Source organism: Diceros bicornis, chromosome 24 (assembly GCF_020826845.1).
Source record: "Diceros bicornis minor isolate mBicDic1 chromosome 24, mDicBic1.mat.cur, whole genome shotgun sequence".
Classification (NCBI taxonomy): Eukaryota; Metazoa; Chordata; class Mammalia; order Perissodactyla; family Rhinocerotidae; genus Diceros; species Diceros bicornis.
The window spans coordinates 20,557,199-20,843,077 of NC_080763.1; the positions used below are offsets into that span (position 1 = coordinate 20,557,199).

Genomic DNA, 285,879 nt, shown 5'->3' on the forward strand with positions numbered 1-285,879 from the left:
CAGCTTTCCTGTCTGGAAAATATGCAAGTTGATAGGCAACCATTACCCTTCTTTCCACATCGAAAATGATATCATTTGGTCCATTGAGCTAAATAAAACCACCTACACTTAGTTTGTGTTGCCTCCTTCTGAATATGTATCAAAGGCTTATGCTCTCTGAAAACCAGAGAGTGTTTCTTGATTTATTTCCTCACAGTCCTAGATGTAATGTCCTATACTCAGTTGCATGTCAATATGCTTTGTTGGCACAACTAAAGACAAAATTTCATTGAGTGCTGAGCTCTCCCTTAGTTTGAAGTCTGTCGTTTGATAAATTAGTTCTAAGAGAATAGTCCCTGTTGCCAACATCAGAGGTCACAACACTTCTGTGCACATATGGCTGCATCCACGGTCACTCTAATCAATAGACACTTCTGTTTGGTAAAGTTAACTTCACACAGAGATCAACATTACAGGCTATCAAGAAATATTAGAAATATGTTAGAAATCTTCATGCTGGAGATCTTAGGATTTCGTGAATTAGTGTGAAGTTCCAAGTTCAAGGGCCATCTTAAATGAAGGGAAGAGTGTCAAGATACCAACTTGGTTGATCAACATTAAAGGGCTATTTTTTGTTACATAAGATTAGAGGAAAGTATGTGTGGGAAATCCATAGAAATCCACAGCATCAAAGAGGTTAAGGTATTAGAGATATTGGAAATGTTCTAAATCTTGATGGCCTCCAATGACTGTGATCGTGCTCCTTGAGATTTTTAGTGATAAGAAGCTCAGGACAGATCTGTTAAGTCACAATCATCACATTTTAGTAAAAATTGGTTGATTTCCCTTCAAGTATGAGACTTTGAATAATATGTTATTTTAATATACGATTTTATAGATGATATTATATAATACGACAGAATATTTTCTCCCTCCAGAGAAGCACTTCCTTAATTTTATAGAGAAAATACACATTAAAAAGAACTCATGCTTGAGCACTCTCTTTCTTCCTCTCCCTCTCTTCCTCATTCCCTCCCTCTCCACACACACATTTTATCTCCATGAAGTGCCATATACCTTTAGTTTAATGCGTTGAATATGAGCATAGTCCCTACTGCATAAACTATTCTGTAGGGATATTACAGGATAAAAAGATAAAAGGGTATATATGCCCTGCCCTCAGGAAGTTTACATTTTGGAAGGAGGAGAAAACAAAAAGCTAGAATTTGTAGCAGCATGACATACATGCCAAAAGCTGCAAGTGAAAAGCTGTGCAAGGAGAACCATTGGCAGAAATCCGCAGAGATTTCCTGGAGGAGGAGTTAGAAGCGGAGACCCTGGCGAATGGGGCTGAGTTAGATCAGGTTCCCTTATGCCACGTGCTCCTCTTTGCACTCAGAATGCTCTTGTTTGCAAGATTTCATCTCAGGTGCAGCTTTTCTGGCACTCAGCCATCATCTCAGAGGAGATTCATGCCCACAGTGTTGGTCGTGGAAAAGAATGAGACTGGGTGACAGCCAGAACAAATGGAGTCCTCTAGGGCAGGGAGAAAAACAGAGAGAGAGAGGAAATGAAATGGCATAATCCCAGGAACTGCCAATGGGAAAGGGTGGAAGAGAGGACAACTGGCAAAAACTGTGACGTGTTGCTCATTGTCGGCTATCCAGCCCTTCAGATGTCACCCGAGGACACCGCCACAGTTAGCATGCAACCAGAGGTGCACAACGACTACACATTTTGGCTTGGTTGGCGGCAGTAGTTGAGTCTTAAACAAAAGCAGTTTCAGCTGCAGATCTTGTGCCAGGCTTTCAGAGAAAGAGAATAAATTAGGCTGCTTTGACAAGCTGTTCCATGGTAGCAACAATAGTTTGGACTTACCACACTGCCTGTCAACCAGGCCTTATAATACATCCTCATTTGTTGTTGGGCAGTTGGGGAAGATGAGTCATTAAAGAACTTGATGATACAACAAAGGCTATGATTTCTATCTTTTGGGCAGTCACACCTTACCCCAGCCCTACTTCTGCCACAGTAAACTCTTTAGGACGCCAAAAGTTAGGTAGAATCCCTTTCTTTTATCTATGTGCTGTGTACATATTTCTTTGACAACTGCAAAAAAGACATAGGGCATTCTCTTTAGGCATGCATTTCAGTTCTAGAGACATTTATTGACCATCTACTGTATGCCAAGTATTATGCTAGTTGGTGGATGAAAAAGTTGTGGTTGGAAAACCCGTGCCTTTCATTCAGGTTGTTAACAGTGCAAGAGAAGTAGCATCAACCATGTGTTTGGGAAGTCAGGGGAAGGAGAGGTTGTGCTTTGAGAGAGTGAGAAACTATTGTACCCATTCCCCTTGTTTCATCCTTTGTAGACGTGACCTGGTTCACACCTGGTCAATATCAAAAAGCTGGTTGGAGAGTGTTGCCACATCTTCCACATCAGAGCACAGCATTTTAATGTGTGATGGATTTGTGTGGAGTCATTCCAACTTTGTGTTGTTTTTCTATGGCTGCAGTAACAAATTTCCACAAGTTTAGTTGCTTAAAACAACACAAATTTATTATCTTGTAGTTCTGGAGGTCAGAAATCTGACGTGGGTCTCATTGGGCTAAGATCAAGGTGTTGACAGGGTGTGTTCCTTTGGGAGGCTCTAGGAGGAATCTGCTTTCTTGCCTTTTCCACCTTCTAGAGGCTGCCTGCATTCTTTGGCTCATGGCCCCCTTCCCTCTGCATAGCCAGCAACAGTGGGTCGAGTCCTCCTCACATCACATCGCTCTGACTTTTCTTGCCTCTTCCCACTTTTGTTGCTTATGATTACATTGGGCCCACCTGGATAACCCAGGATCATTTTCCTATTTTAAGGACAGCTGATTAACAACCTTAATTCCACCTGCAACCTTAATTCCCTTTTTGTGTGGCCTAACATATTCACAGGTTCTAGGGATTTGGATGTGGCCGTATTTGGGGTATAGGACATTATTCTGCCTACCACAAACTCTCATCCAGTCTCCAAAACCGCTGATTGTGATAAATCTGAAAAGGGCTCAGAGAAGTGGGTTACTTGGCCTTTGCCAAGAGTGACCTCATCTCACCGTACCCAGTGCAACTGAGATTACTCATTCAAGGGAAAAAGGATGGACAGCATGACATATGGGAACAGCAGTTGCCTGGTAATCAAAAGACTTGGATTTTTGTTTCTCTTCTGTAAACAAACCACCAAATGACTGTAGGCAAATTGTTGGACCACGCTGGGCTTCCATTTTGTCTTCTGTAGAATGAAAGTGGTGGATTAGATGCTCTCAAGTCCCCTTTCAGTTTCTAGCACTCATGGCTTTTGACTAGGAAATATGGAGAAAATGGAGAAAGGCTGGCCTGTTGAAAACGTACTGCCATCATTCCAGCATCAAAATGCTAGAATACTGTGCAAAATGTTGTCTATATACAACTCAGTCTCTGTACCCCTTTTACTCCCTTCTGGGCCCAGCTCCATCATCCTTCCCCTGATGACTGTAATGCACAGTTTCCACCCTCAGTCTTTTTTTCCTAAATTGGAAATTATGCCAAAAGAGTAATGCCAGAGAATTAGGTGAATTAGAGATAAAATCGTGGCTCTACGGTTGAGACACAGCTTTAAGAAAATCGACTTGGAGATGTATGAGGTCACGTATAATTGAATGTGAGCATTCTAGAGTGACTTGAAAAGGTTGATTCAGGCTTTCAAAGCCTGCATTATGGATAAGAAACCTGAGCCTAAAAAGAAAGAATACGTATGTGGGTCATTAGACAACCTCCTCCCTCAGTACCTTTTCTCCTTTAATCAAAGAAGTGTACATACGCAAGTAACTGGATCACCTCTTCTTCTCTCCTTTTTTTTTCCCTCTTATCACAACTGAGAGGAAAGTTTCCAGCTAGGCATTAAATTGGGTCAACAGCTAACACAGCGTGAGTATAGACAGCAGGGACAGCGAGTGGTATAAACACAGGAAATAAACGACACTGTGCAGCCGGCATTGATAAGCTGTTGAATAGTGCAAGGGCCCTATTAAGATTTAAAGTAATAAAAGATGAGAGGAAATATGGTTACCAGCAGCTGATAAACTTTCCTGCCTTATGAAGGCATTAGTTTCACTTACTGGCTTTCAATGCCTTAAGTATATTCTTGCGTGGTAACCTCTATCCCTCCGAGCCCGCCTGAAGAACACCTAGGGTACATCACCTTTGTAGTTGCTCAAAGAATAGCTTTGGGTGTCTGTGCGCAGAACTGAAAACATTAAGTATGGCAGGTACATGGAAATGCATCCACTGGCGAAAGCTGTGATTGATTCAGCTTAAGATGGTGTAGAAAAGACATCCTTGACCCTGGTCTGTGCAGCTAGAAGTGGAATTTCGCCGGGAGTGTATATGGAAATGTGCCCAGCGCAAAAGGGCAGGTGTTCTCTGCTCAAGTGTATGGATGATTTGGAACCATTTATTGCTACTGAACAGCAATGTTTCCTCACTATGAAATGGTGCTAATGTTGGACTAGGACAGTCCACACAGTTGTTGGCAGTGTCCAGATTGTTCCTGGAGATCTGAGGGAGGAGGTCCTTCCTCCCCATGCCACACCCAGTTAGGAGGGTACCGGAGGGTCATTTCCCCTAGGCAAACCTGCAGTAGCCAAGACAATGCATTGGGAGCAGTTCTAGCACCAGTCAACCCTGGGTCCAGAAACATCTTCCGCCTCTGACCTACGAAGTAGGATCATGCTCTACTGGAATCTGTTAGGGGTCAGTCCTAATTTATCTCACCACCCACCAGTGCGACTGGAACTCAGGTGCATGTCCATGAACTCTCAAACTTAAGCCTCATCAGTGCTGCATCTAAAGCTTGGGGGTTCTGCTCCCTGCCATCAATGAATACATGATTAGGGCAGCTCACCCCCACTACTGGCACCACTCCAGACCTCCCATTGCCTCCAAGAGTGAACCCAAAGGCCACAGGAATTTGTCCTCTTCAGGCCCAAGGCTTATGCAGTAGACAAAATAAGGGCCCTCAGCAATGTCCATGTCTGAATGCCCAGAACCTGTGTATATATTACCTTACATGGCACAAGGGACTTTGCATGTGTGAGTAAATTAAGGATCTTAAGATAGGGAGATTACCCTGGATTATCTGTGTGGGCCCAGTGTAATCAATAAGAGGGTGACAGAAGAGTCAGAGTCAGAGAAGGGGTTGTAGTGACGGAAGCAGGAGTCAGGGAGATCCTGCTGCTGGCTTTGAAGAAGGAAGGGACCATGAGCCAAAGAATGCAGGTTAGCCTCTAATAGCTGCAAAAAGCAAGGAAAGGAATTTTTGTCCAGAACCTCCAGAAAGAACAGCCCTGCCACCTATTTTAGACTTCTGACCTCCAAAACTGTAAGAGAATAAATTTGCCTTACTTGAAGCCACTACAATTTGTTATAGCTGCAGTACGAAGCTAATACAGCTTACCTTGCTCCCTGCCTCCAGATTAATGAAATATTATATTAATATTAATATATTATAATAAAATATTCATTTCCTTCAATAAAAAACTTTCCCTCACCCAGCAGAGTAAAATTTGCCACCTCGGTTACAACAAGTACCACAAACCACTGTAACATCAGCCTTGGACAGGTCACTTGTCTGCTGTAGTATTTTGCTTTCATATTACAATTAACAAAATGTTTGTGTGTCATGTGTGATGGTTGGATTTGGAGGGTCAGATTACTATTTCTACTATTCTGATTTTCTAAACATGTCTTTAAAGAATGTTAATTTTGTGATTAAATGATGTAATAATTAAAAATTTTAAAGTAAAAGAGAAGTCTGTCATTTCCATAGTGCCCTAATCTGTGTTACCTAATCCTTAATGAGAACGTGGTGTTGTTTGCCCAAATAGAAGGTAGAAGAACAGAAGAGTAGTCCTGTAAGTGACAGCAGTTCATTACCTCCTGTACCAGGAACAGTGCACAAGAGTGAGTCTTGCCTGTAGATTTCCAGATCGTCATGAGTTTAATAGGGGCACTATAGTAGGCAGAATTCTCAGAGGACCCTCAAGGGTGTACCTGCCCTGCATAATTGCTGGGTCTATGAATATGATGGATTTTACTTCTATGATTAGTTATGTTATATGGCACAGACTTTAGGATAGGGAGATTATTGGGGTGGGCCTGACCTAATCATGTGAACCCTGTAAAAGCAGCAAGTTTTCTCTGGCTAGTAGCAAAAGAGAAAATGAGACTTGAAGCATGAGGAGGATTTTTCGTGCCGTTGATGGACTTATAGGATATATCCATGAAGCTGCTGCTTCACTTCTGCCCTCTAAATTCCACACATGAAGGTCTCTTGTGGCCCGTTCCAGTCAGAAACATGTAAGGCAGGGAATTCTGGGAAATGTGGTTGGGCCCACCCAAGTTGACAAATCACAAAGCCACCGGAGTCTCTAAAGAGAAATTCTGTCTTGGATCAGAGAGGAGATGAAGCTGTAGGCAGTACTTAGATGAATAGTTTATGGCCCAGGAGCTTAGACCAATAAAGGGACAAAGACAGTGATGAAGAGGTAGGTCCTTGGACAATGGTGTAAGTAAAGGAAGGGTGCTGTGGTGATGGGGTGTTGGTTCACAGTTAAAGGCATGAAAATGAGAAAGAAGGGGCGAGGATGGGAATTGTGATGGCCTATATTAAGTATAGAGTATAGAACAGAGTGTATTAATGCAGAGAACAAGGCATATGTAGCAAGCTGAAAAGTGAGAGCTCAAACAAGCTTCTTAGGGCAAGAGGAAACCAGTGGGAACCAGCCATATTTATTTCATGGACTCACTGATAGCGAGTTTCCACTAGATGGTACTGTGTTTGGTGCCCATTAAAATGGCTAACATATGACTCCTGCCCTAAATTATTTGAGGAAGGGGTTGTGAAGTCGGCACAGTCCCCACTGTCCCCCAGTCCAAACCCTGAAAATATTTACCTGGGTTTCAGACAAAAAGGAAAGGATCTTATTCTTCTTGTGGGGGCTGGAGGCAATGGATAAATTCAGAACCAAAGGGTGGAAGCATTACAGCAAGTGTTAGAATAGACGCATGTGTTCTGGTATAATGGGAGTGCAGACAGGAAGCAACTAACATAACACAGTTTGTTTAGAATTAAAACTCTGCAAAGTACAAGAGGTAGCATGAATGACCCCCCTTGAAAGAGATTGTATATATAGTATATGTAGTTTAAAGTCCCTTATTCTCTCCAATTCATATATATTAGTCTGGGTTCTCTAGAGAAACAGAATCAGTAGGATACACACATACACACGCACATATATATTATAAGAAATTTGCTCATGCAGTTATGGAGGCTAAGTCCCAAGATCTGCTGTGTGAGTCAGCAAGCTGAAGACCCAGAAGAGCCGGCGATGTGGTTCCAGTCCGATGGCCAGCAGGCTCGAGACCCAGTAAGAGCCAATGTTTCAGTTCAAGTTGGAAGGCAAGAAAAAAACCAATGTCCCAGCTCAAAGGCAGTCAGGCAGGAGAAATTCCCTGTTATTCAGGGGATGGTCAGCCTTTTGTTCTATTCAGGCCTTCAACTGATTGGATGCAGCCCACCCACATTAGGGAGGGCAGTCTGCTTTATTCAGTCTATGGCTTTAGATGTTCAGCTCTTCCAAAAACACCCTCACAGAAACACCCAGAGTAATGTTTGACCAAACATCTGGGCACCCCCTGGCCCCGTCAAGTTGACCTATAAAATTAACCATTATATCATGGTACAAAGAATATGCACATTGGAATCAAGTCTCAGCCTTGCCATACTGGCCAGCCTTTTGTAACCTCAAGCTTTTCATATGTGAAGTGAGGATGGTGTATGTATCTCCCAGAACAATTGTGACAACCATTAATGTAGTTACTCAACAAATGTACTGAGCACCAACTATATGCCAGGCACTATTTCCTGCGCTGTGAACACAGTAATGAAGAGAGAGCCCATGTCCTTACTCTCATGGAGCTCAGAGTGTAGTGAGAAGAGTCAGAGCAAAGCAAATAAATAAATCATTTCTAATTTAGTTGCTCACTGCCCAGTATCATAGAAGTTATACATCCACTTGTATCCTGGGAAGCAGTTATTATTTCCCTGTTACAAATGCTGAACAGGTTACTTTCCCAAGACCTCTCTGCTACCAAGTGTCAAAGGCGAGACTCAACCCAGGTCTTCTGACTCCACGTCCAGCACCCTGTATGCAGCCAAAGCCCTCTTCTGACAGCAAATATAAGCCTTCCATTCTCTCATACTTATAGAACTTGAGTACATTATCTCGTTGGACAGATGGTTATGACTTTATACACTCAGAAAATCTATTTAGGCAGATGTTTAGTTGATGACAAGAAGTGTAAACATGACCCTAATGAATGAATGTGCTGAAAGTTATTGGTTGTGTTAATTCAGAGATAGTTATTGGTGTATTGATGCAGAGAGTAAGGCATATGTACCAAGCTAGTCAGTGAGGAGTAAAGCAAGATTCTTAGGGCAAGAGAAACCACTGGGAACTAGCCACATTTATTTCATGAATTCAAATGATATTGAGTTTCTTCTACTAGAGTGATGAATGCAATAAAGAAAATAAAAGGGGGTGATGGGATCCAGTGACTAGGGGAGGAGGCCTCTTTATACAGGCTGGTTAGTCAAGGTCTCTGTGAGGAAATGAGTTTGAGATAAGGCCGAAGGAGGCAGATATGCAAAAATCTGGAGGAAGCCCATTGTAGGAGAGGAAATGCACAGGCAAAGGCCCTGAGGCAGGTGCATGAGCTTGGTGTGCTTCAGGAACAGAATGAAGAGTGGCTGGAGGATTGTGAGCACGTGGGACATGGTAACCGATGAGTCTGGAAAAGTAGAGAAGAGCCAGATCCTGCAGGGCCTTGTAGCCCACAGTGAGGACTTTGAATTTTATACGAAGTACAGGGGAAGCCATTGGAAGATTTTAAGCAGGACTGAAATGATCTCATTTGTGTTAAAAAAAAAAAAAAATCACTGTGGCTGCTATAAAGGTATCATCACTTATAGGGCACTTCTAGATGTTTAGCTCTTTTTAAAGATTATGGTGCACTGGCTCATTCATGCATTCCAGACTTGAAATGGATAACATGAAGAAAAATGAGGAACTTCTGGAACATTAGTAAGAGTGAAGAATTGCTAGGATCCTGGCTGTGGTACAGACCTTTGAGTTGTGGCAGTCACAAGAGATGTATATGATGGCAGTACAGTCCCCTGTTTGTCACTTCTCTCCCTCAGACATACCTGACCTTCATATGACCCTTTCCACCCCTTGGTGACTGGGTGCCAGTAGATTAACATCGATTAGTTTTCAGATCACTGTGACAGATAGTCAATGTGTTACCCTTTTTAAGGAACAGGGTTCCTTAAACCATTTGAAATGCCCAGATTGTCAGAAAGCCCTTAATATGTGGCTCTAAAGAGTTGAGATTTCCAAGTCTGTAGCATGCCACTATGTGAGGAGTTGGAAGACAGGATGGAACACAGAGGCAGCGATGGCCACCTGGTCTGCTCGTGCCCGTGCTACCCCTGGTTTGTAAGACATGAGCCAAAATTTCTCTTTAGCCGGTAGGGTAACAGAAATATTATATAATTTTGTAAGTCAAGAATTGTCCTTCAAAAGGTACTAGCAAACTCAATTCATACTTTTAAGACTCTTCTGTTATTCTGGTGTTGGCTTCTTAAGTAATACCATAATACTGAAAATCATCCCATAATAATATTGAATGAAAGGGATCTACTGCTAGAAATGGACTTTATATTTGACGAGGTGCGGCCTCCAGTGCTAGGATAGGTTGGCTAGGGGATGGCCCCCAGGGTAGTAAGCAGGGAAGAAGATCATATTGGTCTATTTTGGATGGAAGAATAACCCCAGTGGTCTGTGCCCAAGTCTGCCAAGTCAACGTGGAAAGATGGAATTGCAGGCTGGAGGAAGTCAGAGTCAAAGTCTGGGGGATGGATTGTGTGTTGAGCTGAAGGGACAAGTCTGGTATATAATGATGGATGGCAGTGAGGGTTGCTGGCCAAGGAGATTTAGAAAAGGAAGTGAGGAGTGAGGCTTTGGGGAAAGAAGGAGAAGGCTGAGAGTTCTAAGACTCAGGGGCAGGGGTGCCTGGCAGCAGGATGGCTCTTCACCATGCATTTGTCATGGATTTCTCACCCTGCCGGGAGTGTCTTGTTAAACAGAATTTTCAAGGGAGGCAGTTTCCCTGGTTTGGTTCACTCTGGGTACCTGAATCTTGAGTCCATGACTTGGATAAGGCCCACTTGGCCTAGGTACTTATAAATGCCAATATCTAGGGAGTCCTTGAAATGGTAATACTATGAAGATGGCGAAGGGCTCTGTTGAGCCAGTAAACCCACACTTTGAAATGAGGTTATAACCAATGTACATACAATAAATTAAAAAGGATTATATAGAGTTTTCTGATCTCAGTCATTCAACTCTCCCTACCAAGGAATTGGTGTTAACCCTTAATCAGCAGTTCTAGGAATCATTTTTAGTCCAGAGTGGATCTTCATTTCTGTATCTCCTTGACTGTCTGATAATTGCTTTCCACCCACTTGATCTGGAAGGTGATGGCTGATTCCAGATCTCTTAACCTGCATGCTCTCGCTCTCTATTTTCCTTGGCTCCCATGTTCCCCTTATGGGGTTAGCATTTTCTCTTTTTTTGGCTGTGGTGTTGAAAGCTTATTGTCAAAATGAATCCTTTTTTAGAACCCAATCTGTTGATGAATTGCCCATTTCACAGAAGCATTAATGTCATGCTGCTTCCTGGGCAACACAGCTAAGTAGTATTGCCCACCTCTACCCTTAGCAAAAGTTCCTTAGGACATTATTGTTAAATTGCTCACTTCCCAATATCATCAAAGTTATATATCCACTTGCATCCTGGGAAGCAGTTATTATTTCCCTGTTACAAATGCTGAAACAGAGGTTACTTGCCTGAGACCTCTCTGCTGCCAAGTGTCAAAGGTGAGACTCAGCCCAGGTCTGACTCCACATCCAGCACCCTATATGCAGCCACAGCCCTCTTCTGACAAAATATAAGCCTGCAGTTCTCTCATACTTATAAAACTTAAGTAGAGTACATTATCTCATGGATAGATGGTTATGACTTTATACACTCAGAGAACCTATTTGGGCAGATGTTTAGTTGACGACAAGAAGTGTAAACATGACCCTAATGAATAGATTTGCTGAAAGTTATTGGTTGCTCCTTGTCAGAACTGCTGTTATTCCTGTCACTCCTCAGATAGGATACCCAAAAAAAATTAAGCATGAAGAAAATTGGCATTTTAAATGTGTTTATTCTTCACCACCAAGCGGAATAGAACTTTGCATTCAAAAAAGAATGAACTTTTCATTTTGCTGTGAGAAATCACAAATAAGAAAAAGGGAATCGAGAAATCCGAGGAAGATAATCTCTCATAAAACAAAATGAGGAAATAGAAGAAATGACTCTTTGCAGAGAATTCTGTGGGAACATAAAGGCAAAGATTGGCCTGATCTCCGAGTTGGAGTCTTGTACCCAATATACCACAGAAACTCTATTCACCATTTGGGTGCATTCTGGAGAAGAGACAACATTCCCATATCCCCTCCCTGGTCCAGCTCACTGTTGTGCCAGAAGCATTTCGGGCAGTCCTCATTCTGCCATCCCCCTTCCCAAACGACTCCCTCACTTCTAGCTGAGCAGGTGGTGAGGTTTCTGTCAGACCTTCTGCAGGCCCTTTTACTCCCTGGCTCTGTCCTTTCCTACAGCTTCTGCTGGAGGTGTTTTGGAAGCCCCTATTTAAACTGATCCTCGCTGAGTAAACACCTTTATTGAGTCGCAGACTTGAAAAAGTTCTGGACTTACAGGCCGTCCTCTCCTACCTAACACCTTCGAGGGTTGGTTTGCTGATATATCAGTGTTACTTCTGTTGCCGCAGAAGCAAGGGGAAACTAGGCGTGGAGTGGGAGAAAATAAGCTTAATTAGAAATTGGTCCTCATAGAGGGTCTTCAAGGAAACGTTCAATTTGCACCTATCGTCACAGATCCTCACACTAGTTAATTAAAAGCAATTACTCCTGCTAGTGAAACCTGCATGGCTGGGTTGAATCGTTTGCAGCTGCCAAACATGCGCAAAGGGGAGAAAGGTTTGGACCTGGGTTCTGTCCCATGCAGAAGGTCCTTGCACTCTGCAGACTCCGAGGAGCCGGTGTCTAAAGGGAAGAGATATGGAGGAGCTGTCGGGGTGGACTTTCCTCTATGTCTGCTCTCCCCAGATGACCCCCATGCCTCTCAGCTCTACCCTCTTCTCTCCTGCCTGTGCTCCAGCCCACTCTCTCCCCATCCCCATCTGTCCTGGCCGGGCTATGGCCAGATCCTTCTAATTGATCTCCCAGGCTCCGACTTTCAACTCCTTATTTCCTTGGTTGAGTTCAAGCCCTTAGCATGGCATTCCTCCGTGACTTCGCTGTGTAAATCCATGTCCCCATCCCCATGTTCTTCCATGAGCTTAGTAGGGAAGCCAAGGTGGCCAGTTGCTTGTCTCGCACATCCTCTGTTCCGTGCCATCATTTCAGCCAGGCTGCCCTTTCTCTTCCTCACCTAAGGAGATTCTCTTAATTCTTCATAGCTCTGTTCAAATCCACCTCCCTCACTCTCTGGTAAGAGTTCATTGTTCTTTTTCTAGTGCTTCTCGGGTACTCATCTTATACCAGCATTGTAGCACGCGTTTTGTTCTGCTTTGTATTACGGCAGTTTGTATGGCTTTCTCCCCATTGAGTAAAGTTTTCAAGGGTTTGGTCTACGTCTTATTCATCTCTCTAACCTCACTGTGCCTAATAGAGTTCTTTGTACCAACCCAGTGTGGGAAAGTATTTGTTGGATTTAGAACAGCAGGCCAACCTTTCTGATGAGCTAGAAAGATACAGTTGCAAAGGTGGAGCAGATTAGCTTTCTAGAGATGTGAAGGGTGAGGCTGACTAAAATCTTGCTCTAAGAAAGAGTCTCTTTTAGGGCCCTCATCACTTCACCATAGCAGCTTTGGGAAAAAAAAGAAAGTCGGGGCTGAGTTCATCAGTGCTACTTATCGACTACATGTGTGTACAGGGCAAAGCATTGCCTACAATGAAAGTCACTAAGACAAAGAGTGTTTTTTGTTTTTTTTTTTTTTTACTTTAGGAGCTTATCATTTTTCAGTGATTTTCTTCTAAGACCCCAAAGTGCATTCTATTGTTAACTCTGAAATAGTTGTACATGAATGTTCAGCTGTGTACAGACACATGCACACATACATTGGTATGTCTATATATATCTATGTATATATATGTGTGTGTGTATATATGTATATGCCAATGTGTTTTTTAAAATCCGTTGTTGTGTAGCACATTCCAGAGGAACCCAAGTCTAAGAGACGTGAGCCCAGTAACTTGATTGAACCCACTGCTACAGAGCAGCGTGATTCCGACCGTCCTGAGTAGAAGAGGCTGTGGGTGGAGATCCTCACACCAAGCGATGCGGAGCCTTCTTTCCCCAGTTTATTGGTTCTCCCTGACAGCGTGGAATATAGTTAGTCCCCACCAGTGCTTCAGGCATTGTATAGTAAATTTATATTCAAGTCACCAGCACAGAGCTGACACCTCTGTGTGGTCCCCTCTGTCTGCCATCTGCCCTGCTCTTCTCTCTTTGGCACAGTGGCTGGAACCTGCATCTTGGATGTCACAACACTTCACTTTCCCTGACCACACGCATAGAAGAGTGACAGCGGCATCTCCCACTGCCAGGGAAAAGGGAAGAAGTTGATTCTGGGCCAACAGAATGAAAGCTGAGCCAAGGCGAGTAGAACAGTGGAATTAAAAAATGGCGGAGGAGGGGCCGGCCCGGTGGCGCAAGCGGTTAAGTGCGCGCGCTCCGCTGCGGCGGCCCGGGGTTCGCTGGTTCGGATCCCGGGCGCGCACCGACGCACTGCTTGGTAAGCCATGCTGTGGCGGCGTCCCATATAAAGTGGAGGAAGATAGGCACCGATGTTAGCTCAGGGCCGTCTTCCTCAGCAAAAAAAGAGGAGGATTGGCGGATGTTAGCTCAGGGCTGATCTCCTCACAAAAAAAAAAAAAAAAAAAAAAATGGCGGAGGAATCTCATATACTTAGAATTATCCGTATCTGCAGACTAGAGGGAAAGGGGTTGGTCCTGGTAATAAAACAAACCTTTCTTTTCCTGTCTGTGTTCAGTTTACTCACATTTTCCCCGTCAGACTGTTTTAACAGTGCCCTCTACAGGCTATTTCCAAAACTACAGTGCTCTGCAGGCCTTACTTGCCTCCATCCACTTCTTGTTTAGGAATTCCTTCTGCAGGATGGGGTGAACCTAAAGTTTTCTTGCCATAAACAATATGTTACTGATTTGTAGCTTCTTAAGAGCGTAAGAGTGAACCATCTCATTCCGCTGGGATGCCCTAGTAAGAGATTTCTTTGTAAAGGTCCATTAGGGTTTGAAAGTCTTACCACCTCCTGACCTGGGGAGAGAGGCCTAAGAGCTGTCCTGGAAGACGTGATCCAGGAACCTTGACACAGGCGGATGCATTGAGAACATTGTCGCATTTTCTGAACACATGACTCTGCTGACAGCTCTTAGTCTCACATGAGATGCTCTTTCTCATCCTTGGAGCATGCTGGTTTTTCTCTCGTGATATTATTATTGTGATTATTCTGTATCTGTCAGAATTTCTTCCCGTTTAAAGGAAGAACGTCGCCCCAAAAAAATCACTCTGGGCTTGTTACTTTCTTTTCCCTCTCTTACAGAAACTCTAAATAAAAACCTGCATATGGTTACCTCAAACAGGTGTTTTCTTATTAGATATTCCTGTCAGAACCCCGCCCCCCGCAATCCATCTATTTTAGTTCATTCGAAGCTACTGTCGTGTTAAAAGTTCAAGAAAATTGTGTTTCCATCCCCAGTTATTATTCACGATCCCTCTGCATGTTGCAGGTTACTGAAGCAGTGCAGGAAAACAGGAAAGCAACAGAAAAGGCCTATTTACAAAAAACCATAGAACTGGTCCATGGCGTTCCTCAAATTGTGATTAGGGTGAGGCTTTGAAAGTTTCTTCTGATGGGTTTGTGTTTTACTTTTGTTCTCTCTCCCCACCCTTTAAACAGAAACAGAATCACACATATTCTTATAATCAACAGACCTGATTTCTCCTGCAAAGAACGCACTGCTCACCCTCTTGGGGGGAAATGAACTCCTATCAGATCCCAGCATTGCGTTGTGTTTATAAGCTAATGTTGACCAAATGGCCCAGGTACCCATTCAATTCCAACACGGGAGTTGTATATTCTGTAGCCGGTGGCAGGTTCATTTCATCATTTAGGATTATGGACTGAAAGAAAATGAATATCAGACACAGGCTAAGCCAAGTGATCTTTTTCTGTACAGGGCAAGATTTTCAGCTTGTGGGCCGTATGGTCTCTGTTGCAACTAGTCAGCTCTGCTGTCATAGTGCAAAAGCCGCCACAGACAGTAGTAAACAAGGGGCGTGGCTGTGTTCCAGTAAACTTACTTACAGAAACAGCTGGCAGCCTGGACTTGGTCCACAGCCCCTGGGCTCAGCTACCGCACGGCCACTACTGACAGACGTGCAGGCTGGGCCCTGCATGGCGCTGCCCGGCCAAGGGGGCACACGGGACCCAAAAGCCATCCCAGGCTGCTTCTCCCCACTCCTGCCGTAAGGGGCACTTGTAATTCGCAGAAAGGTATCATCTGCCCACAGGCTGCGTCCAACCAGAAGGAGCACCTTTCCTAATGTATTAGGGTTCTCCAGAGAAAGAGAACCTATAGGGTGTACGTAAACAGAGCTATTTGTTGTAAGGAGTTGGCTCGCTTTGTAGAGGCTGGCCAGACCCGAGGTCTGCAGTGTGAGTCAGCAAGCAGGAGATGAGGAGAGCTGACGTGGAGTTCCCGTCCAAGTCCAGAGGCCTGAGAACCAGAAGAACTGATATTGCAGTTCCAGTTCAAAGGCTGGCGGGCTCAAGACCCGGGAAGAGCCGATGTTTTGTTGTGACTCTGAAGGCAGGAAAAATTCCTCCTTACTCCTAGGAGGGTCACCGTTTTTGTTCTATTCAAGCCTTCAACTGATTGGATGAGGCCCACCCACATTAGAGAGGGCAGTCTGCTTTACTAAGTCTACTGATTCAATGTTAATCTCATCCAGAAACACCCTCACAGACCTTCCCAGAATAATGTTTGACCAACTATCTGGGCACCTCGTGGCCCAGTCAAGTTGACCCATAAAATTAACTACTGCACCTAATGTGCAAAAAGGTGCCAAATGTGCGCTAACAGTAGTGCTGAGTACTTTACTTTCTTTGGTGGACTTTATTTTCAAAAGTAGCATCCCACTACAGCTATTTTAGTATCCACATCCCTCTTCATAGACACAATTACTGTCCAAACAGTAAATGAGGGGATGTCATACTTGGGACCATTTGACTGCAAGGAGTAGAAACCCATTCATTCCCCCAAGTTAATGGAGGGTCTAAAAAGAATGGAGGGGACAGAAGATAAAGCCCAGCTGACTATGTAGCACAGGAGGTGGGCACTGTTCCCTCTCATAGAACCACACATGGTCCCCCTTACCCTGCCTCTCTCAATTTTTCCATTTTCTCACTCACTTCTGCTTACACATGGTCTGCCCCAGCCCTGGCTCAATGGGTCCTTCCATTTCATGCATGTGCACTTTCACCTCCAGCCATCCAACTCTCTGTTGCTTGTTGTGCCAACTCCAGGTTTGGGGGAGAGTGACCTGATTTTTCTGGATTAAGATTAGGGTCAACCTTTGATCCAATTGACTGTTAGTGAAATGAATAGAGTCCCATGGTTCAAACATGGGACTTCCTTGGCCCACACCTAGGGACTGGGAGTGGGTGGTGGGAGCAATTCCAAAGGAGATGTAGACTGGGCAGGTACCCCAGGTAAGGGGAACTCTGAGGAAGGTGAGTTCATTTGGTTAGGGATTGCTATGGTTTGAATATTTGTCTCCCCCAAAGTCATACATTGAAACCCAACTCCCAAGGTGATGATGTTAGGAGGTGGGGCCTTTGGGAGGTGATGAGGTTATGAGGGTGGAGCCCTCATGAATGAGATTAGTGCCCTCATGAAATTGGCCTGGGAAAGCTCGCTTGCCCCTTCCACCATATGAGGTCACAGAGAAAAGGGCCATCAGTGACCCAGAAAGCAGGCTCTCACCAGGTGCCAAATCTGCTGGTAACTTGGTCTTGGACTTCCCAGCCTCCAGAACTGTGAGAAATAAATTTCTGTTGTTTATAAGCCATCTACTTTGTGGTATTTTGTTATAGCAGCCAAAACAGACTAAGACAGGGATCTTGTTAGCAGTTATTCCCAAAACTGTTGTCCGTTTACAAAGTTTGGCCTTGTTTGAAAGTTATGATTTAGGCCACCAGTCTCCATCTTAGAATAGTAGAATATTAAAAGGAGGAGAAAACAAGGCATGGTTTTTCGAACTTTAATGTCAGAATCCTTTTCTCAAATAAGGTCTTTTATGAACTCTGGTACATGCAACTGAAAAAGGCAAAGTTGCTCTGGTCCAACTAGAGAAGGAGACTCAGAGTGCCCTCACTGCTTGCTCCCCTCCTCAGCCTCCTGCCTGCCCCGGAGGCGGCTGCTTCAAAACCAGTCTGAAAGGTACCAACCTCACTCTGCACAACGAAATGAAATAATTTCTGATAATAACTTTTTCTACCAGCTTTTGTTGGTAGAAAACACCTTTTCCTTTTAGATCCCCCACTCTGAACTTTTTTGTTGTATATATATTTAGAATATTTTTATAGAGATTAAGATAGAATTGTAAGGCTTCATATAATATTGATATTTGACATTCTGTTGGATGTGAACAGCCAGTGGAAGAGAGTAAATAAAAATAACTGCTCAAAGGAACCTGCTATTGGTGTTTGTTCACATGTATTTGAAAAAGCACATACGCTGTGCATATAAACATCTTGATAGAAGTTTTTCAGTTTTTTGTGTTGAAGTATATTTACATAGAATGAAGTACATAGCTCTTAAGTGCACAGTTTGATCTGTATTGACAAATGCATATTCTTCTGTAACCCACAGCTCTATCAAAATCTACATTTGTATCACCCCAGAAAGTTCTTTTAGTCCCCTTACCTCAAAAAATCCCTCCCCACCTAGAAGCAACACAGATGTAATTTCTATCACCATAGTCAGTTTTTGTATTCTAGAACTTCATATTAATGGAATCATACCATATGTACTCTTTTGTGTCTGGCTTCTCTCACTTAGCATAATATTTTTGAGATTCGTCCATGTTGCAACATATGTCAATACCTCATTCCTTTTTATGTCCAAGAAGCATTCCATTGTGTGAATGAACAAACCCCAGTTTATCCATTCTCTTGTTGATGGACACCTGAAATGTTACTAGTAGTTGGCTAGTATGAAAAAGCTGCTATGAAAATTCTTGTTCAAGGCTTTTTGTGGACATATGTTTTCATTTCTCTTGGATAAACACCCAGGAGTAGAATGCTGAGTCATAGGGGAGATATATGTTTATCTTTTTAAAACACTGTCAAAGAATTTCCAAAAATGATTGTCCATTTTACACAGTCACTGGCAATGTATGAGCATTCTGGTTGTTGCACATTTCTTGCCAATGCTCGATACCATCAACGTTTCAAATTTTAGCCATTCTAGTGGGTGTATAGTAGTACCTCATTGTGTTTAACTTTTATTTCCCTGTAACTAATGATGTTGATTGCCTTTTCAAGTATTTATTGGCCATTCATCTATTGTTTGTGAAATGTCTGTTCAACTTTTTGGTCTTAAAAAGATCGTTTGTCTTTTTATTATTAAACTGTAGGAGTTCTTTGTATATTCTAGGTATAAGTTGTCAGGTATAGATCTACCAAATAGTTTCTCTCAATCTATGGTTTGTTATTTTATTGAAAGTGTCTTTTGATAAGCAATTTTAAATTTTGCAAAGTTCTGTTTCTGAATGTTTTTCTTTTATGGTTATTGCTTTCTGTGTTTTAAGAAATCTTGCCTTCCCCAAGGCACAAAGACATTCTCTTATATTTTCTTCTAGAAGATTTATAGTTTTAACTTATAAATTTATGTCTATAATACACCTTAAATTAATTTTTATATATTATATGAGGTAGGACTTAAAATCCTTTTCTTTTTCCATATGGATAACCAGTCATTCCAGAACCATTTGTTGAAAAGACTTTCCTTTTTCCATCGAATTGCTTCGATGCCTTGTTGAAATTGACTTGACCATATATGTGTGGGTATACATTTGGGCATTTCAATTTTATTCCATTGTTCTATTTCTCTTTCCTTTCACCAATACCACACACTTGATTTCTGTAGCTTTACTGTAAAATTTGAAATCAGGTAGAGTAAGTCTTCCAACTTTGTTGTTCTATTTCAGGAATATTTTGGCTATTCTAGGTCCTTTGCATTTCTGTATAAATTTTAGAATAAGCTTATCAAGCCAATCCCATCCTCCCATAGGAATTAGGGGATACCTCATCCTTTTGTTACTACAAAGCCCACTTCCTACAGCCCCTACTGGTTCACTCCACTCTGGAATGCAGCCGCTATGTGGCCCCACATGACACGCAATGTCCTCCTTCCCCAGGCTGTGAGTATATATGACTAGTAATCTGCCATCTGTCTCATTTGTCTGGTGTCAGGCATTGTGTGTTCAACCATCTCCTACTATTTAGGGCAAGGGATCCCTCAGTCACCAACTGGGTGAATAGGAGGCGATTAGAACAATTCAGCATTAGCACATATAACAATACTTTATTCTTTTTAACAGCTGCAAAGAATTCTGTAGTACAAATACAAACTAATTTATTTATTTTATTCCCTACTGGGGAACATTTAGTTTCCACTCTTTGGTCTCACAGCAATGCTCTGGTGAATTTTCTTGAACAAAAGTTATCTCACATCTGAAGGAGTAAGTTCTTATAAGTTGAAATATGGATCAAAGACTATGCGCATTTAAAATTTTGATAAACATTACCAAATTGCTGTCTTAGAATATATACTAATCTAGACCCCCATAGGCCATATCTGAGAACCTGTTCCCCGCATCCTTGTCAACCCAGGATGTTATCTTTCTAATTTTTGCTGAGATGATAGGTGAAAAATGTCAAGTTCCTGTGCTTTTAGTTTACACTCTTCATATTAGAAGTGAGGGTAAGTGTTTTTTCATCTACTTAAGAGTCATTTGTATTTCTGATCTTTTTCTTATTGACTTGAGGAAGCTTTTCCTATATTAAGTAAATTAGCCCTTTTTCTATAATATGGAGTTGAAAACTTGTCATTTGTCATCTGACTTTGTTTATAGTAGGTTTTGCTGTCCGGACTTTTATTTTATTTCAGGTTGTCAAATTTATTATCTTATATGGATTCTGTTTTTTGGATTATACACAAAGAGGTCTTCTCCACTCTGTAACTGTGTAAAGAAATTCTCCTAATGTTTTTGTCTGGATTATAATGGTTCAGTGATTACATTTAAATCTTTGATTCATCTGGAATCTATGCTAATGGAAGGTATAAGATAAAGATCTGCAACTTTTCTTTGTTCAGTTGAATACCTATTTGAGAATAATTCATCTTTTCTCTACCAACAGGCAGTGTCACCTTTATTAAATACTAAAAGACTATTTCTGGTCTATGTTCTGTTCCATGGATCTGTCTCTTCATGTACCAATACAAGAGTGTTTTAACTATTATATATTGAAAATGTGTTTTAATATCTGTTATTATCTGTATTTGTCTTCTTTTTCTTATTCTTGCTTATTTTGTTTTCCATATGAACTTTAGAATCATCTTGTCTACAACTCCACGGAAAAATTCTATTGCTATTTTTGTTGAAATTATTTGAAATTTATCTACTAAATTAAGAAGAATTGAATCTTTAAGATACTGAGTCTTCCAGTCAAAGGATATGATATGCATTTTATTTCTTTAAAGGTCTTTCTGCCCCTGAACAATGTTTTAAAGTTTAGTTTATACAGATTTTGCATATTTCTCATTATATTTATTCCTAAGTATTTATATAGTAGTCTTTTCTTCCTTGGAGATTTTCTAACTAGTTATAATTTGAAAATATTAAGGCTGTTGATTTCTAGATATGAACTTCCTCTAGCCATCTAATTGAATTTTTTCTTATTTATAATAGTTTTCCAGGTATATAGTCATACCCTCTCTAAATAATGATGATGTTACTTCCTTGCTCTCAGTGTTTATAGTCCTATTTCTTTCCCTTGTCTGTTTTGGCTTGGCCTTCAGAACAACGCTGAATAAAGGATAAAGGATGTCTTTATCTTATTCTAGACTTCAACTTCTGTGGTTTCCCCACACCAAATATTAATTGAGCATCCACTATACTCCAGGCACCAGGATATAGGAAATCCAGCTGTCATTCAAGACTCAACTCAAATCTACCTTCTTCCAAAACCCCTTTTGATCATCTCAAGCAGAAGTTGTCTTTGTCTGCTCTGAGCTTCATATTTTCCTCCCTTGTGTCCCTTCCTACTTTTTATCCTGTTTTAGAGTTATCTGTGTCCTTATCGTATATAGTCCCCTAAAATTCTGTAAGCTCAGAGAAGGCAGGGTCTTTGACTTATCACCCAGTTGTGCTCAAAATTCTGCCTTGCACACAGCAAATGCACAACGCTATGCTGCTTAATTAATTATTAACTAATTAATATGAAGATCTGCTTGAATAAACTCTAAGTAAACATCTGCTCAAATAAAATGTGGGCTTCTCATATGGAGCACTTAGCCGTGAGTAATAAATATAAATCCAGCTGACCAAATAAACACTTAAACATATTCATATGCAGCACTAGCCAAAAAGGGGGTACAACATTTACCTTTCAATTGTTATAGAGGGAATAAAATAGAAAGGAAAAAGCCACTTGCAGCCAGAAAGCTTGGAACCTTTGAACCTTGATCAGTTCTCTAAATCTAGATGAAATGATATAAATCATCAAGTCATTTCATGCCTTGCAGGTTTAACCTCAGAATCTTTCTCTAAAAAGCCTCTCTCAATGGGGATAATAGAGTGAGTGACCTTAGTATCAGTGTTCGTTTTCTCTGTAATGTGCAATTGGTTTATCTGGTGTGGAATGTATTTTCGATGCTAAATTCCTATTTTTAGCTTCTCTGTATATTGTGTTATGTATTTGCTCTCCAGCCCCTCACACAGAGATTTATCCACACTCCCTTTGCAAGTCTATATAAAAAGATTTAATGCAGAGCTGGAGCTGTTTTGGGGAGACCTGTCATCACCCTGCTGGCACCTCCTTGTCAACCTCCTCAGATGCCTGAGTAATGGTGGACACAAAGAAGTGGATGTGGGAGCTTGAATTTCTTGACTCCTCGGGTTAAAAGCCATAATAGGAAGAAAGTATATCAAGTCCAGGAACCATGATTTGGACCCTAAAACCTAGCACACTAGCTGGCACCTATTTGGCTCTTAATAAATGTCTGTTCAATGAATCAATAGCTAGATGGATAGTGAATGAGAGAACACACTTGTGTCTCAACAGGAGCTGGATCATGAACTGACTTTCACTATCGGCTTTTCTAATGTTTCAATATGATTGAAGTTGGCGGCTTGCACGTTTGCACTTGGTTTGGAAAAATTCCATTAACCTGGTCCTCATGTGGTATTGTGAACTTTAGGTTGCTTACTTGATACATATGGTTTTATTATTAATTCATGCATTTGAAAAAACACACGCATTGAAAGCACCAGCAAATCCTTTTAAGTTATATGCTCTGTTGAAGAGGTTATTTCTTTGATGCTCAGGGAAAAATCACTGGGGATGATGGCAACAGACTGGTCCCTCCAGTCTCTGGTCACAGGCTGTGGAGGAGAGAGCCCATGATTACAGGCCACCTGTATTGTCATTTCTGTGATTGGCCAAAATTCTGTTATAGTATTTAACTCAAAGAATGGCTTTGTGATTGGAGACATATTCTGGGTATTATGATGTTAGTTCCTCCCAATCTTTATTTTCCAGCACTATCATCATTTGTGGGTGCATACTGCCGGTGTCAGCTGTTCGAGAGGACAGCTTTTCTCCTCCTTCCACCTCCCCAACCTTTCCTCTCCGCCAGCTCTTCATGGCATGTTGGTCATCCATTATTGATGACCCTCTAGCACCTTCTCCACCACAGTGTTCCTGAAGCCCTTGTGCACTGCTGAGCAGAGACAGGTGCAGGGTCTGGTGGGGGGCCAGGACTGCTACTCCCCAGCTGCAGGGGCTCCTTTCTCTTCCTGGCTGCCAGAGAGGACACTTGACACCGGAGATATGACAGCAGTGGCGGCAGCAGCCAGTATTAAGGAGGGTGTGTTTCTCTCCTCTGTTCTCTAGGAAGCAAAAGGTTAAAATGTTTGTTTTGAGAGACCCCCTGGGTATAAAATACTGAGCTTTGTCTTTCTTGAGCGGGCAGATTCCTAGGTTCTTGACTTTTACTCCAACACATCAGCTGACCGTTCCTTAGTGAGGTTTTCTTTACTTTCTATTTGGTCAGGACGAAGGTGGCTAATGTGTGTTGTTAGCTTAGTTACTGGGGGTGGCATTGGAGGAAAAGAAACTGATTCTCTCTGTTTCCCCTTCTTATTCAACCAAGTTTTGACGAGATACAGTTGGGTGAGTAATTTCCATGGAGTGCCCTTTCTGGAGTGGATTATCTGCTTGAGGATTCTGCAGAGAAGGCTGGAGCCACACTGCTGGGACCTGTTCACCTTCACATTTGTATGTGTAATTTACACACACTGAGCTCCATCCACACGTCCACAGGCGGCCTCCCCTGAGGCTTTGCATGACCCAGGCTGCTGCTTTAGGGAATGTTAGCAACCCAGACCCTTCTAGGGACTCATCTGACTCTGGCTTCTCCCAAGGTGGTCAGATTTCACGTTTGAGAATTCAGAATTCACAAGGACCAGGGTAATGTTGGAAAAAGACAATCAGGTGTCTACTTCCCAGTTCCCAGAAGTTAAAACAGGTATTTTTCTTCATCGAATAAGGAAACAGGACCCTGCTGTGTCCCAGCCACCCAGTAAACGTGTCTTAGAATTATTCTAGAAAGTAAAGGAGTGATTTGTGTGCTGACTCCAGCTCAGAAGTGCGAAGAGAAGGGAAGACCGTCTTTTTAGTCCTATCTCCTACAAGGGACAATGCACTTAAAGCTTTGCTCAGAATCGTGGCACAAAATGAGCGGTCCTTTGCTCCACAGAATATTTTAATGAAAGTGAAACAGAGACTAAGAGCCTCATGTACCACTGGTCCTGCCTATTTCACTTCTTCAAAGGACTTTAATAATCTCCATTATGTGGCTATGTGATTTTTATCACACAACCTCAGACTTTTACATTTTTTAAATAATTCACCAGCAAGAACCAGTGTCAGAACTAAATGCTAATAAGATTTGGTCTGGGAGACTAACATGGTAAGAACGTTAATGTTTAATGCACTCACATCAAAGTGGGATAATCCTGCTAGTGAAGGTCAAGAGAGCCTTTTTTTTTTAAATAGAAGAGAAAACATTATTGTAGCTGTTCTATTTTTCTCACTCAAATAAATCTAGCGTAAATGTATTATAGCCAAGCCCAGGATAGACATTTCCTGGCGATCTGGCAATTTCCCTTGTATTGTTCATGTGGCTTATCTCTTTCCTCTTCCTCTGTGTTTCTAATGATGATGATGAAAAGTATCTCTGGAATATACCGCATCCTCCAAGTGCTCCCCTCATTGTGACTCCAAAAAACCACTTGGGTTTTATTACAATCATTGATATACACGAATTAATTTGCATACAAATTTGTGGTTTGGTTTTAGAGCTGTGGTAATGGAAGTTATCACTTCTGATGGGAAAAGGAAGAATGACCTTCAACAATGCAGTAGGAAATTGCAGGGAGTTCTGCTCCCAGTTCCCTTGCCAAATCAAAAGATTACAAGGGTCAAGATCGATTTCATTTTCTTTAGGCAGCATTCTGAAGAGGCCCCAGCAGAATACTCCAGCCCTAGGATTTCTAGTAATTGAAAAATGAAGCAACCATTCCTGGGTTCCATGTGTTGCTGGAAAAAGGGCCCCAGCTTCTGCGGGCAGGCTAGAGTTAGTAGGCTAGTTTTTGTGTGCTGTGCAAGGATGGGTCCTGCAGAGTCTCTGCGGGTGGTGTGCACTCCAGTGTTTGGTATTAAGATTCTACACAAGCTTAGAGAGTTGCTTCGTTTGGCTAGTAAATATTTTCTTGGTGCTCAACCCTAATTTTCCCTGGCAAATATTTTTCCATAGCTTTGAGTTAAATGCACCCATTGAAAACTCTGGAATAAGTTCTCGTGCAGTTCTGTTATCACTCATCATTTTGCCAAGAAACATTATTGAAGAAAACTATAAAGTGGCCAATGAAGTTTTTCTGTTTTTTGTTTGTTTGTTTTGCCTTTTCATCTTGTTGTGTCTCAGTGGGAGAAGAATCCATCTAAGATGAAAGTTTTAGCTCTGCCCACTAACTCAGTGTTTCTTATGCAAAAGTCCGAATCTTTCTGGGAATTAATTTCTTTATTTGTCAAATGGAACTAATAATACTGCCCCGGTTGACCTAGAGCATGGTAGTATGGGTAAAGCAGAATCGCAGATGTGAAAGTGTTTGCAAAATTCTCAAGTGTTTAGGTAGCGTTTCCTCATGTGTCAAGGGGAATTACACCCCTCCCACAGAAAGACAATTATGAGGATCGAATGTCAAAGGGCTTAGAAGAGACCCTGATGCATAAATAGCACCCTGTAGATGGCAGCTGGAAGACCAAGCAGTGGGGGTGTTACCCCCAAATCCCTTCCATAACCCTCCTCCTGTATGAAGCAAAGGAACCTAACTAGCCTCAAAGGTCACTTCAATGCTAATATTCTTTGGCTTTGGAAATTTTACTTTTTTAGAGCCTCACATTCCTGCTTTCCAGACTTTTGGAGAGTTTAGCTGTCCTCCCAAAGGGAATCTGGCATCAACGAGGAATGACCTTGGAGCTGGAATGACCTTGGAGCTGCAGCAACTTGAATTTGAATTCTAGCTCTGCCCCTTGCTTGCTGGGTGTGATCTCGGGCAACCTTCCTCAATACCTCGTGCCTCGGTTTCTTCGTCCGGGTATGGTGTCACACCATCTCCCTCACAGAGGAGTTGTGGGTTGAAATGACACAAATGCCACAGTCAGGAAAGGCTAGTTAACTTGCAGGGCCCAGAGCAAAATGAAAATGCAGGGTCCCTTGTTCAAATATTATTAAGAAAGGGGCCCTTCCGAGCACGGGATTCTGTGCAACTGTGCAGGTCACACCCATGATGCCGGCTCTGGCCACAGTTCCTGGCACGGTGGCAGCCTGCCACTGAGTTTCTAACTCGGTAAAGACTGCTAACTCTTCTTTTTTCTTCTCTGTCCTTTCATATTGTCTTTCCTTTACAGCCATATATCCCTAGAGAGAGTTGGTTTTACTCATAAACCTCCTACTGCAGTTTCTCTCACAGGCCTCTTAGGATGGTTCCCTCTGATGATTAAACTGCTTCTTCCCTTTTGCCCCTGAAATGAAATCAGGGAGCCAGGTGGAAGGATTGAGAGAGGATAGCTTATCTACGCAACCCTCTCATCTCTGCCTATATTTTCCAAGCTCTTTCAAAGACAGCCCAAGAAAATAAAGAACTAACAGCATCACGATGCATAAGAAGGGGCTACAGTGTATGTATATGGGGATGGCGGGGGGAGGATGGAGAATGTAAACTGAGGCAAAGAAAAAAGAACAAAGGAAATGAAGGTATTAGAAGATAAAAGCCTGCAACTCACAAAGGATATCATTTTGCTACCGTATGTCTAGCACAATTGGCGCCGAGTTGTAAAATCACCTCACACGCTTCTTTCCCCAACTTTCAGCCATTTCCGTGAAATAAAGCAACCAAACATTTTCTGAGGGCTTGATTTCCTTGTCTCTGAACTTTATAGTTAACAAAGTATTTTGTTATGCATTATTTTATTCAGAATTCACAGTATCTGTGTGTTTGGGTGTGCTACTTGTATCTTCATTTTATAGAAGAGGAGATAAAGTAACCTTCCATAGTTACTGTGTCAGTTAGGAATGTGTTGGCTCCAAGTAGCAGGAAATCTGAATTACTGTGTCTGTATTTGGTGGAGTGAGGACCTCCTAACAAGAGGCTTGGAAGCAGACTGCTGCCTCACCGGGTAGGTAGTTCACAGACATCATAGTTCCTTTCTGCTGTTCTCTTGGCCTTTCCTTCAGGGTCACAAGATGGCTGCTTTGGCTCCAGGCATCACATCCATGGTCAAGAGAAGAAGAAATGTGAGAAGGAGCCGTGTCAGCTATATTGTTTCCTTTTCTCATGAAAGTTAAACTTTCTCAGGCATCCTCTGTCTTGCAGACTTTTGCTTCTGTCTCCTTGGCCAGAACTATGTCCCGTAGAAGTTCTTAGCTACATAAAAGGCTGAGAAAGTGGGTGTTTAGCTTTCCCAGCCTTTATACAGTTGGTGAGAGAGAAGGGTGTTGAGACACCTCCTGGGTGAAGCACACAACAGCGTAGGCCATAGTGACACAGATAGCAGCTGGCAGGGAGAGAGACTGAACACAAGTCCTCCCATCCTGAGTTTAGTGATTTTACCATTCTGCCATATTGCTCTTCGTTTTAAAATGTGTTCAGCACCATCCAACTTGGCCACTTTCTGCTGAGACAAGCAGACAGAAGTCACTCCACATTATGGAAATTTAAAAACAGAGAATACATTTACTATACCTTGCATTAAGGCTCCTCAGAGAATCTCCTCCAAGTTATGGAAGACCGAGAGATAGATGGCTGATAGAGAATTTATTCCTCACATAAGAAATTCTGTGCATTTGGAGTTTCATGGAACTAGTTGTAGTATATTTGGAACACATAACAGAAATTGTGTGAAACCTTGCTTTAGGCTCTGTGCCCTTCCAGCCTTAAGCTGCCCCTCCTCCCACCCTACTTCCAATCACAGCCAACTTGTTGTTTGGTAGGAACTATTTACATATGAAGGTCATATTTGGATGCCCTTAGTAATTTATTAAACTCACTTTCCTGACTCAAGACCAGAGTCATAAACATACATAAGTATCAGCTTGAGAGATTAGGAACAAAAGCCAAGCTGGAATATCTCCACTGTAATCACCACATGCAGTTACCACAGCAGGGAAGCTGAGCTGAGTAATTCAGTCCAAGGTAGAGAAATAACAGAATCTGGAAATGTAAATATGTTTCTGTTGGAGATACTTGAAATAACATTATCACCAGCTTCCTCCTTTTCAGCTGGGGAATGTTGTGTGAGGAATTTTTGTTGTGTTTTCTTTAAATGCTCCCGGCAGTAAAATGGAAGTATAGCACCTGCTAAATGGTTCGTCAGCAGCCGAAACATGGAATAAATCATGAAATCTGTAGGTGAGCTGAATAATAGCTGCCCTGGAGAGAATTGTAATTCAGTGTTGACAAAATAAATCCCTTTGCATTTTTCAGGGGAATCTTTTAGTTTTAGCAAGGGCATTTGATAGTCCTAAACTAATTAAGAGTTTTGACAGATTGGAATGTTATTGAACCTAGCGGTGATGTTTAAAAACTACTGTTTATGTGCTAGGCACCAGGTTAGGCAATTTTATAAGCATTAGGTCATTAAATTCTCACCCAGCCTGTACAGTTCTTAGCTCTGTTTTTCCAGATGAGTCACCAAGCCCCTGAGAGGTCGTGTAAGTAGTCCGAAACCACAGTTGGGAGGGAGCAAATTTCTTCCACCAGTTATTCATAAAAGTAAGTTCTTCCCAGGCAGTGTGGGAGACCCAACAGATGGGCTCGCTTAATTAACCCTGTTACAACCCCTTCTGTCTTGTCTGCTTCCTCCACAGAGGCCAGAAACCTCCAACTGCGAGCCTTCCTGTGACTTGGCTTGGGGTAGCCAGTAGGCGCAGTTCTGTCCAGTGGTATGTAGGCAGAATTCCCTGGGAAAGCTTCCCTCCCCCCCATAGGTAAAGCCTCTTGGCCTTTTGCTCTTCTTTGTTCCTCCCCTTCCTTTGTGAAAAGAAGATTCGCCCTCTAGGCATCCAACAGCCGCTCCTGACTTCGCGAAGGAAAGTTGCACAGTTAAGTTTGGTGTAGCAGGAAGTCCAGTTCCTTGATGACATTCTTGCCCACTTGCCCTAGCCCTAGACTTCATGATGTTAGATTCCTTGTTACACAGAGAAATAATGATCTCTTAGTGTATTCAGGAGGCCATTGATTGGTGCTGTGTCTCTCTGCCCACCTCCCCACCCCCATAGCCAAATACGTAGCCAAATCAGTAAACCTGCATTCCTCAAAGTGACCATCTGGTAGCTCCTAGTGTATAAGTTGTTCCCTAGGTGTAGATAACGGAGAAAGGTGACACATACATGTATAGTCGATGTTGCTTTTAGAATTAGAATGCGACTCCATTAAAATGGTAGTATAAATTAGATGACTGATGACTTATAGTGATTAAAGTAAAAGATGTAATAGGCAGACCTGGGTTCTAGTGCTGGCTATAGCACTTAATTGGTTATGTGACCTTGAGCTAGTTAATTAAACTTGCCAACTCCCAGTTTCTTCATGTCTGATTGGGGGTGATAATAATTCCACCTCATAGGGATTTGGAGGCATTTGGCACTGCATCAGGCACATAATAAGCACTCAGTGGGTAGTATGATTGTTGCTAATAATAAAAATAATGAATTATTCAAGACAAATTGAAGGAACATTTACAAAATATATAACAACCAAGGTAAAAATGTTCTAATTTTCTCTCTCTGGATTCACCTGTTATGGTCCCTTTTTAACTTAATCTAACACTAGTATCCTTCCAGAATTAATCAATTTTTTCTTAAAGGTCAATGATTTCTCATGCTAGAGAAGCTTCTTTGGGGCCTTTTGAATGGTGAAAATAGGTATGTTTGCCTCTTCTCTCTATTTCCATTGTCAAAGGCTTTAGCTACTTTACCTAATTATTCTAACCAACTGCTTTTTGACACTCTTAGGGACTCAAAGTTCAGTATTTTCTCTGGTTTGTTTTGACTCCAGTCCCTTGTGTTGGGTTGATTTGTTAAACAGCTATTCTAAATGCTAAACCGGAAAGACATGCTGTCTTTAGTCTGCTATAAACTTTGGAGTAGTGAAAACAGCATAGTGCACTTTAAATTTTAAGATGTCATCAGAAAGAAAGCTCTTCCCATTTTCCTTTTGAAAATCATAAAACAGAAAAATAAGAGCGAACAACATAAATTCCATTTTCAATAAATCTGGGAGATTCTGTATCCTTGCAGCACAATATATGACATAGGTCTGGCCAAATGCAATGGAGCAGGAGTTCAGGAAGAGCTAAGAGAAGACGACTGAGACCAGGCTGTAGGTTTTGACAAAGAGAGCAGAAAACACATCTCCAAAATTGGCACTTCAGAGTGGACATACTCTAAAGGATGAAACCAACAACTCTTTGAAAAGTGGCAAGAGTATTGCAAAGCCGGAAGCAGAAGCCTCCTTGGACCTTACCGGATACCATGTAGTAGGTAAGGTGAAGCTGAAAAATGAAATGCATGGGATGCTACATACGTGGGAAGGAGTCTTTCGGTAAGACATTGCTGCAGCCTGTTGGATGAGAAGAAGCAATGACTAAAATAACTCATAAACATGCAAGCATTTGTAAAAGATTTAATAGTGAATCAGGGCAAATTTGTACCGACTCACAACAACATCCTACCTCCTACCCCACATAAACTTCGTCCAAGTATCTGGATTAAGAAGAATTCTCCACATTCAATGAAGAGTAACAAAAATGGAACCAGCACAGGATACTATAACATACTACACGCTACGACAAAGATATTGTAACAGAAAAAAAGAAAAAGACTGGAAAACAAATGGTAAATGCAGAACACTCACCATTGGTGATTCTAACAGACAAATGAAAGAGTAATGTGACCATGAACTCAAACAAATTAAAGAAACCACCAAAAAGCAAGGTTAGGAATGATACAGTGAAATGAGAGGAAAAGAAACAGAAATGATATAGCTCACCAAAGAAGTGAAGGAGGAAAATCATCACAGATATGAAGATGGTTTTGAAGCAACACAAAGTAAAGTAGACACTGCTGGAAATAGAGTAGGGGATCTGAAGGACAGGATTATCAAAGCAAATAAAATAAAATGGAAATAACAGTTTAAAAGGATTAGAGATAAAATGGTTGATTTGGGTGACAAAGGAGACCCCACAGATACATAATAAAACATCTCTGAAGAAGAGAAGTAAACAAATGGAACACGAAGAAACAAAGATAGAATTCCTCCCAGCTTTCAAAAATAAAAGATGATTTGAATTTATAGATTGAAAGAGTCTACGATGTTCCAAGAAAATATGCGAAAGAGCCATCAACAGTATGCTATATTTGAGGAGTATTAATAAACTTTAGAGATAAGAAATAATCATTTAGTCAACCCAGCAGGAATATCAAGTAACCTATATAAGGCCAAAAATTTTTTGAAAATCAGGCTATCCTAAGGCTTCCTTATAGAAACATTCAGATAGCTGAGAGATGCCTATGGAAACCCACGATGAAAGAAAAAAAGTGTGTGTGACCTAAGAATTTTATGCACAGCCAAACTGTCATTCAAAATAAAGGCAATAGATAAAACTTGTCCAACGTTTAAAAACCCAAAGAAGATAGTTCCCGTGAGTCCGTCTTTAAAAACACTATTAAAGGAATGATGTTAGCTAACTAAGAGATGAACAGAGAAAGCCTGGCAAAAGAACTTCCAGTGAACACTGGATCCTTTCAGCTTTCAGACTAAGTCTAAAATAAATATGGAAGTTTTGTTTACAGAAAAAAAGTATCTTATAAGCTCTGAATGTATATAAATATTCAAACTAATATAATATTAAGGACAGAGAAGGTAGTGTATGTTGATTTTTCCATCATTTATAGATGAAGATCAAAGGATCTCATTTAAACATAATAAATCAAGTAATTGATGTATAAGTATGCTTAAATATACAAAGCTGAAAAGTATAAGAATATATATGTACATTAGTTTTATATATATAATTACATATGTATTATATTTTTTAAACAAAATTCAGGTGGTGGAAGAGAAAAAGAAAAAGAAGAATTATTATTGTTCATAGTGGGAAGTTAAATGTCAATGTTTCAAGAAATAGATCATTTAAATAATTAAAGTTTCGGTATAAACGTGATCACTGGAAGAATTAATCATAATAAAAATCTCCCCAAATAGTACAAGGAACACTCACAAAGACAAAACAAAGAAAATATAGACTGAAGAGTATAAGATTTAAAAAAAAATAAAGCAATAGAAACCTAAAACATGACACAAAATATTGTGAATTAAGAACAAACATGTCTATCATATCAACAAGTATAAGTGGGCTAAACTCACATATTGAAGGAAAAGATTCTCAAATTGAGTAGTAAAGTAAAACTTAACCATATACATATACCTAAACTAAAGTGACCCAGAAACTTGAAAATAGAAGGATGAACAAAAAGAATATCATCAAATGCCAACAAAAAGCAAAAGTGAGGCCATGATCTTAGTATAGAACAAGATTGACTTTAGAGCAAAAAGCATTAAGCAAGAAGAATAAAGATACTTTGTGTGATAAAGTCTGTATTCTACAAGGAAGATCTAGCAGTCACAAGTATTTCTGCACCAACTAATGTAGCCTGAAAAATCATTAAACAAAACTATAGAAAATACAAGGAAAAATACAAGGAAACACTCTAGTTATAGGAGGTTTAACAAATAAAATGGACCAAAAGAAAGTAATGATATAGATGGCCTAAATAACATAATTGACAAAGTTACATGTATCAAACTCTATCCCCTAAAACTGAGAATACTTCATCTTTTTTTACACGTCCATAGAACATTCCCCCAAACTAACTGTACTTTAGACCACACAGAAAACCTAAATATACTTCCCAAATCAAATATGGTACAGATAGTGTTCTCTAATCACTCTGAGTCAAAAAAAAATTGGTCTGGGGGCCGCCCCCGTGGCATAGTGGTTAAGTGCTTGTGCTCTGCTGCTGGCAGCCTGGGTTTGGATCCCGGGTGCACACTGATGTACCACTTGTCAGGCCATGCTGTGGCGGTGTCCCACATAAAATGGAGGAAGATTGGCACGGATGTTAGCTCAGGGCTAATCTTCCTCAGCAAAAACATAAAAACACAAACAACAACAACAACAACAAAAATAATTGATCTGAAATTACAGAATATCTAAAATTAATGATAGTGATTGTAACCACATTGCATATCCTATGGCATCAGCTAAAGCAGTTGCTCAAGGGAAAATTCATAGACATAAGTACTTAATGCACAAAAATGACAGGAAATCAATGCATTATCTTCTACTCATGAAGCTAAAAACAAGAAAAATAAAATTAACCTAAGGAAAATATAAGGAAGATATGAATGATAATAAGAGCAGAAAACAATACATTAGAAAAAAAAGAACAAACTTTGGGAAAAAAGCAATAAATAGTAAACTAACCAAAGATGGATGCAAATAAATCATTTTCTAGGAAAATATAAATTACCCAGCATGACCCCTGATAGGGAAGAAAAAAACTAAACTAATTGGCATAGAAGAAATACAGAACGTGGACGAAAGGCAAACCTCTCCAAAGAAAGCAGCAGGGCCAGAATATTTCACAAATTACTTCTACCAAACCTCTAAGGAAAAGATAAGTCCAGTATTGTTTACACTCTTTCAGAGCACATGAAAAGAGAGGCTTCCATATTCTTTTTTTCTGAAGCTAGCATACATCAACCATATTCTGATGAGGAGAGCACAAAAAGCAAAGATCAATATTGCTTATGAATATCAATAAAAATCCTAATTAAAATATTAGCAAACAAATCTAAGCACTCACAAAGATAAGAATTCAGTATGACCAAGTAGGATTTATTCTTAAAAAATATAAGAATGTTTCAAAATCCAGAGCCATCTTAATTTAATTCGTATAATATTGTCAAAATTAAGAATCATTTTTATTATCTCTATAGATAACTGAAGAGGCATTTGATAAAATTTATTCTTCAGTCTTGATGAAAAACTCATAATAAAATGATACTTCATTGCACACACACACACACATACACGCATACACACTCTCACACATACTTAGTAACATATGTCCCCAAAACTAATACACCTACTGGAAAAAAAGTAGAAACAGTGTCATTAATGTCAACTACCAGAAAAGATACCTTAGTCAACAGCATTAGTTAACATTACTCCAGAGATCTTAGCCAGCCCAAGTACAGAGAAAAAGAAATAAGCATAGAAATTGGAATCAGGAGTTAAAATTATTATTATATGCAGATGATATGATTATATACTGTAAAACACAAAGAATCAAATGAAAAAATATAAACAATAAGGAAATTCATTAAGGTGGTGGAGTGTAAGAATGCTACTCCTAATACACTTCCATATACAAACAAATTGGTTAGAAAATATAACTGAAAAGACCCCATTTACAGTAGAAATAAATTTAACAGAAAAGTGCCAAATTTATACAAATAAAACTTTTTCATGCTACTAGGGAGAATAAAAGGTGATTCAAGCAAATGGAAAAAGATACCCTGTTTAACATAAAGATGTCTTATCTAAACTAAACTATAAATGTAATGCAATGCAATCAAACACCAATAGGTGTTCTTAGAACTAGACAGGATTCTAAAGCTCAAATAAGCAAAGCACAGCCTGAAAAATTCTGACAAAATTAAGAGTGAGGATTGACCCTTCACATTTTAAAATATATTGTAAAGCTACAGAAGTTTAAAAAATTAGATAGATAGATAGACAGATAAATAGAAAAAGACAGATATATATAGAGAGAGATGCAGTACCATACCTGAATAGCCAGGAAGCTCAATGGAAGAATGTTTAGAAATAAACCAGACTACGTATGATAAATGTAGTGTTACGTATCAGTGGAAAAAAAGATAGTCTATTCAAAAATGCTATTGAAACAATTAGATACCTCTTTGGAAAAAAATGAAACTGGATTCCATTCCAAAACTTACACCAAAATAAATGCCAGATGACTCAAATATTTAAATACAGAAAAATAAAACCATGAAGGCACAAGAAAAAAATGGAAAAATTTTATTAGCCTGATGTGGGGAAGACCTTTCTATTTTTGAGCCAGGATTCAAAAACCATAAGTTAAAATATTAATAAATTCTGTCTGCTATAAAAAACATTTCTACATTGCAGAAAACACCATAAATAAAAGAAAAATGACATACTGAGAAAAATAATTTGCAAAGGACTTCTTAACATATTGAAAATGATAGTTAACACTTCAGTATTGTACACTTGAGAATTTAAGAGAGTAGATCTCATGTTACATGTTCTCACCACACACACACACACACACACACACACACACACACACACAGAACAGAAGAATAAAAAGGAGCAGGAAGAAACTAGGAAGTGATGGATATGTTTATTACTTTGATTGTGGTGATGGTTTCACAGTCCAGAGGCATATCTCCAAACTCATCAAACTGTGTACATTAAATATGTCTAGTTTTTTTGTATATCAATTATACCTCAATAACTGTTTAAAAAAATAGAAGTAAAAGGGACAATGAATGTAAGTAGGTACTTCCCAAAAAGAAATACAAACAGTTGAAAAATGCCTAATCTCACTCAAAATGAGAGAATTGTACATTAAGACCACTGAGAGATGCCAGTTTTCCCAAAACCCACCAGATTTCAGATTGACAAGAATCAAAAAGCTTAATTACACATTGTTGGTGACACCGTAGGGAAATAAGGTACCCTCATAGATTTTTGGTGTGACCATGAATTATTACAGTGTTTATTAGGGACAAATTGCCAATATTTATCAAAATGTAGTTTGCATGTATCCTCTGACTCAGAAATTCCACTTCTAGGAGTTTATCCTATGTTGCTCTTGTGTGCAATTGTGTGTACTTGCACTTGTATGAAATGATGTGTGTATAAGAGTATTCATTGCCACATTGTTTGTAAGAGCAAAAGATTATAAATAGAATGGTGATCGATATAGCCTCATTACCACAAGGATCTGTCAGCCTATGCAAAGGAATCCTATGTCCTTTAAGGGTATGATCTCTCTAAGTGCTGTAGGGTATGCTACCATTACTGTAAAATAATGATGAGATAATAATGGTTGTTATATATAAAATGCATGCTTGTATATGAATAAAATATCACAGAACGTGTACCCACGTACTTGATAACAGTGACTGCCTCTTGAGAAAGGACCTGAGTGGCTGGGGTTGGTGGTGGTGAGAGGTACAGTTACTTTTTAACGTGCCCCTTTTCTGCCTGTTAAATTTTGTATCATGTATATGTATTACCTAGTCAAAAACTTAATCAATTTCAAATTAGTTTAGATCCCCATTCAGATCCTACATCTGCTCTTTCCAGCTTTGTGACCTTGAGCAAACTACATCCCATATCCCTTCTCTATGGAGCAGGGACGATCATAATCCCTGTGATGAGAGCTACATGAGACAGTCATGGGAAAACAGCCCACACAGTGCCTGGCAATTACATGTAATTGTTTAGTGAATGCCATCCACCTCTTTTCCCCGAGAATTAGAGTAAGTTGCATCTAACTATTACAACTTAATAAACTGCATAATTGTGCTTTGCTGTATTTTTAGTTTTCTTTGTAATACACTAATGACTTAGCCATCTGGCTTCCTGAGGCATAATTGAGTAAGAGGGAGAGCAGTATACGTCACCAGGCAGGACACTTCTTTCCCTATTGTAAAAGTAGCACTTCATTTCAAGAGCCAAGTCTAGGAGTTTACCAGTCCTTGGCACAACTGGAAGCACAGGTATGTACTGGCCTTGGATTTCAGATACGTGGGTTCAAATCCTGCCTCTGTCACTCCTGACTGCCGCTTAGCTGCTGTTTATCACTGGAGATGTTTTATTACTTCTCTGCCCTTCCATCGCATCACTTTAAAATGGGAATAACTGTCTCACAGAGGTGCTGTCTGGATTAAATAAAGTCAGTCTGGAAAAGCACTTGATACATACGAGGCACTAAACTAATCTTCTTAAAAGATTATTAAACAGCTACTGTGTGCAAGGAGCAGGAAACGGCCCCTACCTTCACAGTCCTTACGAATGAGTAGGGAGATGAAACAATGACTCAAATGACTATAGCACAAAGCCATTTAGTGGTAGAAAGCGAAGGGACGAGGGTAAGCATGACTAATAGTTATCACCAGTGAGCTGGTGGCCACATTCACTAACTGTAGACGGAATATCAAGGAGAGAGAAAAACCAGCATTGTGAGGGCCAGTCGTACACACTTCAAACGAGCAGAGTGCTCGGGAAGGTCTCAGGGCCACTGGGAACAAGACGAAACTGGGGTGAGATTTAAGAAGTAACAAAAAGCTGAGACATTTTCAACTCTTCTGTTCTCACACAATACAGTGAAATCTTACCCAGCTCAGAAAAATGTGAACTATATGCAACACTCCCACGTGTACACTTGTTATTTTAGGTGTTGGGAAGATTTAATGAAAGTTCTCTTGCTTCCTCACTTTCTTATATGCACACGTACACACACGTGTACATGCACACATACACACGTTTATATACACATACACACAAACCCACAGACACACATGCACACACATATACACATGCTCTATGGTACTCCTACCGTTAATGGTAATTTGGTGAAATCTTGGTGAAGAACAATAAACCAAGTAAAACCTCCAACCACACCCCCATGCCAGGTCTCTTGGGACCCTCAAACTCCGGGTAGCTAAGGCAGTGTGCCAGCGGACACAGCTTTGCCTGCTCAGAGGAAGTGTTTGTAGAAAACCCAGGGGCAACTCCCAAGAGATGCTCTCCTGAGTAGGCTTAAACTGGCGTTAGCTATCCAGAAGGTCCTGTCTGAATTCTTTTATAAGGAAGGCAAGTATCAACTAATTAGCAACATACAATTCTTTTTCATTTTAGGAAAAGAGGAGTGTCCTGGAATTATGGGGCCCAAGATAGGTTTGTTTTGCCCCCTGGTAGGTGGGCAAAACCCATAGCATGGAAGCACTTTTGGGAAAGAACAGGCCAAGTGGGGCATCTAAGTGAGGGATCCTGGGGGGCAAGAGTGGGGACCACCATGAGGGCAGTGGGCACCTGTGGCACAAAGAAGGAGGCACTGCCAAACTGAGGAGGAAGGGGCACGCAGGACTGTCCCCTAAATGGGGTCTTAAGAAGTGCTTTGGGAGGATGTCATGGGGCAGTCTTTCTTCTCACCACTTCGGACTAAACAACTTCCTGCCCTTCTCTACGCAAGGAATTCTGAGGTCAGAGGCTGCTGCATCCAACTTCCGAGTGGAGGAAAGACTCTGTGATGAGCTATAAACTCCTTGACGGTATCACGTACATTTTTGTCTTCTCCGCAGCACCAGGCACAGCAGGTGTGCCGTAAATGTTAGTGAAGGACTGATGTTGTAGGTGCAAATGTTTCTCCAGCATCAGGAGCTTTGCTGGGATCTGCCCTTGGGATCCCAACCCCGGATGATGGTTTTAAACCTTCCAGTCCATTTCTCCTCACAGTTATCAGACTTTGTCCATGACAGTGAATGCATTAAATGCACATATTAAATGCCCACCATGTGCATGTAGCACACAGCCAGAGGGTGTTAGGGTGGCCTGACGGAAGGAACAATACTTCTGCTGAAGAGCAGACCCTTCTTGCCTTTCCTTGGCGTGTCTGTAATTTGAGTGTACCTCCTTGCACCCTCCGCTGGAAGGGGTAGATGTAAATATGGGAGAAGTGTTTGAGAGCTTATGTGAGTCCCCTAGGCCAGCAGCATCCTGGGCACTCATGAACTGGGGAAAATGGGGCCAAGCTGGATGGCTACCCTTTTTGCATATTTTTCCCTCCTTCATGCCAGGGAGGTTGTTGGCAGGTAGAAAAATCAAGGCTTTTGCCGCCTTTCCCTCTGAGTTTGATTCATCTGCAAGAGCATTAACTTTTCATACACCTCAGCTAAGTGGAATTTTGAAGTCTGTGTTAGTGATGGGATGTTTAATCTCAGATCCACAGGATCCATATCTAAATTTAATATTGCACGCTTGTCAAAACGAATTCCAAGCCCTCTCACAACCACCCTCCATGGGACCTAGAGACTCCTAGCCAGATGGGGGTGACAAGGGTTCCGTCTCTGCTTTCAGCTAAACACCTGCAAGGATTTTTTTTTTTTCTGAGATGACATTTTAAAAGTTTTTGATGTGTCCCATCTTCCCAGACAACATGCAAGTTTCTCTCAGTCGGCACTCTGCAAAGCCCAGTGGTCAGCAGGGTGCCTTGGAGCGGGCTTCCCCGCCCCTAATTAATCAACTTATCATAGATGATGCAGACAGGGCTGCCAGGCCAGGCCAGCAAGGGCTTTCAGCTGAGCCCAGCTGGAGGATCAGTCTGCAGAGGGACACAATCAAGGCAGCTGACAGGCCAGGATTCTGCTAGACATGGAGAAGAGGCTGCCTGGCCGAAAGCGAAGGTCAGGAAGGCTCAAGAAGGGGGTACAGCTCTACCTGTGACATTTTCCCATAGCACCTTCCCTGGCTTGCTGAGGTGAATCACCACCAGGCTTAAAACCATCCTATTGTTTACGAAGATTGAGCTGTTTGCCCATGGAGTTTGAACACTTTCCTTGCTGAAGATAGCAGTTTCTCAGACAAGTGACCAGACATCCAGATTTCATTTGCAATCTGGGAATAAACACCAGGCCAACAGACTGTATATTCTTGAGGGGTTTATGTCGTCTGCTTTGCAAGACAGGACTGCCCAGCTACGTTGTTATTATAGAGGGTGGAATAGGATGAAATAGTCATTGGAGACGATTGTCCAGGGAGGACAGCCTACAGAGCTGCCATTTCCGCTAGGTGTTGGGCAGAGGCTGCCTGACTGGAGGCTTCAAGGTTCCTTCCAGACCAAGACTCCAAGGTCAAGGGCGTACTGCCCTTTTCTTTTGTTCTCATTCCATCGCTACTTTCCACTCACTCTTTCTCCCTCCTTCTCTTTCACTGCTGCCGGGCAATTTCTTTGGAGCAGAGCACATGTGGTACCTCCCACTGGCCTTGAGAGCCTCTCCTTAAGGCCACTCAGCCCAGGCAGAGGAGAGAAAGGGAAGGTGTGCCCCACTTATTATTGCAACAAGTGCCCGATTTTGTTTTCTCCGTGGGCTCTCCAGATGAATGCTTCTTTTATAGTTTGTGTTTGCAATATGTTATTCCTTAGGGACAACATACAGATGTGAAATTATTCCGATTATCTAATCTCTGTTGCATTCCTCGGCAATGCAAAGAGTTAAATGATGCATGAAATCTCCTGTCAGCCCACATTAGACAGGGCTGTGTTTACATACCCAGAGGTGGCCTGTGAATTATTAACCAAAGGGACTCTTGGCTCACGTCTGGCTAGACACAGTTCAGCCCGAGTTACTTTGGAGGTCCCGTTTGTGGCCCCCGAGCTTGCACTTGGCTGAGGAAACTGTCTGACAGACACTGTGGGCTGTTGCCAGCACCAGGTCTCCTTGAGAACAACTTGAACTAAGCTCCTACAGGCTCCAGATGGCTCGCAAACTACAGAGGAGTTTTGCAGAGTCCTGAAAGCTTTGCCAAAAAAGAGAAAGTTGGCGATGTTTCAATCCAAGCAGTAGGTTTGCCCTCATGCTGTGAACTCAAGGGTTATTGTTGAGGTTTTAGAGTCCATTTAATAACACCCCTGGTTCCCATCTGAATATGGAACCAACAAGAGAGAGGGAGAGAGAGGAGTGGAGGCAGGTGAAGATCAGAATATCACCTTGATTACCGATTGAGCTGTCGGAGAACGTGGGGGATAGTGACACTGCGTGTCATGTGAACCCCAGGATGGAGGCACACTTCGCCACCCAGTGCTAGAAACCATAAGCCCCTCCCTGTGTCCTGGTTCTTTTTACCCTGCAGCAGGGAGCAAAGATGAGCCATACTCTGTGAGCACCAGGCTCCAGAGAAGGCGGCAGAGGGCGTTTCACACCAGAATCTCACTGAGGGTGGTCCTACTCCTCTTGGTCCGTGGGGGCTCCACCCTATTGTGGGTCTCAGGCCCCAGTTGCACCCCCACCTCATCTATCCGCCTTGGGAATGGGATAGCCTCAGAGGATGCACAGTAATCTGACTGCTATTTGTAGCAAATTATAATTTAGAAAAAAAAATTTAATATCATGAAATTGAGTCAAATAAAGGTGTTTGTTGGTGCTTTGAACCTGAGCTTTTCAACTCTGAACAGATGGTTGGGAGTGCAATCAGCTCCTGCCTGAGCCACAGGGCAGGACAGCCAGCTTGGGGAGAGACAAGGGAGGGGAGGGGACCTAATTGGTTTGTCACTGGGAGAATGCTGTTGCCTCCCAGTGGGATGGGGATCATTGTCACGACTGCTTCTGCAAATGCTCAGAACTTTAGGCACCTCTTTGGCTTCTTTCTGTCCTCTGGACACAGTCCCCACTGCTGTATTTACCTCATTGACAATTTCCACTGTCAATATCACATTTCTCCCAGCCGCTCATTGTGTTGCTAGATTTGTGCAATGTCTTTCCTTCGGCTGGTGTTTGGGGCTCAAACCCCGAAGTGCTTTGGTCTGGGCCCTGGTGGAGCGCCCAGGCTGCGTGCTAGAGACAGCAGGAAAGGCCCTTCCCCATGTGCCTCGTGACCTTGGGGAGGCCGGCATTTTTGCATCACATTCCCCAAGATTTCTCATTGCCTCCCTGCCAGGGGAGCGATGGAAATCTAAATACTGACTGGCTGAGTTGTATTTCCAGCGCTACAGGGTAACAAGTTCACGTGCACACACCAGATTTCCATTCCCATCAAATCTCTGCATCTCAAAATGACTTACATGTTGGCAAAGGCTTTTTATCTGTCAGAAGTTATTATCAAATGGAAGTTTTCTCTCTCTCTCTGCTGCACATATATTATCCCAAATGCAGGCTGTGCACTTTTCTCTCCATCTCACCAATCCATCCCCTAAACCCTCCAGGCCTCCCAACTCCTCAGGCTCTTATCTGAATGTCCAAGGAGAATGTCTGAAGCCAGCATGTAATTGGTCTCCAAAAGGAGGCCCCTTGAGGACAAAAAGGACATTTTTGAGGGACCTCACCCGTATTTCTAATGGTTCTTCTCCACAAGGCTCAGTGCTGGAGAACCCTCCAGCCATGCCAGAACCCCACCCCCTGAGGTTTATGCTGAACCCTGCTTCTCTCCAGGGGCAATTGGTCCCAGGAGCTGGGCCAAGAACGGCGCCTCACAGCTCTTGAAAGAGCTTCTGGACACGTCGCCTTGGACCCCTGCACCAACCTGGGGAAGCAGGCAGGGCAGGTGGCTCAGAGGTTAAGGCCACAGGATGGGCAAGTCAGGGAGCACTTCTTTCTTACTTCTCAATGCCTGCCCCATGGAACCATCACTCACCTGGAAGGCAGGAGGGAGGACTGCTGGTCTGGATTGGCCTAGAAACACCCAGAAACCCAAATAGCACCCCCTGAGGCACTCGGATTTCGGGGAAATGAGGGATGTCTGTCTTAAACATTTTCTGCAAAAATGTGTTCCATGATGGAGCATATCCAAGTCCCTCGTGAGGAGACTGATAGCCTCAGAGGAGAGGTGATTTCCTTGTGACAAAGCAAGGATAAAACCACATGGGGACAAGCTGCTCTGAGGGGTTCTTGAGAGGAGACCTTCACCCCTCCCCCATTCACATCTCCCCTCTCTGCTGGACACGCCCTCTCCCCATAGGGCCTGGCAATCTCAGGCTGCCCCCACCCTAGAGGAGCCCGCCCATCCCCCACCCCCACCCACCCCTCTGCCTGCAGCCCCTCACCTGGGCCTGCCTGCCTAGGGTTCAAGCCTCAGGCTCCACCCCTCCTCTTACCCCCCACCTCCCACCCTCCCCAGTCCTTCAGGGCTCCCTGTTCTCCGGGTTCCCTGATGAGAGCTCATCTCATGGACTAATTCATCATAGGGAGGACTGAGTAATAGGTTAACAGGTTTCCCTTCCAAGCTGACATAGTTGCATTTTAAGGTGCAAAAGCAGCTCCTAGGGACCAGGGCCTTGACTCAAGAAGTGCTTCTCGAGCTTGACAGTGGCAGATCTAGGATATCTGTAGAGAAAGGGCCAAGGGTGCAGTCCTTGCTTGGAGGCTGCATTTTTAGAGCAAGCACATTCTTTTTACTCGGTTTTATTTAAGTTGATAGATATTTGGGAAGAGGGGCTGATCGCTGCCCTGCCAGCCCCTGCCCCTGCCATTTAACGCTTTCACAGGATTTGGTCACTTGCTTTTATGCTCACTACAGTTTGTGTGGGTCCTCTTAGATCTGGTGCCAGTCAGGAACTCAATATTCCTGAGTGTGGCCTCATCAGTGCAGATGAGGGCCCTATCACCTCCCTCACTGAGGTCACTATGTTTCTGTTAATGTATCCTAAGATCAAATTAACCTTTTTTTTCCTGCCCTCTTATATTGTAAATTTTCAGTTGACTCAAATGCAAAAGATCTTGTATTTGGGCTACTAAATCACTTATCTCTCAAATTGTTTGGTGTTCTATCTATGTATCTGTGTCCTAAGTGTAGGAGTTTTCATTTATTCTTTATTACAGATAAGTTTTAGAACCAACAAAAGACCAACTCTAATTGTGATAGTCCTCACTCCTAATTCTGGAAGTGTCTTTCTGCCCCTCCTGGTTTTGAATCCAGTCTATGAATCTGGTCTTCATTCTCAGCCCTAATGTTAGACACAGTCTTGGCTTTTAGAAAGCCAGAGCTTTGAAGTGGTCTGCTGGGTGGCTTCCTGGGGATCAGACAATACGTAAGACATCAAATTAGTCAATTTGGCACATGGAACACTGTTTAATCTGGACATAATTAGTCATCATCTCTTGAGAGAGAATGTGTGTGTGTGTGTGTATGTGTATCTGTGAGAGTATGTGTGTGTATGTGTAGGGAGAGAGAGTAGGGAAGGGGAAGAGAGGAGGGAGAGGAAGGGAGCATGAGAGGAAGTCGTTTTCAATGCGTGTTGAACAGGAAGATTTGGGAAAAACTAACTTCTGTGATCTGTAAAGTCGTTTGAGGGTGTGTTAGTTTGCTAGGGCGGCCAAAACAAAGTGTTACAGACTGAGTGGCCTAAACAACATAAATTTATAGTCTCAAAGTCCTGCTGTCTAGAAGTTGGGGATCAAGGCATTGGCAGGGTTGGTTCCCCCTGGGGGCCGTGAGGGAAGGCTCTGTCCCAGGCCTCTCTCCTTGGCTTGTGGATGACCGTCTTCTCCTGTCTCTTCACATGGCTTCATTTCACATGTCTCTGTGTCCAAAAATCCCCTTTTCATAAGGACGTAGTCATATTGGATGAGGACCCCCCTAATGACCTCATTTTAACATGATTGCCTCTGTAAAGACCCTCTCTCCAAACAAGGCCACACTCTGAGGCAGTGGGGGCAAGACTTCAGTGTATGAGTTTGGGGAGGACACACTTCAGCCTATACCTAGGGGATTCCTGATGAGCTGTACTAGGAATGTCGCCAGTGCACAGGGCATTCCTGCGAGGCGGGTAGAGCCACCACTGTGGCGGTCACACCTGAGACGTGGCTTTTCTAATGTGGTTCAGCTCTGGAAATGGTCCCGCCCCCCACCCCCAGCCACTTACCTATTCAGCATCGTCCCCCAGTATTTTAGGCCCTGTGAAAGCCTTTCTTCTTAGGGGGGTAAAAACCCACTCCCTTCCAAATCGTTGTGGTCAGTGTTTCAAATCCAGTAATTTCTAGAATTTGCATCCCTCCTCTCCACCTCCTGGCTTCCTACAACTCCTTAACCCACAGTAGAGGAAGGAGAAGGTCATTTTTATTTAGACAAGAGGTCCCAAGTGCTCTACATATAACCTCTTATGCCTCGTTCCTCCTGATGACTGTGTGGGGCAGACAGCAGCGTCTCCACTGAAACATGCGAAGTTCGGTGACGTGGCCAGCTTAGTGACTGGCAGTCAGCAGGGCCACGTTTTCCCCACCCGCCCTGTTTCCCCCATAGGTGGGGACTGGGCATCCAGTGGGTGCTCCTACCCCTACCTGACAGGCCTGCAGGCTCCACCTAACACTTGCCCTCCTGTTGCAGAAGAGCTGCAGGGAGACTGCAAAAAAATTGGCTACAAAAGCCACTTAATCCTTGTGATTAACAGAAGTCATTGGCAAATGACCCTGCCACTCTCCCAAGGGGCTTGTGCAGTTTATGATCAGATATTGGTATTAATCCCACCGATTTTCAGTGTGTGGCCAGCAGTCCATCAAATGCTTCCCAGAGTTGCTAGGGCTCCTTCTTAGATTAAAATGGGGATTAAATCAGATAGATACATACTGTATAAAATCTCATTTTCTTGGGGATCAAAAATAAGTTTCTCTTTCAGTCCATGAGTTCTGGAGAAGGAGGCGAAGGACATGGAAATAAAAAACACCTTTTCCTGGGCTTACAAAGCTGTCCTTCCTCCAGGCAGGTGGACCTCCACCTGGCAAGGTGCTACCTGTGGGCAGGAAAATCCTGCTGTTTATCCTGCTGTGCAGTGGGATATAAGGTGGTAATAATAAGGCTGCTCTGGGAGCCCAGGTTGATGCAGAGTTGGTTAACGCGGCAATCATTTTCTGTGTAGTTGGAAGCCTTTGCTTAATGGGGCCCATTAAGTGGAAGGTGACTTTAGTGACACCTGTTTGGAAAATGTGGCTTTCTATTCCCAGCTGCCGTCCTCTGAGACTTCTGCAGGGAAACTGAACCAAAAGAAGGACGAGTCATGTGAATATGAAGGAGCAGTAGGATCTTCTGTGGTTCCTCATTTGCTTCAGGTAGAAGAAGAAATTAAAATCTATTTTGAAGGAGAGGAAATTAACATTTACTGGAGCGACTCTCTAAGTGTCAGGCACTGAGGGTGCTAAGAGCTTTTGCCTACATGCTCATTAAATTTTAGAAATAAACTGCTATTCTTTAAAATTATTAAAAGTAATTCATGGATATTAAAGAAATTTGGGGAAATAGTATAAAGACTAAAGAAGAGACTAAATGTACCCCTCGTTCCTTAGCTCATTCTTTTTAACCTTTGGTGGCTGAGTTGAAAGGGAGAGACCAGCCAATTCAAAGAGACCAGGGAGACCTCGTGCTTCTTGCTGTGTAAGGCGTGAGAAGGTGCGGGGACATTTTATGGCGCAGGAATGCAGGGAGGGGAAGGACCCAAGCTCTACAGGTGAGACGGCAGTGTCTGGGCAATCAGTTACAGACCAGGAAGGCTACTCTGGCATCACTTAGAAATGTGTTCCAGAAGATATCAGACCACGGCTGGGGTGTTCAGAGCAGCATTAATTATCAGCAGGAGGGGCATGCAACATGAAACCTGAAACAGAATCCTTGCTGCTGTCCCTCTGGCAGCACAAGACGGGGTTGTCCTGGGCCCCGCCCCTGGGGGGTCCAACAAGACCCCAGGTTGCTGCGGGCAGTGGCTCATGGGCGCCCTCCAGAGAGGAGGCAGGAATTACCTGAAGTCAGCAGTGTCACCGCACCTCCTTCTGCACAGCTCCCCAGGGGACTTCTTCCTCCTTAGGCTCACTTAAAATCTTCATGGGGCTTCCCCACTAAAAGGTGAGCACTGAGAAAAGGGACCTGCCTGTCCAGTTTCTCAGCACCTAGCACATAATGGTGCTCAAATATATTTGCAATAAGTGGTGATTCACCTCCTCTTTCCCCTTTAGGACTGTTTTACCCGATTTTGCCTGTATAGAATTGAGGGGGGTGCCCCACACTGTGATATGTCTCATTCTCCCTCCCCCCGGGGTGACTCTTGGGCTCACTGGAGCAGTTTGGGGCATCAATCATGAAGAAGGATATAACCAAAGAAGAAAGGCCCCAGACAGAGAAAAAGACAGGATGAGGAGCAGTGGGGCTGCCATCTGAGGAAACAGTGACAAGAATGGGCCCCCTCAGGACAGGACGGGAGGGGCCGATGAAACCGTGAAACCGCACTGCATAGAATCATAGTCAATGGGGCTGAGGAGAGGTGGGCAGGATGGGCCTCGGGAGGGAAGGGTGGCGCCATCGCCAACTACAGCGGGATGTTTAGCATCTAGGAGTGGTGCCACTTCTGGTGCTTCCAAGCGCCCGCTGCAGGTGGTTCCCAGCAAAGCAGACAAGGGCCTTGGGGGGCAGGCTGGCTGGGAAGACTCCCCAGAGGGGCCGGGCAGTCTGTGGGCGCCTGTCAGAAGTGGTGTGGACAGAGCGAAAGGAAAGGGGAGGAATGTGGGGGTGACTGGGCCTCAGATGCAGACTTGCTTTTTCTTTTTACTCTTGAAGGCTTCTCAAGGCTTTCAAGGTTTTCCAATTGTGCGCAAACTTCATTCCCGCCCTTCTTGTTCCCTCTGGAAATGGTCTTCTCCCAGAAACTCTGGGAGACTGTGAAGGGCTCTCTCATTTCCCTCAATATTTTTTAAGGGGTGAATATTATCCTCTCTGTTCTCCATTTCCATTCAGTGCAGCCCAGGTATGGAAGGCCAGGGATGCTTCAGGATGAGAACTGTCTCTTCCTTCCAGAAAGTTACATCCAGAGGGAAAGAAGCAGAACTGCGGTGACCGAGAGAATGAAATCAGTCCTAAGTGGAGGTGTGTGCGCTTACCATTGGAACAGAGGGAGAAACACTTTATTCTGGTTCTTGCCTCACATCCTTGGAGTGGAAAAAGGGAATAAAAAATATAGACATTCGTAATATATATGTACACATGTGCTGGAAATATCAAGGGTGCAGGAAGAGCTTTTGAGCAGGGCCTGGAAGCATGATGAGGATTCGGGTGGGTTCGCAGTAGGTGGCTGAATCGCAGCAAGGGCCAGGTTAGAATGCAAGGAGTTGTTTGCAGATAAATGTGTCCAGAAACAAAAAGTAAGCGTTTGGGGAGCTGATGCTGGGCAGGTAGTTTGCTGCCAAATAATAGAGGACCTTGAATTCATAGTAGGAAACTTGGCATTTGTTTTGTAGCATTAGGGAGCCACAGCATGTTTTTGAGGAAGGGGTAACATACATAAATTATTTCAAGCCCTAAAATTCGCTCCAGTTGCCAGTTCGGTTGTTCAGTGTGGAGTGAGGGAAGGTGTTGAGGAAGAGTCAGAAAGGAAGTGAGCCAGAAAGGACAAGGATTCCAGAGTCCAGGATGTCCCTGGGGTCAGAGGGAGGACAAGGTCTTAGGTTCCTTGCTTCTCTCCAGGAGGAAAAAATTGTAGTAATATTCCAGGACACTGGATGGACCAGTTTTTCTTTAGAAACAAAGATGTTGACCTCTCTCCAGCAGTAAGGGGCAGGTGATATGCATGTTAAAACCATAATATTTCTGTAGAAACTTAATATGAAAGGCCTCGTGTTCCCATTCGGAGCATTTTACCGTGCTGGCCTAATTATCTGGGCTATGTTGCCTCGTGGTATTCCTTATACAATTCTCCTTGATGGGCTAAGTTGAAAAATGTGGCAAGGTAAAATTTGAGATGGGAAATAAAAAAAGGATATTTGTTTTTCCATGTGTAGAATGTGGTATTGGAGTTAATTAATGGGCTACTGTGACCCATTTAAGAAGCTCCTGGAAATAACCTCTGTGACGCCCGTCTAATTGGCCCCAGGTAGACCAAAAACTGAAGCATTTAAAATGTCATGGAAGCAATTACTTCAGATTATAGACAGACATCTTCCCTGTCATCATCCCAGACATCTTCCCTCGTGTGGACTGCCACAATTCCTGGGTGACCATTGTTTTGCCTGTTAAACTGGTCAGAGGGAACGGAGAGCAGTGGAGTATGGGGAAATCCACCCACTTCCTCCCCAGCAGGAGCAAATACTAATCTGTTTTGGAAACAATGCGGAATACTGATTTTCCAAACATTTACTTGTGAGTAGAGGTCACTGTATGTATTCGTTTTCTATTGCTGCTGTAACAAAGTACCACAAGTTTAATGGCTTAACACAAATTTACTATCTTAGAGTTCTGGAGGTCAGAAGTCTGAAATGGGTCTCTCTGGGCTAAAATCAAGGCGTTGGCAGGACTATATACCTTTCTGGAGGCTGTAGGGGACAATCTGTTTGCTTCCCTTTTTGGGCTTCTAGAGGCCTCGTGTTCACATTTGGAGCATTTTGCCGTGCTGGACTAATTATCTGGGCTATGTTGCCTCGTGGTATTCCTTGTACAATTCTCCTTGATGGGCTAAGTTGAAGAATGTGGCAAGGTAAAATTTGAGATGGGAACTAAAAAAGGATATTTGTTTTTCCATGTTTACCCACATTCCTTGGCTTATGGCCCCTCCCTCCATCTTCAAAGCCAGCAAAGTCCCATCTCCCTTTTTCTGTGGTCACATCTCTCTAACTGACTACAGCTGGGAAAAGTCCTCATCCTTCAAGGACTCGTGATTAGACTGAGCCCCCCAGGATAACCCAGGATAATCACTCCATTTCAAGGTCCTTGACTTTAATCACATCTGCAAAGTCTCCTTTGCCATGTAAGGTAACATATTCATAGGTTCCAGCGATTAGGATGTGGACGTCTTTTAGGGAGACCATTTTTCTGCCGTCTACACTGTGTATTAAACTTGTAAGCAAAGGTTGTGGCCCCATCTTCTGCATCTTCTTTTACTCAGCTACAGCCTTAGGTGAACGGAGGCCACCCTGGGAGCTGCCCTGGCAGCTGGTGTAGTGATCCAGGGAGGTGGCTCTGGAGCAAGACTGCCTGGGTTTGATATAAATAATCTCATTATTCCGCAGTCTCATTTGGCCTTGGACAATTGACCTTCCCTAAGTATCAGTGTATTTGTCAGTAAAGGGGGGATGGTTCCCAGGAAGACGCAGATGCCAGACTCAAATTAGGGTAATTTGAGGAGATTGTTATAACAGAGAGATTTTCGGTCCTCTGACATTGCTGGAATGCTTCATTGGTCAGTGTCTGTTTTCCTCATTTGTGTTGTAGCTGGCTATCTGCAGTCAGAGATTCTGTATTCCGTGGCTTGCCCAAAGGAGTAAAGAATCTCTGCTCTGCTCATATTTCCAAACAAACAATAGATTCTTATACAGGACAGACAATGCCTTCTAAGGCTTGGCGATTCCAACCAAGCTCAGAGGAAAGTCATTTCCCCTACAGCATCATCAGCAAGCCATTTGTTTACTGACCTAGAACGTCATTCTTGCCTGCTTTTCTCTTCAATTAAATGGGGGAAAATGTTTTCCATAAAAGTAATTTATGAAGCAGTACATATGGTAATATTAAAACCATAAAAATAAGCCTCCGGGAGACAAAACAAATATGCTGCTTCATTCTTCCACCCCAGCTCTGCCCCTGGGTCATGTCAGGCACGGTACATTGGAGAAGTGGCTCCCAGCTCAACTGGTGGTTGAGTGCCTGTGGAGCAATTCCATGAACATTGTTGCTAAGATTCATGGAATCTTGAGATTTCTGTTTGTTTAACTCATTTCCAAAGCATGATCTTAAAAATGTAAATACCAAATTTACCTCAAATTACAGATATCATCACCCCTAAAACCCTAATATATTAAGCATCCTATTCAATGCTGGAATCCAAGATAAAGTTCTTTAGGATGTAGCACTCGTGTCATGTCATTCATTCATTCATTTATTGATGCATTCATTCAATTATTCACTCAATAAATATTTACTGAAGACCTACTATTAGGATCAGATGGTGAACAAAACAGTCTAATGGGAAATGCAAGTCCAAATTAAAGTGATAATTGATATAGAGAAAAGGTAGAGGGTCCTATAAAGCTCTAACAGATTAAGCACTGAAAAACCATAGACAGATTTTAAGCAGGGAATTAAATGACCAGATTTTTTCTTTAAGAGTATCACACAGGCTGCAGTGTGGAGAACAGATCAGAGAGGAATCGGGGCCAGACCATCCTTATGGATGTTCTTTCATACAGGGTCTTTGTGGCAGATGATGTTATTTGGTTAACCCAACCCCATTTCCATTCTCCTCTTCTCATGCTTCCATGTGGCATAGAGGCTGGAAAAGCTAAACGTCCTTTTCCCAGCTTCCTTTGCAGCTACATGTAGCCATGTGACCCTGTTCTGGCCAATGAGACTAGAGCAGAGATCTGTTGGGATCTTCTGGGAAGGAATATGCTTTACCAGATAAAAGGAACAAGTCCAGCTGTAGCAACACTCCCCCCTTATTCTCACCTTTCTTCTTCTTTTACTTAGAAGTGGTGCCCAGAGTTGGGGCGGCTATCTGGCAACCATGAGGGAAAGGCCAACATGGCGATTCACCTAGAATTGAGTAACTGCAAAAATGCCAGCAGCCACCCACACACAGATTGCTTGTTATGTGGAAAAAGTAATCCCCTGTGTTTGGAGGTTGGATTTTTTTATACTTTCTATCAAGAGCATTCTAGGCTGATACTACTGATCAGTGATTCAAAAGTAAGTTTAACCAAAACCAAATTAACAGGCACTTCATCATTATCCTAGCTGGCAAAGGAATCTCAAAACTCCCCTCCTGCCGTTGAAATCACCGTCTTGATGGTTCCCCTCCAAGGACTTCTTAGTGTTTCACCTTCTAGCTTCTTTGGAACCCATCCTTGGATCTGCTGTCTTCAACACATCCTTAACTGTGAGCCTAGATCTCTGAATCTTTCTGAAATTTATTAGTCCCTGATAAAGGGGAGCATATTCTCTCTTTTACCTACTTCTGTAACCATAGAAACTAAAACAGTGCGTGGCTCTTTGTAGGTGTTCAATAAATGTTCACTAAACCAGTAAGTGAAGCTGAGTACATTTAGAAGTTGAGAATAGCAGTGTGCTGTGTTTTTAAAAATGAAAATGAGAAATGGCCTGATCTTATGGAACCCATATGGAACAGAGCATACTCAGTGAAGCATGTACATTTTGGATTAAGAAATATGATTATCATTTGCCAGCTCTGATTCCTGCCTCTGGGCCGATAAGATGCGTCCAAAGAGTCATTTTCACTCATTCACAGACACCAAAACAGAAGGGGTCTTTAATGAGATGCAAGAGCTGAAGCGACAGTCGTTAGTAGCTAGAAACAGGCAACTGATGGCAAAGTCAAGATGGAAGTCTTCAACAGAGAAGACCTTCATGCCTGCGGCATACTCTGCCTTCTTTGCCGAAGTTGTGGTGGGTTTTTTTTTTTTTTAATAATGGCAACATAGTTTGCCTGTTCTTGAAGTTTTTTAATCTTCTACTGAGGAAAAATTGGAGGAGCTAAATAAATTAGTTTACTGGATAATTAGTTTACACAAACAAAACTCATATTGGCCCTTTGTCATTTCTGTTAGGAGAGCCATCCGTACGAGCAGAGATGGGCGGACTGGAGCTGGTCAAAAAGGGGCAGTGTCACGGCCTCTTGGGATCATGTCCCTGTCTGGCTTCTTTTTTTTTTTTTTTTAATTTTTTTTTTTGTGAGGAGACCAGCCCTATGCTAACATCTGCCAATCCTCCTCTTTTTTTTTGCTGAGGAAGACTGGCCCTGGGCTAACATCTGTGCCCATCCTCCTCCACTTTATATGGGACGCTGCCATAGCATGGCTTGACAAGCAGTGTGTCGGTGCGTGCCCGGGATCCGAACCTGCGAACCCCGGGCCGCTGCAGCGGAGCGCGCGCACTTAACCGCCTGCGCCACCAGACCGGCCCCCCTGTCTGGCTTCTGATGCCGTTTGTGCAGAATGGTTTCTAAGAACATCCAAACTCCCTGGTCCTGCCCAGCACCCTTCCTCCACCTTGCACCGCTTAGCACAGGGAAGCGTTCTGCATGGATCCACCTGGCAGATGGGCGCCATGGAGAATGGGAACCCAGAGACCTGTTTGCCTGTGCTGTCCTTTCCTTGCAGGCACAGCTTTGCCTTTGTCCAGTCAGAGAAGTCTCTCATGTTTTAGAACTAGAAATCTTAGGTTAACAACGAGGGCTAGGACTATAGAGATGAAGGGAGGGAAGTCCAGAGAGGTTAAGTAACTTGTCCAAGGTCAACACAGCAAGTCAGTGAAGCTGAGGCTAGCGTTTCCCTTGGGCCTCAGACCAGTGTTCTTCCTACTGGCCTGCTGCAGCTGCAGTTCTTGGAGAGGATTGCTTCTCCTCACTCCTCTCTCACACCCCGTGGCTGTTTCAGTGAATTATGTCTACTATCTCATAATATGCTTAATTTCAAAGAAAACCTACCCTACATGTGATGGTCTCCATTTTTCCTGCTGTTTGGGAGAGTGTTTTACCTGCATGTCCGTGCTGAGCTTTGGAGCTCCTTGGAGAAGGGCGTCCTGGTTGTTGTGACCCATCCAGGCAGAACCCGCCTAGCGGGCCAAGTGGTTTCTCTGCATCGCTTGGCTGTCGGATAACGGCCACCTGCTTATTGATGGGCACGGTGAAACTTAGGGCCAACCTGCTCCCTAATGACACAGAACTTCCTATTAAAGGATGTCGGGGACTTGATGTTGCTCTTCTTCAGGAAGAAAAGGTGTCAGAAGTTAGATGGAATTGAACAGTCAAGAAAATATAAGTATGTACCTTCCCCTCTCCCCAGTCCCAGCCCAGGAGCTGTGATCTACCAGGAGAAGATAAATCCAGCCAAGCCCTTGGGACAAAGAGAGAGAACACTAAGCAGCAAGACATCAGCAGTCATTGGGCGGAAATAAATCTTGAGATGGTTGATAATCTGATTATCTGGATCAATTTCTCTTTTTCCCCCTCTACTCCTTTAGGAATTTTCCCTTCAGTACAAACAGTATTAACTGCCTTCTATCTGAAAAGCATGTCAGCGGGCACTGGTTGAGGATAAAAGATGGATCTTAGATTTGATAGACAGAGCTTGGGCACTGGAGTCAGGAAGACTTGGGTAAGAATCCTGGCTTTGCCGCTTACTAGCTGTGTGTCCTTGGATAAGTCACTTAACTTTTCTGAGCCTTTCAACATCTTTATTAAATAACTTTTTAAGACTGAGAAATAAATTAGATGATAATTTATTTAAGATACCTAGGACAATATTGATCATAATGTAGATGTTCTGAAAATGTTTGTCATTATAATTTGGATAAGCTCCTGGGAGCCCGCTTTTGATATTTCGGTAGGTCTGTTCTAGCATTTCTCCAGAAACCATGACAAAAAATTTCAGAGACAGTATTATTAGCTGATGTTGCAGTGGACTGTGCTCCAGAACCAAACTCAGCTGTCGCAAATTTGCCTGATGCAATCATGGAATGCTTGTATGTATGAATGTTGTTGAATGTATGTATGTATGTAGTATAGACCCTAAGAACTTTTTAGTAGATGGTGGATGGTAGACGGAATTTCTCCGTCTTAAAAACGGTTGGATTCTAGGTTACCCCACCTCTATGATTCACTGATTCATATTACCAAGTGTTTGTTGTAGCTTCAGCAATTTTTGATAAATGCATTTTGTTCAGAGCCCTGTTGTATCACTCAGCTATAGCCACAGTTTTGCTGCATGGCAAACAACCCCAAACCCAGTGGCATACAGCAATAAGCATTTATTTCTCGCTCGTGTGTCTGCAAGTCAGCTGAGGTTTGACTGATCTAGCTACGGGTTGGGTTCCTCCTGCTCCAGATGTCTCTCGCCTTCCTTGGAATAACAACTATTCCAACTATAGGAATGACACAGGAGGCAAGAGAAGGTGGTAAGCGTAACCATGCAGGCACTTTGAAAGCCTCTGCTCACATCATCTTCAATAACATTCCATTAGCCTGGAAAGTCGCATGTCCAAGCCCAGAAGTCAAGAGGCAGACTCTCTGCCCATCATGAGGCCAGGGCAAGGATTTGGGTGTATATTAATGCTGTGGAGGAGTCAAGGAGTGGGGCCCAATGAAACATTCTTCCACACCTCTGATCTTGTAGACTACTGCTGGAACATAATCCCCTTTCTGGCCAGTTAAGGGAGTTGTAAGCTCTGATAAGCGATATACCTCTTAGTACCTTGTGGGCAACGTGAGAAGATAGGTCTTCCTCTTTAGTAAATAAGCCCTTTTAAGATTCAATAGTGTGATGAAGCAACGAAACAGAGCAGAGGAGAAAAGAATCATGGAGACTTCCTCTGCAGAGCCAGTCTCTAAATCTAGCCGTCATGAGCAGAGACTGGAAATGATTACCTTCTGATGACAAGTCAGGGGTCTAACTGAATTGAAATATTGACTTCCCTCCAATTCACAATGATTTTCAGGGCATTCCATAGAAAGCAGCAATGTAACTGACACTTCTGGTTTCAGATAGCACACTAGATCAAAAGCATAGATTGCTTTGAAAATAGCACCATTTATCTAGCACTCCTTGAGAATTAGCAAGTAATACTACTATGAATTGTTGGGTTGAGTTTAGAAGACAGAAGGCGGGGCACCAGCTGAGATTATTAACATGAATATGGATGAAAATCTTTCTTATCCTGTCATTTAACAGAATGCATGTCTTCAGAGAATGACCCCTTTCCTAGCATGATATATTCATCCACTGCCTAAGGGGCTGGGAGCTTAAGATTCTTTCTCGCTATCGGTACAGTCATGCTCTGTATAATGACGTTTTGGTCAACAATGGACCATGTATACAGAAGTGGTCCCATAAGATTATTACCGTATAACCAAGGTGTGTAGTAGGCTGTACCTTTTAGGTTTCTGTAAGCGCACTCTGTGATGTTCGCACAATGACGAAATTGCCTAACGATGCATTTCTCAGAACGTATCCCCGTCATTAAACAAGGCATAACTGTACTTCTCAGGGAAACCTAGAAATATCCATGGGGGAGTAAACTCCCTGCTTAGCTGGTTTTCTAGGAATCTTATTGAGTGACAGAGAAGCCCAGGGGTTAGAAGCCTGAGATCTTGAGTCTGCGGCTGGGTTCAAACTCAGATCCACAACTGGGTAGCTGTGTGACCTTGGGAAGGTTGTTTAACCTCCATGGTGGTCATTGATGCTGCTCACAGATGGTCAGTTCCCCTCTCCTTCTGGCACCCAGAAGACTGGGCCCCTGGCTCCTTTGTGGTTGTGTGATGCCCTGTGACTAGTTCTGGCCAAAGAATTAGGAGCAAATGTATTATATGTAACCTCTGGGCTATAACATTTAATAACCAGTGCAAGAGTCTCCAGAATTCTCTCTTATCCCTCTAGCACAATGACCAGCAACATTCAAGATGATGACTGTTCCATCAGCCTGGGACCCCAAGTAACTACAGTGAGCAGAGTCCCCCTTGTGACTTGTAGCGTGAGAGAGAAATAAACTTGGTTGTATTAAGCCATTGTGATTTTGAGGGTTGTCACTACAACTTAACCTAGTCTACCCTGATCCACACTCCTCACTAAATCTTAGTTTCTTTATCTGAAAAAGAGGGTAATAGTGGAATCTAGCTTATGAAGTAATCATGGGGATGAAATAGGATAATATGTGTATAATACTTAGACTAGTACCTAGCACATAATAAATTCTTAATATATTTGGCTTTTGCATATTATTACTTTTAAGTTATGCCATATGCTAACTGTCTCTAAGAAGTTACCTATTTCTTTCAAACAAGTTGTTAGTCATGTAACTTGGAGAAACTCACTTACCCTCAAATTGCAATACTAGTATGTTAGACTAAATGAGCTACAGCTTTAAATTTCTAGACTTAAAATTATGTGAGTCTATTATGGAAGCACTCAGGGAATCCATCTTGGTGTTTCAAAGATATTCTATTTCCTAGGGGAACAAAATATGTGATAAAACTAAACAATATCTTCTCCGCTTTTGCAGTTGCCCTCGCCTCCACTCCCCAAACAAAAAGATCTGTGTCCTTGTTACAGATTGTTCTGTATCCTATTCTGAAGATTTCTGTCTCGGAAATCACATCTGGCTTGTAAATTCTTAGCTGCAAATTGGTTTCCCAATTTAGGCACCTACATCCTTGGAAGTCCATCTCTTCTCTGTCCTGTGCTCAATATATATACGTAGTATCTTGTTTCATGAATAAGATTTCACCTGGCTCCAGGCCACAGCCCACCATGGTCTTTCTCCTGATAGTGTAGTCTTCCTTAGTCCAAAAGGAGAGGATCTTGTCCTTGCGCCACCTTGGTCCTGGCTCAAGGTGACCACCCTCACACCGCCGCTCACAACCACTGAGACCTGTCTTCCAACTTCTCCAGATCAGAGCTTTCCATGTCTAGATTTATAGTGTTTATTTTTTCTCCTGTGTGACTCCAAATGGATCCTTCTCTGGTCCAAAAGGCAGCCCTGCCTATATTTCCTAACAGCAGTGTATTAAACTATAGGAAATTGGCATTTTTTTAAGGCAGAGCATGTCAGTTCCAAACCCAATTTGGGAAAGAGGAGGAATTTCATCACACACATATTGAATTACATGTTGGATCCCATCAAGAATTCTAACGTATTTCTCCCTCCTTACCTTGTTGAACTGGGGGGCTTTTCTTACAGACCATGCTTCATGCCCTTGCATATAACCCCCTGGCCTCCCCACCCCCAGCACGTGGTTAATAGCAGATCATGACTGACCAGGTGGAGGCTTTTCCTGATATCTATTGTTGGCATCCATGTTCCCACATGTTGGCTGTTTATAAAGGAATCATTTACAATAACTTTGTGGGAGACAATAACACTTCTTTAACCTCTTTCAGATTGAAGACATCATTACAAAGATGCAAGATGACAAGACAGGGGGTGTGCCCATCAGAACAGTCAAGAGCTTTCTCTCCAAAATCCCCAGTGTCGTCACAGGTAAACATTCTCCTTACAAGGTGTTGGTGGCTACAGGAAAAGTCTGCTGAAGAGTTGTGTAGCCTCAATTGTGACCTGGGGGTGTCTAAGAATTTGTGAATGGTAAACGTGATACGTTCAATGTGCTTCTTACATAAGGTCGAGTTCTGGTCCTAATTTCTAGGAAGAAGCTACTCTTTGTCAATCATTAAGAATGCTCTTACCATTACCAGCCCTCCTGTGTATAGGTTGAGGCTTCTGGGAAGAAACAAGCTCGTTAATAAACTAGCTAGCCCATCAGCAATTTGGCCTATGGGGTGTACACAGCATAGGAATATTAAAGAAATTATTTTAGTTTTAAACAAGCCTTAAGAAAATCTATGTTCAAATTAAATAAGTTTTTTAACTCGCTGTACTTGAACTCCTGAAAGAAGTGGTTTTAAAATACTTTTCTACATTACTTTGGGGCTTTTTGTATGTTTTGTGTGCTCAAATATTTCTTTAAAAATTGTTAATTGTGAAATGTATCAAACACACCGATATAGTTTCAAGAATAATAATAAAACAAGTCACATGCACCCATCATGTTGCTTCATAACTAACACATAATCAGTATCTTAGAGCCCCTGGTGGACCTACTGGATAGCATCTACCTCCCTTTCCACGAGCGGTAACCACTGTCTACTTTTATACTAATCAATTTGTTCTTTTTCTTCATAGTCTTACCACATAGGCGTATCTCCCTTACTATCCAAACAAATCACCAAATAAATTAAGATAAAGTTTTAGATAATTCTCTTATAATCGAAATCTGGCTGTTTGCTTTCTAAATTTTGGGAATCAAAAGGTCTCAGTTTCTACTGCATACCTATAGGATGGCTAAAATAAAACATATTGACAGTACCAAGTACTAGTGAGACTATGGAGCAACTGGAACTCTCACACATTGTTGGTGGGAAGGCAAAGTGATGCAGCTACTCTGGAAGTTTCTTATAAAGTTAAACATATGCTTATTATATGACTCAGCAATCCTATTCCTAGGCATTTATCTGAGAGAAATGAAAACTTGCGTTCATACAGAAACTTGTAAGTATTTATAGCAGCTTTTTTCGTCATCTCCAAAGACTGGAAACAATCCTAGTGTCCTTCAGTGGGTGGATGAATAAACAAAATGTGGTACATCCATATTCAGCAACAAAAAGGGGTGAACTATTGATACATGTGCCAACTTGGATGAATCTCAAAGTCATTTTTCTGAATGGAAGAAGCCAGTCTCAAAAGGTTACATCTATATGATTCCATTTATATGACTTCCTTAAAACAAGCATGAGCAACAAAAAAGTGACGGAGAATGGATCAGTGGTTGCCAGGGAATGGGAATTGGGGGAAGAGTGTGAGTACAAAGGAATAGTGCGAGGGAATTTTATGAGGTGGTAGAGCTGTTCTATATCCTAATTGTAGTGGTGGTGGTGACATAAATCTGTACATAGGTCAAAATTCATAGAACAGCACACCAAAAAAAAAACAGTCAATATTACTATATGTTACCTTAAAAAATAAATACACTCAGTTGAGGTACCCATAAGTATCCCAACTGATTATTCAGATTGTCACTGTTTGAACTCAAGTACCAAGTCGATTTGGATAACAAAGGATGCTTGTATTGTTAGTGTTCTCTAATTCTGAAATTTATATAAATGGAATTATACCATAATATTGGCTATAGTATATTTTTCATGCATTTCTGGATTTTGCTTGATAAAATATTGTTTAGGATTTTTGTATCTATTTTCATGGGCAAGATTTGTCTGTTGTTTTTCTTATTTACCCTCCTTGCTGGTTTGAGTATCAAATTTATGCTAGCTTCATAACATGAACCATGGCATATATCTCTTTTGTTGATATTGTGTTGTTCTCTGAAAAATAATTTCCTCTTTAATCTAGCTTTTAGGTGTTTCATTTCAATTATTTTATTTTTATTTCTAGAAGTTCCATCTGGTCTGTTTCAAATATGCTTGGTCATTCATTCAACAAATATTTATTGAGCGTTTACTATTTTCTATGCATTGTTGGGCACTGGGGATTCAGAAGTAGATGAAACAGATCAAAATTTCTGCTCTCATGGAATATAGATTCTAGTGGAAGAAAAACAAAATAAATAAGGAAAATTTGTAGAATTTTAGGTAGTGATAAAGGCCAAGGAAAAAAATAAAGTATGAAGACGGGATAGGAGTGTTGCAATTTTGGAATGGGTGGCCAAGCAAGAACTCCCTGAGAAGGTGACATCTGAGTAAAGATGGAAAGGAGATGAGGGATTGACTCATATGGATATTGAAGGAAAGAGCATTCCAGAAAGCAAATGCTAAGTCTCCAAGGTAGGCATGTTCCTGGCATTGAAGAACTAAGAGGAGGGAACTAGAGTTGAGTGAAGAAAAGAAAGGATAACAGGGATGAAGTCAGAGCTAGATCCTGTAGCCTTTTAGTCATTATAAAGCCACTGGAGGACTTTGAGCATGGGGTGACATGCTCTGACTTACATTTCAACAGGATCCTTCTATTGCATTCTGCATGCTCTGGCGAGTTGGGAGGTTAAGCCCCAGATAGGAGGCTATTGTAAAAATGGTCACTCAGACTAGGCTATCAGCATTGGAGATGTGTGAAGTGGTCAGATTCCAATTCAAGTTTAAAGGCAGAATAGTATTTGGGGATAGATCATATGTAGAATGTGAGAGAAAAAAGGAATTGATGATGACTTCACACTTTTGGGCTTGAGTGACTGGAAGAATGGAGTAGCCATTAAATGAGGAAGACTGGGAGTGGGGCAGGGGGTTTGTTTGTTTAGCTGAAGTGTAAGGAATCAAAAGATCCATTTTAAACATGTTAGATTTTAGGGACCTATTAGACATTCAGTTGGAGATAACAAGTAGCCACTTGGGTATATGGATCTTGGTTTTAAGGGAGAGTCTGAGCTGGGACATAGGTCATCAGCAAGATGATGGTATTAAAGTCATGGGATTAATGAGCTCACCAATGGAGTGGGTGTAGATAGAAAACATAGTCCAAGTCCCAAAATTTGGGATACTTTAATTTGTAGAGGTCGTGGAGAGAGGAAGAAATCAGCCAAAGAAATTAAGAAGGAGTAACTGGAGATGAGGAGGAAAATCAGAAGGATATCTTGGAAACCAAATGTTCTAGAAAGTGTTTCAAGGAAGAGTGGAGTTGATCTACCATATCAAATGCTGCTAATAATCAAGTGAGCTAAAGACTGAGAATCCACCATGGAATTTAACAACATTGAATTTGTTGCTGACCTTGATAACTGCACATTCCATGAAGCATTGAGGGCACAAAGCCTTACTGGAGTGGGTTCAAGTCAGAATGAGAGGAGAACTATTTGAGGTAGTGACTATAATTAATCTTTGAAGGAGTTTTCCTCAAAAGGAAGAAATGCGATAGTATCTGGATGGGTAAGTGGGTCAGGACGTGTAGGTTTTTAAATAATATGAAAGTGACAGTATGTTTGTATGATGATGGGAATGACTCAACAGAGAAGGAAAAATGGTGCAAGAAAAAGAGGCAAAATTCAAGAGTGTTATCAATGAGTAGGTAAGAGGTTGAATCTAATGCACAGATAGGTGGGTAGCTTTAGCTAGAAACATGTACACTTTATTCATAGGAAGAGGAGGGGAGGCATAGTAGATGCACAGAGGTACAAATAGGCGTGGAGGTGTGGTGGAGCTTGTAGAAGTTTTCTTCTAATCGTTTCTATTTTCTCAGTAATATGGAAAGCAATGAGGGTAGCGATGTTAAGGTTTGGGGAGAGATTAGAAGCTGTGAAATAGTCATCTATGAGAGCAAAGAGATTGACTGGACTAGGGAAATAGAGTCTTGACTGGTAGGTAGCATTAAGGACCCTCTTGAGATTATTAATATTTATGAATTTAAAGAGAGGCAATTCTTTTCCAGCCGCTTTTAGCTCTCTGGATTTGGGCATGTATCAGGTAGACAGTTGGACTTAATTAAGGCTATAGCGAGTGTGAGAGTATGATAAATCGAGAGAGAGGCAAGAGAGCAACTAAAATGATTGACCATTAAATTTTAACTGAGTAAGGAGGGAACTGAGAACATGAGATTGGCGAGGAACAGTGAGGAGTAGTGATTACAACAAATTGTAGGTCTAGTGGCAAAGGAGTTTTGGAGTTGGAGGCTAGGGTAATAGAGCTGGAAATATATAAGGTGGTGATTGGATAGTGGAATGTTTGAAATTGAGATTATAGAGGGGTTGCAATATATTGCTAGTGACAAGATATAAGGTATGACCATGGAAATAAGTGGCTGAGATAGGATGGCAGTCAAGATCATTGGAAGAGAGAAGGTCCAGGAACTAAGAGGCCATGATTTTGGAAGAATGAACTATCCAGATATTGAAATCACTACTGGGGGAGTGTAGGAGGGGTTGGTTATGAGTCTGTGGTTAAAATATTTATGGAATGAGAGGCAGAGGCCCAGGGATCAGTAGATGACCTTCATAACAAGGGGTGTAGGTGATTTAATCTGGTGTCATGGGAGTCAAAGCTGAGTGTTTTTTAAGGAAGAGGGAGGAAATGAAGACAATCTGAAAGAAGCCATGAGAAGCAAGAAGGTCACTGACTGCCTTCAAACCCCATGGTGTGTAACACATGGGAGAGAAAATAGCCGCCACCTCAGAGGGCTGCAGGGAAGCAGGGCCATTGAGGAAGAACAAGAAGATGAAGGGAATATTAACTGAAAAGGTTGAGGATATAAAAAATTTTACTTATGATTGACCATGAGTTCCAGAGGGTAAGTGAAAGTGTTTCAAGAAATGGTGAGTATGTGACCTGAGTAATAAATGTCAATGGTTGCTATGTACCAGGCACTAGAGTAGTCTTAGGAGATACGAAGATGAATAAAAACCTGATCTCTGCTTTTCAAAAGCTATTATCTGGAGAGAGAAACAGACACAGGGAGACCAATAATGATATGAATTATGTGCTGTAATGGAAGAATGAACAAAGCCCAGAGGAGAGAATCATGAGTTTTTCTTGAGTATGTCTACAACATTTCTCTGAGGAGATAGATCAGTTATCTATTACTGCATAACCAGCCACCACAAACCATAATGATTTTTTATTTCCCATGATCATGATTCCATGAATTAGCAATGCAGACAGTTCTGCTGGTCTCATCCATGAAGTCCTAGTCATCTGATGGTTCACTTGAGGCTAGAGGGTCTACGATGGCCTCACTCATTTGTTTGGCAGTGATGCTTACTCTTAGTTGGGGCTTCAGTTCTCCAGGTCTCCTTGTATGCCCTCGTAGGTTAGACTGGGTTTCCTCACAGCCTGATGGTCTCAAGAGTTCCAAGAGAGAGAGAATGAAAACTGCAGGCCTTCTTATTAAGGCCTAGGCTCCAGAACTCATACAATGTCAAGTCCACCACAATCTGTTCTTCAAAGGAAATCACAAGACCAGCCTAGATTGAAGAGTTTGGAGGAACCAGTTCCACCTCCTGGTGTAGGAGTGGCAACGTCACATAGACATAGGGAGACATGATTCCTTGGAGGCTATTATTATAATATAGCACATGAACAAATTTTAGAACTGGGCCTTAAACATGTGTATAAAACTGGGGAAGGTCATTCTAGGTGGAGAAAACAAAATTTTCAAAGGCCCAAGTGCATGAAAAGTATGCCAGCTTTCAGCAAAGACGAGCTTGTTTATATGGTTGGAGTTTAAAACACATTCATGGGTGTATGTGTTTGAGGAGAGGAGCACATTGGCAGAACAGCCACAGGAGTTAAAGGGATATGAGACGTAACCTTAATAACAGATTATAAAGGAACTTTGACTTGCAGGCTTCATCCCAAAGGTAATGGGCTGCCATCAGAAGTTTCAAAGAGATGGAATCACATCTATGTGTTAGAAGTAGATGAAAGATGGAACAGGAAGAGATGGGGAGTATGGAGACTAGGTAGGGAATCTTTAGATGAGGGAGTCTAAGCCATGTTAACAACAACCACAGCATCAACCAAAACCACAGCTTTACAGCCTCATCTCATTTAATCTTCACAAAAACCCTATAAGACAGAAAATGTTATCATCTCCATTTTATAATCAAGGAAACTGCAAATTCAAGAGCCTAAGTTAGTTTTCCAAGGTCACACAACTAGTCAATGGCAGGCCCTCTGCCTCCAGGGCCCACTGTGAAAGAATAGTAACAGCAGGATCCAAGACATCTGAGGAAAAGGCAGAATATAGGATTGATAGGACTTGCTGACTAGATGTGGGGCATAGGGTAACTCATTCAAAACTGGATCTAGGTTAACATGATGGATTGAATACATTTGTCTTTTTCTCTTCTGAAACCCCACAAAAATCATAATAAAGAATTTTTTTAAAGATGTAATCCCAAAGCTGGAGGCCATTATAATGATCTAACATGGAAAGTAAACATCTTTAGATTAAATATCCTTGAAAAGATAATCCAATCCAAAAGGCAGTCAATGCCTCACTCTCAAGATGTGCAGATATGTGAGAGAAGCTGTGAGGAATGAGGTTAGGCGTGAGGGGAAGATGTAGTTGTAAGAAGAGCAGAACATTGAAGTAAAGAGTTTTCTACAATTCACAGGTGACATCAAATGGCAGTGGCTGTTATTTCTTTGAGACGAGTCCCTTTGAAGCAGGCTTTGTGGTGCATTTGTTTACAACCTTCCAAATGTGTTGGTGCCCATCAGTTGGAATCAGTGACACAAGAGATGGTAGGCATTTCTTGACCTTCCATCTTACAAATTAAATTTTTCTAGGGAATTCCTGCAGAACCCGTACAGAGCCTGGACAGAAAGCACCTATTTGCGTCATTTTTGCTGAAAATAAAATCTTTTCCCATCATGTTATTCTCTTTGTTGTCTTCTGGCCTTTAAATATCTGATATTACCTTATTGGTCAGATCTTTGTTAATAATAAATATTTAATGAAAATAAATAGAATAAAATTAAATAAATAAATTTAATAAAAATAAAGATAACCTTTATTGATCTAACCCATATTGGGTAGATCTTTACTTGATATAGACTTGAGGAAGTTGCAGGTTTGGGAGAGAAGACACAAGATCAGTATTGATCATGTTGGGTTGGAGATTTTGAAGGGGCATTTAGGTGGTGCTGTCCAGGAGATAGTTGGAAATGAGGACTGAAGTTCTGAAGAACATTTTCTATAAGATATAGATTTGAGAGTCATCAGATACTAAGTGCGGGGGACTCCAGGGACGTGACTGGGTACTAAAATTTGCACATCTCCATCTGTAAGCTATATACTAGTCTATCCCCGACCCGGCCTGAAATAACCAACCCCCATATTCCATGATTTTGAGTTTGAAATTTCCCTGCCAACGTTAGGAAATATCCTCACCTCTCAGATAGGAACTCATAGGTGAATTCACAGATGTTGCTAGGATACAGAGAGTGAAGGATGCCCATTGGTTCATCTGTGGCTTGACATGTTGGGTTTGAGAAGGCCAGAAGTACTGAAGGTAATGAAGATGGTGGTTGGAGCCAAGATGGTGAGGTTTCTGAGTTTCCAACTTCCAGCCTGCCAACCCTATCCACTCCCCACCTGCCCTGCATGTGATAGACATATCCTGGGCCGAATGCCTGCCAACTCTAGGAAACCAGCCAGATTGCACAGCCTTGCCCAGCTGTCAGAGAGAGTCATTCCAGGATAATTCTACGTCACCTGAATGTCATGAAGAATTTTTGAGGGACTTGGGAGATTAGTTTCTTCCAGGCCACCCTCAGAAACACAAATTCCTAGCATGTAAGAGCCATAAGATACATCTAGTCTCATTTATTCTTGCAGACAGGAAAATTGAGTCCCAGAGACATGATGTAATGTGCTCAAAAGTCACACAGCTCGTTAGAGACAGAACTAAGATAGAATCTGGATTCCTTGCTGCCATTGCAATGCTGTTTCCATTACCTCATGCAAAAAATGATAGACTCTTGAACTGAAACAGTTTGTATGTCTGATGCATTCCCCCCTGAACCTGAGAAGCACTTGGGTAGCTTGTTAAAAATACAGATCCCAGGACATCCCCATGAGCCTGGGCTCAGGAACCTCTATTTTCAGCAGCTGCCCAGATTATCTAATACAGCCTGTCTGAATTTGGGAATCAGTACAGCCACCACATTCCTGCCAAGTGCTCGCCAGCCTCTGCTTTAATAACCGCCAGTGATGAATGTCATCATCTCTCAGTCCATCTTTGGACAACTTTGAACTTTGGAAACTTCTTTCTTATAATGAACTGAAACTTATTCGCCTTCCAGTAGCTTCAAACCATTAATCCCAATTCTACCTCTTTCTTACAATCAAAGAATAGAGGAATGAATTTGATTGAAAGTACACCCACCTACCTCTTCCTTATGAATTTTTATTATACAGATAATTGTCAGAATATATGCTAGAAATATACATGCATTTTTATTCTGCTCATCTGAACACATTTTTTCATGTGTACATTTCTATCTCTTTTCATAGTCCACAAATTTATTTTTAGTGGCTTTATGTTGACATAAACAATTAAGGGTATTTTCCCTATGGCTTCTTGGCAGTACAGTTTGGGTGAAAGAGTCTAGGGCTAAAAACTGCTTCTGTGACTTGAGCTGGTAAATGTGTGAACTTTGAGCTGGTCACCAAACTCCTTGGGCCTCAGTTTCCCCATCTGTTAATTAATAGGTTTGGATTAAACACTATTGGTCCATTCTGGCTCTGACCTTCTGTGATTCTTCACAGGATGTGTATGAAAGCCTGTCTGAGGTTGGTGCTTTCCACTTGTCCTCTAGATCTTCTATCTGAATTTACCCCTGGGTTAATTCAGGCCATCAGTCTGGTCTTTAACCATGATACTCCCAGATCAGGAAACAAGAGAACCGGGTTAGGAAACCTTAGAGTTACCCAAAGTTAGTCAACATTCTTGATCTTTCTTACTCTCCTTCTGGTTCTATAGCATTGAGAAGGAAAGGAACTTAAAAAATGACTCAAAATAGAGATAATTGTTGGGTGCCTATGATAGGCTGAATAGTCACCCCCCCAAGATATCAGGTCCTCGTTCTTAAAACCTGTAAATGCTATGTTAATAAAGGATCTTTGCAAATGTGATTAAGATTAAAGATTTTGAGATGTGGAGATTATTTTGGATTATGCAGATGGACCCTAAATGTAATAACTTGTGTCCTTATAAAAGAAAGAAATAAAAAATAAATAATAGAGAAAATAAAAGAGAAAGATTTGACACAGAAGAGGAGAAGACCATGTGATTACAGAGGCAGAGATTTCAGTGATACGATTATAGCTCAAGGACTGCCAGCAGCTACCAGAAGCTCCCTGAGAGCCTCTGGAGGGAGTGTGGCACTACTGACACCCTGATTTTGGTCCAGTGAAACTGGTTTCAGATTTCTGGCCTCCAGAACTGTGATAGAATAAATTTCTATTGTTTTAAGCCACAAAGTTTGTGGTGATTTGTTACAGCAGCCATAGAGAACTAATATAGTGCCAAAAGTGCACTAAACACATTGTAGCATGAAGAAAGTGATAGAGTAAGTGATGTTTTAGAAAACTGAGATGTTTTAATTGAAAAAAAAACCAGTGTAAGTCTACAAATAGTTTTCTTCCAAAGTTTTAGTGGAAAAATATAATATTAATTCTGAAAGCAAATTGCACTGACATATACCTATGTGGTATAATTACTCCATGAGTAGTCAGCTTAAATTGTTTAATAATGCTATAACATAAATTTTATTGTCCAGGTCTCAGTGTAGTTTAATATACCTCTTAGATATCCTAAGTAATCCTATTATTCCTACATTTGTGATAAACTAAATTAAATCAATTAGTAGCATGTAAATACAATTTATTTTTAATTAGCATACCCGAATTTATACATATATATTAGTATTATTCCCTTCAAATGGTCACCTTGAGAAGTGGGGTATTTATTTAAAGAATGCTCCCATTGCTTTATTTCCAGAATTTCTCTCTGATAAGAGCTTTTAAAGCTTCTAGAATTTGTTAAAATATCCTCAACAGAAGCAAAGCCATAAATCTGTATACACACATACAGACGTACACGCACACACATGTATATATACAGTCAGAATTGATTTTTTGAGATTTCTGCTTTGGGGAATAGGGGACTAGCCTACTCAGACTGTCTGGCTGAGAGCAACTATAAAATTTGGGAAAAATCAACTTGATGTAATTGGAGAGTTAACAAGAGAGTGAAGAATTACTGGGCCAAGATTCATGATAATATGAAAATCTATAGATATAATCCTGGCTTTGGGGACATTATTGCCCTAGGGACATTTGACAATACAGAGAGATAACCGCAAAGCTGAGCAGCACTTCTGATAACACCATGGGATGAGAGTAACTAAAATTGGAGTCTGAAGACCACTGAAGATGGGGACCCTGAGAATTTCACCATACTTTGGACTGAGACTCTGAAAGGCTGAGAGTAAAATGAAAATATTCAACCTTTGCACAGTTTGAAGACCAGCTTCCAGTAATCAGGATAAGCCCGAAAAATCTAAACTCTTGACATAGGTGAAAAGTGATCCCAGATTGTTGGTGCCCCTGGGCACTGGGAAGAGGCAGATAACTTTATTCTAGTCCTCAAATTATTTCTACCAATGACTTTCCAAATATAAAGTCAGTATACAATCAAAGATAACCAGGCATATAAGGCAACAAATTAAGATGAATGAGAACTAGTAGAAACAACAAATGATAGAGGGAAACTCAAAAGAGCTCCAGAAATTGGAATTATCAGACACTAACTTTAAAATACCAATCATGACTATGTTCAAGGAGATAGAGAGCAAAAAGGAAATTTCAGCAAAGAACTGCAAACCATAGAAAAAGCTCACAGAACGTTTTTTTAATGGAAATTCTAGAGCTAGATAATAACCAAGATTAAGAACTCAGTGCATGATTTAAATTGCATATGAAATGTGGCTGAAAAGAGAATTGTTGTACTGGAAGATAAATCAGAAAAAAAAATCGAAAATAAAGACAGAAAATGAATAGGATGAAAAATTGAGAAGAAAGGGTAAAAGAATAGAATATATGAGGTTAAACAAGTGTTTAATGGAGTCTTATAGGTGGAAGAGAGAGACAATGAGGTAGAAACAATATGTGGAGACAAATTAACAGAGAATCTTTCCAAAACTAATAAAAGACACCAGCCCACAAAGTTAGGAAAGCAAGCAATCCTCAAGCAGAAAAACAAATCTACACCTAGATACATCATAGGAAAACTACAGGAAATCAAAGACAAAGATAAAAATTATAAAGACAGCAAGAGAGAAAAAGACAGATATAACTTCAAAAAAAGCAATAATTAGACCTACAGCTAGTTTTTCTTGAGAAACAGTAGAAGCTGAAAGACAATAAGTTGAAAGTAAATGATTGTCAATCTAAAATTCTATACATAGCAAAAATATCCTTATGCCAACAAATTTAACAGCTTAGATGTAATGTAAAAATTCCTTGAAAAACAAATTACCAAAACTGACATATGAAGAATTTTAAAATTGAATAGAACTATACCTTTTGAAAGGAGTTGAGTTTATAGTTAAAAATTTCCCTGCAGACAAAACTATAGTCACAATTGGCTTCCTAGGTGAATTCTATTCAAGATTTAAGGGAAGAAATAATACCAATTCTGCTCTGAGAAGGTGAGAATACTTCCCAGCTCATGTTATAAAGCTAAGATTACCTTGATATCAAAAATAGATCAAGCCATTACAAGAAAAGAAAACCACAATACAATGTCTCTCATGAAAATAAATGCAAAAATTTTAAACAAAATATTAGCAAATTAAATCAAGCAAATTGACTTGAGTAGTCAGGGGTTGGCAGACTTTTTCTGTAAAGGCCAGGTGGCAAATACTTCAGGCTTTGTGAGCCATACCGTCTGTGTTGCAATTATTCAACTCTGCCATTGTAGTGCAAAAGGAGCCATGGATAATATGTAAATGAGTGTGCATGGCTGTATTTCTATGAAACTGTATTTACAAAAATAGGTGCAGGTCATAGTTTGCCCACCCTTGCCTTAGATGTATCTGGTAAACAAGATATTGAGCAAAAGAAGGGAGATGCAGAAGGATATATACTGTATAATTCCATTTATATAAAAATTCAAGAAACTAACTATGGAATAATCGTATTGAGGGATATATCATAGGGGATAAAAATGACAGGCAAAGTACGGAAGTGACTACCGCTTACCTCCAAGAGGCAGGGAGTAATATTGTCATTGGGAAAATACATTCAAGGAACTTCTGGACGATTGGAAAAAATTTTTAAACCTCAGTTATAATAACATGAATTTTTCTTTAAATAATTTAAACTGTACATATTTGTATGTGTAATGTTTCACAATCAGAAATAGTTTTCTTTTGGGGGCTGGCCTGGTGGTGTAGTGGTTAAGTGCACGCACTCTGCTGCTGCGGCCCGGGGCTCGCAGGTTCAGATCCCAGGCGCGCACTGACGCACCGCTTGTCAAGCCATGCTATGACGGTGTCCCATATAAAGAAGAGGAAGATGGGCACGGATGTTAGCTCAGAGCCAGTCTTCCTCAGCAAAGAAAAAGAGGAGAATTGGCATCGGATGTTAGCTCAGGGCTGATCTTCCTCACAAAAAAGAAAAAAACAGTTTTCTTTTTTCGTAATTATAAAAAGTAATTTGAAATCAGTTTGGTGAATAAGGCCTGGGAAAGCTAATTGCCAATACAAAGTGCCAGTTTTGGTTTAAAGCATGTATGACTCTGAATAAATGAAGCTGGTTTTATTATTGGCCCTGTAAACTGGTTCATAAGTTTATTTCCAAAGAGGATTTCCAAAAACATTTATAGCATAGCCAACACTGACTGAAATAAGGGTGTAGCCTCTAAGGGACCAACTCTGAAAAAGACAATGCTTAATTAAATATTGACTATGCTGTGTTTGCCTTAACAAATATTACTCCACTATAACACATTTTCTTTAAATGTATGCATTTTTACTTTCTTCTTCTGAAGTTCACTTTAGTAACAACATCCTGAAATGCTGTCAAGTTATAATTGTGAAAGCAAAAGGCACAACTTTGATATTCCTGGCCTTTGTGCCATTAAAATCTTACTCTAAATGTCACATTAATTCATCTTTTTCACATTTTTCTTGTTTGATTTTTTTTCCCTTCAAGAAGAAGTATTAAGTGGAAGGAGAGAAGGAAAAGACAGCTCATTTATTGAATGAAAATATACCACACAACCCTCTAATTTGTACTCTAAGATTTCTTTTTAAACACTTCTATAAAAAAGTCTATTTGGGCGTGAGATAAAATTTAAGAAGAGAATGAAATCTAGATTTATTGTAACTGAACTGGGGGTCACTGAGTCTTTTTAAAAGAAAGAATCAGAAAACTACCATGGGCACCATGCTCTGTAACAAGAGGTGGTGGGTTAGCAACAAAGACTGTTGATTCCACTGAATCAACTGCTGCAGCAGTGAATTCTATACACTAAAATGCTGGATGTGCTGCTGGTAGGAAGATTCTAGCAAAGTCATGTTGCTGCCAGGAAGTCTATACAAAGATTGTGAATATGGAGACCATTAATTTTCAGCTCAGATCCTTGGGCAGTTGATTTTGTCATTCTGTTTTACTGAGGACAATGGTACCAGAAAAAGCTTTAATTTATGGAAACACAAAACTTTTTTACTGGCGTATTACAATAATTATGACGTGCATTAAATATAAAAAAATTTTAAAGCCAAATTTAGCGGTCATTGTGTCATCTATGAAGAGTTTTTTTCTTAAACATATTGACTTTAATAAAGCATGTTCTGCACAAATAAAGCTTAATTCTACCCTCAGTTGCAGTCAGAGGAAATGTGAAGTTATTTTTACATAAAACTTGGATTACAACACTTAACCTGGCTTTTGGTTCTACGGCATCATTTTCTAGATCCAAGAACAATATCATTGCTTTAGGATCATCTACAGAGTTCTACCCTACATATTCTTCAGATAGTATACCCCTAGGCCATTATTTTCCTGAGAATTAATGATGACAGCAACATTCGTTGAGCTCTTCATAGCTAACATTGTTGACTATCGATATTGACTATCAATATTGTCTAAAATATTCCCACCTGTATCCTGATATATATAAGCAAACTGCTGGAGTGGAGGATGGGTTGGGGATTCCAAAGTGGACACTCTCCAGAGTCACTGATTATAGGTTTTCCTAAACAACACTTCCTAAATCCAAGTATTTCCTCCCTCTAAACCAAGTGAAGAGGGCTCCAAGAGAATCAATGGTGATGATTAAGGGTGCCACAAGAAGGGGTGTATTGAATCCTCTCCCTAACTAGATTCTTGCTAAGCTGTTGAACCCATAGTTCTTTCCTGCTTCTGCCGCCAGGAAAGAAAATGTGGAAAAGTTCATGGGAAGCTCAGCAGGTACTTCTCCGAGTGTGTGGATGTTTGAACCAAGAGTGGTGTCTGCTTCTTGAAGCTAAGAGGCTGGATGGGGCAGCCCACACCAGCAGGCAAATAAGGACCCCAGTGTGGTATGATGCCTGAGGAGAAAGATATGGGGCACTGACCCCCAGAATCCCTGTGACCCTTGGAGGCTCTAGAAGGATCTCCATGGAAACTGAAGAAGAGGTAGAGAAAGGAGAAATAAAGGAGCAGAACTCCCCCCTGTTTCACTTCAAGATCCTCTGGACAGGGCTGGTAGAAGGGAAAGAAATAAGAATTAAATGAGGATTTAAATGTTTGATGAAACTAATTGCAAGTGACCAGAAAGCTAAAAGATCTACCCAAGATGTCATTAAACAAGGGCAAAGGAGATTTGACTTTTCATGTTTTTAGGACAGTGATTAGGAAAAAGTAAAATCATTCATTGTTGTACCTCATTGAGTTCATATTGTTCAATAAACTGGATATAATACTTAGTGACAAAAGGAATATAGGACTTCTGTTTCTGGCCATACAGCCAACTAGGTGTCAGAAGAACACCCTTTGGTGCAGAACACTGAACTGGTAAGAAAGTAAGGGAAATCTTTAGAGGCTGTAAACTAGAAAGTGAGAATCCAGAAAAGTTAGCTAGTATTGGATTGGCCTTTTCTCAGAGGACATCTGTCAATCCTGGGTAGTCTAGAGCCTGGATTTTAAGAGGCCATGTGTATGGGTCTCAAGAAAATTTAGTAGGGAGACAGTCACTTCATAGACTCATGAGGGGCAATGCCGTCATTGGGTGAACTAGGGGGAAAGGAGCCTCAGAAAGGGAGATGATGGGAATAATTATTTTAGCCTTGGTTATTATTAGAGTGAATGAAAGGAGAAAAAGGATCTCCCTAGATGATTCCTATTTCCAAATTCTAAGCCTCCTCTTGCTGGTGTGTCTCATTAAACTTCTTGTGGCCCAAAAAAAAGCCAAGCAAAAAATGTAAAGTGTCTTCATTTCAGTACCATCCCCAGGTACCTGGCAGAAGCAAACACCTCTCCTCTTTGGAGGAACACACTTTAAATATGGACCTCAAAAATTCCCAGAAAAAAACAAAAATCATTAGAGATGTGAGAAAACAAACCAACATGACCGAAAGTCAGCAGAAAGCACAAATGGCAGAATCCAGCCCATAAAGATTGTGGATGATGGAATTATCATATACAAATATAGAATAATTATTAGGTCACACCATATGAAATTGCTGTTTTTGTAGGTCAAAACTGATCAATATCTGCAATTTTATGTATTTAACCCAATATTTTTAAAGAAATGAGATGGTATTGGAAGTATTTTGAAGGACTGAGAATGATGTACTCCCAAAAAAGGATTAGAAGCTTTGATAAAGAACCAAATGAAATCTCTATAAATAAAAAATATAATAATTGAAATTAGAAACTTAATAGAAATGTTAAACAGCAAATTTGGCTAAATTTGAAAAACAGCTAAAAAGAGAAATGATAAACTAGAAGACAGAGCAGATAAAAGTACTCAGAACTTAGTATGGGAAGGCAAAAACATAAATAATGTGAAAGAGAGGTTAAAAGACTTGTAGAAAAGAGTGAGAAATTCTAACATCTAATCAAATTTTGAGAAGGAAATAATAGAGAAAATGGGAAGGGCAATTTGTCCCCATTTTCTTTATTATTTCCTTCTTGACTGAAAGATATATTAAATCTTTTCAGAGTTGATTAAAAGCGTCAGCCCTCAGATTCCAAAAGTCAAACAAATCCCAAGCAGGATAAATAAAAACAAATCTTTATCTAGCTACACTGACATCAAATTACAGAACACTAAACACAAAAAGAAGATCTTCAGAACAGCTAGAGAGAAAAGACAAATTGCTTATCTGAAAAGTGACTGACAGGTGGCTTCTCATATGTAAAAATGGAAGCTACATGCCAGTAGAAGAAAATCTCCCAAGTGCTTCGAGAAAATAACAATCAACTTAAAGTTCTATGTGTGATGAAACTATCTTTCAACAACAAGAGCAGAATTATCATATAAAAAATGAAGAGAATGTGTTGTTAACATACATTTACCAAAGGGATTTCTATAGAATATATTTTAGGAAGAAGGAAAATTATCCCAGGGAATCCTGAGATGCAAAAGGGAATAGTAAGTAAGGAACATGGTAAGTATGGGTTAATCTAAACAAATATGGACTATCTAAAGCAAAAATAATAATCTCTAGTATGAGGAGTTATTAAAGAAACAAAATCACTTCAAAATACTGGAAATAAAAGCATACAAATTGAAAAGGAGTTGATCAGTTAACATATATAAATGTCCTGTATTGTTTGGAGAGGGGATAAATACACTTAGTAGTTCTAGACTGGTATGGTCCAATATGGTAACCACTAGCCACATATGGCTTTTTAAATCAAAATTAAGGTTAAGTAAAATATAAAAATTTAAAAATCTATTTAATTTTAACAAATAAGATTGGAAATTTAAAGTATACTTCTAAAGAGATCAGAGAAGAAATTATGGTAGAAATTAGTAAATACTTTAAACAATAATGAAAACACTACATATCAAAACTTGTAAGATCTGGATAAAGCGATACCTAGAGGAAAATTAATAGTGAGAACACATGAGCTATGTTCTTATTTGAGAAGTATAAAAAACAATAATGGAATAAACTCATACAAGGTAGACAGATAAAGAAATTAAAGATAAGATGATAAACTAATCAAAAGGGCCCAAATCATCTTTGAAGAGATTGACCAAATTCACATACCTTAGGGAAGATCAATCGAGAGAGATGGAAAGAGAGATGTATATCAGAACAATTAAATATCAGGATGAAAAGGAGATATAAGCATAGATGTAGAGATTAAAAGATGATCAGAGTATGTATTAAACAACCATATGCCAAAATCTGAGAATTTATGTGAAATAGGCAAATTTCTAGAAAAATATAAATTATAAAAAATAACTCAAATTTCTTTATGACTATCCTTATAACCTTTAATGAGTGTTTTAAAATATTCCGACAAATAAAATACCAATTTTACATTTTTGCATACAGGTTCTGCAAACATTCAAGAAACAAATAAATTCAATCTTACATAAACTCTTAGAAACAAGATAGAAAAAAGATCATTCCCCAACTCTTCTATCAGATTAATTCAACCTTGATATCCAAACTGGACATTGCCGGTATGACAAAGGGAAATTACAACCTAGTTTCTTTCATGAACGTAGATGAAAAAAAATCCTAAACAAAATAATAGAAAACTAAATCTAGAAACACTGGAAGAAAAATATTGTAGCTCTTGTGGGGTAAAGAAAATAGGAACTCAGAGAGAGACTAGCTCTTGTAGAGAACAGGAAATGCCGGGGCTGGAGACACATGGGATCACAAAGGCACTGGTAGCTCTTTCTTCTACTGGGTTGTGAGGACATGGGTAGTCGTTTGATTATCATTGTATGTTTAACACCAGCATTGTTTAGAATTGCATGGTGATATCTATACTTTAAATGTATCTATACTTTATACCTTTTATGTATATATATTTTTTATTAAGATGTAATTGACATATAGCATTATATTTTAGGTGTACAACATAATGATTTGATATTTGTATAGATTGTGAAATGATCACCACAATAAGTCTCGTTAACATCATCACCACACAGTTACAAATTTTTTTTCTTCTGATGAGAACTTTTAAGATTTACTCTCTTAACAACTTTCAAATATACAAAATAGAATTATTAGCCGTAGTCACCATGCTGTACATTACATCCCATGGCTTATTTATTTTATAACTGGAAGTTTGTACCTTTTGACCCCCTTCACCCATTTTGCCCACTCCCTGCCCCATGCCTCTGGCAACCACCAATCTGTTCTCTGTGTCTATGAGTTCGGATTTTTGTGTTTTTTCCCCCAGATTTCACATATAAGTGAGATCATATGATGTTTGTCTTTGTCTGATTTATTTCACTTAGCATAATGCCCTCAAGGTCCATCCATGTTGTCGCAAATGGCAAGATTTCCTTCTTTTTATGGCTGAATAATACTCCATTGTATTTGTATACCACATTTTCTTTATCCATTCATCCATCAGTGGACACTCCTTTTATGTATATATTGATGATGTATTTCATAATGAAAATTTTTTCAGGAGTTTAAACTATATGCATGTATACACTATAACTACAACCGTGTAAAAATTACGTGTACATGCCATGAGTATGTGTGGATGCATGTGGATGGGGGTGGGGGAGAGAGAGAGAGAGATTTTAAAGGAATATAAAATAAAAGTGCATCATGAGATGGAGGTAAATGGACACATTCGCTTTTAGGTGAATGTGACTTTGCTGTGCTTTTGGATTATACCCTGCCTCATAAATCTAACTTTGGGCTTTTAACAGACGGGAGACCATTGAAAACCATTCAAGCTTATGTATTTTCAAACAGGCTGTCCCACTTCGAGTGTGTGTGTTTCACCCACACTGTCAAGCTTCTGTAAACAAACCTGCAACATGATCCATCTGACTGCTCCCTAGTTATTATCCAATTATCACCTATTCTGCTTATTAACAGCCTTAAACAGACGATATTGCTTCATGGAGCTGACACTCTCCCTTGATGGGTCACATGTCCAACTCTAAGCAAAACTGTGAAGGAAAAAAGCAGAGAACTTCGTCTTCCGTACTGAGTTCTCTCACCTAATTCCTTCTGTTTTACTCCTTCCCAGGGAAGGTCATTTATCCTCCAGTGGAGAACCAAGGGCCGGGCTGTGAGAACCATCCACTCCAAATGCAGACATTGGGGGGAGGGAGGGGACACTGTCTGTAGAGAATTTTAAAGTAATAATAAAACTGAATAAAAGTCCTTCTGCTTTATGTTATCATCATGCAATTCTAAATAATATTGGTGTTAAAATATTCCTCCCCCCCAAATTATTTTGTTGGTTGGAGAGTTAACATAGAGTAATAATAATATATATGTAAGCTTCAAATAAGCACATTTTAATTACCTGTCCTTATTAACATCGTATTCTACACGGAAGTTAACTCAGGGAACCAGCAATTATAGGAGACTCCCAACACAGTTTGCAACGTGCACTCATTTTGAGAGTAAGCGCATAGCAATTTGGAATTAGACGCAGTTCATGTCTCAGATCTCTATGGCACCATTTAAATGGTGGGTTAAAATAGACACCAATAGCACAGTGATTGTAAAGATGAAGAAACAGGACTTGAATTATTTCAATTCTGTCCTTCTGTGTGACCCCTTGGAGTTTATATTTGTATTTAGATTTTGTATGTGAAATTGAAAACCGTGAAACATGCAAGGTGTAATATTTTTGTTTGGCAAACGTAAGTTTCAATTCATGCATGAAATATTCACTGAATTTTAGAAATAGCTTTGAAAATAAAATTTATTCTTTTTTGGGGTCATTTTTGGTTTTAAGAGTAAGAAAAAATTCAAGAAAATGACACTATGTTACTGAGGGGTACAATTGAGTGGTTACCTAAATCGTGCCTTTTGCAGATGTTCTTTTAATAAAAGATGAACTTTTATTAAAGTTCACTTATTGGTTATTGTCAGTAAGGAGAGGGTGTTAAAAATGATCTGTCCCAGGTGTCAGATGCACAGGTATGCCCTGGAATCCTCTTTTCCTTTCAGCTCCTCAGTGTCCATTGGAAATCTAAAGAGCTAAAGACGAGAGGGGAGGAGTCCTTTAACTGGAGGGGACATGGTTTGGATATTTCTAAGGGAACTTCAACTTCCACATATTTTCCTAAATTTGGTCAGCCTGAGAACGCACCTTGCTTGCCATTTCACTTATGTGGAAGTCCTTTTCCATAAATGGAATGATTCGAATCTCCAAGGTCTTGTCAAAAATACATTTAAAGTTTGGGTTGGGGCCGGCCCGGTAGCGCAAGCGGTTAAATGCACGCGCTCCCTTGCGGCGGCCAGGGGTTCCCTGGTTCGGATCCCAGGTGCGCACCCACGTGCTGCTTGGCAAGCCATGCTGTGGCAGCGTCCTGTATAAAGTAGAGGAAGATGGGCACGGATGTTAGCCCAGGGCCAGTCTTCCTCAGCAAAAAAAGAGGAGGATTGGCAGATGTTAGCACAGGGCTGATCTCCTCACAAAAAATAAAATAAAGTTTGGCTGTCATATACATTACTCCTGAAAGTACCTCATTGCAGCCATTTCAACATCTTTTTAAGTGTTTAGATGTTATATTAGAAATATGTAAGAGGTGCCTAGTTTTTCAATATTCTTTTGAGGGTAACACGAGGAAGAATGGTTTCTGAAGACTGCTGCTGTGAAGTAGTGTTAGCAGACAGTGTGCACATTTGGGGCGATTTCAGCAGTCAGTAGCCAAATCTCCTCAGTGTTTTTTTTTTTTGAAAGAATTCTTGAGAAAGAAATTTTAGGCAATTGGGATGTATTCCTTGAATCACATAGTAGGGAATCGTGGTGTTGGGAGCCTGCTGCTGGTTATCCAGTACTTGATACATGTTTTCTTATTTAGTACTCGAAACAATGAAGTGAAGCATAGCAGCGTGGAGCCCTTTTGATGAAGGTGAAGTCGGGGGTCAGGGGACTCACTCGCCCTGCTGGGGGACACCGGGTTGGTGGACAATGGGGCTGGAATTTGCACCCAGCCCACCATGAGCATCCCCCCACCTCCTCCCTCCTGTGTTTAGGTCTGGCTTTGATCTTCAACATAACGCTGAACAAAGAATTCCAATGGGACAAGAGGGAAGGCAGCACATTTCCTGAACTGCCCTTTAATTTGTCAACATGGCCAAAATCTATTTCAATCTGGTACACTTTCAGTCATGAATGAAGGTGGAGAGAAGCTTCTGTCACAAGTTGACCTTTCATTTTGCCATCAAGAAGATCCTCTTGAATGTTCTGAAAGAGAACTCAACTCGTTCTTCTTGCCAGGGGGCTTGGCAAACCGCAGGAGCTTCAAGCTGTTGGATGAGCATTTCCCCTCACAAGATCATTGCCCCTGGGGTTTTCTGACTTAGGGTCACAGGCATGTGCAGGAAGTGGATGGAAGGAAGATGACTGGCATCTTGGACAGCAGGGGTTGCCTCCTCCTGTTTCTAGTCCTGGCACTGACTAGGAGTACATCATCATCTTTTTGTTTCACTTCCTCCCATCTGAAAATATTTGCAGAATCATATCTGATGGCAACCTACTTTTATAGTAAGTAATATTTGGGGGATTTTCCCAGAGCATTTGTATGTGAGCAAAGTCAGTGAGCCAAGGGCCAATGCAATGTAAACGGGGCAGGAGCTCAGGCTCAGACTGTACTGATAAAGCTCTGATCCCCGACTCTGCCTCTTGTTGGGTATCTGATTGTGTTGAAATGTTTCCTCTGGAAACATTGCTCTTCATAACAACTCTATGTGGTAGGACTCTGGAGCTAGGCTCCCTGAGCTTGAATCCCAACTCTACTGATTACTGGCTGTGTGCCCTGGCCACTTTACTTTACCTCTCTGTGCCTCAGTTTCCTCATCTATAGATAAGAGATAGTAATAATAGTACCTACTCTGTAGGATTGTTGGGAGGATTAAATGAGTTGGTATGTACAAATATTTACATTAGTGTCTGCCCTAGAGTAAGAGCTATATTCAGTTAATGTTTCCTAGTATTAGTGTTAGTATAGTGTTGTTCTTGTTATTTCATGTGCTCCATTGGTGCTTTTTTTGGAAGTGCAGAAAATAGTTGATTTACCCCTCTTAGCTGTGGGAAATTCTGCTGGGAGTCTGGGCCCATCTGCTAGACACATCCTTTCTGCTCCTACACCATCCTGGGAATACAGATTGTGGGGCTGGGGTGCAAAGAAAAAGTGGGACCTTGCGGCTCCCAGTATTTCCTTTGGGAGGTGGAGGGGTGCAGTTCATCTGTGTCCCAGATGCCCAGATCTTTGTTCAACCAACTGTGTGGCCGGGTACCTGGGCCCCTCAGGGGTGCCTGGTTCCCCAGCTTCCTTTCCTTCTCTCCTTTGCCACCATCCCTCACATACACTGCGCTGCCTGGGAGGCCGTCTGAGGATGGGCAGGCTAGTTTCTAGACTCAGATGTGAAGGACTGACTCCTGGTCTGCTAGTCATTCCCTCCCGAGGCGGTGAGATCTCCCTGCTGCTCCCTGGGGCAAAGGGCAGGACACACACTGCGTGATGGAAGTGTGGTGGGGGAAATCACTTGAATTAATTTATCGAAATCTTCTCCGACAACACCAGAGAAACTTTATAAAGGCCCCTCCAACATCCAAGAGTGAGACTGTTATCATCCTTGTCCCATCACCAGATCCCCAGGGCCTGCCACATGGTCCAGGGAATATTTGGAAACTAATTGTCATGAGCAGTAACATCCTCCATGGTATAGTTGTTTACTTTCCAAGATCCACCAATAATTATGGCTGGTGAGTTTGTTTTTTTAGTGATTTAGACACAAACTGTTTTTCAAGACTCAGGGAAAAAAAAATCCCACAATAAAACTTTTTAGATAACTTATATACAAGTTTGAATGCTTTGTGTAAATTAATGAAGTTGAAGTCTATCGCATGTGAATAAAAATCTTAGAGTCATGTTAATTAAATGGGCCCATTGAATTATTTTCGTAAATTCTTCTGATTCAATTGCACATCCTCAAATTAACAATAAAAGTCAAACTAGGATTTAAAGTTAAGGTCCAAGGAGAGCACATGCTGAATAAACAGACTTGTGTAGTTGAAGACGCAACAACAGATGGTAGGAACAACAAAGTGTAGGAAAACTGCAAAAAAAAAGTTCAAAAAAAATAAATGAATCCTGAACATAGATGAATGCCAAATAAAACAGAAGAGTGTAAAGAGCCATAGTTCTTAGTGGAAAGTGAAGCCTTTTGCATGGGCTGTATCAGTGCCTGGAAAAGTCTCAAGCATGGACATAACGTAAAGGTTTAATGAGGAGAAGAAGAACATTGGGAAAGTTATGAAAAGTATTCATTATAAACCATAATTTTCATGTGAAGTGAAAGTTATGGGATGACTTCATGCAAAAAAATGTTATACTCAGATTTCAAATGTTTATGTGGGAAATGTTCACAGGTAAAATGTTTGAGGAAAGCTTGAGAAAAGTAGTAATTTCATAAATTTAGCTATTACACCAGTCTTCCCAAAAGCCATTGTATCTGTCTACTAAAAGCCATTTACCATGATTGCTGCGAGAAAGGGTAAACCTTAGAATCATTATATACCAGAGTTTAAAGGTCCGTTGTGATTTTCTGGTCCAACTGACTCATTTTACGGGCAAGGAAATGGAGACTCAGAGAATTTGGTTAAGTGAGCTCTCGAAGGACTCATGGCTAGTTAGTGGTGGAATCAAGAACTGAAACCAAGTTTCCTGGCTTTTATTCCAGGGCTGAGATGTAGAGATCTCACCCTGGCAAATCACTGGCTGCTTCCTTTTGGGGCCACAGATAAGCACTGATCTTCTAGAACCTTCCAATCACACTTCGTGCTCCAGGGTTGTGTTCAGAGCTTAGGATAGTGTTGTGCTAGACTAGAGATTGTAAAATTCAAACATGCCTTAGCAAATGCAAGCACATGGGTAAATCAAATAAAATCAGAGCAGAAAGCTTTTCTTATATAAATTGCTGTTGGAAAGAATGTGAAAACTGAAGCATAATTCATGAATGTGTTAATTGTTTTTTTCTTCCTCAGACACTCACTAATTTATTCTGAAGGGATTGATACATTTCCAAATTCTACTTTTACTTTAAAGGAATTTAGACTTCAAGGAACAAAAAGTTGAACACTGTATTGAGATTGCTGCAATAGTTAAGAATATCACCTGTCATGACTTCGGAAAATCATTACAAAAATTGCCCGTGGAAAAGGGAAATCTGTCTAGTTCACAGCAAGCATCCATCTTACACAAGTTAGTAATTCCTAATCTCATGTTGGAGAAAAACACAGCACCTCCCTGTGCTATCAGGATGGGCTTCCCCCACTGAGGCTGACCCTGGTGGGCCACCGGGCCGGCTGGGCTCCAAGCCTTGACTTCCTTTTGATCTCATCCCCTCAGTCATTGCCTGCTGCTCCTACTCCGTCGTCTTAATCTGTCTAGCATCTTTTATTTATTTATTTATTCCACGGATGCTTCTTGTGCCAAGAAGAAAAGTTAATTGTGTGCCAAGCAAGGTACTAGGTGTAGGGAACACACAATGGGAAGCAAAAATAGCCAGCCCTCCCTGCTCTCCCGGAGCTTAGAATCCAATGGAGGAAACAGTAGACAAGAAATCCCACAAGTAAATGAACTGTAGTGCAGTGATGACTCCCAGAGGAGAGGTACCGTGGTATGAGATCACCACGGGAGAATTTGACAAGGCTGCCATTCAAGATATGAAAAACAAGTTGGTGTTAGCCTGGTAAAGATGGCTGAAAAGAGAGAGCCAGGCAGTGGGAACAGCATGTGCAAAATCCACATTGTGGGCGAGAGCAGGGCAAGTACGTGGGCCTAAAAGGTGATCACGGTGGTAGGAGCAGAGAGAAGGCAGAGGGGCATATATAGTGTGAGGTTGGAGGGGCAGATGAGGACTTTGGTCTTGAGAGCAGTGGGAAACCACTGAAGGTTTCAAATAGGGATGACGAGATTAGATATGAATTTTGAAAAGGTCACTTAAGTTCACTCGGAGAAGCAGAAATACTCGGCTATATAGCATGTGTGTGTGTGTATGAATGTCATTGTGAGTATAGATATGAATGTATGTATTCATTACAGGGATTTGAGGTTATGCAGCTGTGGTTGCTAGTTGTCTTCACATCTGATGGTCTGATGCTGGAGCTCGGACTCCACAGGACAGGCAGTCAGCAAGGGAAGACAGATGTAAAGAAGGGACGGTAAGGATGAGCTGGGACCCACATGCACGCTAGAGCCTACGAAGACCCTGAAACCCAGGCCAGTCCTCACTGCCTCCCTTGATGATGGAGTTGTCCTGCAGGACACACTGGCTCCATCATCATAGAGATAAACACGCACCTGGCCCAGGAGTCAGAGAAGCCCAAGGAAAATCAAGGGCAGGTAAAGCGGCCGCAGGCCTGCCTGCTGCCCCCCAACAAAGTGAGCCCACAGATAACCTGTGGGTTGCTGCAAAATGGCTGCTGCTTCACCTCCGTTCTCCATTCCCGCACAGGAGTGTCCCTTGTGGCCCCCCCATACTGGAAACACTGGGGAGAGGGAACCTGGGCGAGGTGGTCCAGCCTAGCCAAGTTGATGCTTTACAAAGCCACCAGGCACCTGGCTGCAGGGTGGAGAATGGGTATGCAAAGCCTTCCACATTCCTCTCTGGCAGCTCCCACCCAAGTCTCCTGGGTCAACCATGCACTTTCAGGGGATGTAGCCTCTCCGTTCTGCACGCCGGTTGTACTGGGGAAAAATTTGGGATTCCCAGATGAGATGCCAACAGGCAGAGGTTGGAAGCAGCGGCTAATAACATTACACGTCCATTTGGCAGAGATGCAAACCTCCATCATCACAATTGGAGAAAGTAGAGGGAAAAGAGATTCTCTTAAGGGCCAAATCGAATCAAGTGTGGCTTCTGAGAAAGAAAAAGGCAGGCTTCTGAAGATAACACCGCACCTACATGAAGCGTCAGTGGAGCAAAGAGCCTGAGGTTGTTTCATCTTTGGTTTGTCTGCTTAGATAGACAGAGTGTTTTTCTGTCTTCTCCCACCTGAGGATCTCCAAGCCACACACAAGAGGATCTGATGCACTTTGGCCCCCACCTTTCAGTTTTGGGGAGCCAGGACTGAGCCTGCAGCAAGATATTCTGTGATGTAAGATGGGATTTGAGAAAAAGGGTATTTTGGTGATGAAGTAGCTCAGTGGTCTTTAATCCTGTTTCCTTAGGGCCACCTGCAGAGCTGTACAGCCTTTCCAAGTGAGGCTCCCCAGAGCTGGGGTAGGAGCAGGGCATCACTGGTTGGTGAAGCTCCCCAGGTGATTCTAATGTGCAACTAGGGGTCGAGAACCAGAGTTCTAGTCTAATCGTCTTGTGTTCAGATAATGAAGCTAAGTCATAGAGAAGTGAGGAGTGTTGACCAGCAGTGCATACAAGGAATAGAACCCAAGGCTCCTGCCCTTAAACTTGTCTCTTTCCACTGTGTATCCCGCCATATTCCCTGTCGAAAATAATAAGAAACATAAATTAAAACTGTGTTCTCTATCCTGAGAATGTGATGTTCTTGAAAATATGTTATTTATAGAAGACAGGTAGTGAGACTGATGCTCAGTCATTCACTCAAACTCCTCAAGTTTGTAGATAAACACGTGACCCTACAGTCTAATCCTTCCCGGCATCTCATTCTATTAGTTTACCTTGTCCATAGCGTGAGAAAGAGAAAGGAAAATATTCCTAATATGCTGTTCAGTGGAATGCAATTTGGACTGATTTTATAAATTACAGGAGAGCTTTAATAGCCAATAATTAGGGCTCCTGAAAATGGAGCCATCTTAACTAGCATACGGTCACATGCTCAGTCTAAAATAGAACCAGGGGCCTCTGTGACAGTCTGCTTTAAAAAGAAAGAGAATGGAGAGAAAGAAATGATGAACTAGATTAAGAAAATTTTTGTAAATAAATTCTTTTAAAGGAATCAAAATCAAATTATTGGACATTTTCAGTCTGTGGCAGTAACATGATATTTTTTATGAAAAATTACAGTATTGTTTTTATAAAAATTCATTTTAAAGAATTCAAGATTTGCATAAAAGTACAAAGAAAAAAGTAAAATAAGCTTCCAAATCTCAGCCATCCAAAAATAACGATGCTGAACATTAGGTAGACATCAATTTAGACTCTTTCAAAGAATATGTATGTACGTGTGTGCGTATGCACACACACGTATACATAGAGAGAGAAGCTGGGTGGCTGGCTAGATAGACAGACTGTAAAATTGGGATCATACTCTAAATGCCTTTCTTTAATTAAAAAAATATATATTCAGATCAATTTTAGTTATATACAGAAGTAAAAGGAAATAAAATAACACTGGAGGAATTCTGAACCTCATATAATTGTTTCTTTACTACCCAACATAATTGTTTCCTTAAAGATGCCTTAACAAAAGAGATTATAAAAATGATTGAAGTCATAATATTTTATTAACTGCATAGTTCAGTTTTATATAGTATCAATCAACTCCCTGCTCTCAAAAAAGGATATTAACACTTCTTCCTATTTCTCTATCCCCCATCTCCCCATTTTTGTAGTTCATTCTCATTCTTTCATTCAACATCTGTTCGTTGAGGGTCTAATTTGTGCAAGGCACTTTCAAGATGCTGGGCCTAAAGCTATAAGCTGTAGAGAGAACAGACAAAATTCTCCCCCATCATGGCGCTTGCATTTTAATAGAAAATAAATTACAATTTTGATATTGTACTGATTCTGTTCACTAGCCAGACACCTCATAATTGCTCATATTGTTTCTATATTTAAATTCATTCAATGCATATATATAACTAGAAATCTGGCAGACTAGAGAGATAGCCAAGCACACTTTATGAAAATGGGTGATATTATAAATTCACTTCCATCATTGAAAGTCATCTCCATCCTTTGCCTACCTTCTCACCTTCATTTCTCCCTGCATCCCTCTCCACTTCTGCCTCTTTACAAGGAAAAGTTCTCTCCTTGCCAGATTCCCAGGGAAAGTGTCCCCACCATGCTCCATCATGGCGCTTGCATTTTAATAGAAAATAAATTACAATTTTGATATTGTACTGATTCTGTTCACTAGCCAGACACCTCATAATTGCTCATATTGTTTCTATATTTAAATTCATTCAATGCATATATATAACTAGAAATCTGGCAGACTAGAGAGATAGCCAAGCACACTTTATGAAAATGGGTGATATTATAAATTCACTTCCATCATTGAAAGTCATCTCCATCCTTTGCCTACCTTCTCACCTTCATTTCTCCCTGCATCCCTCTCCACTTCTGCCTCTTTACAAGGAAAAGTTCTCTCCTTGCCAGATTCCCAGGGAAAGTGTCCCCACCATGCTAACTCCCATGTTTGCTTTTGAGGAGCAAGGACCAGGGTGGGCATGGCAGTTATAGGCTGAGCCTTTCTCCACTCCTCTGCAGAATTTCCTTGACTGCCAGTTTGGAAGTGTGTGACACTATGTTATGTCCCTTTCCCTTTTTGGTTGCTGCTGGTAAAAATTATGATTGGTTTTCACTATTTTGATGTTGTCATTGTTCCTCTTATTAAGTATCATTAAGTTAGAGAAAGGTTATGATCGGTCTTTGCTATCTTATCTTTACCCAAAGTCTAGCTCTTTACTTTAAAATCCCTTTATGAACACGAATCCTTGATATAAAAATCAAACCACCATGTGTTTCCTGGAGTAGGGGCAGAGAAATATGTTAACTAAATCTTCCTTGTCCGTTTCATGTTGGATCAATTCCTAAAGAATAATTTCTACTCGATCTCTTTTAAACTTTCCCAGCCCTGCTTGTTCTCCTGAAGAGCTTCAAAGTAGATGGGAGAAACTTTGATCATTGGCTAGGTTCACAAGACTCATCGTTGCAACACACTCTGTCATTTGTGAGGACATCACAACTACTTTGTTACTAGAAATAAAGAGCAAATTCACAAATGATTTTATATATGTGAGATGTTGCCACAGGGGAGGATGTAAAATGAGAAGAGGTTGACTAGGTGACCTCCCAGGTCCCTTCCAACCTTGAGGTTCCATGACAGTTTGGGATTTCTGAATGATTCTAATGAGAAAGAAAAGTAAATGTATCTAAATAAATCAGAAAGCTACATAGGAAGCTTTCTGAAGAGCTCAAATGTTAAAAGGATGCATGACAAAGTGAGGAAGACAAGAAGAAATAAACGTAAAGTATCCAAAGCTGAAAGAATAATATTCAGATAGGCTAACGATGAGAAAGGTTAGAGCCTTGTGAAGCATCCTGAGGTCAACAATAACAACAAAAAAAGACGGATTTGGAGTGACAACAAGGATGAGCGAAGGTCTCGGAGGAAACAGAGGGCTCACTGATGATATTTGAGGATATTTTAATAAAAAGACTTTTAAAAGGTATGGGTAGATTATAGGGAAAGTAGTAAGAGATGGAGCAAATTGGAACCTGATGAGATGGACCATGTGAGAGTAATTGTTTGGGAAAGATATGAGACAGTGGCTCTCAGTGTGGACCCCAGCCATCCCATGGAATCGGGCAGGGAGTGAGCTGACCCCACTATCTTTCTACTGTCCCACCTCCCTCTGGTGCTGCCTCCCATTGGCTGAACCCAACCAGAACCCAGAGGGCAAGTGGACCCACTGATCCAGTCCATCCAGGATAGCCTCTCCAGGCTCAGAGCAGGATGCAGAAGGGTGGTTTTTCTGGAGGGACAAATAGAAGATACACAGCAAAAAGGTCAAAGAGGAGACAGAACTACTTACTATACTTAGAGAGGTTGAGTTGTTAGAGTAGTCGACAATAAGAAAGCAGATGAATTCAGTGTCTACTTCGTGTTTATCTTTCCTATCAAAGACAGTGATCTAACTGGAAAGAAATGAACAAACAAGATTGAAGGCAAAATCAAGCCCCAAATGGTCAAGAGAGTAAACCAACACTTAACTGCTTTAAACCACCTCCATCTGCAGGCCTGTATGAATTTTAACTAGGAGTGCTGAAAAAAATTATGTTCAATTTCCAGAAATCGTCAAAATAGTATATTAGTGAGCCCATAATAAAATTACTGAAATTAAAAGGGATGTTAAAGATCCCAGGTATCTTAACTTCGGGAAGATATTTGATGGTGCTTCTCACAGTTTGGTTGAGAATATTGCTGGAAAAATGCTGGTGCACAGTAAGGTTGGACTTACTCCTGGCTGAATAGTTATACACCATGAGTGTTAATTAGTAGCGATGCTTACATGGCATAGAGGAGAGAGGGCACAGGATCCTCTCTAACCCACTCCTGTTCAAATTTTGTGAAGGACTTGCATGAAGACAGGAGGTGTATTCATATCAAAATCATGACTGATTCAAATCCAGAAAAAAAAAAAGCAATTCTGGGCAACTCCCTTAAGATGCCTCAGGGTATAATGCCATGGGAGTGGTGGAAATCCTGGGTGGATGGAAAAATACTGCCTGAAGCTTGAGGGAAGCTGTTTGATGAAGTTTTTCTGATATGCTCTGGATAGCACCAGAGCCAGAACGTTCCTTCTATCTTGGACTAGCACTGCCTCTGAACTTCAGATTCTAGCTCCTGAGAATGGCCCTTCACCCCAGGGAAACCCCCGTTGTCAGTCCCTCTGCTGCGAACCAGGATGCTGTGTGAGCTGTCCCCAGGAATGCAGAGATGCTGCTGGCAGCCTTGCATGTCTCAGGACTCTCTCTGTGGCCCCACAGGGCAAGCATGACAAATAGGCCAAGTGACAGAATTTTCAAAGATCTCAGCTGATGGACCAAATTAAATGAAATGTTATGTAGTGGAATTTTATGGTTTATAGAGCTAATTTGTCTATCATATGCTAAAGATGGACCAGAATGAAGGCTGAAAGAGTGACAGGGCTGCCACTGCTGTTACTGCCACAGGTGGAGTTGTAGTGTCTAAATTGAGAAGTGACAGTCCTCTTGTATTCTGACATAGTAAGAGCACATCAGAAGTGCTATTTATATGGCAAGGCATCCATTTTAAGAGAACAATGACAAATCTCAGCTTCTCACTGGGAAAAGTGACCAGCAGGGTGATGAGGCTGCAAAATCTGTCAACATGAAGAACAGTGGAAGGAACTGGGGACCCCAGAGAAGAGGAAAACTGAAAGGGATTCACAAGAAGTTGCAGAGAGCAGAACTAAATGAGATGGGGTAGTAAGGAAACGGATTTTAAGATCAATGTAAGGAAAAAAACTCCTTGACAATCAGAGATGTTTCAAAATAGAATCAGCAGCTTTTTGAGATGGGGGCACTATAGTGAGGATGTAAGGAGAGGGCTGGTGACACCTGTTAGGGAGGCTGGAATTCATCCCCACCAGGTCCTTACTGCCTGCCCAATCTGCTTGCTCATGAGCCTGTAAACGTGAGGGGTAGTGGAAGTCAGTGTGGAAAAGAGAGAGAAGAGGACCTTTTCACAATATTTTCATCCTTCCTTTTTCCCAAAAAATTGACTAGTGAGTCTACTCTTAGCAGGATAGCAAACTGCCCCAAAATGACCACTGAGTAACAATAATAATCCCTTACATTTGTTTAGCTATTTAAATTTCTGGAAGGATGTTAACAAAGCAAAGCAAAAAGTAAAGAACTCGCTTTCAGAAGAAGTGGGTTCAGAGTTTGGCTCCACCAATGGCTATTGGTGTCACCTCGGGCAGTCACCTAAGCCTTAACATCCTTCTTGGTAAAGCAGTGCTGTCCACCTAGGTGAGTTGTTGAAAGCCTAAACACGATGACCTAGACAATATGTGTGTATGTATACAGTGTAAACAAACGTGTATATATGTGTAAATGGTGGCCACCTCTAACGCATGCAGCCTCATGGCATACACATAAGCTCATTTAAGCTCCCAGTGACCAGAGTTTTGGGGAAGCACGAGCCTCACCATTTACACTGGGTCTCCTTGCCTGCCCCTCTTAGCTGAAGGACTCACTGCCAGGGACTTCCTTTGGTGACGGGATTTAATTTTCTACTTCCTGAGATGTAATCAGCTTTCACTTCCGACAGTGGTCACTGCCTTGCATCTTCTTTCAGAAATCAGAAATCAGCCTCAGTTTCTCAGGGCTGCTGTTTTCTTTACACAACGTGGCCCTCTTCTTTTCAAGGTGTCCCCGGGTAGCTGAGGATGTCTGAATCCAGATTTTAATGTTACTGTAGACAATAAATGGGAAGGGGATTAGAAGGGGGTGTTTAAATGTATCTGAGGCCTGGGGGAAAGGCTCTTGACTGCAAAGAGGAAAGAAGAAAATGCTATTTAGCAAAACATCAGCTAAGCACTTTGTTGTCCCCGTCTGAGTGTTAATTGCTGTGAAACTGAGCAGAGGCAGTTGTGTGTGGGTATCTGTGACGGGGGACTGGAACCACACAGAGGCTGTCGTTGTTTAGGAGGGGAGTAGAGGCTCCGAGGCAAGAGAAGCGGAGTAGAGGCTCCGGGGCAGGAGGGGGTGCTAATTTCTGTCACTAGCTCTCAGATTTATCCCAAAGATGAAAAAAGCTCCATCTATGGTGACAGGTTCCAATTTTGTGTTTTCTTTGTGTTTGACAGTGTCTGTTCTTTCGTTGTGGTTGATGTGCAGCTATATAGGTGTGTTCACCTGAGTATTTCGGGGCCGAGACTCGCAAACCAGGCACTGCATTAAGGTGTTTGTTGGTTCCAGGTCACACTCGGAGAAGTTGGCCTCCTTCAGGCTATATTCAGTAAGGAAGGTGTCGGGTGGGCAGCAGCCATCTCTTTGGTTTTGCCCGCTGTGGGCATCTCATCTTGATTTCATAGTGGGATTGGTCCACGCTGTTCAGATACTCCACGTAACATTAACTCAGGCTTCATGAAAATAACTCACCAGAATGACTAAAGTCACCTTTGGTAGTGAAAACTATGTACAATTTTCTTTAGGTACGTTAACATTGTTACCTACCGTTCATAATTAATTATAATTGATTTGTATTGTATCGTGTCATATTGTGTCGTAGGTTCTAATACCAAGTCCCAAGGTCTTCCTTTCTTAAAAATTGGTGACCATCTTTAACACATGTGGCAGAGCATGGAGAGTTCTGGAATGATCTGGGTCCTCTCTTGTATATCCCATGTAGCATTGCCCCATGCTGCCTCTGCTAGCTGCCTACATTTTTGATTGTTGTTGTTCCAAGACCCTCTTGGTCTTTGCTTATGTGCTTGTTCAGAGAATCATCTGGCAGTAGTAAGTCTGTTGGTTAATGTCTATGGAAAGCTTTGCTCTCTCCAGGACTCTGTGTCATTGCTGTTCCCTGTCCCTCAAATGACTGCTGTATTCCTTAGCTGCCACTTTCAAGCCAACAAGGTCACTGTTATTCCAGGCAGTGAGCTGGAATAGCCCCCTTTTAAATCCTCCTTTGTCAGGAAACATTACTTCATTTCAGAATCTGACCTTGTGTGAAACACAGATGCTCTGACCTTTCCACTGCAATCACCTTAAAATTCCCCCAGTAGTTGAAGCTCCAGGGAAATAGCTCATTGCTGTTATGGCGGGACCATCTCATGGCCTCTCAGCAGATCAAGAACACCATTGCCATTGTTGTCTTCTTAACTTATGCTTCACTCTTATCATGACATTTGTTGCAATCTGTGTTAAACAGGGAGGTAGACCAGTGTCATAAAAGGATCCCTAGACTTCAAACAGTGCAGCCAACTATTAAACCACAGGGTTTGCTTTGCTTTCTGGTATCAGGCAGTCTTCCCTCTGCTGCATTGGAGTAGAGTAATTGGAGTAATTGGCTCTTGCTCTATGCAAAAGATATGCTCCCGGGGCCGGCCCCGTGGCCTAGTGGTTAAGTTCCGCATGCTCTGCTTCGGTGGCCCGGGTTTGGGTCCTGGGCGTGGACCTACACCACTCGTCAGGGGCCACACTGCGAAGGTAACCCACATACAAAATAGAGGAAGATTGGTGCAGGTGTTAGCTCAGTGTGAATCTTCCTCAACGACAACAACAAAAATATATGCTCTCAAAAAAGTTGTATTTAAATCAAGTTTTAATAAACTGACTCGTTCTCGTTAATCTACTAATAGCACTTAGTCTTTAAAGGAAATGTTGAGAGTCCTTTTGTTGTTCCAGCGTGAAGACTGACTTACACTAAGATCTACAGACCCCTGGTGGTTCTCAGATGACTTGAGGATTTGCAAATTCTACTAATTTTTAAAATTTTGTCTTTTTATTTTTTATGATAATTATTTTCAATTTTTAGGATAATCTTTTCAAAGTTTATGATAGTTATATGTACATATAACCTAAAATGCCCACCTTCCAATTAAGTCCTGCCATGAGATTTCAGTGGCTGTAACCTACACATTATCTAAAATAACATTGTTTAACTTTAAATGTTTGTGAGGCGTATCTGGCTGTCATCTGGTTGACCACGTCCGTCCTGGACTCATTCTGTACTGTGTTGGAATCTATCACCAGGTACAAAAGCAGAACTTCTCTTTTGCGATGATAATCCACAGTAGAATGACATATTTATAGACTGAGAGTTTAGTTTCTTGGAGTAGTTAATAAATCTATTTGGCATCATGGAAATGACATAGTACATCAGAGTCACATACTACATTAAGTGTCACAGTCTAATGATAAAGGACAGAAAAGGGCATATTAGGTAATTGATACATTTCTGCAAAATGAGGTCAGGGCAGGCTGAACAAACAGCAGTTTCACAGCAGTTTGGAAGGATAAAAATGATGGGGGAACTGAGCCATCACAGTGCCTGCCCTGGAGCCTCGCACCTGGTTTACCTTGCCTGCAGGTGTCTTCTTTGGGTTCCATTGTGGTACATCCCAACTTTGCAGAAAATACAAAATGACTCTTATTTTGATGAAACAAAGATTTTTTTAAGTTTTTAAGTCGTGTAACTCAGGGTACACTTGGGTTGATTCTATAAAACCTAGTACGTTGTTAAAAATAATAGGGATTACAAGAATAATCATAGAGACTCCAGCGAGGGGGTCCATCTTGTTCAGAGTCCAAGGATTGAAGTCAGCAAAAATGAAACACATAAATTAATCTTTTTGCCACTGTTATTTATGACCTATGAAAATGGCATCTGCATATGGTTCAACCAAAGAGGCACAACAGTGGCACTTTAGTGTCAGCAAAGCAACATCTATCAAAGGAATTAATGTTCATAATTTGAGTTTTACTTCTCTGTATCTCTGTATTTGTACATTCATTTGGTTGACCCAATGTAAGATAAGCTCAAGTCATTCTGTTCAGAGTCCTGGGCCTTTTGGTGGAACTCCCTGGCTGCTGTAAGAAAGTGGCGGTAGACGCCTGACCTGAGGCCCTGGCGCCAATAGAACCAAGTCAGTAGCTGCCCCCTGCACACGGGGAGCTCATCTCCCAGAGTCAGGCTCAGGGAGAATTACGCGCCTCTGTCTCTGAGCGCTGAGAGGCAGCTAGAGAGTGTGGGTAAGAGTGCGGGCTTTGACAACAGACTGCCTGGGTTCACATCCTGCCTCTTACTTCAGCTATGTGGTTTTCTTAATTTCTCAGACCCTCAACTACAATGGGTGTAATAATAGTTTAAGTCCCCCATAGTGGTGGTATAAGGATTAGACAGGTAATTGGTAATAAAATGCTTAGAACAGTGCCTGGCACATGGGAAGCATTCAGTATGTGTTAGCTGCTAGCATCTTGACTTCTGTTACTGTTACTATTACTGTTACCATTACTGTTACTGTTACTGCTGCCACTGCTGCTGCTGCTGCATGGGAGGATAAAGGAACATAGCCCTCCAGGTACTTCTCGGTATTGACCCTGATTGTGACATCTGCACAAAGGGAGGAAATGGATTGTGGACGGCCGGTGTTCTGGTTGCAGGAACGCTCCCTGCCAGCTGAACTGTGTGAGGAGCACAGGCTCTGAAAGAACTGGCAAGACTTATTGAGATATTGATTATGTCAGACACTCCCAGCCCACTGAACAACATGCGCCCGGTGAGCCTGGGAGGGTCCAGTCCTTCATTTATTCCCTCGCATCCATTCCCTCGCTCAGCAGATGGTTGGCCGGGGTTTATGCACTTGGGAGAAGGTGGCAGCGGAGCCTGGAGAGGTGGTTTGGCATTAAGCTGCGAAGGGACAGAAAGCCAGGCTGATGATCTTGAGTTTATTATTCTTTCTCCAGACAATAGGGAGCCTGGATTGGGGACAAGAAATGCTTCTAGACCCTCGGGCACTCTATGCTCATAGTTCAGCTGTGAACAGATCACTCCCCTGGAGGCAGGATAATCGGGTGGAGAGCATGCACTCGAGCTGGTTCTGGGTTCAAGTCTCGGTCCTGCCACTCGTTGGTGAGATGGTCTTGGATGAATTACTTAGCAAATCTGCACCTCAGTTTCCTCACCAACAAAATATACATAAAATAGAACCTCACGGAGTTGTTATGAGGCTTAGATGAGTTCATCTATGTAAAGCTCGTGGAATAATGCCTGGCACGTCATCAGAGCAATGTAGGTGTGAATTATTATTATTTTTCCCCTTCCTGGGCCTCAGTTTCCACATCTGTGACAAGAAGCAATTAGACTGCATCATTTCACATCCTTTTGTACTCAGGTTTTTGATCTGAGATCTAAGGCTGTGTTGTCAACTTAATGAGGCAGTGGTATAGGGCAGCCCGGAGGAGGTGCAAGGGCTTGGAGGCAGAGGGCAGGCTGGGCTATCCCTGCCTTCACCACTCTCCCTCTTTCCTCCATCCCCCACCCCAGCCTGGACATCCTTGCAGAAGCCATCGCCCCGTTTTACTAGATCCAGGGAGTCTGGGAAAGTCCATGGGGCAGACAGCCTCCTCTTTTAGTGTCAGTGTGTAACTTCAGAATAGACTTCTTTGCCAGGAAATGGAATTGGGAGGAGAGGAAAGGAAATTAGCGCAGAGTTAGAAAGATAGGAAAATGTGGGAAATGATGGTGCAGCCAGGACGCACACTAGACTGAGCGGACCCCAGGGGAGAGAGGCACAGCTACGGCTGAGCTCTAAGCCGGAGAGGGAATGTCCTAGCCCGCCCTTCGCGGAAGGTGACTTGAAACACATTTATTCTGCCGGGTTGTTGTTCTTTCTCACCTCTCTTCATCCGTTTTCCTGTCTTCTTCTGTCCTTGAATCCCAGCTGATCAAAGCACAAATCTGCTGAGAGATGCATGTCCCAAGTGGTCAGGTGAATTACAGCCATAACACCACAGAGATAAGAAGAGAGGCTGGCGCCTGGGCTGGCCTGGGAAGGGCCGGGAGGACACTCGCCATTATCGAATGGTGCAATTTAGCAAATGGCCGGTGGCAGGCTGGAATGATAGTGCGTTAATCTGTTTTCCATGCACTCAAGCCTTTTGCCAAAGAAAGGTTCACTCTGAAGATGCAGACTGGAGCCCACGCAGGGAGTGGGCTGTCTTGGATTGCATTTCCCAGCTGGCTGCTGAGGATGCCGGTAAAACTAACCTGAGAGAGAACCGGCGGAGGGATAAACACAAGGAGACTTTTTTTTTTTTTTTTACCCTGAAAGAAAGATACTGCTAATTGGGAAGAAGTCCTGGTGTTTGTGTCTCAATTAGTGATAATAAAAATACTATTCAAAGCTGGCATTTATTGAGAGCTTGCTTGGCATTGGGTACTTTTTCAAGTGCTTTGCTTTTTCTTTTCTTGGTACCCAGGCAGGTGAGACAGGTGGAGGGAAGAGGATCAGCCAGTTTAGGGGTTACTAGGTGAGGGCTCAGGCAGGAGGCCAGGGCTGGGGGGGATTTCTTCCAAAGGGCAGCCTGTGGGAGATTGCTAGGGGTTCCGTTATCTAATGGGTTTGGGAAACTGGAAAGCGAGGCTCCAGCAGATAAATGGCTTCTCCCCTTAGACACCCAACAGAGAAGTGGTGCTCTGGATATTCCCACCCTGGTCTGAGTTCAGGTCACTCTGGTGAGGCATTTTATCCTCACAGTGTCCATGGAAAGTGGCTGCTGTCATTTTCTTCACCATAGATAAGGCCACAGAAGCACAGAGAAGTTCCATAACTTGCCCAAATTCACACAGCTTGTGAGTAGCAGAGCCAGGCTGTGAACCTGGGCAGTCTGGCCCCACAGTCTGAGCACTAACCATTCTGCAAGCTTGCCTGTGCTGTAGGAGAGAGACAGCATGAGGGCACCAGGGACCAAGTCCTGTCAGCTGAACAGTGAAGTGTTTAAGTTGAGTCCAGATCCTTTACGCACAATACAAGTGTAGGTGCACATGTGGTTGTTAATTCAACCGGCCATCTCCTGGGTTCCTGCTGTGTGCTGGCTGTCGGATGGGCGAATCAGATGCAAATCATGGCCCTGAAGACCTGTTGGTACAAAAACACTCCAGAAATCGTTATGACACAAGAGAGAAAATGGTAGATGCTAGAAGAAAAATATAGATAAAGTGCTGCAAATTCATAGATGACACAGAGACTTTCCTCCTGTGGTCAGGGAAGGCTTCTTGGAGGGAGTGGCCTTTGCACTGGGACTTGAAATAGGAGTAAGACTTGGAAATGGAGTGGAGCGAGGGAAGGACCTTCCAGGCAGGGGGAAGTTGAGCAAAAGTGGACAGATAGGAAAGAGAGGTTTGGTTCAGGGTGCAGGAAATGGTCCAATTTCGCCACCTGTGGTATGAAACAGAGAGATGGCCTGGAAGACCAGGAAGGCTGTCACGGGTGGGCAGGGTTGGGGGGAGGGGTGTTTATCAGAATCAGAATAGACTCAGGAGGCAGCCTAGCCAAACCCCTCAATTTACAGATGATGGACCCAAGATTCAGGATAAGTGACATTCACAATGCAATAATTAGTGGCAGAACTAAGTCTCAAACCTTGGGCTTGCCCCCAATTTTCTTTGTACTCCTCCGCCAGTGTCAACACGTGGGTAACAAGGCTTTCGCAAGGCCAGAAAAGCTTTCTTTTTTTATAACCTGTTCTCTAAGAGGGTCTCCCAATAGAGAGCCTGTATTTGGAGTTAGTATTAACCAAATACCACCCCTGACTATGGGCGAGGATAAGCACCAACTGTACACTGGGAGACGCTGAGGATTTGAGGGATCAAGGTTTGCGGCAGACACTTTGAAGAAGCTAGGCCCCCGATCCACACTCTCCTGAATTCTGACCCTGCTGGCTTAATTACACTTCCTTAATAACGAGCCACCATTGCTGCATGATTTACAAGACCTGGTGCCCTGGGTCCTGCTGGCTTCAGCTAACCCTGTTTCCTCCTCCTACTGCCCTTCAATAAACCTAAAACTTTTCTTCCCTGCCCACTCGGTTTTTTCCCCTTTTGTCTTTTGACTGTCACAATTAACATGTTAATTTAGTCCATATAACCTGAAGGTTCAGGAACACTTTTAAATGCATGAAAAACCTTCACAAGTGACATTAGCTATAACCAAAGGTTTCCCTTGGCCTTCAATATTATTTATTCTCTGAAAAATGCTATAAATGACATCAAACAGTCTTCATATCTCTACCTCTAGAATTAAGAAATTAAGCAGTTATTCCGAACACCAATGATTATTAATTTAGAAAAAATAAGAACTCGGTATCACAATCCTGGATCCTGGCATTTTTCTAACTGGAGACGCTTTCAAGAGCAACAGCGCCCCTGTGTGGTGATTGTGTGCATTGCACCCCAGGAGTGATTGAAAACTTGAGTTGGGAGTGAATGCTGGCCTCAAGCAAGGACCTCTCTTCACCCCCGGAATAACTCTGCTTTAAACCAACAGGCTGTTTTTGCCAAAAAGATGAGCGCAGTTAGGTTTTATTGTACTGATGTTCTGTCTTCAAACTTAGAGAGTATTTCTTTTTCCCCTGTGAAACTAGGAAAAGGACAGTGAGCAGCATGGTTGGTGGAATACTTTCCATGGTTTAAACGTGTGGGGTGGGTGGAGGGGATGGATGAACTGGGTGGATGGAGTGAAGATCAGTACAGAGATGAGGATGGGCTGGGAGACAGGGAATAGAGTAAGCATAGGGTAAGATGTACGCGGTAGTAAAAATTATGGGAGGGACCAGCCCAGTGGCGTAGTGGTTAAGTTCGCACAATCCGCTTCATCAGCCCCAGGTTCGCGGGTTCGGATCCCAGGTGCAGAAGTACACACCGCACGTCAAGCCATGCTGTGGGGGCGTCCCATACACAAAATAGAGGAAGATTGGCACAGATGTTAGCTCAGGGCCAATCTTCCTCACCAAAAAAAAAATACATATATATATATATATATATATATATGAAATGTAATAGTTTGTATTTTAAATTAAGTCAAAGGCTACATGGAAATATCTTGCACCCAGAATAGAGAGTTAAAGAGGTGTCACCAAAATTCGGAATTCCCAACTGTAATGTGATGCCTTCAGTGGCTGTGTCCCCACCTCAAGCTGACCCTCCACATTCGCTTAAGGGAGGGTTTAGTTTCTCCTGACTGTGAGCTGAATGTGGGGGATGCTGCCCCTCCAGACACCTCTACAGTCACTTGGCCCTGACCTCTGAGGGGCCGAGGCAGAGATGGACAAGCACTGGACTTGAAACCCCACGACTGGGTTCTCTTCCCAGTGTCAGTGGGGTACCAAGGGGAGGCGGTGTTCATCACTGATATCCTTTATTCTGAAGTTCTCTGTGGACAGTGTGCCCCTGACTGCCTGCGCCCTGCCAGCTCCCACCGCCTCCTCCCTTGGGGGCCACTGCGCTCCTTGCCACCTGCCACAGGGAAGCTGGGGCTCCAGTGTGCTCATCCGAAAAGAGGGAATAACGCTTCCTGGCGACCTCGTAGAGGCATTTCAAGGGTTAAATGGGATATGAGAATGAAATTCTTATGTCATTGTAACTGTAATATGCAACTTTATATCTGATAGATAATATAAATAAATATATAATATAAATAAAGATACCTAATATATTTATTACATATTATAATAAAGGGGTGAGATCATCTAGTAATTTCTTGTTAGTGTCTGCATTCTTGGAGGAACCAAATTCTAGAGAAATGAGAAGTCTGATATTTTGTCGTGGAAAGGTGGCTCTGGGCTAGAGTTGAGAGACTGAGAGAAAAAAGTCTCACTTTTATTCAGCAGAACTCAGGCCCTGTGGAGTGAGCCAGCCCAGGATAGTGGGAGTACCCTGCGTACTCGGAGACGGGGTGCCTACAGGAGGCTAGGGTGGAGGCATACTTGAGGAGTATCAAGGGGACAAGTAAAGTTGTGTCACATGTGGAGGAATTTGCCATTCCTCCCATAGGCATGGGAGGTCCAATACAAGTGGACTCGCTTATTAAGAATATGAAGAGGACTGTGAGAAGAAGGCCGTGGGAAGACGGAAGCAGACATTGGAATGATGCATCTACAAGCCAAGGAACACAAGGATCGCCAGGATCCACCAGAAGCTAGGAGAGAGGCTTGGGACGGTTTCCCTCTCACAGCCTCCAGGAAGAACCAACTCTGCCAACACTGATTTTGAATTTCTGGCCTCCGGAAGGTAGCTCTTCAGCAGGTTTTTGAATGAGGAATACAATTTTGCAAAGATTCTTTTAGGAATCATTGGTGTCAGGGCTGGCTATAGGCAAGATGGTGAAATAGGTAGAAATTGGTCCTGTTTATAGGGCCTTTTCTTTTCCACCCATAATTCCCCCATGTAATATTGACCGTCCCTTGTGCCCATGCTGGGTGGCCTCGGGCTGGCTTTCTCCTCTCAAAAGTGAATGGCTGGTCCCTAATTCTAAGATATGAGATGAGATAGAAATAACTGTTAGCAATTTCTTCATTCCCAAATCATTTATCACATACAAGTCATAAGTCAGGGTCCCTGCCCCCCTCCCCAGGAATTCACTGACTAGTTGAAAGCTTCATTTCCATCCCTCCATTCATTCAGTGCTAGACTGAGGTTCTGATGGGCAAAAGCAGACCCTGTCCCTCTCCTCATGTGGCTTCCAGCCTCCTGAGGACATTTACTCAGGCGTTGAAGGTGTACAGGTGGCATTTTGGGCGTAAGTTGGTTCCAGTAGATGGAGGTGGGAAGGTCTCCTTCGGTTGCCACCTGCTCGGGGGTTTTCCTGGTAAGGTCTGGCGCTCTGCCTGTGTCCAGACAGGCCCATGTCTCCTCTCAGGGTAATGAGGTCAAGACAAGTGTCCAGTCCTGTTCCCGTCTTTGCTAGACTGTCCCAAGCATTGTGGGACAGTCTTTACATTTCTTGCAGGGCACTTAATTTGGGGATAAGTTTTCTGGGGATTTATTATTTCATTTCAAAAGGAAAATATGGGCTAGAAAGAAGTAAACTGTAAGAAATAAATAATCAGAGTCTTGTTCAGTTTAGGGATGGCAAACTGAAGACACTGCAACTTTTCTTGATTTGATGAGGTCCAGCAAAGTGGCAGTAACCCTAAGATGCTATTTCCTTTCTCTTGGGCCTTTCTCAGGGGAAATGCTCAAAGAAGGGCAATTCTTCCCTTGCTGGAATTCTTTGAGTCAGAAAGATTCTAAAAAGAGTCCTAGGGGTTAGATAATATCTGCATTTAACTTACTAATGAAATGAAAAATTTTATCATTGATGATTATTCCTTTGGGGCTGATGTGGAACAAATGCTATTAATACTTTCTTTAGTGTTATTTCAAGCCTTCTCATTCATGGATGTTCCCATGGGTATTTCCTTAGCTTCATCATGCTCATATAGATTTCATTCAGTGTAAAATGCCCGAGATCCAGGAATTTGAGTTCTGGGTGGCGTTGCTATAATCCTGCTCAGGGCCAGCGCCTTCTGTGCAGCTAGTCTTTCAATCGAGTGGAATGTGTTTTGAGTTTGTGCTTATTTCAGTTTACAAACCCTTCTCATTCTGAGTTCAGCTCCATGCTTTCGATGATACTCCAGTGCTTAGAATAGTAGAAAGCATTCAGTAAGTATTTGTCGAATGAGTGAATGAATGAATTCAACAAAAACTTCTAAAAGCTCATCCTTTAAAAAGTCTTGATAATATTGCAAGCATGACACCAACGGCAGGAACCATAAAAGAAAGAGTTGATGGATTTGAACATAAAATATTTAAAACTCTACCTCTGAAGGCATCTTAAGTATAAATAACAAATTGGTGTGGGTGGGGGAATTGAATAGCAGAAATTTCAGATAAAACATTATATATTTAATATTTAATGTGTTCCTATTAATCAATATAAAAAGATGGGTATCCCAATAGAAGAAATACAAATGGCCAATGAAGGCATTAGCAACATTTAAATCTCACTTATAAAAACGTATGTTATCCTTTTCTCCAGTCAGATTGGAATGGTAAACAAGAATGCAGATGGGCAGGGCTGACTAGGGTCCGGGGAAAGAAGCATGAGTGTGCGCTTCCAGAGGAAGAGGATTTGGTTCAGCATGTTCTGAAGGCCAGTTGTGCAGTAGGTTCTGAAGCCTTGAAAATGACCCAGAAATTTCACTTGCAGAGATTTATCTTAAGGAAATCAGAGGACGTATGAAAAGTTGCAACTGTTTATTGCTGTATCGTTGATCATTGCAAAAGCACAAAGTGGAAAACTACTTCTTTAACTAAAAGAAGCTAGATGTGGTATAAAAATATAAAAATTTATTTTAAAAAAGGAAAGACTCAGAGGGGGAAAATTGTGTGATTTTTATTTTCTTCTTTTTTCTGAGCTGTATTTACAAAGATTTTTTTCTAAAGTTTATATTAAAATAAAATCTTTTGTATTGACAAAAATAATTTTTTTCTAAAATAAAAAATTATGGCTGCTTAGATGATAATATAATTGTTACCAAGTGATCTAACCTATATAATTAAGTCCTTAGCGTAAGCCTCTGAGTTAACCTGTGTCGAGTCTTCACCGTAATTCTCAGAGTTAAGTAGGGCAAGTGTCATCATCCCTCCACATGACAAAACTGAGCCTCAGAAAAGTTAAATGCCTTGTTCAGTGTCGCACAGTTAATCAACACCAGGCCCAGCCATAAGGTCCAGGGTGCCACACCCTAGCTCAGTAAGTGCTGCTTCCTCTGTGGTTGTTGCTTCAGAACGAAAGTCCAAATGACCATTAGACCATTGTTGGCCTGCAAAGGTGCAGAGCAAACTGTCTTGTGGTTTTGGGACACTTACACAGACATTATCCTATTAGATTATTAGTGTCAAGCAGGTGAGATAAGTTTATTATTCCCATTTTACATGTGACTTTCCCAATGTTGTACACAGTAAATGGAGAAGTTGGGATTTAAACACACTTTTAGTCCAAACCCCTTGCTCTGTCTACTTCAGTTTGGTTCTAACTTCATTAACAGCTCTCAATTTGTCCTGTTGTATTCTTAAAGGTTTATGATTTGCATAAGTCCTTCTTAAGTGTTTTCAATATGGCTGACATGAGTTAACAAGACTTTGGGGCTAACTTCTGTGGCAGATTGTATTTCCAAATGTGTCTGGAATAATATCTGCTGTCCCACATACTCTTCTAGAACTTTGTTACTCCTCCATCCCAAAAGGTGGAGCCAATGGAGTATGGCTCAAGTAATGCTGCATAACCTGTTACTTCATGTTAACCAAGGCTAAGTCATAAAAATTCCGTGTACTTCTGCCTTCCTCTCTTGGGATGTTTGCTCTTGGGATCCAGCCACCATGCTGTGTGGAAGCCCAGGCAGCCTGCAGAGAGGCCCACATGGAAAGAAACTGAAGTCCCCAGCTCACACCCCTGGCTGAGCTCCCAGCCATCAGCAAGAACTAACTTTCCAGCCATGTGAATCACCTTGAAAGTAGATCCTCCCGCCCCTAGTCAAGCCACCCGCTGGTGCTGCACTGAGCAAAGTGAGTTGAAACCATCAAGCTCTGCCCAAATTGCAGATTCCTAAGCAAAATAAATAATTGTTGTTTCAGGGCAATTTGTTATGCAGCAATATATGACTGACACATCTAAGGACTGAATCATGCTTTTAAAATTAATTCTATATGAAAAACATATTCATATTTATTAAGCACCTACTATGTGCCAGACATTTTTCCAGGTGCTTGGGATGTGTCAGCAAACAAAATCAATAAAGATCCTGGCTCTTATGAAGCTTGTATCTCAGCAGGGGGAGCAGATGCTAGATAATAAGCATAATAAATAAGTAGCATCTAGTATGTGAAAAGGGGATAAGTGCTTCTGAAACTTTACCAAGTGGAACAGGGAGAGGGAATGAGGATAGCAGGATTGGGGCAGTTGGTTCTATTAGTAGTGTGGTCAGAGAAACCTCAGTGAGAAGGTGATGCTTGAGCAAAGACTTGAAGGCGATTGAAAGAGTTAGCCTTGGGGGTACTGAGGGAAGAAGCTGAGTGGGGGGTCAGATGTTGAGTCTGGTGGGCTGTTGTGAGGACTTTGGCCATTTCAGAGTTTTTAGCAGATCTGACCTGATTGGTGTTTTTAAAGGCTCTTTCTGCCATGTGGAGAACCAACCATAGGAAGGCAAGGATGGAAGGAGGGAGACCGGTTAGGAATCCAGGCAGGAGAAGATGGTGGCTCAGTCCTGGGCGGGAGCAGTGGAGGTGGTGAGAAATGCTGGATTTTGGTACATGTTCCGTGTTTGAAAGGTAGAGCTGAGTGGATTTCCTGAGAGATTGGATGGGAAATGTGAAGGGAAGAGGGGATTCAAGGATCATTCTGAAACTTGGGGCCGAGCAGCTGTAACGATGGAGTTGCCATTAGCTGAGATGGCGAGGACTATGAGTGGTAAGGAAATGGGGCGGGAGACGGAGAAGATCGGGAGTCCATCCTACTGTGTGGTCGGGCAGTTAGACTTTGTGGGTGGTAAAGGTCCATTTGTTCCACAAATGTTCATTGAGTGGCTGCTGTGTGATGGGCACTGAGCTTGGAACTGGGGATTTAGAGATGGATGGATGAGACCCAGTGCATTTCTGCAGGTGGCTTACATGTGGTGAGAGGAACAGATACCTGGACAAGCAACAGCAATGCGGTGTGACAAGCAAATTAATAAAGATACATATGTGTGGGCTGTGAGACCATATGGAGTGTGGGGGAGGGGGAGGAAGTAACATCTAAGCTGGGCCCCGAAGGAGGAGTTGAAGATAGGCAGGCCAAGTGCAGTGAGCAACGGAACAGCATTGCAAAGGCCCAGAGAGGTGGGCAGGGAGAAGTTGGGGGTATAGGCTTGGTCTTTTGTATGTCCTGCTAAGAGTCCTGAACTTCACCATTAAAAATAGGACACCCCCTTCTGCCACGTGGCTGGAGAGTTGGAATGTGTTTGGGATGGTGTCATTTCCTAAGAGAACAGAGATGTATTTGCACAATCTTTAAAAATCATTATATTGTACTTTCTAAATTCTGGTGCCCTGAGGCAGAACCCTGGTCACCCTGCTGAGTTCTGACTCCACCTGGAATCTCCGTGCAATTTACAGACAGAAAGACTAGGATGGTTTGAATTTGAAGATCACTGGAGTAGAGGACAGGGAACCGAGAAACCAACATTAAATGGGTCCTCCACATGGATAATGATGTCGCCAAGGACAATGGCAAGATTTGGGGTGGAGAATAAGATTGTGATCCAGGTGCCAAATCTTCCATGAATGAGGAGGAGTTAACAATAGAGATGACAGGCCAGAGGAGGACTAGAGAGGAACCTAGTGGAATATACAAGCCTCAAATAATCAGGAATTTTGCATGAGAAAACAAAGAAATGTCATGAAGGGCATCAGAGAGCAAGGAAGATGCCTACTTTCCCTCCTGACCCCAATTTAGGTGGTGGGGTGTGGGGAGGTGGCGCAAGAACAAAGGGCACTGGAAACAGGGAGGGAGTGAAGACCAGGAGGTAGAGGGATCCTTCCGTGCATAGGTGAAGGCTACGTGGGGACTTTTTCCACCAATGGAGCCAGAGAACCGAGGTTCCAGGTGTGTGCATGGGAAGTATCAGGGGCCAGTTAATGGAAGAAGAAGCTCAAAGCAACATGGAGATGAGACTGAGAAATAATGGGGCTCCAGAGGCACTTGGGTTTTACTCACTGACTAAGGATGAGGGGTAATGAGCTGGTTTCGACATTTCTAATAGCTCGAGTTACAGGTGGTCTAATCCATATTTGTGGGTTAGTTGAATAAAAGTGTGGATGGATGGATGGATGGATGGATGGATGGATGGATGGATGTACAGATGGGAGGATTTATTTCTCTCTGGAAGATTCAGCCTCACCTGGAGTGGTGGTGTTTCTGAGAAAACCCTAGAGGGATTTGTTAGTTCCCAGGCCCTCCCTGCAGGTTGGAAGCGATCGATGGTAAGGGGGGGAGCCCTTGATCATCTTCAGCTCTCTCTGGATCAATCTATCTCTGGGGCCTGCAGGTGTCCCCACTGCAGAATTCCCTCTATCACTGATCAAGTAACCCTTGTCGCCACTTGTGATGGCTCCTGGAGCCACTTGTTAAACTCCATGTAACAGTTGAAGTGCACTGTTGCTGCAACAAGTAGGAATGGATCTCATCTCTGACTTAAAAGTGGAAAACCCAGTGAGCAGAACACGTACCGCTTTCAACCGTTTGACAATAAGGATATAATGGTATTGTAAAAAGGAGTCCACTCTTCCCAAACTTTTTCCTAGATCAGTGGTTGTCAGTTTGACGAGAGCTTGTTCAAACACAGACAGCTGGGTCCTGCCTCTGGAGTTTGTGATTCCATAGGACCAGGGCGGGCCTGGGAATGTGAATTTCTAACAAATGAATACTGATGATGCTGGGACCACACTTTGAGAAACACCATCCTGCATGATTAGGTTTAAATTAGGGATTCTTATGCATGTAGGGTAACATCATGTGTGGTAGGTAAGTTGACACTGAAAGCGCAGATGTATCCTCGGGAAACAAAAGGGAGTCGGTGATTGGTTATTTAATTCTAGCCTTCTGTTGGCTGGCTTTTGAAAGCCAGCTGTTTGCCAGCTGAGCAGTTTGGGGAAGTCTGTGAAGGAGAGTACTGGAAAGGCTCGGGACACAGGTTGAAACTGGCCCTAAAAGAGAGATTGGAGATGAGAATGGAGGGGAGTTTGAGGAGAAACGTCTTATATCATTCATCAGGACTTGGATATGTGTTTTTAGAGGAGGTATTATGATGTGCTTATCCTGCCTCCAGGTGTGCACAGTGGCATAGGGCAGAGGTAGTAGCCCAGGGAGGCCCTGTTGTATATGGGTTACACAACCCATAATAAGAAATAAGAAAGATTAGAGGAGCGTGAAAAGGCAATCATCTATGCTACCTAAAGAAATACAAAGTATGTATAATTCTAAGACTTCATGGAGGGTATCCATGGACCCAGACAACATTTCTTTAAAATAGCCTTTTCCTTTCTTCCATCTACTTCTCACACACTGGAGTTATCCTGTACCATCCCTTCTCCATCACCTCCACCCTGAACCAAACAAAACACAAAAACCTTCCAGTCATTACTTAAGCTTGCCTCTTTTTTCTTCCCTTCCACTTTCTTCCTGATTCATATTCACAAAAGCCCAAGGATGTTAGGGCTTTTCAAGGACCCTCCTTTGAGGGGAGTGGAGGGGAGGAAAGATTGAAGGGGTCAAGCCAGAATCCTCTTCAGCAGGCTGGAGGGGGGAGAGACAGGAAAGGCACACTCTCCCTTTTGTTTTCTGCACAGATCCTGGGATGTGCACCCAAACCAGGGTCTCCAGCTGAGATGCCCTCAACCTTACTCAGCAAAATTGCCACCTTCTCTAAATTACATAGCTCTTTTCTCTTAGAGCCACAGCATGTGTCTGACACCTGCAAAACCTCCCTCACACTTTCTCAAATTACTCTGAACGCCAGCAGCCTTTTTTGTTTTTTTGCTGACCAGGGTGTGAGTAGGCATACTGTATACAGTTGCTTACTTTGTCATCTTCTGCATCATTTGCTTTATCTTGTCTCCCCATTTGCTGGTTACCCATGAGCATGCTTCTTGACGGTAGGAATCATGGCTTTAAACCCCTACAACAGTTAGTGCCTGTGGTCTGCAGGGCGCAGATAATGTTATTTAATCAGGAAGACACACTCTTTTGTTCTGCTCTGCTTAATTCTTGCCCTGCTGGTTGTCCTCTCCCATCTGATTGGAGGGGAGACATTCAGAAGCCCCGGTGACAGCCTGAATGATGTATACGCAGCTGCTGCATCATGCATGCAGCAAATGTTTACTTAGCACTTGCACTATACATTGCTACTAGGTACTATAGAAAGGAGTTAGAGGGAAAAGTCCATATGTGTTAGGATCTTGCAGTCTAGTTGGAAAGAATTGAAACTGGGTGTTAGGATCTTTCTGGCAGAAAAAGTGCCTGCTTTTTGCAGCAGCCAAAGTCTTCAGAATGGATTGTGGACCATCTGCTCCAGAATCGCTCTGGGAACTGTGAAAAAAATGTATAGATTTCAGGGCTCATCCAATATGTTCTGGGGACAGTGCCCCAAAATCCGCAATCTTAACAATCACCCAGTTGTTTCTGTTCTTTGTAATCGAGGTCATTGCTTCTCTATCACATGAGAGAGAGTACAAGAAGGGAGTGGGCTTGGAGGGAGTGTTGTTGCTCTGCACATGAATTCTTAATTTGTATCACCAGCACCCTCCGCCAGGATTCTGGCATCTCTCCTCCCCTGAATTCTTGCCTGGACCAATTGTTGTACCCGGGCGTCCCATTTCTATGTGATCCTTGACTCCTGAATGCTGGATTGTCTGTGACCTTCACTCTGGTTTTCGTCACTGTTTTCTATATTTTCCCATTTGCTGTGGTTTCAGATTATCTGTTCTGTCTGACTCTGGTTTGTCCTTGAACTTGGCCTTTGCAATCCTGGAGCTCTCTTCCGGCTTTGCATCCTAGGTGAACATCCTGCTTTGTGTTTAGCCATGACCAAGCCTTTCAGATGTGATAATTACAAGACAACATAGAAACTAACACGTGACAGCGTTCGTATGTCCTTTCTGGGACAACCCAAAATCTGGGGAAGGGTTCTGTGGGGTAGGGTCTTCCATGGAAACAATGATTGTTGGAGAAATCCCCCTTTGATGTCCTCTATAGGAGGCGGACACTGGGTGTTCCAAGTGGAGGAAGCCACAGGAACAAAGGCTCGGAGGCAGGCAATTCCAGATGCTTTGAGGAACTAGCAGTGTGTCTAGTCTGGGCTGAAGTGGTGGATGAAGCTACAGAGGTAGGCTGAGGTCATGTTGTGGGGGAATATGAATGACTCACTAAGCAGTTGGCACCTGTAACCTTTGTAATTCATTTGGCTCTTAAGATAGTCAGGCTACTTGGGTGAAGATATTAGATACAAGTTACTAAGAATTTCTCCCCAAAAGACTGCAAATTCTTTGGGGGCAGAAACTCCACTTCTCTTTGATCCAAATTAATCTTTCTGCAATCTAGTGCTCCTAATGTGACATTTCTCGGATACTGCATGGTGTTGTAGAGAGAGAGCTTTGTATTAGCTCTTGGAATCCCGTCCTACTGCTTTCCAAGGTCCTGCCACCCACTTTCAGGTCCCCGAGTGATATGTGTAAGGAGGGCCTTCTAGACAAATGCCTGCCTGGTTCTCCAAACAGTGATCTAGGTTGGACCACCTTTTTTTCTTTCATGCTGTTGGTGGTCCAGGAAATCTTTCTGCTCTCCTTCCCCTAAGACCTCACCCTGGTCTTGGCATTGGGATTTTCTCATTCTGAGTTTGGGACAGGGAGGAAGCATCAAGGACATTTGTCATATGTTTTGTCTACCCAACATCTGAATGTCTTGCTTTGACTAGGAAATTCCCATAAATAAGAGTTGTTGGGGGCAAAGACCACTCCCAACAACAGAAATCAAAAATACTAGATATTCTCTTGCCCAGCTGTGGGTACAGCCAGGACAAAGGATGTGATCCAGGCTCTGCCAGTCAGATGTGCCTCTGCTAGACTTTGGCTCAGGAGGTAGTGACATAAAAGACAGGAGCCCTTTCTCCTCTGGCCAGAGTAATTTCCTCCCCAGAACCGGTTCTGGGCCATGTTGCTGAACATTTCCTGCAGCCTTGTCTCAAGTCTGGTTTTCTAGTCTTCATCAATGACAGGCTCTGTTCTGGCAACTACATGGTCCCAGGAAGTGAGGGATGCCATTTAAAGAGAGAGAGGTGAGCCTCTGCCCTGGCATCTCACCTTCCAGGGGTGAAGACATGTCCCAAGCAATGGGCAGCTCTGAGCTGGTTTCATGGCTACAGGGCATAAGAGAAAAGATAGTGGAGAAGATAAGACATTCAAGAGTAAGGATAATGAGAGACCTGGCATCATTTATAATTTTTGCTCTGTATCAAAAAACACTATTTCTCCCTTAGTATGGTGACCTCATATTTCATCCCTGAGAATCCCGCTTTGTCCTTACTCCTGTCTACCCCACCTTCTCCAGGTGGGCAGAACGGAGGAAAGGTCTTCGTCTCACTCTGGTTAAAGCACTTCTGCTTCCAGGGAGGGTGAGTGAGTGGAAGCCATAATCCTGGAAAATAAGCTATGTGCTACCTCTGCTGGGGTTTTGGTTATTGTTTATTTTAACAAAATTTCTGTGACTCTAGGACCATGCTTCTAGGAGCGTCCACTTAGAAGGAAATATTTAGCCGCATTCTACAATTGCAACCTGGTATAATGGCAGCCAGTGGGTTACTCTAGAAAGGGCTTATCATTCACTATTCCAATCAGGATGATTAATAATCAGTCTTGTCTCCACCTTAGCTTTGCACCCGGCAATTCACCATACAATGCTTGACTGGCCAGAGGAGGTATTTAGAAGGTTGAGATTGAGTCAGATATGGTAAGTGGTTTTCTGTGATGCAAAGAATTTACCACACTCTGCCTGTTTTCTGGGTGACCTGTCCCCAGTAATTGCCTGTGAACAGGTCTCTAATTTCTGTGTCAGCCCTTGCATTTAGCTAGGACAAAGCGAGAAAGTAGTTTTTGAGCTATAGTTGCTCATGGCTTGAGTTTACCAAGAGAAATTTGGAGAACAAAAGTCATACTGATAACTGATTGAATTATTTCTCTCAAATTCAGAGCTCTATTTTAGACTCCAGACTTCACAGTCGGGCTCAGACAATCCTACAGACCACAGCATATCTGATTAGTAACTTTCAGCTAAAATAGGCATTACAGAAAATGTTCTGCCAAAAGAATTACTTGAATCCTTTTTTGAATCAGTGGCCACAATACTTTAGAGCTTTTTCTGCTATTTTCTTAGGTATGTCCTCAATGTGGATTCAAATTTTTGCCAATTCTGTTTTGAGAAGAATAATTTTCTGCTATCCTAAATGTAGAGACCCTTCCTTTTGTGGAATAACCCCACCTGGCAGTCTACTGTTGCCAACGCCAGCATCCATTTTTCCTTCCCTCCTTAGTGATAAAGCCTCACTTTTGGCTGAGCCCATTGTCGCCCACAATGGAAGATGATTTTCCAGCTTCCCTTGTGGCTAGGTGTGGTCGAGTAACTGAGTTCTGGCCAAAAGTGTGTGTATCAGTTTCCTATTGCAGCTGCAACAAGTTACCACAAATGAGGTGGCTTCAAACAATACAAGACAAATGTATTACCTTATAGTTTTGGAGGTCAGAAGGCTGAAATGGGTCTCAGGGATAAAATCAAGGCAGAATGGAGGTTCTAGGGGAGAATCAGTTTCCTTGCCTTTTCCAGCTTCTAGAGGTTGCCTGCATTCCTTGGTTCACTGCCCCTTCCTCCATCTTCACAGCCAGCAGCTAGCTAGCTCGCTCGCTCGCTCTCTCGCTGTGTCTCTCTCTCTCTCTCTCTCTCTCTCTAACTCTCCCTCTCTCACACACACACACACACACACACACACACACACACACACCACATACCTCTGCTTCTCTCATCACATCTTCTTTCTTGAACACTCCTACCTCTCTCTTATGAGGATCTTTGTGATTACGTTGGTCCCACCTGGATAATCCAGGATACTCTCTCCGTCCTGAGGACCTTAATTTAATCATATCTGCAGAGTCCCTTTTGCCATGTGAGGTAGATATTCATAGTTCCAGGGATTAGGACAGGGCCATCTTTGGGGAACCATTATTCTGTGCCTCACAATGTGTAGGTAGAATATGAGACTTCTGGAAAATGTGCTTAAAGGGAGGTGTCTCAACTGAGAAAGGCACTCTTTAGCTCTTCTGCTTTTCCTTCTTCCTCCTGCTTAAAGCTGGAATGTGATGGCTGGTGCTTCAGCAGACATTTTGAACCATAAGGTGACCTTGGGGATGGGAGCCAAGCACTAGGAGGGTGGAAGGGACACGCTAACGTGTGGATTCCTGAAGACCCCATGGAGCCACTTCCAGACTTCTTTTACCAAATATACTTCTGTTTTGTTTAAGCTATTGTTTTTTGTGTGTTTTTTTTGTTTATTTTTCTGGAACATGCCATTGAACCTAATCCCAACCCCTCAAAACTATATACAACTCTCTTCTTAGTCAACTGCAAATCTGGGTCTCTCAACTACTACCCTCTTGTTGGCATAGATATGACCATTGCTGAGAAAATGTTTTAGAAAAATGGACAGTGTTTTTTATCTTGTGTTGATCAGACACCAGCCTTTAGTTCTGCCTGTAGGCTGAGCTGTACAACCTCAATATTAATCTGGGCTTTTAACATTCTTTCAGAGCTGTGACCGTGTTTGACCATGACACCACCTGGAGAATCAGGGTGGGCAGGAATGGGCTACTGACGTGCCAAGTTCTAGTCCTAAAGAACTTAAGATAGGGCTGTGTGTTGGCTCTCTCTTTAACATACATGTAAATAATCTGCAATAGCAAAGAGCAGCATAACTTTCGACACCGAAGATCTGGCCTGTCTGACTATCAAGATTCAGAAGTGGCCCTAAGAAGTAACCAATGCCATCGAAACCAATGTCTGGAAGAAAAAACAGCATAGTTATTAGCTAGGCCAAAATGCAAATCATTGATTTTGGCCAACATTCTTTAATATGTTCATCAGACGGTTATTGAAAATCCGCGATGTGCCCTCTGCAGGGAGTCAGGGGGGCAGAGCTGAGGAGGCGGGGTCTGTCTCCTAAGTACCCCCATATGCACTAATGGAGAGACAGAGAGGCCAAGAAATGAGTGTGATAGACTTTATTGTTTTGTTATGTTATTTCCAGGAATCATAAGCTAAATTCCGCAATCACTTACAGCCGCCATCCTTCGCTGGGGTTTCCTCATACAGCTCTCTGTCTATTCATTATTTGGGTCCTGTTGTGTTCTCTTTATTAATTCTAGCAATATCTTTCATTATTCACTGCCTCAAATCTAATCCATTTTGGAAGTAGCCAGCACTTGGGGCAGGGGCGAAGGTGGGGAAATTGGGCTAGAAAGAATAAACGCATGATGTGTTTTATATTTATTCTGTCCTTTTCCAGTCACAGGATTTCTCCATTTGGGAATATTCTCGGCATGTTCTCTGAACCAAAGCTAGCTTCTCTCAGTCTAGAGTTGATCGGTATGAAATGAGGATTGCACATTAGCAAGACGGCTGGCTCCTGACGACATGCCACCCCAAAGTCTTCTAACACGGGTGGGATCCTGAGCTTGAAGTGACTTCCCAGGCTGAGTGACTGTGTCCCCTCAGAGCAGTGTTCACACAGCAGTGCTTGGCCACAGGCCAGCTCCAGAGTCACACAAGATGCTTTCAGGGAGTCTGCTGTAATTTAGTGATAGGAAAGCTAGAGAACAAGTTAAAACTTGTTATAAATCAGAAGAGAACACAGAAATCCTTAGCTATCCCTTTGCCTTGGTCACTGGGCAGAGCCGTCAGGTGCTGTAAATGGTCGTAAGTGTAGATTTTTCCCTGAATCGACACATGAGCAGGAAAAGGGGGGTAGTGTTAATGGCAGATTCCAGGAGGGCCTGGCAGAGGGTCCGGTGTTTGAGCTCGTTTTTCTTGCTGTCTCCTGAGGGAGGGGAATGGAGCGCCATGATCATAAGCTAAGTTACAGAAGACAGAAGCCCAGGCATTCAGGGTGATGGAAGGTATTCACACTGAGGAAGGACGCCTGCCAGCTGCGCCATTTGCAGGCCAAGGGCCTGGTTCCAGTGCCCCTCTCTTCTCATTCTACATCTTCTCCTTGGATGACCTCATCCAGCCTCACTGTTTGGGGGACATTCCCCCACACCAATGACGCCCAAATAGTAGCTCCAGCCTGCTGTCTCGCCAAAAATCCAGACTCATTTGTCCAATGGCCAACTCAACATCTCCACTTGAGTGGCTACTATATGTATCTATCTCAAACTAAACACAACCGACAAATGGACCCAGGTTTCCTCCCCAACTTCTTCTCCATCTCAGTTAGTCTAAGCTCCACCATGCATCCAGTTAGTTCAGCTAGAAACCCAGGAGTTGATCTTGACTCCTCTTGTTCTCATGCTCCATGTCCCATCCGTTAGGGAGGATCAGGAGCCCTGCCTCCAAGACAGACCCCGAACCCACTTGCTTCTCTCAATCTCATGCCACCACGGAGCCCTGCCAGTGTTAGATTTCTCTAGGCACTGAAAATGGCAGCTAGCTGGCCCCCTGCTTCTACTCCTGTCTCTCTACAATCCCTTCTCCACCCAGCAGCCAACGTGATCTTTTAAAGACATACCCCAGACCCGTCCCCTACTCAAGCCCTCCAGAGACTTGCCTAGGGGCTGCAGCCCCTCCTATTCCAGTCCGGCCTGGGTCTCCAGTCACACGTCTTCCTTCTGTTTGTTCCCACCTCGGGGCCATAGCATCGCTGTCCCTCTGTTGGGGATGCTCTTCCTCTAAATTCTCACACAACCACATCCTCAGGCCTCCATGTGAAGGTCATCTCGCTCACCTCCCAATCTCCATCGCCCCCAGTCACCCTCTCTTCCATTGCCCCGGTTTATCTTCGTTCTTGCACTGCTTTTTGTTGTTTTTATGTGGCTTACTTGTTAATTGTCTGACTTCTTCAGGAAGGTGTGAGCTTGGAGAGGGCAGGGACTATGCCCATCTTGGTCACCACTTCAGCATAAAGAACAGCACTGGGCACAGTAGGAGCCCATAAATACTTTTTAGAGTGAATAAATGAAGAAACCATTGGCTTCCCGAGCCTCGGTTTCCCCTGGTGTGAAATGGGAGCATCTGTGCGAAGGCTCAGGTGTATTGTGATAGTGATTTAAGGGCTGGTATGTGCGGAGCCCTTGTGAACACTACATCTTATAGGTGTAAAGTGTCATTATTGTAGGAACCAAGACATCAGAGCAAAAACTTCAAGCCCTGACTTCTGCTGAAGTAAAGTGTGCTAAGTAATAAAACTCACTGAACAATGTTTATGGATAGGCCTGTGTAGTAAATGCTTTCTCTCCTCCAGCTCGGTGCCGGATCCTCTGCATTTGTCCCTCTAGAGCCCCCCTCCACCCTTCTCGCCTGCCTCTGGATCCTCGGAGGCCATCACTGTGGGCTCCCTCGCCCTCTGGGCACAATGGATTCAATCCCAGGGTGGCACCAGCAGGAGATCAGAGGGGAGGAGGAGAGGTCACAGCGTTTCTTCCCTGTAGACCTTGGTCTGATAGTGGATATGTTCTTCTACTGAAGGCCATGGCTCCTGATCAGCCACCCTCTCCCACAGCCACCACCTCCTCTGGGTCCCTGTACCTGCTCCTTCTTCCCACCCTGTTGGACGTGGTGGTGGAATCTTCTCCAGCTGGTGCTGTAGCTCCAGGCTGCTTCACCATCTCTTAACTGACCAAACCTTCGTCTACAGTGCCTTGTTACCCTCTCCCCAACCGTGGTGTTCGCAGGGCCCCTGCTCCCACCGGGACCTCGCTGACACAGCATCCACGTGACCAGGCTTTCTACCGTAATCACACCTGCTGGCGGGTGTAGCCCTTCTGCTTTTCTTTCTTGCCTTCCTTTTCCCATCTGATATCCCAACCTTCTGTCCCTCAGCTCCAAGACCACCCCTTACGCATAGAAGACCCAAATCCTCCATAAGCTTGGAAGAGAAAACGTGTTTGACATCTTGAAGATGAATGCCATTATGTCTCGCTTCCCTGGGCTGGGTCTGGCCCCTCTTTTTTTTCTCTCCAGCTCCTGCCTGCAGGCAGTCAAGATGACTTCAGCAAATGGACTCACAGCCTCTGATCGGATGAGTAGTATTGAGGTTTGGGCTCTGCTCTATATAACTTAGGTTTCTAATAGATAAAAGCAGTTCTTTCCTCAAAATTTGTTCTGAACCTAAGCTTCTTTTTGTCATTTTTGAGGATTTTAGGGATGGGACATATTACAGAAGCAAATAGATGTCTATGAAATATGAGAAGGTTGCGTGTATGTGTGTGAGTGTGTAAGTGTGAATGCACGTGTGATTGAGTGTTGCAGGGTGTACTGAGTGGGTGTGAATGTGTGAGTTGAGTATGTCAGGTCTGCACATGGGGATGGGTGTGGATGGGTGTGCGTGTGCAGCATCTGTGTTAATAGGGAATGGGCAATCACTGGGCACGGATGTTGGGAGGTGGGGTTGGGGAGGGCAGCTTGTCTGTCAGGAGGTGGGGGAGGGCTGGAATGAGCGACTGAGGAAGTGAAGAGCAGGAAGCCAGCCCTGCAGGCCTCAGGGGACTTGTTCCCCTCCCCTCGGTGTCCCTCCCTCTCCCCACATGTCGGTGTGTTATTGATCTGAGAACCTGGCCTGCAGAAACCAGAAAAGGCAGGTGTGGAGGTCTGGACTGTAGACTGTAACAGCTCCGCTCTGTCCCAAGTGGCTGGCTTCACTTTTCTCTCAAGTCCTCCAAAGCCAGGCCCTGATCCCTTACCTGAATGCCCAAAGAAGAAAAGGAGTTAGGGTTTCAGGAGTAGGGCAGGGAAGGCAAGCGGTGTGGCTTGGCTGCCACCAGCTCCTCCATGGCAGCCCCCAGTTTCTTACTGATGACCCGGGCAGTGGGCACCACCCTGCTGGCCTCCTGGTTCTCCAGGGCGCTCTCCAGCCCTCAGCAGGGTCAGGACACACAGGCCTCTGACCAGCTCCTGTCACTCCCACCACTGCTTCTGTTTGGTGGTGGTCAGCCCCTCCCTACCCTCAGGCAGCCTAGCTCCCTGCCCTCAGCACTCAGGGCTGGTTGTTCCAAGTGGAGTCAAGGGGGAGGGGTCCTGAGGAGACAAGAAGACAGCAGACCCCAGAGAAGCCCAAAGCTGCTGGCCCTCCCCTGACAGATAGGGGGGGAGCTATGGGGGTGTGCCCCTGTCCTGCCCACGAGCCCTTCTGGCTTGGGGGGTGGGCAGGGATCCAGGACAGTGACCGGCAGTGGAGGTGTAGAGGCTGCATGCTGGCCCGGCGGCCCGTCGCCCACCTGAGGCAGACCTCAGGCAGTGTTCATGGCGGTGCTGACAGTGGCCAGGATGAGAACAGGGAGGGAGAGAGAGGCCAGCAAAGGGATGCTGAGAAAGCATGAGATCGTTCTTCAGCAGCTCTGAGATCATTTCTCTTTAGCTCGTAAGCCTTGTTCTTTTTCTGATTCATGCTTGAATCTCAGCCCCTGGTATCTGGCACGTGCTGTGCACATAGGTGATGCCTGAGTGTGCTGGTGACCTTTGCCCTTCCAGGACTCTCTTCCCTGTCACAGAGTTGCTGTTCCACTCACCCTGACCTGGTTGTAAATGTTAGATGTCACCCGGTGCTATTAGGGTGGCTGCTTCGGGCTGCTCTGTTAGCATCCTTGACTCTACATCCAATACTCCCCTCCTCAGTCGATCTTCTCTCACTGTTTCCCATTGATCCTAAGCGCCTCCTTCTCTGTGAACCTTTTCTGACACTCAGTCAGCTGGAATTCCATACCCTCTGTCTGTGGCCCCATAGCACCCCACAAACACTCCAGTCAGAGCGCTTGCAGCACACTGCTATCCCTTTTGTTGAAGGGCAGAGCCATCTTATTCATCACTGCAGGTAAATGAAGGAAAGTGTTCCAGTCGGAATGACAGCAGCAATAACAATGATGAAGTCAACATTTCCTGACCGTTGGCTCTGTGCTGAAGGACACGAGGCTGGATCTTTTACAAGCATCGTCCTCCTGTCCACCTCTCAAGCTGTGCTTTTATCGTATCTTAGAGAAACTGAAGCTCAGAAAGAGTAAGGCCCACCCCCAAGGTCGCAGAGCTGGTGGGAGCTGAACCGGATTCACACCCAGGCTGCCTGCCTCCTGCCCACTCATGTGGGAGAAGCTAGGTGAAGGGCTTGGCCGTAGCTGGGCTGGAGAAGGAGAGATCTTAGCGGGTTCTGCTGATGTTTTGCCTCAAGAACTGGAAATTGATCTGAGAGTAGATCCCCTGCTGACAGAGAAGATCCCAGACTGATTTTTGAAAGCATGGGCTCGTCTATCTGAATGAAACTGAGAAGCTTGAAAGAGTCAAACTAGGACAGGCTCTGAACTATCTGGGGTCACGAGGCCTGCAGCCCAGGCTCAGGGAGGAGGGAGAGAAAGGCTTGATTCCAGGCTGGGGATTTCTGCCCAGGAGATCAGCTGTGAGCCAGATTCCATTCTGGGCAGATGGAGAATGTGTATCAGTTGTCAGTGGAAAGAGAAGGAGAGTAACCAACATCCCATGGTGTGCCCAGTCTGTGCCAGGTGCTGCACTCAGTGTCCACCTCCATTTCTTCATTTTAATTCTCATCACAGAATCTGAGGTTAGGTACTGTGATTGGCCCCATTTTGCAGGTGGGTAAACTGGGGTTCAGAGTGGTTGAGCAACTCGTCCAAGGTGATGTGTTAACAAGTGGCAGAGCTGGGATTTGAACCTAGGTCTTCTGATTACAAAAACCAAGTTCATTCCACCAAGCCAGAGCTCTGGGGACCTGGAGCTAACATTAGTGAAACACCAATAAACTCTTTGCCCAAGAACCTGTGTGTCCCAGACTCTGCTCGAAACCTGGCCTGCTCACACTGCCTGCTGTGCACACCTTGCCCGTCCCAAGGTGCTGGCAGATGTCCAGCGCCCTTTGCAGACTTAAGCCTTAAAGCATGCTGTGGAAGAACATCAGTATTATTGACCTACTATTGTGGTCCCACGGATCGGATTCCAGGTAAGTGACTGCAGCCTGCAGACCTGGGCATCGTGAAGGCTTACCTCTTGACTCTCTGCTCCTGCTCCCCTCAAGAAAGCCTTAGCCCCACAGCTTAATGTAAATGTAAAATGCTCGTGAACCACGTTTCAGATTCAAATTTGCCCAAATGAGATGACCATTAGACAGCACTGGAAGGCAATAAAGCCCCTAATGCCTTCCATCCACTGGGTACCCCCTACCCCCCAGCCCTCCCAGAAATGCTCAGCAGCCCTCAAAACATTTATAAATGTTATACAGGAAACATTTATAATGCTCTCTGTCGGGTGCCAGTGGACACCCGGCATGAGATCACCTCTCTCCCAAAGCCACAGCTCTGCTTATTTGTTTTTCTTTCTGCCTTTGGGTCAAGTGGAAGGCGTCATGAGCGGTAGCCACCCTCCGACAGCAGAGGCTACACCCACTGGGGCCGTAATGCCCCGTTTCGCTGAATTGAGGCCCCTTCAGTGTGGCCATATTCAGCCTTCCCTTTAATAAGCTGATTGTGGAGCGGAATCCCAAGCGCTCTCCACCTGGCCCTGGACGCCTTTGATTGACAAAAGTAATCTCTCCACCACCCCCCCGTCTGCCGCTGCCCGCATCCTCTTGCAAATCATGTACTCGGCTGCTGACAATTAGATATAAGACTTGGGATTCGGACGCAGGAGGGTTATGAGGTTATGAATCAATCGTGGGGGCTTGGGTGAGATAAACCCGGGGAGCCCATCTCAGACACCTCGCCACAACCCTCAGAGCCTGCCGGGTGATTTATGAGTCGGTAATAACCTCGCCTAGTCTCCTGCCCCCTATTATTTTTCATAATGCACAGGGACGCTTTACATTTCAGAGACCGGGGAAGCGCGGAGTCTGAGCGGGGGAGGGTAGGGCTGTGGGAGAAGCCCACCAGGGGGGTTCCGCCAGCTGGTGGTCTTTCCTGCTGTGTGGGCCGTGGGTCACTGAGAGGCGCAGTTGCCACATGCCCACAGAGGTCGGCACGCTGATTTGCCTGGCCCAGAAGAAGACCCCTGGGGGGTGGCCCTGGTTTAGGACTGGATACACGGTGATGCTGGGGTTTCACTGGGTTCAAAATCATGTTCCGTGTGTCTGGATTTAATTCCTCCAATCCGTTCAAAACCAAGTCAGACTGGTGCAGAAGCCTTCCTGTTAGGAAGGGAGAATCACACGGTGGATCAAAGCCAGTCACAGGCAGTTTGAACTCTGCCGTCTGGAAGCCATCGGAGGCGGCAGCCGGGAGATGGGAGGAGGACAGTGTCTTTCAGCCTGGGTTTCAGCCCCGCAGAGGAGAGTTGATGACTTCCCCTTTCCTTCTACTTGCTGTCCTCTTCAGGTGACAGCCAGCATTGAAGGAGGAAAAGGAGACAGTTTGAATTGCTGCCTAATATTTTTTAAAGCATTCATTTGTTGAGATTTCTTTCTTTTTTTTTTTTTTTATTGATGTTTTAATGGTTTCTAACATTGTGAAATTTTGGGTTGTACATTTTTGTTTGTCCATCACCCCATATATGACTCCCTTCACCCCTTGTGCCCACCCCCCACCCCCACTTCCCGGGTAACCACAGTCCAGTTTTCTCTGTCCATGTGTTGATTTATATTCCACATATGAGTGAGATCATACAGTGTTTGTCTTTCTCTTTCTGGCTTATTTCACTTAACATAATACGCTCCAGGCCCATCCATGTTGTTGCAAATGGGACGATTTTGTCTTTTTTTATGGCTGAGTAGTATTCCATTGTATATATATACCACATTTTCTTAATCCAATTGTCAGTCGAGGGACACTTAGGTTGCTTCCACTTCTTGGCTATGGTGAATAATGCTGCAATGAACATAGGGGTGCATAAGCCTCTTTGATTGTTGATTTCAGGTGCGTTGGATAGATTCCCAGTAGTGGGATGGCTGGATCATAGGGCATCTCTATTTTTAATTCTTTGAGGAATCTCCATACCGTTTTCCATAGAGGCTGCACCAATTTGCATTCCCACCAGCTGTGTATGAGGGTTCCTGTTTCTCCACATCCTCTCCAACATTTGTTGTTTTTTGTCGTGGTGATTATAGCCATTCTAACGGGCGTGAGGTGGTATCTTAGTGTTGTTTTGATTTGCATTTCCCTGATGATTAGTGATGTTGAGCATCTTTTCATGTGCCTATTGGCCATCTGTATATCTTCCTTGGAGAAGTGTCTGTTCATTTCCTCTGCCCATTTTTTGATCGGGTTGTTTGTTTTTTTGTTGTTCAATTGTGTGAGTTCTTTATATATTATGGAGATCAACCCCTTGTCAGATGTATGTTTTGCAAATATTCTCTCCCAGCTGGTTGGTTGTTTGTTCATCTTGATTCTGGTTTCATTTGTCTTATAAAAGCTCTTTAGTCTGATAAAGTCCCACTTGTTTATTTTTTCTTTAGTTTCCCTAGTCTGGGTAGGCATGTCATCCGAAAAGATTCCTTTAAAACCAATGTCAAATAGTGTGTTGCCTATATTTTCTTCTATGAGTTTTATAGTTTCAGGTCTCACCTTCAGGTCTTTGATCCATTTTGAGTTAATTTTTGTGAATGGCGATAGCACATGGTCCACTTTCATTCTTTTGCATGTGGCTGTCCAGTTTTCCCAACACCATTTATTGAAGAGACTTTCCTTTCTCCATTGCATGTTCTTAGCACCTTTGTCGAAAATTAGCTGTCCGTATATGTGTGGTTTTATTTCTGGGCTTTCAATTCTGTTCCGTTGATCTGTGTGTCTGTTTTTGTACCAGTACCATGCTGTTTTGATTACTATTGCTTTGTAGTATGTTTTGAAGTCAGGAATTGTGATGCCTCCTGCTTTGTTCTTTTTCTTTAGGATTTCTTTAGCTATTCGGGGTCTTTTGTTGCCCCATATAAATTTTAGTATTCTTTTTTCTATTTCTGTGAAGAATGTCATTGGGATTCTGATTGGGATTGCATTGAATCTGTAGATTGCTTTAGGTAATATAGACATTTTAACTATGTTTATTCTTCCAATCCACGTGCATGGGATATCTTTCCATTTCTTTATGTCATCGTGGATTTCCCTCAATAATGTCTTGTAGTTCTCATTGTATAGGTCCTTCACCTCCTTGGTAAGATTTATTCCTAGGTATTTTATTCTTTTTGATGCAATTGTAAATGGTATTATCTTTTTGAGCTCTCTTTCTGTTAGTTCATTATTAGCATATAGAAATGCAACTGATTTTTGTAGATTGATTTTGTACCCTGCAACTTTGCTGTAGTTGTTGATTGTTTCTAACAGTTTTCCAACAGATTCTTTAGGGTTTTCTATATATGCAATCATGTCATCTGCAAATAGTGAGAGTTTCACTTCTTCGTTACCTATTTGGATTCCTTTTATTCCTTTTTCTTGCCTAATTGCTCTGGCCAAAACCTCCAGTACTATGTTGAACAGGAGTGGTGAGAGTGGGCAGCCCTGCCTCATTCCTGTTCTCAGAGGAATGGCTTTCAGTCTTTCCCCGTTGAGTATGATGTTAGCTGTGGGTTTGTCATATATGGCCTTTATTATGTTGAGGTACTTTCCTTCTATTCCCATTTTATTGAGAGTTTTTATCATAAATGGATGTTGTATCTTGTCAAATGCCTTCTCTGCGTCTATTGAGACGATCATGTGGTTTTTATTCTTTGTTTTGTTGATGTGATGTATCACGTTGATTGATTTGCGAATGTTGAACCATCCCTGCGTCTCTGGTATAAATCCCACTTGATCATGGTGTATGATCTTTTTAATATATTGTTGTATTCGGTTTGCCAATATTTTGTTGAGGATTTTTGCATCAATGTTCATCAGCGATATTGGCCTGTAATTTTCTTTCTTTGTATTGTCTTTGTCTGGTTTTGGTATCAGGGTGATGTTGGCCTCATAGAATGATTCAGGAAGTGTTCCATCTTCCTCTATTTTTTGGAATAGTTTGAGGAGGATGGGTATTAAATCTTCTTTGAATGTTTGGTAAAATTCACTGGAGAAGCCATCTGGTCCTGGACTTTTATTTTTTGGGAGGTTTTTGATTACTATTTCAATCTCTTTACTTGTGATTGGTCTATTCAGATTCTCCATTTCTTCTTGGTTCAATTTTGGGAGGTTGTATAAGTCTAAGAATTTATCCATTTCTTCTAGGTTGTCCAATTTGTTGGCATATAATTTCTCATAGTATTCTCTTATAATCCTCTGTATTTCCATGGTATCCGTTGTAATTTCTCCTCTTTCATTTCTAATTTTATTTACTTGAGCCTTTTCTCTTTTTTTCTTAGTTAGCCTGGCTAAGGGTTTGTCTATTTTGTTTATCTTCTCGAAGAACCAACTCTTTGTTTCATTAATCCTTTCTACTGTTTTTTTGGTCTCAATATCATTGATTTCTGCTCTGATTTTTATTATTTCTCTCCTTCTGCTGGCTTTGGGCTTTGTTTGTTCTTCTTTTTCTAGTTCTGTTAGGTGTAATTTAAGGTTGCCTATTAGGGCTTTTTCTTGTTTGTTAAGGTGGGCTTGTATCGCTATGAGTTTCCCTCTCAGGACCACTTTTCCTGCATCCCATATGGTTTGATATGGCATGTTATCATTTTCGTTTGTTTCCAGATAGTTTTTGATTTCTCCTTTAATTTCATCAATGATCCATTGGTTGTTCAGTAGCATGTTGTTTAATCTCCACATTTTTGTCACTTTCCCAGTTTTTTTTTCCTGGTTCATTTCCAGTTTCATAGCCTTATGGTCTGAAAAGATGCTTGTTATGATTTCAATCTTCTTAAATTTATTGAGGCTTGCTTTGTTTCCCAACATATAGTCTATCCTAGAGAATGTTCCATGCGTGCTTGAGAAGAATGTGTAGTCAGCTGTTTTTGGGTGGAGTGCTCTGTATATGTCTACTAGGTCCATCTCGTCCAGTTTTTCATTTAAGTCTAATATTTCTTTATTAATTTTTTGTCTGGATGATCTATCCATTGCTGTAAGTGGGGTGTTAAAATCCCCTACTATTATCGTGTTGTTGTTGATTTCTCCTTTTAGGTTTGTTAATAGTTGTTTTATGTACATTGGTGCTCCTATGTTGGGTGCATATATATTTATAAGTGATATGTCTTCTTGATGGAGTGTCCCTTTTATCATTATATATTTCCCTTCTTTGTCTTTCTTAACCTGTTTTATCTTGAAGTCTACTTTGTCTGATATGAGTATGGCAATACCTGCTTTCTTTTGTTTGCCGTTAGCTTGGAGTATTGTCTTCCATCCTTTCACTCTGAGCCTGTGCTTGTCTTTAGTGCTAAGATGTGTTTCCTGAAGGCAGCATATTGTTGGGTCTTGCTTTTTAATCCATCCTGCCACTCTGTATCTTTTGATTGGAGAGTTCAATCCATTTACATTTAGGGTAATTATTGAAATATGAGGGCTGAATTTTGCTGTTTTGTCACTTATTTTCTGGTTCTTTTGCATTTCCTTTGTTTCTTGTCCCATTTGTTTTGGACTGCCAATTCAGTTTGGTTGTTCTGTCTTATGATTCTTCTAGTTTTCTCTTTGTTTATCATATGTGGTTTTAATTTGATTATTTGTTTAGTGGTTACCTTGAGGTTTGGGCAAAAAATCTTCTGTATGAGATAGTCCATTATCTGATAGCCTCCTATTTCCTTATACTAAGTCAATTCAGTCACTTTCCTCTTCCCCTTCTAAGTTGCTCTTGTTATACCTTATTCTATCTTGTGTTGTGGCTGTGTGTTTACAGTGATGAGGTTAAATTTATTTTTGGTGAATTTCTTCCTTTGATCTTTGAGTTTAGTATTTAAGTGGTTGCTAACCTATTCCGGTAAAGATCTACTATTTCTCTGATTTTGTCTACCTACTTTTCTCCTTACTCCAAGCTTTGTGTTCCCTTTCTCTTCTTGTTTTCAGGCCTGAGGGCCTTCTTGAGTATTTCTTGTAGTGGGGGTCTCGTGGCCATGAACTCCTTTAGCTTTTGTTTATCTGGGAGAGTTACTATTTCTCCATCATATTTGAAGGATATTTTTGCTGGATAGAGTATTCTTGGCTGAAAGTTTTTGTCTTTTAGTATTTTGAATATATCATTCCAGTCTCTTCTAGCCTGAAAAGTTTCTGTTGAGAAATCCGCTGAGAGCCTGATGGGAGTTCCTTTGTACGTTATTTTTTGTTTTTGTCTAGCTGCCCTTAATATTGTTTCTTTGTCGTTGACCCTGGCTAGCCTTACCACTAGGTGTCGTGGTGAAGGCCTTTGTCTGTTAATATATATAGGCGTCCTGTTGGCTTCGCTTACTGGTATTTCCTGCTCCTTCCCCAGATTTGGGAAATTTTCAGCTATTATTTCCTTGAATAGGCTCTCTGTTCCTCTTTCCCTCTCCTCTCCCTCAGGAATACCTATAATTCTTATGTTACATTTTCTAATAGAGTCCGATATTTCTCGGAGTCTTTCTTCATTTCTTTTTAGTCTTAGTTCTCTCTCTTCTTCCATCTGGAGTATATCTGTATTCCTATCCTCTAAAGTACTAATTCTTTCCTCCATATTGTCAGCTCTGTTCTTTAAAGATTCCAGATTCTCCTTTATCTCCTCCATTGTGTTCTTCATCTCCATCAGCACTGATAGGTTTTTCTTTATGATTTCAATCTCTTTTGTGAAGAAACTCCTAATCTCATTTAATTGTTTGTCTGTGTTGTCTCGTATTTCGTTGAGTGTTTTTATGATAGCTATTTTGAAATCTCTGTCATTTAGTTTATGGATTTCTGTGTCTTCGGGGTTGATTTCTGGGTGCTTGTCATTTTGTTTCTGGTCTGGTGATTTCATATATTTTTGCATTGTGGTTCCTGTGTTGGTTTTGATTTTCCTCATCCTGGAAGTCTCTGGTTGCAATTTCCACCTGCCGCCACTGTCTGGTGGTAAAGGGCTGTGTAGTCTAAGCCCCCTGCGCTCTGCCCCAGTTTTTCTGCTGCGATCCGCAGTTTTGTTTTGTTTTGTTTTGTTTTTTTTCCCCACTGCGATCCACGGGTCCAGTCCAGTTTGTTCAGGTCTGCCTCGGATCGCTAGATCTGGTCGAGCTGCAGACTCCGGGTTGCGGGGAGGGGGGAGCTCTCTCTTTTGCCCTCTGGGTCCCTGACGTGGGAGGCTTCTCGTTTGCCCCTCTTTATCCGCTCTCTGGGTTGCTCAGATGTTGATGGTAGCCCTGTGGCTCCTCTGAGCCCTCTGTGCGGGAGTTTCCCACTGGCTGAGAGAGCCCGAAGAGCTACAGTTTCCCGCCGAGGGCCGCCCCTCCCCCCTCTCTGGGAGCCGCGCGGACCGGATCGCTGATCTGATGGGGAGGGAGCGGAGTTCTCCTTACCTCTCCCCACTTCCTCCGGGGGCCCAGCACGTTCCGCTCTCAGATGTGCGGCAGTGTGGATCCCTCTGCTCTAGCTTTTCACTGTCTGGGATTCCGTTGTTGGTCTGTGGCTGTTGCTTTTATTGTATCTTGTGGGGGAAGAATTCACGGGAAAGCTCACTCCGCCATGATGCTGACGTCACTCCTGTTGAGATTTCTTTTTATTGAAAAAAAAAATGACTTTTGAAAGAAAACAACATCAATGGATGAAAAACCACAAACCTTTCATTTAAAGCAGTGGTTGCAAAATGCCCGTCCCAGGTTGGTGCTGGTTTGTGATGAGGTTTTCCTGGGCCACAAAAAATTGAGAGAAATTTTTGAAACGTAGTGAATATGTACATATGAATGGACATGTGTTATATGATGTATATTTGAATATAACTGTTGATCAATAAGCATTTATTAAACCCCAACTCCACACCAGGTCTTCGCTTGGTGCCAGAGCTAGAACAGTACAGCAGAGTCCTGCTCTCTCAGAGCTGTAGTTTAGCAAGTGTTACGGGTTGAATTATCTTCCCCAAAATTTGTATGTTGAAGTTCTAACCTCTAGTACCTCAGAATGTGGCCTTATTTGGACATAGGGTCGTTGCAGATGTAATTAGTTAGGATGAGCTAGTTTAGAGTGGGTCCTAATCCAATATGACTGGTGTCCTTATAAAAAGGAGAAATTGGACACAGAGGCATCGCACAGGGAGAACGCCACGTGAGGATGAAGGCAGAGATCGCCATCGAGGATACAGGCCAAAGAACACCAAAAACTGCCAGCAAACCACCAGAAGCTGAGAGGCCTGGAACAGATTCTCCCTCACAGCCGTCAGATGAACCAACCAACCCTGCCAACACCTTGATCTTGGACTTCTGGCCTCCAGAGCTATGAGACAATAAATTTCCATTGTTTGAGTTGCTCAGTTTGTGGTACTTTATTACAGCAACCCCAGGAAACTAATACAGTACAGACGGGGAGGCAGACACTAATCAAATAATCGCATCCTGGGTGTCTAATTCCAAACAGAGATAAGTGCTCCAACGAAAAGAAACCCCATTCTCTGCCCATGAAAGCTCAAGGAGCTTGACCTGGTGTGGAGAGCAGTGAAGGCTTTCCTGAGGAAGTTAGAGCCAAAGGATGTGCAGGAGTCAGCAAGAGGTGGAGGTGGATGGAGAAAGGGGAGAGGGTTACTGGCCCAGGGAAGAGCATATGCAAAGGCCCTGCAGTGGCATGGAGCATGGTGCATTCTGGGAGTGGGAAGGTGGCAGAAGAGGAGAGAAGGGAGGGAGAAGAGGATGTACGCTGGTCAGGGACTGGAGCACACACAACTAGAACGAGGCTCAGTTCATTATGTTCGACTGAATTACAGTGGGGTGAGGGCACTGTGTTGCTTTCCTCCCTCACTACTCAGGAAATCTACATCTGGAGGTGCAGGGTCAGAACAGCTGCCAGGCAGGGGTCCCACTTCCTCGAGGAGGCCCCATCAGGCTCCTAAAGTTTGCCTGCTGCGACTCCCTCCTTTGTTTCCTCTTCTGTCCAACAAGCTATCCAGCAGCAGATCCCTTCCTAAAAGCATCGGAAGACAAGTTCAGATTCTCTACAGCCTAAAATGAAAAAGCAGGCAAATAACACAAGAATTCCAAGTTGAGGCTGTTTCTCCCAGCCACGCAGATGACTTGGTTAGACTCTTGGCTCCAATACAAGGTCCTTACAACACGGACCCTGTCAGTAGCTAGTGTGTGTCAGTGTTTATTCTGTACCAGGCACCATGCTAACGTTGCACGTTCAGCATTTCCTTTAACCCTCAGAGCCTATGCGGCAGGTCCTACTCTTGTCCCCATTCTCATAAGAGGAAATGAAGGCACAGAGCAGGTGGGTGACCTGATACTAAACAGGTCATTTCAGCAAAACCATGGGCCAGGCATGGTGTACGTGATCTGATTGGATCCTCTACCTAGGCAGCATTTCCCCCAGTTGACCCGTGAAGAAATGGAGATGGGGTGGTGGTGGTGAGGGCACCTGCCCAGGGTCACAGAGTTTGTAAGTGACATAGCCTGAGTTGAACTCAAGTCTGTCTGACTTTATAAACTGTGCTTTATTGCTTCCTATGCTTGATAAACAAGTATCTATCTGTTAAATCTGCCATGCTTTTCTCTGGAAAAACTCAAGCCCATTGACCAAACAATACACCTCAAAAATGCCACTAGACTTTTCATCCCACCCGTTCTCCCACCTGTCTTTCCTTCTGTCTTACTGCCAACAATTCGTTGTGCCCACCCTCCAAAGCCCAGCTTAACATTTCCTCTTAAGCTTTCTCTGCTAATTGTTGTTGCATTTTCTAATTTTTTTAACTAAGGCATAAAAGAAAGGTCTCAAACTGTAAAGACTGCCCTGCTTCAGGCACTTCAAGTGTCCTTCAGTTCATCTGCAAAATGGAGATAATAATAATTTACATCATAGGATTTTCTAGTAGGATCATTCCAAAGCCTGGACTATAGAAAGTGCTCAATAAACTATTAGATCAATAGCTAATAGCAGTCATTATTATTGCAGCTACATTAATGTCTCTGCTTCAGGAGAAAAACTGAATATAGGATATCACTTTTCCAATTATTCTTCTGGATACTGCTTGGAAAGTTATTCAGAGATTTGAGAGGCAGAATGGAAATAATATTTGGCATGAGATTGCCTAGATTCCAACCTTGGCTCTAATAGGGACTAGTATGTGGCCTTGGGCCTCCCTGGGCCTAATCTTTAGAATGGGTGTAATAGTTATTATATTTTACACAGTTATTATCAAGAGGATATGTGATAACAGGGTTAGGTGCCCAGCTCTGGCCTGGTCCACAGTGAGCACTTGGGAATGTTGCTCCCCCTTCCTAGCATTGGCCTGTGCATGACACCTTCATGAGTGATGAGGTGGCACGAAGCTGCCCTCTCCACTCACGGGTGCAGCAGAGAGCGTGGCAGGTATGAGAATGCGATGGGGACAGAGTCATAACCTTGACTGAGGGCTACTGTGAGCTCCCTCACGGCAGGAACCATCTTAGCTTTTGTTGGGTTCCAGAAACACTTTACTCAAATGGAAGCGTCTTTCCTCTATGGTGAGGATTGGTAAGTAAGTTATCAATTGCCTCAGTTATCAGTACTATGATATATGAGCTATGAAGTTTCAGGTAACTTGAAATTTGCAGGTGACTGGAACCAGTCTTTTATCAAATCTGCATAATCTAGCCTGGGCTCAGATTGATACAATACTGAGAAGATAGGGAAGTGTTTCATAGTAGGATCTGCTTGGGTTCTGACTTATTTGGCAGGAAGTTCCAGGTATCCCTAAATTTGGGGGGAGCTTAAGACACTAAAGACAAAGCCCAGAATAGGACCCTTTTATAATAAGAGTCTCCCCCAAACCAGCAAGAGCACTCCCTAAAATATTGGAAGATCTTCCCAGCTTACTCAAATCCAGTTTATGTTGATCTAGAGATAATACAACTTGAGAAGTACCAGGAAGAGGTCACTGAGTCTCCTCCACCCAAGTAAATAGGCAAGAAAACACAAGGGAGGGGGCGGGTTGTCACCGTTAGTCCAGGACTGTAGTGAACAGCCCCGATGGAGTCTACAAAAGGCCACTCTGAGGCTCTGGGGCTGGGCAGGTGGCCAGAAAGAGTGAGCAATTGGAGGTCCATGAGCGAGCCTCCCACTCTTTACTCCTCAGGAAAAGTCCTGCCTCCTCTCTGCCCTGTCCCTGGGGAGCAGAAAATGCCCAGGGCCTGGGGCCAGCAGGAGGCGGTTTAAAGTTCCCACACCATCTCCACTCTGTGTCTGCAACCCCCATTCTCCGCACTCTCCACTTTAGTCTGAAGCCAATTCTTCCCTCTCTGCTCTTTAAAATAAAAAGTCTTTTTCTCAGCGCAAAAGCGGTATATTAATGTTCTGTGATCTCCAAATAATAAGGGGATGCAAAGAATAGAAATCTCCCATAATTTAACCCTCCTGTCTCCCCAAAATAACCTAAAGTTAACAGTTTAAATATACTTCCAGAATTTTTCTTCTCCATATCTGTATATATCTATACATATGTAATTAGTAGAATACAAATATAAATATAAGCTTTCTATTGTAAAAATATCATTTTACAATATACACTGTTCTCAAGGTGCTTTTTTCATTTAATATAGTAGGTTTTCAATAAATATTTATTATATGGATGAGCCATTATTTATTTACTCAGTTCTTAACTGGAGAACTTTTGAGTTGTGTCCTTACACCCTTCCAATAAGCATAATTATATATATATATATAAGAGATAGCATTGAAATGCATACATACAACACATGTGGAAACATACAGCATACCTGCATGTGATACATATGACCTGAAATGTACTAACAAACCACACATGTTGGAAAAGTGTTTCAGGTGCCCTCTGGTATATTTCATGGATATCCCTAGAATATATGTTGATAAATTAGCCTCAAAAAGAAAATTTGCAGCCAAGTGTATTAAGACCTTGGGGACTAACGGGCAGCTACCCTGCATGTGTTGCTAGTGTTTTTCATGTTGACTTTAAGTCCTTGGCAAGGCACTTGACTGGGATGAGAACCAGGATCCAGTAGTGGTAACAAAGGGCAATATTTAATTTTAGATAGAACAGAAAAATAATCTGCTTCAAATTCTTTTTGGAATAGGAAGGAAAGAATGATTAGTGGAGGGAGGAAAGAAAGAAGAAAGGAAAGAGAAAAGAGAAGAAGAAAAATACTTTCTCCTGATGGTTATTTGGACTATTCTTGCCTGATTCTACAGTGTAATAATTGTAGGTCTTTTAAAGGACATAATATTATGACAGATTTCTCTTCCTTATTTGTTTCTAAGGCTGAATATGCAGTGGTTTACTTCCTGCCACAAGGCTGGAGGCTGGCCCCTCCTAGAATAGTCTGAGGAAGTATTTTATACTCCATACCCATGAGAACAAGAATGCCCACAGCTCCTAGGCGTCGTGTTTGCTCAAGTCCATCAAGCGGTGCCCGCAGAGTGGAAGGGATGGTGGTGGCGTGGATGCTGCTGCAGATGGAGGGCAGTGGCCCAGGAAAGCCAGGGGCAGCAGCTGGACCGTCACTGGGGCCTGAGGGCAGTCACACCAGTCCCCAGATGAGACAGTGATGGTCATGGTGGCTGCACCAGGGACAAGAAACCCAGGTCTGTGGTCCCCATGGTGCTAGGGGAAAAGGAAAGGAGCTTTTGTGACTTTCCTTTCTTTACCAAAAAGAGTACTTAAATGTGAGCCTTCAGCTCTGTAAATGCAAACCGGGACCTGGTGGACCGGGGAGAACAATTAGGCCAGACACTGAGTGCATAAAGCCAAAAGGGGGTAGAAACTCAGACAATGGTGCCGAAGGCTGGGGTGGGGTTGGGGGGCAGGGGCTAGGGGGGCGGATATGATAGCCAGGAAGGAGTTTCAATGTGGATGAATACTAATTAGTGACACGGATATTAATGATGACAGTAATTAACAGGGGAAAGGAAGGGCTGTCATTGTCCCAGGGTGAGTAATCAATCTTGGCAGGTGATAAATAACGGTTCAGCAAGCTCAGCAGAAAGATAACCCCCTGCCCGGGGGAGAGCTGTTGCTGATGCTGGAGACCTCGCCGTTTCTAGGCAACCTACAAAAAAGGACTATTTTTCTTTTGAGGGAAAAACAGGTTAGAGTCTCTCCCCCCGCCCCCAACTTGGGATTACAGTTCTTATTTGATTTCTGCTTTGTTCTTCATTTCCTAGGACAAATGTTGAACTTGTGTAATTTGGAGGAAATGGACACACACACACAAACACACACAGACATATTCTTCCTTTCTCTCAAAGAATGTGAATGAGTAGGAGTGCTTTTGATCCAGAGTTTAGCTCTTAGATGCCATCCGGGAACAGGAGTAGGGAAAAGCTTAAAAGTCTTGCTTTTGAAGGTGAAATGCAGGGAACTTGCAGGGCCGTGTCAGCAGAGGCTGGTCCTATGGGGAGCACAGAGAGAGCAGGACGGGGCTCTGGCAGTTGGCTGTGCGGGGTTCATTCACCTTCCAGAGAGCCAGAGAGAACAAAATGTCTAGGCACTCAGGCCTGTGCTTATCTCACTTCTGGCCACCAGGCAAATTTCTGAGGAACTTTCCTTCTGGGCAAAGGGCAATATTCGTTAACCCCTCTGCTGGCTCTCCAGTCTTTCAGCTGGGAATTTATCCCAGGAGAGCTACTGGCAGACCCTCTCCCTCACACCACACCCCAGACCCATGACGAGACTGGGATATCTAGAAATGTTGCCCTTTTCAGGCTGTTTTCCATCAAACATTCCATCTTGAGGTGACAACGCCACCTTCAAAGATCTGCACTGGTTTAAAGTGAGATTTTGGGTGACAAAGTTGGATTGACTAGAAGTTCAGAACCTTCTAAAAAATTAGACTTCTCTACTCCCATGTGAACTGTCCTGCTCTGAGAACATTGGTTCTAGGTGCCACATTTTCAAAGGGAGGCAAACAAAAAAGGAACATATTCAGAGAATTGTGACCAAAATGGTAAGGGACCCCAGGTCATGTCATGAGAGGAAACAGCTGAGGGATCCAGGTGTGTTTCACCTGGAGGGGGGAAAGCTCAAGGAGGATGTTGATAATATATCGACAGACTGCCCAGATGTTCTAAGGACTGTCTCACAGAGTGAGAGGTCTGGGTTTGTTTTTCTGTCATCAGAGGGCAAAACTAAGACCGAGAAGAAGTCAGAGAAGAGCAAATTTCTGTTCAGAGAAACCAGAGTTGGTTTAACTGGGACAGGCTGGCTGGGGTAGAGTTTGTGAGCTCTCAGGTACTAGAGTTTTTCTAAGTGGAAATTACAGCACCTATTGTCCTGGGTGTTGTGGATGGGGCTTGTGTACTGGCTAGGGTTGGAGTAAATAAGCTTTGAAAGTCCTTTCTGATTCTTAAGATTTTATATTAGTTAAGGTAATACTAGATGCCAAAATATATAACCCTCAAACTTCTGGGACTTAACATGACAGTTTATTTTTCAATCAGGTCAGAACCCAAAATAGGCATCAATTTTCCTGGCTGTTCAGGAGTGCAGGCTCCTTCCACTTTGTGGCTCTGTTCTCTAAGCCCTTGGAGTCCTCTCCATTCAGCCAGCAGATGAAGAATGAAAGAGTGTCAAGGTATGGAAGGTCACGTGGGAATTTTTATGGTCAGGGTCTGGAAGTGGCGTATGTCATTTCTACCCGCATTCCACCATCAGAACTCAGTCCACGCCCAACTGCAGGAGAGTCTGGAAATGTAATCTAGCTGTGGCCCAGGGGGTGGAGGAAAGAGGTTTTGGTGAACACACAGAAGTTTCTCCCACAGACACAGGGGCGTTTTCATTCAGGATGGACCCAGGCCAGAAAAATTAGAGATTTTTTTTCAGGAACCTGTGAGGTCGTCTGTGGTGGTCAGGCCTTGTCAGTAAAGATAGGGAGCTGAAGAGGCTTCCTCCCTCAGGAAATGGTCTGGGGGCCAGGATGATAAAACTTCACCTATCCTGTCATCAAAATCTGTGTTCTCAGGAAGTCCCCTACAGATGCTCCTAAGAAATGTGGACACAAGATCATCCTAAGTCATCAGAAGTGGATGTTTTTTGGAAAAGAATGGGAGTGTGACTATGGAAGTGTACCAATGGATGTTTTAAAAACGGGTTAGTTAGGATGGAAAATAGTCAATGTTATCCACCTCTCCAGGTGTGTGTTAATTGAAATTAGGGGTCTCTTTGGTGAACATATTTCTTCTGGCGCAGGGTTAAACACTCAGGAGGTCTTCAGTTGAAATTGCTTTATCATTGCAGGTACTGACATTGTGCAGTGGCTTATGAAGAACCTTTCCATCGAGGACCCAGGTACTTGACCCTTGACCTTGACTTTATCCCCTGGGTTTTTTTAAACAACCATAACCAAGTTCCAAACTAGATTATCTTACCCTCCTGAGAACTGGGCTTATATGTTTGAATTCCAAGATGTGGAAGCCCTCTATTTACAAATAAAATTAATTTATTTTCTCCACTGAATATCTATCTTTAAATTTAAACCACCCTTTGTGGAAATGAGTAACTATTTAGAATGCCAAAGAGCCCAATACAATAACCTGTGAAATTAGATGAATTCTCATTAGCCACAGCAATTAAAGATAAGTTGTAGCACTGTCACTGAACAGCCTTCTGCAGCCAGCTCTTAAAATCAGATTCCCTGATCCACTATTAAGATGTTTAATTATTTGCTAAGACTCCTTCTGTTTTCTGCTTCTGCAAGAAGTGAAGGAATGATTTTTTTTCAACTTTAATTGTGCATTTCAATTAGGAAAACCTTACCAGAAAAACAACAACAAAACCCTGGCCAGTAAAACAGTTTCCAAATCCGTCCTCCCACCAGAAAATAAATAATAAAATTTATTTTCACAGCATAATTAGAAAATAGAGAGCTCCAGAAAAATGAAAATTCTAGATAAGTAAAGCTTATTATTCATGTGTTGTTAGTGAATACTTTTCTGAATTTATTATACACTTGCTGTCTTAACCGAGTATTCTTGATGCCTAAAGGTCATATTTATAAATATCCACTCATGTATTCTGATCCTTGGGGATTAGACCTATTTGCCTTAAATTAAATGGCTTCCAGTTGCTATGCTTTTTAAAGATCTTTTCCAAGCGCCCTTTCTAGGTGTCTGACTTCAGCTGACTCCTTGCTGGGCTCGGTGTATCAGCTCAGGCATGCCTTGTGCTTTAACCTAGTGCCCCTGATATACTGTTGACTATGAAATAATACGATTTACACAGCATTCAATTAAATATAGTTGCCAGAAATCTGAGTCCCAGAAAAGCAGGTCATTAATGGAGGTGACACTAGCCTTTTTTACCATCCTGATTAATGGCCACTCTCATGACTAGTGAAAACTCTTAATTCTAGCCAAGTTGTTAATCCACAGGGGAAAACTATCAATGCTAATTCCTTTAAGGAAAAAACCCAAATCAACTACCCCGTGTGTTTCCCATATGCAGCCTAGACTTCTCATTGTCCGCTGGTAGAAACTGGACTGAATAAGTGTCTACCAGTTTACTTACATTTATTTAACGTCAATGTTTCTTTTGATTATGATGCTAACCAAGGAACACCTTTCTGCATAGTGGTCTTTTCTTGTCCAAGAGGCCTGTTTTCTTCACCCTTCTGAAATAACCATTGTATTTCTGATATCTATTTTGTTTTTATTGTTAGTAGCAGCAATAGTATTCTGAGAACCCTGAACCAGCTAGTGGTGAGGAGTGTAGGCTCAGGAATCCTCTGGCCCTGGTATGAGAAGCTTCTGTGAGAGGTTGCAAATGACAAGGGTCATGGCTATGAAGGTCTGTTATACTCTGATGCCATTGGGAGGACACTGAGGTATTGGGACCTGTTTGGGCTTCTGAGAAGTCGTTGAGTAGGAGGAGTTGAGAACAGTTCACCAACTGGGAATAGGAGGGCAGAAATGAGGCAAACCAAGGCCCTGGGAAGCCAGGCATGTCCAACCTCTGCCCCTCCCTCCCTTGTTTCTTCCCAGCTGCCACATTTCTAAGCAAAAGCCTTATTAAGAATGAGGTGAGAGTTCTAGCTCCTGGGCTGGTGACATGCGAGTCACCTTCTTACTAGATTTTGTTCTTCCTTCCCTGGGAAAGGAGCAGCTGCCGGTGATGAAACCTCTTTTGTGCTGGACCCATGATTCTTGAGGCGTATAAACTTTAAAAAGCAAACTGGTCATCACTAAGCAAGTCAAATGTAGCTCCATTCACTCTGATTCCACAAGTGTTCGTTTATTCTGAAGAATGATAGGTGGTTCTAAATAAGCAAAATGTTTGGATAATATACAACCTCTTGAAAACTTTGCAAGTAAAGCTAAAACAAGTCACTTTAAAAAATTGAAAGTTTATGAAATTAATAATCCTAGAGACTCCCTGAGCATGTCAATAATTTCCACATCCAAAAATTAGTTTTTACCAGTGAGAGTACTCTTATATTTGTGAAAGATTATCATACCTGGTAGAACCATTTAGATTTATTTTTTTTTCTTAGCTCTGCTCAGAATAAATATAAATTCTTAACTATTTATGTGACTCTATTTATGGTTGGTGCTAAATAACAAAACAAGAGGTTGATTGTGGCAAAAATATAAATATTTCTATCAGGTTGGCCTCCCTGTGCCACTGCCCCCTGCATTGCCCTTCCTCCAATTTTCTGAGAAAGTGAGGTTTCACTCTATGTCCATAAGAGAAGGGCAGCGCCCTCCCCACTGGTGGGACTGTCCTAGCAGGGAGTATGTCGTGGGTCCAGAGTCTCTATGGGTGCTGTGGCTGCATGCTCTGTGCTGGGGATGATGAAAAAGGATGGAACTAAAAGTCTGAATCGGGGCTGCCAGCACCTATTGGGCACGTACCCTGCTCCAGATACCACTAAGCACTTTACATGGAATATCTCACTTCATTAGGTACAGGTTTATCTACACCAAAGCTCATGCTCTTAACTGTGGAGCTAGACTTTATTCTGGAAGTCTTGGGGGGGTGGGGTTAAGCAATGTCAGCCTCTCGGAGCTGGGATCCAGAGGAGTCCCAGACACGTGGTGGCCCTTCCCAACCATTGACGTCTCCCCCGAGCCCAGTGCCATCATATCATGAAGTTATCCATCAATCAATCAATCAATCATACACTTATCTGGAGTGATGACAGTTGTCTTCCGGGTGCCTTTCTGCTCTCTCTGCTTACATTTCAGCTAAGCAGCCCTGCATTCTGAAGCTTCCTAATCACTTCTCTCTTATGCCCTGTTCCCGCAGTTGAAGCAATACACTTGGGAAGCCTTATCGCTGCCCAGGGCTACATCTTCCCCATCTCGGACCACGTTCTCACCATGAAGGATGATGGCACCTTTTACCGTTTTCAGGTAGGCCTGCGGCTCCTCCTTCTCCAGAACCTTTTCTTCTCATCATCATCTAATCTCAGATTAGAACTACCTAAAAAAACTGAGGGTATTAAGGGAACAGCCTTTACCTACCACCAGCACTGGCAAAACCAAGCAAACTTTTCTCTGAGCCATTTGTTGCTCCACCCAAATAATAGTAAAAAGGCCTCGTGAAGAATACTATTTTGGGGCCTCTTTACACATTTTTCCTCATTTATTCTGAAGGACAAACTTTTGGGGGGTAAATATCACCCATTTTACAGGTGAGAAAACTGAAGCGCTCGGAGAATTAATGTGGCACTTAGTAAACCTAGGAGGCAGCCCTGGTTTGAACCCAAGTCAGCCTGATAGCAAAGTCCTCGATCTTTCTACTGGATCATGCTGCCTTCCTGGTGTGAAGTTTCTGTTCACTACCTACTAACCCTTTCCACCCGTCTCCACTCCTTTTCTCAGATCCCTTCCTAGAGGGAATTGGGGCAGAGGACAAGGGGTTGTGTCCAGGTCAACACCAAAGGGTTTGGGAGCAGAGTTCTTCAGACAAGGTCGAAGGGTGTCTTAGTCTGCTTGGGCTGCCATAACAGAATGCCGTAAACTGGGGACTTAAACAGTGGAAATTTATTTCTCAGTTCTAGGGGCTGGAAGTCCAAGATCAGGGTTCCACAGGGTTCAGTTTGTGAGGAGAGCTCTCGTCTTGGCTTTCAGACAGCTGCTTCTCGCTGTATCCTCACATGGGGGAGAGACAGAGAGAGGGAGAGAGAGAGAGAGAGCTCTGGTGTTTTCTCTTGTAAGGACACTAATCCTGTCGGATCAGGGCCCCATCTTTATGGCCTCGTTTAGCCTTAATTACTTTCATACTCCAAATACTGCCACGCTGGGGGTTAGGGCTTCAACATATGAATTTTAGGGGGACACAATTCAGGCCATAGCAAAGGGATGAAGGAACTGGGGGCTTGTAAACTGTGCCAGTCTGACTAATGTATTTGACTTCTGTTGTCTCGGGATAAGAAATTTTTGCCCTATAAACTAAGTTTCTCATTTTTGCATTTATTTTACTTACCTTGGATTTCATTTCTCAACAGCTAGATTAAGTGGGCTCAGCTGTGTTGAGAACAGGAGAGAGTTAGGGTGTGGTGCCAGCATGAAGGAGACGGGGACAGAGCCTGTCACAGGGGGAGTCCTCCCTGGGGGCAGGGGAGGGCAGACCCTGGCCCCCGGGCAGGGGAAGGCAAGTACTGGCATCTTGAGTCCTGACACCCATGCTCTTTTGCAGGCCCCGTACTTCTGGCCTTCAAACTGCTGGGAGCCTGAAAACACCGACTATGGTGAGCAGTGAAGCCAAGGCCCACACTTAGTGTCACTCCTGGGAGTGCGGAAGACAAATGCTTGGTGTCTGGGTGACTGCTGTGCACAGGAAGGAGGGATCTTTACCTTGTTTAGTCCTTTGTCATATTGTTGACATGTGATAAACTCCCTGTTCCACATAGTGAAGAAAGGCAGAGCACACTGAAAGATGCAGCCGTTGGAAGGGAATGGGGTAAAGGAAGAAAAGTCTATCCAGGGTGGCCAACATGCTTATTCTGTGGGGCCATGGAGAACTAGGATTCCACAGCAACACTGTAGGACAGTGGCTACTGACTGTTCCTTCCTGGGGCAGGGTTTCAGGGAGGGCTGGATCAAGGGGCCACCTTCTCCTTTCCTTTCTATTCTCATAGACTTGTTAAAACTTATTAATAACTCATGGGTGTTTTTGATAATTGGAAGTTAGGGGGAAAAGGAGACAGACCAGGGAGGGGTATACAGAAGTTACCCTGGACTAAGAAAAATAAAGAGTGGGTGAAGTTGGGATCTGGGTAAGCAGAGAGTTACCTCTATCCAGGCAGGGATCTATTAGACTCTTGCCATATACTCTCCACAGAGACTGTTTAATATTTCTGTGCGCCAACTCCCTAAAGAAGTTATATTGTCCGTATACTTTAGATAAAGCCGCAGCCCAAAGAGGCCACATCCTCACACTTATCACACTGTATTCTACTTGTCTTGATGCCCAGTCAATTGTAAGTTCCATGAGGGCAGGGCCTGGGTCCACCTTGTTCATTCTCATATCCCCCAGTGCATAGCACATGCCTGAGGCACAGTTGGCGCCCAGTAAATATTTGCTGACTGTTCTGGTTCTTTATTAAAGGTGATTAGCAGACACTCAGTAGAGGCAGCAGAATTTGAACTCAGATCTGAGTGGCTCCAAGGCCCATGCCCTTTTCCTGGTCCTGTGCCTGGTGTCATCACAGCAGCACATGCCCCATTGCACAGCGTCCCCGTCGCTGACTTCGCTGCTGGGGCAGTCCACAGGGGCTCTCCCTGGGCCTGGGGCACTCGATGAGACCTGCAGTTTCTCCCTGGGTTCCCTGCAGGATTATTTGCACAGGAGGCAGAGGCAGCTGCAGTGGAGGGAGGAAGGCGGCAGGGAGTGTTCTGAGCATCCTGTCTCGGAGACCTGTGTGGTAAGCTACACCCTCCGGATCACGCATTTGAGGGAGAGGAAATCTGCAGTTGGAAGCAGTCCTGAGCGTGGAATACGGACAAGTCATTGCCTAATAAGGCTCCCGTTGTTCTGTTTCCGCGTCTGGAGGATGGCCCTCTGATGTCTCATCAGCTGTCTGCAGGCACCACTGTGGGTCCCTCTGGAACGGTGCTGCCCTAGGTGATGAGATAAGTGGGTCCAGCGAGGCTTCTGGCTCAGAACGGGAGCTGCATGTGGCTGCTCATAAACAAGGGCTCCTGGGGCTGAAATACTGCTCGTGAAAATCCAACTCGGAATTTGAGTAATTGTAGCCCAGGGTCACGCAGCAGCCATGGGCCCTTGTGGATGTGAAAACCGGTATTCTTCCAGGCATTGGAGAGGGTGGGAGGATGATGGGACCACATAGCTGGGCCCAAGTAAGATTAAAATAGTTACTTGAATATAAACCCATAAAGCTTAGGCCATCTTACACTGCGTATGACGGGGCATTATTTCCCTTCTCTACAAGTTTTCTCCGTTTCATAATTTTAGTTGTGCAGCGTGAACAGGGATAGAAATAATTTATATCAGGTTCTTGTTAAAGCAAAATTATTTTGAATTCCTCTGCCTCCATTTTGGCAAATCAGGTGGAGAGGTCAAGGTGCAGGATGCAGAAGTACTCATCAGCATTTCCAAAGCAATGTAGTCAGAAAATCAGTAAGTATTTCGCAAGAGAATTCAGCACAGTGGCCCCAGGATGGACTGGCTCCACTAGCTGTGTGATCTTGGCAAGTTACTTAACCTCTCTGTGCCTCGGAAACCTCATATTAAAAGCAGAATCATAACGGCCCGGCCCAGTGGCGTTGTGGTTAAGTTCGCGCATGGGTCCACAGGTTCGGATCCCAGGTGCGGACCTACATACCGCTCATCAAGCCGTGCTGTGGCAGGTGTCCCACATATAAAGTAGAGGAAAATGGGCACAGATGTTAGCCCAGGGCCATTCTTCCTCAGCAAAAAGAGGAGGATTGGCAACAGATGTTAGCTCAGGGCTAATCTTCCTCCTCCCAAAAAAAAGAAAAGCAGAATAATAATAGTACTTGTTTCCTAGTGTTGTTTTGTTAGGATTCAGTGAAATGCATATAAGGTTTGGTGTGTGGCACATAGTAAGGAGTCAATAAAAACCATGGTGATGGTTGGTATCATTGCAACTGTAGTGGTGGTTGGTATTATTACTGTTACAGTGATGTTTGGTATTATTAGTACTGTGGTGGTCCTCTTGCCAAAAAGAGTGGGAAACTGAAGCTAAGAATTCAGAGTAGGTATGATTTGGATTGACGAAGAACCAGAAACTTTCATTCATTCAACAAACATTTACTGCTCACCTGCTCTGTGTCAATCTATGTCACAGATTTGAATAAGTCACAGCCTTGCCCTCCAAGCTTTCCAGGCTGGGGGACGCAGCATGATGGGGGAAGACAGGCATGGTGAAGAGTCTGATCTGAGTAGTCAAAGGTTTTATATTAATGAAGAATGATTGAGAAGGTTGAATAGTTTGGGACGGGCAGGTTTATAAAAGGCCTCTGTAGTCAAGGAGAGATGTTTAGAATAGAGTCAGCAGTTTCAGGGAGCCACTGAGGGTCCCCAACAGTGGGGAATGACCCGAAAAAGTTTCCTCATCTATAAAAAGAGGATAATAACAGAAGCAACCTCATAAGAATATTAGGAGGCTTGAGTAAGTGAACATCCGGACAGTTCCTAGAACGGTGGTGACATTCAATGAGCTCCATGAGGTGGTAGCTGCTATTATGGTGATTCCCCAGCTCCTAAAAGAGTGCTTGGCACCGAAGAGGCACTCAGTACATTTTTAAATGGGTGAATGAATGAGTAATGAATGAGTAAATGGGGAAACGACTGTCATCATGGACAAAGCTCTGAACTAGACCTCAATTCTAATTCCACCTCTACCGCTAACCAGCCCCCTACCCAGCCCATGGGTAAATCGCTTCACCTCTCTTGGCTTCTCCTTTTCCCATCTGTCATGAGGGGTCTGAACTTGATGGTCACCAAGGTTACTTCCAATGCTAAAATCCCATTGTTCTAAAAAATGATTAGAGGGTATGAGGAAAATAGAGAAATAAGTGATTTATATGTTCCCTAGTTTGGAAGATTGAGGTAAATATGATGTCACTAGTAAAAACAGAAAATTTGGAAAAAGAGTCAGTTTTTTTAAGTATATTGAAATAGGACAAATTCAATTTTTTAAATGTTTAATTGCACACATAGTACATGAATCTTTTCACTTTATAAATTCTTTAATGTGCTCTTTTTTGTCGTGGTGAGATGTGGTGAGCTTGAGATGGCAGTGGGTCATCTAAGTGAGATGCAGTGAGGTGGGAATACCAGCTTTGAGGGCGAGAAGACAAAGGTTTTTCAATGATAAATTAAATTTCCAAGAAAAGGCAACATCTGAGCTTAAAGCAAGTCCCCCCAGATGCCCTGTTATAGGACTGGCTGTCGTTACCAGAGGTCATTTTGACTGGTTAGATGTTAAAGCAAGTACTGTGGAAGGCACCACGGTAGTGCAGGGAAGGTCTGTGCCAAGAAGAAGACCCAATCAACAGTTACGTCCTACCTCCCTCGTTGTGGTGAACAGACCCCCTAGTATATGACGTTGGTCACAGGGGAAGTGGCTGAAAGCGTGCAACCGTGTAACTCATGGTCCTCAGGAGTGGTGACAGCTTTTCATTCCGTGCGTGGTACTTTACTTCACAACCTAGCAGGTACATTTGGACTCAGATGGGTTGCAGATTTCTTGGGATGATTCTGCCTGAAAAAAGCCCGGAGTCCAAATCTGGGATAGACTTTTGTGAGTTATACATTTGGCCGACACAAAACACTGTCTGGGGCAGCATTGTCAAAGAGCTGCCGCCTCAGTTGACCTGCACTGCTCCTGGGTCATCGAGACCAGGCCTGCTGGGGCTGGTGACATGCCAGGCTTCCTGCTTCAGGTTGCCCCCAATTCCACAGGCTGCCTAACTGATGGTCCAAGAGACCAAAGAAGGTACCTTGTAATAGAGCAAACACCCCTTATCAGACATGATGGAGAGCTGTAGCTGCTTGGTTCGTTGGAAAAGTTCGTAAGTAGAGAATCATGGAAAAGTGATACATACATATCTTAATCACTTCATAGTCATGTAAAATATACAAAGGAACGTTCATTTGGCAGCCTTGTAAGGTAGGACCCAAGATTCTCTTGGATTATGGGTTCCAATAATTTAAGTTTCTTTCTTAAATAAACCACACTCAAAATAAACCATCCAGTTTTGGTATCTTTAAAGTGCATCAAGAATTTAAAAACACTTTTGAAGCAACCTATATGTTGACCACTCCTAGATTTTTGGGTTTTTTTCCCGTTTTTTCAGTTATCTCACCTGTACCAAATTCATCAGCGATTACCTTAGCCGACTCTCCTTTATCAGGTTGTTCCAAACCATTCAACTGGGTCTTCATAGAAACAACTCGCTCTTTACACGTTAATTTCATCGGTATATATAATATTGAGTGAACTTACGTTATTAAAATAACAGGTGTGCCTGACATAAGCAGATTTGAAATCAAACGCAACTGACTCTCGTCCACATACAACTCAACTCGTGTGAGCAGAAGTGTGGGCATACCAGAGTGTGCTGCTAGCCACAAGGTTCCAGCATATTGTGGGCTGCCGTCAGTAAGTTTTTCAGACCACGTGGAGGAGGTTGGTTAATCCAGCGAAGAGTTGACTAGATCTCCTCTTATAATTAAGCTGTCAAACAACAGGTCAGCCACCTGTTGACCTTCCTTCCTGGTCATTCTATTGTTTATTCATACCATTCATCTATTGTCTTCCCTGGGTCATTCTACTTGGCACTGGAGAAGGAGGGAGATATTGAAGAAGCAGAGGTAGAGAGAGGAAATGATGAAGGCCATGTTTGAGGAAGAATGCCCTGGCAACTGAGGGCCAAGAACCCATCCTTAGCTTGGGAAGAGAGACCTCAATTGTCCTCCCTTCCCACTGTGCATTTACTCCACCTGGCAGGCCGGGCCCTGGTGCTAGGTGTAGAGATTCAAGCTGAGTAGGGCACAGCCTCTGCCCTTGCAGAGCCTTCAGCCTAGAGCAGGAGACAGTAAACCCACGATTACAGCACACTGGAATTAGGTTCCGTGGTTGAGGATGGACAGATGCAACACTGAGCTGTCTGGAACACTGAGGTGGGTCTTCAAAGATGAGTAGGAGGCTGCCAGATAGAGGGAAAGAAGAGAGAAGAGGGAAAAGCCTTCCATGCAGTAAACACATATGCAGAGGAGTGGAGCTAAAAGAAGTTTGGTAGCCTCACATACCGGAGTGAGGGAAGCAAGAGATTGATGAGATAAGCAGAGACTGGACCTTATAGAACTGAACGTGCCCCCCTAAGGAGCCCGGTCTTTCTTCTGAGGTCACTGAAGAGTCGATGCAGAGAGTTTAGGCAGGAAGGTAACGTGGTCACATTTATGAAAGATCACCCTAATGGAGGATTGTTGGGGTGAAGCCAAGTGAGGAGGAAGAGGGAGTTGTCAGGAGTGGAAGATGGGTTCCTCACCTGATCCTGACCTGCAGAAAGATTTCTAGAGGTCAGATGTCATGGCATCCATGTACAAACATTCTTCACAGCATAGTGCTGGACACATAGCAAGGGTTGGCTTGCTGGATGGACGGATAGATGGATGGACAGATGGATGGACAGATGGATGGATGGATTTATGATTCCACTACACTGCTGGTTTTTTATGTGTTGTAATTTCTCTTCTTCTCTCAGCCATCTATCTCTGTAAGAGGACAATGCAGAATAAAGCAAGGCTGGAATTGGCAGATTATGAAGCAGTAAGTATGATTATTTTCCGGGAGAGGTGTGGGAAGAGAGTAAAAACATATCTGCAGCTCTGGTTCGGCGTCTATTTTCCTTCCCCAATCCGTTTCAGACAGTGGAAAGGAAGTCTTCTATTTCCCCTTCTTTGTTCTCAGCTCCACTTACCATCACAATAAAATTGCATCTTTATAGAAAGAACTCTCAAAACTCAGCAATAAGAAAATAAGCAACTCAACTTAAAAATAGGCAAAGGACCTGAAAAGACATTTCACCAAAGAGGACATAATGATCACAAATAAGCTCATGAAAAGATATTCAACATCATTCGCCATTAGGGAAATATAGATTAAATTCATGGTAAGATACCACTACATACCTTTTAGAATGGCTAAGATAAAAAGTACTGATAATGCCAAGGGGGAAGGCAAAATGGCACACCACTCTGGAAAATGGTTTGGCAATTTCTTATGCAGATAAATGTATATTTACCAAAAAACCAAGCATCCCACTCCTACATACATACCCTAGAAAAATCAGAACTGATGTTCACACAGAAACCTGTCCATAACAGCTTTATTTGTGATAACCAAAAGCTGGAAACAACCCAAGTGCACTTTAACAGGTGAATGATTAAATAAACATCCATACAGTGGAATACTACTCTGCAGTGAAAAGGAATGAACTAGTGATACACACAACCACTTGGATGAGTATCAAAGACATTATGTTGGGTGAAAGAAGCCGGTCTCAGAAGATTACAAACTGTGTGATTCTGTTTTATGACATTCTTGTAAATACAAAACTATCATGAGGGAAAACAGATCAGTGGTTGCCAGGAGTTATGAATGGGGGTAGATGCAGCTGTAAAAAGATAGCACAGCGAATTTTTTGGGGGTGATAGAACTGTTGTGTATCCTAATTGTGGTGGTAGTTGCACAAATCTAATCAGATTATGTGTGTTAAAATTCATAGAACCATACACCAAAAGGGAAAAAAAGGCAAATTTACTATGTGATGATTTTTTTAATTTACTATGTAATGATTTTTTAAATTGAATCTTTATACCCAACTCCCCTGTGCTTGGCAGTAAGGCAGAATCTAAGGACACCATCCAATCCAGAAAATGAGATGAGATGTATGTCATATGAAGTATACCCTTTCCCAGCCTTCCTCCTCCTCCACCTTCTTTCACAAGATGTGATTCCTTGCAAAAATTGGAGGCCCCACCTCACTCATATCCATTCCCATTTAACAGAGCCAAGGCACGGAGAACTTGAAGACTCACAGATAATTTTTTAAATATTTTTAATTTTTGCTTGCAGAATCTTTCTCCCAAACCAAACTTTACATGGGTCACAGACAATCTGGGAAATTGGCCAGATTTTCACATGCCTTCCAGAGGAGGCGCTGCTGAGCCAGGACATGACTGAAGGGCCGCAGCCAGGAGGAGGGGCAACATTAGATGCCATGAAGAAGCCTTGCCCGGATAATCCAGCACTAACAGCACCTTCAGATCCACCCACTTCCCAAATGTCCCCTCCTGCTTTCGCTGCTTCAGTCTTCCAAAACACCCCATCAGACCTTGTCACTCTTAGGGACCTGTGCCCAAGCCAATCAACCCAGCAGAGCCACCACTCCCCGTTGATCCCACTGGCGTCACAGGACCCGTGAATGGAGGGAGACAGTGGTGGAGGATGCAGGGCAGGGGTTCACCTAGAGCCTCAGGACCTGGCTAAAGCTTGCTTGTCAGTGGGAGCCATTAGACAGAAATGTGTTGGAACATTATGATCTTCCCAAGCAAACTCTGGCATGGCTGAGCATCCTAGGCACCCAGTCCCTGCCACATCTGCCCTCATGTGCCCGCAGTCACCCCTCTTTCAGAAGACGCTATCTTACCCTTTGTGCACCCAGGGCAAAGCACTTGAACTTCGATGTGGCTACATCATGTTCCCAACAGACTCTATGGGAAAGCCCCAGACTGCAGCAGCATGGGGGTCCTCCATCCTGCGTCTCCCTTCCCCATATTGCCCATGTTTTAGAAAAAGTCCTAGACAGAAACAAGACAGCATCAACTCCTAACTCCTTTTTATTCAATTTTCTCTTCTCTTGCCATATAACGTTCTGCTTGGGTATTTGTAAAGAATGTAGCATTAGAATGTTCCTTCAGGTTGAAGTCCTGCCTAAAAGTGATTAGAAACTAAAAAAGCATTTTAATTTAAAAATTCAGGAATTTTGTTAAATTTTTCTGATCGTATAGTCTCTTTGCAAAAACAAAAATTCAAACAGCAAAGAAAGGAGAAAAAACAACCTGCAATCCTTCTCCCCTAAGATTTTTTTCTGTCCATCCGCTTTTTTCTTCACGAAAATCTCGAATCCTGCCATAAACGTTATTGTGTAAGCTGCTTCTTTATCCGATCATATACTGTAAGTTTGTTGGGAATCTTTTCAGGTCAGTAATAATAATCTACATATCATTTTTAGTGGCTGACTAGTATTCCACGGTGTGACTATGTCATAATTTATATAACTACTCCCCAATTGACTGACTTTCGAGCCTAACAGCTTTGCTTCCTACAAACAATGGAAGAATCAATGGGACAGTTTTTTTTGAGGTACTTGTACATCAAGCCTTGGTAATAACTGAGTTTATGTGTGGTGATCTTCAACTGAAGCTCCTTTTATGTTAACAATCCACTAATGAGGGTAATCAATTAGTGTTGGCATGAGGTCTATGAAAATACATAGCGTAATGTGGGCTCTGGCATTGCGTTCCATCAGAATTAGATGGATCATTAGAGGACCTGTCAAATGCCCCGCCTCACTGTCCTGTTGTGCCACTAGGTAAGTCTACAGACTTAGAGGAAAGAATTCTCCCCTTTTCCTCTAAAGGCAAACCTGGATGCCTTTTCTTTCTCTCTGTTTTTGGGTTTTCTTGTCATGAATATCACAAATATAGACACTCCATTTTTCCCACTTTTGAATCCAGACTTTCAAAGACATTAATGCCAGATCCACTTGGTTCTCCTTTCCTGCCACCTTCTCAGCTCCCTGCTTGCTGGAAGACAAGTCTTGAGATATCCGTTCTTGGTTTTGCTTGGAGATGTCCAACATGTTGCAAAGAACCCCTTGTCCTTCCCTAAATCCTGCATGAATAGCCACAAACCATTCTCTGTATCTTCAGTGGCCTTTATGACTAGTGCTGTGTGAGTTGTGTTCTTATAAAGCACACAAGAAGAGAGGAATCAGGTGAACCACAGAGACTTCAGACTTAAAGGGTGTGTAAATGAATATTAATAGTTCTGCTCTGTACAGCGGGGTCTGGTGCAAAGTCAAATTGGGTTCTTGTCCAGTGGATTTAAAGTGGGGCTCTGCTCTTTTGTTGGGAGTAACCAAAATAGATGGCTGCCTTGTAATAAGCATAGGTGTCGATGTGCAAAGTTACAATGATTAATGCCTTCTCGTTGATTTTCATTTCTCATCAGGAAAACTTAGCAAGACTCCAGAGGGCCTTTGCAAGGAAGTGGGAATTCATCTTTATGCAAGCGGAAGCACAAGTAAAGTAGGTGAACTTAATAGAGCCCTTGCAAAGAGAAAAAGACTCTCTAGAATTTGGAGGTGGTATGAAAATGAGATTAGCCGAGTAGAGTTTCCTTCTACAGCCGGCCAACTGTAGTTCGTCACTCTAATCTCTCCTGAGAGCAATTGAGTAGAAACTAAGGTCTGGATGGATAAGTTCCATCTCTGTAACCAATGGCACTCTAAAATAATTTCAAAAGTGTGTGCTCCAGCAGGCCATGAGGTTCCTCCCAAATGCTGGACTCTGGTTATATATGTCTATTTCCCAAAGAGATTTTCAATTATTCTTCTGTGCGCAGAGGCTGAAAACCATCAGACTTACTTTACCTGTGCGTCTGAAGATTTTGTCTTTATGGGAAATCACGTTGGAGTTTTAGGGAGGCCAACAAGTAGTCTCTCCCCCATTTCCCCCCAGGGGAGAAGTTTAGAACCAGTCAAAAATAAGGCACAGAAGTCAGACATTTGGAGTCCAAAATGTCAGATTATTACTGATGAAAGCTAGATTATAGAGCATGACTTTGGATCTGTGGCCAGATCTTTACCCTGGAATTAAACTCACCCATCCTGGTTAGAACTGGATATCTGCAGCCCCCCACCCCCAACCAGGGCAGAGTTGACCCCTGTAAGCTTACTGCATGCAGAGAACAGGCGTCCTGAGAACAGGCCAGCCCAGACAGGGCCAGAAAGGACCGATCTGAGCTTTCCCAGTTTCATTCTTCAAATCTGCCAGTAAGTTAGGTCAGTCTTCCTCCACTAGAGGACAAGAGATGAGAGGAGGAGAAAAGTTGGAATGTTTTCCCCATATTTTTCCCTCCCAGAGAGTATAGTGGAAATTCCTTCCTCTCTAAGGAAATATGAGAAGTGGGCAACAAACGTCCACAGACCCCAAACATGGTTGTCAACTAGATGCTTTTAATTCTGGGGAGTGGAATTGCTCAGGCCGAGTTGTCTCTTGTCCTTTCCAGCGATTGTCTCTGGTTTAGCCAGGAGTGTTAACAGAAGAAATGGGATAGAGGAGGGGGTGGGAAAGGGATGCTGAGCTGGAGGAAGGCAAATACCTTTTCCTTGGGTACCACTTGCCCCTGAGCAGACCCCTGTGGGTCTTTGGGGGACCCCCTTTGCACTCTCTGGGCAGTGTGGCAGCCCATCGCCTAGGGCTGGGTCTCGGGCCGTGTGGGTGAGTGTTGATCACAGGGATGGTCATGGTTGGAAATCACCTGAGGTCACTGGGTCCAGTGGTCTCCGAGATGCCATTCCTCTCACCCTCCCTCTGCAGTCTGCTTTCCCCCACCCATGATTCCACCTGCCAGCTGACCACCCCGGTGCTCCCAGCAGCTCCTCAGGGAAGTGGACACTAGGTGCTGAGCTGCGCCAGAAGGAGCCCTGGCCCCTGAGGAAGGGAGAAGCGGCAGGGTGGGTGAGTGGGTGAGAAGGAGGCAGAATCGAGCCTGTGTACTCAGAAGCCACTGGAAAGCAAAGAGGAGTGCTAATTTGTGCTTTCAGGATCCACACAGCATCGCATGTTATAAAAGGAGGGAAATTGTCACTTTGTACATATATGATATTTCTCCATTAACTTTTTTGATTAACTCTGTGATTACATTATAATTGTGGGCCATTTAAGTACACGGTAGTTATCACAAAAATCACAGGTGATTATGGGTTTATTTCAGTCCAGTAAACTAAAGTGCTCCCAGGAGAGCCAAGAACCAGAAGTTACACGGCAAGTAATCTGAGCTACCTTTTACTTAGAGAGACAATATAAAATAATACAGGCTTTTTTTTAAGCCTCTTATCTCTGCTCCTGATCAGAACAGAAAGAATCTATCTGTGTCATCTGTAATTTTCCTCTTGCAATTTGTGCCTTCCCCAGCTGAGGCCAGTGATATTTGCCTTCTGGATCTTGTCACACACGAGGACTATTACTCTGCTTTTAGAAAGTCAGATGGTTTAAGTGACTTTTAAAACACGTAATTGCAGCATTTTGAAGACATTTCTACTGACTCTGAATCTAAAGTAAACTTTCAAATTTGAAGATGAAACACTGCAAGCCTGTCGTTATATTCCTTCCTATAATTTGATTATGCAGTGTCTACTTTGATGGGGGACATGTCAATGGAAAATTCAGTTCTTAATTATCTAAATGCTAATAATTCTAATGGACAGTTGCATTCTTGTTCTCTCCTTAAGCCCACCATGTTCATTACACATCTTCAGTAATTTTCAATCTAGCTTAAACAAGTTCTCTTACCATATGTGGACTTCTTGAGGTTTCCTTGAGGGAACTGTCTGCCCGTATTTTACAGCTCTGCAGAGAGCAGGGACCACACAGATGCCAGTAGCCCTCTGTGCACTAAGCTCCTAGAAATGGGAGCAGAGAGCTGACACAAAGATCAGGAGGAAAAGCAGAATGCAAAAGCCTCTGATTTCCTTTCTTTGTTTTTTCAGGATTGATCGGAAAAAGGACAAGACAGAAAGGAAAATTTTGGATAGTCAAGAACGGGCCTTTTGGGATGTCCACAGGCCGGTGGTGAGAAAGCTCTGTTTGGTTCTCTAAGTTCTTTTATTTTGCCGTTTTCTTTGCTTGAAAGAAAAGACTGTCTTTAGCCACTAGGTGTCTCATTCTTAAGAAAATTGCTAAGCTTTGTGAAATTGGTTTTGCAATTCATACACATAATCTCAGTAGATTTTCTGGAATGTATGTCAGTTCTACCTTTTAAAAATTATCCACCCATGAAAATATGAAATTGGAAATGGGGGAGCTGTGGGAATTCCCAGAAGTTTACATTCCCCAAATAAGCAGTTTCCATTTCTACTGTTGTTCGACCCTAAATCTTAGATTATTCTCTTTCAAATGCAGCGGATTCTCATTATTCACGGTAGTTATGTTCTATAAAGTGACCGCAAACACTGAATTAGCAAATGCTGAACCGTTATCCTGGGAAATACAGGGTTAGGTTCCTGTGAGCCTCTGGTCATGATATTTTCAGCAACTGATCAATACACAACCTTGTTTCAAGTGTGTTTCTGTTTAAAGACACTGTATTTAATACATATCGTTGATTCATTAACATTGAACTCACAGCCAACAGCTCTATAGCTCATGCCTGAATGAAGCTCATCTGACGTGTATTTTCTCCCTAACTCACATCTCAGCCTTCTTGCACTTAGGGACACTAGACAGCACTTGAGCACTATGCTGGGAGGCCATTTTAAACAGCAAAATCACCAACAGAAAAACACAAAAATGTTGAAAACATGGCACTAAATAGACCATGAAAAGACCACTTGTCTAAGAATGAGATGAAACAAGAAGACAGAGCATCACCTTGTTTGACCTCAGCTGGGAATATGCACATTGGGTGACTCAAAATTTTTGCTGCTCTGTGCATGTCCATGAATGCACCACAAGTATTTGATTTGGTGGTTATAAATAAATTTTAGCAAGTAGGCAAATTCACAAATACAAAATCTGCGAATAATGAGGTTTGACTGTATTTCTAATTTCATATTATTAAAACAAATCTTTCATTTCCCTCATGAAGTGGAACTAAAATGGATAAACTATTGCAGCCTTCCTAAAAGCTGGTTAAAAACAAAACCAAAAAAATAATTCCCGATCCCAATACTGGACTGTTTTTAGATGGTTAGGGATGTGAAATAACACAGGCTGCCGCTGAAGTGATCTTGCCACTTGGAATAATGTTTGCTCTTATAAACTGTACAATATACCCTCTACCTGCCATCCTCAGATGGTCTGGGGTAAGCTTTTATATTTCATATAAGAACTCTGTGGAGGAACCCATATTGAAGATGAAATATCTTTGTAAAAAAATTAGCAAAATGGAGATAATCATACATTATCTGTAATGGGAAAGATAAAGATTGGTTCTGATGGTGTCACTTGGGCCAAATGGGAAGGTGTGATTTTCACTTAGTAATTTATATGATGATTTTTTTTCTCAGCCAGGCTGTGTGAACACAACAGAAATGGATATCAGAAAATGTCGACGATTGAAGAATCCACAAAAGGTTAAAAAGGTTCGCTAGTTTAGCTGAATTAAAAAATCTTGATGCGAATAGCCCTTCCATTTCTGGCACTGTTCAAACAATAATTTACTATTTGTGATTCTACCCCATGTCGTCCTTTGAAACCATTTCATTCCTTCATTCTATAAATATTTGTGGAGCGGTGGGTGTGTGATTGGCACTGTTCTTGCTGCTGTGGGACAGTGGCAGATCCTCACAGAGCCCACAGCCTGGTGGGGATGACACAAGCCAGCAGGCAACAGAGCCAGAGGGCTGCATCAGGGAAGGACAGGAGCACCAGGAGGGGGTGCAGGGGGGCGGGGGGTGGTGCGCCAGACCGGGCGTTTCGCAAGGGCTTCCCAAGCAGGCTCAAGAGTGCTGAGGTCTGAAGGGTAAGTAGCAGTTGGCTCTGGGGAGGCAGCAGGAAGGAAAGGAAATTAAAGGGACAAAAAGCAAGGAAATCCCACAGGTGAAGGCGAGCTTGGTATTTTGAAACAATGAAAGCCTTTTAGCACAGCTAGGTCATCCAGACTCAAATCACCACCCTGCCCAACTGGGAATGAGCCAGTGATCATTTGTGTTTCACTAGACTGGAAGGTGCAGTGGTCGCGGCATACCTGAGGGTGCCACACTCAGACTGCCCCACAATTGGTGCATCCCACCCTCACAATGGCACCAAGGACCATAGTGTGGAAGAATATGTCTATACTCCATAATATTAATTTCAAAAGGTTAGAAATGTGTCCCCAAGCATCCCTCTTTCTTGTAATGACCAATCCTATCATTCTCTCTCTCTCATATATGGATGACATATATCAGCTTCTTGAATCTACTTATGTATTTTGTTCTTCACTGAGATAATGATGCCCGCTGTGTTATACTTTATAATGTTAGTCTTAAAATGTCCTCATTTAATCTTTAGGGCCCCTTAATTCTAATATTCTAAAATTTCACGGAGTCCACATCCACCTTATCTGAGCTCTTCTTGATTTTATAGATTTCAGCTCTACATTGCATACCCTTAAGGGTTTTGTTTCTTTGCCAAAGCAAAGGTTGTCTTTAATCTGTCTCTAACACAAGGAACAGCATAAAAAGTAACCATAGCCGTGGGCATGTGGAGAAACTGAGGCCAGAAAACTGTTTAGCTTAAAAGGAAAAAAATCCGAAACTCTGCCATCTCAATCTTGTACCAGATGGGCATGTCATTGCTGGCCAACAAAAAATCCAGAGGGGATGTTTTGTGCATAGTCTTCAGCCTTTTTTCTTGAACTTTCTTGTGGCTCAGAATCACCTGGAGCATTTGATAAAAGTGCAGATTCCCAAACCCCGCCCACAAAGATTCTGATTCAGTAATGAGATGATTACTGGGCTGGGGCTGGGAATGTGCATCTTTACCAAGTACCCCCAGATGATTCTCTGCAGATGGCCTGTGGACCATATTTGGAGAAATGCTGATATACAAGGAGACTGTTTCAGCTCAATAGAAAGAAGGATTTTCTAACAGTGGTAACCCAAAGACGGGATGAGCTGCCTCAAGAGGCAGAGTTCCCATCATTGGAGAAATCCAAGCAGAGGCCAAAAAGCATTGTCAGGAGGTCATAGAGGGGATCGGAAGCATCGGATGAGTGCTTGAACTAGCTGACCTCTAGTGCCCCCTTCAGCTCTGAGGGTGCGTGATTCAATATTCTTGCTTCTTCTCCAGTCGGTGTATGGCGTGACTGAAGAGTCCCAGTCGCAAAGCCCAGTGCACATACCCAGCCAGCCAATCAGGAAAACTACAAAAGAGGACATCCGGAAACAGGTGAATGAAGTGTCTACTACACTCCCAGGAGGAGACGTGGCCGGTCTGAAAACCCTTTGAGTGTTCACCTCTGAAGGCTGAGTGAGCTTTGAGTTCCTGGAAACCACAGTGGAACCCAGCTGTGGGTGGCTTGAACCTTCGAGTGCTGTGTGTGAACAACCCACAGAAGCTTGAGAGGAAAAATTCTCTACCGAGTTCCTCCAGCAGTTATTAGAGAAGCACGTAACTGCATTTTCCAGTGCTGCGGGGTGACTGCTGTAGTCAGGTTTCCCACAGAATGCTGTGGAGCCGGAGGAGGGAGGGACTCATATCACTGGGTTCTTAAAATTGTTATGTGCTTCCAGTGGAAGCCAGCTCAGGACCATCAACTTTATTGCTGTGACTCAAAGGAAAGTTTAAGAATAAAGAAAGCCCCACTCCCAATGGCGTTTCAGCATTATTGGGCTCTATGTTATCTTCCTTCATGATGAAGAGTTAACTGGTCAGCCAGGTCTGCAGGCAGTGGCTGCTTCCATTACTCCTTTCTAGAGTTCACTGTAATGAGGAAACTGTAGGGTCTACTCTTTACATTGTGCTTTACTGGCTTCTGGGAGAGGAACCCAAAGGAGTAAACTGTTACTGCCCTTGACAAGTTGATTATTGGGTGGGGAAGAGGAATCAGAGGTATGTAAAATAACTATTTGATAATTCTAATCAAGTACACCCAGCACATGGGTGTGATGTAGGTGTGAAAGGTATGCAGAGGAAGATCACTAGAGATTAGTCAAATTGGATATTTATGGTGTGTATTACCTGTCCATGCCGTTGCTAAGCTTTGCAATCTACTACTTTTAAGTTTGCAATCACTTTTGGGAATCAAGACTTAGAATCTATAACACAGTACAGGAGACTATGTGACATAGGCTAAATTGCAGAGAATGATTCATAAGTGTGAATCATTCATAAATGATTCAAAAGGGCAAAATGATTGTTGGAGTGCAAAGCTGGAGGACCAGAGAAGTCTGTCCAGAGGAGGCATTTGGATCTTTGTTCCTGGGGTGAAGGGGAAAAAAAATTCTAGTTTGGTCTTAACACCTCTGTTCTGTTTTTCCCCAGATAACGTTTTTGAATGCACAGATTGACAGACACTGTTTAAAAATGTCCAAAGTGGCTGAAAGGTATGTTTCCCCTCAATAATATTACTGCTTTCTTCTGATTTAACAAAGGAGAAATGTTCTGGGGTTATGGCTAACAAGTGTGTACCATGCCAAGAGGCAGACCATAGTCATTTCTTAAACTGATGGGTGAAAAAAACCACAGGCCCCATGTGAGTACAGCTAGGATGTCAGACCTCCCTTGAGTGATGTCAAGAAATGTTCTATTGCTAAAGCTTTTCAGGGGGTGGACACAGGACCTTGTCAATCAAGGAAGAATGTCCTTAAAAGCTACATACTGCACTTTTTATTCAGTCTCTTGATTAATTCAAATGGAATTGCTCCCTTTTCAGCTATAAAACGCCCAGATTCACTTTATAGGGGGAAAGAAATTATGTGTGCCTTTTGAGGTGCTAGTCATGCAAACAGGCGGGGACTGGACCATCAGGAGGCGTTCCGCCTCCACACACCATCAACCGCTGAACTGCATCCAATCAACTGGAAAGAAAATATTTGGCACCTCCAGCCTGGCTTGCGCGGGAGTGTTTGTGCTACAATCTGCACCAGTGGCTGGTTCCACTCTGTTAACTCATGGGAGATTCAATTTTGTCAACTAAACGGTTTGTTTTTGAACTCTCAGTGAAGAGGGAAGACTGCCTGGGGAATCTGGATGGAATAAATCTGATTAGGCAGCCCCGACCTGAACGTTTATTCATCCATATGCTACAGTTAAAGCGATGACCAATATCTGAAGGATCAAGGGCTTAAGTTGGGTCTTAGTGTTTATTGGATATCAGAGTAAAGTGAGTCCTTTAAGCCCAACTCACACAGGGGGCTGGCTGTGTGTTCAGCCTGTAAGCCTTTCTCTGCTAGACCCTGGGTTGATCCACATCTTCCTTCCAGATAAATAACAAATTGAGGCTAAGAAAACTCCACTCCCAAACCCAAAACCTGAAGTAATGCTCTGCCTTCAGGGGGCCAATACATCCCTGGATTTGGGCTCATGTCTCTGACAGCATCTCTAATCTTTCCCAGGACTTCTCAGTAATGTCGCTATTGACATCCTGGGCCGAATACTTCTTTGTTGCAGGAGGCTGACCTGTGCATTATAGGATATTTAGCAGCATCCCTGACCTCTACCCAAAATCCTACCTCATCATTGTAACAACCAAAAATGTCTCCAGGCATCGCCAAATGATTCGTGGGGCGGGACAAAATCAGCCCCACTGGGCTTCACCGGTATTCCTGTTTTCCCTAATGCAAATGCTTCAGAAGGTTGTCGTGGCTGGAGCTCACCTTACACTTCGACACCAATTGTTCTGGAATCCCAGTCTCAGTCAACCATGTAGGCTGCGGAGCCACCTCACCCTGCTATCATAATATGGGACTTCTGGAGTACCAGGCTCTAAAATTGCTTTTTAGATCTCACTGTGGTTGCCTTTGTCCCAGAAGAGTGCTTGTGTGTGAAATAGCTGGGATGACCTCAACTTCATTGGTGTCACAGCCTGTGAGGAAAAACAAGCTTCTTTCTCTGTGACAAAAGAAACAGGAATGGCTGTCCTGGTATATTGTGCGAGTCAGTGCTTGCAATGTCTGGCTATCAAAGGGCACTTTAGAGTTTGTAATCCCAGGACAGCATGTGTGGGGAGCATCGAGTTGCTCGGCTCTAGTGGTTTTGAGCGTGATAATCCACCTGGAGGAGAGGGATTAAGCATGGAGATTCCCAAACCCTAGCTTTAGGGATAGCCAGCCCTGTGGTCTAGTGGTTGAGATTCGGCACTCTCAATGCAGCCCAAGTTTGTTTTCTGGTCGGGGAACCACACCCCCTATCTGTTGGTTGTCATACTGTGGCAGCTGCGTGTTGCTGTGATGCTGAAAGCTATGCCACTGGTATTTCAAATACCAGCAAGGTCACCGTGGTGGACAGGTTTCAGCAGAGCTTCCAGATTAAGACAGATTAGGAAGAAGGACCTGGCCACCCACTTCCAAAAACATTGGCCTCGAAAACCCCATGAATGTCCTTGGAGCACTGTCTGATATAGTGCCCTAAGGTGAGAGGATGGCGCAAAAAGACCGGGCAGGGTTCTGCTCTGTTGTACACAGGGTTTAGGAGTCAGAATCCACTCGACAGCACTAACAACAACGGCTCTAGGGATTCCGCTTCAGTGGTTCCAGATAGATCTGAGGAATTTGCATTCTGAGTAATCTGACCAAGTCTCTGAGGATCTGGTGAAGCCATTGCCCTCCACTCAGGCTGACCTGAGAACTCACATCAGAAGGGACACCCAGCTTTGTCTTATCTTTGGGATGTAGGGAAAGAGCCTGAACCTGTCAGCCTGAGGGAGGCTGACACCCACCGGGCAGGTATGCTGAGTCTGGGAGGGGAGAACGCCAAGGTGGGGGAGGGGAGCCTGGCAGCGCCCATTGTTTGTTTGTGTACGTGCTGCCAGGGAGGGGCCCACCTGGTGCCATCTAATTATGCTTGAGAGGCTGCTCACACTGAAGAGACCATTCCAACCAGCCACTCCTCACTCCCCAGCTTGAAGCTTTCATGAGTCTCCGCCCAACAGAGCCTGGATTTTATTCCCAGCAGCAGTAACTGGCAACTTTTCAATGTGACACACGGGTTTTTCATTAGAGCCACAAGGAAACTCCCAGACAGAGAGGAGGAGGGAGAGAGAGGAGCCGAGTGTTAGCAGGAGATAAAGCAGCCTGGAGCCTTGGTCTGTCAGCGGCTCTTTGGGGGTGGGGACGGTGAGGTAGCACTGGCAGCTGGCCTTGGCTGTGACTGCTCTGCTCACCAGAGGTGAAAGCTGAGCTATCTCAAGTGGGCACACGCATCCGCACCCACGCCGGATCTGTTTTCCCTCTGCCTGCCCCAGGTGATCAGTGGTAATTAGCCAGAAGCCGTCAGGCAAAGGACCTCATCCCCCTGAGGACAGGTCCGCATCGTTTTCCACTTAATTCACTGAGAGATGATGTTGGGGAGACGCAGGAGGGCTGGTGATCGTGACGTCCAGTTTTGAAAAGGCCAGGGTGTTGGGTGGGTCAAAGGGTGCAGCCCGGCCCAGCTGGGAAGGAATAAAGAAACTCTGCGAACTAAAGGGGCAGAACAAAACAATTTAAGGGCTGGGTGCAGAGCCAGCCATTGGGGTTTGGATCCTGCCTCTGCCTTCTTCTGACTGTGTGATCTTGGGCAAGTTGCTTCACCTCTCTGTGCCTCTATTCCACCTCTTTAAAGGGGAGAGAGCAGTAGTACTTAATTTATAGGGTTAATGAGTTAATCCATGGCAAGAGCTTGGTCCAGGCCTTGGCCCTTACTACACAAGCGATACATGTGAACAATTATTATTTTCTAGTGTGATGCTTAATGGTGCTTTAAAGGAGCAGAATTCAAGTGCATGAGACAGAATGAACTGGGTATATGATGCTCAGAGGAAGAAAGGAAGGGCAGGCCCAGGAGTGGGGCTGGCCCTGCAGATGGCAGTTTTGTGCTAATGCAATTCTGTCTACCCTCTCTTCTCAGTCTCCCGCACAGAGAGCCCTGCAGGCTGCCAAAGGTGGGCCCTGCAGTCCACAGTCTGTATGTCTCCCCTTGGCTGCCTCCTATGGCCCCACTGATCTGGCGCCTTTGGGGAAGGAGGGGTAGCACATGAAGAAGTTGGCTCTTCTGTACAGATTTTCTCAGGTCATCCCAGTTTCAAATATTCTGTCCCATTGTCCCATGAGTGGTTAAATGTCTCTGAAATGCCAACGTTATGGCAACCAAACTATTTCCTAGGCTGCCTTTTGTACCTGGAAGCAGTACAAAAGCCTGTCTGAGGTGTTACCCAATTTTTGCTTTAGAAAGTACACTCCCTGCACATACAAATGAATTTTCTAGATAAATAACATTTAACACCTTAAGCTTTCTGTTTGAACTATTTTAAATGAGAATCTTTCTTAAATATGGTTCATGCTCTTGCCTTCTTAAAGGACACTACATTTCAGTTCGTTTATCTGCATGACTCAGGGTCAGTGTTCTTGCACTGCACTTTAAAACTCAGTGATCAGGGTTTTATTAATTGCCACAAACTGCTTCCATTTCCCTAAAGGCCCCAGACCTGAGTCTCTGTTTCTGCTCTTTAATTGTTGGTTTGTTTTCTTGTTCCTGGTCAATATACTTGTCTCCAGAAGCCCTTCCTCCTCTCTAACCAATCCCCATTTCCAATCTGTAGCAGACCTGATGTATCAGTTAGCTATTGCTGAGTAACAAACAACCCCAAAACTCAGCAACTTCAAACAACAGGCCTTTACTACTGCTCTGTTTGCCAGCTGGCTCTGTGGGGCTCACCCATGTTTCTGTGTGCCCCCGTGGTTGGGTAGGCAGCTCTGTGATCTTGGCTGGGCTCTCTCCCATGTTTGGTTTCACCTGGTTTAAGGTGACCTCTGCTGGGACAACTGAGCCCTCCTGCACATGGTCTCTCATCCTCTAGCAGGCTGGTTTGACCTTGTTGACATAGGGATAACAGGATTCCAAGAGAGAGAGAGCAGAAGCACGCTCAGCTTCTTGAGGCTCGGAACTGGCACTCGGTCACTTCTGCTGCATTTTATTGGCTAAAACAAGTCACAAGCCCAGATCAAGTTCAAGGGCTGGGGAAATAGACTTTATGTTTTTCATTGATCTACCACACCAGAAAGTCAAATAACCAAGTTCCTTAACCTTGATCCTAAAGCAGGAGTAAAGAGTCTTCACAAGGTGTGCTCTTCTGAATAGCAGCCATTGAGCCTTGAGGCTTCGAGTTTCTTTCACTGTAGACTCTGCTCAGAGGCCCTTTTGGTCACGTATCTCACACACGTTCTCTAATAGTTGAAGTTGACAAATAAATGAGGTCTTAACTCTTCTTTGCAAGAGTTCTCGAGGGAGTCCTTTTTTCATTCACCCAAGTCTTACAGCACTTAACCAACTTTGAGAATGAAAAAATCTATACATTTTAGTTTCCAATTGTCTGGAAAGTCTCTGTATTTTGCTGGGTTTCCCCAGAGACTTCTCCCCACCCGTAGTGGCACTGGGCAGGTCACTGTAGGTATCACACCACGCCGCCCCGCATGGAGAGATCGAGTGGTGTCATTTGATATCTGCTCCTGTGCGTGGCTCGTCCTTACCCTGTCCCCGGGAGCCACTGGTGCGTCACAGCCAAGCGCTGAATTGATTTTTCACCATCGTCTCGCTCGCCCATCTCCAGATCGCTGCTGCTCCTCTGCATCCTGACCCTCCGTGATCATGAAAGGTAATGAATGAAATGAGATGAGACGGCAAGGGACCAGATACCCTAAGGGTCTATTAAAAACCTGCTAGAGTGATAGAAATCCGTGAACTTAATGTCCAATGATACTTTCCGGGAAAGAAAAGAAGGGGCCAAAGAGGTCATTACAACTCTGCTTTTATGTGATTCCAGACACCTTGGGGTCCTTGCCTCTCCTTTCTCCCAGCTCATCTTAGATGACAGAAAACAAAAGATCAGAGGTATCATTATAGCCAGGGTACTGTACCCAGATCAAGATCTAGAAGAGCCGTGGTACCTGGCCTGGCCCACACTCTTCTTTCTGAGGGTTCAATTCACCCTCATGTCCCTTCACTCATCCCGAGTTTTTCTATTGAAAATATTTTCTCTGGGTGACCTGCCATTAAGGGGTTCTTTGTTTATAGTCTATCTTCCCCACCTTCTCCAACGTGAAAAAAATAGATTAACTAATTACTTAATGGGAACCAACCTTTCTTCTTTCCTCTCTGCAGTTCTGCTCTGCTTTTCATTTCTCATTCTAGTCAGACCTTCTTCCTGTCCCGTTTCCCTTTCGTGCATCCTTGTTTAGAAACTGCACATACCAAAGGGGGTGTGAACATACCCTCCTATTCATCCCTTTTCACATGCCATTTCCAGGCCTCCTTCCCATTTAGAGGCCCTGATTTCCTACTGAGTGCTTTAGCACATTTGTATTGTATTTCTGAAGTAGGAATGATGGTCACCATCCCATAATGCTTTACCTTCTGTGCCCTGTTTTCCCATAGCTGTGAGCCATCCCTCACTGTCTGTTTTCCCTGGAGCCTAACGGTATCTCTCCCTCTTCTCCCCAACCTGCTCTGTAGATCAAATTCTATATATGTACTTCGCTGTTGGAATTCTGTGTAGGAAAAACCCATTCCTCCTTCTCCTGTGTTTCTCCTCTAGTCACACAACACTTCTGACGCCAGATGTGTGGGTTTTTTACCCCACACCAAGCAATTCTCTGACACTAGCTGGGTGTCCTACAATCTAACTCAATTCTGACACTCTCTACCTGGAGATAGCGTCAGATCCCACAGGTTAAGGGCTCAGTCCCACAAGACTGCATCCCCCTTCAGATGCCAATAGCGAGTAGTAGGTCCCCAGGTTACCCACAACTTCTGTCTGATTTGGCTACAAGTTGGAGGTTCCCATGACTCCCTCCTCAGGTTCAATTAATTTGTGAGAGTGGCTCACAGAACTCAGGGAAACACTTAACTTACAAGTTTATTAAAGGATATAATAAAGGAGACAGATGAACAGCCAGATGAGGAGATACATAGGGTGAGGCCTGGGAGGGTCCTGAGCACAGGAGCTTCTGTCCTCGTGGAGTTGGAGTGCGTCACCCTCCTGGAGTGGACGTGTTTGCCAACCTGGAAGCTCTTCAAACCTCATACTATTGGGATTTTATGGAGGCTTCCTCATGTAGGCCTGATCAATTATTAACTCCATTTCCAGCCCCTCTCTCTTCTCAAGAGAGTAAGGGTGGGGCTGAGAATTCCAAGCTTCTAATTCTGGCTTGGTCTTTCCAATGAGCAGCCCCCATCCAGGAGCCCACCCAGCAGCCCACCCCGAGTCACTCTGTTAGAACAAAAGACACTTCTGTCACCCAGGAAATTACAAGTGTTTCAGGAGACCTGTGTCAGGAACCAGGGTCAAAGACCAAATATTTAAATTTTCTATTATCTCACAGATTCCTTCCTAGGCATCCCTCAACCCATGAAGGACAGCATCTCTTGTTCCTCCTACTCACCTGTCATACTTTTTTTGTCACATTCTATACAATGTGTAGCAAAATGGAGCCTTTTTTCTTAAGGGAGAGAGGATAAAGCCTGAAACTTTTTTCTCAGATTTATTCAAGTGGTTGGACTAAAAGTTTTCTAAATTCTCTTTCATTATTTCCTTCCTCTCCAGGTTTATCAAAGGTAGAACCTGATTAGCAATCTAAATTGGGAAGGTTCTATATTAATAACCCCCCATTTTGTACATATATAAAATATAATCTATATATATATATAAAATAACTCCCCTTATTTATAGCGTATACATGTATATATAACAACCCATGACTGGTGAATGTTGTTAGAAGCCATGACTTTTAGCTCAGCACTAGCATCTTCCTGTGGTCCAGAGAGCTGTTCACTATTTCATGACACCAACAGATGCTGAATAATGTTAGCTGAATGACTGACTGACTGACTACAGACTGTACCCCTGGTGGCCATGTGGCACATTTTTGCCACTTAACTACAAGGAGATGGGCAGCAGTATGTGCAGTATACAATGATGGTGGGTAGCACATTTGCTGAAGGTTGATACCTCAGCATCTTCTAAAGATGTGAGAATTTATCATTGGAAAATAACAAATCCATATACTAAACAGATGGGATGTATATCAGATAAGTCACAGATATGGGGACAAGGATGTGAAAACTGCTCAATGAGAAATAGTGTTCTTAACGGACTTCCTCTGGATTTCCTATGTTTACTTTATTTTTTCCATTTCCTCCTGTATTAGTCTGATCAGGCTGCCATAACAAAATACCACTGACTGAGTGGCTTAAACAACAGGCTTTTAATTTCTCACAGTTCTGGAGGCTGAAGGTCCAAGATCAAGGTGCCAGCAGGGCTGGTTTCTGGTGAGTGCTCACTTTCTGGATTGCAGATGGCCGCCTTCTCTCTGTGTGCACACACATGGAGGAGAGAGAGCTCTGGTGTGTCTTCCGCTTCTTATAAGGACAGTCTTATCAAATTAGGGCCCCACCCTAATTACCTCCTTAAAGGCCCTATCTCCAAAAAACAGTCACGTTAGGGGTTAGGACTTCAACATATGAAATTTAGTGGGACATAATTCAGTCTGTAACACCTCCCAATTCTGCTTTTGTGCCACTCACACCCAACTCTCTGTGGACCATTGTTGCTTGGGTGCTGTTATGTGCCAGGCATTCTACAAAGTTCTTTCGATGCCTCTCTTTTCTTCTCCTTCTGAGCTTTTCCTGCCTATCTCAAGTCTTTCTGTGGTCATTGATATTGACTTTGGACTCAAATAGTACTTTGTATCAACCATTGCTACCTCCCTCATTGCCCGCCTGGCCTTTTCATTGTCTTTGTGTGTCCTGAGCAGAATCTGTTCATCTTGTTGTTTGTGCACTGCAGGGAAGTTCATGGTCTGGGGAGAGGAAACCTCTCTGGCTAATGCTACAAAGGGCTGCCTCTATGTGCTTGCCTTCATGTTCCCATCACCAGCATCCCTGTTTCAACTGCATTAGTTTGGTTCCGAGTGATAGAACCCCAAGTTGAACCTGGTTCAGCTAAAAGGAGCCTATATTGGTTCACAGAGTACAAGGAGGGGCTGCAGAGTTGAACTCTGGGAAGGATAGTGATGTCACTAAGCTAAAGAAAAGCTGGAGCCAGGGCCTCAAACACTTCCAAGACTCCTTCTTCATCTCTGGTCCTGCTCCACTTTCTGTGTTGGCCTCATTCTCTTTCATCACAGACGTGTCTTAGGCAACATGACTGCCTCCAGCCCCTGAACTTTGTTACTTTACAGTTTTTACTGCTGAAGCTAGAGAAAGAGATATTACCCAGCTTGGGTCAGGTGTCCATTCCTGGACAAATCAGCCATGGCCAGGAGCAGGGCTTTATAAGTACATGGCAGCCCCTAAAGTCACCCTGTGTTCGTGGTGGGGGATAATTCCCAGGAGATGGGTAGAAACCCAGAGCAGAAACCCAGAGATATCCTTGGTGCTAGCTCAGCCATTTTAGAGGACTTCTCACCATCCAGGATCCCTATCTGCTTCACTTAGACCCCAAGAGACACAGCACAAGGGTCAACACAACCAAGTACACTCGCTGTATTCCTAGGCAGTGCGTCTGTCTCCATATGTACCTCCTTTCACACCTAAGAAATAGCCAAAGTCAATGTCAATGACTACAGAATAGTTGGACAGCCTAGAAGCAGACCCAAAGGCCTTTCACTCCCTCTACGTTAAGCTTAGATCTATCCTATGTGGCCAACCCTTTGTTTCTTTCCTCTGTACCCCACCTTGGAAGCTCTGACTCCTAAGCATAAGGCATCTGCAGCCCAGATCAGAGAGACAAGGGAGCAAGAAAAAGGCAAGCAGTCCTTGCTTTCACTCCACTCCTTGGGCTGTTTCTGTCCAGTCTGATGATGTTGAGAAGCAGAAGGGAAGAGGAGACCGTCTCCCCTCTCTGCCCATGTGGAGTATTCTTTCACCTCCCCTCAGTCCTCTGCCACCCCAAATGTGGAGTTAACCCTCTCTGCCACTCCCTCTCTGGGAAGGATCAACCCCCACGAGAAGCTAGGAGAACAGTTAAGACAAGAGACTGCTAAAAGCCAAGCCACCCATAGGAACCTCCAAGAGAAGGCGCTTTGCTGTCTCCTGTCTCTTCCTTGCAGTGATGATGGCAAATAGGACAAATGAGGGAGCATAGATTCGTGAGCACTGATTTTATTTGCATGGATTGTAACAACGGCAGTAAAATAAAACACGTTGGTGCCATTCCCAAAGAGTCCATGCAGGCTTTGTATATACCTTTTATCTCCTTCCACACCCTCCTCCAGGTGACTTCATTCTCTACCTTCTGTACAAATTCCTCTCAAATTATACCTGTGGAAGACAGAGTAATAGTCCTTCAATGTTGTCTATGTCCTGGGGCCGGCCTGGTGGCACAAGCGGTTGGGTACGCGTGCTCCACTGCGGTGGCCCGGGGTTCGCCATTTCCGATCCCAGGCACGCACCGACACACCGCTTGGCAAGCCATGCTGTGGCGGCGTCCCATATAAAGTGGAGGAAGATGGGCGTGGATGTTAGCCCACGGCCAGTCTTCCTTAGCAAAAAGAGGAGGATTGGCAGAGGTTAGCTCAGGGCCGATCTTCCTCAAAAAAAAAAAAAAGAAAAAAGATGTCTATGTGCTAATCCCCAGAACCTGGGAATATGTTAAGTTACATGGCAAAGGGGAATTAAGGTTGCAGATGGAATTAAGGTTAATTGACCTTAACGTTAGGGGATTATGCTGGATTATCCAGGTGAGTCCAGTGTAACCACAAGAGTTCTTAAATGTAGACGAGTCAGAAGGCAGAAGAGTCAGCGTCAGAATGAAGTAATGTGAGAAAAGCTCAGCCAGCCATGGCTGGATTTGAAGATGGAGGGGGCCACGAGCCAAGGAATGTGGGCCACCTCTAGAAGATGGAAAAGGCACGGAAATGGATTCTCCCCTAGAGCCTCCAGAAGGAACACAGTCCTGCTGACGCTGATTTTAGCCCAGTGAAAGCCATTTCAGACTTCTGACCCTTGGAACTGGAAGGTAATACAATTGTGTTGTTTTAAGGCACGAAGTATGTGGCAGTTTGTTACAGAAGCCATTAGAAACTAATACGCTACCCAATCTCTCCCTTTCTCTTAGAATCTCAGGAAGATCAAACTGCGCATTGTCTTCCTCTTTAAAATGCCCACATTTCCAAGTCTCTTGCTGATCGGAAGTTATAGCCAGTTGTAGCCCTGAGACATGTATGTCCAATTCTGATGATTCAATACGCCCTCCTTCTACTGATAACATACCACACTCAAAATACACACGCCCGTATAATTTTACTGTTTCCTTTACAAAGCCTCTAACCAACTTTATTTATGTACTTATGCCTTAACAAAATAGCTCTTCCTCTTCTAGTCAGTAAATTTCCCTGCTGACCAATACGCCCATCACTGGCGCTGGCTGACTGATTAGTGAGCGTGCTGACTTGAGCTGCTGCCTTGGTGCAGAGTGTTGGGCATTTCTGCAGGAAGGTCTTAGCCCTCTGTCACATGTTCCTCCGTGTATATCCTTGATGCCTGCTGGGACCTGGCTCTGAGAAGGCACGATGTGGGGCTAGGTCATAGGAACAGCTCATTCATGCTCAATGCCTGTTAGTAGTCTTATGTTGTGCTCTTAACTTGGGTAGTTACAAAATCCCACCTTGGGCTCGCAAGCACTTCTCTTGAACCAACATCACCGTTAAATCTCACCACCGCTCCTCCAAGTACATTCCCAAATTTCTCTAAAAGACACCTGGCTGTGAGCCTGGGTTTCATTATGGCTTGAGTTCTCACAGCTGTTCTCTGGCCTTTGAAGCTTCTGCTGCCTTAGGCCAGGCAGTGGACAGCAGCCTTCATGCACTCGTTCCGGGCTCCATCTGGGAAACTATGCGTGGGACCTGACCTGGCTGGTTGGACCCCACGTTCCCAGGTTGGAGGTGTGGCCACGTGAAAGGTGGGGAGGAAATTTTGTTTTTCCATCCCTATGTTTTACTTCAGGGAAATCCATTTCTGGTTTTAAAAAATATTTTAACTTGCAATTAACTCGTTAAAAGAGACCCCACCCTTTGCCCTGGGCTGCTCAAGTAGAAGAAGTCTTTTATATGAGGTACACAGCCACCTGAGGCTGAGGTCATTGGAATGGCCTGACAGGGGCAGACGTCCTGGGAGGACAAAGTGGTCACAACTGAGCGAGCCCCCTGGACTACACGCACCATCTCAGATTTCGAGGACGCTGTGGGTGCCCAAATGTGTCATAATCAGGAAAGCCCCCAACGCCTCATCATGACGCAGACACTCTGGAGCATCTCAAAGGCCCATCATCCCTTGAACAGGATTTAGGTTACCTGCTGCTGGTTTGTTTTTGTGCTGATCTGAGCAAAGGAGTCAGGTGGTCAAGTGTGCCCTCCCCATCCTCACGTCCAGGTTCTTGATGTTCCTTGTAGTGGGTTCAATAGTGGCCCCTCAAAATATATGTGCAAGTCCTAACCCATGGAACCTGTGAATGTGACCTTATTTGGAAAAAGAGTCTGTGCAGATTAATTAAGTTTCTCCAGCTGAGATTATCTTGGATTATCCAGGTGCACTCTAAATTCAATGACAAGCATGCTTATAGGAGAGAGAAGGAGAGAAGACACAGACACAGAGAAGAAGCCAAGTGAAGACAGAGGCAGAGATTAGGGTCACACAGCCACAGCCAAGGACCACCTGGAGCCACCAGAAGTTGACGAGGCAAGGAAGAATTTTTCCCCTAGAGCCTTTGGAGGGAACATAGCCCTGCTGACACCTTGATTTCAGAATTCTAGCCTCCAGAAGTGAGAGAGAATCAATTTTTGTTGTTTTAAGTCACCAGGTTTGTGGCAGTTGGTTACAGCAGCCCTGGGAAACAAATATATTCCTTAATGTGCAACCCCGTTTCTTTCAGGAAGAATGAAATTAGCCAAGTGACAAAGGGGTGACTCCCTATGAGCTGTCACAGCACCAACTTATAGTGTGATTCTCCCTGTCACAGCGCTCACCTAGCGCCCCCGTGCCTGCTCCCTCTCACGTGAGATGCTATAAAGCTCTTATTGCCTGGGCAAAATGCACACTTTGTAGGGGATTTATTTACAGGCCAAGGTGCCTCCACTGTGTGTGGTGGTTTCAATCATATATCTTATAACTGTAGAGGATTTGAAAACTCTTTTGAAATGCTTTCCCATTTTTTATCAAATGGTCCTGAGTGCTCAACAAGGCGGTTATGTAACACATGGCGAACTTGACAAAGATCAGTTACATGGCTCACTGGAGAACTAGAACCAAGGTTTTTCAACTTGGACCAGCGCTCTTTCCACCCACCCCACTGGGTGCCGGCCCACACCGGGAACAGGGAGCAGGCTGTGAGGTGAAAGGAAATCTGCTGCCGTCTTCAAAACCAAAGGTATCACAGGCTCCTTCATTTTGATTTGATGGATAAAATGCCGAGGGTGCTAAGCCCCTCAGAAAATTGAAGAATAAGATGTGGTGCTTCTCACACTTTAATGTGCATATGAATCACCTGGGGAATCTTATTAAAATGCAGGTCCTGCCTCAGTAGGTCTGGGGTGGGGCCTGAGATGCTGCATTTCTTACAGGCTCTGGTTGTACCTGTGCTGCTGGTTTGTGGATCATGCTTTGAATAACAGTGAGATGGAGCTGCTCACTAATTTGTTCACATTTGCAGCAGTAAGCAAATTGACCATGCTTGCCCTTTGCAATTCGGTGGTAGGAATGTGGCTCTGAATTTGCCATTGCAAAGGAAATTGGTGACACTCAAGCTGGCAATACTCAGGGACCAGTTTTATTGTGGATCAATAACCATAAAAATAGTCATACCTTTTGGCCCAATAATTCCACTTATGGTTGTTAATTCTAAACCCAAAAGATGGAAAAATCTATGTGAACAATGGTGATCTACTACAACACTATGCATACTGAAAAAAGAAAGCCTGTGCCTAATATAAAGGAAGTGATTACAAAAATTATAATAAATTCACTCAAAACAATATTGTGGATGTATATTTATCTTCTTTCCCTCTCCAAAAGCAACATGTCGGTAAAGGAATAAAAGTGGTGTGAACACACAAGATCAATGAATTAATGGATTAACGGTTTCAAAACTTTTTCCAAGATGGAAAGTGCAAGGAATTGAGGAGCATAACCACAGGCCTCTGTCTCTATTTGTAATGGTTTTTTTTTTAATTGGGTGGTGAGTACAAGGGTGATGTTCTTAGAATTTTTATACCTTTCTGTATGCCCGAAATATTTCAAAATTTAATTAAAAAGAAAGTGGATGGGGCCAGAGTGAAGAACATTATAACCTACAATGTTAAGTGTGAGAGTATTATAACAAAGCCACTTTGCCCAAAAAATCTAGCCTTGGCTCCTGAAGGCAAGAATTAGGCGTGGGGCCAATCCCAGAGGAATGAAAAAGTCTGTCTCTGGAGCCTTTGATCCCTAGGTTCCCGCCCCACTAAGAGACCATCTCTCCCCACTTACTACCACCACAGGAGAGGGACAGTTTATTCTCCAGGGAAATTGAGCCTCATCAGCTCACAACTCAGGCACATCACATCGTAAAGGACCAGCTGAAAACAAGAGAATTAATGGAGGATCTACATACTGAACTGTGGGAGTCTTGACCCCTCCCCTGCCCTGCTCTCAGCCCTCCAGGAGCCAAATGTATATGCCCACAGGCAAGAGCCTGGTGAACTACAACCTGTGGGCCAAATCCATTCCACTCCACTCCCTGTGTTTGCAAATAAAGTTTTATTGGTACACAGTCACACGCATTCATTCACAAATTGTCTATGGCTGCTTTTATGCTACAACACAAGAGCTGAGTAGTTGTAACAAACACCATCTGGCCCGCAAAGCCAAAAATATTTACTATCTGGATCTTGCAGAAAAAGTTTGCCTACTCCTGCTCTAGAGAAAAATAGCTGTCCCCAGAGGAAAGAGCCCAGATCAAGCCGCCCCGTGACCCGAGGGTGAAGCCCATCAGCTGGCAAGCCCTGTCCACACACACTCTGAGCCTCAAGCAAGTTTGAGTAGCTCACTCTTAAGCACAAATGGATGTCCGGAGATTTTCCAGACACTCGAGAGAAACCCCAACGTGAAGGAGTGTGATCAAAACAAACAAGCAGAAAGAGGGACTTGGAGGAACCAAAAACTATTCAAGAAACGGAAAATAAAAATACAGAATTAGTATCCTCAGAGATATGAGAAGATATTTCATCCATAAAACAAGAGCTAGATGCTATGCTAAACAAGAGTGAACTCTGGAAACTGAAGAAAGTGGTAGCCCAAATTTAAAAAGTAGTTAAGTAGAAAGACTGGAGGAACTGTCAAACAAAAAGATAAAAAGATGAAAAATCGGAGGGAAAATTTAGGAAAATTAGATTAGCAATTCAGGATGCCCAATATTTAACTAAAAAGAATTATAGAAAGAGAAAACAGAGGAAATGAAGGGTATGAAATTAGCAAAGAAATAATATAATATTGCTGGGAAATTTTTTTTATCTATTGCATGTTGTACCCAGCACAGTAAATAAAAACAGCCAGCAAAGGCCCTGGAGAAATTTCAGAGCACTATGGCATAGTAAAGAGAGTAAAGAATAAAGAGAAGATTCTAAGTGTCCAGAGAGAAATGAAACTAAACAAAAGAACAAGAAGCAACATGGATCCAGACTTCTCAATAGTAACACTGGATGCCAAAAACGTAGAGCAATGCCTTCAAAATTCTGAAGGAAAATAATTTTTAGCCTGGGGTTCATGTCCAGCACTATCAGTCAAGTATAAAGATAAAATAAAAACATTTTTAGACGTGCAAAGACTTGAAATATTTAGCCCTTATACATCCTTTCTTAGGAAATTACTAAAGGATGTGCTTCAACACAACCGGGATGTAAAATCAATAAACAGACATGGAATCCAGTAAGCAAGGACTCCAACACAGAAGTGAAGGAAGTCCCAGGACAATGATTTTGCATCAAGCCTTTAGAGCAAACAGCCAGATTGGAGCAAGAGGACTCAAGACTTTGGGGAGAGGGTCTCCAAGGAGACAGAACTGAATGATTCTCTGATGTGTTTAAGATTTGGAAAAATTATTGCTAGATGTTTTACAAATTTGGTAGAACACTTGTAAAAGGTAGTACGCTACTTAGCTCAGTAGGAAACAATTGTTATCTAGTTTAATAATGTGGACACTGACTATTGATTTAACAAAAATTGTTATGTCTCTTAGGAGGATCATGGGAAGAAATTGTGGGGGGAGTTGGGGATTAGTAAGTAGAAAGTTAAATCCTCATCTAAAGTTGATAATCAAGAACAGCTATAAAAACATATCATTTAGAAATATACAGGTAAATGCTAAAAAAACAGAAGGGTAGAAAGTGGATGCCTCTGTAAGAAGAGATGGGAGGAAAAAAATTTCTATTACTTTTTTTGTACATGAAATCATTTAGTACTATTTTGTTCTTTTAACTATTTACATGCATATTAATAAAAATAAATTTTTTAGAAGCAGATTATGTGGCCAGGGTCGGCCCCGTGGCATGGTGGTTGTGTCCGTGCACTCTGCTTCGGTGGCCCAGGGTTCATGGGTTCAGATCCTGGGCATGGACCTGCGCCCTGCTTATCAAGCCATGCTGTGGCAGGCATCCCACATGTAAAGTGGAGGAAGATGGGCACGGATGTTAGCCCAGGGCCAATCTTCCTCAGCAAAAAGAGGAGGATTGGCCATGGATGTTAGCTCAGGGCTAATCTTCCTCACCAAAAAAAAAAAAAAAAAGATTATGTGTCCGTTTGAGTTACAACTACAAAAACTAAGTTGCTTTGTGGAAAAATGCTTATGATGTGTTAAATTCTTGTGGTCTGCCAGGATTTTAAAGTCTTTATAATAAAGAAGTTCTCCAGTTGGGAATGCTGGGCTGGCAGCCTGGAAGACCTATTGTGTCCTCAGCGTGCCCCAGATGCCTTGAGATCTGTAGTCTATGTCGGAGGACGATACACAAGTAGGTTTGGACCAGTGTATCAGAAGGCTAGCATAACCAGGGAGGGATGCACCAAGGTTCAGGTAGTGGTAAGTGGGGAAAAGATATAAAATGTACATGTCCACTCTGGCTGCAATAATGCAAACTGATGTGTTCATCATGGGAAGGGCACAAGGACAAATGAAAACAGTTCGTTTGTCGGAGTGGGAGTGGTGGTAATTTTTCCTCTTTAATTTAGAATTATATTAAGACTGATAAAATATTTGTGTAAAACAGAACAAAAGTTTTTATGGGAAATCAGTGGCGTTCTTTGCTTTGCTCCCCTCCTGCAGCTTAATCGCTTACACGGAACAGTATGTGGAATATGATCTGTTGATTACGCCAGCCGAGCCGTCCAATCCCTGGGTCAGCGACGATATTGCTTTATGGGACATAGAGATGAGGTAAAAAAAAAAATGTTTTAATATTTGGGGGTTGGAGGGATGTAGAAAACAATTCATGAGATTGTGAGATTACATTATTCTCTACTTTAATTTGACTCTATCACTAGTACAGAAACCTCTCAAGTAACCTCTCGACTGAGTTCTGCTTACTCCTGGTTTCTACCTCCTTATAGCTTTGATTTGAACGTGGATCCTTTTTGGTTTCTCTCTGACCCTTTGGATGTCATGATAACTGGGACAGTCCCTCACATTTCCAAGTTCTGATTGCTGGAAGGGAAGAATCTGTTGACCAATTTGTTATTTTCATGTTAGACAGCAGCAACAACAATAATAGCTAGCTGAGCTATTATAATAGCACCACTGACTTGGTGCTGGTCACAATGTAAGTGTCTTACGTGGAATCCCCACAACAGGGAAACAAAATTAATCTCACCATTGAACAGATAAGGAAACTGAGGCACAGAGGAGTTAATGAACTTGCTCAAGGTCACACAGCAAGTAGGTGGCAAAGTTAGGATGAGAATCCAGGCAGAGGGCTCCAGAGCCACAGTTTTCATCACTCTGCTCTTCTGGAGTCCCTGGCAGTGGTGATTCCATCGAGTAACTCCTCACCCGTGAGGGAAGCTGGTGTGTTTATTTAACAGCCGAGGAACCGGAGCCCAGAAGGACTTGGAGCACATTCACAATTACGGAGGGAAACGCGCCGACAAGTCTGGTGTGCTGTGCCGTTGTACCCTTTTGGCCCTCGGCTAGAAGACTTTTTATTTCGTTTTTCATTTCTTGATATCTCTCTCATTTGCTTTCACTCCTGTTCTTTTTCTGGCTTCTTTTCTTGAAATGGAAAAACCTTATAAAAAGTAATAAAAGTCATAGACGCTTATTATAAAAAGTTCAGACTATTCAGACGTGCATAATGACGAAAATTCTCTCTTCCTCCAACCCAGTCTCATTTTCCAGGAAGAACCTTTGTTTATAGTCTAATGCCATGGTTCCCAAACTGCACCAGGGCACCTGGGCCCCTGCAGGGAACTCACGGGGTTCCACGGCATATTCTGAATCTTTGAGGGAAACACAGTGAAGTATGTCACAGTGACATTTGTCACATACTGCATGAGTTTAAGGTAGTTCACCGTTTTCAACATTAGATCGCGTTCCATTCCTTTCAGTGATGTCATATCTCTGCAAATCTGATAAAAAGCAGGTACTGTGCAAAAATCAACATGGCCAAGGAAATGAGGGTGGAGGGGCCCAATCTGATTTCAAGTTTGAGAACATATGCAGTACTCAATAGTGCACATTGTGGCTATTTAAGAATGAAGTAAACCTATTGTTTTTTCTTTCAATTTATATGTATTTCAAATAGCTACTAAGTTGTTAGGACATAAATACATATTAAGTCCTTCAGACCTGACTTTTTAGTAAACAAATCTGTTAGATATTTTGGGGCTGGTCCAGTGGCTTAGCAGTTAGGTTCACCCACTCTGCTTTAGCAGCCGGGGGTTTGTAGGTTCAGATCCTGGGCACGGCCCTATATACTGTTTGTCAAGCCATGCTGTGGTGGCGTCTGATATAAAGTAGAGGAAGATGGGCACAGACGTTAGCCTAGGGCGAATCTTCCTCAGCAAAAAGAAGAGGATTGGCACTGGATGTTAGCTCAGGGCTAATCTTCCTCACACACACAAAGAAAATCGTTAGGTATTTTTTTGGCCCAGGGCACCTGAAAAACTTACTGAGACACTAAGGATGCCGTGAACTCAGAAAGTTTGGGAACCTTTGATTTAGTGTCTATCCCTTTAGATTTGTGTGCCTATACAAGATCGTATCCATAATGGGTTCATTATATACACATTTTCTCATAATTTTTTAATTAACAATATATCCTAGCAGTCTTTCCATGTAAGCACATATACATCCACCTTATCCTTTTTCATAGCTACATAGTGTCCCCTTGCATGAGTGTAGTATAACTTATATAAACAATCCCAGGTCATAAATATTTAGGTTATATCCTTTTTTTTTTTTTTTTTTTGCTAATATAAACAATGATGCAAGGAACATCCTTATACACAAATCCAATTTTTTCTTTAGAATAAATTTCTAGGGGTGGAATTGCTAGGAATGGCAGGCATGTTTTAATTTTAGTTCATGTGGCCAGACTCCTTTTGAGCAAAACTAGAACAAGTTTTTTTCATTCCTGCAGCTTAAAAGTGCCCATTTCCCCACATCCTCACCAGCTCAAACATTATCAATCTTTCATCTTTACAAATCTGGTAGATTAACATAAAAATCTCATTTTACTTTTCATTTCCTTGTTAATATACTTGAGAATCTTAATTATTATTAGATATTCATTTTTCTTTTGTGACAACTGTTTTTGTGTTCTCTGCCCATTTTTCTAGTGACGTGTTTTGTTTGGATATTGGGATATAAAACAGTCATGTTTGCTTGGATCGTGTATTTTATCTTTTCCCAGATATTTTATGTTTTATGAATCTCATTCTTCTTGTTTCTTTTTCTCTTCCTTGACTTTTGCTTATTAATCAAGTTTTGTATTAGCTTTTGTTACTCTAGTTTCTAGTCATATTTACTTTTAAATGTTTTAATTTAAAATGTCATTATTTCATGCAAATAATAACGAAGTATATAAAATAAAAAGTAGAAATTTCCCTTTACCTCACCTAAATTCTATTCTTCTCCAGAGCTAAGTTAACCTGATATATTTTAAACTAATATTTTGAGACACATATTTCTCTGTCAACATTAAAAGAAAAATAATATGAAGATGGGTATCATTTTTCTAATATTTTTGACATGTCTTAGGTAGTCCCTTTAATCTGATCTAAGAACTTAAATCTTTCTTTAACTCAGGGTCTTTTCTTCCCTTTTTTTGGTAAATTACTGCTACTCTTTTTTCCATTCTATCCTTTTTTCTAAGGAAATCCTTTTGTAGGAATTCTGGTCATCTGGGATGTAGCAGCCATATCTCTCTTTTTTTTTTTTTCTATTATAATTTCCATCTCTTAGTCTTTTTACTCTATATTTAAGGATAGAATTCCTTGAATTACTCTCCAGAGTCACCAGTTAGGTTTTCAGTGGTTTCCATTCAGTAATTTTATACTTTAACGAGTTTGTCTTTTCCTCCTGAGTGTTGGGAGGGGTGGCTGACAATCATGCTTTTCATTTCCAAGAATTCTTAATATTTCTTGGACTGCTTTTTCTTAGTAATCTGCTCTGTTCTATTGATGTTTACCCTCTTGAGTCTCCCTGGGGGTGGTATACAGATTTTTTTTTTCATATTTCCCTCTATTTCTGCCACTTAGTCTGTTTCGCAGGGGGTCATTGATCAGATAATCATTGTTTCATTACTCCTGTCACTGTCAGAGCACATCAGTCTTTTCATATACCCAGCAATTTGGAGGACTGCTGGTTTTTGTAAATGAAGGTCTTGGCTTTCAACCCTGGCCATGCATTAGAACCACCTAAAGAGTTTATAAAAAAATACCAATGCCCAGTCCCCTCCCCAGGCCAATTAAATCAGAATTTCTGCCAGTGGACATTGGTATTTTTTTTAAATCTCTCCAAATGATTCTAATGTGCAGTCCTGGTCCAAATGGACTACATCATAGCCAGTGAGGGCTCCCTCAGCAGTAGTGTGGGTCACTGGTTCTCAAACCATAGGGTGCATCAGAATCACCTGGGGTGTCATTAAAAATACAGATGGCCTGGGGTGGTTCTGGGTATCTCTATTTTTAGCCAGCATTCTAGGTGATTCCGAGGCATAGCGCAGTTTGAGAAGTCATGGTGTGGTTCATGGAGTCCACCCTCCCTGCCCCAACCTGGGCAGGCTTTTCTCTGAACACTTCAAATGACTGTAGGGCTTCACCTGAGTGTATTAATGGGAGGACACGAGTAAATCGGCGGGGTTCCCCTCTGGGTCCTGGGTTGGTGGTCCAAGAACAGACTGAAAGACTGCATCCTCTCTCGGAGTAGGACAGATGGCTATGGGGGTCCATGGGTGGTAGAGCCCCACGTTCCCTTAGCATGACCTCCTGCAGCTGGGTGCTCTGCTCTGTGTTTCAGGCCCTGATGGGGTTTCCAAAGTTCTTTAGTTTCCTCTCCACGGTGCTCCCCAATAAGTCCACTCTTCTCCCTCCTGCTGAGGGTCTTAGAGGAACCCGGTTGGATCTGCAGAAGCCGAGAAGTAGGGGAAAAGCTGACTGTCTTTAGAGGCCCCGCTCTTTGCCAAGACATTCTTCCCATCTATATTTGCTGTTCCACCCCTAGGTTACGGAGGCACTGCCCTCTGGTTTTATTGCCCATATTAGAAGCTGGCCAGAATACACCTCCCTGTCCTTAGGAGACCTCTCTGCCATGTGGAGCCTGTGTTCCATATCTCTGAGTTTCTTCATGTGCCCCCTGTCCAATGCCCACCGACAGCCTCTGCTTCTGGTCCTGCTGCTCAGAGCTTGGGGTTTTCCCAGACCTCTGTTGGGGACGCCCATCTTCTTTCTTCTCACATGGTCCCACTGGAGTCATAGGTGGTTCTTGATCAGCTTTGTCACCAGTTCACTCCGCCTGCTTCATACCTTCGTGAAGTTCCTCAAAGTTGTCATCTACCGTAGAAAATTTGTTTGCCTTTACAGATTATGAGGTCTTTTTTTATGCTTCACTGAACTCCAGACTCTTGCCATGTCCCTCTTCCCCAGATCCTCACATGGCTGGCTTCCCTTCTCATTCAAGTCTCGCTCTGCCTTGGTGTCCCTTTCTCAGAAAGGCCTCCGTGACCATTCAATCTCTAGTGGCCACTCCATCCATCCAATCATTCTATATTACATCCTCTTCCTGGTTCTCTTTACAAATAGGACTTAAAATTATATCATCACTTAGACCTGTGTCTGGCACACAGTATACACTCAAAAAGTATAGGTTGGATGAAGGATAGATGGAGAAGTGACTATTTCTTTGGTCATTTCTTGGGTATTTGGAAAAGGAGGAGAGGTAAGTGCATGAATTTAATTCACCTTGATGACACTGGGATTTCCTCCTTCATTCTGGAAAGTCAGCAAAGAAGCATGTGATCATTTTGGAAAATGGTGGTCACCTGGCCTGTTGGTTTATCCTAATCTGTCAGCACTTTGTCCCCAAAGGGGTGCTACCCGCCCCTACAACTAGTGCTCTGGTTCTGCTCCTACTGCTCTGGCTTCTCCCCTAATCAGAACGCCTACCCTATGGCTTTCTGTCCTCCTTCAAGCAGAATCAAGTTCTTTATTACAAGTGAAAATGAAGAGAAGCCATGAGGCCCCATTTCTTCTCCCAGTAGGACATTCCCACCCACTCAGATGCTGGCAGTGGTCACGAACCTGTCTTTGAAGATACGCAGAGTCTTGGATCAGTGCCAACATCCTGCTTCAGTCTAAAGATGGTTCCTGTCCGTGGAACAAAGGCTGAAGGTGACCAATAAAATCTTTAAAAGTCATTTTTTCTCAGTTTCTGTTTTATTCGACAAATGTATACTGAGAACCTACTATGTGCTGTGAAGGAAGGTCTCTCCAGATACAAATGTAGCAAGGTGAATAAGACGTGCTATCCTACCACCTGGCCCCAGGATTCCTTCTCATTTGGCAAAGGACATTGATAAGTCTCTTGGGACACAGAGTCAGGCCCTGAGGGCAGAGGTGTTGGCAGAGACTCAAACAAGTGGAGAGGGTTGTGCTGTGCCTCGTGAGAAGAACGTATTTTTTAATTCCTGTGAGGGGAGACAGTGAGAAGCAAGGGAGGAGAAGGAGCAGAGTGATGAGAGAAACCAGGCCCCTGTGCAGGGCGAGGAGAATCCCTAGCACTGAGGTGTCTAAAGACTTTTAAAAAACAGGAATGTCGAGTGTGTGATTTTTATTTATTTATTTATTTATTTTCTTTTTTGTGAGGAAGATCACCCCTGAGCTAACATGTGCCAATCCTCCTCTTTTTGCTGAGGAAGACTGGCCCTGGGCTAACATCCGTGCCCATCTTCCTCCACTTTATATGAGACTCCGCGACAGCATGGCTTGACAAGCAGTGTATCGGTGCCCACCCGGGATCTGAACCCCGGGCCACCGCAGCGGAGCGCGTGCACTTAAGTGCTGCACCACCGGGCAGGCCCGAGTCTGTGATTTTTAAATTGTCTGCTGCTGGGTGGTGCAATGTGTACCACCTTCTCAAGACCCTCCAATTTGACCCAGTCAAGGCTTCTACCCTCTCAAACGCTTCATGTGAAGGAGGGTTTTGGTGAAGATGAGCGAAGGTGTGTGGGAGAGTAGAGGCAGCATGTGAGAAAGCAGGACTCCCTTGGGAACTCACGGTAGACTGAGGGGGCCTCTGATTTCTGCTGGGCATGGACAAAGGGGTCCAGGTAGACTCATTGCAATGTCCAGGGTGGAGGACATCACAGACAATATCTGGATTCCACAAAGATGGACATATTGTCTCTGCCACGTGGAGGTTATAGACAGCCCAGTGGAAGATGGTGACAGGGTTTAAAAGAATAATTGGCAAGATGATGCAGGATGTAGCATAAATAATAGAAAACTGTGCTTTAATCCTTTCTCCTCAGACAAACTCTTAGATCTAGAAAGCCAAGAATGAGAAAGTATATTTTCAGAGAGCAATAAAATGCTGCCCTTTTAAAGGATGAGCAAACTACACCTCAAGTCTATCCAATGGAAATTCTGAGAAGTAAAGTTTTATTAAAGAAAAGAGTGATAGCAGGACTCATTGAGGAAAAATCAGACAAAATTTACCAGGTCACGATTGAAGAGAATTCTGTTATCTAAACACTGTTAGGAGAGTGTGTCAGGAAAGTCTGTGGGGAGTGTTCCTGGCAGTGCCACTAACCAGATAGCAGATCTAACAAAAACCTGGCATTGCCAGCAGAATTGTGGGTCACAATTTGCTCTCTCCGCATGATTTAGATTTAGCTTTCTCTCTCTGCTGGGCATCAGGCACATAAGAAAAGAGCTTCAAGGAGCCTGGCTCATCCTTTTTGGCCATAGGCATCCACTCCCAGCCAGCCTGACCTGCTGAGAGGCAGGGACTGTCCCCGAGCTGCCCGTGCCCAACAAGTTTGATAGAGCTATTAATCCAGGATATTAGTCGGGCTCCTTCTCTGTGGTAGTCAGTCTCCAATTATGGCCCCATCAGTGCCTTCCCTCTTTGTATGCATGGGCCACTTCTTACATCAAGTGGAGACATCTCCCTCCCTTTTCATCTAGGCTGGCCTTGATGCCTTATTTGACCAATGGAGTGTGGCAGAAGTAACATTCTAAGAACAGGTCATAAAGCAGCTCTGTGGCTTCTACCTCAGTTGTTTAAAGCATTTGCTCCTGAGACATTCCTTCTTGGAACTGTTGGCCATGCTGTGAGAGGCCCAAGCCATCGAGGAGGCCATGAGGTCCACAGCCTCAGGTGAGCTCCCGGCCAACAACCAGCATCAACGGTCATGTTATGAGCCATCTTGGATGTCCAGCCCAGTCGAGCCTTCAGATGACCCCACCTTCAGCTGCCATCCAACTACAACTACTTGAGAGACCTCAAGTGAGAATCACCCAGCTGAGTCCAGTCAATCTATGGGATGATGAGAGAGAATAATAGATTGCTGTTTTAAGCCACCGAGTTTGGGGATCGTTTGTTACACAGCAATACATACTTGGATCACTGCCCATTGGAGTATTCAGGACCCTCAGGTTGTTCTTGGGGCATCAAAATTGCAATCGTTCCTGCAATAGCATTGGCCCTGAAATGGGGTCACTGAGTATTATCTCTTTAAGGAACTGTCCCTTGTTTTATAATTTTGCTAATAACTCAGAAATCTTTTGAAGATAGCTTACATCTCCCTCAAAATCTTAGTTTAGACATCAAATGAAGGAAATGTAATGGAAGGCAAGGTAGTGGAATGAAAAAACACAAAAAGCTTTAGAGACAGGATGACCCAGGTTATAATTCCAGACTGCCACTTACTAGCTGTGTGGCTTTGGGCAATCTGACCTCTTTTGAGCTCTGGAAATTTAAATACAGTCATGTGCTGCATAACAACATTTCAGTCAACACAGAACTGCATATACAATTGTGGTCCCATAAGATTAGTACCATATAGCCTAGGTATGTAGTAGGCTATACCACCTAGGTTTGTGTAAGTACTGTAGGGGTGGAAGACATTTTTCTCTACCCTTCTAGGTTCTTCTGGCTGGTCTAAGAATTAAATTGACATGAGACAGATTAAGAGGAGAAAAACAAATTAAAGTTTAATAACATGTATACATGGAAGAAATCCAGGAAAACTGAATAACTGGCCAAAATGGCCTAAGCCCCCACCTTAAATACCATCCTCAGCTAAAGACAAAAGAAGATGTTGGGGGTGGGGAGAGTCAAGGACTTCAAAGGGAAGGAAGGCAATTAAAGAGGCAAGTGAAAAGGAGCAAACATTTGGAAAACAAGTGTTTGTTTGGCCACATAGAAACAGAAGAACACAGAGGGGATCCCAACAAACAGGCTTGTCTAGGTTCCTCCCTGCCTACCACCTGTTCATGTTATGCTAAGATGATAGCTCGCTTCCCAAGACAGGTTTTTTTATTTGAATTCTTTTAGGCAGTTAAGGGGGAGATAACAAGAAAAACTTTCTGAGTCTTTTATTTCTTAAAAATAATCAGCCTAAAATAATCCCCATGTTAAAGAGACACATTTTGGGATGGCAAATTTTGTTCCACTTCAGTATACTCTATGCTGTTTGCACAATGACCAAATGGCCTGAAGACGTATTTCTCAGAACACATCCTTGTCGATAAGTGATGCATGACTACAAATATCCACCTTCCTTGCTTATACTGAGATTCAAAGGGACCACTGTAAGGAAAGCTCCTTGCACCATGCCTAGCACTACGTAGACCCTGCAGAAACGAGTGTTTTTATAGATGACTGCTTCCTCTGAATCTGGCTTTCTTGTTCTCACTTTGGGAGATTTCCTCCATGCTCTTTAGTTGAGAGATGAGCTGGAATGAAAGATGGACTTTCTTGGAGCGCCACCATTCTTTGCTATGTGTTGGTTTGGGCTGCCCAGTGGGAGGAAGGAATTTTGTGAGAATCAATGGGCGTAGAACACAAATAAGAGTTAGAAAAGGCATCCAGTAGCGATTAGAAAATGCTGTCAGGATAAGGACACATCACCCACATCACTATACACATTTTCTTATTGATTTCCTCCTGATGTTGAACACTTGCTGTGTGAAAAGCACTATGGTGAATACAAAGATGCATGAGGCACGGTCTTTGCCCTCAAAGAACTCCCAAGATAGCTGGAGAGACAATGACACAAACCCTTAAAAATCTAAATGATGATCCAAACTATAATAAAAATATGTTATAAGGAAGCATTTCTACACAATGAATGGGAATAAGGGGGCTGTGAGTTCTGTGGATTATTTGTTTGAGTTGGGCCAAGGGAAAGTTATTGTACCAGTCACCTGGGGATGAATACCCAGAGATATTTTAATTTTCAGAAATATTTTATAACCACAGAGACCATTCAGTGGTAGAAACATGTTCAAATCTGATCTTGAACCTTAAAGGAGATAATGCTTGGAAAATACCCAAGTGATGCAGGAAGCACACATATAGAGAAGTTGTATCCAAGAAGCTCTTAATAGAATAGATCCCAATGACCAAATGTAGAAAAAAAGGAGCAGATGTGGAGCGTCCAGGTGTATAAATAAGATTGTGAATAGTGGGTAGTTGAGGGAACCCAGATATACTAGGTTAAATAGTGTCACCCAAAAATTCATATCCTTCCCAGAACCTCAGAATGTGATTTTATTTGGAAATAGGGCTGTTGCAGATGCAATCAGCTAAGATGAGGTCATACTGGAGTAGGTGGGCTCCTAATCCAATATGACTGGTATCTTTATGAGAACAGAGACACAGGCACACACACAGTGAATGCCATGTGTAGACAGACACCCAGGGAGAAGGCCGTGTGACGACGGAGGCAGAGATTGGAGTGATGCAGCTGCAAGCCAAGGAATGCCAGGTATTGCTGGCAACATAGGAAGCTAAGAGAGAGGCATGGAACGGTTTCTCCCCTAGAGCCTTTAGAGAGAGCGTGGCCCTGCCAACACCTTGATTACAGATTTCTAGCCTCCAGAACTGGGAGACAATAAATTTCTGCTATTTTAAGTCACCCATTGTTGGTAATTTGTTATGGCCATCCTATGAAACTGCTACCCCAGGGTATCCTGTCTCTCCGGACCTCCTTGTTTCTGCTGAAGGCTGACCTTGCCGCTTTCTGGATGTCCCAACCTCTGTCCTAGGCCTCTGATTCTGCATCTAATATGACACTCCAAGCTGTCTGGCCTACCCCAGAAATGGCCCTTCTCCCACCCCTGACATCACCAAGGAACCCAGTGGGATGAATGTGGACTCACCACTTGGTACCAGAAAGTGGCAACACTGGTCGTGGGTATGCGTCCGTGATGCAGTCACCACAAAGACTGAGCAACTTTCCACACCTGGCTCTCTGGGCACAGCCTTTGATCAGGATGCAGCACCATCCCTGCAGAGCCCTGCAACCTTGGATGGCAAAGAGCAGATGGTTGAGCCCATTGCAGGTCACAGCATGATCATGGCAGAAAGAGATGATAACCTGCAGCTCTCTGGGGCTTACATTTGGCTGCTCCTCAACTCCAGGGGGATTTCTCCGTAAATAGTACTTTTTTCCCCTGGAAAGCTATTGAGTTTGATTGGTTCTGTGGCTTCTGTTTGAGACAATCCAGGATCTGTCTTCTTTTCTTATTGTAAAAGGCCAAACCTGGAACTTTGGAAGAAATCGTTCATGGAATTCTCCCTGTTTGACCTGATGGGCTTGGTCTTCCACCCTGACCCTACTGGGCTCAGCCTGGAAACGCACAATTGTGCACAAGAGCTTCCAGAACCCCAAGCACATAATCTCAGAATTAGAAGATCCTGCTGCTGCTGATTACGTGTAGCGGTGCAGAAATAGAAGGGTTGGGTTTGAATCACTAAAGTCCAGAGCTATGCTTTCCAGTGTAGTAGCCACTAATCACATGTGGCCTCTTAAATTTAAACTTTAATTATTTAAAATTAAATAAAATTTAAAATTCAGTTCCTCAGTACGACCTTCCAAGTGCTTAATAGCCACAAGAGGCTAGTGGCTACCATATTGGAGAACACAGATATAGAATACTTCCATCACTGCAGAAAGTTCTCTTGGGCAGCACTGGTCTAGAGCTATTGGTTTTTCCAAACCTTTCAACACATATGCTCTCTTCCCCTTTTTACTAAGTGTAATTTTCTAAGATAAATATTGAGAATATGTCAACTCCATAATAAGAGGAAACACGATTTTATTCACCTAATGTCTGTTAGAGATAATAAAAAGTATGTACCTATTTTTAAAAAGAGGGCAAGTAAGTATTGCTAGACTAATGCTTCTCAAAGTTTAATGTACAGTTAAATCTCCTGGAGATCTTGTTAAGCTGTGGGTTTTGATTCTACACGTCTGAGATGGGGCCTGAGATCCCACCACTGGGCCTAGACCACTTCTTGAGTGGGAGATTACAACACATGGCTTGTGAACTAGAACTCTGTTGCTGCTTGAAGGGTTTGGGGAATAAATACAGCAAGTGAACTGCAAATGGAAAGACTGAAGCTCAAGGAAATATCTCATGCTTCCAACACCAAAAAAATAAGACCAACCCCCTCCTTTGATCTGAGGAGAGTACACAGATGGGAGGCAACAGAGTGAAGGGGTGCAAGTCAAGTCTGGACTTGAGTCTTGACTCCATCACTTCCTAGTGTGTCCTTGGGCAGATATCATTAGGCCTCAGCTTCCCTATCTGCAAAATGGGGACAATACTAGTACATTTTTCGCAAAGTAGTTGTGAGGACTCAGTGAGTTAACTTGGAACGATGCCTAGAACATCATAAACACTGTGCAGGTGGTTGTTAAATCAAAAAATGAATGCAACATTCTGCTTCTAAACAAGTGAATAGTTGTTTAGGTTTATCCTGGATGAGTTGATTCTTTTTTTTTTTTCCTGAGGAAGATTGGCCCTGAGCTAACATCTGTTGCCAATCTTCCTCTTTTTTGCTGAGGAAGATTTGCCCTGAGCTAACATCTGTGGCCAGTCTTCCTCTATCTTGTATGTGAGCTGCCACCACAGCATGGCCGACAAGTGGTGTAGGTCTGCGCCCGGGAACCAAACCCGGGCCGCTGAAGCAGAATGCACGAAACTTAACCACTAGGCCACTGGGGCTGACCTTGATTCATTTCGGACCAGTTGTGTGTCACTTGGATCCCAATAGGACTCTGATTCTTCCCTGTGGATTGAAGAAGTGGTGGGAGATAGGGACAATGTCTTTAATGAAAGGTTGGAGTCACGAGGAATCTCAGTGACTTAAAAAAAAGTGAAAAAATGATGGACTCAAGAGTTGGGCCTATAACTGATGGGAATGGCCCAGGGAAGCTAAATCAAGGAGGTGGTTGTATTTCCTGTAGGCAGCAGGCACTTGGTGGGCGTCCTGGTGGCCCTCACTTAAGCGTTACCCCTTTCAAATGCCTTCTTTAAAGAGACTTTTTACTGTTGGCTAGTGTTGGTGTACAAAAGTCCACATTTGGAGTTTGTGCAGTTTTTATAGAATCTGTCACTTCAACAGGAGACATTTCTCTTTGGTGTGTGGCAGCGAAATAGATTTAAATTGTTGAAGAGCGTATGACGTTGGTATTGATCATTTTTTAAACCTTTGTTCCCCCTACAAGCAAAGAGCCCAACCAGCAACGGGTAAAGAGATGGGGCTTCTCTTTCGACGAGATATTGAAGGACCAGGTGGGGAGGGACCAGTTTCTACGGTTCCTGGAGTCCGAATTCAGTTCAGAAAACCTCAGGTAAATCTCTCAAAGGTTTGAGCTGTGTGCAGAGTGTGAATGAAGATATTTGCATAATCAGTCTCTCTTTCTGCCTCCTTTTCTCAATAAAATGTTACGGTTCAAATTCAAGTTCCAGCTAACCTCACTAAGGTTGAAATGGAGAAGGACAAACTTTATACACAGCTTTGTTATCACTGTATCAGCACCTGCCAACACCAGATAACGTTGTTCAAGTCGTTGGAAACATGTCTCCAATAATAAGTAAGTGGTCTTTAGTTAATAGGTGGTGTCATCAAATGGATTTGATGACACCACCTATTAACTAAAACCATGGAACCAGGCAGCTTCAGAGTGGAAAGGCAGCTCGGAGACCCTCTCTTTCGAAGCTTCCCAGCCTGGGCTCCTGAATACTTCACAGGCTAAATAGAAGAAAGAGGGGTCAGTGGGCTGATTTCAGAATTTCAGAAAGCCAAACTAAATGTCATTCGATAGCTGGAGACATAACTATAAAAGCTAATTAAAACATGCTTTTCCTTTTGGAGGGAATTCTGTCAACTCCATGTGTGCATAATTAGTCTGGTCACCTGATACTAATGAGAACATCTGATTGTTTCTACTGGTCTATGACTAATAAAGATGAGAGAAAATGTATTAATGTGTTCATAGCTACTGTACAGTAGAAGGAAAAAATAAAACTTTCAAAACATGGGGTCCATTGTGAGAGGAAGGAAAGGGAGTGCATTGTAAAAGAAAGTGTCCTTGGTCATGAAAAATGTGGGAACTCGTGATTTACTCAGGCTTTCATTGCATTAGATGTAGAAACACAGGGGCCGGACCGGTGGTGTAAGTGGTTAAGCGCGCGCGCTCCGCTGTGGTGGCCCGGGGTTCACCGGTTCGGATCCCGGGCGCGCACTGACGCACTGCTTGGCAAGCCACATTGTGGCGGCGTCCCATATAAAGTGGAGGAAGATGGGCATGGATGTTAGCCCAGGGCCGGTCTTCCTCAGCAAAAAGAAAAAAAGAGGAGGATTGGCAGATGTTAGCACAGGGCTGATCTCCTCTCAAAAAAAAGAAAAAAAAAAGATGTAGAAACACAGACCCATGGAAAACACGACTTATCTAAGACCCCTTCGTGGTCTTAGCAAACTGGTGACTTCTCAAGAGGTAAGATGGAAATCCCAGTGTTTTTTCTTGGCCACCAGTTTCTCTTTTATATACTAGGTTAATTCTCATCTTCCAATGGCATTTTTTTTTTCAAAAATAGTGGTTTTATTAATTTTTTAAATGTTTTTTAACTTTAAAAAGGCAGAGCATTTACTGTGGGGAAAGCACTGTTCACTCTAGTGGTAATGTGCAAAATTTATGTTATTTATTTGGAGTTCAAGATGATATCAGTCCCATACATCAATCACATGATGTTTATTACACACCTATGCTCCCTCAAGAGTCTGCTGAGGGACGCAAGAAAGTCAAGATACATGATCTTTGCCTACAACAGCCTTGTAGGTCCTTGAGGAAAAAACACAAGAAACTATTAAGTCATTAAATGAATATAAATGAGTGTAAACTCTAAGAACTGTTTTGGAAGTGTTTTAAAAAGGGAGAGATGAATGTAAGCCAGAGTAGGCAAATGATAAGCTGGACTTTGAAGAATACACCAGAGACTGACAGACAAGCAGGAGGGAGGGAGAGTATTCTAAGCTGGAAGACCTATGAGCAAAGATGTCCCAGTGAGACTCACCCACACCATAAAGTCCTGGGAGGACTGTAGATGCCAAATAACTGTGTGTATCGATGCCTGTCCAGGCAGCCATATGCCTATTTTAAACCAGATAAGGTTGAGTATCTGATTTCAGGTTATGACACCAGAGTTCTTTCTTTACGCTGAGGCATTATTCTAAACACAGCTCAGAGCTTCACTTCAATTCCTAGTCAAGTATTTGTAACATAAGCCTTGATTTCTAAAGCTCTTCATCAGAGTGGTGCTCAGACCAGCCTCCCAGGCTGTGCCTGGAGGTGGGTTCTGCTTGGAAAGCAAACCCCTCTGTGGCCAGCATGTTGTGCCCAGGCAGCCTTTCTGTACAGCCAGTTCAGCCTAAAGTGTCACCCTGGCTTCATTCCCATCAACCATCCCTGGGAGTCCGTCTCATCTCTGTCCCCTCTCGGTCCCTAAGATGGAGTGGTATGGAGCCCCCTTTACCTGATATTTCTTAGCCCATGAGTGGCCTTATGACCCTCTGCCACCTACATTGTTATGGAGACTTTAAGGAATGACCATAGGGTCCTGGTCATAGCGAGGGGCCCAGGGACAGGAGCATCTGCTGGCTGGGCACCACCGTGCCCAGTCTGAGTGTCACCAGAGCCCTATATCAGTTCAGACTGGTTTCAAGAAATATGCATTACATTTAAGGCTGGGAGTGCACGGAGGTGTGTGTCCCTGGCAGGTGTTCAGCCCCTCATCCTGCCATTACCTCTTGTGCCTCTGCCAGCTCCTTCCTCCAGTGCCAGGAGGGCCACATTCAATCTGGGGTGAAGGAGTGTGTGTGAGTGTGCCGGTGACTAATCGACACCCCCAGCGTGAATGCATAAATCCAGACTTAAAGAGGGTCCCCTCTGATCCATGACAGGAGAGAGGATAAAGAAAATAGCATGGCTGGAGATAAAAGGTATAGCCCAAGAGCTTCTAAACTCCTCTCTGGAGGCCCAAATTGCACTTTCGTGATAGTCAGCATAATTGGATGTGTGAGGGGAAGCTCGGTTTTAAATCACACAACTTTAGGACTCTAGTTACCCATAACCAGGTTGTTTCTCCCCCTTCCCTTTGTATTCATTCGTTTGGCCACAGATGTTGGTTTAGCACCTACCATGACCCAGGTTCCAGGGTCCCAGAGCTGAGCACGTTTTACCCTTGTGCAGGGCGGCCACGTGCGGCCCTGCGGATGCACCTCCACTGTGGTCCGTGGGCATGGCGCCCCCTGGAGCTGTGCAACGTGGCGCAACTTGAGGATCCTCCCGACCTGTTGTGTTGGCTGTGCTGGGGTCATCCCTTCTCCCCAGGATTGGTCAAGAGCCCAGGCAACTGGCTTTGGAGCATGGGAGGAAAAGAGAGAGACTGACCAGAACTCGACTGGATTCATTGCGAAGGCCTCTCCGCTTCTGTCTTCCTGTGTGCCCTTGCATCTCTCCAGTGAAAAGGGTACTAAGATCGTAACATTTTTGCACAGCACATAGAAAAATTTTGCCAATTAAGTAGCCAAGTGGTTGAACTTATACCAGAGCTTCAGAATGCAGAGCAGAGGAGCCCCGAAAAGAATAGGTATTGCTCTCACAACAGCAAAGCGTCAGCCTGGATCCTTTAAGGAAAAATGTCTGTGATAATACAATGTAGGTTGAAGTCCCCTTTGATCATTTTTCTTTTAGGTGAGCCTGTGAGATGTGGGAGGGTCATCACCTCCAGGGCCTAGAGGGGGCATGGCCAGCGCATTTTGCTGCAGACAGCACAGCGTGTGACTATATGCTCTCTGTGGCACCCTGAGCTGAGCCCAGGGCTCCATTGGGACTGGGTGGGCCCCCGAGACAGGACTTGGCTCGGGGCCTTTGGAATGCATGTGGCCTCTGGTGCACAGGGTAGGGACCTCCCAGTTCCAAAGCAGGGAGTTCCAGTGAGTTCTCTGGTCTCATCATCCTCCCTTCTCTGTGTGTCTTCCCAGAATGGTGACAGGAGCCCCTTGCCACCTGTGCCTCCTCTCCATCTCCCCTGCACAAATCTTTATCCTCCCTGTCTTGACACTGTTGCCGCACGGCAGGGCATGAGTTAAAAATGAAAACCCTCAGCAAAGAGCGTCCCCCGTACATTTTTTATGAGCTGTAACGTCTCCTGAGAGAACATGGTTGTTCTTCTAACCTGCAGATTGATTATCCTAGTTCCACACAGTGTCAGCTGAAGGGAGCAACAATTAAAGAGAGCACCTGGGAGTTGCCAGGGTTGCCTGGAGAGCTCCCCTCTCCGACAGTTGCCCCAAGTCCTAGGAAGACCTCGAAGGTTGTCCAGGCCTGGTGGGATTCACCACTAACCAAACACATGATTAATCTCAACAGAGGTGGCTCACAAATGCCGTGACGATCCGCAGCATTTCAGCCACTGCCCAGTGAACATAGCTCAGCTGCGGTGCTGGTAGTAGTTGCTAATGTAGGCACCGGAGGATTTCAGCCCAGCCAGAGACAAAGTCACGTTGAATCCCGTGTTCCTAAGTCTCTGTTGACCAGCAGAGGGCACAGAAACCCTTCCTTCTGCTTGGAGTTTGCTTGTCTCTGGAAGTGAACTACAAGCTGGATTTTTCTAACCCGTGAAAATCGTCGTTTAGGAAAAGATATGTAAGCTAGGAACTGAGGGGCTGTCCAGACCTCCTGGCAGGATGGAGAATGACCAACGGCTGCGTGGTTTCCCTTGTTCTAGCCAGCTTTAAGGAGAAAAGCCCATTCACAGTCCGCATCCTGGTCCTGAGGAAGAGAAGACCCCTGGGACAGCCCCGGACTGCCCACAGTCCCGTCTACTGCTGCTAGGCTGGTGGTGTCTGAGCCCCGCCCGCCTCCCCACGAAGGCCAGCTTCCGACCTGCATTCCTGAGCCGTTGACACACATCAAGTGCCAGCACACGGGCTGCCTCCTCCTCTGATGACTCGGGAGAGGCAGAACAGGTGGCCTCCCTGATACCAGTGCGTCTTTGTGGCCTGCCAGTCATGACAGCCTTGCTGCTGCAAGCCACAGGGGCTTAGTGCAGGATGGGTGGAGAGACGCCTCGGCTGGCGTCTTCCTCCGTGCTGGGGTCCTCGAGGAGGAGCAGTACCTGCAGGCTTTTGATAAGAGCAGAAGCTGCGTAGGCCTCCAGGGGCCTCCCGTCAGCTGTATATGTGCAGAGGGAGCTTTTGTGGCTCTCTTGGGGAGAGTGTGGCCAGATGGCCGGGACTCAGAGCTCCCAGCTCAGGCCTGTGGGCTCGCAGACGGCAAACACAGACCAAAGCCTGTTCTGAATTTCAAATTGACACAAAGGTTCTTCGAAGCTGGTGATGGTAAACACATATGGGATGTCAGGATGCTGTTGTGCAGCATTTTTGCTGTCACCTGAGAGAAATAAAGCAGGTCATCTCCAAGGTGGACAGAAGGCCAAGAAGGTCCTCATGCTTGCAGGGAGAGAAAACTACTATCTGGAGCATGTCATCCCTCCTCCCCCTCCTCCCCCTCCTCCCCCTCCTCCTCCTCAAGCATGCCCATTGTTTCTTCTTGTACTTTTTTTATTCTTATTTTTATCTGACAAAGGGAAGCTTTTAATTTTTTATATAAAAGTTTACTAAATTTGATTCTGAAGTTTCCATGTCCGTCAGCTCCAGACATTCCCTATACCCAGCTGAGTGATGTGCATTAATGTAGCGCCCAAATCATTCTGCAAAAGCGACCCCGAGGCCTCAGGAACTACAGGGAGCCTGCAGAGCTCAGAAGCTGCTGGGGCCTCAGGGGCCTTCCCAGAGGGGCTCGATGGCTCCTCCTCAGAGCAGCCTGGGGCAAGGGACAGAGGATGACAGAAGTGGACACCCCACACGGCATTGATTGAGGGGGCAGAAAATTGCCCGGGTGTCATCCCTCTGTGTGAGCAATTGCAGGGTCCAGTAGGATTGGGAAAGTCTCTGGCCCAGAGAAGATGCTTCCAGCCCAGGGGCTCAGCCCAGAGGCAACTTCCTGCGAGGGGGCTGTTCTCCCATCTGCCCCAGCACATGGCTCAGAGGCCTCACAGAGTTAGTCTTTGTTGAGTTACCCATTAGCACTCCTTCTAGTCCTTTGAAAAACCAACACCAGCTTCTTTCTTCACAGCTGAGTTTTCTAAATTTCACCTGCCTGTCCAACACTGTCTTCCAGGCGAAGAAAGCCTTATAGGTACTGTCATCACCAGATGACCATTTTCATCCTTATGCGTTCGGCCACCTTCTTTATTTCATGGAGACCTCAAGGGTGGGACAGAGAGACCTAAGGAACCTAGGGAATGGGCCTGGGGGACGGAGGAGACCCACTCCCCAGCTGAGTTTCAAGGGGCCCCTGAACAACTGAGCAGGTTAACAGCTCCTGTTAAACCCCACCCCCCTACTCTGGTTAAAGAACCATTTCTGTTGTCCCCTGGCCGGGTAGTCAGAGGACATGAGCACCAAAGACCTGCGGCAGAAAGCAGGAGGGCTGGTGATGAAGGGCCGGTGACGTCAGATGGCAGTGGCAGGAGCCCCAGGCAGCTTCCGCCCAGACGCCCCGAGGAGAAGGAGATGAAAGTCGAGGGGTCACACCAGACAGGTATTGAACCTGTGACCGCACGCTGACCCCTCCACAGCTCCCACCCATGGGACATGAAAGCATTTCGGTTACACCTGCATGGGAAGTTCTTAGACCCGTGTCACATATCCCCCCACCCACCTTGTACCCATTTTACAGATGAGGAGAGAGATGCCCAGAAAGGTACAACAATTCTGACACAGAGGCATAGCTGGATGAGGACAGACTGCTTCCTGATCTTCCGATTGGTGAAGTCATCTAGTCTCCTTCCCCACCTCCCACTCTTCAGGACCAATTGGAGAACCATGAGAATTTTCCTTAAGGAGATCATTAGAATGCCAAACGGGAAATCTGGGACAAGTTGGAGCCCACTGCGCGCATGCACGCACACACACACACACACACACACACACGCACACTCGCGCACTCGCCCCAGTCTTCCCTCCTTGTGGAAAAGGAGCTGCAATACCTCAGTTGGCCACTGAGTGGTGCCTTTGGGCCGTGCACTTGGCTCCAAAGACTTCTCTGAACAGCAACAGAAAAACATGCTTAACCTTAAAAAAAAAAAAAAAAAGTACATCTTACTTTGGGTGAAATTCGGTGACCGATTGAATGCACTTTCCACCATGTCGTGGTTCAGCTTCTCTGGTCTTTGGCCTTTTGTTGACTTCAGTATGTGTGATTCCCATGGCTGTGGGAACCATGTAGCCAGGGGCCTGTCCTCGTGTCTTATTGGTGGAGAAACTGGCCTGTCTTGTTCACAGGGCACAAAGTGTGCCATCCAGACCTGGGTCCTGCTGAAAGCCCTCCTCGGGGCTGCTCTGGGAACCATCCTCATGACCTGGGGAGCTGTTGACCCAGCTTTGCCTCTGGTTGCTGCTGCTCTCAGCAGAAAAGAGCTCACGCCCAGCTCTCAACGGCCCCTGCTGTGCCAATGCTCAGGGATTCATGAGACGCAAGTACGGAAGTGAGCGGGAGGTTTTTCTCTCCAGCACTCCCTGGAGAATCTTCTGACAAAGAGGTTTCCTATGTGTGTCCTTTCAGCTTTGTTCCAGATGAGCCCATCTTCAATCCAACAGACATTTGTCTAGTGCCTACTGTATGCCAGTTACAATGCTGGACACCGATGTTGTAAATCAGCTCAGTTTCTCCAATTATAACATGAGTAGCTGGGTCCTTCCAGCCCAGGTATTCATTACAATTCCGAGATTCTATCAGCTTCTCTGATCTTTCCTTCATTTTGATGCCTCCAACTGGTCCCAACCAGATACAACAAAGGGACTCGCATTGTCTGTGTCGTGGCATCTACATAGAGCAGTGGTTCTCATCCGGGGGTGATGTTACCTCCCAGGGACATTTGGGAATGACCAGAAACATTTTTGGTTGTCACACATTGAGGAGAGAGTGCCACTGGCATCTGGTGGGTAGAAGCCAAGGTTGCTGCTGAGCACCCTTCAATGCACAGGGCAGCCCCCACAACGGAGAATTATCCAGCCCCAAATGGATAGTCCCGAGGTTGAAAAACCTTGACGTAGAGGGAGAGAAATTTCTTTTTTGGTACCCAGAGCACAATGATCGTCCAATGTGCACTTCTTTACAGTTCTCCACAATAGTGGAGCACCTTTTGTATTTTCAGCAGTCCATATGGCCTTTGTGACCCGTGAAGTGGCGGCGGGAAGGCTGGGGGATGCAGCAGAACAAGTTCCATGGGACATCAGTTCTGGAACCAATCCAGACACTGACTGGGCCCTCTGGAACTGACTGTCTTTATGCTTCCACTTCAGGTTCTGGTTGGCTGTCCAAGATCTCAAGAAGCAACCCCTACAGGATGTGGCCAAGAGGGTGGAAGAAATCTGGCAAGAGTTTCTGGCTCCAGGAGCCCCAAGTGCAATCAACCTGGATTCTCACAGCTATGAGATAACCAGTCAGAATGTCAAAGATGGAGGGAGATACACATTCGAAGATGCTCAGGTTTGCTCATCCACTCACAAGGCGTTCATTTGTCCACTCCCTTTAACACGAGTCCAAGGCATTGTGTGTGGTTAGAATTTCATGTTTTATTATTTATAAGGCCATCAGTGGAAACCATTCCAGGTAGATGCACAATGAAATTCCAGGAGGGTTGTTTTTCTAGATTAGTTAACTTTATTACATAGAAACAGAAATTTATAGTTATATGTGTTATCTTTTCAGGGAACATCTCAAAAGTGTTTTACAAAATCTGAAGTCCTGGAATAAGTCAGTAGTAGAATCTGGAAACCACAATACAATGTCAGCAAAGTGGGTCTAGTGAGTTGGCAGGGCCCTGGTTAAGCCCGCAGTCATAACCACTACCTTACACTGCTTCCATGGTGATTTCCAGCTACACGGTGACAGTGTGGAGCATCTCGTATTCCAGGCCTGTACTATTTGATGAGATGCCACAAAGAGCAGACGGAAGCCCCTGCCCTCGAGGAGGTTATAGGCTAGTAGAGGAGAAAGACAAGGAAACATGCAATTCACCAACAGGAGAAGCGCCTCAAGGGGTGAGCTCTGGGGTTTCAGGAGCCCGGATGAGAGACTTCTAACCCTGCAGGGCACAGATGCTGGTGAGGTCGGTGAAAGAAACAGAAGCCACAGTAACCACCCCCAACAGCATGAGGGCTGGGAGGGGCCATTTCTAAACATAAGCATCAGATCAATTTCTTCCTTCCTGGCCCTAACTTTCATTTCCTCCCGCATCCTGCACCCGGTAACAGGGCTGAAGGTTTTGCTCTTGTCTCCTTGACCCTCTTCATTTCTCTCACCTGAGGGGTCCCCAGGAGAGAATTTGCATGGTGTGCCCTCCCACAGACTTTTATTTTTTTTTTTTTGAGGAAGACTGGCCCTGAGCTAATTGCCAATATTCCTTTTTTCTTTTTTTCTCCCCAAAGCCCCAGTACATAGTTGTATATCCTAGTTGTAGGTCCTTCTAGTTCTTCTATGTGGGACACCGCCTCAGCATGGCTTGATGAGTGGTGAGTAGGTCCGCGCCCAGGATCCGAACCATCGAACCCCTGGCCACTGAAGCAGAACGCGTGAACTTAACCGCTACACCACCAGGCCGGCCCCTCCCATGGACATTTTTATCTAATTTAGGACTCTCAGAGGCACTGATGTAAATAATGGCATGAGAACATAACCACTGTCCCTCCTCATCCGGATTTGCCTTGTCGTTTGCTCAGAACTTCAGGATGGAAACACTTACCAACCTCAACAATATAACTATCTTTTCTTTCCCCCTGGTCGTGAGCTCCACTGAATGCCTATGCCAGGCAGATTTGGTTCTATAGAGTTCAGTGTCTTTGCTTTATGAGATAGTGAGTCCCACACAGACTTTGCAGCTTCAAAGCAAAATATTTAAGTCATAGGAAATCTTTTTTTTCTGATAGATTTTTGTATGTGTGTGTGTATATGCTCCCAAGCACATATTGACATATCCTGGTGAGGAGAGTGATGGAGAAGCTCCACGGGTGATGGAGAAACTCCCTAGAGGAGTGATCTGGAGCACACGGCTCAACTCTCCATCCACGTATTTGTGAAACATAAGAAAAGGGATACTGATCAGAACCATGATGCTCCCACCCCATATTATCACTCCGAGCATGACATCAGGAAGGATTTATTTTAATGCTCTATTATGGAAACTTGTAAACACGTGGGAAAGTGAAAAGAGCAGAACAACAAACCTTTAACAGACCCTCATCTAGCCCCAGCAATCATCAATACAAGACTGATCTCACATTATCTGTGTCCCCACCTCCTTTTGCACCTACCGCTGGGTTATTTTAAAGCAAATCCAAGACATTATTTCATCTGTAAATACTTAGGTATGCAACATTACCATAATACCATTATCACACCTTAACAAATTAGCAGTAATCTCTTAATATCACCAAATGTCAGGCTAGTGTTCAAATTTATAGTAGTTCCATCACTGCCTTTTTTAACCTTTATTTAAAATGAAAATCCAATAAGGCCCACACATTGCAGTAGATTGACCTGTCTTTTAAGTGCCTTTTAATCTACAGGTTCTGTTTATGTCCCCCTGCTCCCCTCCCTGCCCCCTTGCAATTTATTTGATGAAGCAATTGGATTCTTTGTCCTGTAGAGATCCCCAAACTCTGGATTTTTCTGGTTGCAGCTCTGTGGTGCTATTTAACCTGTTCTTCTACCATCTGGATTCCTATACATTGGTAGTTTGATTTAGATATTTAATCAGATTTACATTTGACTTTTCTGGGCGAAACTACTTCATAGATTGTGTTGTGCTTACTTGTCAGAAAGCACATAACGTCTAGTTGTCTCTCTTTTTGTGGTTTTAGCATCCTTTGATGTTCACTGCTAATATCCATTAGTTAGTTAGGGGATATAAAATGATGATGTTCTAATCCTGTCATTCTTTCTTCATTTATTAGCTGAAACACAAATAATCGAATACATCTATTTGATTATCTAGTAATATAGTTCTTATAGGACAGGTTGGATAAATGTTTGATTCCTTCTCTTTATTTGCCAGTTTTCAAAATAATGAGTGGTTTACTGTCATCTTCCAATGATGACCAATTAGGATTTTTTTGTTGTGTTTTTTGTATCTTTGAAAACTCATGAGTTTAAACATATTTGATGTGTTTTAAGCCATTTTGTTTGTTGTTTTTATTGATGCTTGGATTGTGCCATCTCTGGCCAGTTGGCTCCTTCTGATATGACCCTAGTAGTCTTTGATATTATTCAAATAGCAAGGAAGCTAAGATGTTCCAGGCCCTGCCCCAGGTCTGGAGTCAGCCGTTTCTCCAAGGATCCCTGGTTCCTCTTAGTGGGAAATGGTTTCTAGACACCATAATTTGGACATTTAGGGGTGCTCATTGTTCCTGGATTGGTCATCGTTTCTAAGCCTTTTTGGTGGACAGAGCTAGGCTATTTCCTAGGTTATTTTTTGTGATAAAGATACATCATGAGTTCATACTGATACTTTCTATTCAAATTGAAGACTACAGGGAATTTTATTTAACCTCTTCTTTCTTATTTCTGTGCCTCCTTTCTCTATGCTAAGAATCCTGGTTCTCAAGGATGCCATGGATGATAACATTAGTACTTCATGTAATTACTCATTGGCTTTATCCTGCATTACCACAGAGCAGTCTCTAAATCACAATGCCAACATTGGCAGCAACAATCTGATTATTGTCTGGTTCTTTAATCATTGCATAGTATTCCATTGTGTGGAAGCACCATAACTTAGTCAACCAGTCCTCTCTTCTTGACATTTATGTTGTTTCCAATTCAAGAAAGCTTTGCTGGGAAATCTTGGGAAGTTTGCAGATTGTGCCTTAACAAGTTTCTGAACACACAGCCTTCATTAGTATAGTGCTCTGCCATTTTTCAGATACTTCCAAATATATTATATCTCATTCTTGAGGTAGACTAGACATGAGGATTCCCTAAGCATCTCTAAGTTCCTCATTATCTGTTAAGATTGGTCTCCTATGAATTCAAATGAAACACTCTTCTAAACCAATTTCTGCTTTCAGCCTGTTCCCTTTTGTTTCTTTAAGTGTGTTTTCCTCATAAATATACAAAGTGCTTCTAACTAGCAGTGTGACCTTGGGCAAGTTACTTAAACTCCCTGAGTCTTCCTTCCCTCTTCTGTAGAACAGAGATACCTATGCATAGGGGTGGAAAGAAGCATGTCAACAACTAACAATGCCCAGCCACGGTGAAAGAGGATAAGTTATTTGCTATTTTATTTTCCTAATGTCACTAATTTTTTTTATACTTTTATTTTTAAAGTGTTCAGTGAAAAAATTCAAATAATTGCGTGTAAACTTAGCACCCAGAAATAACCCCTCTTTGGGTGTATTTTCTTCCTCAATTTAAGTATATAAGGTGATTATGCAAATAGGGTAATTCTGTAGCCTGCCTTTTACACTAAACCAGGAGTTGGTTAAAAAAACTGTGAAGGGCCAGATAGTATAAATTTTCAGCTTTGTGGGTCATGTAGTCTATTTCACTACTACTCAATTCTACTATTTAAAAACAGCTACATTGTAACCACACAACAATGTGCACAACGTGAATGAGAGGGCGTGGCTGTGTTCCAAAAAACTTTATTTATGGACACAGAAAGCTCGATTTCATATAATTTTTTTTTTTTTTTAAGATTTTATTTATTCATTTTTTTCCCCCCAAAGCCCCAGTAGATAGTTGTACGTCATAGGTTCACATCCTTCCAGCTGCTGTACGCGGGACTCGGCCCCGGGCTGGACGGAGAAGCAGTGCCTCGGGGCGCGCCCGGACCCGAACCCGGGCCGCCAGCACCAGAGCACGTGCACCCAACCGCCAAGCCACGGAGCCGGCCCTCATATAATTTTTCATGAAATATTATTTTTCTTTTGATTTTTTTTTCAGCACTTTGAAAATGTAAAAACCATTCTTAGCTCACAGAATATAAAGAAATAGCTAGTGGGCCAGATTTGAGCCACAGGCTATAGTTTGAGACCCCTGTACTGAACAATATATCATGAAAATCATTGAAATGCTTCAAGAAATCCAGAAAGATAGAAGGTGGAGGGTTGGGTGAGGTTAATCTTCAGTTTATAAGGGAGAGTAGGTCAGAGGAGACTTCGTCCTGGTGCGGTCACAGCAACGCATGAATCTCTGCGCATCTCTGCTCCGCGGTTGTGTTATAGAGCCGACCAAGGAGAAGTCAGCCAGTACCATGATCCTCACACCGCCTTCCCCTTCCTGGCCAGCACTGCTGCCTGCACCAGCTACACAGGTGTGATTCCGAAGTCTCCAGGTAGGGAAAGGAGGTTAAAATCCTTAGCAGCCCATGACCAGCCAGGACCTGCTCTCAGATCTCCTGACTTGCTGGCCAAGAGTTTGCTGCTTAGATCACACTGTCCCTGTTGTTAGTGCTGAGGGCTTGATTGTCACGCTGAGACCTGGAGAAAGTCTGGTGCCTAGAGTAAGTGTCAGAGCTGGGAGCAGGCTCTGAACCTGTTTCTGCCACACGCTTTGTCTAGGATTGTACATTCAAGTCCTTTAAGCCTGCTCGTCTCAGTTTGCCCATCTGCAAAGTGGAAATGGTGACACCTAAGCCCTTTGACCTCCCCTCCCCATTGGGATCAGGAGTTCTGGTGGCTTCCTCAGCCAGTCACAATGGTTCTCAGAAGCCCCACACAGTGATCAGAATGCCGATAGAAGTGTGAGTGTGTGCCCTGTATTGGGGGTCACTGCCGGAGTGAAGGCTCAGCCAGATTTATGGACTCATTTGAAGTGGGGACTGGGGGTGGGGTGCAGGCTCCCTCTGAGGATTTTGGTTTTTATTTGACAACATGCATTGTTATAAGCAAAGTTAATTGCCTGTGTTCGCTTCCTGTGGAAATATTTCACAAGCCACCCTGTCAGCATGGGCCCAGCGTTTGCACTTGTGTTTTGCTGATCCATTTGGCTTTCTTGAAAATTTGGGCCAAGACCAAATCTTCCATAAAGGTCTGTGGGCTGTGACCATAGCCCTCAGTGGTTTGCTATGTTGTTCCAATTTCATAGATTTAGCATTGTGAGTGAAGAAAAAAAGAAAAATGGGCCATGATTTTTTTTTTTAAAGGACTCAATTCTTTATGCTGGGGCTCAAATTCTCTGTTCCCAAGCGTGGGGCATCAGAGGACCTGCATTACCACCCACTTGCTATGTCATTTCTGGCAAGGACCTTGACCCACTCTGCCTTCGTTTCCTTATCTGTAAAATGGGGATGAATGTCTTACAGCCTCCTAAAGACTTTTGAAAAATCAAATGGGCTAATAGCCCTGAAAATTCTTTAAATAAATAAAAAGTGCTATATATTTGTACGTGTCAACTCACAAAAATGAATGGCTTTAGTATTCCCTGAGGTCTCATAATTCCAAGCTAGATCAAAAAAGAACTCTCTCAAGAAGATGTCCGCTCTTAGAAGGAGTTCTTAGGAGGAAAGGTAGAAAAAGTGTGCAGGGGTCAAATTTGAGGGGCCTTGAGTGTCATCCTAAGGAATTTGAACTTTCTCACCCTGAAGACAGTAGGAAAGCATTGAAGGCTTTGAGCCAGAAGAGGGCGAGTCAGATGGTGATGGGCAGTCAGCTGGAGCCAAGAGATATCTGAATCTTGGGGCATATAGTCTAAGGCTTTGCTGGCAGTTTTTGGAGGAGAGAATGAACCCACAGGAGGTATTGAGGACCTAAGTCTTCCTTGCCTCTTTCCAGAGCCTCCACAGGCTGCAGGAGTGTGATGGGAGTCGGCTGGCTGGTGCAGTGGCTGTCTGGCTTCAATTTTAAAAGTCTCAGAGTATCCAAGGATGTTCCAAGGACTGTGTCACTGGGTCCATTCAATCATTTGTCCATCTCCCCATCCATGCATTTCATGAACATTCATTCCCCCATTTGAGTTGAGAGACCTTGACCCTGTGGGCTATGAAGTTCTATGGGGAGGGAAATTGCAAAGGAAATAGGAGGAGACCTGGATGGCTTTTTGCCATCAGGCAGAGCTTGTCTAAGAGCACAGCATTCTTTATAAACTAAACAAAACAAGCCTAAGAACACACTTCATTGAGATCGGATTGGATTGGAAATCTGTCCATCAAATGGATTGACAGCTGAATCAGGCAGACCAACCCAGCCTGTTGGCCTTGATCCCTGCAGGTTCCCATATAGGCTTCCTAGCTGTCCAAGCCCCACTGCTTTCCTGACCTGCAGAAGCTGCTGACACGTCCCACCCTGCCCTGTATCTGCAGTGTCTGCTGTGTTCGTTGATGGGAGCAGGCATTTGGTCTTCTTTACCTTTTATAAGTCCCTATGACACTAAAGGAATGCTCTGCACACGGTCGAGGCTTAAAAAAATTTCCTAGACAACTCAGTCCAGAATTATAACACTCTCAGCTGTACCTATCATAAAAAAAACATATTCAGGCAATGTGTCCCATGGCTTCCCACTTTGAAAAATCTTGCCAAACAACCTTGGGGAGCACATATAGTAAATGATCAGTAAATACTAGTTAAATTAAATTTCTGCAATATGCCAGTTCAGCAAAACTTGGAATACCCACCAAGGGCCAGATGTTCTAGGCTCTGGGAATATACAGATACAAAGGAGGGTCCCTTGCTTAAGCAGACCTCCATCTAAGTTACCAAAACTCTACTTGGCCATCATCCACGCATAGAAGGATCAAAGAGCAACCTCAAGGCCAAAATGAGGTCGGGGTGAAACAAGAGAAATACACCATCAAGTCTACACCCACCTTGAGCAGACAGGAAGCCTCTAATCAAAAGTTTCTATTATTACCTAAACTTAGATGTTGAAAAGCAACTTGATTAAGGAATGCAAGGCTTCTATCGTTTGCTTTGTTTAAAAGCCAGAGCCCAGTGGAGTACGCATTTGTTTGCTCCAGACCACTCAGAACTAAAAGTCTTCCCAGCCTGGTGAAGGCTGTTAATCTTTGCTCCAGTGGTGGAGGTGGTGGCATTGTATGCTGGTGTCACCAGACTGCTCCACGTTTCCTGATATTAATCCTCATCGGAGGGCATTTCCTGGTAGACTCCCCATGCCAGACATACTTTAATACAGAAGGCCACGGCACTGCTTGCTCCATGAGTTACTCATTTTATTCCGTGGGTGGTTTTATTTTAGGGAGAGGTACAGCAGAGGGAGGGATGCATTTCAAAAGGAACAAATCAGTTGTTTGTGATCTGGTTCTGTTTATTACCACACAGACTAGTAGTTCCTGGAGAGAAGGCGTCAGAGAACTACATTCCAAAATTTCTTTGTTGATGCTTCAGAGCGTAGATTTCTTGCACCAAACCCCATGACCTTGAAGAGGAAAAGGAAAACATTTTTCTAAATTAATACCCATGGTATATGGGTAGATAAAAGGCAATATGTAAAGCTGTCTTTGAAGCTCCTCTTATCTGAGAATAGGGATTGAACCACAGCAAAATACTGTGCCCTTTGGCCAGTTAAATTAAACATGTTTATACAGATGCTTTACAGGGCAAAGGCAAATGATAATTTGCTCTTATGCTCTCGTATGACTTGAATGCTACATTACATGGAAACAAGGGGCCCCCACGGCCTGCTTAGGAGGACAAAGAAATCCAAATGGGAACTTCTCAGTTAAGATCCATGTGATCCTAAGATGGTCATCCAAAGCTGCATCCATGAGGACAACAAGAAACCATCTTTCACTTAAGTGGGTGTCCATATTGCTGTAGTGTCTTTTCTGTGGCCTCTTCTATGTTTAGTAAGTGGATAGTGATTTAGGATCCATGTAAGGTCCTTACCACTGTGCAGTTCTGTCCTCTGTCCTCCTGCAGGACTCATGTTGAACAAAATGTTAATATTTCCTAGGCTTCAGCTAACCATGCCTAAGGTCTGAAGACCTTTGGTTTAACATATTCAAGAGTCTTGAAAGGTGAGACTCAGGGATCTTCTGTCAGTTTCTTTGATACAGACTTGCTGCTTATGACTTCCCAAGGGCTCCCGTCAGCCCTCAGAGCTCTGCCAGATTGGGACCTACCTTCAGGCAGGGAAGGCAAGTTGTACATGGCCTGTGAGGTGAGAAACCTGAGCCTGTCACCCTGGGTGACCTGGCCGTTACCATCACTGATGATGGTGGTAGTGAATGGTACCTGAAAGGGAGTGATGAGCAGTGGCTGCATCTGCTACCGGGATGACTCAGATTAGGACCTGAGAGGAAGCCCCTAACATTTCTGCTGAGCACACATTGAGGACTTTATTTGTCTCAGCCACACGACACTGACTCCCCTCGAAACCCCAAATCAAGGAGAGTGAAAAGCAGCATGTTGCAGAGGAAGAGCATGAGCTTTGGGTTCACACAGCTCTGGGTTCAAATCTTGGCTCTGGCCTTGGGCAAGTCACTTAACCTTTTAGAGTTTCCATATCCTCGTCTGTAAAATGGAGTTGTTTAAAACCTAAGCACTGATTGAAAGCAAACAAGAACAGCAACTACAATAGCACAGCTGGGCTCTGCTCCACCTTTCCTCCTCCCCCAGGAAGCTTCCAGTGTTTGGTCTCATCCCCACATCACCCCCGTCAAGGACAGTCACAACGTGAAGGCCGGTTATCATCATTACTTTCCAAGTATGTAGTGTTCGTAATGCTTTTCCTTGTATTCCCTGGTTGGACTGTGTGATCGATGGAGCTGGGAAGGGGCAGACTCAGGACCTGAATCCAAGCCTTGGCTCCCAGCCCAATCCCCTCCCACCAACCACACAGCAATGTCACATCTGCCCACAGCCTCATCTTCCTCCACAGGACTACACAGGACCCAACAGTTCCCAAAGTCTGGATGTTGTTCCAGGAAGCTTGGGTCTGGAGGGCAGAGATGAGGCACATACATCTGCAAAGAGAAAAATAAGAGACTTGAAAATCACAAGAAGGGCTCTTGGCAGCTGTGCAGTGCTCCAGCCAAGTGGTTTCCCACTCCAGCAGAATGTTCTAAAGCTGGGAAATGAGATCCTAGCTGTTGTAGGAACCCACAGCAAAGAGGAGGACATAAGGGTGTTCTTAAGTAGTTCAGCTGCTCCAGCATGCTTGGGCCCAAGGCCCCAGTCATTTGTCGATTACCTTCCCCCACGCATGTGAGGGTCACTGTGTTTTGTCTAAAAATAAAGATTTCCAAATGGGGATGATCACAGCAAAACATTGATTTGTAGTAGTTGTGGTTTTGAGACAGCTTGCACCGGTCGCTCCCTTCAGCTCCCACGTGTGTCTCGGACCCTACTTATTCCAGTTGTTTTTGCTTCTGCCTTGGTATCCCAGGCAAGCAGAGATCCTCATCCCAGGGCCAGGCCCAAGAAGGGAATGAGGGTGGACTGTCTCCTCAGGGTGACATCCTTGCCTTATAACTGTCAACTGCTGCAGGGGTGTGATTCCCTCCCCCCCGCTGAAATTCGTGGTTAAGACGTTCCGTATGTTGTAGGCCCTAGAGCAGCAGTTTCTTAACCTATGGAGAACGTTCCATTCTCACCCTCCCTGGAGGAGGTGGCTCCCCACGTGTCAGGAAGGCAGATGTGGACCCCGGCAGTTCTGCTTGTTCATAGTCGACTCGATTGTCTCTTTTTTAGAAAAAGAGAGAGAAAGGGAGAGAGAGGGGGGAAAAAAGGAGGGAGAAAGAAGAAGGCGGAGGGAGGAGGAGAAGGAATAGGAGGGAGAGAGAGAAGGAAGGAAGAGGGGAAGGAAGGAAGGAAAGAAAAAAAGAGGAGTAAGGGACAGAGAAGAAGGAAGGAGGAAGGAGGCGGGAGGAATGGAGGAAGGAACGAAGATAAGACAAGAAAAAGCAAAGTAGAGAAAAGAAGAGTAACCTTCTTTTTCTCTAGCCCCTCAGGAATTCTCTCAGCTGGGGCTCACTGGTTTTGCCAGTGGCTCTCTTGCTCTTTGCAGATTCTGGATATACATTCCCCTTAAGACTGGTTGTTTGCAGAGCAGGGGAAGCAAACCAGAACCCCTCATAAATCAGTAGAGGTCACTGCCAAGAGCTTTGTACACTTGCTGTCCCTGGCAGTGATAAACTCACTGCATTTGGGAACTGGCCAAAGACCCTGAGTCCTATCTTAATTCTCATTCCCAGAAAAAACTCAGCACTCTGTTTACCCGCCCTCTGTTTACTGTCTTTGTGTTTCTTAGACAAAGCTGGCAAGGAGGAAGGAACAGAGTTCCATAACTGGGTACATCAAAGGCTCCATTTCTTTTCTTGGGGGAGGAGAGGCGGACAGAGGAGAGTCACGGATCTGAAGGCTGTGGGAAAAGGAGGCCCAGGCTAGAGGAGCCTGAAGTCACAGGCCCTGCAGAGCGCACAGGAGGTCTGCAGAGGGTCTCGGGTTCTGTTTTTCTCAGACCTGTGCCTTCTTGCATCTGCTATTCTTGCTTTGGTGGCTGTTCCCTTCCAGGGTAATCTGAGCTTGTCCTGATGATGGCTAAGGGCTAGCAACGAGATTGACAGAGTGAGACCTCCTTTTGTGAGCCGCCTCAACAGGTCATGTTCCCACTCCCTGCTTTCTCCCACATCGTCCCCACGTTGGTTCTGGCTTTGGAGTGGGCCATGTGACGTGGGGAGGATGAGAGTGGTGCCCACACTGCTCCTCTGACCCACATCGACCCCCTGGAGAGTGACCACTACTGGCTGCTGCTCCTTCCTGTTTGCCCCTGGATTGTCCTTCTTGCTCTGGTGGACGAGACTATGCAGCGGAAAGACCAGGCTCTCCCACCCTCAGTTCCAACAGAATCAGGAGATACGTTTCTCTCTGTCTGCTCAGATCTTCCTCCCTTGATGAGGATCCTTCTGGTTGATAGACAGCCATTTCCCACCTCTGGCAGGATAGCTCATCCCATTTACACCAATTCATAGCACCTGTACTCGCACCTCTTCTTTGTAAACCTTAGCTCAAACATGCCCCCATATTTACAAAAGCACAGTGCAGCCCTACTAATGGGAATGGGCCCACTGCAAGGAGCCCAGCGACATTAAGTACTGGCTCGGACCTGAGACGACTTTGACAGTAGTAGTCTATTATCTTTGTGCATCAATCTTGCCTGACAGAATCTAAGCCCTATGACAGCAGGGACCTCTTCTGTCTTGTCCAGGCTATAATCTCAATGCCTAACACAGTGCCTGGAACCCAGTAGATGCTCAATAAATATTTGTTGAATATTTTTGTGATTAGATGTTTAGGCCTCTGCTTAATCCTGCTCTTTTTCAATTGATAAGTTCTTTCTTTTAATGGACCAGGCTTTTCCTACCCACGATGAGGCTGGAGAAATTAGCTAGATTGGGGGTGACATTTGTTGCCAAGGCCAGAAGTGCTGGGCTAGGAGAGGTTTCCTTACTGCTCTGGGGCAGCAGGGGGGGATTTTGTGAGATATACCTGGGATTTAGATTCCTCTAAGAAGTCAGAACAAGAGGCAGGGACCTGTAGCCTTGGAGAGGGTCCAGGCGTGAGTAACAGGCCTCTCCAGATGAGTCAGGAGCCACTTGGCTGTGTTGGTGATGCCTGAGACAAGAAGAGGAGACAGTGAGTCATTTTTACTCTGGGTTAACATTTGTACCTAAGATTTAGGTACAATTTAAAGAGACAACAAATGAAAACAAAGACCAATGATGTACCTCAGCCTGGGCTCTGAGGCCATTAGGGATGGGCCAAGATGCTCACGTATGGAATTCCTTTGAGCTGAGAGTGATCCCCACTCTCCTTCCATACAGAGAGCAGGAATTGATCCCATAATAAACCAAAACAAATATCGAGCCTGCAAACTTTGGGAACGTTGAATTAAACAAGCATTTTGGTGAACCAAGAAACAGTGTAAATTCCACCAACATTTGACCCTGCGCTGGACACTATGCATATATGAGAGGTTAAAACATATTGTTCCCCCAAGGAACTTAAACTAGAGTGGGCTGGATTTTGTCAGAAATTTGCAGGAAAATACTTAGTGAGGCATGTTCTAAGTGTATGAAATCAGAACACATCTGGATTATGAAAGTAGGTCCAGATCCAAGCCACTATTTAATTCCACTTGGCTCCTTGCAGTGGGTCCATTCCCATTAGTAGCGTTGCACCCCTGCTTTTGTAAATATGGGGGCATCTGAGGAAGAATGAAGCTGATGCCCAGACAGGTCTGCTTGTGGTCCGGCTGAGGATGGGACGGAGAGGGATCCACGTGTGGCCGACGTGTTTCTTGCTTTCTGCTTTCACTTTCTTTGGAGGTGAGAAGGAAGAGGGTCTTGGCAAGCTCTTGTCATTGCCCCAGATTCCTCTGGGATGCAACAGCAGTCTGGCCAGCTGTCTCTAAAATGTGCCCCCGTGCAAGCGGTTAAGTGCGCGTGCTCCACTGCGGCGGCCCGGGGTTTGCTGGTTCGGATCCTGGGCGCACACCGACACACTGCTTATCGGGCCATGCTGTGGCGGCGTCCCATATAAAGTGGAGGAAGATGGACACGGGTGTTAGCCCAGGGCCAGTCTTCCTCAGCAAAAAAAGAGGAAGATTGGCATCAGATGTTAGCTCAGGGCTGATCTTCCTCACAAAAAAATAAAAAAATAAAATGTGCCCCCGAGCTGAGGAGAGGTCTCTGCCTCCCCCTCCTGTGCCCTTCCCTGGGAAGAGTACCCGAGGAAGAGGTCCTTAATGACCAGTCCAGTCGCTCAGCTGAGCACTCTCTCCTCACTGAGCATCTCTTCAGTCCCCTGAGCACGGGGGCCTTTGCCCAGCTTCATGGAGTGAACAATGAGTATACATCAGGAAGATGCTTCTTCTGCTAGGCCAGCCTCTGCCTAACAATCTCACCCTCCCTAGTGAAAGCCTGCCCTCCCTCCAAACGGGTCCTTTCTTGGGACAGCCAGGCTTTCCTGTGCAACTGAGCTGCGTTGCATTTCAACTGATAAATAACCCTTTTTCAATCAACAAGCTCCCTCTTATAATGAACCAGGCTTTCTCTGCCCTTGGTGAGGACAGGTCTGTTAGGAAGGGCCCACAAGGCTCCAGGAATTAGCTGGAAGTCAAGGGTGAAGTTCATCGCCAAGGCCAGAATGTAAATGCCTCTAGGAGCCCAGGAGAAGAGAGGGCAGCGTGCCACAGCCTCTGCCCCTCCTGAATGTAAGCCTCAGGGCTGGCATAGTTGCCCACATGCCCCATGATCTGATCGCCAAGGACACCCTTCTAGGATAAGATGGCGGCCCCAACATGCGCAACTGACCCAGTTGCATCATTGCCCGCGATGTTTGTTTTTTAATTAAACTTTTTATTTTGAGAGATTTCCAGACACACAGGCAGTTGTAAGGAATGGTAAAGAGATGTAGCATTTACCCAGTCTCCCCTAATGGTAACATCTGCAAAACTAGAGTACAATGTCACAGCCATGATGTTGGCATAGCTGCATCCACTGAGTTGATCCAACTTCCCTTGTACTCGTGTTTTCGTGTGTGTGTGTGTGTGTGTGTGTGTAGTTCTATACAACGCTATCACATGTGCAAGATGTGTAAAGATACAGAGCCATTCCATCACCACGAGAATCCTTCCTATTGTCTTTTATAGACACACCTCCCTCCTTTCCCCTCTCCCATCCCCAACCCCTGGCAACCCCTAATCTGTTGTCTATTTCTATGATTTGTCATTTCAAGAATGTTATATCAATGGAATCGTACAGTGTACAACCTTCTGGGGATTGGCTTTTTCACTCATCACAATTCCCTTGAGATTCATCCAAATGGTGGGGTGCATCCACAGTTTGTTCCTTCTCATTGCTGTGCCTATGGTTTTAGTGATTAAGCAATACTGCATCCCAACATGGCACCAAAGCCCAATTACAAAGCCTCTGGGACATGATCCTCAAGGATCTTTTACTCTGAGAGAGAAAATGTGTTTTGTTTGGTGTTTCTGAGTGGGGAAAACAAACATGTTGCAAGTTTTTCTAGGTACATACAAGCATACACTGGTTCATTTGTTTCTTTCCTAAAACGGTGGCCAGTTGGGTTGTAATCCCCTTTGGCATTGGTTGACAGTTCTTTCTTGTGTCTTCCCACCTCCTTCCTTCCCAGGAGCACATCTACAAGCTGATGAAGAGTGACAGCTATGCGCGCTTCCTCCGGTCAAATGCTTACCAGGACTTGCTGCTGGCCAAGAAGAAGGTATCTTTGGGAAGGGCAGGCTTGCCTTTCTTAGCACTGTTGACCCTTGCCTTCTGCTTGCTGCTGGTGTGAAACGAAAATATCATCCCGTGGGTTTTATTTGTTTTCTCTTTTCTTCTTTCCCTTCTCTATCTGCTCCCACTCCAATGGAAGACAATTAGGATTGTCACCACCCCAGCCCACCCCCAAGGTCCAGGATGTGGCATCCTGTCTCCAGGTCCCCGTTATCTAACGTCTGCATGTTCTGCCCACAGCAGGCAGGGTGACCAAATACTAAGGCCACAGTGGCTCAGCACAGGAGTACAGGGCTGGCGGTGACACCAGTGGATCCCTTAGGAAACCAGAGAGAGCCCCTCACTGCAAAGTCCAGTGCCCTCCCCCCAGACTTCTTCTCCCTGACCAGCTCAGAGAGGAGTCTGAGGCAAGGACCAGGGCAGCCCCCTCATTGGACAGAAAACCTTATAAGTTTCAAGGGGGCGATCTGGCACCTGAAGTCTTTCCTGGGATTGTTCCCTCCTTGACACCCCCTTAATCTCCCTCACCTGCCCCACAGTCTTCCCCTTTTCGTTTAACCAAGAAGTAACTGCATCCTAGCTCCTTCTTCCTCCTCCGCTTAGAATTAAGTCATGGTTCCCTGCAGCCCTTGGAGTCTGGATTTTGAGGCCCAGGGACCCTCCACGTGCAGGCGGTGAGGAGAGACTGAAGCAGGGATGGACTCAGCTGGATTTCTGGGAGGAGGGAAGGAAGAGCTGGGAGGGGCATGGGATCAGGGAAAGGGGAGGCAGGAGAGATGGCTCATGATCCCAGCATGCCTGCAAACCCTCTGCACTTTTCAGCTCTGATCTGGGGCCCAGGTATGGCTGAATGTGGCTCTCTTTGCACCAAATTCCACGACTTCCATGACGTGCCACTTAGGAACATGCGTATCCCTTTCTTCTCTGCTCTCGGCTTCCCAACCCCAGTCCCCAAGCATGTGGTTGTCCATCGACACACTCTCTGTTGGGCTGCCTCTCTCAGCCACGTGGCCCTTCTCTCTGTGTACTGTCAGCCTCATGTGCCAGGCTCCTGTCTGCGTATCTGGTTGGTGCCACATAACTCCAGGGTCTAGGAGAGCATGTATATCTCGCTCTCCTGCTCTTAGGTAGCCCTGAGAACATCCCCGAGAGTCTGAGAAAGGAAAAAGGACTTCTGGAATGCCCAGGTTGTCAGGAACCAGCCTTCTTGGTTGCCTCCACGCCTTCCATCAGGCGTCCCTACTATGATGGAACGTGTGAAGCCTGGCCTTTGCGAGCTCCCTTGCTGGAGGACGTAGGTGGAGGGGCTCTGATGGAGGGGGTTGACACCCCCGCTAATGGCTCTCATGCCCAATTTTTCAAGAAAGATTATGGAGACTTTTGGTATCTCCAGCCCAGACCTCAGGGGAGAAGGTCAAAGTAAGTGTTCCTTACTTCTTGTGGCTCAAGACCCTGAACTGATCACAATTTGGGAAATTCTGAGGTTCTAGCAGTCTGACCAATCTGGACCTATCTACACACCCAGAAGAAGCCAGAGGCCATTCAGTCTTCTTGTGGGTTTGAGCACAAAGGGAAAATGCACCCCAGCGTAGGGAGTGAGGCTGAGATACCTGTGCCTGTAGGTCCTCCCAGAAGAGGAAAACTTCTCAGAGGAGGTCACTTGAGTGAGGAAGGAACCATGGACCTTTCTGTGAAAAGTTACAAATGAAGTTCATTGTATTTATCCTCCCAGCCCCTAAATTAAGGGATGTTCTTGTGGCAGAAAGCCCTTGCAGATGCCAACACCCTTTCAATATTCAGGGGTTAATTGTTTCGAAAAACAGTGACAAACCTACCTTTTCTTCCCTTTCTCCCTGAGAGTCTCCAGGTATGGTGGATTGGATGGGTAACTCGGCACGTGCAGGTAGGCCTAGAGTATCTTCTGATGTCAGGGAGGGGCTGACCATGTGATAGAAATGTCAAGGTCATAAAAGGTATGTGAGTCACAACCTCCAGCTAAGAGAGGGGATATGAATTGGCCTAGCTTTTCTTTTGAGAAAGGTGCCTGATGAAGTCTGGAAGTGCAGCCTTCTGATCCTTCACCCCCAATTCATCCTCTATCATAACATTTTCAAAGCTAAGGTTAGTTGCTCTGATGAACCAGGCTCTCAAGGGGTAGGTGAGCTGGGTTTTGAGGGCTCCTCCAGGACAATTAAGTACCAGTGATGATGATTTTCCGGGGCAGCATGGAGGGCCTGTGTGAGGCAGAGGAACCCGAATGAGTCAGGTGGGTGGCTATCCTCTGTGAGCAGCAACTCAGTAGCCAGAGGACAAGAATGATAGACACAGAATGCTAGCTGCAGGGCCTAGGACTGGCCTGACTTGAGCCAAATGTATGCCACCTGGGCTGCCCACTGGCTTGAAGCTGAGTCTTGCTGTCCGCAGAGTGGAGACTTGGTACGGTACCCAGAGCCAAGCCTAGATCCTTCCATTCCTAGCACAAGGAGAAAGACCAGCCTGGCTCTGTGGTGGTGTGTCGTTTTTGTCGTGTTTTTCCTTCTGCAACATCCTATCTCCTGGCAGCCAGCGGAGGGGACGGGGGCACGACTGTCAAGGAAGCCCTCCCACCTGGTCCACACAGGCAGATGGCTGCCTTTCGCCTGCCCCCTCTGCTTCCAGCACATCCTGCAGACCCACAGACACCTGGCTGCTTCTTCAGCTCCCTAATAGCCATTGTTTATTTGCTCTGTGTGTGTGTGTGTGTGTGTGTGTGTCCATGTGAGTGTGTGTACTCTCTGAATTTCCCAATCTCAGGCTCAGGACCCTGGCACAGGGCTCCAGGATAAACTGGCAGGTATTTGGGATGTAATTGTCGCCCGAAACTCCCGCAGGTTGGAAACTCGGGGATGGGTTGGGTGCATGCCACACCCTCTCCTCCTCCAGTAGAGGAAACGGCGAGGCCTGAGGGGATGCAAGGGCTCTGCCTCCTCTTGCCCCTGTCCATGGCACCTCGGCTAAGAGGGCCCAGGGAGGTTCCCGAGCTTCCTGTATCTGCCCTGAGTCAACTGTGGAAGGCCTGCCTGGACACTGAGAGCGCTTTCTGTCCAGAACATTCCTTCTGAGACCCAAGACCCTGTGTCGTTGCACAGGACATGGGAGACCCTCCTTGCTCTAAGGACCCAGAACGAGAGTCATCAGAGGGCCATTAGGAAGTCACTGAAGTTAGCAAACTTCCTGGCTGCGTCTGGGCAGGAAAATCTCAGAGAAAGTCCTACGCAGACTCATGGAGGAGCTGATAACTTCATCTCGCCCGCGGCCACGTCCTAATGTCTCATCAGCATCCCCTATACACCCCATGGGCCCTCAGAGCAAGTCTGTGTTCTGTGTCACCACCTGGGGCCCCCAGATGGCTGCCTGTGGCCTCAGGGACACAACCAACCGGGGGCTCCTGCACATGGGCATGGCCCGCGGAAAGCAGTGAGCAGGCAGCTCTAAACCGCTGGCTGTGGGCCCCATGCAAGGCTGCGGTGGCCCCCTCTGAGCCCTGAAGCACGCTTAATGGCCCCCTGGAGAAGGAGAAGTGCGCCCCTCTCTCCTCGCTGCTCCAAGGGGGCAGCACCATTTCCTGGGGGCTTCTGTTTCCTGTCTCTCCCCTTGACTCTCGCATACAGTGCTGGCTGCTCCTCTTTCCCCGTTTTCCGCCCCGTTTTGCTTCTGTTTTTGTTCATTAGCTGCCGCTGCTGCTGTTTGGAAACCACATGTAAGCTGAAGATTTTTTTTTTCTGTATTTTTCTCCCTACCTTTTTTTTTTTCCTAAAGCCAGAAAGTGAGCAAGGTCGTAGAACTTCCTTAGAAAAGTTCACTCGCAGCGTGGTAAGTTCAGCTGGTTTTTTTCCCTCGACGTTTCTTTTGTTTTTTTCTTTTTCTTCATTTTTTTTTTTTGGTTGTCGTTTCCTTTGGGGTGGGCGGGAGTCCAGTGCTTTCCCCCTCGACACCCCCTCTTTCTTTTGCGAGTGTCTGCAGCTTCTCTTTGAGGGCTGGATTTGCAAAAGACCCAGCGGCTCCCTCTGCAGAAGGTGCACACACGACCGCCCAGCCTCAGGCCTCGCCTTTGATCTTCTGTTCGGGGCTTTGAGGAGGAAGGACCCCGCTGCCTTGGGGGCTGCGCGGTTTGTGCATCTTCTGCAGCAGCCCAGGGAGAAAGCCATCGAACTGTACCATGAAATAAATTGGCTCAGAACTGTAGCTCATCTAAAAAAGAAAAAATTCCAAATTTCCCTCTGTGAACTCTGGCAGTCACGTGGGAGTGGGTCGTGAGCTGCTGCTGCTGCGTAGGCGGCTTTTGCATGTGCAGAAGGCGGCCGTGCTGCATGGGTTCTGGCGATGTGGTCTAGCTGGCGCGTGTGTTGGTGGCCTCTGCATGAGTTCATTCTTTACAGCCCCCTGTCAGCCTCATTTGCGTAGTGTGACAGGGAAGGAGGGCAGTAGCCTTGCGGTGGAGGGAGAAACACGTCCTTGTACTGTCCCTGTGCTCCCAGGGGCCAGGCCTGGTCAAGCTCCCCAGGCCATGATTCTGATAAAGGGAGTAAAGTTAGGATACAGGTTCACCGTCCTTGCAGGAAGGTGGCCTTATCCCCATGCACACCCAGCTTAGAGGGTGGTAGAGACCCACACTGTGGTGCAGAGGAGACCCCATGGTCAAGGTGACAGTGCTGAAGGAGTAGGTCTTCCTGTGGCGCATGGTGGAGATTCTGTACTGTGGTCTGTAAAAGAGCAGACCCATCCCCCCTCCATGCTGTTCTCTGCAAGATTTGAGCATAGGGCTTGGTGCACAAGAGGTACTCAATCCTGCTCATTCACTTACTCATCAAAACCCAGCTGTTGAGTTCATGGGGCCCAGACTGCACTGTTAACATCAAACCAGAGGGAACCAAGATGGCAGCCAGGGAGCAGAGATCCCACGCATGGAACTGGCCAAATTTGCCTTCTCAAAGGGTCGAAACCCACTGATGCTGACTTGGCCTTTTTCACACCCTCTGTTGAAGAGGAAAGTTCTTGTAAAAACCTAACTACGATGTGATTCGTATCTTTATTTCATCCTTTTAACATAAAACCTAAGAATTCTGGGTTGAAAGCAACCTAGTCATTTACCTATCATAGCTTGATACATTTTAATTGAATTTAAACATTATTTTGAATTTGCTAAATGTAAACATCACAATAACTCTAGTGGTGGCAATTACAATATGGGTACTCATCCCTTCTCTTCCTTGGTCTTCCCTCTCTATGGTCTTTCCACGTGAGAGGTCAGAACTTGCAGAATGCAAGGCCTGCTGGTCTCTTGTCTGTCTTAATAGCTAGTTTGCCGTGGCCACGTGGCTTCACACACCAAGGAGGTGCCACAGGCTGTCAGAGGCAAGACCTATGGGAGTTCCTTCACCCCTTATGGCCCAATAGAGAGCAGTGAAAGCACAGGCCTCCCTGTCTCTTTTGAGGCCTGGGTGCTGCGGGTGGAGAATGTTTAGGGATTTTGTTGACAAGCCTAGTGTGTAGTGAGACAACTTAGACTGTCAGGTGCAAACTGCAGGAAAGCAGAACCCCCACAGCCCATTAGAGGCCCTTCAGGTTGACTGCATGTCTGAGGGTGTGAGAGAGGAAGCATGGTACTCAGACAAGATGTCCAAACATCTCCAGGCTGCTGTTCATGAGAAGTGGGTGTCCAGAAAGGCAAGTATGATCTCGATGAAGCTCTGTGAAGAGCATTTATTGATGTCCATTCATCTCAGAAGTGGTATTGGTTCAATGATTCTCCAAGGTCTGTTAACAAAGTGTTTGGAACAAGAAAGCACCAGACACCTTCCAAGGGTCTGAAGTATGCACTTGGGAGAACTTCCAGAGTTGTTTTCAGGACTGGCTGAAGGAGAAAAATCTGAGATTTTTAGCATCTATATAATAAAAGGCCCAAACTTCAAAAAAAAAAATATTTCCTTAAGTCCCTGCTGTTCTTTTATGAAGACTCTAATGGGTGGTACTTTCTGATATTTGGTTCCAGTGGTGGAGATGGAGATGGATTTGCATTGATCCGTCCATGCTCCTTGTGCTTGAGTAACACCACATGCCCACAAGATGTGACTGAGTTTGAGGAAATGGCCCATGGCTGTAGTGTCAACTCTCAGAGTACTTGAGGCTGGAACCCAAGAACTGGTCTCAGCCGCCCAGTGTTCTATTGAAACAGAATTAACCAACCAACCAATACGCCTTGCAATTTAATAGCCATTTTCTAGATAGAATATACATATAGTGCTTGGTTTCTCTAAAAGAAGGTCTACATGGGTATTTCACCTGCTACACACTGAAAACTATAAAACTCAATGAAAATCTAGTTCAGTGGCATTCTCATGGTGCTGGGAAGTATGTGTAAAAAGACCATCCATGTCATGGGGCTAATAATGGAAAAATGGAGGCGTGAAGCTGGGAAGCTCATAGACCAAGGATGTGAGACCAGCTGCCATTTAGGACAAATTTGTGGCAAGAAATGTTGATCTAGGTGGCTGCTTCACTCAGTCAGCTAGCTTCTTATAGAGACTTAATCTGAATACAGAATTTCTCCCATGGCAGTGTCCTTTCTTTAAGGGAGGAACATTTGGAGAAAGCAAATTGTTCTTGCTAAGTCTCAAGGTGTCTCGTGACATGAAGGGATTATCTGTTGAAGGCCACAAGTGCCCCCTTGTACGTGAGATCCTAGGGAGCAGTTTACTGTGGTCCGTGGAAGCCGCTGGGCTCTGCTAGTTCGCGTGTAGAAGGGGCTTTGCAATCCCCAACAGAGACAGTGCTGTACGAGCTTCTCCTTCCAATGGAAGTTTCATTCTGAGTTACCCAGAACTTGAGTATCAGAGCAAATATCAGGGGATATGCTGTGCCAAGAATGGTGTAGTTTGGTGGACTAGAGCCACAGAGCCTGCAGAAAGCCCTGCAGATTTGACAGGGAGGGCCCAGGTTCAGAACCAGACATAACTGAAAGTCCTTGACATGGTACAACTAGCCCGTATTGCACCTTTATTGAGAACATAAAACAGGACTCGCTCTGATGGGCCAGCCCTACAGATGCCCAGCTGGCAAAGCAAAGTGTAAACTGGATTTCAGCCCCTACTTGGCCCTCAGCTGCCCTTGTGCAGTGAATGACTCACACCACTGTACATGGTGGCCCTGGTCCGAGGAGCCCCAGTCTCAGGAAGAGCTGTAATACATAGCAGCTTCTCAAGAGGTGGGTGGCCCAGATATGACCTCAGGTCCATGCATGGAGCCTGTCTTTCCCTAGTCCTGTCCACTGGAATCTTCCTTTCACAATGGCTGTAAAACATGAGAGCCACAGTGGGAAACATCTGGCTCATCGTTGTGGGTTGCCTTTGCATCACCTTCCATCTCTCCTTCTGATTCTTTGGTGGGAAGTCCCAGGCATTACTGACTGTGGGGGGCGGGGGGGCTTCTCTCACTAAAGACCACTTCCTAATGCTCAGCACCCACCAGTCTGCCGTTCTCTCCTGTCTTCCTGGTTTTGCAGTTGACAGATGACAATGAGGGTATGAGGGTGGCCAGAGCAGGGCTCTCTGTCCCCCTGCTCGCTCTTAGGCATGCTCATTCCTTCAGGGTCAACCACAAAGTGAGGAGGACCTCATCAGGGGCTGCCTCTGACATAGAGGACCAGGGGGATGCATGGGAGGAGGGCGAGAGGAAGCAAAGGGCCTTTAGCCAAGGCTCAACAGCAGCAATATGATTGTTCCTTTTTGGATGGTGGCCGAAGCCATCTGATGAGATCTCCACCATGGGGAGGAGAAGCTAGTAAAAGTCCTCTGCATCTTGTGTACAGTTCTGTGGAGTGACGGACTTAAATTAGGAGACGTGGGAGCCCCGAGTGATGGTGGCATCAGCCTCCCTGGACACCTGTGCCTAGGAGCTCAGCTGAAGCCTCAGCTGCCCTCTTGAGAGGCTTGTCAGCTGTAGCCTTGGGCTCTAAGGATGGGAAATGGGGATGCTGGTGCCTGAGCAAGCACTGGAAGCCACAGAGGAGAATGGAGAAGAGGACCAGGTGTTCATCGCAGTGGAGCTTTGTCAAGGTGCTCCTTGAAATTGAAACAGCAAGGGCCGGGAGCTGAGGGAGCCTTGGCATGTGCTGAGTGGCATCTCCTCGACAGGCATTTCTGTCCTGCCTGCCAAGGAATGCAGCAGGAAAGTCAGATGGAGACCAGGAAGCTCCGGGAGCCAGCTGTCACCCACCCTCCCTCTCCCCCTCCCTCTCTCTCCTTTTCCTCCCTCTCCGGCCAAAAGCCAAGAAAAAGCTAGAGAGCTAAAAAGTCAGCAGCTCACCTCCCCCTTCCAGCCAGCTCTGCAGGAAGAAACCCCCAGCTCCAGGCCCAGGTGCTGAACTGGAAGTGGAAGCCTGAGGTTCCTGGCAGGTGAGACAGAGGGCAGACAACCAGGGTGCTCAGCCAACCTGGGCGTTAGCAGCTCCCTCCCCCAGGAGCTTGTTCCCCCTCCCCCTCAGCATGTGCTGGGAACTGCCATGCACTCTGGTGGACTAAGTTCTCAAATACCTAGACTCAGAAGAGCCCCAGAGGGCTTTGACCGCAGTTGAAAAAATCCTTTCGGGCCTCCAGCAAGGGACAGTTGGCTAAAAATCTTTAAACAAAGTTGGTTTCTATTGCAAACAGTCCTTAGGCCCTTTTGGGACCACTGGGTCACAGACCATAGTGCCAGCCTCTCCATCTCAGAGCCCTGAGATCCAGCAGTAGTGACAGCCTAGCCTGCCTGGAGATGGAGGTGGACTTCCATAGTAGTATTCAGGAGGGAAAGCATGAAAACCCACCTCTCTCGAGCGGCGAAGACTTCTCCTGGGACTCTGTGCAACTTAGCTGCCCCCACGCAGAGCGGCTCCTGCTTCCAGCCTCAGCTTGCTTGCCCCGTGACCTCATGCAAATAACTAGCTCTCTCTGAGGGTTTCTCCTACGTACAGAGGCTCGACTAGATAATCTCTACGGACTCTTCCAGTTGGGAGTGTTCTATAAGTCTGTCTTCTTTCTATCCTGAGGTGTCTGAGTTGTGCTAATCATCCTTCAGAATGAGAGAGGGACTGCCTTCCTGCCCAGGAAATGGCTGCCAGCCTTGGAGGCCAGGGAAATAAACCGCAGATAGAATTGAGTTGGGTGTGGATTTAAAATCCTTCCACAAGGATTTGAGGGTAAAGCCCCTGCAGAACTAAGAATGCTGCAGTCTTCCTAAGCCACAAGCCTGCTCCCTCCATTGCTCAGGGCTCCCTCAGACACTGTGACCCGAGGAGGGCAGGGAGGGAGAAGTCACAAAGAACAGGGTAAGCAATACACATCCTGTCAATCTTGCCAGTTCTGCAGTCCCCGCCCTTCTGGGATGGACGCCCAGCCTGGTGTGAGTTGGGAGGTGGGGGCGTGAGGTCAGCTAGGCAGAAGGGTGGGCTCCAGTGTGGGTGCTGCCAGATTGCCCAGTGCATTGTGGGGCATGGGAAGGAATGAAATGTGAGCATCACACTGCTGCTCACCTCCTACTACACTTTCCAGTTCCCTGGAGAACTCCAGGCCAGCTTGCCAACCTCTCTTAGAGCTGGGCAAGAGAGGTTAGGAAAGTCCGCGTTATCCTGACAGTCAGTGGTAGGTTAAGTCTCCTCTGGTATCTCTCTCTCTCTCTCTCTCTATCTTGGCTCCAAGTGAAGTTTGAAAAAGCATATTTAATATTACAATTTTGTAGCTGGAAAATGGAAATGTTAAAGTCTATTTTTTATAAACAAACTATAAAATGTATGACAACTGCATCAGTTTGACTGGTGGGATACGGAAAAGACGAAGTGATACAGTGATTCTCCATGGTGGGGGATGGGGAGGTCTTTCTGAAACTCTGGGAAAGGCTGAGATTTTTATTTATCAAAAAGGGTCGGAGGTTGTCATTTTTGAGACACTCAGCCCTAGACCCTGCCACTTCTCTTGGAAGGAGGAATCCCCAGCTGTTGCAGCTGAAGGTTCAACCTGTCAACCAAAATCAGCCAAAAATGCCCTCCCCGTGAGTGCCCCCTCAGAGAAAAAACGCAGCGGTGACTCAGCCTCCCGACACGGGGGTGAGCAGGCGAGGAGGCTGCTCCCCGCCTCCTCCTCTCCCAGCCCTCACTCTCCCCCCACCCGGTCCCTCTCCTGCCTTCCCCAGACCCCAGTGTGCCGAGCAGTCAAGTGAAAATCAAACTCCTATGAGGCAGAAAGGCACAGCTGTGTGTTTACAGCCACTGATTCGGATCCAAATCGAATACCCTGCCAGTCTCCCGCAAGGCAGGCTGGGGGCAAACTCTGGACGTATGTGCCAGGCGGGGAGCTATTTCGGGAGGTGACCTGCAGCCCTCTGTCATAACAGAGCCTTCCTCCCACCCCCCACTCAGGAAAGACGTCCTTCTAGAAGGAGCTCTCACTTGAGAAGTGGCTGATGGGGTTGTGGGATTTCAACCTGTTCCCTGTCACTTGTGCAGTCAGACTTCTGGCGCCTGTCCCCAGGCGGCCACATGGGAATGGCTATGGGCTTTCATCTGTCCAGTAGGAAGGCAGAGGCTGAAGGTGACTGCAGGGCCCTCAGCCGAATGAACAGCGGGAAGTGCAGATATCTCAGGGGACAAGACAGCCACTTCTGCAGAGGACGGGATCCGCCTCAGTCCTGCCAGGGGGAGCAGCGGTACCACTGAAGGGGCAGGAGAGAGAAACCTCCGGGCGTTAGTCAGGCTTTGGAAGAACAGGAACTTAGGTGGGGACAAAGCTGCCAAACTCAAGGTCAGGGAGAGACCCAACTCTGCCTGTGTCCAAACAGAGAGAAGTCAAAGAGCTCAAGGTCTAAGGACTTGGAAGGCTGAGAAGTAAGACTGCCATGGCATTCCCCCGAAAATGAGCTCCTGGTGAAGACAACTTGGGAGTCTTCCCTTTTTTTAAGCAGCAAATGAGTGTGTTCAAACCGAGTTTGGGAAGCATGGCATTCTGGAAGGAGGGCGGGATACAAATGCATACGTAGAAACAATCTGTGAAACGTTGCTATGAAGCAGAATGCTAAATGGGATACTGCAGGGGAGCTGAGAAGATCAGATTCAAAGATCCTAATCTGGAAGGTATTGCTCATTTGGTAGATAATGGAATTATATTTGAAGATTATCTCCTTCAGGTGGGATGATGGGTCAAAAACACCTAGATAAAATTTAACCAGATAAAATTTGTTAAAGATAATTCAGTCCCACAAACACAGGATAACATTCATAGCCTTCACTGTAATTTAAGTAAAAAAAATTTGGGAGTTGTAGTTGACTGCAAGCTTAATATAAGCAAAAGGAAGATGCAATTGCATTTTTTGAAAAACAGAAGCAACTTTAGGCTGCAATGACAGAAACGACATGGTCAGAAGAGACAGGTGTGTCACTGCTTTCTGTGTGGTTCTAGACTGTGTTGAGTCTTGGTTCTAAGCCCCCACATTTTATCAGGAACTTTCACAAACTAGAGAAAACTCAGAGGAGAATAACTGGGGACTCTGGAAGCCATGTCAGCTGAGACTGAAGTAGATAAAGATGTCCAGCCCTAGGGAGACTTGATAACCACAGTGAGATATATTTGTATTTGTCTTCCCGAGTGAGTGGACTTTTCTGGATAGCTCTAGGCAAGGCTAGAACACGTGGGTAGAGGATATGGGGAGGGTCACTCTACTGAAGAATATTCTAAAGTAGCAACTTCCCAACAATGGAATTTGTCACCTCGAGGAGCAGTGAGCTCCCTGGAAATGTTCAGAAGCTGAATGGCCAAGGACATTGTAGGGAAAATTTCTGCATTGGCTTCCATCATCTCTTCCAGCTGGAATCCTACGATGCATTAAATATTTGTTAAATGGATTCTACTGCCTTTTATTCTGCGGTTTATAAATAAGCTGTGGAAAAGGAGAATGGATCATATGGAGGGAGTTTGCTGAGACTGGAGGAGAGGGAGCCAAGAGTCAGATTAGACTCTGCCTTGAGGGAGAAAAAGTCAGATGATGACACAGTCAGAGCAAGGGAAACTGTCAAGGAGTAGAATTACTGCCCTGCACATGTCATCCTTGCCTGTTGTTTCGGAGTTTTTTTAAGCCAATTGCTGCTGCTGCAGCTGAGCTCTGGGCAACAGGGCTCTCTCCCCTGAATGCCTGAGAGGAAGTCAGCGAGCGGAGGGCATGGGCGCCCGTTGGCACAGGGAGGCGCTGAGCACAGCCGGGGTGGGCGTGTGCGTGGTGCGCCCTGGCTCTGCGTAGGAGAAAGCGTGGCCTGTCATAGTTCCCATCCAGAAAGGGTGTTTTGTTGAAAGCAGAAAAGATGATAAAGCCAATTGCCTCTACCCAATGCCAGTCGTAGAGTCCAGGTGGGCAAGCTGGCACCAGAGACAGAGGAGAAAGTGCCCTCCCTGAGCCCCCTCCTCCTGGGCCCTGCCTCAAGGACTCATCTTCAGCTCAACCCAACTTGGGAAGGGAAGGGTTCTCGTGTCACATTCTTGCCAGCTGTCCTGAGGACCGACCTGATTGCAAACGACACCCCCTCCTCTCTCGGGCCTGGCCAGGGCTGCTTTCAACTCATCATGGGATTGTATAATTATGGTGATTACAGCTCATGGCTTTTTTCCTCTCTTCATCTCTTGCTTTCAAATTCTTTGAGGCCTCTCATTAAACATGGCGATCCCGGTGAAGTCAGCAAAGTTTTAATAAGACATTTTTTTAAAACAAAGGAAAACGCAGTCAGAGTTGATTGTTACCACGTTCGCTCAGACAGTCCTTTAAAACTCTGTCAGGCACAATTGGTGCTAGATATAAGAGGTAGGGGAGAGAGAGGTCTGGGAATCCCAAGAGCACCTATACTTTTTCACAGGGTTGGAGAACCATTTTACACCCTGCCCCTGGCCTTTCTCATTTGCACCAAGAGCATGGTACATCTGAACCCCCATGCTTAATGGGAAAAGACAGGCTGTCAAGCAAGGATCGAGGGCCTGGCCTTTACATCATAGCAGATTAAGTTGGGAAATGGAGATGGAGCAGCCAGTGCAAAACTCAACCCAACCTTGTAATCTGCAGCAAAGTAGTGAGGAAATTCTGATGAGTTTCCTGTCCTGGACGATACCGGAAGGTTCCAGGGCATCCATAATTCTAAATATGTAAAACAGTCAACCATTAGCATTTGTGAGTGATCACTCTCCAGTGGCCATAGGCTTGATGGAGGTTTCCTTGGTAATGACACAGCCTCAGAGCCCAGGATTTGCCAGCCCTCAATCATAGCTTTCCTGAATTGTTTCTAGATCTGTGGGACATTATGAGAAGGATCCCCAGGAAGGGGTGTGGGTGGGGTGGTGGCCCCAGAGTCCCTGACCTGCCCTTCAGCAGCTTTGTTCAGATTTGGTGTCACGTCCCCTTCCTTTCCGTACTCCCCAGGACTACACGGATGACTGCACAGCGAGGTGTGTCTTGCTCCAGCAGGAGTGTGTTTTGAGAGGCCCCAGATTGGCCCCTCATGGCTGCCTGCCCTGAGCCATCCAGACTGCTTCTTACCTTGTCGGTAGCCAGCTCTCTGGAGAGTGACTGAACAGCACCAACCACCCTGAGTTAAATGTCATTGGAAAACTAGCAGTGACATTTCCCTCAGTTGCATTCTCTTCCCCTACTGCAGATGACCTGCTGTCTTTGCCCCCTGAGAACAACGTCACTTTAGTGCCCACCAGAATGTAGAGAAATGGGCTAAGTTAGAGATGGGCAGCCCCGGTTGAATCCGATCTATCCACCTCATATTGGCTGTTTCTTGGGGCTCACGGTGTCACACTGTGGGCGTCCAAGTCATGCTGAGCTTGGCCTGAGAGGGACTTTGCTTCTACTCCAGCTCTGCCACTTAGCTGTGTGACTTGGGCAGCTCCTCTAAGCCTCAGTTTCCTCATCTGTAAAAGGGAGCTTAGAGTAAATGATTAAGTGGGAAAAAATACCTAAGGTGCTCAGCACAGTGTTTGTAGTGTATGTGCTCAAGTGTAGCGCTTCGTATTATTATTTTCATTATGATGATGTTATTTGCAGCCCATGCGTAGCTCTTATTACATTATTTAATTTCCAACAATATTCTGTGAGGTAGGTATCTTTGTATTTATTTTGCAATTGAGGATGAGTACGTGGGTATCTCATATGTGACAATGTGTGCAAAGCACAATTATTTAATATAGTGACCAGCTCATGGAACTACTCAATAAATGGTAGCTATTGTTATTGGCCTCTTTTTAAAGTTGACTCAGAGAGCCAGTTTCTCCACTTCCCCTGGGAATGGCAGGACTGTGGGGCCCCGCAGGCCAGCGTATGCCCTGTGGTCAGTTTCTTGGGGCCCCTAAGCACTTCCCAGGAAGGTGTGGGAGCTGAGGGGCTTGTAGCTGTGTGGTTCTAGGAGGTGGAGAGAGCCACCCAGAAAATGGGACATAGTTGTCAGAATCTGGCATTTGCCCCCCTATTGAGGTGCAGGACCATAAGATGCCTCCTGCGTCCAGACCCAGACCAGGGATGGTTCTCCCCCTGATAAGAGCATGAAATCCAATCCTCCAGATGCAGCGCTCTGCACGCAGGAGCCTCATTCCCAGAAACCCTCACCTCTCAGCTGTCTGCCTGCCCGGAGCCACCCTGAGCAATACGGCCTCACTCAGTCTGGTTGCTCCATCTGCCAGATAAACAAAGGCTTGTGTTTTTTAACCACATACTACAAAGTGGGGTTGTTGGAAGAGTCAGAAGCAAGTGGCAGGGGATGCTTTGAAATCCCCCGTAAACCAGACCCCTGGGGTGCACGCTCCTACTGCTTGTGGTGTTGACAGAAACAGAAGCAGAGAGGCCATTTCCACTGGCACAAATGGCTTTTTCCTGGGGAGAATCCAGGTTTTATATACGTATCTTAAAGTAAATGCTTTAAGTTTGCAGTGTTTGTCAAAGATTGGCATCTCTTTTAGAGCCTGATAGAAAACTCTACAGCCAGTCACGTGGTTGCTTATGCACCTTGCATGAGATGCTTATGTAAGTGCCTGCAGTGTAAACATGCACATAAGCGTGTGCACAGCTATATACACAGGTGCATATGCTGCCTGCCTGATATACGCCTCCGTGTTCAGTGTATGGTACATGTGTAACATACGCTGCAGACCTGCATGTGCCCATGCATGGATTGCATGCCTGCTGCAGCTGTATGCATGTCTGGGCAGGGGCTCCCTTAAGCCACAGGTCTTCATGGTTTCAGCTGGATAAGTTATTCTTCACTTCCCTTCCTAAAAACACAATTGCCCAGTGCTGCTGGCGCAGAGTCAGAATGGCCGCTGCATTTCACCCCCGAGGTGGCTTCCTTCCAGCAGTGGGTGAGTGATCCCGGCGTCCGCACTCTCTAACCTTCTTTGGGATCCTTCTTCACAGAAGGTGCTCCAAAATCTGGAAGACATGATCTGTTTGTCCGTGGCCTCATCTCCACCCACCACTCCTGTTCTCACACTCTCGTTCCACAGACAGCCAATGGCACCCATTTTTGGTGTGCTCATTTTTGCACCCATAGTTTTTCCCTCCTAAGAAACAAGGAATTGAGGGGTCCAGAAATGATGCTGAGATGAGTCCTTCGTCCCAGAGGCAATGTGCAAATAATGTCTTTAGGTATTGATCCTGTAACTCGCTTCTCCTGGACCTCTAGCAGAACAGGATAAAAATGCACACTACCTTTCAGGATGCTTTTAAACCCAAGAGCAGCATCCTTAGGCTTCGTCTCCTGGTTACAGCTTCCATAACCCTTCCTGTGTGGCCCAGGGCCAAGTCCTACAGGACACTTGGAAATCTCACATTTCTGCATACTAGACCACCAGGGGAGAAGGGGGCTGGGGAACCACCCATCTGCTATCCCACAAGGACCAAAAGCATCGCAGCAACATATGACAGGGCTGTAAGAGAGTAGGAAGGTTCTCTGTGCCTAGGAATTCCATCCACCCAAGTTTTATCCAGAGATCTCTTGAAAATGCTGCTTGACCCTGCTGCAGTTTTTCAGGTTAGAAATACATGTCTGATAAATGCCTGCTGACCTGCACTCCTGGTGGTAGAGAGGAGAGAGAAGTGTGCTGGCCCTCTGCATATGCTTCCAAATAGACGTGGACATTCGTAGAAAGATTATGCTTTTGGGCCATGGGGGCTGTGCCTTCTAGGCTCTGCCTGGGCAGCTGGCTTAACCAAGGACCCCAACCAATGGGCCTGTTTTGGGTAAATGTGTTTGTAGGAGATAAGAGGTGCCCTTAGGAAGGTGAAATTAGAGTCCCCGTGGGTCCTCAGGAGGATCACACACTGCCAAGCGATTCCTCCTGCTGTCTCGTCCACAATTTCGTGTTACTGCACTCCAGTGGCACTCTCTCCATAGCCATCCTCAAAGGTCACTTGAACTTCCTAGTTGAAAAAAAGTAGCATCAAGTTGTTGCCATAGATGTTAGCTCGGGGCCGGTCTTCCTCAGCAAAAAAAGAGGAGGATTGGCATGGATGTTAGCTCAGGGCTGATCTTCCTCACAAAAAAAAAAATGATTGCCAATAGCAACACAGCCATGTCCCTGTTTCCTTGAGTCTTTTAACCTTTCGTAATTTGGAGTGAACTAGAGCTGAGATGCCAAAGTGCCTTTGGGGTGGAGGAGGAGAGGAAGAGGCAGGCATTGCTTGGGCCACAGGAAGTCACGCTGCTGAGGAGCCTTGCGGCAGAATGCCCGCCTCTACTCCGCTCCTGGGTCCACCAAGAACTTCCTGCAAGCTGAGTGTAGAAAGAGCAACAGGTGTGTTCCGTGGCAAGTGGAGGAAGGAGAGACGAAAGATTTGGTAATAAGAAAAGGGAGCATTTCACCACATGTGGGTAAAGAGCGCAGGGAAAGTGGGAATGCACAACATGGAAGGGAGGCTGGGGAGTCTGTGCCGGGCATCCTGCCACCAGCGTAGGGCACAGCTGCTGAGCCCTTGTCACTCCCGGCATGCCTGCCTGCTTCCAGATTTTTCTCTGCACAGCTAGGGGACCATGGAGGACAGTCTTCTACCACCCACCCAAACTAGCAGGCAGAGGTTGGCCTTTGCAAAGAGTCCCATAAGTGATGAGCATGATAGGGGACAAGAGTCAGATGTGCCAGGAACCTGACCCAGGGAGGGCTTACCCAGCCTGGCTAGGACACCCCAATTTAGGCACTTGATTCTAATTGGAGTGAGGCAGCTCTGCCTGCCCCGCCTTAGAAAGGTAAACATCACACCTGCTTCTCTCCCCCCACCCCCGACGGTTGCTATGGAGATCCCAGAGGCATCAGCACCAATGACACAGGGCAACAAACAGGAGTGGTGCCTTCATGTGGCCTGTCCAGCAGCCACTGCTTTAAATTCACGTGCACCAAGCAGTGGGGACCTGAGCCCCAGCTCAGCACAGTAGCCAAAGGCTCACTTTGCCAAGCTTTCCAGCCAGAAGGTGGCACCTCCCTCTCTCAGGATTCCCAAATGTGATGAGGGGAAGCACATCAGGCAGAGCAGAAATGCCTGAGGTGGCCTCAGCAAGCCCAAGAGCTGAAGCTTCTTTCTCAGTGAGGTTGGGAAAATCACCCCGCACTGCCCAGAGAGGTCGCCACATGTGGGCGGGCATGGACCTGGTCCTTAAGGGCATGGTCCTTACCCCTGGGCGTCTCCACCTGCCTGCCTCCTTGAAAGCCACAGCCGTGCACAAAGTGGAAGGTGTGTGTGTCGTGAAGGCCGACCCACTCGGCTCTGCCACTGACTAGCTGCGTGCTCTCAGGCAAGTGGCTCGAGCCTTATTTGAGCCTGTTTCTTCATCTGTCCAGTGGGGGTTAAAGTAATAACTAACTGCCAATGATGGTGTGGACGTTGGCGGAAGTGTCCGTAAAATGCCTCGTGTGCTCGACACGCCATAGCTGCTCAGTGTTCAATAACAGGTGCCTGTGAGTGACTGTCTCGGCAGCTACCCTGTGTCCCCGGTAATGGGACCATCCCCACCCCGCCACCATCAAGGTCTGGGCGATTTGAAGAGGAGGGCACTTGAGAAGGGAGGTATGTGAGATATTGATGTCACCCCATTGAGCAGGAATAAGAGATTCCAAGAGAGTCTCTGGGAAGTCAGGGGATAGGTCGGTTCTTTCACATTTAGTTCAGATAGGAGGGCTGGAGACTCACTTTCTCCAAATTAAAATTAAAAAAAAAAAAAAAGCACTGGTAGTTGCCAGTACAGGCTAGAGTAAGGTATCTGAACCTGCTAATGTTCCCGGTGACGTTTTGTGGGATTTGCTTTCAGAAGATATGGCTGCTGTCAGACTCCATAGACCCACCGTTGACATGGCAAACCTGGTTGTTTATAGCACCGTACAAAAGATGGTGGGCTGTTTCAAAAGAATCCATTATTTTCATTTTGATCTTACTCCTCATTTTTTTAACAGATTTGAATGTACATGAATGTATATTAATTCTTCAGCCAGTGAACTATTTTTTTTATTAATTCAATTTTTACCTCTCTCTGGATTTTTTTTTCATTTGGGTGTTATTTTATGTTCGTGGTATCTTATTTTAAAAAGTCAAGTAAAGAGAATATTTTAAAAGCAAATAAAATACCCCTCAGCTCCTGAGAGAGATCAGAAAGCTGGGCAAGGACCCCGGAGGAATACAGACCCCAGGAGTGGATCTTGCCACAGGGGTCTCTCCACCCCCCCCCCCCACTACTGAAGAGTGAGGAAGCCAGAGACGTCCCCTCCTCCTCTCGTGCTTCTCTGACCTGGCTCTGCTGTGGATCAGCAGTGTGTAATCTTGGGTTAGGCCCCTAACCTGGTTTTCCCATTTCATCTGCCCCACTTTGCCTCACAAAGTTGAGTAGAGAGTGATGAGAAAGGGAGAGTTGAAAAGTTTTTTGAAACAATTCTATATTAAGGATGGATTTTCCCACCATCTCCTGCCAGAGTTTCTCAGACCCCTAACTATTCCAAGAAAATGGCACTTTCTCCCCAATTTTTTTTTTTTTTTTTTTTGGTGAGGAGATCAGCCCTGTGCTAACATCCGCCAATCCTCCTCTTTTTTTGCTGAGGAAGACGGCCCTGGGCTAACATCTGTGCCCACCTTCCTCCACTTCATATGGGACGCCGCCACAGCATGGCTTGCCAAGCAGTGCGTCGGTGCACGCCCGGGATCCGAACCAGCGAACCCCGGGCCGCCACAGCGGAGCGCGTGCACCCAACCACTTGCGCCACCGGGCTGGCCCTCCCCAATTTTAAACATCATTGAGACAGGAGATGCCGCAGAATTCCTTATACTCCCTTTTGAAATCATTCCTTTTGCTTTGCTCGGTGGGAAAGGGTCACCAGGGGCGCTAACCTCTGGGGAAGTCACCCGATGAAGTTAGGCAGGTCCTTGACTTCTCCGCCTCCTGCTGAACCCAAGCCAGGATGCGTACCTTTCCACCTGGATCTTAGGCTCCTGACTGCTCTTCTCAGCAAGTCTCCCCCAGGCCTGTGATTCCACACACACTCATCATTTATGAACTTGAGCATCATCTACTCTTGGTGACCTTCAGTCTCCTTGAGAGGACAGCTCATCTCTAGGGCCTCCCTCTTCTTGCCTGCCGAGGTCATTTGATGAGCCTTGTCCAGCAGAACACCATTTTTCATTAGCAAGGATGAAAAATGCCTGTGTGTCACAACAAGGTGATCTGTTTGGATCAATGGAGACTAGAAATAGTGTTCCAAATTAGCTCTCTTGCAAGTTCTAGTTCCTCTAGCAGAGGAATCTGGGTTTCTCCTCTACTGGAGGGGGAAGCATTAAATTTGGCCAAAAGGCAAAGTTGCTGGGATAGCAACTGAAAAAGAGTAAGGAATGGGAAATTTCAAAGCAGAGAGGTGATAGCTGGAACTTTTCTTCTAATCTTTTCTTTTTCGGTATAATTACATATGGCAAAATGAACAGATCTGAAATATATGGTTCAATGAATTTGACAAATGTATGCATCAGTGTAACCTATACCCATCACTCTAGAAAGTTCTCCCATACCCCTTTCCAATCAATTCCACCCCTCTCCCCAGAGGTAACCATGGTTGATTTCTGTCCCCATAGTAGCATGGATTTAGACTTGGTGGACTTGAGATCTGTAACTTCAGCCTCAGGTCATCTGAGAAAATCACAAGAAAATCTCATCAGCAGCTCAGATGTCTTTAGTCCCTTAGCGTTGAAGGGGTCCTGCCTGAGCCTCTACGGCCTGGCTCCACTACCCCCAATATGCCATCTGACCCCCAGGGCTACTCTCTGAGCCGCAGCCCTTCTTCCAGCCAAAGTGTTTAGCATCAGCCTCCCAGGTAAGTAAGTGGCGAAAGCTCTTGGTAACCGGGATCCTGCATGCTTTGTTGATTAATATCTGGAAGCACAGTGCACAGAACCACAGCATGTCAAACAGCATGTTGATTTTTCTGAAAGCTGTCACAAAAGGGAGCTATTCCTTTTGTGTGTTTCCTTTTAGAAACAAAAGATTCCATGACCACCTTCTTCCAGGCTTCTAGCCATCAAGATGGCCACAGAGCTGAAATGATTAGTCAGGGTGGAGGGTGGGAATTAAATGTGTGGGTGTTTGTGAACCCAGCACTGAGCCCATGGTCCATGAAATTGAAGGATCCTGCTGGATTAAACTTTGCCAAATGTCTCGAAGGTGAAAAGCACTTTGTCTGTATGCAAAGCTTTAGTGTCTCTGGAATGTACCTTCTGCCGCTCAGTCCTAATCACTGGATATTTTTTCACTTGGACAAAGGCTGCCTACTAATAGCATTTTCAACCACCTTCAGCTGCCTCGCTCAGCTACGCCAAGGCCTCAGGCTGAGCTGGCTGCAGTGTTCTGGCACCATGATCCGTTCCCAACTGACCAGCACTGAGGAACAGCACACATTCACATGCTGAAAAAAAAACGCTTCCCCTGTAACTATGCAAGATGCCAGGCAGAGGCAGAATTACCACTCTCCTTCCTGTTTCCTTCAGAATCATCTAAACTGGAGGCAGGGATGGGGTGAAGAGGAGGGAGGAGGGAGCCCTAGAGGGTGCAGGTGGGAGCTCTCCTCTCTGTGGGCAGAGCAGGAAGCTCAGGAGCCCCAGCAAGCCCCTAGCAGCATAGACTTTGGAACAGCTCATCTCTGAACACAGATAGCCTCTGCTGTCAGATTTCACTTTGATCCCTGAAAACTACAGGAGCCTCGGCTCTTCAGAAGGAAGGCAGCTGCTTAGCCAGTGTGATTGCAGGATTTCTTCCCCAAAGCCCAAGGCCAGGCATCTAGCCATGCCTGTGTCCTGCATGAGTAACCACCTTCCGGTCTGAGCCTACCCTTCCTCAACCCGGGAGGTCACTGCATAGGACAGATTGCAGCTGGGCTGAGCTGGCTTCCAAGCAAACCCGGACCCTCGCCACCTCCGTTAGCAGCAGAACTGGCATTTGGTAAATGCGTGAGCTTAGGAGTGGGGAGAGGGAGACAAAAATGCCCAGGAGCTCCACCTGGCTTGCTGAGAAGTTGGGAACAGCCTCAGGGTCTGTTCTCTGGGCTGATCAGCTGTACCCCTTCCACCACCCCCACCACCCCACCCCGCCCCTGAAGCCCTAAGAAAGGGAAGCAGCTGGGGGAAGGGGAGGGGCAGGATTGATGGGCTGGCCACAGGGCCTTGGAGTCAGAGCTGTGAGGTTGAGCTCAGGACTTAGGAAGAGATTAATTAGCACCTCCAAGCCCAGCCCAGCCCACTCTATAGAACCGGGAGGGGTCAAGGGTGGGGGGCCTCGGGGCCAAATTCTCCTAAAACAAATAGACACACAATCCTCCAGAAATAGCATCTCCAACATCCCTCAACCCACAGCCCCCTCTCCAGCCAAAATGACTTCACTAATGAGGAAGAAGCTGTAATGAGGGTTTGGATGCTTGGTGAGCCTCACCTGCTTTGTCTCGGGGCTTTTAACATACGCACTGGCCACAGTCTGAATCACAGACTGTGATTCAGAAACTTTAGTGATTTCTTTTTTCTCACGTTGCCAGCAAAATCAGAGCCCCAAATGCTGCGTATGGCAGACCCGGAACATATATATTTGAGTGCACAATGTGTAATCTGTGGCCCTGGTGGAGGAGGGATGGAAGGAACAGGGAGGAGCCAGTATTTGGTGTGTGGTTGCCGCAGCCATAAGCAGCACGCAGAGGAAAGCAAGATTCCTCAGTGCCTTCCATAGGAGCAGGGATGGATGTGGGTAAAGGGGGTGGGGAGGTTTAGCTAGTGCTCTGGGACCAGAAGGCCCCTGGATTCATCAGCTCCACATCTCCCCAGAGAGGACCTCACACACACCCATGCTTCCTGCCTTCAGGCCTACCTCGAGAAGGCGCATTCCCAGGTGAACCAACTGGATGACAAATGCCTCGAGCTCCATCTGAGAAAGGGCAGTCAAGGAGAGGAACAGCCATATGTGTGCCTTAGAATCCAGGGCTGGAGGGAGTCCTTGAAGGTCAGCCTCTGCCATCTACAAGCTGCTGTGGTACCTAACTCACTACACAGAGGAGTACCGTTCTGCTTTTAGTGATTTGCAAAGACTGGCACTGCAACCCTCCAGGATTAAAAAAAAAAAAAAAAAAATCTGATTAAAAGCTGTTTAGCCCAGTATAAATGTATCCTGCTACAGGCTAAGTTTAGTGTATTTGAAGATTCAGATAAGGTTGCTGATGGGGAGATTTTGTGTGCATGTGTGTGTGTGTGTTTAAGATAGGGGAGAAAAAAATGGCAAGTTTTGTCTCACAAGTGAAAATGAGGAGTGAAAGAAAGGGGAAAAAAAGGGCAAGAGGAGGTGGGTGCAGACTTTCCAACAGCTCCTGAGGGTAAATCCATCTGGACAGGCTCCCATCCGTGCCATCGGAATTCTCAAAGTCAAGCTGCACCTCCCTCCATGGAGAGCTAAGCCAGAAGACACATTGTCCTGCATCCAGCAAACTCACAGCCCGTGTTGTTCGTTTATTAGATTTACCCATTATCCATCAATTCATCAATCAGCAGGCTTATTGAGTACCCTAGCAGGCTTCACAAACCTGATCAATTTTTTTTAATTACATCCAGCTTACATGCAGCCAAGCCCAGTAAACAAGATGAGCCCTCACACCCCACTTGGAAATGAACGTGAGGAATTGCTGGCCCTTGCAATCTCGCGCTACCAAACAGCACAGCCCAGGCTGCAAGCGATCGTGTGCTGCCCTTTGCAGATGGTGTTGGTGACACTGACCCGCTGTCAATAATAGGATGGGTTTTGTGTGTTTTCTCAGACACAGTGATCAATCTGCTTGGGACCAGCCACGCTCTCCTCTAGACCCCTGTCCGATGCTATGGATTTCTGAAAAGGGGGAGCAGGGACTGGGGAAATACATCAAGGCAAATAAGCAGAGCCACTGAGCCTTGTTCATCCTCCTCCTCCCTCCTCTTGGTGCCCAGTCCCACAAGAGAGGCTCCTCAGCCATCTCCCCCCAACCCTGCCCCTGGCATGTGAAAAATTGGCCACTCTCAGGACCTCTATGCTTTATGTACCAGGCCTCGTGGTCCAGTTCATTTTTTTCGTTTTCAAGAAGAAGCTGGGTTGTAAGGAAGGGCTTGTAGACTTTCTGATGTGGCGTCATCAAACTCAGTGCCTGGGTACCGCAGATGGGGAGCCAGGAATATAGGTGATGCAGGAGTGCAGTGCCCTGGGCCCTACAGTGGCACCTGTTCATCAGCCCGGGCTCCGAGCCTCGCTGAATGCCCTGTGCTCTCAGTCCCAGAGCCGGTCATCAGGGGAACCCAAAGTCCGTGTATCTCCCCCAGGGAGAATTCATCCTACATTTGAAACAGGACTCTTGGGTCTTCTGCATTCTTAAGACTAGTTAATTCATTAGTTCCTAACCTCCCAGATCCTTAGCCATCATCTATTTCCGTCAGCCCACCCTCCCTGATCTTACTGCTCCCCAATCTACCTTTTCCTTCCTCAGTTGAATAAAATCAAGTTCAGGGCCAGCCCACAGGTGTTGAGAGACGCCCTACCTAAGGGGTTGAAATGCTTGGTTTGGGGTAAGTAAAATTCCCACACCCCAAAAAGAGTACCAGCCACACCCTGACTCCCTAACCTGCCCCAGAGTCCTGGTTGTTTCAACTGCCTGCAGTTAAGGCTCCCAAACCCAGAGATCAAAGGAGTCAGGGAGCTAAGTCATTTGGCCTCCATGGCTCGTGCAACAATTAATCCACCTGTCTGGCTCTCTGTCTCTGTCTCTGTGTGTGTGCGCCTGTGCGTGCCTCTCCGTCGCCTGTCTCTGCAGGGAAAGTCGCTGGCGGGCAAGCGCCTCACCGGCCTGATGCAGTCCTCCTGACGGTTCCCACCGCAGGGCCCGGGGACGAGAACCACGCGGGCAGGCGGCGGCGCTCCACATCCGCGGACAGAGCCTCCTTAAGGGGAGATCTGGTCACTGTGAAGGAGAAAGAGTGAGGGCGATGGAGGGCAACGGTGGGAAGACTCAGGGGGTGAGCGGGGAGAGCGGAAAGAAAGAGTCCACAGAGTCTGGGGTCGCCCGGCAGGGGCCCCTGTTTACAGCCCTCTCTTCCTTGTACAGTCGTGCGCCGACACCCCGTTCTCTGAGAGGTCCTTGTCACTAAACCATTCAGGGGAGAACACCTCGGGGGCTCCTGTTGTGACTGTCACCTAAGATTATATTCTTATTCGCATCACTCCTCCGCGGTCTGGGGGATCACGCCTTCCGGCAAATGCAAAAGGGACCAGCTGGCCCTGAGCACATCCAGTATTTCGCGCTGCCTCCCCACCGTCCCCCTGGTGAACCCGCAGCACCCACCATAGTTACAGCCACTGTGTCCCGCCCACCTCCTGCCTCCCCCCATCTCTGTGGCCACCGGGGTGTAAGGAGCTGGCACCAGGCGCCACCCTCAGGCGACATGTCCCAATCACGTCGTCAGTGCTGAGCAACCTCATGGATGGCTTCACCTCAAGTTCTTTCAAGCCCCTTGGAGGCCAACTTTGGAAGAGGTCTCCACAGGCGGGGTGGCTGCCCTCTGGTCCTGTCGAATGTCTCAAGGGTCCAACACCAGAGGAAGTGCCGGTCTAGATGAAAGAGCTTCTGGTTTACAAGATGCGCAGGTCCTGACCATCTTTTTAAAAATTTATTATTTCGTAATTTATTCTGGTTTTGCCCCTTGCTCTTTGGTTTGTTCCCTCATGTTTTACTAAAAATAAACATGGCCATGAACTCAGGGGCCATTGGGATCCTTCCCTCTGGCAGCCCCAGGTGGAAGCTGGGAGGGCTCCCAGCTGGAGGCAGATGGGTGGCAAGGCGGGCAGTCCTGCGGGCGGGGCCGGGACCCTGCGGGACCAGGTCTCCTTATGGTCTGAAGCTGAGGCAGAATCTGCTACAGAGGGACTAGGCCAGGGCCAAATGATTCTCTGATGGCCCAGCAAAGGCGCCCCACTAACCGATACCGGTCATCAAGGGAAAAAGCAGACAGAAAGCAAAACCTACAAAAACCTGCAAAAGACCCCCTTGTCTTCCCTTCGTGCGTGTGTCAAAATGACCATCTGCCAACTTGGCTACAAGATCCTGTACGTAAACCACTGAGTCAGGTGCCTGACGTGTAGTAGGTGCTTAGCAAACGGTATCTATTACTCGTCATTGTCGTTGTCGTCACGTGACTCCCATGAGCCCTCGGACAGAGCGGAATTCAGCGACACTGAATTTGAATTCAGACACTCTCCCCCACCTGCTGTGACTATCCTCCTTTGAGCTGTTTTTGGCCCTAGGTGAAAACTCTCCCTTGGGAGTGTATAAACAGCAAACGTAGAAGCAAAAAGCAATCACTGGTACATCTCTCCTCGTGTAGGCAGATTCACCAGCTGCTGACCAAAGGCTCATAAGCTTGTTTGCAGACCCTGCCTCCTGGGTGCTCCCCTATGACTGTCTTGCCAACCCCCCGCCCCTTCATGCCCTGTCAATGTCTGGTTCCACAGGGCCCTATCCCCAGGGCCCCAGCCGTCCATTCCTCAGTGGGGCCCCCAGGGGCATCAGGAGTCTTGATCATGGTTGTACCCTCATGGGTTCTTGACCGCCATGCCTCAGTTTCCCCCACTGGCAGTAGTTGCTCTCTCTTCGAGGCACAGTGGAAATTAGATGGCGTATGTTGAGTCCTCAGAGTATCTCCAAAGGTGGTGATATAGACCCAGAGTCTCATCGGACACTCCCACGCCCTTGTTCCACGCGACCTCAGCACGGAGCCTGGCACTTGTAGACACTCAGTAACTATTTGATGAGTAAAGGACTGAGATGAAGCCCGATCCCATGTTCTGGAGTCTTTTGACCCCTCCTCTCCTCCACCTCTCCTTCCATCCTTTTTATCCTCTTGCTTTTCACGCAGACCTCCTGTTTCAGAACAAAATTGCAGTTCAAGTTCCTCTGCACCCAGCATTGCCCAAAGGAAGCTCCTCCCTGCCAAGGATCCCCAGCTGTGCTGACACTGAGGTACAGGATGTATGGACAAAGGAAGTTCCAGAACAGTGGGTGCCTCTGTGTCCTCGGTTATCCAGGGCAAAGGCCCGGCTGCCTCCTGCCCTTCCCCATGGCTATAGCCAGGGCAGGGTGGGCTTCACCGGCCATGACGTCTGTGCCCTTCTGGCTGCTGCTCCTGAGCAATGCTGGCCTGCGACTTGGCCCACGCTGGAAGTCCCCAGAGGGGACTGAGCCAGGTGGACTGTAGCCCTGAGATGGAGCAGGCTAAAGCCTTCCAGACTCCTCTGGGGACATCCAGCAGGCTCAATAGAGGTCAAGGCTCTTCAGATGGATTCAAACCCAGAGCAATAACCCCCACATCCCACCTCCCAACCAAGGCATGCTCAGTCCTGTGACCACCAGCACGTGCTCCTCAGTAGATCACGCCCAGCTACGGGGTATGGGACAGGGCTGCTCAGCCCAAGTTGGGCAGCCCAAGGCCAGTCTACTGTGCAGACCTTAGAATGCAAGTACCCTGGGAAAATCTGGTCTTGGCCAGTTCCCCAATAGCCTGATCTCCACAGCCATTAATTCAGACCCGATTAGACTTTTGAAGGCAGTTCTGTAGCAAAATAGACTTTGCTCTTTTGCCCTGTCCTGCCTCAGCTCCCCTGACTGGGCATGGTCTCTGGGCCTGGGACTCTTCCGGAAGCAGGCTCACAGGGCAAATATCATGTTCGCAGCCCCATAGCCAAAGCATCAGGGCAGCCTTAGAAGTGACCACCTCCTCATCAGGTCAGACACACAGGTACCTGGCATTGGGCATCTGACTGAAATAGCCTTTGCCTACATGGGAAGAGTAGAACTTGTAGATTGGCTCACATAAGTGCCCAGGAGCAGCCCGAGGACCTGATCAAAGCAGCAAGAACTCTCTGGGCTGGGAGAGGGCTCCTGCCCTTCCAGGAAGTGTTGCTTTGTTCCCCCGGGAAGGTGTTGTTGCACCCCAGGAACACAGCAGGGCCTGGCCCACCAGTGCAGTCAGCCAGGCCATGCTCCAGGCCCACCACTGCCCAGGGGTCAGGACAGGCCAGCGCCCAGGAGGGACCTCTAACAACTCTGAGTTGTTGCTTGGACCAGTGAACACATGGGGACATGCGCCAGGGGCTTTTCCCCAGGCAGCATTGCTGTTGTGTTCACACTACCTCACCCACAGGACACTGAACCAGGAGGCTGCCACCCGTCTGGTTCCCTTGGCTGGTTTAGGAAGTTGATGTTTTTCCTAAAACGCACCCCTCCAGTTGTGCTCAAAATGCATGGGCTTCAAAAGTCACCACCAGAAAGCCTTTCCAGAAGCTGGAAAAGATTGAGGGCTCTTGGTCTTTGGGTCTTGCAGAATGTATTGGAGGAAGGAGGTGTTCCAGCAAGGTCTGAAGCTGGAAAGCCCTGTAGGGGACGATAACATGCCACCAGCCTCCAGAGGGGCTGGCCGAGTTGAGTGTATTCTAAGGACCATGTGTGGCACAGTCTGATAGTGGCCAAGTGAATCCCTGATAACTCACCACTGGACCCTCTGAAGAGAGATCTCTGTTGGTGTAACCATGGCAATGGCAGACGCCAGCAGCCTACTCTTTAGTACCACCCAGTGATAAGATATCCTCTGGGTACCACCCAGGGGTCATAAAGTAGCAAAGTAGCAAATGTAGCAATAAGGGACCCAGGGCCATAAAGGCACAGGGTCCAAATAACCCACCCTTACCCTCTCCCCAGTCCCGGTGAGATCTCAGAGCCGGCTGCTGTCAGCTGTCCTGGGAGGGAGGCCCTGCTCCACACCGAGGGCTCCTGGTCTATATTCTATCCCACTCACCGCATGATCATGGACATGGCGGAATGGCCTCCTCATAGTGCATGTGGTTCTCATTAGTTTATTTTTCTGGAATTTGGGGGTTGGACCCCAGAACCAAACATGCTGGTACAGTCTAAAAATAAATGACTTGAACCCACTATAATCCAGCTAACTCTGTGTGGCTCCTTGGTTTGGGGGTTTGTTGGGCAGGATTTACCCCTAGAAAAAAAAATCTGCCACCCCTCCCCACTCCCCACCCTGCCCCATTATAACACACACGCACACACACGCGCACACACACACACACAGCCTGTTTCCCCTCACTCTGAAACAGGATGCTGAACAGCTTAGGAAAGCTCTAGGGTATATGACTTCTCCTGGTAGGTTGGGACAGTGGTGTCACCAGAAAGCTAAAGCTGTTTCTGCCAGGGTCTCCTTGGTTGGGCGGTCTCTATGCCCCATTGTCTGGGCTCAACCACAAAACCCAGGGGCCTGACGAACGTCAGCAGTGGCCAGACACTGCTCTGACACTCTTAAATAAATTCCGAAAATCAAAGTCTGCCACATACAGATGGTGCTCCTTACCAGGAGTCTTGGCTTCCTGAGCAACAGACAATCTCATCTCCCACTAACACCGAAGCAGTGGGACTCTGAGATCCTAGAGGTCAGGCTGACAAGAGGAGAAGAGAACAAGGTAAAAAGGAACCACAGGACTCAATCTTTCTATTAACGACAGGCTGGCACCTAGCAGCTCGCTTCAGTGGCAGAAATTTTGCTCCCAAAAGTAGAAATGATCTCCGAGGCAGGGGAATGGGTCTTCAGTCACATTTGCATGGGAATCACCTTGTCTCCCCACCCCTGGGCCATCTCCCAAGGCAAGACTTCCTGCCCCACAAGGTCAAGACCAAGGTCACACCTACAACAGCACCTGACGTGTCAGGTCTCTCCGACTGTCAGGTCCTGGCCCACCACAGCAGAGCCATGCTTCCCTGTCCGCTTTGATCATGGCCACCACCTCCAGGGAACCTGGAACTCCTCCTACCCAGCGGGACCATCTGGCTTATTTCTAGAATCTTTGTTTAGCAAGCTGTCACTGTGTATGCTCACGATCCTGCTGACCACCAAGAATAGAGATCCACTTTCAGGTCCAGGGTGGAGGTGGGGGTTTGGGGCTGCCGGCTATAACACTAAGAGCTGTGGCCCTCCAAGAATGTCTGAGATCCACCCTGACTGTTTCTTCTCTCCCCACACCCTTTTGGGGACTTCTGGCCTAAAGGTCATGAGGCGGTCTCTTCCCTTTGTGCTAGCTTCCAATTGCTCATTGGTCCCAGCCTCCAAGGGACCATCAGGGCCTCTGATGGGTATCTCCGACCCTAGGACTTTTCCTGGGACGTGGCAGCCTCCACACTCTGTGGCTTGGAGAAACAGCCAGGAGGGCTTCTGAAGGGCATATCCCCCACTAGGCCACAGAGCTGTGCTGGCACACTTTCTCTCAACCTGCCTTCCTGAGCAGAAGCGCCCACATGAGCTAGTGGCCCTCCTTACTGGGACTTCTGATGCCTACGGCTGGGGTCCTTTTGCACCCAGCCCTTCAGCACCTGCCGTGGGGTACAGGCTCTGTGCCAGACCCCGCACTCCAAGGGGCGGGCCTCCCTGGCTGAGGAGAGGCTGTGGAGTCTGGCTTGTTTTAAAGGGGCTTGGGGTGGGTTCAGCATGAGCTTCATCTGGAACACAGCTCTTGGCTATGCTCCTGCTCCCTTAAAGCATGGGCTCGGTCCCCTCAGGGGCTTGGAGCTAGACGGGCCAGGCCTGGCTTATTTCAGCCAACAGAGAGAAACAGCCGCTCACTGAAAGGCTGGAGCCCCACACCTCAGTCTGAGTGCTGGTTTCCTCATTTGTAAAAGGCATAAGAATTTTAAAATCTTACGGTTGTTGTGAATTAGTATAGAGGGCTTAGCCTGTGCCTGGTACATAGTAAGTGCTCACGAAATGAGTCCTGGTATTAGCTGCTGCTGCATCTGACGGAGGGAGGCGTGAATGGTGGAGGTGGAGCACGCTTGCAAATGCCCGCTGGGCAGCTTTCCCCAGCGGCTGGCCCTGAGTCCCGCCCTTCCCGCCAGCCAGGAGGCTGTGGGTGGTTTGCCTGTGCAGGCAGTAGTCTCCCTCCGCCTGTGACAAGCCCCGTGCTCTCTTCTTCCCAGCTACGGCCTCCTTCCCTCATTGTGTGTAACTTGGATGGCCTCAATCAATAATCCTGCCTTAGGCCTCAGTAAATAGCAGAGCAGAAGGCCAGGGGCTCCTCCTTCAGACCCTGGATGGAAAATGGAAGCAGAGGTCTGTGCTCTCCATCTAGATTCCCATTTGTCGGACAGGCCTCCATGGCTGCTTCCCTGAGATTTGGATTCTGAGCCCTTGTTCAGAAATATTCCATTTCGGGTCAGTGACTCGGGCCTCAGACCTGGGATGAGGGGCTGGGTGAGGCCTGTCCTCTGAGAATGTCCAGCATGCACACAGACCACGTGTACCTCCACGGAGCAGGTGGCCTTGTTCCTAAAAGGGCCAACCAAGCAAATGAAGCCCATTTTTCCTCATTCTCCCACTACAGAAAGACTGTTTTGAATTGGGGAGGAGTAGGAGGAAATCAGGGAAAGAAAGTCTAAAAATGAGACAAGGCCCTGGATATGTCTTCCTGCGGCCCTGCCCATGACCATCCCCTCAGTAGAGCATCAGTGAATATTAGCACCAAGAGGGACCTTAGAGATTTTCGGGTGCAATAGTGAGTGTGTGTGTGTGTATATGTGTGTCTGTGTTTGCATTTTGTTTATTGAGTTATAATTTACATGCAGTAAAATTCTCCCTTTTTAGATACAGTCATGCACTGCATAACGACATTTTGGTCAATGACAGACTGCATTTATGACGGTGATCCCATAAGATTAGTACCATATAGCCTAGGTGTGTAGGCTGTACCATCTAGGTTTGTGTAAGTACACTCTATGATGTTCATAGAATGATGAAATAGCCTAATGATGATTTCATTTCTCAGAACACATCCCTGTCATTAAGCCACTGTGTGGCTGTATAATATATATAATGATATAATGAAGCAATATATATAAATATTATATATAAATATATAATGAAGCAATATATATAAATATTATATATAAATACATAATGAAGCAATAGAAGCTACCTGAAAGCAAGTATAGTATACAGTGTGGCTGTATAGTGTTATGAATTTTGACAAACTTATACACTGATGTAACCACCACCAACAATCAAGATAGAGAGTAATTCTGTCACCCCAAAAAGTTCCCCCATGCCCCTTTTTGGTTAATCCCCTCTGTCCACCCCCGTGTTCCTAGCAGCTGTTGGTCTGTTTTGTGACCCTATATTTCCACCTTTTTCAGAAAGCCAGATAAAGGGAATCTTAGAGTATGTGGCCTTTTGAGTCTGGCTTCTCTCACTGAGCACAATGCATATTCTTGCATATATCAGTAGTACATTCCTCAATGTTTTGCTTTTATACATAAAGAAACTGAGGCCCAGAGGGGGAAGGCAGAGAGGAGGTGGAGGAGCAGGACCTGGAGTCCAGGTCTGAACTACCACTCACCCCTCAGGCCCACTGGCCACAACTGCTTCAATTAAAAGTCATGTTTTTAATATCCCAAAATCTATGAGCCCCCGTTTGAGAAAGCACATGATCACAGAATCCACACACTGAAGAGAATGCATGATTAGTCATCTAACAGAAGCTACTTGGAAAAAAAGGGACACAATGGTGCATATCGGAGCAAGGACTTATACATTCAGTTAGTGCTTTGTAGACCCCTACCAGTAACTCTGGAGCTCTCCCGTGCCTTCTCCAAATAGGTTAACACAGAATAATGAAGCAATAGAAGCTACCTGAAAGCAAAGTGCTGGAGCAGACCCCAGGGACATAGGGATCTAGGATAGAGTGGTGCAGCCGTGAAACCCAGGCCAAGTGGTGGAGACAACTAGCGTTTCTCTCAGTTAGAGATCTCAAAATCCAGAAATTCCAAATAACTGGCATGTTTAAAGCATCGTTATGAACTCATGAATTTAAATATATGTGGTGTATCTTAATCCATCACATTTATTATCCTTGTTGATGTCCAGAGTGTCCCCTTTTTGGCCAGTAAGAGCCTCTTCAGGTTGGCTCCTGAGTCCTTTAGACATGACCTTGGTAGTCTTTGATAGCTTCGTTGCTATGTGGTATGACGAGATAATCCAGAATCATCTTGTACATTTCTGGTCTCATACCTAAGTTGCAAGTGAGGGAAAGTCGAATGAATGCTTTGCTGTAAAATTGAGAGGTCCTATAATAGACTTTGCCTATGGAAACTGAGTCTCTCATGCCTCCAGACTATTAGAATTGAAAATTCCTTTAACAATCAGCTAGCCCAGAGCCTTCCTTCTACAGAATAGGAACAGAGGCCCAAGAATGTCAAGTGACTTACATAAGGTTACACAAGACTATGGCAGGACAAGGGTTAAAGACTAGGTCACCTGAATCCTGACCCCTTGTGCTTCCCACAGCCCTACCTCTCCTTACAAGTCCTCAACCCATCTAGTCAGGCCCTTCTCCTCAGGCCACATCCCAGCCTTTGCTGTGTGTGCTGAAAGGTGGACATAGAAAGTGGAAGTATCTCAATTTCAAAACTTACTATAAAGCTACAGTAATCAATACATTGTGGTACTGGAATAAGGACAGACATATAGATCAATGGAATAAAATTGAGAATCTAAAAATAAATCCGTATATTTATGGTCAAATGATTTTTAACAAGAGTGTCAAAATGATTCAATGGGAGAAAGAATGTCTTTTCAACAAATGGTGCTGGAACAACTAAGTGAAGTTGAAGAATGAAGTTGGACCCCTACCTCACACCATATACAAAAATTAACTTAAAATGGGTCAAAGATACCAATGTTGTAAAATTCTTAGAAGAAAATATAGAGATAAATCTTCATGACCTTGGATTAGGCAATAGTTTCTCATATGTAACACCAAATAGACACGCAACAACAAAAAACAATAAATAAATTGGACTTCATCAAAATTAAAAACTTTTGTGCTTCAAAGGACGCTAACAAGAAATTGAAAAGACAACCCCAAGATTGAGAAAAAATATTTCAGAATCATATAACTGAGAGGTATTAGTGTCTACAATTATATAGAACTCTTAAAACTCGATAATAAGAAGACAACACAATTAAAAGACAGGCAAAAGATCTATATAGACATTTCTCCAGAGGAGATACACAAATGTTAACAAGCCCATGAAAAGATGCTCAACATCATTAGTCATTAGGGAAATGCAAATCAAAAAGACCATGAGATATCACTTCACACCCACTAAGATGGCTATAATCAAAGAGACAGATAATAACAAGTGTTGGTAAGGATGCAGAGAAATTGGATCCCTCATACACTGCTAGCAGGAGCATAAAACACTGCAGCCACTTTGGAAAACAGTCTGGCAATTCCTCAAAAGGTTAAACATAGAGTTACCATATGACCTGGCAATTCCACTCCTAAGTATATACCCAGGAGAAATAAAAACATATGGCCATACAAATACAAATTTAGACACTAATGTTTATAGCAGCATTATTCATAATAACCAAAAATAGAAATAATCCAAATTTCTGTCAACTGATAAACGCATGAATAAAATGTGAAATACCAATACAATGGAATATTATTTGGCTATAAAAAGGAATGAAGTACTGATACATAGTATAACATGGACAAGCCTTAAAAACATGCCAAGTGAAAGAAGCTAATATTGTATGGCTGTATATTGTATGATTCCATTTAGATAGAATGTCCAGAATAGGCCGATCTATAGAGATAGGAAGTAGATTAGTGATTGCCTAGGGAGGGTAAGGGTGGAGGAGAAAAGTCACTGCTAATGGCTATGGGGTTTCTTTTAGGGATGATGAAAATGTTCTAAAATTGATTGTGGTGATGTTTGCACAACTCTGTGACTATACTAAAAAACATTGACATGTACACTTCAAATGAGTGAATTGTATGGTATGTGAATCATATTCCAGTAAAGCTATTAGAGGGAGGGTGGGGGGAAAGAGAGAGAAAAAGAAGAAAGGGAGGAGGAGAAGGAAGAGGAGGAAGAGGAGGGAGGGGGAGGAGGAGGAGGGAAGGAGATGGGGAGAGAGAGGAAGGGAGGGGATGAGGGGGAGGTCAGAGGAGGGGGATGGGGAGGAGAGGGAGGGGAGATAGCTACTGACCAGGAAGAAATCTAAGCCTATTTTTCTAAGTTGCCAAGAGAACAGGTCTGGTTCCTAAAAAGAGCTGGTGAAGGTAGCCACAGAGAACTTTGAAATCCTGTCTAAAGTCAAAGACAGGGTCAGCAGGTGCCAGGTCATCCCAGAGTGGTCCATTTCAGCCGTCTCTGCCCGCTCTGGGAATTCAAGCCCTAGAGCCCCACTTGTAGAGAACTAATTAAATTAGGTGGATTAGTGGTCTGCAGGATAAGAGATCCGCTCAACACTGTCTCCTGCATCCAGTATGAGCCTTGTTTCCCAAAGCTTTAAGCCCCAGGGACATTCGGGCTATAAGAGAAAATGCCCTGGATGGAATCAGAAGACTCAGATTCTAGTCTTGGACCTGCCACCATTAGCCATGTGGCCTTAGGCAGCTCATGTAGCCCCACCTGGGGCAAATGTTAAAAATAAAGAGTGCCAGGCATTACCTCCAGAGGTTCCAAATGAGGAGGTTTGAGAAGGACCCCAGGAATCTCCATTTTTAATAAGTAATCCTATCTGCACAGCAAAGGAAACCATCAACAAAATGAAAAGGCAACCTATGGAATGGGAGAATATATTTGCAAGTCATATATCTGATAAGGGGTTAATATCCAGAATATATAAAGAACTCTTATATCTCAATAACAAAGAACAAACAGTTCAATTAAAAAATGGGTAGAGGAACTGAACATTTTTCCAAAGAAGACCTACAGTGGCCAACAGGTACATGAAAAGGTGCTCAACATCACTAATCATCAGGGAAATGCAAATCAAAACCACGATGAGATATCACCTCACACCTCTCAGAATGGCTATTATTAAAAGACAAGAAATAACAAGTGTTGGTGAGGATGTGGAGAAAAGGGAGCCCGTGTGCACTGTTGCTGGGAATGTAAATTGGTGCAGCCACTATGGAAAACAGTATGGAGGCTCCTCAAAAAATTAAAAATAGAACTACCATATGATCCAGCAATTCCACTTCTGAGTATATATCCAAAGAAAATGAAATCACTGTCTCGAAGAGATAGCTCTATTCCTATGTTCATTTCAGCATTATTCACTATTGTGAATAATTGCCAAGACATGGAAACAACCTAAGTGACCATGGACAGATGAATGGATTAAAAAAATGTGATATATATATATATAGATGTATGTGTGTGTGTGTGTATATATATATATAAAATGTAATATTATTTAGCCATAAAGAAGAAGGAAATCCTCCCATTTGAGACAAGATAGATGGACCTTGAGGACATTATGCTAAGTGAAATAAGTCAGACAGAGAAAGATAAATACTCTATGATCTCACTTATATGTGGAATCTAAAAAAACCAAACTCTTAGAAGCAGAGAATAGATTAGTGGTTGCCAGGGGTGGGGGTAGGGGGAGGGGGAAATGGTGAAGGTAGTCAAAAGGTACAAACTTGCAATTATAAGATAAATAAGTCCTGGGGATGTAATGTACAGCCTGGAGACTGTAGTTAACAAGATTGTATAGTATATTTGAATGTTGCTAAGAGTGTAAATCTTAAAAGTTCTCATCATAAAATAATTTAACAATGCGAGGTGATGGACATCAACTAAACTTATTGTGGTGATCATTTCGCAATATATACATATATCAAATCGTTATCTTGTACACCTTAAACCAATACAATGTTATATGTCAATTAAATCTCAATCAAACTGGAAAAAAAAAGTAATCCTAGGTGATTCTGATACACAGTTGGATAGGAACCACTGGACTACATGCCTCCTATGTTTTCTTTCAGCCTGAGAACTGTATGGGAAGGGGGTTTGATTGAAGTCCAGAAAGATATATAACTCCCATCCACCTCTTCTCCAACCGAAGATGCCCACCTCCATCCTCCCCAGGGTAAAGGTCTGTGCATTACGGTCTGGCTGCACCCAGAATTTCCCTAAACCAACTCCAACACACTCCGCTGGCTCTCTGCTTGCCACCCTTACAAAGCAACCGATCCTGGGTTCTCCTTTTGGAAGGAAGTTCCCTCATTTAGGGGTTAAGGATGCTCCCTGTACACACACACACACACACACACATATACATGCACGTGACAACGAGCTAATCTATTGAGTAGTTAAATGCTTCTTGTCATATAAGACTTTGCCAAAGTGAACTCACTGAGCCTGCAGATGAATGCATCGAGTCAAAAACAGAGGGAAAACATTGAGATCAAACCAAAAGATAAATTACAAATTGGATCAGTGGCTCTTCCTCTCACTCTGCCAGGGAGGCATATTATTAGCTGTCTGGACATGCCCAGCGGCTGGCAACACCCACACACATGAACAGACACACAACACCCACAAGGTCCCTCCGTGGTCAGGCAGGAAGCAGAGGTGACCTTGACACTTCTCACTCCTAAACCTTCAGCACTAAGATGCGTGACTGCACTCAGGATTCTGAGCTTTGGGCAGGAAAAAGTGAACTTTCCCTTTGGCGTTCCCACATGGTACCAGCTGGTGAGCCTACAGAACTTCTGCCAGTTCACTCACACAATGTTCTGTGCCATTCCCCCATCCCTGCTGCCCCCTCCCGCCCCCTCAGCAGCCCAGCCTCAAGTTATGGCCGAATAGGAATGACCGCCCCACAGAGGAAGGAGGAACTGGCAGAAGGCAGGAGTGCATCTCCCCCAAAGAAGATAGCTGGGAATGAGGCAGGATTTGGTGGCTGCTCTGGTAAATGACCCAGCGGGCAGCTCTGATGGAAGGCACATCCTGGGAAATTTAAGTCTGTAAATATTTATTGAGACTGGCCACGTGGCAGTGTTGGGCTAGCTGCTAAGCTTACAGAGTTGAGTAAAAGTGGTTCTTGTCCTCAAAGACCACACCTAGTAGAAGATACAGTCATGTAATCAGCCAACTGGGACACAAGGCAGAGGGACACAAGTACAAATAAAATGCACATAGCAAGGGGCAACTAATTCTCCCTAGGAGGAAATGAGGAAGGAGGGGGCATGAAAATTGCTGACCTGTTGAGGGAGCAGTGAGTGGACCCCGCGACTGGAGCATGCAGAGCATGCAGGACTGGGGTTGGTGTGAAGAAAACAGAAAGGTCAGAGCTGGAGACTAAAGAGAGACGTCATGATGGCTCAAGCCGGCCAGTGAGGAAGGAGAGAGGGGACAGACTCATGAGATGCTGTGGTAGAATATAAAGCCCCTTAGTGACTCAGTGAATATGGGGGTTGAAAAGGGAGAGGTGAGTGTTGAATATTTCAGAGGATTCAAATCAGGGTGCAGGAATGGTGTGGAGTCAGTAGACCTAAGACCCAGTCCAAAAGTGCCTGAGGACAGAGCTGGCAGGCTAAGACAGGAAGACAGAGCTGGCAGGCTAGGACAGGAGGACAGAGCTGGCAGGCTAAGACAGGAAGACAGAGCTGGCAGGCTAGGACAGGAGGACAGAGCTGGCAGGCTAGGAGCAGGTTTCCTGGGAATAAAGGTAGTGAGGGAGGTGAAATGATAGGAGGAGTGTTTAGAAAGGGCATTTCAGAGTTTATTATTTCAGAGGTGGAGCAATTTAGAGGTATGTAGGATGTGGCCATGGGAGTAGCTGAACTGGAGAGGAGCAGGTAGGTCAGAGTGGAAGAGGTAAGGGTCATCCCAGTGGATGTTGAGGTCACTTGGAATGACAGCAGGAGGTGGAGTGGAGGAAGAGCCTGGGAGTCGGGAACTAGAGTCCTGTCCTAGGGGAACATGGAGACGTGACCTGGAGGTCCAGACATGAGGGCACTGAGGATGAGGAGAGGATGGAGTAACCAACTGATGCTCCTTCAGAAGGAGAAGAGCTCCTGGACAGAGTTGGAGGCAGCAGTGAGAGGGAGGGGACGAGCATTCCCGCCTCCAGCTTCGTCCAGATTGCCCTCAGAAGTACATCTGGGATGAAACTTTCTCCACCACCTCCATCACTTCTGGAAATAAAAGCCAGTCCCATTTGGAAGCCAGGGCTGTGTGTGGTACTCTGCACAGAGCAGACCCCAGGCTGAATGACTTCTGCTCTCCGATCTCATTCCCATCTGCCCTGCTCCTCTGTCGGAATGTGTCCTAGGAGGGCCCCAGGCTCCCCATCCTGGTCTTCAAAGGGCCATCTGGTGGGACTGCCTCTTGGGGAAACAGTCTGATGACAATATCCTTTTGATTTTTCAGTCACGAGGCCCTTCCGTAGGGTTCAAGGTGAACTGCCTCCTACCAGACCTCAGTCTCCAGGGACATAGAGGAGGAAGGTCTCGTTTGTTTGCGGCTCTCCTCTTGCCCTTTGCTTTCCTTTTCACACGAGCAGCACAGATTTTATCCTCCCAGTTTTTCTATTTAGGGCATTTCCTCCAGACTCTATAAAACCAGTTTAGATGTGTCTCTGTTTGGCATCGTAAAGGTTGGTGCCTACACCCACGGGCCCACCACATAAGGAGTTCCCAACAACAAAACAAGATCGTGTTATTCTCCTCCCAAAAAGTGCCTAGAGAGTCTTCATCGAACAGCGTCATCCTGTAATCTGTAATAGAAATAAACAATGATAATAAGAAATAAAATAAACGATGATAATTTATAGCAAAACGACCCAAGTCTCCAACACAATCACGTCACTCCTTTAATGCACTATTAAAGCTCAGACAGATTAGGACACAGCCGTAATGTCCTAGAATGCTTTCTGCACCTCGAATTGTAAACTCTTTTGTCTGTGTTAACCATTTGGAACAGAACTATTTGCAGATATGTCATCAAAATGAGTATCTGTTACGACACAGTTTTGTGATGCAGGGCTGTCCTTAGAGCCATGCTGTGGTCCCATGATGTAGGCAGACTCAGAGAGCAGGAATCTGCCTCTCCTCTTGCTCACTGTCAATCAGGGCTCTCAGCAGGGTGGATCCAACCACCCTTTCCCAGGCCCTCAGTGCTCCTAACCCACTGTCCCCATCCCTTGGGAAGAATTAATGATTTTCAGAGGAAAGCTGAAATCAAGCAAATTTCATTAATAATACTAATTTATACCCACTTCTAAATCTGGTCCCCAGTTTGAGAGCCTAAGGCTCTGAGATGCCTTTTGCCTTTCAGGTGAAATAAATACATGGGCTTTTTTTTTTTTTTTTTTTTTGCTGAGGAAGATTCACCCTGAGCTAACATCTGTTGCCAATCTTCCTCTTTTTTTGTATGTGAACCACCTCCGCAGCATTGCCAATGACGAGTGCTGTAGGTCCGCGCCTGGGAACCAAACCTGGGCTGCCAAAGTGGAGCACGCCAAACTTAACCACCAGGCCACCAGGGCTGGTCCAATACATGGGCTTTGTGACAGTATTTACCTCTGCTCAGAGAACCCCTCCCTTTTACTTCTGGAACCGTTGGTGCGACCTGAAGAGTGAGGCTGCTGGTAGCAGGCCCCTAGGCTTGCGAGGCTGAACCCCATTTTGTTTATTAAAGTCATCTTCATGCATATCGGCGCTGAAGTTCCCAACAGGGGGCTGCAACAGGCAGGGATAGTATTTGATGCTAACAATGGAGCCCTAAACCATCTCTAATTCAAGCGTGATAGCAATGCTATCAATAATTTTCTCTTGCCCGGAATTCTATGTTCATATCCATATGAAATTCATATCTATATGAAAATTTTCTGAGCAAATACATTGAAAGTTTGAAATGTCATTTGTTAAGTGTGACCACTAAACTTGGGACATTTGAGCAAAGACTCTCAAAGAAGAAACAGAGTTCTCTACATTTCAACATGGCCGGGGGTCTACATTCCTGCAGCATTCACCAGCTCTCAGCACCTACTCTTACCTCTGTCTCCCACCCTCCCACCATGGTTGGCCCCTTTACACCCTGCCTCCGAAAATCACATGCAATTAGTGCAGCAACATTTCTTACCCTGACAGGGCAATAGCTAAAATGTCACCAGGAAACATCAAGACGAGTATAATTTGGAGAAAGCTGGGTTAGGTTGCCTATGTATGTAATAAAAACACACCCAGGGAGAAATGATTTCACACCACACACATGTCTGAACCGGACTCTAGAGCTCCAGGTACATGTGCCATCTGAACCACCACCCACCACTCCAGTCTGAAAGGTGACTTACATTTCTCCTTGGAAGGAGCCCAGCGCAGCCCCCACCAGAGAAAGCCACTTCCTCATGTCGCTGAGCTGCTATTTCCAGATCTGAGGGACACGGGAACAGCTCAGATTAGTGGTGATCTAAGCTGGGCCATCAGCCCCGGTAACAGGTAGACATTGCTTTCAAAACCCAGATCACATCTCGCTTTAAATAGAGGAAGAAGTCAGTGTGTCACCTTCAAGGGAAGCGCGGAGGCTCTATGAGTGGCATGGGAATTGGCACAGGATAAAAGCCTCTCTCTCCAGGGACTGGACTTCTTGAACTCTAAACTGCCCCGGCCCTTACAGTAGGCGGCTGAAATTAGCTACACCTTACACCTGGATTCTGACGCAGGGCTGGTCTACTTCTTTCTTCCACCCACAACACAAATAGCCCATTTACCTGATCTGACCATTCAAACTTAAGTTCCCTCCTTTGGGAGATCTTCATTTTACTCATTTGGAAAAGGAAATGCTCTTTGAATTTGTCTTTGGCTTGGGAAGACCTTCACTATCTTCTGGAAGACAGCCACCTCCTCCCATATGACTTGCCTCCCTTGATAACACCCCATGGACCCTACCTCCTAATGCCTTGGAGTCAGCCTCTAATGCTCCTCCTCCTTCAGCCTCCCTGCCCCACCTGACACAGAGACCTGTCAATTGTGCTTTGCTCTATTCTTACTGCCTCTGCCTTAGCTGAGGTCCAGAGCTTGACTGTTTGCAGTTATATCCCTGTCTCTGACCAAAAGCCTCCAGCACTATCAAACTATATCCATTTTCTGTTTAAAACATCTTGATGGCTCCCTATTGCCATCAGAATTCACTCAATTCCACAATGTGTATTGTGCACTCACACAACATGTCAGGCTAGTGTTGAAGATATAAAGGAGAAGACGGCAGAGTCAGCTCCCTTAAAGAGTTTGCAGGAATCTGCCATTGAAATAGGCACATAAATGAATATAGCTTCATGTGAAAAGGACTCAAGTGAAAGCAGTTAAAAACGTTTTGGAACTCTGGGTGCCAGAGGTTGGAAGAAACCACAGAAGACTGGTGATATTTGAGCTGAGGCTTAAGGGGTAAATAAGCATTCGTCAAGTGGACACTGATGAAAGGGGACACTGAGGGATCTTTCAGGGAAAGGAAATGACTTGGGCAAAGGCATAGCATTATGGAAGCCCCCGAGTGGTTCAGGGCCTCTGAATGGGTAATCATTGTCCATGGCCATCACTGTCAGGTGCCACATGTACCATCTTTAGCAGAAGACCATCAAAATTAGGCCAGAGTGCAGCACCCTGTCCTGGCTGCTACACCAGGTGGGAAGCCAGTCATCCAAATAACAAACCCGATTAGGAATGCATTCAGAATGCAGAAGAGTAGGTCCCCCTTCCTGCAGACCTACTGAGGGGCTACGGACGGGCAGGAAGACAAAGAAACATCCAGCCCTGATGCCCAGAGACACTAAAGGGAAGCCTATGGACCAGTCTTCAGTGGCATCTCTCTTGGGATGAGGCATTCCCACAGCCCTAGGAAAATGATATCCAGTGACAATGATCAGCCCCACTGGTGTCCTGGAGACTCATCCCTTAGAATGTTGGCTGTTCAGCACTAACCAAGTGCCAGTGGTGTACAGTAAAGGGCATTGTCCCTGACCGCAAAGTATTCACAATCTCAGTGTGTAGGTGAGACTCAGAGAGCAACGAATGAGCATGGCAGCATATAATGAAGTGCCAACCGAGCAGCAACCTAGCTCTTCAGATAGTAAAAGTCAAGTCATTGTGGGCTGGAGTCATTGGGGATGGGTTCAAGGAGTAGGTTGGTGGGGCATGAGCTGAACCATGGAGGTTGGGTGGGATTTGGACAATAAGAAAGAGGGCCAGAGAACAACCTGGGGGAACATTGTCAGCCAACTTGTGAGCCGGGACATCTAGCCCCTTAGATTTGGAAGACATCTTGCTGCTCGTCCATTCAAATTCTCAGCCCCCATAAAAACCCTCCTGCAGTACCCCAGCCACCCAGGCTCTTAACTGGGTGCTATCAAGGCAAGAGAAAAGAATTGGACAGAGGGACTGTGCAGCAGACACAAATCCCTGTCTGTGCTGCCTCTCCTGATGGTGACACCTTTCTCCAAGAGGCCGGTATCCTAAATCTTAAAATGTCTTGCCTTGTGGCTTAGGGGACAACTCTTCCCCCCTGACTCTGTATCTCAGCAAAAATGTCATCTCCACCCAGGGTGACAGCTTTGCCCTGCAGGACAAATGCAGTCAGCCTCCATCCTCGGCATCCATATTCATGGGAATTGTTCATGCTCTGACCTGTAGCCCTGAGTGGGATGTCAGCCTGGGAGCTGGGCTGATGGGCCCCAGAAGTGTAGTTCAGGAATTAGCCGACAGCCATCTGCCTCTCCTCCAAGTAACTCAGGCCCTGGGAGGAATAAACAGCTGTTGTCATTGCAGTCCCAGAGAAGCCTGAAATCGGGCAAGGAGGAAGGGAGATAGCACCTTTGAGAGCCAAGGCTGCTCCTGAGAGTAAAGGTTATTAGTGGCTGTAATCAGTCCGTTAGCCAAATACAGGTGGAGAATGAAGTGGCTTTGAAATTGCTTTCCAGAGAAAGCAGAGCCTGTGTCAGTATAATCGATGCATCTGATCTCTTTCAGGTGGCTCTTCAGCCTCCTACGTGAGGAGGGAGCTGGGACTCGGGTCTCCAGCTAACCACAGTCAGAACTATCCACTTCCCTGGCCCTCAAAAGGGATCAGGGCCTGCCAGCCAAAGCCCTGCCCTCTACCTATTCCATCTGCCCCGTGTGAGCAAGTGCTTTTTAGTTTGCAGTCAGGTAGCTTCATTCTGCACCCTAGTGTGGGCAATGTCCAGTACCCAATGCCCAGTGTGGCCATCCTGTCCCTTTCAGGCTTCCCAAGGGGACTCAAAAGCAATCTTATTTCTAGGGGCAGCCTTTTGATGAGAGAGGCATCCTCAGAATTCCCTGTAGACGATGCCTCCTGCCCAGCCCCTTCTGAGCCTCTTGGCAGATCCAGGCCTCCTTCTTCTGAGGCTACAGAAAGATGAAGGGGTGTTCCCACCTGCTCCTCCTTGAGGTTCCTTGTCTTTGGTCATGGCACCCCATTCATCCATTTCCCCAAACCTAAACTTTGAGTCTCATTCTTTCCCTCATCCCCCTCCAATCAATTACAAATTCTGTCTTTATATCTCTTCAGCCCAACCAGTGTCCTTCTCCCCACTTCCACTCCAGTTGTTTCTGGCTCCCACCACTAGCCTAACATGCAATTCTCTCCCTCTCCAATCTGTTTTTCCACACTGCAGCCAGAATCATCTCCCAGAACTTTCAGGTCTGATCCTCTAACGCCTCTGATCAATCCTTCCAGAGCTCTCATTGTCCCCAGGATGGTGTCCAAATGCCTTATCCCACCCCTTGCACCTCCGTGAGCCTATGCTACAGCCATGCTGAAACTGATCACCGTGTCCCAATAGTCCGGCTTTCTCTCACCAGCAGCCTTTGCACGTGCTGCTGCCTCTGCCTGGAATGCTTTCCCTTCTCCTCCCTACTTGACTAAATCCTCTTCCTCCTTCAGAGTGTGGCTCAGGTTTCATCCCTCTCCAGGAGCCTTCTTTGATCCCTCTTTTTGGATCTGTACATCTATCTCCCCTGCCTGTCTATGGGCTCCTTCAGGGCAAGGATGCTGTTGTAGTTGACGTTGTATCCCCTACACCATTACAGCACGTAACACTTAAAAGGCATTTCAAAAATATCAAATGGTTGAATTCATGAAAGAACAAATAAAATAATGGAGGAGGTTGCAAATCACCCAGTGACCCAGTAGATCAATAGATTGGGGTGAATGTAACTGGGGATTAAGATGGCAGAATCACATGCAAATCACACATACAGAACTAAGAAATGTTTTCAAATGGAGAACCTTCAGCTTCACCTCCGAGTTTCCTCTACGCTTTTGATTGGTGTCTTCCCCTAGACACATCCAATCAAATGTGTTGACCCAAGGAACAGCGTTTGGTAATTAGCACGTACTGCAGCCTGACTAGGTGTTGGATGAATGACTTGGCTGTAATGCAAGGACTAGGAGCGTAATCATAGCCTCCACCCCATGTAGTTCCCCTACCATTGGAATGTTGATGTGCAGGGATGTGCTTCTCAACCCTGGGTTGGGTAAAATAACTTTTGACACATTTGTCCATTCTCTTTAGAGTGGGTTTATGGGAGTGATGCAAGGACACAATCTTCTGAGCTGGTGTTTGCTGGTTTCAGGAACAAGTGAAGGGAGGTCAATTGAATTACAACCTGACTCACAAAGTAGAAACCGCTCTGTCTGGCTCAGCCTTCTTGGGCCAGTTTTTCTGTCAATCCTCCTTGGTGCCCCCAGGCCTCCCCAGGTCTCTTTCACAAGCTGGCAGATGTGTTCGATGCAATGCTGGCAAAATGACATACAGATGGTCACTCATATGGCGCCAGTTTGGATCTGACTCCTGGAGAAAATTCTGGAAGCCCACTCAGCTATGAAGGGCACCCACCATCTTCTTGTGCTGGGTCCAAAGCTGACTGCTCCCGGGGACACAGGTGGGAAGCAGGTGTTTCACATAAATGGACCACCCTCTGATAATCACCACCAATCAAGCCAGTGGTGCAGGAGAAAAGAAAATGAGAAAGAATCATCATCCAAGATGTGAAATGAACTGGTGGCCAAGGACGCAGGAGATGGTTCTGGATTCCCATAGCTTCAATTGTCATATTTCAGGCAGACTTTTTTTCAGAGCATACCAGAAACTTGGAGACAGAGGATGTGAGGATTTCAGATTTAATTCCAGTTGATGCAATATCTTGGGGTGTTCAATCTAATAAGTTCAGTCTAATAAGGTCCACAGCAGCCTAAGAACAGATTCATTCAGCTAGTCATTCAATGTTTATTGAACAGCTACCATGTGCCAGGCACTGCTCTGGGTGCTGGGGACAGAATAGTGAACAATTCCCATAAGGACCCTCCTTTTTAGAGACTTACATTCCAGTTGGAGGAAGAGAGAGAGAAAAACAGGAAAAAGTGAGATAGTAATAAGTGCTATGCAGAAAAGTAAAATAGAGTGATGTGGTAGAGAAGAACTGGGTGGCTACTTTATATTGGGTGACTAAGAGAGTCCTCTCTGAAAAGCTGACATTTGAAGGTACAATCTGAATGGCAAGGAAAAACCAGCTAACCACACAGGTATCAAGGGAATAGCTAGGGCAAAGGCCCAAGATGAGACAGGTTGATGCTCAAAGACTGTGGAATAGCAGTATCCTGACAATAAGTGATCCTACAGAGAGTAAAACTCTAGCCAACAGTGGAGGGGGTCTGGAAACTGGTATAGTCATGGGTTGAAAGCGTCACTGCCTGCAGCTGAGAGGGTCTGCGTAAGGCAGTGATTGACAGTGGCTAGCTCAACAATATTTACCATTGAGATGCTCAGAATTCTAAAAGGGATTCACACCAGGAGTAGGCTTGGCATTAAATCGTGGAGACAGGAAGAAAAGCCAGGTCTTGGGAAGTTGGGTCATGGCTGAAAATGAAGTGGGCAAGTATAGGAGAGGCTGGAGCTGAGATATGTCTGGAGGATGGGGTTGAACCAAGCCCAACGTTAGAGTCTAGGTGAGTAGGGCTGAAGGCCAGAATAATCCAATGGATCAGGAACTCAGGATGCAGTCAGGAGCTACATGTGAGGCCAAAGATGAAGAAACCCAAGGATCATGTCATTTCCATTTCCAGGAAATTTGGTATATGCTTCCTGTTGGGACAGGCACCAATCCAAGACTTCAGCTAACCCCAGAACACTAATGACTCCCAAATCTATACTTGTAGTCTATACCTTTCTCTTGAAATTTGGTCCCAACTCCCTCAAAGTCTCAGGAAGGTCAAACTCAATTTTTCCAAAGTCGAACTCATAATTTCCCTCCCATCTACTCCAAATTATCTCCTCTTTCTGTATTCCACAAATCAGTGAGTGACGTCATCATCCACACTGCTCTCAAGCCAGGGGGTTGGACATCATCCATTGCAGGTTTGAGTTTCCCTTGAGGCAGCCTCTCAGATGAAGACTGGCATAAGAAGATGTATTCAAAAGTGCTTTTGGGATCCCCCCCTGTGGAAGGGAAAGGAAGAAAGCTGGATTACAAAAAAGAAGAAGTTGAGCTGCAGTGAAGCCTCAACCAATGTTTCAGCCAACCCTTCAGGGAGCTCTGAAGCTGGGATGGCCCTCAGAGTTGTCTCGAGGTGAGGCAAGAGGTTTGGGATGTGGCTTTTATACCCTAATGTTGATCATTGAATGCGGGCTATCTAGGAAAGTGATGTGACCTTGAACAAGATAACCATCTTCATCTGAGGGCAATTCTCCCAGGAGCTGGAAGAGTAAGTCCTTCAGTTCTGAGGGGCTCAGGGAGGCATGTCAAAGCATGTACTTCTCCTTTTTGCCTCATCCCCATCATACCATAAAAGATGAGACATCCTGGGGGTCTACCTTCTATACATCTCTCCCCCCATCTTCTTCTCTCCTTGTACCTTGCCACTAGTTCAAGTCTCAAAATTTCTCACCCGGACTAGGTCTTCAACCTGCTCTCCCTGGCCCTCTCCAGTCTGTACTCCACATGGCTGTCTCATTTTTCTAAGACACAAATCTGAACCCATTACTCTACTATTTAAAACTCTTAAGCATCTATCTTCAGAATAAAATCTGAATTCTCTTCAGGATTAAACCTGAATTCAGATCACAGAATTTCAGATTCTTCATGACCTGGCCCTTGTTGAGGCCTCTGTCCTCATCTCTCCCCACCTCTACCCCTGGACTCTATGCTTCAGCCTTTCTGCATGAATTAATGTTCCCTAAGTGTTCCTTTGGACAGGTAGCTCTTTGGCCAAGAAGGCCTTTCCAATCTCCACCCTCTCTCATCTTTAGGACTCATTGTAGAGCTAGCTATATCCTGAAACAATACACCCAACACAAAATCCATCCCCATTCCCTGCCCCCAGGTCATCTTGGTCTTTCCTCTAGCCCAGGATTCACAGCTTTCTCATAATGCCTTGATGCCTTGTCCCCCTTCCCTGTGACACAGCAAGATCCTTAAGAATAGAGGATCATATTCTTTTTAATATCCCCAAATATGATCACAGTATATGGCACATAATAGGCACTCAGTAAATATTTGATGAATCAATCAATTAGTCAACCAATGAGAATAAGAGTTAGTAATGTTATCTGACTATTGAATACCAAAGCAAGGTACTCTAAGGAATTCGTCTACCCAGTAGGGATATAATAGCCACAAGGAATGAACAGATTGAATCCTCATACCAGGGCAACAGCCCCCAGAGTGTTAGGACTGTGTGCAGCCATGACGGCCCTTTTTCCCTGAGCATGGTTTTAGCATAAGCTGAGGGTCAGCCACGTCTATGTGTTTCTGGTAAGCTGGTGTGATGTGTCCATGAGATGCCCACAGTGGCTCACCTAACACTCGTGCCAAACCCCTTCTGCATGCCTTCCTGCATCATAGAGACTGAGAACTGAAAACCACATACATTTCCAGACCCCATGTGACCTACTTTCCACCAAGCAGACACACTCATCAGACTGTCGGAAAATGCAAGTGAGAAATATGAGGTGGCAGCCATGTGCTGCAAAATCAGACCTGGTGACAGAGGTGTTTGGTTCTTGGGAAAAGCTGTGGTGGAAGTTCCACTGACTGGTCCCTGGCCTCAGAGATAATTAAGTGAGTCCAGGTGGGCCCAGCAGTGAGTTTCTGCTCCAACAGTTGTTGGGCATTTCTCCTGGCTGGTTTCCTGACTCTTCAGTAAAATTGACCCTGTACCTTACTATAAATCCTTTTATCCTTAAACTAGCAACTGAACAATACACCCGTTTACAAGGAGGCCTGTGGATTCTCCTTGGAAAGGGTTCATTCTTGGGGGAGAAGTAGCCAGATGTGATGAACTTAACCCAACAACAAAGCCTGTGTCATCAGAAGGATAATTCTGTCCTTCATATGTATCTCCTGGCCCAGCCCAACAATGCTTCTAAACGAATCTCACTAAGAACAAGAGGAATTGTCTGTAAAAATAGAAAGAACTGTCGACTAATCCTACGTAAAACATTGAGGCATAGCCAGCCCTGCTTGGCCACCCTCCAACAAAGGAGAAAAATGGATTCTACCCCACTTTGCTTCAAATTATTCTGCAGCTTCAGCATCCCAAAGACTCCAAAGGCTCCAATTAGAGGGGGAGATCAGCACTGTTGGGGGAAGAGGGAGAATCTCCCTCTGCCCTTTCCCTTAAGGTTCTTATGGCTGGCCAAATAATTAACAAGACAGGTTAGCAGGAGAAAATAATACCAAGTTTAATAACATGTATACATGGGAGAAAGCAGGGACACTGCATTTCTCAACACAATAGCAGAAATTCTCGTCTTAAATACCATGTTCAGCCAACGACAAAGGAGGATGTTGGGGGTGGGGGGAGTCAGTTACAGGAGATTACCACTAAAGCACAGTAAAGAAGAGTAAGGTTATTATGCAGATTTAAGGCCTCAACTTCCACAGTGATAAGTCTCTAGAAATGAGGCCATCCCCCCCTCTTCCCAAAACAGAGAGGGAGATACATTTACAAATGGAGATTTCCCTTATAAATGTAAATGTTTGTCTGGCAACTCCTTGCAGGGCCATCCAGAGAATGTGACCAGAGAGACAGAACTTCCCATAAGATGGCCTTGTTGGTGCCTTTCCTATTGTAACATTTATCCTACATTATCTTTACAGCCATCATGATAGAAGATCTGTTCCAGGAAGGAGCCACCATGTCAAATTCTTTAGGCAGTTAGTGGGGGAGGTCAAATGTCTCTCAGAGAAAACAATCAAGGTAAAGAGATATATTTTAGGATGGCCAAATCTTGATCTCCCACAGCACCCACTAAGAGATGGCAGTGCCTGGTCAGATGTCCAGTAGGAGGTTCTTGAACCAGGGGAGTCTCAAGCCAGAGCAGTAGCTGTGCTGGAAAGAGGAGGCTTTGTTTGTGAACTCAGGTGCAACTCTCCCTGGGGAGTCCCAGGAGTATTTGGGCAGGGGAAGATGCTGGGGTGCAGATGTGAGATACTACGTGGGTGTTACCGCACCAGGTCCGTTTTTGCCCGCCGCCCAGAAAGCCAAACACCGAGACAACGAGATTGCAGCAGAGAGAGAGGGTTTAATAATCACAAGGCAGCCAAGTGAGGAAATGGGAGAATGAATCTCAAATCCGCATCCCTGAAAATAGAGACTCAGGGATATTTATGGGGTAGGGAGCAAGGTGGTCTGAAATGATTGGAGGTGAGGAGAGATTAGGTAATTGATGATCTGCGCGAGCGTAGTCAGGCTTCATGCCTCTTCGTAGGATGCATGTTCACAGAATGGCGTCGTTAGCATGCCCTGATGGTGGAGTTCCAACCTCTTGACGTCAAAAAGTCGCTTATCAGACACATGTCTGCATGGGCCCAGTTGATGGGTTGGTGGTTTCAATCTGGCCTGAAGTGGAGAAGGGGGTTCCAATTCCTGAAAAAAATAGCTCAAACACCCATTACCACGGTGAGCCAGGCTCCAGGGAGAGGTCATCCATAGGAACCTACTGGGAGTCAGATAGGATATTGCCTAAACAGCACAGTTAACAGTGGGCAAGTTTATCATGCAGATTTAAGTCCTCGCCTTCTGTTCTGATAAGTTTCTAGGTAAGGCCATCCCCCCTTCTTCCTGGTACAAGGAAGAAGACACCAATACAAATGGAGATTTCCTTTACAAATGTAAATCTCTTTTACAAAGGGTAACCAGAACTAAGAATGGGCTTAGCAAGGACCCTCCCAGATACCCAGACAAGTCTATGGTGATGGCCTGTTCTGGGGGCAGGCCTCCCATCCCAAACTCTTTTGGTCAGTTAGTGGGGGTGGGGGTCAAAGTGTCTTTCAGGCAGAGACATATTTTGAGGTGGCCAATTCTGATCCCCAATAGTTACTAGCTGCTTAATCATCAGTGGCTAACTGTTTGCTGGTTTCATGGGGATCCTCATAATATTGGGGAACTCTTATCTGTGAGCCCCTGTGAGATACCCCCTGGGAGTTTCCAGAAATACTGGGGGAAGACTTGTTTGTGAGCTGATGTATGGGGCTCCCCAGGGACTCCCATAAATGTTGTCAAGGGGTCTGTCATCAGTGAGCACATGTGGGACATGCCCTAGGGATTTCCAGGATGGCCTGGGAGGGGCTATCATTCATGAGCTCATGGGAGGCATCCCTGGGGACTCCCACCTCCATGAAGGGTCCTTACTGTGAGAGCATGTGAGGCACTCCTGGGCTCAAAACATTCCAAGGGGCTTTCTGCATGATCAGTTTGAGGCAAGATCCAGTGAAATTTGAGGATTATGATCCATGTGACCTTTTTACCCCCAGGCGTGGGGGCATTTTTACATTCATTTGATTACTGAAAACCCCACCCCTTCCCCCTCCTGAGGGACAAACTCATTATTTAGGTCTGGCAATTCTTTTGTTGAGGTTACTATCAAAACTTGCTGGGCTGGGAGCCATTTTGACCCTGTCTGATGACCTTGCATAACACTGTTGTGCTCCATTAGGCAACAAAGTTACAATTTAACTCACAGAAGGTGAGCTTTTGTCCCTCCTTTTGGGGACACCCGCAGTGTTGCCCCCTTGCTATTTTCAGAAAGAAATTGAAGCTCTCACAAACTGGTTGGCCTGTGTCAAGAAAGGAGTGTGCAGGGTCCCTGGGTGTCCAGGGGCACCCTATCAATCCAGCACCCTGCTTTCTGGTCGGCTGCCTGCACATTTCTCTCCTCCCCTGACTCCAAGGCCGAGCACTTCCACCCGCTGCAACTTCTTTGCAGAGTTGAGAACTTGCTTCAGAAACCCATTTGAGGGTTTCTGAGATGTGAATAAACAATTCACAGAGGAGGAAAAACAAATGACTACTAAACACTTGGCAAGACGTCCAACCACACTAATAATTTAAGAAATGCAACTTAAAACCAGCTACCATTTCCCCCCATTCAATTAGCAGGGTTTTTTTCTAATAAGGACATCCAGAGCTGGCAATAATGGCACAAAGTGGGGTTTTCATCTGCTATTGGTGGCACCTTAAATTGGTGCAAACTTTCTGGGAAGCAGTTTGGCAGAACATTTATATCAAAGCCCTTAATATGTTCTACCCTTGACCTTGTTACTCTTCTTCTAGGAATCTATCCTAAGGAACAAACCAGATTTCTGCAAGAGGATACGCATCCCACTGTTACTGGAGCAATCACAAAACAAAAGTGGAGACATAAATGTCCAACCAAAAAGAATTATTAATATAAATAGTGATACATATGTATGGCAGAATATTAACAAATATTAAATATCATATTTTCACACAAAGTAATTACATGAAGAATTGCTTAATTACAATATTAAGCGGGAGAAACACAGGGTTCAAAAATACATAGGGACTGTCTCACAAAAGACCTGACTCTGAAACATAAGACAATCTTACACCTAAATAAGGAGAATAACCCAATTAAAATAACCCAATTAAATATTGGGCAAAAAATGGAAGATACTTCACAAAAGAAGATATGCACATGGCCAATAAGCACATGAAAAGATGCTCGACATCAGTAGTCATCAGAGAAATGCAAATTAAACCAATGAGATACCACTACAACCTCACTAGAATGTCTAAAATTAAAAAGAAGAGCATGTTAAGTACTGCAAAGATGTGGAGCAACTGGAACTCTCATTTATTGCTGGTAGAAATTTAAAATATTCCAACAACTTTGGAGAACAGTTTGGCAGGTTATGGTAAAGTTAAACATACTCTTACCACATAACCCAGCAATCCTATTCCTAAGTATTTAACAAGAGAAATAAAAATATATGTCCACAGAAAATATCTGAATTTGATCACTCATCATCACTTCATCAAAACTGGCAACAACCCAAATGTCCACCAATAGGTGAATGGATAAACAAATTGCAGCACCTACATATAATAGAATATTACTCAACACTAAAAAGAACAAACTATTGATATATACAACAACCTGAAAGAATCTCAAAAACATTACACTGAGAAAAAGTAGCCAGACACAAAAGTGCACATACTGTATGTTCCATTTATATAAAATCCTAGAATAGGCAAAAATAGTAGTTACTTGGAGCCAGATGAGGAAGAAGAGGTAAAGATTGGCTGGGAAGGGGCACAAAGGAAATTTTTGGAGATGGAAATATTCTATATCTTGACTGTGGTGCATTTGCTAAAATTCAGTGAACCATATACTTAAAAGAGGTGTATTTTATTTTATTTTATTATTTCTCAACAAAGTATTTTTGTTTTTAAAAAAAATGTATGTAGAGCCTTCCAGTGAAAGACAGCACATTAACTGCATGCAGCTCTCTCTAAGACCCCATAAAATGATAGTAAAGAAAAAAAGAGTAAGTAGGGGCCCAATTTCAAAAGATGTGGGCAAGCTGGAAATCTGATGGAGAAGTGGTACCTGACCCAGCAGGGTGATGGGTCTTTCAACCTAGAGCACATTGGGTGATTTGGCCAAAGGAAGAAGGCTGGGGACTCAGAAATGCCAGTATGGATAAGGGCAGGAGTGAGGCAAGGGGGTGACTGCAGAAGAATTAATTGAATATCTGTATGTGGAACAGCTGTTCCCATACCCGACCATGCTGTGGCACAGAAAGCATTCAAGTGCCCTACCCCACCCCAAACAAAGCATCAATGTATCCACTCTTAAATACACACACACACACACACACACACACACACACACAGAGAGATATAAGTACCTCGATATAAAAGACCCAGGGAAAATTACGGGAACTCTCCAAGAAAGTAAATTAAAATTTTAAAAAAACAGAAATGATAAGGAAATCAAAGCTCAATCCAGAAACTCCATATCCAAATATTAGGAGTTCCAGGAAGAACAAAGAAAATATAGAGAAGAAATTATTAAAGAAATAATACAAGAAAATTTTCTAGAGCTGAAGGATGTGAGTCTGCAGAATAAAAGGACCCACAGATGCCTAGCACAATGACTGAAAAACAACCTGTACTTGGCACATTCTTGTAAAATTTCAGAAGACTGTGGGTGAAGACAAAATCCTAAAAGTTTCCAGGGAGTGAAAAATAAGGCACATGCAAGGGAATCAGAATTGGGCTGGTCTCAGGCACCTCATAAGCATTGCAGATGAGGATTTCAATGTTCTGAGAGTAAATCACCCTGAACCTAGAATTCTATACCTGACACAACTATCAATCTAGTGTTACGGGAGAATATTCAAGGACTCAAAAAATTTACGTCTTCACACCAAGTTTTTGGAAGTCACTTGATGTGCTGCAACCAAACAGAAACCTAGATAAAGGGAAACATGGAATCCATGAAAAAGAGGAAACAAGCCAGGAAAAGAGTGAGAGGAAGTCTCAGCTGGAACTGTGCAGCTGGCTCAGGGGTGATCAGTCTAGATTGGAGTAGGACAGAGGGTTCTGGAGGAGAGTCTCTGAAAAACAACAACAACAGCAACAACAAACTTGCTGGACACCTGATTGAAAGGAAAAGTCAGGGTGAAATAGAGAATTGGACAAAGACAAAGAAAATGGACAACGAAAACCTAGGCAAAACAGAGAGCTGTTCAAGACAACAGATGTACCCTTGGAGCACTGCTTGGCTCTGCAGTGAACCATAGTGATATAGCCACATGGTATAAACACCCTTTACTGATTCTTAATTTTCCAGATGAAGCCATAGGAAAGATGGAAACTCAGCTTTTGTTGTGGAACACCATGCAAATGTTGACGTTGAAAAAGTCAAAGTCCTGTAGACAGAAGTTGATCTATGGAATATGGAGAGGAGAGCTAAGAAATCTCAGGGGGATGTTAATAACCTTCCTATAGAAAATGAAGGATCAAAATAACTGTATAGAGTTGATAGAACAAGATTAAAAAGATATAAAGCTGTTGCTTACAGTAAAAGGTGCCAATAGAGGAGTTATGACCATGGAGGAGATGGGGATGGAGAAGCCACATCATGAGAGCAGGAAGTCTAGTGGATAATGTCTAACATCGATAAGCAGGAAATAGTGGTAGACCCAGGCTGACATAACCACCAAAAGAAAATGCCAGAAGGGCTGAAAGCAGCTGCCCCTGAGGATCAGGACTGGGGATGGGAAGAGGCAGACAACAGGACTGCTTTTCATCCTAAGCTCTTCTAAATTACCATTTTTATTTAACCACGTGCACATATTATTGCACTAGACTTTTTTAAAAAGCATTTAAAAGAACTGTACACAGCATATGGTTGCCAATACTGTGAAACATATACAAATAAATTCATAGAGAAAAAAAGACTTGCAGAAAATATAGTAGCTGTGTCTGGGTGGAAGTTTTATGATGGTATTTAGCCTCTTCTTTATATTCTTCTATTCTTCCAAATTTCCTACAATGAGCATTCATTATTTTCATAAACAGAAAAAAATATTATATGAAGAATCAAAATAATGTTTAAGTACAAGTTTTAAATGGTATTGGAAATGAAGCGAAAGAAACAAAATTGAATATAGAAATGAATCCAATTATTTAAAACAATGTGTATGAAAGTAGAGAGATTTAAGAAAATATTAACAGTAATTATCTCGGTGGTGGAATTATGGGTTATTTTTTTCAACTTATCTTTCCTTTCTTCCCCCCCCCCCAAAATTTTTTTTCATAATAAGTATATTAAACCAGGTTTGGCTGGAGAACTAAATTTGATCTCTCCATTGGCTTCAGATCAAAATAGCTATGTAATGCCTCTGTGTGGTGCTGAGAGGTAGAAAGCCCTCAGTGAACACTTGTGGCATTAACAGAACTAAATGCAAATGAGGTTCTCTGGTGACTGCTTCTAACTGAGCCTTTTGGCCTCAGTCACTCACTCAGCATTCACATGGTGCCTGCTGTGTCCGCTGACCTGCACAAGAGGCTGTATGGGTATTGGAAGCGGAGGGTGCCGGCAGACTCTGATCTTGTGTGGCAGACCAGTCTGCAGAAGATAATAAGCATCCACATATGAAAACAGATGGAAAACGTGCCCAGGGCTACAGCAAATGGATACATCTAGGCTGAAAGGATGGGTATCCTGTCTAGGCCAACTCCACCTTGGAAATCCTTGGTGGAATCCTAGATGGCAGCCTCTCCTCTCCCCTCCCGCTTCTCCTCCCATCTCCTCAATGCCCACTTCCCCTTCTACCCCTAAAACCAACAGAGGCCCTGGGAAGCCAGTTCCCCTCCTCCTTCCCATCCCCAGGAAGTGAGAATCCTCCAAATGTCCAAGACAAGGATGTATAGCAACAACATCTGGGATTCTTTAGCATCCAGCCACACTTGACTCCAGGAAAGCTAGGCTTAGTCAGTCTTCCCAAGGAGAAGTGAAGAAGCCAATAAGAAGAAGAAAAATGAAGAGCACCCTGAGCTCTCTCTGAAAATGCTCACCAAGGCTGAGAAGTCACCAGTGTGTTCCCTGGCCAAGTAGATCCACAAGACTTTCTGATGATCCCAGCCAAATTTGTTGATCCCCAAGAGACTGCCAACAAGAAGAAATGCATGGCATGGACATGGATGCACAGTGGTCTGTATTTCAAGCATCAGAAGTTTCTTGGCTGTCCCAATCTCCATCTGCAATTGCATCAAGACCAAAGTAAAGATAACAAGATTATCAAACTGAAAGTTTCGCCTAAGGCACCGTGATACAACAGACATGACATTCCAATTTGATGCCAGAAGAAGACGTAATTTTTCAAGGTAAAATCCAAAAATTTGTTACAGAACTCAAACTTCTCACCTACACCCACATTGAGGGTATAAAATGGTCTGGCTTTTAGAGATTAAGGGAGAAGATTTATTTGGAAAAAAAGTTATTGATGTTCTGTGAGCTTCACCCCTTCCAAGAGGGAGGGTGAGAGGTGCCTGCCCCTCATCTCAAATCTAATGAAAGGGGCTTCAGAGGGACCATTCAGAAAGCTTGTTACATGTTCCCTGTGATTAGAAGGACACAGCGGACCCACGTTGGATTCCAGCCTGGAAATCTAAAAGGCAAGGAGAGATGGGCTGGCTGGCTGCTCCCACCACGGAGGGAAGGAGATATTCCTGCAGCCCTGGGACCAACCTACAAACTCCCAGAGTGTGTCTAGGCAGGGACACCTGAATGTTTCCCTGGGACCAAACGTGAGCCAATGATGTGAGAGAGTAGGTGTGGCCCCTGTCCAAGAGGGGCCTCCCCAAGGGGCGAACAATCCTCAGCAGAGAGAAGCTAAAATGATCTCCAGTTCCTGTGAGCTGTGGGAAGAGTGTTGTGATGAGCTGAGGAGAGTGACTGCCCTGGACAAGAGAGCTGCAGGGGAGGGTCCCAGTGATGGAGAGCCTCCTGTGAACACAATCACACCCAAGAAAGAATATCAACCTTCCCCCCTGCAGGTCAAGTAAGAGCCTCCCTGCCTTTCTCCTCTCTTCTCCCCTGCCTGCTCCAACTCAAAGGGGATCTTAATTCTGATTGAGGAGGTAGAGGAGGAGGAACTGAGAAAGAGAGAAGAAACCCACTGTCCTCACCCTCCACCAACCACAGGCTTCCTGCCCGCAGTAGTCCCAGCCGTTGAGTTGCAGAGTTCTGGTTATTGCACGGGCCTGGGCATTCTCATTTCTGGGTTGAGACAGTGTCTGGTGACTTAGCATGACTGCAAGACTTTTTGTTATCTAAGAAGGAGCAGAAAAGTCGTGGAACTGCATGAGTTTTCATCCGGGCGAAGGGAAGAACTTTCCTCCATGAATATATTTGAAAAGAACCAATGGAAATGAAAATAGCACTGCTTCATACTTACATCTCAGGGGTCTTGATTGTTCAACGTCCATATCACTCCCTCTGCCACGGAATCCACTGCTTCTCCAAAACCAAGGAGCGCTCCCTCACCACAGCTGAACTCAGTTCCAGTCCTTTATATGGAGCTGTAGGCTGGCTAATGACAATATTCAAAAGGACAGAAAAGGAGATCCCAGAGAAAGAGAGGAGCATTGTGAATGTAGGAAACCTTACAAAGGAAGGTGTAAGGCCATTTGAGCAGCCATTACTGTTCTCAGGACCTGGATATTCTGCAGTACCAAGACACGAGGTCCAGAAACTTCTACTCGCTCTACCAGCAGCACCAAAAGAAAATAACCATGGATAGAATTATGATTCAGGGGAAGAAAGAAGGAAAGAATGAAACTAATGTTTTGTTGAGCACTTTACGTGCTCTGGTAAATTTTACACACATCCTCTCATTTAATTTTTGCCAGTGTCATGAAGGGAATATCATTATCCCCATTTTGCAGAAGAGACACTGGGACTTGTAGAAGTTAAGTGACTTGCTCTTGGGTCATTGTCTATTTGTAGAGTCCATCCCCTTTCCACCTATATATATATGTAGGAGAGCTGGTGGCATAGGTGCAATCTGAGTCCAAAGGCCTGAGACCCAGGAGAGCCAACGGTGTAAGTTCCAATCAAAGACAGGAAAAGAGTGATGTCCCAGCTCAAGTAGTCAGGCAGGCAAGCTCCTTACTTAGCATTTTTGTTCTATTCAGGTCTTTGGCTGATTAGATGATACCCACCCACATTAGGGAGGGCAATCTGCTTTACTCAGTCTACCCATTCAAATGTTAATCTTAGCCAAAAACACCCTCACAAACACACTCAGAATGTTTGACCAAATGTCTGGGCACTCCATGGCTCAGTCAAGTTGACATAAAGTTAACTATCATATATCTGGAACAAAATCTCTACCCAAAACGGACAATGAGGATTAATCCAACCAACTGGATTCTCTCCAATACAGGACAAGAGTCCGGACACAGTTGTGGGAGTAGAAGCCAAAAGGTATACCCAGAGAAGCCACTGTGCAGAAGCATGAGTAAGCAGAAATGAGAGAAGGAGAAGTTATGAGATGGAGAAAAGAGGTCTGCAACAGGGAGTGAGCTGGTTGATTAGCAGTGGCAGGAGCAGCAGAAGTGGCAAGAGGAGTTGGATCTCCAAAATGGTGAAAGGGCAAGAATTCTTGCTGTTGAGGAGGGCATAGGCTCTTGGTCCTGAAGGCCCAGCAGAGACTTCCAGTTCCTGAACTACATTCCGATATCCAGGAGGCCTGGGGATTTAGCTGTTCTTGCCTTCCCACGAGATACCTGTCATCCTTTAAGACAAGCATCAGTAAACTATGGTCCGTGGGTCAAATCCAGCCTGCCACCTGTTATTACAAATAAAGTTTTATTGCAACACAGCCACGCCCATTCAATTACAATATTGTCTAGGGCTACTTTCTCAGCACAACGACAAAGCTGAATAGTTGTGACAGAGACTGTATAACCCATAAAGCCTGAAATATTTACTCTCTTTCCAGAAAAAGTTTGCCTTCAGGTAACATTTATTATTGACCTCTTTCTATACACCAGACACTGTTCTCAATGCTTTCCTTGCAAAATCTCACCGAGCTCTCACGAAGCCCCTGTGAGATGAATCCAGTCCTCTCATTAACTGAATTTTACAGATGAGGAAACAAAGTCTTAGAAAGGTTAAGTAACAATTTGCTCCAGGTCACAAGTGGGAAAGGAGAATTCAAACCCGACAGCCTGATTCTGGAGTCTGTTCTTCTAACTTCTGAAGCTATACTGCCATCCTGCCACTGTTTATTCCAGGTATCTTCACAATAAACATCTTGTTAGAATACAAGTATTTTTATGCCAGAAACATTTTTTTTAAAAAATGTGGTTCTAAAAGGATATTTTTTTAAAACATTTTTACCCAGAGTAATATCCAAGAACTGTTTGCAGTGGTGTAGAGCATATGCTGATGGGCTGATCCGCCAGGCTGTGATTGCAGTGGTGACGTGCTGACACTCCAGTTACCATGACCCGGGCAGAGCTGTTCAGAGGGTAGTGGACAGTCATGAGGACATCCCAGAGCCTGTGATCACTGGTAAGAACGTCATTGCAGCAAACAGTCTTCTACTGTATTGAGATGAACCAAGGGGCAGCTCCTTGCAATCAAGAGTCTAACACAAACATTCTGGGAAGGGATAAGTTGCACCACTCCCCACCACCACCACCACCAAAAAATGAGCTAGCTACTAAGACCAAATCAAAACAGGAAAAAGTTAGGAAACTCATGAGTTGTTCTAGGTTTCTGCTTCCCCTCACAGTGTTTAACAGTCCAGGACTTGATTACTGTCTTAATGAGCGTAAGCAGGGGTGACATCGGAATAGTTTACGGCTGTTGTGGCACAGGTGCCCATGAGTCAGAAGAAATGCTGGGCTGTAGCAATGTGACAGGGTCCTGGAGAACCCCTGTCGGGGGGGGGGGTGTCTTAACCCTTTAGTGACTGGGTTGTGCAGAGGCGGGAGAGGGTCCTGGGAGAGAAGCTTAGGAGACTGGGTTGGGACACTAGGGATAGGTGGGGGCAACAGCCATTTGCCAGTCAGATGGAAGTGTTTCCTGTTCTGACACGCAATATGGCCAGACCTGTGCATCTTAGCTGAACATCAGCTCAGAGTGGACATAGTCATAGACTTTGACCCTAACGATCATTTGGCTTAGTGTCCGGCAAACACACCTGATCATATGAATCATCCAATGTGCTGGTTAAAAATGCAATTTTCTAGGCCTCGTTGCTAGAGGTGCTAGAAGTCTATATTTTTACATCTTCCCTATAACCCTTATGATCTGCTACATTCAGAAGATAGTCATCTAATCCAGTGTTCCCCAAACATCTCTGGTGACAAGAAACAAATTCCTGGGCCCCCCTCACCTCTTCTGAATCAGAACTTCCAGAAAAGGGGCTCAGGAAGCTGAGTCACGCAGGGAGTGTGGGAGCCCTCAGTGCACAGCCGCCCCCCAACTGTTCTAGAGTACAAGTTGGTGGTGGAGGTGAGACCAGAACAAAGGCCTCCTATCTCCCCTGGGACAGCAGCCCACACAAGCCCCAAAAGATAGTGTGTTTATTGACCACCTATGAATCCTCATAACAGTAAAGATTTTGACCGTTACTTTACAGAAGAGCCCAGGGCAGGTAAATTGACTTATCCAGGATCCAACAACTCAAACATGATGGAGCAAAGGTTCAAAGCAAGGTCCTCCTGCCCCCAAGTGCAGGCCTTTGCTTCCTCTTCCTCCACCCCACTCCTCCAGCAGGACGGGCGGCTCTGATTCAAACACATCTGCAAGAAGCAAATACATTTCCCCTTAGTTATCAACTGTAAAGGAAACAAAAAGCCTAGGTCACACAGTACCCTTGGGCAAACTCCTGCACTGTTCTTTAGTTAGCTGACTGCTTCCCCCAGACTTATAGAAAGATCTTAACAAGTTCTATTCATAGTTGACCCAGAGAGCACCGATTCTCTCCTGCTTTGGGCTCCTGAGGCCCCTTTCGTTAGGCTATCACGGCTCTGATATTCTGAGTGTGGGCAGAGTGGGGATTAAAAACTTTTTGCTGGTTACCCAAGAGCCTTGATAACATCACACCATCTTTCACGGGCTGTGCTAGGAGGAAACCACTTCCTCTCTCTCCTGAACTGCTTGCATATTTAACAGTTAATTGCCCAAACCTCAGCTCTGTGGAATTAATTCCCTCTTCATCTGATGTCTCTTCCCCTGGCCTGTAGTGGGAATATGAAGGAAAGTAGGGCAAGGGGTCCCTTCTCATGCAGGGACCCTCATAGTATGGGCCCCATCACATGGTGACTCCTGAAGGCTACCCCCATGTGCTCAGCCTCTATCCACACATTTTCCCTTCCACGCTGAAGGTTTAAATCCTTCCAGTGTGTCCAGGCCCATTTCTGTGGTCAGTAGTCATGCTTGAAAGCCATCCAGAAATAGTGACTGAGTTGCCCTTAACAGCCATATTTTCATAGTCTTTGCTAAGCATGGTGTCTTCCATAAATGATTCATGGGGGGACTCTAAGTGCATTTTATTTTCTAATAACCACCTCTCTCTGCCAGTCCATTATAGACGAACTAAGATAAGGAAGAGTGGTGAACCCTTATGAAAGATTACCCCCTGTGTGCCCAAAATGACCACGCTGACCTTAGCAATATTAATCCCTGGCCCAATTTTGCTGAATATGTCATACACATCCTCAGGTCACTGGAACTATGGTTCAGCGTGTTTTTCTATCTGTATTAAGCAACCCGTATATATGGTTTAATCAGGAGTGTGAATGTGCAGATGCAAATCACAACCTTTGGATCCTGAAATTAAAAGGTTGCATGAACTGCCCAAAGGTCATCTAATCCATCCCCCTGCATCTCCAAAGGCATTGCCTAAATCATTCCAGATAGACTCAAATGCAAACTCTTGTTAAAAAAAATTTTTTAACCCCAGGAAGATGTCAACCCTTTTTCTATAATGTATTTTCGTGTTTAGCAGGTCTCATGAGGGTCCCCACACTGCTGTGATGGATTTCTTCCTTTTTCTTTAGTGCAGATAGAGAACAGCCCACCAAGTGAATAAGGCTGATTTACCATCAGTAAATTATGAGATGGTGCCTGTGTTTACACTTCTATTCTCCATCAAGGCATCTGTTTATTTAATTGATGGCCTCTGCCTTCTTTAAAGGTTACTCTGATATTTAGCCGAGTGTTAGGAGAGGCTGAGAAGTGATAAATTATACCTGCCTTTACTCTTCTCCATCATCACCACCATCGTACAATTGCAAACCCTTGCAGTCTGGACTCCATCCATCCTGTACTGCTCAAGTTGCCTACCTTTGTGGCAAGTCACCAGCGAACAAATAATCACAAAACTTGATGATCTCTACTTGCTTCTGATATAGCTTGAACTCTTTAAAATATTCACGTGAGGAGCACTTGAAGGAACCAGGGTTATACAGCCTAGAGAAGACACTCGGGAACAGAATACTGGGTTCAAGGATCTAATTTGCTTGGAACATCTCTGTATTCATTTTTCTATTGCTGCTATAACAAACATAGTGCCTTAAAGCAACACAAAATAATTATCTTTTTGTTCTGGGGGTCCGAGGTCCTAAAATCAAGGTGTCAGCAGGGCTGCATTCCTTTCTGGAGGCTCTAGGGGAGAAACCACTCTCTTGCCTTTTCCAGTTTCTAGAGGCTGCCTGTATACCTTGACTCATGGCCTCTACCTCCATCCTTAAAGCCAGCAATGGCTGGTGGAGTCTTTCTCACATCACATCACAGAAGCTGACTCTTCTGCCTCCTTCGTCTATCTCAAGGACCCTTGTGATTATGTTGGACCCATTTGTATTATCCAGATTAATCTCCCTATTTTAAGGTCAGCTGATTAGCAACCTTAATTCCATCTGCAACTTTAATTCTCCCTTGTCATATAACATAATGTGTCTGAGAATTAGGACATGGACATCTTTGAGGTGCCCTGATTCTGTCTACTGTGGCCCCTAACAGGTAGGGTCAAAGCCAGCAGCAAGAAGTTACTGAGAGTCCAATTCTAGTCCTGTCCAAAAGTTCAGGAAACAAAGAACTTCTTCATAGTCAGAGCTACCTAGATGTAGGAGTGACTTCTATTGAAGATGCTGAATCCCCAGTTCCTGCAGAGTTTCAAGCATAGGCCAAAGGGGCATGTCATCATAAATAAGTGGTTACTATATGCCAAGCACTCTGCTAAGCACTTGTCATAACTTACATCACTTAATCTTCACCAGAGTCCTATTAAATAGAAGTTATTATTTTGGAGAAGATACATCTGATACTCAAAGAGACTCCGATGAGAATTCCAGCTCTGCTGATCTTAGGCAAGTTATTTAACCTCACTGATCCTCAGGTTCTCCATCTGTAAAATGGAGAGAATAATGGAACCCACCTCAAGGGATAGCTATGAAGATTAAATGTGATAATAATAGCATCTAATTCATTGGTTTGTTGAATCTTATATGAAATATGCTTAGCCCAGAGACTGGCTCATTGTAAAGGCTCAGTGGCTCTTACACTTAGTAAGCCCCTTACACTTAGTGGATATAGTGGACTCCTCAGGTCTGCCCAGGACCTGGAAACCTCCTGGAGTCAGGCTGTGGGCCTCAGGCAGCCATGTTTCTCCTCTGGGACCCTGACCTCCTGGCCATGGCTGATTGGACCAGAGGTGGTCACCTGACTCAAGCCAAACCAATAGATTTCTCTCCCAGGAATCTGGAATCTGACCCCTGAGAGACCTGTGACTCCGTCTCTGTGGGTCATTTTCCCTGAACTTAGTGTTATGGGACATTCATTTTTCCCCATGTGCACTGAGGAGCAGAGAAATATCAGTCTTGAGAAAGAGAGAGAGAGAGGAATGAAGCAGCTGCCCAGAAAGGAGCTGAGAGAAGAGATGAAGGGACCAGACAGCTCTCCACACTCTCCTTCCCCTCTGCTTCTGAACCCACCCCATTGCTACTCATGTGTTTTTGAGACACCCTTGTGTCCTCCTAATAGGTCCCTCTTTTTCAATTTAGTGGCCTTGAATTGGGGTCTGTTATTTACAACCAAAGGGCCTATTATAATGCACAGGTGTTCACAAACATTTGCAGACTGTTCAAGCAGGACGAGACCTTCAGTCCCTCTCTTTGTTTACCCATGAGGGACACTGTGGTGCAGAGAGGTTAGGGGGCTCGCCCAGGTAACACTGAACCAGTGGCAGAGCCAGGACCAGCACCCAGAGCCTCCTGTCTGCCCTGGTTGACCTCTGCCCTCCACTCCTGGCTGTCTCCAAATCTGTTTCTTCAGTTCTAATTCCTAGCATTTGAGAAGCTAACATGACCAGAAAAGGAGTGGAGTTGAAGCCTGGGAAGGGTCCCAGGGTCTTGGAAGGAATTCAAAGGAAATTTCACATTGGAAGACCAGAAAACCCGTTTAAAAGGCTAATTTTGATGCAGGATCTGGGATTCTTCCAACAGCACCTGGGTCTGCCTGGATAATGCTGGGAGAGAGAGGAGCCAGGCATTTATTTGCATATATGCAAACGAGGCCTTCCACAGCTGTCCAGAAGCCACTTCTGCTTGGAGCACCCTGCTTAGCAGCAGAGCCCTGCTTTCATCTGTCTACTCAGCCTTAGAAGAGACAGGCTTGCCAGGCTTCCCACCAAGCTGACAAGGACACAGAGTCATCCCAACACTCCTGGGCTGGAGGAGCAAAGAGCTTAAACCTCCAGAGTATAACACTGGGGCCTCCCTTCCTCCCCAGCCCCTCACCCCACCCTGCAGCAGTTTCTCTGCAGGGCCACAGCAGAAAGCCAGACCCATGACCCAGGAGTCTAGCAGGGGGCCATGGGGAAGACCTCTCCACACTGCACTGGCAGGAGAGCCACTACCCTTTCTGGGGCTCCCACGTCTCCCTTTCCCTGCCTCACAAACCACCCAGGCCCATTCCTTCTCCTCTGCAAGGCCTCCCCTCCCCTTGCTGAGCCCAGGGAGAAGGAAGAGACCAGACAATTGGCCTGGGGGGTGGGAGGCCTGAGCTGACACTCAGCTCAGCCACTGGATTTCCCAACACCTGAGCAAGTCTCAGCCTTGGTTTCCCTTCTATAAATTCAGAGGAGGCAGGCAGGGAGCTTAGAATTTGTGTTTTTAGCCAAGGAGCTCCTTCCCCATCAGCATCTTAGATGGACAGCCAATCAGTAACACCTGTGCTGCTGGGGTTGCCACAGCACTGGATGGGGAGTGGGTGGGTCAGCCCCTCCCCAACCTGCTCGTCTTGTGGAGCCCCTGAGGCCCATCAGAGCACATTTTGAAAACCATTGGGCTCGCTGGTCCCTAAGGTCCCTTCCTGCTGCCAGAATCCATGATTTCAAAGCCAGTAATGGCTACCTGACAAGAGGGGGGAAGGAAGAGACGGTGGGACTGAGGAAGGGCTTAAAAGAATTTAACAACAAGCCCCAAGACCAGCCAGCAAGCCCTGTGGGTTAATGCACACTCAGGCCTCAAGTTCATATTTGGGGAACTGCCCTCAGGAGAATCCTGGTGGAGGCCCTCAGCCTCCCTCCATGTCTGTCCCAGCCCCAAGGCCTTGGTTGGACTTCCCGAGCCACGGAGGAAGGCTTGCCCACCTCGTATGCCCTTCTCTCTCTTTCTCTCTCTCTCTCTCTCACACACACACACACAAACACACTCAACTTGTTACTGCCTTCAATCTCTCCCCCTCCCCTCCCCCTTCTGCCCCCCCTCCCCCACTGGCCTAGCCCAGCCCAGCCACATCCATCCCTGGGAAAGTACTTGAACAATACCTGGAGAAGAGGATCAGGTATCCTGGGGGGCTGGCCCCTACAAAACACACAGATGGTTAATCCCTGGGCAATTCTGGGCTTTCTTTTCTTCCCCTCACCCTCTCTCTCTCCTCTGTTTCCACTCCTGGGCCAGCTCCCAGCACCCGTGCTCTCCTGACAGACGGCCTTTCTTCTAGTTTGCGCTGGATGTCGGTTAACTAGTTGTGGGGCCCAGTGAGTCACTCTCCCTCTCTAAGCCTCAGTTTCTTCACTTGGAAAATGAAGGGGTTGCATTGATAAGGGGTGTTTAAGTTTTTGAGATGTCACAGATCCCTTTGAGAATCTGAGGAAAGCCAGGCAGATACACAAACACACACAATTTCACAGACAAGTTGGAAGCCCTTCCATGAACTAGAGAAAGGCTGTCCAGGGGTCTTGTCCACACTTGCGTTCTGAGTCTAGGATGGTGGGCCCAGCTCCTCTACACCATGCTAGCTGCATCTCCTCTTGCCCTGGATTGGAGACCCCAAAGGAGTCACAGGAGGGTGGGGCCAGGACAAGTGGCCACCCACACCAGCCATTCCAGCTTCCTAGGCTCTCTGCCTCCTCCCCACCACCATCTCTGCTCCCTGCATGGCTTCCCCTACTCATCTTGAGCCCTCCCCCCAGCCTGCTGCAGCTGCATGAAAGAGGTGAGGAGGAAGGAGGAGGAGGAGGAGTGGGTCCCTCAGTAGACAGGGTGAAGAGCAAAGGGGCTGTAGCCTCTGGCCCCTCCTTCTCAACCCCTAAATCCCTGGCCTGGAGGCTGCGGTCTGCAGTGCAACTGTCCCTTACACCCTTGGCTTCTGGCTTTGACCCAGCAAGTCTGGCCTCCTGCAATCAGCAGCAGGCTCTCAGCAACAGGGCCCTGATCAGAGAACCAGGGGCCTCCCTCACCCCGCTCCTCAAATCCAGCCTGCTCAGCGCAGCACACAACACCTCCCTACTCAGCAACATTTACCAGCTCTCCACTGGAAGCTCCCAACTCTGTTCCCTCACTGAAGGCTTTCCAAGTCAGATCCCAGGCCCGGGCATTCCTGCCTCATCTCCTAAGACTTCTGTCCCCCTGGCCAGCCTGGGCTACTAGCCACATTTTCTCATCTCCATGCATGTGCCTGGAATAATCTCTTTCCTTCCTCTTCCCATCACCTAATGTCCAAATGAGCTCAAATGCCACTTCCTCTCTGAAGCCTTCCTAGCTTTCTCTTCAGTTGAATTCCCCTCCCTCCTAAACTCTGCTGACACATTATCTGACAGCTCTTATGGCCTTTGCCACGTTCCCCTCATTTCGGTGGGTAAACTTGACAATATGAGACCATACAACTATTTAGTGGGCGCCTATTGTGTGCCAGGTACAGAGCCAAGAGCCTTCCCTAAATTGTCTCATTTAATCTTCCTACAAACGCCAGATATAAGGTAGATGTAATGATCTCCATTAAGAGACAAATGAGAGGCAAAGCCACATCTCTGACTCCCAAGCCACGTGCTTTCCTCGGCTCTATTGTGCCACCTACATGTCTTAAGGGAACTTACATCTTGAGGGCAGGATCTTATTCACCTTTTCTCCTAGAATCAAGCTATTGCCACATCTGTCTTTAAATGGTGGGAGAGAGCACAGTAGGAGAAGGAAGAGAGAAAAAGACCATCTGTGCCAGGCACTATACACATGATTGTGTTTAATCTTCACATCAACTCTATAAAGTAAGTATCATTATCCCCATTTTACAGATGAGTCAACTGAGCCTCATGGAGGTTATGTAACATGCTCACCTACAGTCACCCAGCACATGAGTAGCAGTGCCAGCCTTCCCTCCAAGTTTTCTCGGGCTCCAAAGCCCCCTCCACCAGTGGTCTCAGAGCATGCACCGAGGCAGGGATGAGCTTTCTTAGTGCCCCTCTCCAGTCAACAAATGGGTCCCCACGTGTTAGAGTCCATTGACTTTTGTACTTGATATGTATTTTCTTACTGACTTCCGTTATGTAATTGGAACTGTATTCCCAAGGGTAATAATTTTGGTCTCAATATATAATTAAAAGTATACAGGAGGACAATGTATATTTTTTAAATGGCATAACTAGAGGAAAGCTAATGATTTCATGACACGACAAAAGCACGGCTAAAAGATCACCCAGAAGCTGCATTCTGCCCCTTCCAAAGTTAGAGCTCACTGGAGGAGGACAGGCCTTGATTCTTACCTAGTCCTTTAAAATCAGAGGGTAGTTTTATAAACCACCAGTTTTAAACCCCATACTTTTAGGTGTTCTTTATCAATGGCTTTAGCCTGTGGTTGTCTGTTTAGGGACTAATCTAATCATGTATTTTTTCAGGGTCCTTTATGAGCCCTTTAAGGAGAAAGCTGGTCTTTTGCCTCAAAGAAGCATGGAGATCATTTTCATAATTTATTATTTCTTTAAGTACAGAGTGGATTTCCTTTAAGAGGAACACAGGGTGGCCCACTTAATATAGATCCTGTTAGTAATGCAGTGGGACTTGAAGGGTTCGGGTTTTAAGCCAGCCATAGTAACCCAGCACAGAGAGATGGTAAAGGCCCAGCCACCCGGTCCTTCCCACCCAACAGAGCCGCCTCACCTGACGGACCAGAGCCCAACGCAGGAGATCTGCTCCTGATTTTGCCAGGAGCCTTGCCCCAGAGGGAAAATGACCTGTGTCTGTGAGGCAAACTGTGCTTCATGCCCAACCCTGCTTTATTCCTTTTGATTTGCTCATTCATTCATTCACTCACTCACTCACTCATGTATCCATCCATCCGTCCATCCATCCATCCATCCATCCATTCATTCGTTGAACATGTACCAGGGCAGTTGGGATTCAGCAGTGAACAAGATACAGTCTGTGCTCTCAGAGCTCAGTCTGATGGGGGAGGCCAGCAAGAAAACTGATGAACGGGGCAGGGAGTTCCAGGTGCTCTAAGAGAGGTATAACCAAACATGGTGGCATGGTGGAGGCTCTGCGGAAGGAGTGGATGCTCCCTGCGCAAGTCAGAAAAGGCTCCATGAGGAGAGAGGGCTGAGTTGAGACTTGTGTTTGTAGGTGGACAGAATATGAGTGAAAGAGGGAGGGGGCATGGGGGGCAGTGGCATTTTAGATAGAACACAATTCAGACACATTGACAAGAGACAAAGTGGAAGGTTGGAGAAGCTCTGAGTAGTTGTGGAAAATAAGAATCATAAGAAACCACCTAAAATGGATTGAGACTAAGGTTTAAAGGGCTGAGCATAGCTTAAGGAGCTATCTTTCGGGAGGATGCGTAGAGGGTGGGGAGAGGGAGTAAAGGTTAAAGGATCCAAGCCCACACATCAAACAAAATGGCAAGAGAGTAGCTGGAAGACCTCAGGCTCATCTCAAAAGTTAGAGACTCCGAGAGCCTCTGACTCCAGCTCTCAGCTTTAGAAAAAGGCCCTCTGTGAAGTCATGATAGCAACTAGGGCTCCATGGAAGAGTTTGCCCTAGATCTGGGAGGCAGCCTGGGTCCCAGTGCCCAAGACACAAGTCCCAGGCCAGCCCAGCATCCCTAGAATAAACGGAGGGCCTTTGCTCACATTGTCTCTCCACTTGGAAAGCCCACCCCCAAATCCCAAATCCTAGCTGTGGAAATCCTACACATCCCTAGGGTTCTGTTCCAGTGCACCTAGCTCTTCTGAATATGTTCTCCCCTCCTGCGTACACTCAGGACCATACATCGTCGTTCCATCCTGAATTAAAGTCACTTGTGTACATGCTAGTGTCCTCAGTTGGCCCAGTGTTTCCCTTGGGAGGTTCTAATGTTGATCCCAAGCTCCACGTGTCCTCCAAGTCTGCAGCCCACAGTAGATAGTCAAGTCGCGTTCATCAAATGCAAGACGCAAGATGACCCTTCTGAGTATCTCTGTGGACACAGAGGACACAGAGGCATGAGGGGAGCAGAAAGGAGAGACAACCAAGGGTCTGGTCCCCCCTGCAGTCCCTCCTCATCACCACCAGCGCCAAGGGCGGCTCTCTGGAATTGTGTTTTCCCTCTGTTTCGGGTTGAGCCTACATTTGGTCCCCAGAGGGGCTGGCATTATTTTCCTCAAGGTTTCAAGGGGGTTGAAGAGTGTTTCATATTTCTCTGTTTGGCAAATAGTCTGTCCCCTGTCTCCCCTCCCAGGAATCAGGAATCCCAGAAATTAAAGCCAAAGGAACTGGAGTTTCTTTCTGAGGAGGGGCCATGGTAGCAGATGCCAGTTGAGCCGGGAAATCCAGCCAGGATGTGGGGGGGGGTGCATGTGGGGGACATCGGGCCTTGGGTTTTCGCTGCAGGGGAGGGAAGTGAAGGAAAGGACAGCCCTGGATAAAGAGCCCCAGGACACGGAGGGCAGGCTCGGGTTCCCAGCTCTGGTGAGAACCCTTTCTTTCAAAGCTGAGTTGGGGCCGCGAGGACCAGCAGCAGCCGTTCCCGTCCCTCCTGTGGGCACGTTTCTCTTTGGGTGGAAGGAAGAGAGAGCAGATGACAGAGCTTTCTGTGCTGGAGAGGGGGCGGGAAGGAGCAAGTCCCAGCTGAGAGAGGCAGGCCTGGCCCAGATGCCAGCAGATAGGGAGTAGGAGCGGGAGGAGGGATGGGAATGAACCAGACCTCTGAACAGAGGCTTGGAGATGGCAGGCGGGCGCGTGTGCGAAGAGCAGAGCTGACACCTGAATCCTGGCTTGCCTCCCCCTGGAGAACACTTTAATGAGGCTCACAGCTGTAATATCACAGAACGAGCATTAACAATGCTAATTACCTAAAGTTTAGCTCGAACATTCTCAACCCACTCGCCTTGGGAACACACTGTTGTTCTGGCCCTGCTAAAGCATTGATGGGCTGAGGCTTATGACGAAGGAGGTGACAGCAGAGGGCCATGGGTGTGGGGGAGAAGAGGGCAGGGTGGGGGGAAGGGAGGGTAATGAGCACTACAGGCTGCAGGGACCCTCAAGAGAGGAGGAAGTAAAACCTCCAGGCCATGAGCTGGATGTTCCTCCTCTCTGCTTAAGAGAAACCCAAGGGAGAAGCCCTGGGGGGCAGTCAAACCCCCTTTGGAGAAAGCTGGGAGCAGAGACCAAGTCCATTTGTACCTGGCAGAGGGTCATGGGCCCATGGAGGCCTCCCATCATCACCCTGCCCTCAGCAGCCTTAGAGGACACCACTTGAGCCCCTTCCACCACGTAACCCCAAAGATGGTTTCAAATTGTTGCCTTATTTTTAAAGCAGCAGAACCAGCAATATATGAAAGAAAAAGTCAGAGCTGTGCTGGTCAATGATTTGAGTTGAAGTTTGGTGCTCAGGAATCTTCCTGCCACCACTGTTCCCTGAGGCCTCTGGGCACCCCTGAAGTCCCTCCCAGAAGCCTAGGCCTCTGCAGAATCTAGTTGGAAAACTAGTGTTGTGGAACAACCTAAACCTCTGCTTCATTGTGCCTGGTGTTAAACCATGGCCTTCCAACGGGCTGCGTGGAGAAGGGCTTCGTCGGACGCCCTAAGGGCCTCTGATGCAGGCGAGCTTCGGGGACTGAAGAATGGGTGAGGGTGCCCGCATGCCTAGCCACCTGATCTGCTTGGCTCCTTACCAAACCTGCCTGAGTCCAGGGCTGGCTTTATAGAAATGCATGCCTGTATCCACAAAAATCAAAAGTCAGCCAGCTAGATAATCCAAGACCCAGACCTTCTGACTTCTCTCCCAGTGTCCTTTGGGCTCCCCCAAGAAGGGGAAGCCACATTATATCTCTGTCACAGTGCCACTCCCTTAGACTCTCCCTAACATGAGGTGTTGTCCCATTGGTCCCTTCATCTTAGTCCCCACCCCCATTCCATGCTTTTCCCTCTCCCCAAGGAAAGAACATAGGAAATCCGGTCTGCTCTGAGTGTGCTTGCACATAATTTGGGTCCCTCCAGTTTTCCGTCCCTCCACCACCCCTCCGCCCCCTAGAGCAGCATCAGTTTCTGGTCTGTGTCAGATAACTTGCCCAGGCCCAGCTGACCACGTGCATCTATTGCCTCCCCAAAGGTCTCTCTCAGCAGCTGGTGGAGTAGACTGGAATGAAAGCTGGGATCCCTGGGGTCAAAGCAGAAACATCGCAGCCCTCTGTGCAAATGAAGGCCTGTGTGTGGTGTTGGCGCCATCTTCTCCTGCCGGGACTTTGTCATGAGCTTAAGGGCCCCACTGCTGGAATGAGCAGCTCAGCACTGCCAGCCCAGCTCCCACCTGAGGCCACGTTGGGTGAAGGCTTGGCCTTTCTGCTCTGGCCCCTGAGTGGAGACATCATTTCTTCTGTAGAGATGGCTCAACAACCTGCTTGAGGGCCCATGTCTGCAGCAACAATCAATGACCCTCTGCTAGAATTAACCACCCCATACTATGCCTCAGAAAGGAAAGGCTGCAAGCACACAATGACTTACTGAAGAACAGTGGAGTATTTACTCAGCAGAGGGACCAAAAGGGACCTAGTATTTCCCCACTGCCACGTCCATCTCTGTCTTACTGAAAAGCACAAGTAGATTCCAGCCAAAAGCACACAGACTGACTGAGACCAGGAGAAGTCCCTGCTCATGTCTAGTTCCCCAAATTTCCCCCCTTGACCCCCTCCATCGTATGTTGTTATTACCTGCCTGGTTTGAAAGCCCCATGAGAGGTGGGGCCTTGTCTTCTCTGCTGTATCCTCAGTGCCTAGCACATAGCAGAGGCTTTATTTACTTATTTATCTTAATTTTGGTTTTGGAAGACTGACTCCTAGCTTGCAGCCTCGGAAAACCAATTCCTGTGTGGTCCGGCAGTCCTCCACCTGGAGGCTGTTCCTTTAAGGCTGTTGCTAAGCAGGCTGGAGACTCTCGGGACAGACTGTCTTCTGCTTAGCCTCCTGCTCCTCACCCAGGGCACCATCTCACTGCCTCGTATGGAAGGTGTTCTGATCTGAGAGGGAAGGAGCAGTGACTCAGCTGGCTTCTAGATGGGTCCTGAGCCTGAGGTCTCTCTTTCCTCCATCATGTTCCCCACCTTGGCTATGAGTCATCTCTGAATCATAACCTCCCCTCTCCTGGAAGTTCCAGGAGGTTCTCTTGAGAATGCCCTGTGATCTTCTCAGAGGGGTCTCCTCAGATGAAGTTCTTGGTTGTGCTGCCTGCTGTGCCCATGAAAGCTGCTGTGCCTGTGGCTTATGTATGACGGGATCAGAATTCCATCACCAGGAGCAACTGAGACCTGGAATGTGTTGCTCCTGGAGTCTCTTTGCAAACACGTAAGCGCCAGAGTTTCTCTGGAGCATGACACACATGCACACACACACGTGCACACACACGCGGTCCCACTGTATACCCCAACATGAAAGGGCTCTACTCCCACGGGATCTATACCTCTGCAATAGATTTTTCTAAAGATTGGGGGGAAGGAAATAACCAAAAGTTCCCAAGAGTTTTACAATCTTTTATTTGTTTACACATTCTCTAAATTGCAGACAAAAGATTCGCTACATAGGTCATCAATACTGCTAACCAACCACAGAACAAGATACTAACCACAGCAAAGAACGGACAGGGCCTGTGACTCAGTCTTTTGAATGTGCAAGAGCTCCACAGAGGGGCTGGGATGTCCAGGGGGCCCAAAGATAAAGGCTGCTTGATGCCCATGTCACTCTTCATTGAGTCAGCTACAGGTCTTGACCTCTCCAAGGCCACTCTCCCAGAACCGGCTCAGGACAGAAGCAAAGGCAGGGAAAGGGAGGGGTCCTGGTTCATGGGCAGCCCTTCCAGCCAGCCATCTGAATGAAGCAGTTGACTCTGCCTCCGGGCAAGTCCTCGTCAGTGAGTCCAAATCCAGATGTGGGTGTTTCCAACCTGGAGATCCGCCTGGAGACTTTCACAGTACAGCAGCTCTCTGGGAAGTCACAGAACCTGAATGTCCTCCTAGGACAGTGGGAGATATGGCACAGCCTCATCTCCAATACTGAAACACTGAGAGGTCTCAATACCTCCCTCAGACAGGGCAGAAAGAGCACAACACTTTTCACATCAGGAGCCACAAGGATGGGAACTTGACACACAGGAGAAAGGAGCATCCCCAGAAGACAGGAGCAGAGTGGTGCACACACACCTACAGACTGAGACTACATCACGTCACACCCGAAAAAGAGCTGGGGTGGAGAGGGGGCTTTTGTCTGTCTATTGCTGTAGTGGCTTTATAGAGGAGCTAGTGGAGATCTCTTCTTCAGACTATTACACACAACTTCCCAAGTCTGTAGCCCTTCTCTCTAACCTCATGAAAACTGTGTCTGCCTCAGTCCTGGACACTCCGAAGTACCCAAGCAGCTCAAGGCAAAAACTCTAACTTGTCCAGTTGGAGGGAGGTGATGTGGTGTTGGAACCCAAGGTCCAATGGGAAGTCAGTTCAAGGGAGCATAAAAGGAAGACCCTCATCAGCAGGCATTTCTATCACTGGAAGTCAACTCTCTTGGCCATTCTTTTATGACTAAGAGTTTCAGAAAGAGTTGGGGGTGGGGGAGGGTAAAAGAGACAAGAAAGCATTTTGGAATGATGGGGATATACTGTTGAAATGGCTTCCCTCTCTTGTGCCCACATGTGGAAGAAGTGACCCATTGCATCATATCTACAGGCCTAGAGATATAAATGGAGACACAGCAATCAGAGACCATTGGAACATTTCCAGGGGTCGCCTTTCCAACCTCAGCCCAAAGCCATCTGGGGACAGTAAATTCCTGAGACTGTGAGGCAGGCAGGGTCTATTCACCAGCTGGGGCAGGGCAGTGAAGACTAAATGAACACCTTCCCAGTCTCCTCACACTCTCTGACTCAACCAAAGGGCGCCCATGCCCTTCTCCGAGCCCGCACGGGCTGGGGCTTCCTCACGTGGCACTGGGAAAGGCGTCTCCTTCTAAGGGACCTCTCCATCCTGTCTACCTCAGGGTCCAAAGCCCACCTGGAGGAACCCCAGGGCTCATTTGTGGTGGCAGCCCTCACCACAGCCACCAGAACTAGCTTTTCCCTGAGGAGAAACACAGTGGGGCTTAAGCAAGTAGAAGAAGAAAACCAGTTTCTTTTGGCTTCTTGGCAGAGACGCTCCATGTCTTGGCTCTCAAAGGGAAATGTTATTGAAAGTGGGCTTTAAAATTGTCCTCAGTCTAAACATATTTGGAAAGGGGAAGCAGACCTGGTTGAGGACTAGTGCTGGCCCTTGCACTGATGGACTGTGTGACATGGACAGGCCACTCTCTCCTCTAGGTCTCCATTTCCTAACTGGTCCAGGGGGTCGGCATCAGGCTGGGAAGGAGTCTGAGCAGACTGCATTCTCGGCCTGAGAGTATCCTTGAGTGGAGGTGGGAGAAGAGACCTGCTCAGAGGTTAGCCCACCGAGCCAGCAGAGACCATCTCTCATGGAGCCTGGGGGTCCTCTGGGCTCAGGGTCCAAGGCCGGCTGCCTGGGGATGGTGCTATCAGTCTGGCCTGGATGGGATCCAAGCCAGATGGCCTTCTCCTCTCTCCTCCTGCTAGCACAAGAGACCAGGTGAAGCCAGGTCATTCAAAGGAGGCTTGGTTCAAAAGAACCTTGCCCATAGGCTTTCAAATGGATGGGTGGATCAAACCCCAGAATGCATTTCAGGTTCTCAAGCACTTTAAAACCAGACTCACAGCCAAACATCATGAAAGCCTCATATCTCTGGCTTTCTCCACAGAAATCACCAAAATTCTGCCTACTGGGAGCCCTGGGCTGTCCAGGGACCTTGAAGAGCCTTCCCCGAGCCTCCCCCATAGAGAAGTCAAAGGCTGCTTCAGGCCAACCCTGAGCTGACACCTACACATGGGCAGGTACATGCCTTCCCACAAGACCAGGCATTTATCTTGAAAGCGAGCTTGGTGCAGCTTCTTCAGGGAATAGCTTAGAAGCTGAAATCTGGCTGTGACATGTGCAGAGAAAAGGGGAGATAGAACAAACGGTTCGTTCCTGATGCTGTCAATACAGACAACGGGGAGTCTAGTGAAGCATGAAGCCACGATCTGACGAGCACCTGGACAAAGGTGGACATAGGAAGTTTACTGGAAACACCTCTGATGTTGGGCCTCCTCCCCACACACTCCTGCCGTGCCAGAAACACCCCACGCGGCTAAGACAGCCTGGCGGGGATCTCCGTGAGAGCCCACCCAATCCTGAATAAGGCTCCCATCCCACTGCTTTCCCCAGTGTGGACTGGACAAGACCATGGGGTGGTCACTTTCCACCTCTGATGAGGCCCTGCCAATGGCACCTGCCTGCCACCACCCCACGAGTCCAAAAGTAGCATCTGGAGGCACGGGCTCAGAATCCCTCAGCTGGTGACACACTCATCGCAGGTGCCTTCCTCATCTCACTGACGTTCCTGTTAAGGATACCATCTTCCATGGGCACCAGTGCTTGGGAAAACATCCAAATTACCAGGCTGAGGTCAGCTGTGCTCTTCTCCCCAACCCCCAGAGGGAGGAAATAACAGGATGCTTTTGCCTGCTCATCTTCTGTTGATGAACACGCATCCTAAACAGAGACCTGGATACATATACATATACTGTACATAAACATATACAGTCTGCCTGTATATGTTTCATTGTACTTTGCTTTGTTGCGCTTCACAGATATTGCATTTTTTACAAGCAAAAAGATTATGACTTGCTGAAGGCTCAGATGATGGTTAGCATTTTTTAGCAATCAAGTATTTTTTAATTAAAGTATGTACATTGTTTTATTAGACATAATGCTATGGTCTGGAACTGACCCAGCAATATCTCCGAGGTATGCCTGTACACCTTCTCTGGGCACACTACTTCACATATGATCAGGATGCCTTGGGACAGTCTAATTTTAGGGCTGAAAACAACTTGAAGGTTGGGCCAGGATGTGGTTCTTTCTCCAGCCCCTATGGGATCTAGCACATTGCCCTGCATGTAGTCTGTGCCCTGCCAAGTATTTTAGCCAGTACCAGCCTGCCCAGCAATCCCTCACGGCAGGTAAGAAATGTGTTCATTTCCCTCCAAGGAAAAACGCCCAGAGTGGGCCAACATGGCAGATGAGTGGTGGGCAACCAGGATGGACACCCCTCCCTTTCCCAGCCAGAGGCACAAATACTCCCTAAGCATCTGACCATTTATTGCCAAAGCGTGACTTCTCTGCTCTCCCAAATGCCACGTGGACCAGATGCATCAGTAAGCCAGGACTCTGTCTCCCTACCCCGCCTCTCTCCAGCCACCTGCTCCCCTCCTCCTCTGCTCTGAGATAATCGTTCTATATTTTCACGCTCTCACTCACATATTAAGCAGTGTTTCTCTTATTTTTTTCTAGTACCGAATTTAGGCCTCTTCAACTACATGGTGAAATGTAGTTGGGATCTACATGCAGGTGGGATCTTTTTTTTTTTTTTGTGAGGAAGATCAGCCCTGAGCTAACATCCATGCCAATCCTCCTCTTTTTGCTGAGGAAGACAGGCTCTGAGCTAACATCTATTGCCAATCCTCCTCCATTTTCTCCCCAAAGCCCCAGTAGATAGTTGTATGTCATAGCTGCACATCCTTCTAGTTGCTGTATGTGGGACGCAGCCTCAGCATGGCTAGACAAGCGGTGCGTCTGTGCGTGCCCAGGGATCCGAACCCGGGCCGCCAGCAGCGGAGCCCGCGCATTTAACCGCTAAGCCACGGGGCCCACCGCAAGTGGGGATCTTTTCTTTTTCTTTTGTACCATTGTTTCTTTCCACCACCACCCCACCCTTCAGCATCCAGCATGGCGGGAGGGAAGGGCAGGGAAGGTGCAGGAAGGGAGAAGGCAGGACCAACAAGAGCAGAACCAAGGTCTGGAGTGGAGAGTAAACCCCAAAGGGCAAAGTCAACAAAACCCCCAATTCACCCATAAAATCTTTGCATCCCTTCAATAGAAAGCAGAATCGAGACTTTTTCCCCCAAGTCCCCAACTATTGCCAAACATCTTCCCCAAAGAAGCAGAGGTGAGTGAAGGGGAGAGATGAGAGTCCTTGCAGCCAATGGCTTTCCAAGCACCAGATTCCCTATACAACTCCCTGCGGTTGTGCAGGGGCTGGAAGCTGGAGAGCTGGCCTGGGAGGACCTCGGGGAAAGAACACGTCTTGTCCGGCAGCCCCAGGTTATGGGCAGGTTCTGCCTCTCATCCTGGAGCAACACATAAGGTTCTCTTGAGTTCATTAAGCGAGGAGCGTGCGTGTGTGCGCGCGTGTGTGTATGTGTACGTC

At 44.8% G+C, this 285,879-nt stretch overlaps 1 protein-coding gene across 7 annotated transcripts; it reads left to right on the top strand.

Moving 5' to 3' along the window:
• Positions 1–57,873: 57,873 nt before the first annotated feature.
• Positions 57,874–232,062, top strand: RGS6 (regulator of G protein signaling 6). 7 transcript variants are annotated; one of them, XM_058567939.1, is made up of 17 exons: positions 57,874–57,967; positions 133,482–133,532; positions 136,488–136,594; positions 137,883–137,934; positions 143,942–144,006; positions 147,475–147,551; positions 150,017–150,098; positions 151,535–151,609; positions 153,300–153,398; positions 154,494–154,555; positions 171,493–171,603; positions 184,406–184,531; positions 192,610–192,796; positions 207,421–207,510; positions 211,323–211,376; positions 222,859–222,925; positions 231,896–232,062. In XM_058567939.1, exons 1-17 carry the CDS (start codon positions 57,889–57,891, stop codon positions 232,060–232,062), a joined length of 1,551 nt encoding a protein of 516 aa, XP_058423922.1. In that variant the 5' UTR covers positions 57,874–57,888. The 7 variants fall into 7 exon arrangements, with proteins under 7 accessions (XP_058423922.1, XP_058423923.1, XP_058423924.1 ...); XM_058567940.1 differs by having other exon boundaries at positions 151,535–151,600; XM_058567941.1 differs by lacking the exon at positions 171,493–171,603.
• The last annotated feature ends 53,817 nt before the right edge of the window (positions 232,063–285,879 follow it).

What these genes read in the sequence shown, in the direction of transcription:
- RGS6 (XM_058567939.1), top strand. Translation starts at nt 57,889, where the DNA reads ATGCAAGATGACAAGACAGGGGGTGTGCCCATCAGAACAGTCAAGAGC. An exon ending in GCACCTTTTACCGTTTTCAG is followed by an intron (nt 136,595 to 137,882) that starts GTAGGCCTGCGG and finishes GCTCTTTTGCAG; the next exon opens with GCCCCGTACTTCTGGCCTTC. An exon ending in TGGCTTCCTTCCAGCAGTGG is followed by an intron (nt 222,926 to 231,895) that starts GTGAGTGATCCC and finishes CTGTCTCTGCAG; the next exon opens with GGAAAGTCGCTGGCGGGCAA.